The sequence below is a fragment of the Orcinus orca genome, chromosome 3 (genome assembly GCF_937001465.1).
Source record: "Orcinus orca chromosome 3, mOrcOrc1.1, whole genome shotgun sequence".
Lineage (NCBI taxonomy): Eukaryota > Metazoa > Chordata > Mammalia > Artiodactyla > Delphinidae > Orcinus > Orcinus orca.
Genome location: NC_064561.1, coordinates 25,945,463 through 26,233,820, shown reverse-complemented (window position 1 = coordinate 26,233,820; position 288,358 = coordinate 25,945,463). Strand labels below are relative to the sequence as shown.

The 288,358-nt window shown below is 45.9% G+C and overlaps 2 protein-coding genes, 1 long non-coding RNA gene and 1 pseudogene across 3 annotated transcripts; 2 read left to right on the top strand and 2 right to left on the bottom strand.

Moving 5' to 3' along the window:
* Positions 1-8,235: 8,235 nt before the first annotated feature.
* NKX2-5 (NK2 homeobox 5) lies at positions 8,236-11,546 on the bottom strand. The gene is made up of 2 exons (XM_004272011.4): positions 10,926-11,546; positions 8,236-9,346 (listed from the first exon to the last, which is right to left on the bottom strand). The coding sequence occupies exons 1-2, from the start codon at positions 11,254-11,256 to the stop codon at positions 8,706-8,708; spliced, it is 972 nt and encodes a 323-aa protein (XP_004272059.1). The 5' UTR covers positions 11,257-11,546; the 3' UTR covers positions 8,236-8,705.
* Positions 11,547-30,952: 19,406 nt separating this feature from the next.
* On the top strand, positions 30,953-33,333 carry LOC101285443 (CDK-activating kinase assembly factor MAT1-like; annotated as a pseudogene).
* Positions 33,334-96,932: 63,599 nt separating this feature from the next.
* STC2 (stanniocalcin 2) lies at positions 96,933-109,757 on the bottom strand. The gene is made up of 4 exons (XM_004272012.3): positions 108,344-109,757; positions 106,138-106,280; positions 103,149-103,360; positions 96,933-98,066 (listed from the first exon to the last, which is right to left on the bottom strand). The coding sequence occupies exons 1-4, from the start codon at positions 108,492-108,494 to the stop codon at positions 97,664-97,666; spliced, it is 909 nt and encodes a 302-aa protein (XP_004272060.1). The 5' UTR covers positions 108,495-109,757; the 3' UTR covers positions 96,933-97,663.
* Positions 109,758-109,880: 123 nt separating this feature from the next.
* LOC117202222 (uncharacterized) lies at positions 109,881-245,380 on the top strand. Its single transcript, XR_004484433.2, has 5 exons — positions 109,881-110,036; positions 113,373-113,478; positions 164,183-164,379; positions 243,345-243,425; positions 243,536-245,380. It is a non-coding gene; the product is annotated as an uncharacterized LOC117202222 (long non-coding RNA).
* The last annotated feature ends 42,978 nt before the right edge of the window (positions 245,381-288,358 follow it).

The following is a 288,358-nucleotide window of genomic DNA, read 5'->3' as shown; positions in this document are numbered from 1 at the left end:
ACTCTCTTCACCAGATCTTCCCATGGCGGCTGCATCTAAACATTCAAAACTTAAATATTGCCTTCAGTGTGTGGCTTTGCCAGACCACAAAGTCTAAAATACCTCTTCCCCCTCCCCCTCAGCTACCCCCCCAGCCCCCTCTGTCATATCACCCAGCTGAATTTTCTTCTCAGTACTGATAAAAATCTCAAATGGTCTTATATATGTATTTATCTGTTTATTGTCTGTCCCCCACCAGAACTGAAACTCGTGATGGCAGGGATCTTACTCTCCGGTGGGTTCACCAGTGCCTTGCACATTATTTAATAAGTATGCATTGAATGAATTTCACGGCTGCCAGGGAGGAGCGGGGTTTGAGAAGGTGGTGAGTAATTGCAAACAGGCACATTTTAAGATTCTGTTTCCAGAAGTGCATTTCTTTATCTTGAAAATCAAAATAAATAAATCTGTTCATTCAGGCAGTGCACATTGATTACATGCCTGCTATGATTAGCCTCTGTGCAGGGTGAGCACACAAACGCTGTCTTTCCCACATGGAGCCCACAGTTTACCAGCGGAGAGAGAATTACAACAGGACTTACAAATGCCATGACTGTTACAGAAAAGAAGTACAGGAGATGATGCATCTGTGGGGTGTACTGCTTCCCAACGGCAGGCTTTATTCATTCATTTATTCAATCATTCATTTGTCAGATGAGAGCACCTACTACGTAGCATGTTCTTTGGTAAGCACTGTGGGCATAGAGATGAACCAGATACAACAGTGATTACCAAGTTATAAAGTTAATTCTCTAACAGTGGGGGATGCTCTCAGAAAGGGAGGGGGGCCATATGACATGGACCTTGATGGATGAGTAGGAGTTCACCAGATAGAAAGGAGGAACTTCAAATACAAGACTATAAGAGAAAGTTCTGTCCTAAGACAAAACAGGGGATGATCATTTTCTAAAGAAAACTCATGCCAGAAAAAAAGGCTATTTAAAATAGAGTACAAAATGTGAAAACAAAATATAGAAAAAAAAAAAAGGAAAAATTAGTTTGGGACTTTGTCTTGAAGAAAATGAAATGAAAAATTAGGAAAATAAATTCATCTTATAGTCAATAAATATAGTTGTATCTACAGTTGTTTTAATTCTTTTTTTTAATTGAAATATATTTGATTTACAATGTTGTGTTAGTTTCAGGCGTACAGCAAAGCGATTGTTATACATATACATATATCCATTCTTTTTCAGATTCATTTCCACTATAGTTTATTACAAGGTCTTGAATATAGTTCCCTGTGCTATACAGTAGGTCCTTGTTGTTTATCTATTTTATATATAGTAGTGTGTATATGTTAATCCCAAATGCCTAATTTATTTCTCCCTTCCTGCCCCCCAGCTATCCCTTTTGGTGACCATAAGTTTGTTTTCTGTGTCTGTGAGTCTATTTCTGTTTTGTAAATAAGTTTATTTGTATCATTCTTTTAGATTCCACATATAAGTGATATCATATGGTATTTGTCTTTCTCTGTCTGACTTACCTCATTTCGTATGATAATCTCTAGACCCATCCATGTTGCTGCAGATGGCATTATTTCATTCTTTTTTATGGCTGAATAATATTCCATTTTATATATATATATATATATATATATATATATATATATATATATATATTTATGTTGCTTCCAAGTCCTGGCTATTGTAAATAGTGCTGCTACAAACATTGGGGTGCATGTATCTTTTCGACTTAGAGTTTTTGTCTTTTCTGGATATATGCCCAGGAGTGGGATTGTAGGATCACATGGCAACTTTATTTTTAGTTTTCTGAGGAACCTGTATACTGTTCTCCATAGTGGCTGCACCAATTTCCATTCCCACCAACGGTGTAGGAGGGTTCCCTTTTCTCCACAGGGGGTGCAATTTTAAATAGGAGCCTCATGATAAGGTGACATTTGAGTAAAGACTTGAAACAGATGAAGCATCAGCCAGGCAGCTATCTGGGGGAGGTCATTGCAAGAAAAGGGAACAGCCAGTGCAAAGGCCCTGAGGCAGGAATGTGCCAGGATTGTGTGACAAACCTCCCCTAAGAAGCTGAGGACAAAGGAAACTTCTTTGGGGTGAGTGGCAGAGTTAATGTGAGACAGAGCAGCAAGTGAGGTTTCTGTAGGCTGGAGTTTGGGTGGGGTAGGGTTAGTTGGGGTGTGCTGGAAAGATGAGGGTTTGGTTTTAGAATTCAGCTTGGCTGCTTCTTAAGTGTGGAACAGGGTAAATAACAAAAACCTTTTAAGCCTCCTGTGGACAGAGGGCCAGATGGAAAGCTTGGCACCCTGTAAACCCCTGTGGAGGTTGGTTCGCCCCTACTCACCTTCCTGTGGGGCTCCACGGGGGAGCTTAGGATCTGGGAAGAACAGATAGACTGTCTCTGAAGAGTCCCCCCAAATTCATCTTCTCTCCTATGCAGTGCTGGCAGGTACTGGGCTGCATAAGCCACAGGGGTGGTTTTGTGGTCTGGGCCAAGACAAGTGTGTCCCAGAGTACCTCTCCTAACCTCCCCCGCCTCCTCTTTCCCTCCCTCTGCCCCCCTCTGCCCTCCCAGGGTCCCCAGGCTGCTGGGTTTGTGCTGTAGCCACTGGATCCCAGCAAACACACAGAGACGCTGAGATGGACAAGCAGGGCCTGGAGAGGGGAAATCTGACTCCAGTTTCTCCCAGGCCATCAGGAGAGGAGCCTGAAGGAACTGGGGCCTCTGGGAAAGATGCAGTTCTCCAACTTGCCACATGATGAAGATCACCTGTTTGCAAATGCGGTTTTTTAGGTGATGTCCCCAGGGAGGCCAATTCAAGGGAGCTGGGGCAGCCAGGGGGTTGGGTTTGTCCCAGCCTCCAGCAGTTTATGTCTTCAGGCAAGTCTGGGAACTGCTGAGAGTGGTTCAAAGAGCCAGGGCTCGGGCTTCCCTGGTGGCGCAGTGGTTAAGAACCCACCTGCCAATGCAGGGAACACAGGTTCGAGCCCTGGTCTGGGAAGATCCCACATGCCGCGGAGCAACTAAGTCCGCGTGCCACAACTTCTGAGCCTGCGCTCTAGAGCCCGCGAGCCACAACTACTGAGTCCATGTGCCACAACAACTGAAACCCATGCTCCTAGAGCCCGTGCTCCACAGCAAGAGAAGCCACCGCAATGAGAAGCCTACGCACCGCAACGAAGAGTAGCCCCCGCTCGCCACAACTAGAGAAAGCCCGCGCTCAGCACAAGACCCAATGCAACCAAAAATAAATAATAAATAAATAAATATTTTTTTTAAAAAAGGAGCCAGGGCTTCTAGCGGAGCCATTTAGATTCCCATCTAGGATTCCCCGGGCCACACTACCAGAGTGACCTTTGGTAGTCAATGTCCTTAACTCCTTTGGGTTTCAGTTTCCTCCTTGGGAAGTGACAGAATGAGCTTTGCAGGTTCAGCACTTAGCCTTGTGCCTGGCACAGAGGAAGCAAGGACAGATATTAGGCAATCGTCCCCACTGTTATCTTCGGCAGCTGTGGGTTGGGGCAGGGTGGGTGGTGGCTCTGGGTGACCGGCCTACCAGGCCTGCTCACTTCCTACCTGCCTCTGCAGTAAGCTCTCCTGAGAAGCAGCAGAGTGGTGCAAGGGGGACAGATGGGCCCCCTGGAATCCCAGCTGCCCTGATCTGGGGTGGGCCCCTTCTACGTGCCTCAGTCTCCTCTTCTGCCCTCAGTGAGAAATAGTCGTGCTTACCTCATATGCTTGATATGCCTAGCGCCTAGAAATCTTTGAAGAATTGTTAGCTAATATTATTACTGTACCCTTTAATCAATTGACAGACATTTTTTAACATCTTTATTGGAGTATAATTGCTTTACAGTGGTGTGTTAGTTTCTGCTTTATAACAAAGTGAATCAGCTATACGTATACATACATCCCCATATCTCCTCCCTCCTGCGTCTCCCTCCCTCCCGCCCTCCCTATCCCACCCCTCTAGGTGGTCACAAAGCACAGAGCTGACCTCCCTGTGCTATGCGGCTGCTTCCCACTAGCTATCTATTTTACGTTTGGTAGTGTATATATGTGCCTCTCTCTCACTTCGTCCCAGCTTACCATTCCTCCTCCCCGTGTCCTCAAGTCCATTTTCTACTTCTGCATCTTTGTTGCTGTCCTGCCTCTAAGTTCATCAAAACCATTTTCTATTTATTTATTTATAGATTCCATATATATGTGTTAACATACAGTATTTGTTTTTCTCTTTCTGACTTACTTCACTCTGTATGACAGACTCTAGGTCCATCCACCTCACTACAAATAACTCAATTTCATTTCCTTTTATGGCTGAGTAATATTCCGTTGTATATATGTGCCACATCTTCTTTATCCATTCATCTGTTGATGGACATCTGTAGCTTCCCTGTCTTGGCTACTGTAAATAGAGCTGCAATGAACATTTTGGTACATGACTCTTTTTGAATTACGGTTTTCTCAGGGTATATGCCCAGTAGTGGGATTGCTGACAGACATTTCTGTGCCTCCTCTTTGAACTGGGCATGAGATGTTACCTTGCTCTTGGGCTCCGGAATCAGACTGCCTGGGTTTGAAACCAAGCTCTGGCATTAATGAGCTGTGTGACCTTGGGCAAGCTACTCCTCCTCTTTGGGCCTAAGATTCATTCTTCATCTATTTCCTCAGCAGAACTCAGAGGTGTAAAATAGGATTAGACGGGTTTATTGTATTTTGGGGGTCTTCGTTGCTGCCCGTGGGCTTGCTCTAGTTGCGACGAGCGGGGGCTACTCTTTGTTGCAGTGCGCTCTCATTACGGTGGCTTTTCTTGTTGCAGGGCAGGGGCTGTAGGCGCGTGGACTTCCGTAGTTGTGGCCCAGAGGCTTACTTGCTCTGCGGCATGTGGGATCTTCCTGGACCAGGGATCCAACCCGTGTCCCCTGCATTGACAGGCAGATTCTTAACCACTGGGCCACCAGGGAAGTCCCGGGTTTATTGTAAAGAGCTAGGACAGTGCTCGTACCGCAGGAAGCTCCATGAGTTATAAATGAAATCTAAGCCACTGGCCCCTTTTTCCAGGAGCCCAGTCTAGCAGGGAGGTCAGCAAGACCCGGAGCTGCCGGGCTGTTGGCTCCCGCAGTGGAGCGCCCGCGGCCTGAGCCGGGAATACCTCCCAGAGGAAGCGAGGGGCAGGCCCACGTAGGGCGTGCCTGCCAAGGAGCGGCCAGGGTTCCCGGCCGCTGTCAAGTCGTAAAGTTCCAGGGAACCCTGCGTGCTCTGAGCGTTCGTTTAAATACAGGTATTGAAATACGCCACATGACATCGATTTAATGGGGAATCCATACAAAATAAAACGGGAGCTATTCTGATTTGGCCAAACCTGTGTCTGTTCGCTGGGAATAACGCTAGGAAGCGAGAGGACTTCTGGGCAAGAGCTCGGCAGAAAGGGGAGAGGCGTGGTGGCCCAGCCTCTGTGCTGGGGACCCTCAGCCTGGGCTCTCGCCCGCCGGCTGGTGCAGGGCGGCGCTGGGCTTGAGGGAACCACTCCGCCTCAGCCTGCGGAGCCAGCTTCTTTCTTTTTAATGTCACGGTTTATCATCTCATTAATTTTTAACCGCGGCGTGTGGCTGATTTTTTTAAAAAAATTATTAAGTATAACTATTTCCCTAGGTGCGCCCCTGGCACTCCGGGCATGCAGAGTCCGCCTGCACCGCACTAATCTCCGCGGGCTTTGCGACCTCGGAGGTCCCCAGCATTTCTCACTTCTCTGTCCTGGTTGAATATTCTCACTCTGCACGCTTCGTTTATAGAATACTTGGAAAACAAAACAAATACTGCCGATTTGATTTGCGAAGGGGTCGCTATGGGAAGGCGGGCGTCATTAGTTTAAGATAGTAATGACCCTTAGACCCTCATGCCCCTGGCTCCCAGACCCAACACCCTCGGCTGGCGAGAGCCGTGTGCCGCTTCCCAGGGCTCTGCGCACTACAGTTTACTCCATAATGAGCCTGGATACCGAGCCTGAGATCCTCACCCCACTGGTGAGAACGTAGGCTCGCTCGGGGCAGGGAGCAGCGTCCCGCTGCATCTTGAAGAGCGACGTGAACGGGCTCTCGGTTCTTAAACACGCCCATGCCCACCCCCGCCCTTCAGTATCTGCCCGGTGGGTTTCCCAGTTCCGCGCTTAGGGAATGTATGACCTTGACCATTACCTTAACCTTTGGTCCTCAGCTTCCTGGCTTGCAAATTAAGATGGATTAGATTAGAGAACCCCGGTAAGCATTTAGCCCGGAGTCCTGGCTTTCAGTGAGCCCAAAGCCAGCCAGCCATTGTTATCCGTTTGTGAGAGACCTTGGGGTCACTCAGCTGGTCCCTGAAGGATGATAAAGAGGGAGACAGAGGCATCATAGAAAAACCGTAGCAGTATAACGTTGTGAAAAAAAAATTTTTTCTCTCTAATGTTACCGTAGACGAGTGTAAGATGAGAAAGGCCCACGGACATGCAGGACCCCGGGGTGGGGGGGGCGGCTGGACACTAATTAAGGGTGAGAATGTGGACGAGCTCCAGGTCGAAGGATTCCCTGGTTGTGTGAGTTAGGCCGCCTGCTGGGACTGCCTGGTAGGAAAGGGCTGTCTGAATTAAGAGCTGGTCTGGTGGTCTGGTACAGCCTCCGGGTGCCCTTCCATGAGATGGGACCGCGGTGTGCATCTCGGAGTAGGGTCGTGGGCTCTGGAGGCGGTGTGCAAGTGCTGAGCTGAACACTTCCCCGCCCCGCAGTCCTCGGCTTGGACTTTACAGCAGAGACATTCAAGTCCGAGGGCCCCGAGCCAAGCTCTGAGGCAGCCTTTCCCACTTCCCTACAGAGTACAGCCCATAACCCTGCAATGGTCGATTGCATACACCCCGGCATCCCTGAATCGCAAGCTGCGTCCAGCTCAGCTCTTAGCGCTTAGAATCTCCTGGCATCTTCCCCTATCCCCAAAGGCAGTGGGGTGAGCCTGAGGAATAGAGGACGGTACAGGCACTGGCAGAGCTGCCTGGTCCCTGGCTCAGTCCCTCCCTTCGACAGAAGGATGGCCCCAGGCCCGGCTTGAGGACTCTTCCCCAGCCTAAGAGGCGCACTGAATTAGGATATGCCGGGAGCAATGTTTTGTCTTCCACCAAGAGCTCTGGGACCAGGCAGCCAGGCCTGTACTTTCCAGGCAAAATTCAGAAAAACCCACATTCCACAGGAACACAAAGTCCCTGACTCCCTCCCTTTTTCCTCCCTTTTAAAGAATTGAATTAGCTCCTCTTGACTTTGGAGGCTGGCGGTAGATGAGCCGGAGGTAGAGGAGCTTGGAAGTCAGGTCCGAGCCCCTGAGGACTGGCGGGACCTGAGTATTTTTGTTATTTTTATTTTACTGATGAAAAAACAGGGGAAGGCAGCAAGAAACTCCCACAGTGAGCAGGTTTTTAGCTGGATTTCCCTGAGCCTCAGTTTCCTCATCTGTAAAATCTATACAACAGCCTTCGTTGGTGAGGACTAGTGCAAAATTCGTTAAATGCTGAGAGGCGGCCAAATGGGGGAGAAGGGTTCCCTGACTACGTGAATTCATGGGGGCCTAGCCACAGAAGGAGGTGAGCACGGTCCGCCAGACGCCTCTGTGTGGTCCAGGCTCTGCCCTCTGCCCAGCCAAGAAACCGGTGAGGCCGGGCCACGGCGTTGGGCTGGGGAGTTCTGAGGAGCTGGACAAAGGTTTTGGTTCTGGGCTTTTCCATCTGTAAAATGGGCTGCAGCATTCTTCTAAGCAGGATGAGTTCTGGTGCCTTCCGATCGCATAGGGCCTAGGTGCCTTTGCCCTCCATTTAATGCCCAGTACCTGGAACAGTGCCTGGTACATAGTAGGGTTAAGGAGGTGAGGTTGAGACCTCTGGGCCAGTGTCCTCAGTCTCTGAAGTGAGACCCAGAAGCAAACCTCATTTCTACCAGTACTGGCTGTTTGCTCACAGGCAAGTCATTAAACCTCTCCAGGCCTCAGTCTGCTAAACCTTAAAATAGGACCTCCCTTTGTCAGATTATTGAAGGTTACATGAGCAATCCCAGAAAGCACCTAACATGGGACCCAGCACAGTGAGTCTTTATTTATCATTGTTATCAATTTGCTCAGTGAATACCCATCCCTACAACTCAAGGCCGGCTGCCTCTGCCTTCCCAAATTCAGTTTCTGAAGCGCCGAAGCTGAATGAAACACACGGGAGGATCAGCGCACTCTCTTTAATGGGAAGGAGATTCTCATTTCTTACAGAAACAGGTAAAAACATAAATACCGGGGGTGGGGGCAGCGGCAAGGCAGCAAGGGCCCGGGCGCCCGGCCCAGGTTCGAGGAAAGGCGGCCGGATGCTAGGCCTGCCGCGCCTGGGCTCCCAGTCCCAACTGGCTGGTGTTCGGCAGACTGGGGATGCCCGTGGGCTCTCGGAGGGCACTCCCGGGGCGACGGCTAAGGCACCAGGCTGCGGGATCACTCACCGCAAGCTCCGTAAACCCGACCACAAACTCTCCCTCGCGTGGGGACAAAGGCGCACGGGACAGGTAAAGCTCCGAGGCCTCCGTGGGAGTGAATGTGACATCCGAGGGACGCAGGATCGTGTCGGGAGCCCTCCCTCTCCTCGAGAGTCAGTGCCCTTCTTTAGAGGTGGGATCGGTCGGGGGCGTCCCACACCGGTCCCTTTCCTACCAGGCTCGGATACCGTGCAGCGTGGACACTCCTGAGTTGCCCTGCGGAATCCCGGGGCTCTGCACGGCGTTCAAGTCCCCGACGCCGAAGTTCACGAAGTTGTTGTTGGCGGCCGCCGTAGCCGACTGCGCCGGTGGCGGCCCGGCGGGGTAAGCAGCGGTGCAGCTGTAGCCAGGGCTGCAGGCCGCGCCGCCGTAACCCGGGTAGGCGGGGTAGGCGTTATAGCCGTAGGCGTTGAGGCCCACGCCATAGGCTGGCGCGTAGGGCGCCGAGTCCCCGAGGCAAGGCTTGCCATCGCGCACCAACACTGGCACCGCGATCCTGCGCGCTGGCGGCGGCGGTGGCGGGGGCAGCCCCACCAGCTCCAGAGTCTGGTCCTGCCGTTGCCGCTTGCACTTGTAGCGCCGGTTCTGGAACCAGATCTTGACCTGCGTAGACGTCAGCTTCAGCACGCTGGCCAGCTGGTCGCGCTCCGGAGCCGACAGGTACCTCTGCTGCTTGAAGCGCCGCTCCAGCTCGTAGACCTGCGCCTGCGAGAAGAGCACGCGCGGCTTCCTCCGCCGTCGCGCCCGGGGTCGCTCGGCGCTGTCCGCCTCAGGCTTCTCCAGCTCCACCGCCTTCTGCAGCGCGCACAGCTCTGAGGGGGAACAGAGTGGCAGAGAGACGCTGGGTCACAGCGACCCGACCCCCCGAGCTCCCGCCGGGTGATGAGCCCCAGTGGGTGCCACCCCGTCCTGCCTGGAGCCCCCAGCTTGACTACGGGTCACTCTGCCGGCTGCACTGGGCGCTGCGAGTGCTCGGTTTCCGCTTGACAGCCAACATTTGTTGACTGCCTACTATGTTCCGGGCACGGCTCTAGGCACAGGAGGACAAAACAAGACAGGTCCCTGCCCTCGGGTTGGTTCACATTCTGGTGAAAGAGATGGACAGTGACTTAACGACTTCAGGTTGCAAAGAAAATAAAGCCAAGTGATGCGCTGGGGTGAATTAGATTAGGACTACTTTGGTTTGAGAGGTTAAATGAAGGAGACCTAGGCCTCACACCAGGGTCGGTCGCACTATCTCAAAATTACGGGAACCGAAGAAACAGAAGGCCAAGAGGTGTTGGTTTGATGATCTATCAAAGGCTCCCGTGCAACTGCTGCGGAGATTTTGCAGCGCCCAAAAAGCAGCGGGTGGGCAGGCGGCCCTGGATTCCAATTGAATTTGAATCGGTAGTGACCAATTCAAGCTGCCGTGCCCTCCGGCAGCTGTTCCTGAGGCCTCCCCTCTGCAACTAGACAAACTTTTGTAGGATCACAGAAAGCCCCTCTGGGCTCTCGGCAGCCCTTCAGCCAGTGCCCCCGGCCTCCCCAGGTTCTTGCGGACCCCGCGTTGGGCCACCGTCTCCCCGACGCGCCCTTTCCACCGGCTGGCAAGCCTCCCCCTGGACCTCGGGATGCGCGCGGCGATCCGGCCGACTTCCCCAGTCATCTCCTCCATTGCCCCACGCCTATCGTCGCGCGGCATTTTCTAACTTTTTCCAGGAGAGAACCTCTCGGCCCTGGCCGCGTGGGAAAATTGTTATGGAAAAATAAAGCTGCTAAGTCAGATTCTTGAGAGTCCGGAGTATCCCATTTTAAATTCAAGATCCTTGTTCTCAAACATTCCACTCTCAGGGCACAAAGGAGGAAAGGCCCCAGCCACCCCGGGTAACGGGTGGGCTATAGAAGGTCCTGGACCTGCTCCAATTGTGCGCAAAAGTATGTCTGGCGTGCAGCATTTTGATTTCTGTTTAGCGGTTTTCGTCAGATCCTCAAAAAGACCCTCAAGAGATTAAAAAAAAAAAAAACCGATATACAGACTCTCTCTCTCTCCCTCTGTTCTGTCTACCACAAACGGATCGCTCAACTTCAACTTCATAACAAATCCAGGAGCAGGGCTGCCGCCGCCTGGGGCTTTGTTAGGCCGCAAGAAAGTATATATATATTTCTCTCCGGTCTCTTGTTTCTGATCGTCACGATCCAGCATTTCCTCTAAACCTCCGACTGGAAGCGTGGGGCGGGGGTGGGGGGAGACCCTGGCGACAACCTCGCTTCTCACATTCGGAGCCCCCTTTGCTCGACCATCCGCCCAGGCACTCGCCTCTCCTCTACCCAAGCCAGAGTTTCTTGGCCGCGAGGTTTGGGGACGAAAGCAACCCCAGAGGGGAGAAGGAGCCTGTGTTTCTTCCTCACCTTTCTTATCGGCTCGAGGGTCCTTGGCAGGGTCGGGGTCGCCATAGGCACGCGGATAGAAGGCGGGGGCGGCTGAGAAGGCAGGCAAGCACTTGGCGGGCGAGGGCGCGGGGCCCAGTTCGGCGCGCAGCTCGGGGAGGCCGGGCGCTGCGGCCTCCGGCCCCGCGTAGGCCTCGGGCTTGAAGGCGGCCAGCATGCAGGAGGCGGGCGCCAGGGTGGCCTCCAGGCGCGCGGAGAGCTCCCCGGCGGCCAGGCTGCGCTGCTGCTGCTCCAGATTCAGGATGTCTTTGACCGAGAACGGCGTGGGCGTGAGCGCGGGGCTGGGGAACATGGTGGCAGCGCGGGTCTCACAGCGCCAGGTGGGCGGCAGAGAGCAGCGCTGCCCACGGCCCCCGGCAGCCTCCCTGCATGGTGCCCGCCGCGCGCCCGCGCACCCGCCTTCCAGCTCGGGATGTGGCCGGGCGGCAGGTAGTGCGGGGCGCAAGGGGCAGGAGAGGCGGGACCAGGCCGGAGGAGGGGGGCTCAGCCTGCCATTGGGCCGGGGGCCTCGTTGACAGGAGCGATGAGCACTTTCGGGTCACCTAATATAGTCATACGGCTCAAAAAAAAAAAAAAAAAAAAATCCCGCTCTGCTTTTTAAAGGGCCCGCAACGCGTTCGGAAGACTCCTTTCGCTCCTGCAGCCTGAGATTTGTCCAAAACATTAGCCTGAAAATCCTACCAGGATGGATGCACAGGAAAGGATCCGATTATTCTCCGAATCCGCCCTTTAGGCCGGGTTGGGTGGATCTGGGATTTGAAGAAATGTTCCTCAGCACCTGAAACAGAATAGGGAAGTGAAGGATTGGGTGAGGGCTGGGGGGACTGAGTTATTTCCAGGAGTTGGAAAGACTTTATTTATTACTAACGGTACGGTGTGTCCGACTTGGAAGAATCTGAATAAGAAGAGAAGCATTGGGGAAAGGGTATGCTCTGGGGCGATGGCAGGAGGGGGCCATTCTGGACAATTTTGGGATTCTGTGTAGTACTCCCTTTGCCAGGAGGCCAGGCTCTGGGGGCTCCTGTGTGAGTCAAGCTGAAAAGCAAGGTGGGTGGTTGTAGGACGGAGGGGCACCGCCTACAGTAGTGTAAGTGTACAAACACAACTCCAGGGGGCACCAGTCACTGCCCGTCTCTTCCCTGAGAGATGACCCTCCCCTTAATAATGAAACAAATCCAGAATCCCGGCAGAGAAACTCAGCTTCCCAGAAGAGAGCTGTCTTCTAGGGCATCCTAGCTCCCAGTGGCCTTTTCTCCTATTCTTGAGGGCCCGTCATTCCGACCTCCCTCTTTCCCCTGCCCTCCCTGCCTAGCAGCGAGTCCCCTAGGCCTTTGTCAGCACAAGGGACTCAGGTCCCAGCTCAGGTTTAGGTCTCAGGCAGGTGGGGCTCCTCTGAACTCAACGTGGCCAAGATTTCTCTGGGCCGGCTCCGAGTGGGGCGCCGCGGCGGCGGCCGGGCCAGGCGCATGGGGGGTGGGGGCCGGGGTGTTAATTTTTAGCCCAGGGTCAGTAAAGTAGGGATCTTCTGTCAGAGAAACAAGTAAGTGTTTCCCGGGAGCAAGCTACCCGGTCAGATCCTGCGCTAGCCCACCTCATCCTTCTGGGTCCCTTGGGAGATCTGATGAAAGCGTGGGGGGCCTTCCCCTCACCCCCAGAAAACTGCAGAGAGGCGCTCTATTTTGTGTACAATTTCAGAGAGGATTTGGGCAGACAGAATGGCCCCAGGTTATGGTCTCCGCCTTATCCTATCTCTAGCGATGGCGAGGCTTGTCAGGGGAAAAACGTCGACTTCCCACCACCCTAGCTTCTGCGGGGAAGTCCGGGTGGAGCGCGCCGACTTTCTGAGAATGGAGACTTGTAGGGTTCGGCTCCTTGCGGAGGGCGAGTTGGGGACCAGGGAAGAAGCGTTTGAACCAGAAGAAAGGCACACAGGGCCAAAGGCAACCTAAGGACAGGGCTCAGGGCCTTAGATTCCAGAATGCGCCCTCAAGGCGCCCAGGAAATGCATGAAGCAGGTCCAGAACGTGAATCTTAGGGTGCTCAAGCCTGACGGTGAACCGTCGGTTAGGGCCACCGGGAAGGGCGCCAGTGAAGTCAAGCGTAGGCCTAATGTTGGAACTTTGCCAACGCCTCATCAAATCCACACTCCCGGGACCTGTGGCCTCCGGGCTAGGGCGAAGGAGAGCGGAGCCCCGCGCGGCGGTCGCGGAGGCTCGGAGCACTCCGACCCGGCTTCCAGGCGCCAGCCGTCGCTACCAGGCCCCCACCACCGCGGCGGAATCTCGCTTTAAGCCTTCGAGCCGGAGATCACGGCCGGTTCTGGGACTGTTAGCTTGGTCTGCGTAGAGATTCCTTTTTTCAAATGTGGGGAGTTCGCAAGCCCCAGGAACCCTCCGCACCCGCCCACTTCCCAACCTCCCAACCCGAGTTCTCCCTCGACGCATCTGCAGATCAGTGGCCTCTCTTCGGCTCTACCTCGCCACGGCTTTTGGCCAATGTTACAGTAATTGCCTTCAACTAACCTAGCTTGGGGGCCCGCCTCGCCTTTCAAGAATGTTTTTGGGGAATGGGAGAGGATGCCTATCGCCGAGGCGGTGACGTCTGGCAAACGAGCCACATCCGATTCAATTAAACGTCTCGCTGAAAAGAGCTCGGAGCGAGGGTCCTGGGAGCGCTGTTAAGTGAATGGGCTGGCCGGGCGGCTCGCGATGACAGTTTGAAAGATTAGTGTGAGCCGACGCCTGAAATATTACCGTTTAATGGGGGACATTGAGGCTGCATCCGGGATCTCTGTTGTGTGTGTGTGTGTGTGTGTGTGTGTGTGTGTGTGTGTGTGTTGTAAGAGAGTTCTGGAGGAAGAGAAAAATTCAGCATTTCCTCTGCAAATCAAGGCGGTGAAGATTTATCACTTATTTTTGGGTATGGGGGTTCCTAGGGCTGACAGATTTGTGGGTCAGGTGTCATGAAAAGGGGAGGAAAGAAAACCCTCCATATTTGGACAAAATCAATAAGTTTTCAACCGCCCACACCCTCTGTGAATCCGGTAATAATTTCTCTTGGATCTAAAACAGGCCTTAGCGTTGCCAAAAGGAGGAAAACGGGGCAAAACCGGACAAATACGAGTAAAATCAAAATTGGGGTGACCCATGCTGGTCTCTGCAGAGAAATGTCCAAGAGCAATTTCTAATTTTCTTTGAAGTCCTCACAATTTCTGAGTCAGTAAAAACATTTTTGTTTTCTTTAAGTGAAGTTGCAATGGTTGGGGGTAGGGAGGGAGGAAACTTGATTCTCCAGCCCCACCAGGGATGCATCTTCCTTCCCAAGGGCGACTGACCTAACCTGGCCGCCTCTCTAAGCCGCACTTTGGCCAAACTAGCAGGACAAACAAACAACCTTCAGTCCAGAGAAAGGCGGAGAGAGGGAGAAAGACAAAAGGAGCAGAGAGGAGAGATCGAAAATCTATTTCCTTGCCTTTTAAAGAGTCGGTGCTTTAAGATGAGCCAGATTCCAGGATGACTTGAGAGCATTCTACGCACATAAAATATTATTAATTGAAAGCGATCAGAGCGGCCCGAGCCGGCCCCCACTTTCCTGCAATCAGCAGGGTCGGCCGCAAAAGGTATATATGATTAATTGAAAGATAAGCTGGAACTATCACTGGGAATGTCATTAATGCGCCGGGGAGACGTCCATTGGAGACAGGCGGCGTTATCCTCGGCTTTATCTTCAACAACGCCTCGCTCTCGGCCCGCGCCGGGGAAACAGATGGGGGTTTCTGTCTGGGACGCTCGCCCCGTGTTTATATTTTGGGAAGAATCGCAACTCGTGGGAGTCCCCGGCAGGCCCCCTGATAAATGAACATTAGCACTTTTTCGGACTACTGTATCAACAAAGGGGCTACGGCGCGGCAATAATTGGCGAGAAAGCAAACAGAGGGCCGAGAGCGCGCCTCTGCTCTTCGTCCGGCTGATGGATGAGCAGCGGCGGCTGCGGCCCGGCTCCCGGCCCTCGCTCCGGCTCCCCGGCCCGGCCGCGGGGCCCCTCAGGCGTCCTGCCTTCCTTCAGGGCCGGGGCTTAGAGAGTGGGGGGCGACTCTGGGGGCTGCCGCCCTCGCCCTGGGCTCCGGAAGAGCCCGGGCGGCCTCCGGGGCACCGGATTTTTCCTGCCCGGGACTCGCCTTATTCGGGTTGGCTCAGCAGGTACCAATTTCTTGCTCTCCCACGGCATGAGTCACACGCCCTCGAACGTCTTCGCGCACCCGCTTATCTCGATGGCTCCACAGAAGAGAAAGAGGCTCAGGAAGGTGAAGTGACTTGCTCAAGGTCACACAGACGGAAAGTGACAGTTTCAGGATTCGAACACAGGACTGACTGCAGAGCTGTGAATGTTTTCTTTTCTTGCATGTTGCTGACTCCTAGAGTCATACCAGCTGGTGAGGAAACAAGACGCTACCCCTTCCCCCAACACACACTCCACGCAGCTAGAGAAGAGGACCAGGTTGTTGGACTGGGGATGCTGGGTTCACCAAAACCTTCATCGACACGGGGGCTTCTGGCATATAGTTCGTCTGAGTGAGAGAGAGAAAGAGAGGGAGAAATGTAAGATTCCACCTCCCCCTCTTCCTCCACCTCCTCCAGAATCTCTTCCATTCTGTCCTCTTCCTCCTCCGCCCCCTCCTTCATCTCCTCCTACCGGCCCCCCCCCTTCTTCTTTGGTAACAACTTTATTATTCATCCATTTAAAGTATACAATTCCATGACTTTTAGTATATTCACAGAGTCGCAATCATGACAAGATTAATTCTAGGACATTTTCATCAGCTCCAAAGGAAACCTGTAGGCTTCAGCCATCAACCCCACACCCTCCCCCATCTCCCACCTCCACAGCTCGAGGTAACCACTAATTAATCTACTTTCTGTCTCTAGATTTACCTATTTTGGACATTTCATACAAATGGAATCATATAATATGTGGCCTTTTGTAACTGGCTTTTTTTCACGTAGCATAATATTTTCAAGGTTCATCCATGTTGTAGCAAGTATCAGTACTTTGTTCCTTTTTATGGCAGAATGATACCCTATTGTATGGGTATACCATATTTTGTTTCTACATTCAACAGTCGATGGACATTTGGGTTGTTTCCACCTTTTGGCTGTTATGAATAACCCCCCAGTCCACTTCTACCCTAAAAGCTGAGCCTTTAGAGGTCTGGGGAGGATGCTCCTCCCGCCTCCCGCTATAATTAACCCTATCCTTCCCTGAAGGCTGGCTTCATGGGTATGCCAACTGCGTAGCTTCACGGGGCCTGAGCTTAGAAGGGCCCTGTGTTCTGTTGTTGCTGTCTGGAAATTCTTAATAAGTTTTGAACAAGAAGCTCCACATTTCATTCATTTTGCACTGGGCTCCACAAATTATAAAGCTGGTCCTGCTTTCTGGGCACTTTGAGCAGAGCCCTGGAAATACTATCTTCATGTCCCCAAGGCTCCTGTAATTTGTCAGGCTTGTGGCTTCCTTTGCCCCAGGGTCTAGCCTCCTCTAGCCAGCTGGGACAGGCAGGAAGTCCCCTGAGCTGCTTTAAAGGCTGTCTGTCCAAAGTTGCTCAGCCATAAGAAGGGCCTGGAGCCCACATAAGTGGAAAACAGCGGGCAGATCCACCTGGCTGGTGGATTTGTGTGTATATGTGTATGAGTGTGCATGTGGGTGAGGGGGTAGGGAGTGAGGGGAAAGGCTTAGAAGAGTGGGCCAGAACTTGCCCCCAGCCTCCAGGTGACTCATAGCCTAGTCACTACTGGATACTTGGGCTGATTTCTGCATCTGTTTACCCACAGTGACTGGGTGCCCACCTTGCATCAGGTGCTGGTGTTTCACAGCCCAAGACACACAGACCCTGAAGGAGGCAGAGCTGTACCAGAATGAGTACTAGACTGTGAGCCAGTACCAGTACCAGTACTACCAGTACTAGTACTGGGTTCTTGTCTTGCTTCCCACTGATTGGCTGATCTCCAGCACATCCTTTTTCCTTTCTGGTCGCTGGTTTCACGTTTGTCTCCCGGGTGGTTTTTAGGTGTACCTAAGGTCCCTTCCCAGCTGTGCCATTCTGGGAAATGTCCCATGTTGTTACCTGGACTCACCTGGGCAGTGGGGAGGGGTGGAGAGTCATGTTGGTGGTTGTCTAACCTACAAAATGAAACTGGATAAGATGGGAAATAAGGTCCCTACCAATTGTGATATTATGTTCTTTTGGGGAATGCGGTCCGTACAACAACACATATTCCAAATAAAGTGAATATGTGTTACACCACATACATTTAATTCCAGATAGCTTAAAAAGTTAAACTTAAGAAATGAAACAGAACAGTACTATAGATGACTAAAACAATAATTTTAGAGTGTTAATATATTTGGAAGGGTGGATAAGGAGAACTACAGACCTAGAAACCATAAAAGATGAATTGTATTACCTGATGGCATAAAAGTAATTTGTGTACAGCAAAACAAAACCAGAATAGAGTCAAAGAGAAAATGGCACACAGTTTAAGTGCTAGAAATAATGACCAAAAAACCGTCTAATTTCCACAATATGGAAAGAGCTTCCATGAATCAATAAGAAAATGACTCAACAAAGCAATCGACAAATTGACCAAGACTCGCAGAACTTTGCTGGTAGGAAGGAAGGAAGGAAGGAAGGAAGGAAAGAAGGAAGGGAGGAAGGAAAAACAGAAGAAAGAAAGAGAAGGAAGAAAGAAAGGAAGAAAAAAAAATTAAAAACCACGAGGCAAAGGTTTTCACTCATCAGATTGACAAAGATCACAAAATTTGATAATTACTCTGCCTAGTCACTCTTTCACGCTGTTGATTGGAAGTGTAAACTGGGAAACCTCTTCAACAATTTAGTACTGTCGCAATTAAAAATGCATAAGCCCTTTGTACAAGTATTTCCACTTCTAGGATGGTTCTACACACACATGTATGTTTAGTAAAGTATTTTCATTGCAGTTTTAAATATTTTTAAAGAATCAAAACAAACCCAATATATCTATCTTGGAGGACTGGTTAAAAAAATTATATAGCCCATGGAACAGAATACTAGCAGACTTGAGAAAGAATTAGTTAACATTTGTATGTATTCTTAGGGATACTTTTTGAGACACATTAAATATCAAATCAAGATGCAGTGTTTGTGTTTTAAATATGGGCATATGTACATATATGTGGGTTTACGAAAATTTTTTGAAGGGTAAACAAAAGGTAACGAAAACTTCGGGGGAAGAGTACTGGGGGAGGGGGGGATCAGGACGAAAACATGACATTTTAGTACATTTTTTAGGACAATTTCCTCCTTTTTGTGGTTGTTCTTACCATATGCATGTATATTGCCTTAAAGAGATTTTTTAAAAAGCACAATCAAGATAAACTCCAAATAGAGTGAATCAAGTTATGCCTTTAAAGAAGGGGAAGAGGATCCTGGGCTGTGGAAGCATCTAGGCCAGAATTCCCTGGAGTACCTGTTAAAAATGCACATTTATGGGCCTTACCCCTCATCTTGGAATTTACAAATCAATGGTGTGTACTGCTTGAAACTTCAATGAAATCTCCAGTCTCCGAGAGGGAACTGGAGCTAAGCCATCAGTGGTAGGAAGACTGAGGAGGGTGGTCAGTGGAGCTTCAGAGAGAGGGGAGCGGGGTGGCCAGCACTCGTCCAGCACTATCCAGGGACAGGACCTCGACGGTCCCGATTACCACTCAGCAAATTCACCCTCATGATTTCCCCCTGACCTGTGCTTTGGTCCAGGGCTAGAGCCGTTTTGGGGTCACTGGGAATGCAGCTCCCTCCATTAATCAATGCCTTGGCTTGCTGCTTGAAGGTGCTGTGGGTCTGGTGGCTGTGAGTGGGGCAGTAGATGAGACTGGTGGGAAGGCCTGGTAACCCCACCCAGGTCCTGTCCTCAGGCCAGCAGAGAAGTCTGGCAGATCCTAGGTTTCCTGGCCTCTGGCCTTGGACCCACTGTCCCTCTGTCTCTTGAGGGTCAGCCTCCAAAACTCTCTCTGAAATAGCGCTGAGTCGGAACTAGATCTGGAATCTGTCTTAACAAGGCCAAAGTGACTCTTCCCTGTATTGCAGCGTGATACATGGAGGTATGTCACATCTGGTTCCCCCAAACAGAGGTGGGACCCTTGTAGTCACTGGTCTCCATAGGGAGGTGGGCCAGGCTCTGGGGCCTCTCTGGGCTCCAGGGACACTGTTGGCTTGCTTAGCTTCTGGGAGGCCCTGCTTCCACCTCTGGGAGGGATCTCGGGGTGTCGTGCACTCCAAGTTCTGGCCTTCTCCAGGAGGCCCAAGGAGCCACCGCATCTTTGCTCCAAGCGGGATAGCTCTCATGGGAGCTGGGACATGACGGCCAGGAAAGGCTCCCGTGGCCTTGCATGGAATTCTCCGGTGGCTGGCCTGCCCTGGGAGTCCTTCAGTCCTCAAGGAGATGACAGCCACCCACACCCACGTAAACACCAGAAAGGTTTTAGGTCCTCATTTTTCGTTGGTGTCTGAAACATAGGAGCAAAAGAACAAATGAAACAAATCTGAACATTAAAGGTATTTCCCCTTCCCAAATATTTTCTGTGCTTGGACAGTGCACAATTTTTCTTGTCCCTACAGGGGGGTGTATGAGCATCTTCTTTTCTTGTTTTTGTTGGTTTCCTTAACGATTGTTTTATATTCACAGCACTGAATATCCTAATTATACATTTTGAATAAGTAATACACCGTAAAAACAAAACAACAATGAAAACCCAAAATAAACACGTAAAGAGGGAAATACAATGTAAAGTATTCCAGGCCTCTCCCCAGCCACCCAGTTCCCTTCCCTAAAGACAAAGTTGTTTCCAGGTTTATTTTTAAAATCAACTTTATTGAGGCATAATGTACCTAGAACAAAATGAACACAGTTTAAGTGTACAGTTCGATGAATCTTGACACATGAATAAACCCGTGCAAGGACCACCACAATCAAGCTACAAAAACATTTAAAAAAATACAAAAATATTTGCATAACCTTAAAAGGTTTCCTTCTGCCCCTTCTCAGTTAATTCCCACCACCATCCAACTTTAAAAAAATATATATCCTTCTGGGGACATTTCCTACAAATTTAAGTCTTATTTATTATACATTTGTTTTTGTTTTTGTTTTTCTGAGAGGAACTACCTTCGGCTGACTCCTTTGCATTTTTTCCCGTCCCCTCCTTTGCACTTTTGACTTGACAGTTTTTGTTAATAGTATCTTTGTGTAAGCCACTTTCTCATGCTTTGTGGGGTATGTTTCTGTAACCGAATTTATCCTGGGTGCCTAGATGTCACACGCTTTAAAACACGTGTTAAGGTTTGCCAGATCGCTTTTAAACTTCCGTTGTCGTTTGGTGTTAATTTCGTGCTTTCTCCTCTGGACCGCAGTCCGCCCCCGGCTGCAAACTGCTCCAGCGAAAACAGCGAGGAGAGGCGGAGAGAACCAAGACGCTGCCACTTGTCCCTCAGGATCCCGTCGCTGAAGGTCACAGCTGGAAAAGTCAGGTGACATTCGAGTCGGATAGACAACGATTCGGAAAACAGTGAAGAGGAAAATGGATTTTCTAGGGCCGGTGGACACCTGCCCGGTGGGTGTACAGCTCGGGAGCCACGGCTTTGGCAGAGCCCTTGGCGTGAACGCGAAGCTTTGGGAAAAGCCGAGCTGGGCAAACGGACGCCTGTTTTCGCGGGGTCTGCAGTGCTGCAGCTTGGGCTGGGGTCGTCGGCCGTGGCTTTCCGGAGAGAGCTTCAAGAGTCGCGCCCAGATCTGTGCGGCCTCCCTGGCTCGGGCCGACACCGTGGCCCCCGGAGCTTCTACCCTGGATCGCTGCGGCCTGGTCAGTGTCGAATTGAAGCTGGCAGTGGGCGATCGAACCTTCCTAGGCCCGCCACCTTTCCTTCTTCCGCAACTTCCTTCCTTGTCTCATCTTCCAGCCTGCTCTGCGAAATGCAGCGACGTTTCCACAGCCCGGCGGAACGCACTGAGAATGCCTAGGGTGCAAATTGTTGCATAGAAAAAAAAAAAATTCGATTCCGTGCAATTCGGTTCAGTCGATATTTCTTAGGAGCCTCCCCGGGGCATGGCGCAGGGGACCCGGAGGCTAACAAGCTTCGGGATTCCGGAGCAAATTCGGTGTCAGTAGCAGGATGTCGCTGACGGCATTCAGCGCTCCCAACAGATTGGCGAAATGCGGGAACGCAGGCACAAAATGAGCGCACTGTAGAGGGCCGTGTTGACGCCTCCCCATACTTTAAGCGTACACATGACAGTTGCAGACATTCAAGCACTTAAAAGGAGCACGATGGAGCGTTCACTTTTGGGACGTGTGTCTGTGGAATACGTTCACAGAGACCAGTAACCCGCCTTGAATGTGCTTACTGGTGCGCTTTAAGTTTGCCGAAACGACACGGCTACACATACACGTACTTTAAGTGCATAGTCACTTTCTTGGTGTGTGCTTTAAGTGCACACGGTCAAAAAAAAATTCAAAGAGTACAGCAAATCATCCTGTGAAATTCCCCTTGCCCTCCTCTCCGCTCTTGCCCTCCAGAGCCGTTCTTGGCACACACGCGGGTGTGCCCTCTGCGGTGTACATGTGTCCCTGCGCCCTAATTGGGCGTCGCCTGTGCAGACCCTCCGTTGTGTGTGGAGAGCTGTGGCCTTGTATCTCTAGGTAGGGAACATCTTTTGTCTCTCTGCAAGAAGCTTTCCTCCGGGAAAGATAAGGTAATCGATAGGGTCTTTTAAATAGCTCCGCGTTTCCTGTCGGGAGAGGAGTATCAGCGCGCGCACCAAATCTGCTCTGGTATGTCACCTTATCTCCCGTCCCCGCTGTTGTCCCCAAACGCCGCCTGTCAAGGGAGACGCCACCCGCATTAGGACCCAGACTGGGGCCCTTCCGCTCGGGGTCACGCGCAGCGCCCTCGGCTAGGCCCCGCCGCCCCTTCGGGGGTCCCGGAGGGTGGGGCGAAGAGGCGGGGGCCAGGATGAAGGTCCGGGGGCCTAGAACTCCCACTCGGGCCCAGGAGGAAATTAACAGGCTGAAATCGACCCGTCTGGGGGAAGACTTGGGGTGCAGATCACTCGCGGGGGAGGGGACGGTTTCTTTTTTCTTTTCTTTTCTTCCAAGGAAATAGTTGTTGAGAGCAGTGCTTTGGCGACTCTGTGGGCAACCTTGCTTGCCGGCGTCCGGAGGAAAATCGGCTTTGTCATTTGGAGAGGGCCGCCAGGGCTTCAGGAAGCGCCTGCCCGGCGCCAGGTTACCTTTCGCACTGCAGTAGAGTGAGGTTTCGCCAGCCTCCGGGTGACCTGTGCGGGGAGAGGAGAGAACTCCCAAGCCCTGAGGGTCGGTGGGACCTCCAAATCTGGCCACCGGTCTAGCCTCTGGCGGCGTCACCTGTCCAGCTTACTGCAAGTTGGAGTCAGAGCTGCCTGCAGCCGGGCCTGAGGACAGGGCGCAGAGGAAAGATGCAACCCAGGCTGGTCTTCCAGCCTTCGCAAAGGCCCTGTGGCCGGCCTCGGCTTCCCCTTCCCGTGGTGAACACTCAGCAGAGATCTGCAGGCCAGGCTCCGCGCCGAAATGTTTTTAGATGTAGTGATCTGCCGGTAGGCCCTGGGCCTTCTTGGATGTCTAAGCACTGCTACCCTAGTCTCCTCATTTTTCTTTATGTATCAAAGTAGGTTTTATCCAGGTTTTTTTTTAAGAAATATAATCCGATAACAATAACAAATACATTTCAATCCCCTTAAGGATGCACGCAGCCACCAACCATCTAGGAAGGTGGGATTCAGACTCCCTTTATTTCCAGCCCCATAATTCCTTACAGGGTTCCTTTTTTTCTGGGAAGCTGGAGGGGGTGGGGGCGGGGGGGATTTCTTCTTGGCTTCAGTACAGACTTGCTCCCTTCCAACTTGCCCAGCATCCTCAGGATTACTCCACCTGCTGAGAGAGGACCACCCACCAAACCCATACAGAGGAAAATGCAGGCATTGGGAAAATTTGGGTTCTCATTTATTATGGAGAGGAGCAGGCATTTCTGAATCTTCCCATTCTTTAAGAGCTCGGTCTAGGTCTTCCTACTCCCTGCGGGCCTTTCCATTTTATTTTATGTGTAATTAAAAAATACTGAATTTGATTATTATAAAATTGGTTGTGGCAGTGGAGGGGAGACTCTAGCTGTGTGTCTTGCAGGGTGGGTCATAGGTGCCATGTGCTATGTTGAAACTAGCAGAATGTGAACTGGACACTGCCATGCCATCTGTTTGAGTTACACTGGTGACCTAGTTATTCAGTCCTGGGTAGATCTGGAGATGGCCCACCTGGATGGGGAGAGCTGCTTCCCCCACTCTTCCAGGGCAGTGACCTTCACAAAAAGCTACTCTGAATGAACACTTCTGTAGAAGTAATCCAGGGTGCTTTGTTTCTTTTCTTCTAACAGAATGTGTGGGGTGAGAGTTGGGGAGTTGGGACATTTAGAGCTAGGGGTGATGAGAACAGCCAAGGGTAGATCAGGTGTGAACCCTCAGTACCCTGCTGTCTCCCTAGATGTGGCTGTCATCTTCTAGAAGCTCTAGGTACTTTTCTTTAGGGGAAGCTGTACTGCTTGTCCATGAGAAGTGGTGAGAGGGGACGTGGGACCAGGCGGCCCTGGGAACAGTTCTCGGCCAGTTCCTGGGTCCTGAGCAGTGATCCTGGGCAGTGACTTTGGGAGATGCTCCTTGGGTTAAGGGAGTGAGCTTTGTTTGTTCCTGTGACAAACCCTGGGGTGTCCCACGCCCTGACCCAGTCCAGGAGTGCTCCCCCTTGCTGAGCACGTATGTGGCTCTGAAGCCTTCCCAGTTTTCGGAAACTTTTTATTCCAGCATCACATGGGAGTGAACAAAGTAAAAGTGAACAGCCCTGTCAATTTTCACAAACTGAACACGGTTGTGTAATTAGTACCCAATTCAAGAAATGGGACATTACCAGTACCTAGAAGCCCCTTCCCCTTTCCTCCAGGATAATTACTATTCTGACTTCTAACAACATAGATTAGGTTTGCCTATTTTTGAACTTCACATATATCTAATCATATAATATAGACTCTGTGTCTGGCAATTTTTACTCAGTATATGTTTGTGAGATTCATCTGCACTGTTTGTAGTTGTAGTTAGCTCCATTTAGTTTGTAACACTTCATTGTATGAAAATACTACTACTGACCCATTCTCTCTCTCTCTTTTATAGTTGGTTTACAATATTGTGTTAGTTTCAGGTGTACAGCAAAGTGATTCAGATTATGTATATATATATGTTTGTGTGTGTGTGTGTGTATTCTTTTTTTTGGATTATTTTCCATTATAGGTTATGACAAGGTATTGAATATAGTTCCCTGTGCTATACAGTAAATCTTGTGGTTGTTTTTTATTTTTACTTATTTATTTTTATTAATTTTTATTGGAGGATAGTTGCTTTACAATGTTGTGTTAGCTCCTAAGGTACAGCAAAATGAATCAACCATACATATACATATATCCCCTCCCTTTTGGATTTCCTTCCCGTTTAGGTCACCACAGAGCATTGAGTAGAGTTCCCTGTGCTATGCAGTAGGTTCTCGTTAGTTATCTATTTTATATATAGTAGTGTATATATGGCAATGCCAATCTGCCAGTTCATCCCACCCCCCCCACCTTTTCCCCAAACAAACCATAAGTTTTTTTTTCTACATCTGGGACCCTATTTCTGCAAATAAGTTCATCTGTACCATTTTTCTAGATTCCACATATAAGCAATATTATAAGATATTTGTCTTTCTCTTTTTGACCTACTTCACTCTGTATGACAATCTCTAGGTCCACCCATGTTGTTGCAAATGGCATTATTTCGTTCCTTTTTATGGCTGAGTAATATTCCACTGTGTATATGTACCACATCTTTATCCATTCCTCTGTTGATAGACATTTAGGTTGCTTCCATGTCTTGGCTATTGTAAATAGTGCTTCAGTGAACATTGGGGTGCATAGATCCTTTCAGATTATGGTTTTCCCAGATATATGCCCAGGGGTGGGATTGTTGCATCGTATAGTCATTCTACTTTTAGTTTTTTAAGGAACCTCCATACTGTTCTCCATAGTGGCTGTACCAATTTACATTCCCACCAACAGTGTAGGAGGGTTCCCTTTGCTCCACACCCTCTCCAGCACTTACTGTTTGTAGATATTTTGATGATGACCATTGACTGGTGTGAGGTGATACCTCATTGTAGTTTTGATTTGCATTTTTCTAATAATTAGTGATGTTGAGAATATTTTCATGCATTTCTTGGCCATCTGTATGTCTTCTTTGGAGAAATGTCTATTTAGGTCTTCCGCCCAGTTTTTGATTGGGTTGTTTGTTCTTTTGATATTGAGCTGCATGAGCTGTTTGTATATTTTGGAGATTAATCCTTTGTCAGTTGCTTCATTTGCAAAAGTTTTCTCCCATTCCGGCGAGAGGGTTGTCTTTTCCTTTTGTTTATGGTTTGTTTTTATTTCCATTACTCTAGGTGGTGGATTGAAAAGATCTTGCTATGATTTATGTCAAAGAGTGTTCTGCCTATGTTTTCCTCTAAGAGTTTGTTTATCTATTTTATATATGGTAGTGTGTATCTGTTAATCCCATATTCCTAATTTATCCGTACCCCCCTTTTACCTTTGGTAACCATAAGTTTGTTTTCTATGTCTGTGAGTCTGTTTCTGTTTAATAAATAAGTTCATTTGTATTATTTTTTAGATTCCACACATAAGTGATGTCATATAATACTTGTCTTTCTCTATCTGACTTCACTTAGTATGATAATCTTCAGGTTCATCCATGTTGCTGCAAATGGCAATATTTCATTCTTTTTTAGACCCTTTCTCTCTTGATGTGCTTTTGGGTGGGTTCCAGTTTCTGACTGTTATGACTAGTGAGTGCTGCTATGGACACCCTAGCACATGTCTTTTGTTGAACATATGTTGTTGAACAACGTATGTGAACAACAAATGTGTTGAACAACACATTTCTATTGGGTATATATCTAGGAGTGGAATTGCTGGGCCAGAGGATATTCATAAATTCAATTTTAGTAGATTCTACTCAACAGTTTTCCAATTTACAGTTGTACCAGTTTATACTCATGCTGGCAGTGTTGGAGAATTGCAGTCACTCCACATCCTTGCCAACACTTGGTGTAATCAGTTTTTAATTTTAAGCCAGTCTGATGAGAGTGTAGGGCTATCTCAGTGTGGTTTTATTTTGCCTTTCCCTACTGACTAATGAAATTGAGCAACTTTTCAAACGTTCATTGGCTTTTTGAATGTCCTGTTTTGCGAAGGGCCTGTTTAAATCTTTTGTCTTTTTCTTATTGGGTTGTGGGAATTCTTTATATATTTGGATACCAGTGTCTTGTTGGATATTCACTTATTGTGAATATCATCTCCCAGTTTGTGATTTGCATTTTTACTCTCTGAATGCCATTGCATCCATTTTTGGCTCTGGCCTTGTGACATGGTTCTGACCTTGAGGCAGTAGCACTGCTGGTTCACATGTCTGGGGTGTCTGCGGCTGAGTAGCTTCTTGGGTTCTGGGCAACCAGCCCTGCCATCCATGGTAAACTCCTTGAAGACATAACACATGTTTGATTCTGCTTGTTTTCCTCATAGTTGCCAGAGCATTGTTTCTGCTAAGAATATTTTAGTCACTCATTAAATAGGGGAAACTCCAATAAAACCCTTTGGATTTGAAGGAGAGGGCAGAAATCACGATTATGTATCCTTTTTTATGCATTGTGGTAGATCAAATATTTACATAGCAATCTAAGTGGGATAATTTAAACTCCATGGGTTTTTAAAACATAGACAATGTAAATGTAGAGATGTAGATGAGATATCCTACACCCTCTTAAGGTCACAATCCTAGTCCTGCCTCCTGATTGCTGCAGCCCAGGAAGAGCCCCTCTCTTAGAACATGAGCGAAACATGAGAATAACTGTGTACAATCCTTCTGGAAAGCAATTTGGGAATTCTCATTTTATGAATCTTTGCAAATATATGAGGTGAAAACATCAGACTATAATTATTTTAAATTATTTTGATTAGTTTCAAATGTTTGTAATCCATTTGTATTTTTCTTTTTAAAAATGTATCACCTATTTGCATTATCTATTTATCTATTGAGATCTTCATTTTTTTCTTATTGATTTTTATGAGCTCTTTATATTAGCTAGTATCCTTTTGTCATTTTAGTGTATGCTACCAGTATTTTTACCATTTGTCTTCCTAAAGCCTTCTTTTTTATTTTAAGGCACTGATGATAATATATAAAGGAGATACTCAAACAATGGTGGGGTTTTGTTTCCCAGTTAGGACTGGCCATGGGCCAATGGCAGAATGAAGGCTGGGTGCATCAGGGCCCCAGGCCACTGAACCAGCTGCCCTGAGTCAGTGGGGATTCCATAGGACAAAGGCCGTTTCTACTCTGGCCTAAAAGACCATGAAGAGCCCACAAGTGGCTGACATTAGAGATTGGTCAAACCTGGAGGGCTGCCTTCCTTGAAATTTCCATCCTGGGCCCCAAAGCTGGTGAAGATGGGATGTGGGATGGAGGTGGAAGTATCATTGGCTACTTCTAGGACAGAAGGGAATTCAGAGCAGGTAAACCAACAGAAAGAGGTGAGGAAAGAAGGGTCCTGGAGTTTGGGCTGGGGGTGGTTTGGGGGAGCATCCAGAATAAAGGAAGGCATCAGAAATGCCAGGCAGTGAGTCTTGTGGGCAGTGATTTGGAGCTCACGCTTTGGAGTAGGGCTGTTTGCATTGTTTAACCTCCCTGAACCTCGATGTTCCCATCTGTAAAATGGGAATAATACTCATACTTCTTCAAAAGATGACTGTTTGGGAATTAAAGAAGACAGTGTAGTAAAGCAAAGATTCTTTGGCCCTTCTCCCATGGGGGGTGGGGTAGGTGGGTATGTCCTTTCCCTTTGAATGTGGGGCAGGTTTGACACTGCTTCAATCAATGTAACTGGTAAAATACTATAGAAGTGACACCATATGACTTCTGTGGCTAGATCAGAAAAAGCCATGTAACTTCTGTTTTTCTGTTTGCTGGAACATTTGCTCTTGGAGCCATGAGGTACCACATAAGAAGTCTGAGTACCCTGAGGCCACCATGCTGTGAGGAAGCTCAAGCCATAGGAAGAGACCACGTATAAATCCACTGACTGACAGTTCTGGATGAACCAGCTTTCTAGTCATTCCAGCTCAGGAGCTAGACCTGTGAGTGATGCAGCTTCCAGATGATTCCAGCACCCAGCTGTTCCAGTTTTCACAGCTGAGGCCCCAGACTTCATAGAGCAGAGACAAGCCATCCCTGTTATGTTCTGTCCAAATTCCTGACCCACGGGATCATTGAATATAATAAAATGGTTGTTTTCATATCACTAAGTTTTGGGATGGTTTGTTAGGCAGCTGTAGATAACCAGAACATCGTTCAAGCAAAAAGATTTAGCATACTGTTTGCTTGGTAGTAGGTGCTTCCTAAACAGGGGCCCTTAATAGTAGTGTTGGTGACGGAGTTAACCTGGAATGGAGAACACAAGGCTGTTAAGGGAAAAAAAGCAGACAGGCCTGCTGTGGGAAAGTTGATCCAAGATGATTTCAGGCCTTCCACCTGTACTGTGTCTTCATTTTGGCTCCAGTGTTAGATCCCCTTCCCTCCATAGTTCTAAACTGCAAATAACCACAAAAGAAGGTGGTTGGAGGGCCTTAGCATTTTCTCTTTTTGCACCCCCGTCGTCTTTTTTTTTTTTTTTTTTTTTGCGGTACACGAGCCTCTCACTGCTGTGGCCTCTCCCGTTGCGGAGCACAGGCTCCGGACGCGCAGGCTCAGCGGCCATGGCTCACGGGCTCAGCCGCTCCGCGGCACGTGGGATCCTCCCAGACCGGAACATGAACCCGGCAGGCGGACTCTCAACCACTGCGCCACCAGGGAAGGGCTCCCACCTCGTCTTTGAAAAACATTCTAGAGTGGCTTTGGCAAAGGTTGTAAGCTGGAGTGGAGCTTGGGGAATGTAGGGGTGAGGAGCAGAGGAGGTGTGAGAAACCATTTTGTTGCTCCAACTATAAAGCCATAGTACTACAGTAAGCATAAAAATAATTGTGCAGAGTAAGAGTAACCCCTTGCCTCTGGGCGCTGCTTTTCCGTTTAGGAAGTGCCCGTCTTCCCGTGCGTTACCTTGTCTTCAGGTATTTGAGGGCAGAGAATACATTCTAACACACTTCCAGGCAGGTTGTGGGTGTACAGCAAATGCTTTCGGATTGATCATTTGAAACCCACCCAGCAGTGACTTTGGACGAAGTCTCTGCGCGCGCAGTTTCTCCTGCACAGGAAGGGGATCTTTCCGTGGTTGTGATTCAGCCTTCCAGTGCACCCTGATCAGGTTCACCCGCTTATGTCTTCCTCCTCGGGGGGCTCAGGGGAGACAACTAAGGGGTGTTACATCTGGGGGCTCAGACCTGCAGAAGGGAAAGCCTTGGATGAAACACACATGGTCAGATTTAGAGCTGCAGCAGAAGTGTCGGAGATGGTGTCCAGGCCCCGGCAACATCCTGGGGCAACATCCTGGGCGGGGTGGGGGTGAGGGGGGGGGTTCCAGGAGAACTGGGCCTGGGCCTGGGTGCCGAACCTTCTCGGGTTTCCGTGGTGAGCGCCACCCAGCACTCTTTAGATCTAAGAGGCGTCTCCTTCCTCTGAAGAGAGATAAGGCAGAGCAGCACCAAGAGAACATCCGGATAGACTGTCACCGCGGCGCAGGCCACGCCCCGCTCCCGGGCTTCCTCCTCGCTCTCGCTTCTCTTGCACCTCACCTTGACCTTCTCACTTGCCGAGGCTGCCCCACACACGGGTCCGCCTGCCCGCTCTTCATTCTGCTGGGCTGCCTTAGCTGCTGGTTGCTTTTCCTAGAGGACCGGAAGAGAGGAAGGGAGGTTGAAAGAGAAAAGAGAGATTGAGAGCGGAGAGAGATGGTGATGGAGGTGTCGATGGGGGGGGGGGGGGGTCGGGAGGCGGGAAGCGCGGGGAGAAACTTCCAGGGAAAGGAGTTCCCAGGTGTGACGGAATGCCCCCAGCCTGGCCTCGGAGGGCTGCTGCGGGTGAGGCGAAGGAAAAGTCTCCTCTCCCTCCTCTCTCTCCTCTGCTAGGAGACTGACAGCGGCCAGGTGTCAGGGAAGGAGACTGGGCATCAGATGATTTTTATTTTTTATATTAGCACTTTAATATCCATGCTTTTCAAGGTGGAAGTGAAAGGTATTACATACTTGACATTGTGATTACTTCTCTTTTTTCTAATTTTTGAATTTTATTTTGTTTATTTTTTTATACAGCAGGTTCTTATTCGTCATCAGTTTTATACACATCAGTGTATACATGTCAATCCCAATCGGAGAGTGGGCATCAGGTGATTAAAGGACATTTAGCTTTGATGAAAACGTTCATCTACTTGTTTAACTATGGTGAGAGGGCCTTTCCTTTAATCGGCTAAATGTGGCTGAGTGGGGGTGAAGTAGGCAGTAAATCATTTTGTGTCAGAGGGAACTCTTCTGTGTGAAGCAGGGGCTCGAGCTCCAGCGGAGGAGTCCAGTGGATAATCTGCCTCTCACTAGCTTTGCGAGCCAGCCAGCTCCTTCCCTTAGTTGTGAAGATGGGAAGAGTAACTATACCAGCTTCTCGTTGTTGTTGTGAAAATGAACCGTGACCCTCCGTATTCACTGCCTAGCTCAAGACCAAACAGGGAGGGTAAAGGTTAATTTCTCCCTCCCCACACGTCCCCAACTCGCTTAACCTCCTGTCTTTTTTTTTTTTTTTTAATGAGGATAATCACATCTGTCAATTTCAGGTTATTGACCAGAATAACCAGAAACCAGGGGAAAGATATTATACACAGGTAAGCAATAACTTTTCACTATTGGGAATATGCCTTTGAAGAAATTGCCTCCCCAGGGGGGCGGGGAGAGGTTTGTGAGAGGAGCTGGAAACTGCCCTGAGTGTGGCACTCCACTTAGAAGGAGCAACTTCAGGGTACAACTCTTTGAAGATCCTACTGTTGACAGGAAATTGAGATTCAGAAAAACGTGCTAAAGATATACAATAAAAGGGAAGAAGACTTTCCTAGTCTAAGAGAATATAATGATTTCCTGGAAGAAGTGGAGGAAATTGTTTTCAACCTGACCAACAACGTGGATTTGGACAACACCAAAAAGAAAATGGAGATAGACCAAAAGGAAAACAAAGATGTCATTCAGAAAAATAAGTTACAGCCGACTCGGGAACAGGAGGAATTGGAAGAAGCTTTAGAGGTAGAACGACAGGAAAATGAACAAAGAAGACTATATATACAAAAAGAAGAACAACTGCAGCAGATTCTAAAAAGGAAGAATAGGCAGGCTTTTTTAGATGAACAGGAGAGTTCTGATCTCCCCGTTGCTCTGCTTTTGGCTCAGCATAAACATAGATCTACCCAGTTGGAAATGCAACTTGAAAAACCTAAACCTATAAAACCAGTGACATTTTCCACAGACATCAAAATGGGTCAACATATTTCATTAGCACCCATTCAAAAGCTTGAGGAAGCTCTATATGAATACCAACCACTGCAAATAGAGACTTGTGGACCACAAGTTCCTGAGCTTGAGATGCTAGGAAGACTTGGGGCTTCCCTGGTGGCGCAGTGGTTGAAAATACGCCTGCCAATGCAAGGGACGTGGGTTCGAGCCCTGGTCCGGGAAGATCCCACATGCCACAGAGCAACTAAGCCACCGTGCCTGTGCTCTAGAGCCCACGAGCCACAACTACTGAAGCCCACGTGCCACAACTACTGAAGCCCGCGTGTCTAGAGCCCGTACTCCGCAGCAAGAGAAACCACCGCAGTGAGAAGCCCACGCACCGCAATGAAGAATAGCCCCCACTCGCCACAACTAGAGAAAGCCCACGCGCAGCAACGAAGACCCAACACAGCCAAAAATAAAGAAATAAAATAAATTTATTAAAAAAAAATTTGAAAGATTATGGAAATGGCCATGAATAATTACACAAAAATAAAATGTGCAACAGTTAGTACAAAGGATAGGAAGAGGGAAAAAACTTTGCTGTTGTAATGTTCCTACACTATACATGAAGAGGTATAATAGTATTTGGAGATATTTAGTATAAACCCTAGAGCAACAGCTACAAATGTAAAGCAAAGAGGGATAGTCAGTAAGCCAGTAGCAGAGTAAATAATGAGATCATTAAAAATACTCCATTAATGAAAAGGAGGGCAGGAAAAGAGAGGCAAAAAATAAAGAAATGGTATAATTAGGAAACAAATAGCATGGTGGTAGATTTAATCTTAACTGTATCCGTAATTACATTAAATGTAAATGTTCTAAACAAGCACTATCCAATAAAGCTTTTTAAAATGGGAAAAAAAAAAAAAAAAGAAATTGCTTCCACGCGCCCTCCACCCCTTTTAAACAGTGAATTGCATGTTTGGTTTGTTTTAAGAGAAGGAAAGAAAAGGATGTAAAAAACAACAACAAAAACCAAATAGACACAAGGTCTCACCTTAAGGGAAAACCTTCCACCCGGATGTCCCAGTCTCCTGGATGGTGGAAGTAGAAAGAAACACCTTTTGCATTCCCACAATAGGAACAGGGGCTGAGGGCAGGCCTTGGTCCACCAGCCTGAGTCTTTGATTTGGAGCGTTAGAAGCAGGGCTAATTCTGGACAAGGCAGTCTTCACCAAGAGATGGCCTGTTTCTAAGTTGCGGGGTCTTTAAGCATCATTCAGTACGTACAGTGAAAGAAGATCATCTTCCTGTAGGGTGGGGCAGGGGAGTTCTGAGTGGACTTCCTATCTTCCACCAGTTTTTGGCAGCACGATTCTAGATGGAATCAGATTCTAGCCAGGAATCTGGCAGTGCAAAGTTAGCTAGAAGAGAAGGATGTTCCCTTGTATCCTAGTTGGGCTTAGGAATCCCCTGGAGTTCTTGTATATTACAGATTCTTGGGCCCCACCTCAGAAACACCTATTTTGCGGGGCTCGAGAGTCTGCTTTTTAAACAGGCTCCCCAGGCTATTTTGATCGCACAGGTTTTCCTGTGTGCACATTGACAGAGCTTCAGTCTAAGTATTTGAGAGCAGTGTCCTGTCTCTCTGATGTGACAGACTCCTCAGGGATGCACCGTGGTTCCCGTTTCTAGGTAGAGAACAAGCAAGGCGGCCCTCAGGAAGCTGGCTTTCAGTGGCTGGGCAGGCTGGTGCAGCCCCATGGCTCTTGAGGCTGGCTGTGGCCAAACTTAACAAAAATGCAGACACTCTTTGGCTGATTAATTGATTTTATTCTTACTTATTTATTTTTGATGCATTGATTTTAATACTGTGTTTCCACAAAGCTCATTCATAGATTTTGTTAGTTTCACATCTCATGTTCTGGCTCCTTATTTTTAAAAATTTCCAGTTCTTGTTGTTTTATAAAATTATGTAAGTAGTGACTATATCCTCATTGTAAAAATTTCAAAATCCTAGACAAATCACTCCATTTTCCTAATCCCACTTCCTTCTCCAGAGATAACTTGTTACCTGGTATGCGTCCTTCTAGCCCTGAGCTGTTGAATAATACCGTAACCATAAGCCACATGTGGCTTCTGAGCCCTTGAAATGTGGGTCCTAAGAATTGAGATTGCTGTAAGTGCAATTTTCAGGATTTAGCACAAAATAAGTGAAATAAGATTAATACTTTTTTATATTGATTTACATCATATTTTGGATACATTGGGTTCCATAAGATAAATTTCACTTTGTAAAAACATGGATCTTGAAAATTTTAAATTACATAGTGGCTCACATTATATTCCTATTAGACGGTGTTGTTCTAGACCTTTCATACATCTATACTCACAAGGACAAAGAAAAGACAACTGGGATCATTCCTGTGGCATTGATCAACCATTTGCTATTTTTCTCTTACCAAACTGCCTTGGAGATCGTTCCATGTTAGTATATATCGATCCACCTTTTTCTTTTAAATTGATGAAGGGTATTCCATATTACAAGCCTTGATTGATTAAACCATTTCCTATTGGTAGACATTTGGACTGTTTCCATGTTTCCCTGTTACAAACTAACGAACATCGCCGCTCTTTGGCTTTGGCTTTTTAAAATTTATTTTTGAAATATATGTTATCTCTGGCTTTTTTTTTTTTTTTTTTAATCCCCACATCTCTTGGCTTGCCGGGCTACCTGTGGCTTTCCAGATTCTTACTGAAAAGCATAGGTGGTGACCGGGCCAAAGGTAGAGGGACTGCCTAGTTTATTGTCCAAACAGGGACTTCTGAGAGTGAAAGGCAGTGATATCAGTGACAATTCTGGGACAACAAGAGGAACAAACTGGGACTGTCCTATGCGGAGTAGGGCATATGGTCACCAAAGCCACAGGAGTCCCTGCGTGTATCTTTACAAGATAAGGATGGGAAGCTCATCTAAACCCTTGTTTCAAACAACTGCTGGACTCTAGTCTCCAATTCCTTCGCCTCTTTCTGATAATGGGTGGGCACTGGGACCATCTTCTGAGGCTGGCAGTGGGGAAAGGATCAAAATTTCCAAAGAGAAAGGCTCAGTGAATGGGGAGGCCCATCTGCTGGAGGCCCCGCCTTAAGGAAGCTCTTTGTACAAAGTAGATGGTGGACAAGTCAGCGGAGGGTTTGCAGAGGTTGATTTCATTCTTGACCACTCAGTGCTAACTCAGGGACAGTCTGAGCTGTTGTGGCCTCGAGGTGAAATAGCCCAGATCTTGTTACTGGTTCCTTCAGGAAACCCCCACTGTCTTCCCTCCCTCCTTTCTGTGACTAATTTCTGAAATCTCTGTAACGGAGAAGGCATTGGATGAAGTTTCCCACTCTGGGAGGGCTGTGGGTGCCAGACTGGGGCGGGGGTGGTGTGGTGTGATGATGGGTGAGGGGTAAGTCCTGTGCACTCACATGTCATCCCTCAAGAGCAGGAACGGAGGCCCCCGGATTGGGTGGCGGCAGCTGGTGGGGTGTTGGGATAATCTTGCTGATGACTGGGTAGATATGAACCTCTTGTGTTAGTGGATTCCAGAAAGCAACGTGCTCCTTGATGAAAAGGCCATGGTCATTGTCTTGTGGGATCGGCCTGGCCTGGCTTTGACAGTTCTCAGCTGCTCCATAAATCTCCCATCAGTTCCATCTGGCCAAAAAGATGTCATCACCGTTTTCTCATAGCGACAAAGAGTAAAAGGTAAATAATGAAGCAGCTCTGCCACCCCTGTTCAAGCCAAGGAGGTTGAACTTAACTTTTTCAGTGGAAGGTGAAATCAGTGTCATGTTGGGTTGTTTATGCTGTAGGATAGTTTATATTCATATATTAGAGATTATTATAAGGAGGTTGATTATGGTTCAGGTATGATCGACTATTCTGGGCACCCAGATACTTAATACCCAGAACAGGGAGTCTGAAAGTTGGAAGGAACCTTAGCAGTCATCCAGTTCAGTTGTTTTCAAAGTTTTGTTTTAAAGCAATGGAACCTTTATTGAAAATGATCATTTTATGAAGAATCGCAATTCATAAAATAGAAGGACTGAGTGCAGGGGAGTCCTCCTGTCTTCATGGTGGCTTCTGTTTGGAAACCACTGTGTTGAAATTCTCTGTCTAGTTCCTAAATGCCCCAGCAATTGGTTGTTAGTGTCTTGCCTCTTGCCGGCATAACTCCAGTGAGAGGGCCTCCCTACCTTGGCAAGCTGCCTCTACAGTGCAAAGATCGGGCCAATGATCAGAAAGATTACTTTAATGCCAGTAAAGTCCTCCGACCTCCTCCTCTCCCAAATCTGTGCCCCCGCCCTCCGGTGGCCCATTTAGTCCCTGCCTTGGAGATGGTGAATATCTCAGGCTGCTGAGCCATTTTTGTGCTGAACAAAGATGGGTCCTTTTGTTGGATCATGTGGTTTATCTAAGAATCAGGAAAAGTTCATGTTGTCTGGGATTGAGTGGCCACTGTCGGGGATCACACATCTCCCTCGTCCATCAAGAGCTTGAGGACCCATCTGGCCCTGGGCGGGAGGGTTCCTGGAGCGGGAGGTGGCAGAGACCCTGTTCTCGCAGTTTCCCCTCCAGCCAGAGGCTCCTTGGTACACAGGGACAGCGCAGCCTTCAGTGTTCCCCTGTGTAGCACTCCTGAGGTATTCAGCTCACAAGCTATCTCAGTAATTTCCAGAATACACAAAAGCAAAAAACCAGAGGCATTGTTATCAGATGGGACACAAGGGGAGCTTGGGAACTTGACTGTGTGCTGCCTCTGGTTTTGCCTGAAGGCTGCAGAGCACAGTGTGTGTGTGTGTGTGTGTGTGTGTGTGTGTGTGTGTGTGTGTGTGTGTGTGTGTGTGGAGGTGGAGGTGGTTTGAAAGACAGGGGTTCTTATTGCACTCTGCGTGCTTTCTGCTGGCAGTCACCGGTAGCAGTGTTGTCCCATTTTGCTTCTTTTAAAAATTTTATTTATTCTTTTATTTTATTTATTCTTTTATTTTATTTTTATTGAAGTAGAGTTGATTTACAGTGTTGTTTCAGGTGTATGGCAAAACTCCTAATTTATCCCTCTCTCCTCCCCCTTCCCCTTTGGTAACCATAAGTTTGTTTTCTATGTCTGTGGGTCTATTTCTGTTTTGTAAATAAGTTCATTTGTATCACTTTTTAAAAAAGATTCCAGGGCTTCCCTGGTGGCGCAGTGGTTGAGAGTCCCCCTGCTGATGCAGGGGACACGGGTTCGTGCCCCGGTCCGGGAAGATCCCACATGCCGCGGAACGGCTGGGCCCGTGAGCCATGGCCACTGAGCCTGTGCGTCCGGAGCCTGTGCTCCGCAATGGGAGAGGCCACAACAGTGAGAGGCCTGCGTACCACACACAAAAAACTCTAAATGGGCTCTGCTAGTAATTTTTTTAGCCTTAAAAAACCATTTTATTTAATATGAACTTCCCTCCCATTTCTTTCTTTTTTTAAAAAAATAAACTTATTTATTTATTTGTTTTTATTTTTGGCTATGTTGGGTCTTCGTTGCTGCGTGCGGGCTTTCTCTAGTTGTGGTGCGCGGGCTCCTCATTGCAGTGGCTTCTCTTGTTGCGGAGCCCAGGCTCCAGGCCTGCGGGCTTCAGTAGTTGTGGCACCTGGGCTCAGTAGCTGTGGCTCACAGGCTCTAGAGTGCAGGCTCAGTAGTTGTGGCACACGAGCTTAGTTGCTCTGCAGCATGTGGGGTCTTCCCGGGCAAGGGCTCGACCCTGTGTCCCCTTCACTGGAAGGCGGATTCTTAACCACTGCGCCACCAGGGAAGCCCCCCCCACCTCATTTATTTCAGCTAGTATCTTTTAAATAATATTTATTTATTTATTTATGGCTGCATAGAGTGTTAGTTGCGGCATGTGGGATCTCTCGTTGTGGTGCACAGGCTTCTCTCTAGTTGTGTTGCGTGGGCTCAGTAGTTGTGGCACGCAGGTTTAGTTGCCCCGTGGCATGTGGGATCTTAGTTCCCCAACCAGGGATCGAACCCATGTCCCCTGCATTGAAAGGCAGATTCTTAATCACTGGACCACCAGGGAAGTCCCTCTGCTAGTATCTTTAGTAGCAAAAACAAAAATAAAAGAGCCCTCTGGTTCTTCCGGTCCAGCTCCCAAGGAGGGCTGGCTGCCTTCCCAGCTTCCTCTCTGCCCGGCCTGTAGGCTCTGTTGTGCAATAATAGCCGCTCATGTTCCTGCCCCCTTGACAGATGGCACGATTCTCTTGGGAGCAAAAGGATTATTTCTACTAAACTCCATTATGAAGGAGAGAGTTCTGCGTTCAGGTGAATGACCAGAGACCAGGGAGAGGCGAGGTGGAGTGGGGGAGGGATACTTTGGCCTCTACCATCTTTCGAGCCAGTGTCCTGGCCATGTACATTTGTCTCATCTGGTTGCTCCCTTTAACCAGGGATTCTTTTTTTTTTTTTTTTTGCGGTACGCGGGCCTCTCACTGTTGTGGCCTCCCCCGTTGCGGAGCACAGGCTCCGGACGCGCAGGCTCAGCGGCCATGGCTCACGGGCCCAGCCGCTCCGCGGCATGTGGGATCTTCCCGGACCGGGGCACGAACCCGCGTCCCCTGCATCGGCAGGCGGACTCTCAACCACTGCGCCACCAGGGAAGCCCCACCCTGGCCTTTTTGGCACTCTGCCCTGAGACCATGATGGAAGGAGGTTGGGCTGGCCTCCTGGAGGATGACAGGCCATGTGAGGGAGAGCTGAAGCCCCTAGCCAGCTGCCAGAACCAATGCCAGACATGTGAGTGAGGGCATCTTGAATTTCCTGGCTCAGGTGACTCTCTAGTTTGGGTTTCTCAACCTCAGCACTATTGATATTTGGTTCCTGCGTACCATAGGATGTTTTGCATTATCTCTGGCCTCTACCTGCTAGATGAAAGTAGCACCCACCAACAATGTCTCCAGACATTCCTAAGTGTCCCCTGGGTGGAAAGATCACCCCTAGTTGAGAACTGCTGCTCTAGCTGAATGCAGCTGCATAAGTGAGTTCAGGGGGAACGAGCAAAGGAACCACCCAGCCAACCTACAAAGTCATGAAAAGTAATAAATTGTTGTTGCTTTAAGCCATTATGTTTTGGGTGGTCTGTGTTGCAGGGATAACTGAGCTACTTCTCCTCTAGGAGTTTCTCCCAGAGCTCTTTCTCTTTGTAAGCCTTAGCATCACATGCTAAGGATACTAATTCTTTTTGCTGAAGTGTTTGCTCTTTTTTCATTCCACTTTTATATTTATCATTTGACCTTCCCGTAAAGTGGTTGGACAGACATTTTATTTATTTATTTATTTTTAACATCTTTATTGGAGTATAATTGCTTTACAATGTTGTGCTAGTTTCTGCTTTATAACAAAGTGAATCAGCTATACATATACATATATCCCTATATCTCTTCCCTCTTGCGTCTCCCTCCCTCCCACCCTCCCTATCCCACCCCTCTAGGTGGTCACAAAGCCCTGAGCTGATCTCCCTGTGCTATGCGGCTGCTTCCCACTAGCTATCTATTTTACATTTGGTAGTGTATATATGTCCATGCCACTCTCTCACTTCGTCCCAGCTTACCCTTCCCACTCCCCATGGACAGAGATTTTAAAATCTATCCCTAGCAGAGAAAAATGAGGAGCAAGACATTAAGTAATTGCTCAAGGTCACATGGCTCCTTAGAAAAGCCAGCATCTCCGAGAGTCCTAGCCCAGTGTAACCCAGACCGTGAGATCGGGCTCCGTGATAGGAACCTTGCAATAAATACCATCTTGGGCAAGTCACTTAACATCTGATGCTCTGTTTCTTCATCTATAAAATGGGGAAAGTAATATCACTTACTTCATGGGTTTTTAAATTTTTTAAACAATTGTTTTTTACCTCATGGGGTTTTTATGAGGTTTTAATGAGATAGAGCCCAGGTTGGTAAACTTTTTCTCTAAAGGGCCAGATAGTAAATATTCTTGGTTTTCTAGACCATAATGTTTCTGTTACAACTGCTCAGCTGCTGTTGTAGGTGAAAGCAGCCATAGACAGTACATATTCGAATGGGTGTGGCTGAGTTCCATTAAGACTTTCTTCCCAAAACCTGTTTGTGGGCCAGATTTGAGCCACAGACCACAGTTTGTCAACTGCTGTGATGGAGCGTGGAAAGGTCTTGGTCTTTGTTCAATATAAGGGGAGCACTCAGTAAACAGTAGCTATTATTGTTATTCTTATACTATTATTATTACTTTATTCCTTCAGCAGTCCTGTTCTGCTTTTTATTTTTGTACTTTTTCTTCCGGCATTGTTATTTGGTTCCATCTATTGGGAAGTAAGGAAAAATTCAGTTCCGTTCTAGCCAGCTGTGGTAACCAGTTCCCAAGATGGCCCTCAATGATCCTTGCTTCCTGGTATTCTGGAAGGATAAGAGGCCAAGTGGGGAAGAACTGAGGCCCCCAGTCCCTCTCACAATGAGTAGGGCTGAGCTGGTAACCCATAAGGTATTTAGAAATGACTATATGACCCCTGGTGCTAGGTCATGAAAGACATTGTGACTTTCTCCTTGCTCTCTTTCAGACCACTTGCTCTGAGGGAAACTAGTTGCCATATTGTAAGGACACTCAAGCAGCCCTGTGGTCTATGTGGCAAGTAACTAAGGCCTCCTGCCAACAGCCATGAACTTGCCAACCAGGTGAAAAGTCTTGAAAGTGAACCTTCCAGCCCCAGTTAAGCCTTCAGATGACTGTAACTGACTTCAACCTCACGAGAGACCCCCAAGCCAGAACGACCCTGCTAAGTTGTTCCTGTATTCCTGACCCACAGAAACTGTATGACATAATAAATGTTCATTGTTTTCTAAGCTGCCAAGATTCGGGATAATTTGTTACGCAGCCATAGACAACTAATACGCCACTGTCATCACTGAGAATTGCCTATGTTAGCTGACTGCTGTTTAGCTTGCGTCAGAGCAGAAGGATGCTTTCAGGTGAGAGTTTGCTGATCCCCTAATGCTTTGAGTGACAGAACAATTTGCAGAGCTGTGGTCACTTGGCCACTGCTGCTACCTGATTTTGAGGGTCCCCTGACCTCAAGTGTTCTGACTCCAACCTGACCATCTAGTCACATCTCCCAGAAACTTCTCATGCACCCCACATTGTAGCCACATCAAATGATTAAAACTGTGACTCATTATACATGTGTAATTATTATTAATTCGTACTAATAACATTACCACTCATGGCATACTCACAGTGTGCTTTGCCCATTCTCACTTAATTCCCAGCACAGTCCTACGAAGCATGTACTAGAATTAATTCCCTTTTTCTCAGATCGGGAAACCACTTTTCAAAAGGTTACAGAGCTAGGGGCCGAGCTAGAATTTGAACACAGCGTGACTGACTTCTGGGTCTGGGCCTCTCAGATACTTTGCCCTTTTTATTGCTTCTCTGTCTTTGCTCACACTATTTCCTCTTCCAGGCGTTCCCTTCCTCCTTCTCCAGTACGTGACACTTATATTTCATGACCCAGCTCAAATATCACCTCCCCGCTGACACCCTCCCTGACATTCTTAGCTGGTAACACACATTTATTGAAGACCCGTTCAGCGATAGTCACTGTTCCACCGTTGAGATGCAGTAGTAAAAATAAACCACACAAAAACCAAAAGAACAACAAAGTTCCTGCATTTAGGAAGATGACATTCTGGTGGAAGAAAATGAACTCAAGGACTCAAACTCATAAATAAGATCATTTTAGAAGTAGAGCCCAATCCTGTGTTGATGGGATTTGGGGGGAATGAAGGAAAGGGAGAATTGAGAATAACACCTCAGTACTTAAGTGCCTGATTTAGGTAACTAGCATCATCTCTGGGGGTGGGGAAGACTTGAAGAAAATCAGGCTTGTGTGTGTGTGTGTGTGTGTGTGTGTGTGTGTGTGTGTGTGTGTGAGTGGGGTGAGGGATATGAAGCAGGAGCTCAATAGCTCTCTTATAAATGTGTTAAGTCTTAGATTCTTATAGACATCCACGTTTCTAATGGGCAGTTGTCTTCTGGGTCTGGAGTTGTACAGATGTGGAGTCCATCAGTGTACAGATGGTAATTAAAACCATGGCAGTGGATGAGATTAAGCAGAGAAAAAGACAAGAGGTCTCAGGACTAGTCTTTTCTTTGCTCAAGTTAGTTTCCCCCTCCTTCTAACTCCATCACGCCTTATTTTGGTACTTGTTGAAATGGTTTGTTCCTCAGTGGACTGGGAGTGTCTTGGGGGTGGGCACCATGTCTTACCTCTGCATCGGCCGTGCTCAGTGCAGCGCCTGATCTGTGGTAGGTTCTCACTAAGTGTTAACTGGTGTCTTACTGTCATGTGATTGAGTAAGGAACTACTGTCTTCCTGGAGCTCTAGGTTTGCCATGGTCAAGTTCATGCTTTTGGTCTTCCAGAATATAGCTACACTCCAACCTTAAGGCAGTCAGGTATCTGATGCATCACTGCAGAAAAGACAGGTGGTCATCAGCCTTACATGTGTGGCAGTCAGGAGGTGGGGTGGCCAGAGCGATGAGCTCTGCCTTAGAGGGGCTGTAATCGAGTGATCCAGACAGGACAGATAGGGAGAGCTCAAGAAGAAATACCACTCAGGATGGTGAGAGAAAGCTGACCATTCTCTAAGAAAATTTAAATATGTGTAAATCACAAGGACTTGAACTGTACAAGAATAAATGAGAGAAGGGGAACAAAATGTATCAATGATGCTTATTTGAGGGGATATCAGAGTCTCAGGGAGAAACAAAAAAAAATGAGGGAGCAGGGTTTCAATTGTATTGAGCTGTTAAGTACCAGATGCTTATACATCTTCTATTAAATTTTTCTCTTCCGTGTTGTACGGAAAGATAGCAGAGGCTTGGCATCAAATGGCTAGCACTTGAACTCAGGTTTGTCTAGCTCTAGAAGCTACTAAGAAATGAAAGCTTGGGTGGCAGCATAGTATAGCAGAAAGAGAACTAGATTTGTAGATGGGGACTTGAGTTCTTTTGACCGATTGAAGATGCAGTCTTATTGCCTTCTGGTTTCCATTGTTGCTGATGGAAGGTCAGCTGAATGCCTGATTCCAGCTCCTTTCTTTTAGGTAATCCATCTTTTTTGCCCCTCTAGCTGCTTTTAAGATTTTCTCTTCATTTTTGGTTTTCAGCAGTCTTTTAAAAGAAATGTGCCTAAGTGTGGACCTCTTTTTATTTATCCTGCTTGGGATTTGTATAAGGCTTCTTGAATTTGTGGTATGATGATGTCTTTGATCACTTTGGGAAAATTCTCAGCTGTTATCTCTTCAAATATTGCTCCTGACGTTTTCCCTCTCTCTTCTCCCTGGGCTCTTAATAACACACATGTGAGATCTCACTGGCTTTTACGTCTCTTGCCCTACCTTCCGTATTGCTATCCTTTTGTCTTTCCTACTGTTTTCTGGTAATTTCTTCTGACCTAACATAGTTCACCAATTTTTTTTTTTAAACTAAAACCATCCTTTGAGTTGTTAATTTTAGTTATCATGTTTTTCATTTCTAACATATCTGTTTGGTTCTGTTTATAGAGTTCAGTTCTCTGCCAAAATTCTCAGTTTTATGTTTTACATCTTTTATTTCTTAGAATGGGGTAAGCATAGTTACTTTAATGGGAATATCTAGAGCTTATGTGGGTCTGTTTCTATTGTTTGTTGATTTTCCTATGTTTTTCTTTTTTTTAAAATACTGCTTTGTGTCCTTTATGCCTTAGTATTTTTTATTGTGTGTTGGGTATTGTTTTTGCAAAATTGCTTGCAGAATCGGTTTGAGACCTATTATTTTCCTTCTGAGAAGGTTTGTGTTTGCTTCTGCCAGGTTCCTGGGCCACCAACAATCAAGGATTACTTAAATCTAACTTCAGGGCTTTGGAATACCTAAAGCTGGGCTGTAGTCTCTGCAAGGGCCTGTCTACTTCTGGTTCACACTACTTGTAGAGAGCATCCCTTTGGAGTTCCAATCCAAGGCAAGTCCCAATCCTACTCTTGGTGGGCCTCAGATTCCCTCTCTGCCCCCTTTTCCCTTTGAGGCTGTCAGAAGTACCACTCAGCCTCTCAGCCACCACTTGCAGAATTAGCAATTGCCCCCAGGCCTTAAAGCAGCTCAAAGAATGGTAAGCGAGTTTTTTGTTTGTTTTGCTTTTTACTTTGAATAATCTTCAGTTTTATTAAAAACATAAACAAGTGTTTATAAACAACAACAACAACTTAAGCTGACAATATATTTCACTGGATTTACCCCTTTTCTGTCTCAAAAGATACTCTGGCAGACAAAATTCTTACAGTGAAACCACTTCTAAAAAAAAGCACATATAGATTTTTCTTTCAGTTTATTCTACCTTTGCATGCTTTAGTGATAAATCCTCCCACCTGAGGCAAAGCAGTCACTATATAGGACTAATAGTAATAATAAAAAATAATACTTTGTTTTTACATTTACCAAGAAGAGGGGCAGGGTAATCTTGTTACTGCCTTTGAGTCTATTAATAATCTTCCAATTTTAAATGTGCCAGGGAAAGTGACAGATGGAGATTAGCCATATTTCTCTTCTTTATATATTACAAGAAAATTCATAAATTTCTTCCACTTGTTCATTTAGAATTTGCTGGTTCTGCAGCATTGCTAATTAGCCTCAGTAGAATGGCAGGTGGTCTCAATGACCTAGTTTCCTATAACTGGTAATGCGAGTTCACTCTTCCAGATTTTAGTTCCGGTCTCAGTTCTGTCACAAAGTACTTGTAGGACTGTGGGGCCGCTGGGCTTTCCTTTCCTCATTAGTTAAAAGAAGACAATAAGGGAATTCCCTGGTGGTCCATTGGTTAGGACTCTGAGCTTTCACTGCCGGGGGCCCAAGTTCAGTCCCTGGTCAGGGAACTAAGATCCTGCAAGCCGTGTGGTGTAGCCAAAAAAAAAAAAAGAAAAGAAAAGACAATAACAGTGGGCTTACTTGCCTCACAGATTACCATGGAAGCAAAGGAGATAAGCTACGTGGAAACATGGGACCCAATATAAATGAAAAGTGCTGAAGTCCATTTCTCCTTGATCCTCATCCTGAAATTTCCAGAGGCATCTGAAATCGTTGGGAAGATGAGCCCGTGCTGACTCCAAGACCGGGGTGATGGTGTCAAAGCAGTTTGCATCAGGCAGTCCCTTCTGTGACTTTGCAAGCGTCAGGCCAGTTAATGGTACACAGTTCATTACAGCAGTCAAATCTTAAATCTGGATCATCAGATGAGTTTTTATTATACTTTTTCTCACTCCTTTAAAAAAAAGAATTGCATTTCAGGAATCATGCCTGGATCCTTTCTTTTCTTTCATTTTTATCCCTAATAACTTTCCATGAGCAGATCCACAGTGGGCAGTAGCAAGGAACTTAGTTAAGAGCAAGCCTCCAAGCCTTGGCCTCCCTTGGCCAGCCAGGCCTGCCACCCGCAGGGGCCCCTCTGTGTCTCACTCTTATTTTGGCCTTGGTGCACTGTGCAGAACCAGGGCTGACCCTGCCGATCTGTGGATGTGTGGCCAAGACAGGTCCCAGTGTCCTGCCGGGGCTGTGCGTGTGAGGGGAATCAGTGATGCAACGTGATGGCATGTGTGACAGGGTGAGGGAAAGAGATTGCTGGCTGGGGCTCTAAGGGGTGTGATTAGATTACAGCTGGAGTTGCCTGTCTGGCAGAGATGGAAGACCTGGGTCTGTTGATTTCATATGCGGTGAAACCCACATTTACATACTGGCCAGTAGGCAGTGGCCCAACAAGTGCAGAGCCAGGAAGCTAATTCCACAGTGCTTCCCCATGCCTTTGGTTTTGAGCCTTTGTTCCTTTTCCTTCTCTGACTTTCTTTTTCTGGGCTCATGGGTCTCCCCAATGTTGAAACATCTGGGGAGAAATATTGTCAGCTACTGGGAAACTTGTCAACCTCAGCTTATGTTCCCCCTCCTCCTCTTACCTCCTCGTTGCCTTCTGTACGTAGGTAAGTCCTTTCAGAGGCAGGGTGCAATGCAGTTTGGTGCAAAGACCTTGGTGTCAGATTCAGTAGGTCTGAATCTTTGCTTGGCCACTTCTAGCTGGCTAACCTTGGATGAATTATTTAAACTCTCTGAGGCTCAGTTTTCTCATCTGTCAAATGTCTGCTGTGAGATCCATCTCTTAGTTGTTGTGAGGGCTGCAGTAAATAAAATGTATCCTGTTTCTAATATAGTGTTTGGCACACTGTATGCATTTAACAAATAGCATTTCCTTTTATTCTCTTGTTAGTTTGGGGTTCATTTCTGTTAAATATCTAAGGAAAACCTTTTATTATGAGGAGGAAGAGATTCAGATGTAGTTAGGATGCACTGTAGTTACGATCTCAAATGTCATCTTTGATGTCAGTCTTCTGGGGTCTGTTACCAAGGGTCTGTGGCAGATGAGCAGTATCTGGACCAAGGTTGAAGCCAACTGGACCAGGAAGGAACTCCATCAGGAGCCTCATGGATTCACCCAGGGTTGAAGAGGGAGCTGAGTGTTGACCTCTGTTTAGGGGCCTCCAGGCCTTCCACATGCTCATTGTGGAGCTCTGTCCCTCTCTCTGATTCTTTCTGTGGGTACCCTTTATGGGCCAGGAATCTCAAGAGTGGAAATGAATTATCCCTCACCAAGTCAGATACTGGTACATTTGTTTAAAGTTAATCCCCTAATGTAGAGTTTCCTAAGCATCAGTTGTTTGCCACAACTAGGCCAATATTATTTTTATTTAAAATTTTAATTTACTTTTAATCGAATATTTTAATTTGACTCTTTTATATTTTTTAACTTGAAAACTTTTCTCAGCCTTAACCAAAACAATCATATCCAAGAAATCATGGGTTTCTTTAATGCACAGGTGATTTTCAGGCCCAATGCTACTTCTTTAGAAAAGAAACTGGGGAGAAACCCATGGCATGATGAGTTCATGCAATAGAAGAAAAAAGTTATAGTCTTACTAAGCAACAAAAAGCCAGGAAAGGCAGTCCAGTGGTTAAGACTGCGTGCTTCCAAGGTGGGGGGCGCGGGTTCGATCCCTGGTTGGGGAACAAAGACCCTATATGCTGCGTGGCGTGGCCAAAAAATTAAAAAAAATTTAAAAAGCCAGGAAAATATTTAGGTGTGTGGCTTTGTTATCTTTTTACATGTATATTTTACATAACTGAGACCACATAATACGCAATTTTTCCACTTAGTATAAAATTATAAGCATTTCCCCATGTCATCAAATACTCTTTTCGAATTAGATCTTGGTGTCTGAGCTTCCTGTGGTGGCCCTGGTGGCCTTTCAGACTCACAGCCCCCTCTTTCGACAGGGTCTCCATCTCCCATGGGCCTGGGGGCTCTGAGGTGGGCAAACCTTCCGTCTATTCCATTTGCCACCTTGAGTCGGGGGATCAGACACTCGTACAGCTCAGGGTTTGCTCTTCACTGAGACATTTGTGGCTGGTCTTCATGATTATATTACGGGGAGAGAACACAGTGACTTTCTTCTGCAGTGACTATATGAAAGTCTGTGTGATAAAGCGACATGAAACTCCAAACAGAAATAACATTATTCATAATGAGTTGGATTCTCCAATCGAGAGAATCAGAGAACAGCCTCTCAGAATCCAATCAGGAGGAGTCTTGTTCGCTGCCACCCCTGGTTTGTGCAGAGATGACAAATGATTCCATTTCCTATTCTTTCTGGTTTACTCTGGACTATTCCCGCCCCCCCCCCCCCCCGCTTTTCCTGGATAGACAGAGGATGGTCATGATGCTTCCATAAGGAATCAAATGTACCCAAACTCACGAAGGACATATCTCTGAGGCCCAGCTGCCACCCTTGTTTCTGAGCCCCTCTGTGGCCTCCCCCATCAGCCTCCATCCACTGCGGCCCAGCCTGAGCCGACTCCAGGGTCGCCGGGCTCTGTTTGCAGCCGAGTCTGAGCAGGAGAGCGCCTCACGACCATCAGAAGGGATGAGTGTGCAGGGCCCTTCAGAAACACAACTGGGAAGTCAGGACGAACCACAGAGAATGTGGGGGTAGACATGACTGGAGGCTGGGGATTGCTTGTCCATCAAGCAGAGAATCAAGGAGCACAGTGAACCGGGCAGGGGAGGCCCGAGCTGTTTACACCATCTCCACCAGCCCTAATTAAATGTGCTGCTTGAACAGAATGGCTGAGAACAGCAAGCCCAGCAGCTTCTCCCAGACGGACGGTGGTCTCCGCAGGAGCAGAGGTGGCATCATTTGGAACCTCAGTGGCAACCACTCAGGGCAGCCAGCGTGTCAGATCTGAGCTCAAGAGCCTGTGGTTGGCGGCCACAGACCGACCACCCTGGCACTCAGGACCAGAATGTGGGAGGGACGTGGGAGAGGCTCCGACCTCCCAGATTGGAGGACCATAATGACACCAGTGATGGTAATAATACCCAGAAGTTTAAAAAAAAAAAACAACTACAAATCTAGATGATTCCTTGTATATCATCACATGTCTCAACTAAGACTGGGAGACCAGGTTCTCATTGCTGCAAGCTCAGAATTTTCATGCTGCTTCTAGAAAAATCATCTCTTCCCAGACAGAGTGGCGATTAGAGGTGTTTTTCATCAGGTCTCTGTCTTCCAGTTGCTCCCCGCCCCCCCACCCCAACCCCCAGCTTTACGCTGGCTTACACTCTCAGCCCGGGCCACCCAGGGGCAGTGGGCTGCTGAAGGGGGCAGACCCCACAGCTGCTCCCTCCAAATTCTCCGGGATTCCAGGCCGGGCGCTGGGTGATTACACTGCTGTTATCTGGGATTAGCTATTTTCACTCCCTGTATTTATATCGTGGAAGCTGCAGCGTGATGCCGCCAGATGCCAACATAGGCAAACTGCGCCTTCCTCGTGGACCCACCTGCTGTTCTGCTCACAGCCGGCAAGGTGGCAGTTGGTGGGGACCAGACCTGCCAAGCCCTCCGCCCCCTTCCCCAAATGTTTAGAGATGTGAACTGAGACACACAGAGAGGCTGGGCTCTGGGGTAGTGGCAAAGGCTGGACCCAGGCTCCGGGAGGCGTGGGTGGGGACGCTGGCAGTGTTCCCTGCAGAAGACGCCTGTCACTGTCCTAATCCCCTGAAGTCTTCGAGTCTAGGAGGCCGCTTGCCTACCCCCCACCCCTGTTCCACTCCCACCCATGTGTACTCCCCTGCTCGCACGTGAGGAGTGCTGAAGGGCCCTCGTTTTAGGCGGCCCGGAAAAGCGCCAAGTGCCCGAGAGTCCCAAACTTAAGTGCAGGGGGATTAAAAGGCCCTGCTCTATTTAGCTTGGTCCGTCTTTGTTTCCACCCCTCTTTCCGCCCCCTCTGCCTTGGAGGAGCTGGGGAGATCCTGGCTTGCCAGCTCTTCTTTCAGGAAATGGAGAGATTTTTCAAAAGTATGTTATATCTCACGAGGATTGGGCTGGATGACCTCATTAGGTGACTTAAAAATGCAGTCTATCATTTAGCAAGTGGGATTTGCTCCCGGCCCCACGGCATGGGGAAGGGGCTTCTTCCACCACCCAGGGAATGTTGCTTGCAGACTCATGCCTTCTCCTGGGTGAAAGGGGACAATGCCACGCCTTGGCTGCCCACTTTGGGTGCTTTCAGACCGGGTCAGAAAGATGCTCCGGATAGAGCCTGGAGGAATTCTGCCCCCCTGCGGTTTACCTGGGGTGGGTGAGGGAAAACATATTCACCGTGGCCTCCCATATACTCCTAGTGGGGCTCCCCTTCTGTCTGTGCTTCTTTGCCCAGGCCTGCTTCTTGGGGTGGGGAATCTCCAGGATGATAATGAATTATCCCTTCCAGGTATGCATTAAAACATTAAAAAATATTAATACCCTAATGTAGAGTTTCCTAAACCCCACTGTTTGCCATAACCTGGTAAGATAAATCATGTATAAATAAAGGTATATAAATAAAGATAAACATAGTGAGTAAATAATATATTTATTGAAATACTATTGTTATTGAAATGGACCTACATGTTTTTTTACTTGAAAACTTATTTTAGCCTTGCCCTAAGTAATAATGTCCCAAAAATCATGGGTTTGAGACCCTAGTTGTATTTTGTCATAATATACTTTAAAGTCAATACTTATTAAGTTTTAAAAAAATCCAGGTAATAATCAATCATGCATTGGAAAAATTCTGGCCTAACTCAAAGAAAGATGGGAAAATGTGGGAAATTCATGGAACCATGCTGCGCTGGCATACGGGGTGGACATACCTGGATGGGGGCTTATTGGTGGGTGTGGGCTGATGGGGAAGCCGAGGTGGGTGGTGGCAAAGGAGAAATTTCTTTTTTTTTTTTAAATTATCAAACTTTAATTGATAGATTTATCTTACAGGATAAACAATAAGACAGCTGTCAAGGTTACACTTATAAAAAGAAAACCCAGCAGTGCAAATCTAATAGACTAAATACTTTCATCTCTTCCCAAACAGGCATTTGATCAAAAACAAAAATCAGAACAGCGTGTACCCCACAAGGAAATCATGATACTTACATATAAAGGAGAAACTTCTTGATTGACAGGAGAAGATAGTGCAGCATTTTATCTGGGGAATATTCATTCCTTGGGATGAAAGGAGAGATACAATGAAAGCTCCAACCCACTCGTACAAAGACTCTGTCTCTGATGCACGTACCTTAACCTGGAACGGTGATTTCCCAGCTCAGCTTTATGGGACCAGAGATCATCTGGGGAGCAAGCTGAACAGAAGCAAAGGAGAAGGTAGTATCAAGGCCTGGGGCTGAGGAGTTCCAAGCAGAGTAAAGAAAAATGCAATCCAGCCATTACTCTAACCCTCCCAGTTCAGGGTCGCTTTGACATGGGAAGGCGCCCAGACACCTTGGAGGTACCTCTGGAAGGAGGTGGGTGGGTATATGTCTCCCTCCCCTGTCTTATGCCCTCCCCTATATGTAGAAGAACTATAAGCTCATTGCTGTCATTTTGGGAAACAGAGAAGCAGAAGAAGAAATAATTGCGCCAATTGAAAAAAAGCACTGCTGATATTGAGGTGTGGTGTTTTCCTTTCATTTTCTATATGTATTTTTTACATAGCTGAAGACACATTGTATTTCTGATCTGATTATTCCACTTAGTATAAAATCATAAGCATTTTCCCATGCCATGGAATACTTTTTACAAATTTAATCTTGGTAGCTAAGTTTCTTGTTTGTGTGCATTAAGGGTTTCTCCCTTCCTTCCTTCCTTCTTTCCTCCCTCCCTCCCTCCCTCCCTCCCTTTCTCTCTCTTTCTTTCTTTTCCTTTCTTTCTTTCTTTCTTTCTTTCTTTCTTTCTTTCTTTCTTTCTTTCTTTCTTTCTTTCTTTCTTTTCCTTTCTCTCTAGAACTATTATAAATAACGCTACAATTAACATCTTTGGTCATACAGCAACATTTCTAGTTATTTTCTAAGAATAGATTCCCAGAAGTGGTACCACTGTAGAGAGGTGGGTGTAGAATGTAGAAAACTATTTTGTGTAAATAAGAAGCAAATATAAGCATCTATATTTATACGTGCATAAAGAAATTATTGAAGAATCCACAAGAAACCAATAATAGTAGTTACCTGGGGGCTGAGGGTGGGATGGGATCTGGCCATGTGAACTTAGAATCAAGGGAGACTTGGGAATTCCCTGACTGTCCAGTGGTTAGGACTCTGCGGTTTCACAGCTGAGGGCCCAGGTTAATCTCTGGTTGGAGGAACTAAGATCCCACAAGCTATGAGGCACGGCAAACAAACAAACAAACAACTCCCCCCCAAAAAAACAACAAAAACCAAAAACCAAACCAAAACAAGAAACACAACAGAATCAAGGGAGACTTCTCGTAATACACATTTTTGCATATTTTGAGTTTTGAAGCATGTGTGTGTGTATTACCTATACAAATTAATTAAGGACAAACTTTCCTTGGTGCTTGATTGTAGAACTGAATGAAGCAAGGAGTCCCTCTGTAACTGACTTTTGTGTTTTCCTGTCACATCCAGTGCCAGGAGTTCACAGTCAACACTTGAGTAAGACAGGCTGGGGATTCTCAGTAGCTGGGCTGTGGGTCAGGAAGGCAGCTCTGCTCCCCTACATCATCTGGGGCCTCAGACTCCTTCTGTATTGTTGGTCATCATGTCCATGAACCAACCTGTGTGATGGGGGAAAGAGAAAGGATGTGGAGGGCAGGCAGTTTTCTTTTGAGGAAGTGATGTGGAAGTCACACACATCCCATCTTCTCAAGTCATTGTAAGCACTGGGTCAGGGGCCACCCCTGGCTGCAAAGGAGGCTGGGAAATGTAGTCTTTACCTGGGCAGCCAGGGTTGGGTGGGTGTTCTATGATTAAAAGGAAAATGGGAGAAAATGAGACTGGTGGATAATTAGTAGCTTTGGCCACAGGGGCTTTTATTAAAAAAGGATGGCTAGAAATTATTGGCCATACAGGATTATTTTGCAGTCTTTTATTTTATCCAAACCCATAAAACTCTGTTTCTGTGGGAGCAATGAAAAGGACTGGATAGTAATGGTTTATTATAATGATATATCTCTGTTTTCTTATAATTAACCCTCAATGAAATACTTTCTCTCAGATGACCGATAAGTCATAATAGCCAATTATTCAATTTGGCAGTTTTGTCAGATGATATACTTTTCACATACTTTGCTGGGTGCTGGGTGGGTGGGTTATGAAAGAAGCAGAGTCCCTGCCCCCTAGAAGAAACAAGATGCCATTCATGTGAAACAGGAGTGAGAAGAGATCTCCCATTTATTTACCATCTGTGAATACATTGTGTCCTTGTTGTGGACTAGGTAGGGATTATTAACACAGAAGAAACTGAGGCCAGAGAAAGGAAACAACTCACTCAAGGTCATCCAGCTTGGAAATGGCAGAACAAGGTCAAATCATGTCTAGACTTCAAAGTCAGTGCACTTAAGATAATTTTTAAAATTTTGTCAAAATTATCTTGCCCTCCCCCCTCCGCCCAGGCCACTCAACTAATGCTGACCCCCTTCTCCCAGAAAGAATATCTTTCAACCCAGTTAACTATTTATTCTGGCATTGCTTCCATGTTTCTAAATAGTATGTCTATTAAGCTATCTCTTGATTCATTAATTTGATGCATGGCAGATGAAGATTTTAGCTCACTTATACCTTCTCTTTCCCTTTCCCTACAATATAATTATCTAAATATTTTATAAAATCCATATTCAGTATTTACATTTTATGACTTTGTAAGCATTGTTCGCTATTGTATCTGATAGTCTACTGTGATTAAATTTCCTTTCTTGTACAATATTTTTGTTTGCTAACTTTTCTTTGAATATTTGACCAATCATGTCCTGCCCTTCAACAGACCTGTAAACCTCCCCATATAATTTTTTATATGGTCAAACCTATTAGGGAATTCATCAGCTCAGTATTTTTCTCAAAGCCTTCCCTCCTCCTGCTTCTTAAACTTTCTGCACAGCTGTTGGTTGTCTTGGTATTTCCCTTCCTTCCTTCCTGGGATATCTGTTTGCCTTTCTTCCTGCATGTCTGTTTGCCTTTTTTTTGTGTTGGTTCCTTTCCCCCTTGATCCCTTGTTTTCTTGGAGAATATCCTTCAGTAGTTTTCTCAGAAAGGGTTTACAGAGGTGAATTCTTCAGATCTCTTCAGATCTTCAGATCTCTCATACTTAAAATGTCTTAATTTTAATCTTTTCACTTATAGTCTGGCAGGATACAGAGGTTGAAATTCATTCAAATCTTCCTAAGATTTTGAAGTCATTCTCCATTTTTCTCTAGCTGTTGAGAAGTTGGTTACCATTTCATTTCTTGATCTTTTTGTATGTGACTTAGTTTTTTTCTCTGTAGGTGCTGTCAGCATCTTTTATTTATCCTTGCTGTTCTGCAGTTTCAGAATGATATTCCTTCATAAGATTATTTTCTCATTTATTGTGCTGGGAACTTTGAGGGCTTTTAAAATCTGGAGACTTATATCCTACAATTTTTGTGAAGTTTTCTTTATTCTTTTATGATAATTTTCCTTTTACCATTTTATCTGCCCTCATTTTCTGGAATGCCTATAACTTGGATTTCATGTTAGGTTTCCTGAATTGATTCTATAATTTAAAAAAAAAGTTAAAAAAAATTTTTTTGGAAGCAAGCCACCTAAACATTCATCAACAGAGAAATGGATAAAGAAGATGTGGTACATATATACAATGGAATATTACTCAGCCATGGAAAGGAATGAAATAGTGCCATTTTCAGAGACGTGGATAGACCTAGAGACTGTCATACAAAGTGAAGTAAGTCAGAAAGAGAAAAACAAATATCATATAATACCACTTATATGTGGAATCTAGAAAAATGGTACAGATGAACCTATCTGCAAAGCAGAAATAGAGTCACAGATGTAGAGAACAAACTTATGGTTACCAAGGAGAGATGGAGGGTGGGACGAATTGGGAGATTGGGACTGACATATATACACTGCTATGTATAAAACATAACTAATGAGAACCTACTGTATAGCATAGGGAAGTCTACTCAGGGATCTGTGGTAAAAGGGAAGGAAATCTAAAAATGAGTGGATATATGTATACATATAACTGATTCACTTTGCTGTACAGCAGAAACTAACACAACATTGTAAAGCAACTATACGCCAATAAAATATATATATATAATTTCTTCTTAATCTTTTCTCACCTTTTGCCCTCTCTTTGACTTTTTATTGGGGGAGGGTATTTCAGGAGGACACACAATTTAATCTTCTAATCCTTTTATTGAAAGGTTTATTTCAGCTATAATTAAACAAAAAATTTTATTCTAAGAAATTCTTGTTCTTTAGCTTCTCTACTCGTGCTCTTGCTTCATGGGAGCAATTTCTTTCTTCTCTTATCATGCAGGGCATATTAATTATAAATATTTGAAGTTTTCTTCTGAGCCCTGCATTATCTCTGCTCTGAGTTTCTTTATGGTCTTTGTATGTTTTTGTCTCTGTCTTTCATGGTCAAGATGTTCTTCAAGATTCTGGTGATCCTTGTCTCCCAGTTCAAATTTAAATCAGAAAAAGCTGATCAGAAGTTCAGTGTACTCTTTTTTAAAAAATTGAGATATAATTCACATATTACAAAATTTATCCCTTTAAAGTACGCAGTTCAGTTGCTTGTAGTATATTTACAAGGTTGTACAACTAACACCTCTCTCTAATTCCAGAATATTTTCATCACCCCAAAGAGAAGCCCTGTACCCATTAGCAGTCACTTTCCACTCCACCCTCCTCAGCCTCTGGCAACCACTAATATACTCTCTGTCTCTCTAGATTTGCCTAGTCTGGGCATTTTATATAAATAGACTCATACAATATGTAACCTTTTGTGTCTGGCTTCTTTCACTTAGTACAATGTTTTCAAGTTTCATCTCTGTTGCAGCATGAATCAGTACTTCATTTTTTGATAAGCTGAATAATATTCCATTGTATGGATATATGACATCTTGTTTATCTATTCATCAGTTAATGGACTCTGTGTACTCTTTAAAGAGATTAAAAAATTTTTTTTTCTATTTTCATTCCCTGTTCAGCCTCTATCTGATGTGAGAGCTTGAGACTTCCTGTTCCTGAACCTTTGTGGGGTTCTGTAGAGCAAATTGTAGGTCCCTCCAGCCAATCATGCAGATCCTTGAGTTTGCCTTGCTTCCCCTCTGCTGGGTCATTTACATTTCTCTATGTACTTGAGCTTTTCTACATTGGGGTTAGTCTTACAGTTGTCTCCTGTTTCATTGAAAATGAAGTCTGTTCATGTTTCTTCTTTTTTGTCCTTGTGTGATTCCTAAGAAGAAAATCTTATCCCACCATCTTGAAACTGGGAGTCCATCCATGGCTGTACAGCTTCACTGAAAGTACACAATGTGGGGACTTCCTTGGTGGTCCAGTGGTTAGGTATCCAAGCTTCCAATGCAGGGGGTGTGAGTTTAATCCCTGGTCGGGGAACTAAAATCTCACATGCCACCTTATACAGCCAAAAAAAAAAAAAAAATGTGGATCAGGTGGTAAGTGCTGGTCATTCATGTAATCAATTCATTCAACAAATACCCACAATCACCTGCTATCTCTGGGCACTGTGCTAGCTCCTGGGGGATCGAAATAATAAGAGAGATGCATCCCTACCCGCAAGGAACTCACGCATTAGGGAAAGATCTAGATCAGTAACCAGACAATTGCAATGCAGTGGTAAGTCTAAATTGGTAAGGGCAGAGAATGAGTGCACAGAGGGAGACGCAATTAGCCCAGACTTGGAATAAAGCTTTAACTTTCCAGGACACTTTCACGCATTCAAAAGAATCTGATGAGACAACAACCCTGCACTGTGTCCTTCCTGCTGCCCAGTAACATCTTCCTTTGGCGTGGAGACGGTTCCCTGAGTGGTCCCAGCTCCCTGCAGCCTCTGGGAGATAAAGATGCTTAACACACCGACTCTGCTTCTGTGGGAAGTTGGCCCAGAGCCTGATTCTCTCCTGGATGTAGTGTGGACACGATGCAGAGATCAACACTGATGGAGGAGGGCTCCAGGCAGGTCTGGCCCACGTGCTACGTGGTCCTCTGGACAGAAATGTGTTCTGACCCCAGTCCTGTTTGCCCTGGTTACTCTCAGTGCCTGAGTGTGCTAGAAAAGGAGGGTTACTGCACAGAAGCCCCTAGAACAGAAACCAGGACAAAGACCTCACTCCGGGGAAGCTGTGGCTGTCAGGGAGAATGAGTTGGGGGTTGAAGCTGAGAAATCGCCAAGTGTCACGAACTGAGATTCATCACATCACAAAGTGCTCCAAACACAACTGTCCTTTTTATTTTCAATATTATGCTTCCCATGTCTTTTCTCCTTCCATTCTGTCAATGTAAGACAAAAGGGGATCACCTTTGCATTAATATTAGCCGAGGTCAGGGAAGTGGCAGGGTCCAGCTGGACGCCTGCATCCTGTTCTGGGCTTCTAGGGACGGGGATGCTGAGTAGTGAGGGGGCCCTGGAAGGGGCACAAAGGTCAGGGCTCCTCCTCGGCTTGGAAGCATTGCTGGGAGCGAGAGACTGGCTTTATTCAGTCTCTCTTCCAGGGCAGAAATAGACCTGGGGGAGGATGTATGTCGTGGGAGCCAGATTTAGCCAAATATATTAGGAAGACATTTCTAATCATGAATGTCTTCATGAAAGAACAAGCCCCTCATGGAGCAAGGATGATTCCTTTGCAGTTTAAGCAACTGGAAGTTGTTGTAGGGATGTCAGACCAGGTCACTTTGGTCCTTCCAAGTCTTGACTCTATAATCTCAATAATAGTTAAACAACAACTACTATCTGTTGAGTGAGACCATGTACTGCTTTACATGAAGGAACTTATTTAATTCTCACAACAACCCTCTGAAGTAGGTGGTGTTATTATTATTTTTATAAATTTATTTAATTTATTTATTTTGGCTGTGTTGGGTCTTTGTTGCTGCACACAGGCTTTCTCTAGTTGTGGAGAGTGGGGGCCACTCTTTTTTCTATACATCTTTATTGGAGGGGCTTCCCTGGTGGCACACTGGAGTATAATTTCTTTATAATGTGTTAGTTTCTGCTGTATAAAAAAGTGAATCTGCTATACGTATCCATATATCCCCATATTCCCTCCCTCTTGCATCTCCCTCCCACCCTCCCTATCCCACCCCTCTAGGTGGTCACAAAGCACCGAGCTGATCTCCCTGTGCTATGCGGCTGCTTCCCACTAGCTATCTATTTTACATTTGGTAGTGTATATATGTCCATGCCAGTCTCTCACTTCGTCCCAGCTTACCCTTCCCCATCCCCGTGTCCTCAAGTCCATTCTCTACGTCCTGTGTCTTTATTCCTGTCCTGCCCCTAGGTTCATCAGAACCATTTTTTTTCTTTTTTTAGATTCCATATATATGTGTTAGCATAAGGTATTTGTTTTTCTTTTTCTGACTTACTTCACTCCGTATGACAGACTCTAGGTCTATCCACCTCACTACAAATAACTCAATTTCATTTCTTTTCATGGCTGAGTAATATTCCATTGTATATATGTGCCACATCTTCTTTATCCATTCATCTGTTGATGGACATCTGTTGCTTCCATGTCCTGGCTACTGTAAATAGTGCTGCAATGAACGTTGTGGTACATGACTCTTTTTGAATTATGGTTTTCTCAGGGTATATGCCCAGTAGTAGGATTGCTGGGTCTTATGGTAGTTCTATTTTTAGTTTTTTAAGGAACCTCCATACTGTTCTGGGGCTACTCTTCATTGAGGTGTGCGGGCTTCTCATTGCGGTGGCTTCTCTTGTTGTGGAGCACGGGCTCTAGGCGCGCAGGTGTGCTTCAGTAGTTGCAGCATGCGGGCTCAGTAGTTGTGGCTCATGGGCTCTAGAGCTCAGGTTCAGTAGTTGTGGCACACGGGCTTAGTTGTTCCACAGCATGTGGGATCTTCCCGGACCAGGGGTTGAACCTGTGCCCCCTGCATTGGCAGGCAGATTCTCAACCACTGTGCCACCAGGGAAGTCCCAGGTGTTATTATTATTATTGGCCCATTTTACAGATAAAGAGCCTGAGGTGCAGAGACGTTGCTGTGAAGTTTTTGTTCTCTTTTCCATCTAAGCAGTCTGGCACAGTGGAAGGCATTATATTGTAGCGGCTGAGAGCTTGGGCTCCAGTGAGCTTGGACTCTGGAGTCTGTCAAGCTTTCCCAGCTAAGGGGCTTTGGGAAGTTCCTTCCAGTCCTGGATTTCTCATCTGTGAAACAGACACAATAACAGTGCCTCCTTTGTGATTACCCGGACATACAAATATTAGCTAAAAACCAACCCAGCCCAAATTACGTCTCATGAAAAGTTCTCTCTTTTAGCCCATTTGCAGATTGGCCAACACTGATTTCACAGGCTCTGCTCACCTGAGTTCCGGGGGTATATGGTTTGAACGCAACTCTTTGACCTTGGCGCTTTCCCACACAGGCAGGCGCTCAGGTTTTGTACTCTCACCCACTGATGCTGAGAGGCAGGAAAACCAGAGCAAGGGAACGCGAGACAAGCAAACGTGGAGACTAGGACCCACGAGCATCTTCTGAAGATGTTCCTGCCCCCTCCTGCCAGCCAAATGCTTTGCTTTGATCCCACCCAGCAGCAAGAGTGTCCAGAACCTTCTGGCACACAGATGTCATTTGTGTCGTCATTAGGATGAAGACAAGGGTCTCTCGTGAAGCTTTTTGCCACCCCCCCTTTTTTTATTGGAATAAAAATTTTTATTAGTATAGTTGCTGTGCAATATTATATAAGTTACAGGTATACAGTATAGTGATTCACAATGTTTAAAGGTTATACTCCATTTAGCTTTTTGTCCCTTGCTTGGTGCTTAAGGCCAAGCTCAGGTCCTGCCCATCGTGGGACCCTTCCGGTCTCCTCTGTCTGCCTCTCGGAGCAGTTTTGTGTGTGTGTGTGTGTGTGTGTGTGTGAAGCGCAAGCTTCAGGAAGGGAGACCAACCCAGGTTCAAATCCTGACTTGGCCACTAACAAATCATGCAACTTCAGCCTCCAGTTTTCATCTATAAAAAGTGGAAAGTAAATTCTACTGTCTCACGAAGTTGTCGAGTGTGGGTAATATACATGATGTGCCCAGTGTAATGCTAGGTACCTAACACATGGGGACGCTTTATAAATGGCAAATCATTATTGAGACAAACCTGGTCTGCCCAAATTAGGGATTATTATTATGGACTAGTATCTCCTTCCACTTTCTTCCATTCTCTTCCCCTCACGTTGAAATCCTGCTTTTCTATAGTAAAGAGAGATAACCTAATAAACGTACATGTTCTTATTTTCTACTGTGTTTTAATGAATCCTGGACCAGTGCTTGCCCCGTCCCTCCAGTGGAACAGTTTCTCAGTCACTCTCTGGAGAATATGTGTATCTTAACCCACAGGTGTGTCTGTACTGTGGACGACCCATGACTTCAGTGGGCACAAGCGTCAGGGCTGTGTTATTACAGAATCTGTGTGTTTTCTACCACATTATGCTCCACCAACGGCTGTCAACAGTCCTGAATATTAAAAAAGTGAATAAACAACACAAATACAAAACAGACTCTATGAAACCTCTAGTCCTCTCACCTCTGCAATTTAATTTTTAATTTATTCTTGTTTCCTTTTTTGCCCCTACAAGCATATATAATTTTTAGATGGCTGGAATAAAAATATAGAGAAAAATTGCATTCTTCTTTCCGCTTAGGGAATTGTCTCACATTGCTGTGTTATCTTCATCATTAGAATTTTAAAAGCTCATTCGAGTAGACATATTATAATTTACCTAGCTATTGCAGTCATTTACGTCGCTTGTAATTTTTTATTGCTCATAGATAAGTCTGCAAAGGTGCACACAGGTCCCCTCTCCCCATCTTATGTTTGCTCCTTATCTGCCGAAACCCCTTTATATTTTCAGCTGGTGCCGTGTTTAGGTGGTGGAAAGCAGCACGCCTTTTCTTTGTCTCTAGAATTGCTCTCTCTGTGTTATGAGCAGCCTGATTCTGTTAGTCTGTGATTTGGTGATGGAGGCTGGAGAATTGAGGAGGGTGAACACTCCTGGGCAGGTTGAAATCTGAAGCTCAAGGTTGCCTTCAAGTGAGAACAATAGGAACTGCAGGGTTGGGAGCTGAGCCTGCGCCTTGGATGGAGTGGTGGTGAGTGTAGGGGTGGGGGGATGGGCAGAGTCCCGGGTGGGGACTTTGGTTTCACAGGTAGGGTTGAGAGAGGAGCAACATCCTCTGCACTTTTTTTTTTTTTTTTTTTGCGGTACGCGGGCCTCTCACTGTTGTGGCCTCTCCTGTCGCCGAGCACAGGCTCCGGACGCGCAGGCTCAGTGGCCACGGCTCACGGGCCCGGCCGCTCCGCGGCATGTGGGATCTTCCCGGACTGGGGCACGAACCCGCGTCCCCTGCATCGGCAGGCGGACTCTCAACCACTGCGCCACCAGGGAAGCCCTATCCTCTGCACTCTTGAGGAGACACTGATCTGGTTCAGAGATGGACCAGATGACAGTCACCAAGCTGGAGACTTTCTGGATTCAGTTTTCATTCCATTCAGCTTTATGGTTGATTTTCCTTCTAGGCGAAGGAGAAGGAGATAATAATGATGGTAATGAGTGTGGTCACCATGCATTAAATGTCTTCTATATGCCAACCTCTTTCTTAGGTGGTTTACGTACATCAATGCTCCCTTTTTGTTTCTTTTAAATTTTATTGAAGTATAGTTGATTTATAATATTGTATTAATTTCTGCTGTACAGCAAAATAATTCAGTTATACGTGTATACACTCTTTTGCATGTTTGTTTCCATTATGGTTTATCACAGGATATTGGATATAGTTCCCTGTGCTATACAGTAGGACCTTGTTGTTTATCCATTCTATATAAAATAGTTTGCATCTGCTAACCCCAAACTCCCAATCCTTCCCTTCCCCACACCCCCCTCCCCCTTGGCAACCACAAGTCTGTTCTCTATGTCTGTGAGTCTGATCAACACTCACTTTTATAACAGTGTTCTTATAACTGCTATTTGACAAATGAGATAATTGAGGCCCAGAGAGGTCAGGTCAGTTGCCCAAAGTCACTCAGCTGTCAGATGCAGGAGCCAGGTTCAAAGTCAAGTCTGTTGGGTTCTGAAGCCTCAACCATTTTACTACACAAGGTCCATCTGCCGCTGAAACTGTTAGGACAGTGTTGACTCGAGCCCAGTTTGGATTGGCAAATCCCCAGGTCATACATACCTGCTGCTTTCATAACTCCATGGGCCCTGCTGTTCACCCAGAGCTCCGCTTCACAGGCCCTGCTGTGTTGGGGGCAGCGGGCCTTACTAGCAGGATCTGAGCACCAAGCCCTCAGTACCCCGTGGATCTGTCCTTGTTCCTCAAAATCAGCCTTGGAAAATCAGATGGTGCCGGCCTCCCTGTAGCCTGGGGTGCCTGGGCCCTGTGCGCTGGGGCTGAGTCTGCCACCCTGCCCTGGAGGGAGGGTACCATGCAGCCAGGTCCTGCCAGCAGGGCCTCCTGCCTGTAGGGTGTGGGGAGTTAAGGAGGCTGGGCTAGTAGCAAGCCCTAAACTACCCTCCTCCTCCTTATCGAAAAGGTTAAAAAAATCAAGAAAGTGTAAAAAATGAAAAGGAAACAAGCAAACAAAAGTCTCCACAAATCCCAATTTCCAGGTAAGCCCTGTTAATTAAAAAAAAATCAATACATTCCAATGGCAAAAAAATGCTTCAAAAGCACAGAAAGGCTGAAAAGCAAAAGTACAAGCCTCTCCTTCCAAACATAGCTTTCGTGAACTTTATTTTTTAGAATTAAGAAAACATCATTTTGGTAAATGTATGTTCTATTTTCTAGATGTCTCCCGAAGAAAGTCTGTAAGTACTGTGGAGTCAGCTGTCTAATTCTTCATGAGTTTAAGGCTATGGAAGAGAAATTTGTGAAAGCAAAGGAAGAAGAGAGAAAATTTTATCGAGGAAGGGTTGAATGTGAAAAGAGACTTCAAGAAAAGCTACAGTCTCTTAGCCAAGATTTTTTTTTTTTTTTTTTTTATTCGGTACGTGGGCCTCTCAGTGTTGTGGCCTCTCCCGTTGCGGAGCACAGGCTCCAGACGCGCAGGCTCAGCGGCCATGGCTCACGGGCCCAGCCGCTCCGCGGCATGTGGGATCTTCCCGGACTGGGGCACGAACCCGCGTCCCCTGCATCGGCAGGCGAACCCTCAACCACTGCGCCACCAGGGAAGCCCTTAGCCAAGATTTTGAACAGTACAAAATTGACAATGAATCCAAAACGGAAAGGTTAGAACATGTTATTCTTTTCTGTCATTTATTTAGTTTGGAAGAAAAGTACAGAAAATAGACTTGACTTTGTTTTTCTAGAATTTCTCTATACCAAGTATAATTTACACCTTAATACATTTGAGTTTGTTCATTAATTGTTACTGATGACTAAATATAATTCTTAAATGTAATTGAGCATTCCTTTGAGGCATATATTTCTATCTGAATAATTAGAAACCAATTCATCAGTAACTATAAGTTGAGATGCGTTTATTTTACTTTTCCACAGGTATATCTTAATTTTATCATTAGGAAGATTTGTCTATTAGAAATCAGGGGAATTTTGGTAATTTTGATATCTGATATTTGTTTTTAAATGACCTTGAATGTTTAGATTCATAGAATAAGTTTTTCATGTTATGGAAAGGATGCCAAAACATTAAAATTGGCACATGATTCTAAATCCCTGAAACTGGAATAAAATTAAAGATTGGGTTCTTAACGCCGTCAAGTCTAATCAGCAATTTACTCTGCCTAAAGACACCTCACTGAGCTTATACGAACACGTTTACAAAAGAGTTTTTGCTGTTGTTTCATGGCTTTTCCTTTGAATAAATATTTCTCCCTTTAAAATATCGACAGCTGATGTTAGTAGAACATGAACGAATGAATGTAGTGAGCATTGTGTTCTTGTAAAGTAGAAACTTTCTTAAGGATTCAGTACTTCTATTAAATTGTATTACAAATTTGAATAATTACATTAAATAGTGTAAATTCTCAGTTCTTTGCTAAGAAAGCTTGTTATATTTTCTTGAATTTCAAGTCTGAATAGTAAAGTATTTAATAATATTTGAGTGGAAAAATAAAAAGTTTAAAGTATTTAGTTTAAAATTTTAAATTTGGAGGGGTTTTGCCTGTCAGATTTTTTTGTTTGGTGTTTCCTTTACTTTCTTTAATGGTATGTTGTATTATATAAGTAATACATAAACATACGAAATAAAAGAAGTATATAGAAGAAAAGGCAAAACAAACAAACGAAAAACACGACCAAAACAAACAAAAAAAACGTAGCCTTCAAACGGCTGCTTGGGATTCCTTCAAGAATTTTCTTTTGCATAGACCAGCACACAAATAATACATATACTTATGTACACGTGTTTACAATTTACACAAATGAGGTTGCTCTACACCCATGTTCGGCACTTAGCTTTTTCTCATCTGACGTATGTTGGGGACTTTCCCGCATCAGCAGGGGCCACAGGCTTCATAAGGGCTGCTCAGGGCTGAGCCTTGTCTGCCGAGATCATTTTAGGTTGCCCCCTAATGGCAGGCACTGAAATTTTGGTTGTTCTAGTGTTTTCTTAAGCGCTCCCAGCCAGGGTTCCCCCGACCCTAACAGCGCACGCAGGCTTAAACTTACAGGGCGGGGCCAGAGGAGGGTCCTTGGTGGAACTTGCTCACCCAGCAGCAGCAGCCTCTTGACCCAGCCCTGCCCGCCTGGGGTAGGCGGATGCGGGGAGATGCTGCCCCCTTGTGGCCTGGTGAGGGGGACCCTCTTGCTAACCAGGTGGGTCCCAGTAAGCCAGAATCCCACCCAAATCCTCCACCCAGAACCTCAGCTCATCAGCCCATTCTTGCGGTGAGGGAGGGAGGAGAATCTTTGGTCCTCACCCTAATGGTTCACCCTTGCCTGTGGCTGAATCCAACACCCAGCCTTGTAGCTATGGAAACTGGTTGGAACAAGTGTGCTCGGCTGCTGCTGTGTGTTTGGGGTAATGTTTGACAGTGATTGGGCCCCGCCCTGTGCCTGCTCTGGGTGCTAAATGTAGGCGCTCGCTTGTGCTCACATGGAAAGACCTCACTGGAGTCAGGTGAACCTGGATCTACCACTGATTTGCTGTCTATTTATGCACCCACCCATCCACCCCATTCATCCACTCACCTACACACCCATCTAACCATCCATCCATTCTTTCAATCATTCAAAATTATTCGTTGAGTGCCGACTTGTACACCTTGAGTGCTAAGCTCTGTGATTTTGGGTGAGTTACTTTGCCTCTCTGAACTTTTATTTTCCACATCTGTAAATTGAACACAATGACATTTAAGTCACACGGAGTTGTTGAGAAGATTAAATGGAATAATGTAGGCGAAACACTTGGTACATGGTGTATACTCAGTAAATGATATTTAGTAGATCTGAGAATTAGAGAATGCCTCATCTGGAAGCTTACATTTTAGTGAGGGAGAACTGATGTAAGTACGTAGAGCAGTCAGGGAATTTTAGCAAGCACAGAATATTGTAAGACCATTGTGCATACTTGTGTGTGTGTGTGTGTGTGCGTGTGTGCACGCGCGCACATGCACATGGTGTGTCACAGACTGTAGGTCTGTGGGCTGAAGCAATGCAAAGTGAGGGGTGGGCTGGTTTGGGCTTCTTGGAGAGACAATTCTTTGATCAGGGTTTGAAAGATCGAGATTGCTAGAGAGAAGATGAGGATGTGTGTCAGGAAGAAGGGGCCGCACAAGCAAAAGTACTTTCTCCCATAAAAGTCCCATGCCATGGTTTTACTTGCGTCTCCAGCCAAGGCACCTGCCAAAAAAAAAAAAAAAAAAAGAAAAAGCAGTGGTGGGCCCTGTCAAGACAACGTGTTTTCTGGGGGCAGTGAAGCAGCCAGCCTATTCTGGGATCAAAATCAGTCACAGCCATTTTTACTGCCCTCATCAGTCAATTGATGGATAAATTCATGCAATGACATTGCTCCAGTAGTCCCCTGTGAACCCAGATGGAATTTGTTAGATTGATTGCAGAGGGAATTTGCAGGGTTCCGGTTTAACCAATGATTTTTGAACACTGGCTATGTGCCAGGCCTCAAACTGGATTCTTCACGTGCTATGAAGTCAGACTACTACATTCATTTTCAGAGGAAGAGACTGAGGGTCAGAGAGGATAAATGACTTGCGCAGGACCACACAAGTAGTAGATGTAGAGTCAAGATTCCAGCCCAGGCCTCCTGATTCATTGGTTTTCCCCTCTATCTCCTCTGTCCTTGACCATATTCTTTCTTGGAGTTTAGCTCCAGTTACAAATTACTTCCCCATAATTGAGTGTTCCATGTTGGCCTGAGTCTCCCTCCCATCAGGGAGGACACAGTGGCTCCTCCCCATCCAGAGTGATTGGAGGGGACTCAGGAAAACCCCCAGGAGGCTTCCTGCTCTTTAAAAGTTAACCCTGAGTGCAAGCTCTGAATTTTAGTCCCAGAGTCTATAAAGCAATTGCACATACATCGTGATAAGTCGTGATACCTGCGGGGGTCACAAGGATGTTTTTTATTGTTTGTGATGTCCACTTTCAATTTCTTCACTTTTCTTAGCAAATACATTTTTGTTTGTTTGTTTGTTTTGTTTTTTGCGGTACGCGGGCCTCTCCCTGTTGTGACCTCTCCCGTTGCGGAGCACAGGCTCTGGACGCACAGGCTCAGCGGCCATGGCTCACAGGCCTAGCCGTTCCACAGCATGTGGGATCTTCCCGGACCAGGGCACGAACCCGTGTCCCCTGCATCGGCAGGCGGACTCTCAACCACTGCGCCACCAGGGAGGCCAGCAAATACATTTTAAAACTAAGATAACTTGAATAAATCAAAGAAAATGAAAGGACTCCTAATTTCACCAGCCATTCTGACTCAGCATTTCCACATCTAAGAATTAGCCAGGTATGAACATCCCCAACCCCCTACGCCTTCCTGGGCCCGAGTGACTAAAGCTATAGGTATAGGGATGCTCTTGGTCACTCTGTTTGTGTCTGCAAAGAAACTGGAAACAATGTCCGCCTACAGGGGACTAGTTTCAAAAATAATGAAATTCTGTGGCACCATTCATAAGAATATGGTAGCAATATGCTAACATGGAAAGACGTCCAAGACGGAGTAAATCAAAAAGATAGCTGCCATGTGCATCTGGTTCCCATTTCATAAAAAAATACCCTACATAACTTCTGTTTTTATGTATAGAAATAATTATTTAGTTGAATACGCATCAAATTATTTATGGGGATGGGGGTGGTGGTGCATTTTCTGCATTTTTAACATTTCTCTAATTTTAAAATTCTGTGTAATGTGAGAGGCTGGCCTGCACTCTCTCCTGCCCCATGCAGGCGGGCAGTCTCCATCGTGGGAGGTATGGGGACGAGGTCAGCAGGGACTCGGGGTGTGTGGCCTCCACGGTGTTTGTTTGTCCTGACATCACAGGCTGTGTGAGTGGAAAAGCAGGACGTGGGGAGAGCAGCTGTGAGATGGGCAGTTGGCTCCACAGGATTGGGGGTCCTTCCCTTCTACCTGTCCTGGCAGACCACGGGCTAAGGCCACCTGTGTGAGGAGGCTCCCACATCTAGAAGGTATCTTACAGTGTATCAAGCTTGGTCCCTGCAACCTTTTCATACAGGGCCCAATAACCCTGCGACACAGGAACTATTATCTCTATTTAACAAATGAGACGATTAGGGCCCAGAGTGGGTAAGTAACTTGTCCAAAGCCACACAGCTATTGGTAGAGCCCAGCTTTTGACTGTGGGTTGTCACCTCTCTCTCTCTCTCTCTCTCTCTGTCTCCATTTCTTTCCTTGGAAATTGGAAGGAGGCCTGACAGACTGAAGAGGCTGTACTTGACTGAGACTGAATCCCAGTGAGGCCAGAGATGGGGCCAGAGAGTCAGGAGCATTGCTCTGCATCAGAATTGCAAAGTAGCGGCTCAAAGAGCTGCTTTGTTTGGTCTGCACAGTGTTTTTAAAAGCTTTGAGTTAGTTACCAACATTTGAAAATCAAATTTCATGTTAAATTTAGATTTCCAGCTTCTCTTGAAAAAAATCGACATCCTCATCCCTTTAAGGCAGCCCATCGGTGGGACGCTTCCTCCCTTAGTCTGAACGTGCTGTTTCCAGGGCACTGCAGTCCCCACCGCTCCTTCTTGTCTCCTACCCTTGGTCTGTTTCACTCACTGACTAAAGCATAAGCCATAGAAATAATAGGTAAGAGTATGAGCCAGAGTGGATTTGAATTTTACCTCCTGGCCGTGTGACTTGGACAAGTTAGCGAAACTGTTTGCTGCCTTAGTTTACAAACCTGTGAGATGAGAATGATAATAGTACCTATCTCATAGGGCTGTTTGGGGACGCTTAAGTGAGTTACTATATAAAAAGTGCCTGGTGCACTGAAAATTATATAAATAATTATATAATTAGTATATATAATTATATATATATAATTATTTATAGAACTATATGTAATTATATAAATAATTAACTACTATTATAATTGGTTTGGGCCGTAGGTATTTGCATTCTTAAACTGTTGCTCACAGTGACAAGTGCTTTTTTCTTGCACTACGAAGCTCTGTTTCGATCTGGTCTCTTGTAAGAGTTTGCAGAGAGGGTTCTGAACTTGCCTGAGATGCTGGAAGAAGCAGAGCAAGGATACCCGTGTGAACCTGGGCTGTCTCCGGCCCTGGCTTTGGGGGCCGTTGCTCCTGGCTGGGATCCCGAGCTGACCCGGGGAAGCACTGAACAGGCTGTCACTCAGCGTCCCCAACACCGTGGCCTGTCAGGCTGAGCCCAGTTCCTTCTGCCCAGCACCAGACGCCTCCAGACCCCGGAGTCAGGAGGCCACCGAAACAAAGGACTTTATCTCACTCCGGCTGTCCTGCGGCTCAGCAGGGCTGCTGGGCCCTGCTCTGGACAGCATAAAAAGTCAGGCTCAGATGACAGAGGCAGAATTTAGAGCCCTTTCGGATGGCAGCTGGGATTCAAGCTGTCAGCTGGAGGCAAGTGATCACAGTCGGGCCAGTGGGGACTCTGGTGCGTGCGAGAGGGCAGGGGTGATGCTGTGCAGAGCTTGAGCCACCCTGCGCCCCCTTCTATTTATAATTCCCCTTGATAATAGGGCCCATTCATCCCCTCTGCAGGCCACTAATTGCTCTGGAGCGGAGGGATGACAGCCTAATTATTAACTTCACAAAAATTAAAGTTGGGCCGTGTCAACAGGGTCCATTTGCTGTCACCCAGATGCAGTTCGTTGCCCTTCATTGTGGCAAAGGGCAGTTAGAAACAAACCGAAAACCCTGGCCTGGTTCCAGCTCCAGCAGACTTTTATTTTCTGGCCTCAAATTATCTTGGGGAGGTTCTTCTTCGAGGAGACAGAATGCCTCTTTCCTCTTGGCTGTAAGCTGCGGTCAGCCTGCCACTGCTTCTCTGACAGGAGCTGACATTTTTGTCCCTGGGAATATGGGATCTGAGGGTTAGAAGGGACCTTAGCGAGATTAAAAACTGGCAACCACTGGGCCCAGTTCAGCCCACGGATATGTTTTATTTGGCTAGCAGAATGTTTTAAAAACTTGAAAAAAATTGAGGTAAAATTCCTATTACATAGAATTAACCATTTTAAAGTGCACAATTCAGTGACATTTAGTACGTTCGCACTGTTGTACAGTCATCACCACTATCGAGTTCCAAAACATTCTGATCGCCCCAAAAGGAAACTCTGGTCACTGCCCCCCTCCTCCTCCCCCTGGCCATCACCACCAATGCTTTTTATTTTTTTTAATTGAAGTATAGTTGATTTACAATGTTGTGTTAATTTCTGCTGTATGGCAAAGTGACAGAGTTATACGTATCTATACATTCTCTTTCATATTCTTTTCCCTTATGGTTTATCACAGGATATTGAATATAGTTCCCTGTGCTATAGTAGGACCTTGTTGTTTGTCCCTTCTGTATATAATAGTTTGCAACCACCAGTGCTTTTTGCCTGTTCAGGATATTTCATATAAACAGAATCATATGATAGGTGCCCTTTAGTGACTGGCTGCGTTCACGTTGCATAATGTTTTCAATGTTCCTCCACGCAGCAGCATGTATCGGGACTTCATTCCTTTCTAAGGCTGAATAATTTTAGAAAGCTTCTGAATTCGCTTATAGCAGCTCTATTGAGATGTAATCCATATACCTTCCAATTCACCGCTTGGAGCGTACAGTTCCATGGCTCTCACAGTGGCGTGCGTGAATCTAGAAGAGTGCAACCATCACCGCAATTAAGTTAGTTTTCAACATCGCAAAGTCAGGAGGTTTCACAGAAAACCTTGAAAGACCAGAAGACCTGGTAACAACGGGGCCTCCCTCACAGTACGAGGAGGGAGCCTGGCCTTCTAAATGGACTTGTGCTCACGTGTGGCCCCATGACTGGCCCTTCACTCGTTTGCTAACTGCCTGGGTCTGGAGGCGTGTGAGTGTGGATCCTAGCCCAGAGCCCTGCCTGAACAGGTGAAGAACCCGAGACCCAGCCAGGCTTCGCTGCTTGCTCAAGGTCATGTGGGACAGGCTGCAGGGAGAAAGCCTGTCTTCCCTCTCCCAGCCCAGGCTCCTTACATTCCAAGGTGGGTCTTGGCACAAGTGTCAAAGCTAATTATCAGAATCTCTGTCGTAAGAGAGGTGTGACCCTATGTCCGTGGCAGCCTTTGTGCTATGTTATTGATGAATGTGTCTGTTGGCGATGTCTGCCGTTTATTCCTTTCTGTGGTAATTGTACCCCAAATTTCCTTTGGGTAAACACCCCCAATAATCACATTGTTTGAGTAGGGCAGCCTCTGACCACCTTTCCTGGGGGAGTGCTTGTGACTTCCCAGGCCTGACAGTCAGACTCTTGACCTCAGTGTTTGGATTAGGGTTGAGGAAATTTTGTTGGAGTTCCTGGGAAATAGAAGTGCTCTCCCTGTTAAGGGTCTGGAGACTTGAGAAGGTGAGATGTGGGCTGAGGCCTGCTGAGGGCATCTTGCCACTTCTAGGAAAACCCTGCCTGAGATTTGAGCCAGTACAAGGGAAAGAAGAACCAAGGAGATGGAGAAAAGAGATCTCTAAAGATAACATTCAAACAGCTTGATACAGCTGTGCCTGAAACCGTATTCTTTTCAGTTTTGTAACTTTGTAATTCTGTCCTCTTTCTTAAACTGGATTAAGTTGTGTTTCTGTCACTCGCATTGAACTTCTCAATACTAAATATATAAAATACTATTTACTCAAAAGACATTAAGACTCACTCTGTACCAGTATTTTCACATACATGATCTCATTCAGCCCTCAGACTAACACTGTGAGGTAGGTAGCTAAAATTATTTCTAGTTTATGGAGGACAGATGGGGGTTAGGGAGGTGGCTTGCCCAAGGATACCCAGCCTGTGAGTGGATGACCTGGGCTTTTGGCCTCAAGTTCAAGGCTAGTTCCTCCACCACAGCTCCACTGTGCATCTCAGGAAACATTTTCAATTTCCCAAAGAGCGTAAACATGTCTTCCATCTTGCCCTCTCCCCCTCCTCCCCATGATAAAGGTATTCCAGGATAACTGTGAAAAAGTTGGAATATATAGAAAAGTATATTAAAAATCCCACCACGCACAAGTAACCCTCATTAACATTGAACATACTTCCAGATTTTTAGTGCAATTTTGTAACATGTGAATGTTTATGTAAAAAGAAGAAAGATCACCCAGTACATACAATTTTATATCTGCATTTATCACTTAAAATGATGTCATAAGTATGTGGACTGTTCTCCGCGTGTTTTTCTCTGAGTTAGAGGAAAGAGTTCTCCAGGGCTCTGGGGTAGTTTTAGGGATGAGCTCTCCACTGGTCAGTTTAGAGCTGCGTGTGGCACCTCTGCTGGGGTGGCCTTTTCCCTGCCTGGGGCCTGGCAGACCACTGGGACTCCACCAAAGGGCTGGCGTCCCCTGGTTTGTACTGGACTGGGCCCAGCAGACACCAGAACCCACAGGAGACCACCTGGTGATGAGGGAAGGCTTCCGTGTCTATTTCCTACACGGGCAGGGCGGGCTGTAATGGAGTTAGTGCAAATGTGAGTCCCATGTGGAGGTGGAGCGGGCTGTGCCGGAAACACTGGTTTTGCTGTTGGTGTGACTGACAGATTATCTCCTGACCTAGAAGGCGGTGAGGCTTCTTCCCTTTGCCCACTTGATCAAAAAAGCTCTGTTTTCTCCATGGCCGCAAGGTGGCGCTATGGAATTGGAAACGAATTCGCCGCTCAGGCTGTGGGAGAAGAAATAAGGCAAAGACAGATCTTCAGAGAGAAGAAGGAAGTAAGCTGAAAATGTACAGCTACTAGGGGTTTGTGCACCATGCCGGGCGAGGAGGGTGAGCAGATCCCAGGAAAAAGTAGAAGAACACTGGGAAAGAAAGATACAGCATGGGACTTCCCTGGCGGTCCAGTGGTTAAGACTCCGTGCTTCCAATGCGGGGAGGGGGGGGGTGAGGTTTTGATCCCTGGTAGGGGTATTAAGATCCCACATAACAGGTGCGGCCAAAAAAAAAAAAAAAAAAAGATACAGCACGAATGGGATAATTAATGCTGTCATTGACACCTAACATGAGAGGTAGCGTGATGTAGAGGGAATTCCTGTGGGTTCTGGGGCCAGACAGACTGGCTGTGGATCCAGGGTCAGGCACTTCCTAGTGGCGTGATCAAGGCTAGCCGCTTTGTTTCTGAGCCTGAGTTTCCTCATCTGTAAAATGGGCGGCCCTCGGGGTGTCGTTGCGGTAGGTGGTCTGAGTTCTAAAAGGTTGGACTGCAGGGCAGATGAAGAAAGGAGGCAGGGACTCTTGTCTGGATGGCTCCCACAGCCTGCTGGGAAGGTGCAGTGAGCTCAAGTTCTACACAGTGTTCCATCCTCAGGATTCTCACTGGGGGTTAGGGTCCTGTCATCTTTCACAATGTCTGTCCTGCTGCCAGGTACAGAGAAAGTGCCCAATACATTCTGTTATATTGAATCAGTTGAGCAAAAGTATACTCTTGAACATGGTCACGGGTTTCAAGTTGTGAAAAGGACAGTCAATACTACAGGCCATCAGCTAAGGGGTCCAGGAATGCTTCTTGGAGCAGATGAGGTATGAGTCAGGCCTTGAAAACAGGTGGGGATTGAATAGGGAGATTGGAATCCCAGCCTGCTGGGCTCAGGGAACAGCACGGGCAAGGCCAGGAGGTGGGAAAGGGGGAATGGATGTGGTGTAGGGACCCGCTTTGCTGGTGTTGGGAGAAGAGGGGGAGGTTGGAGCAGTGAGGAGGGAGGGGGGCCACGTGGGAAGCCCGGGGGCCCCAGCTGAAGCACTTGGACTCGTGCAGGCCACTGGGCACTCCGGTCCAAGATGCCCGTCGTTGGGGCAGCCACCAAATCAAGCCCATCTTGGTTCTGGTCCCTCCCGCCTTGCCTAGCTGCAGAGGCTTGAGGTCTGGAGGAGCTGCTTCCTGTACGGCCACCTGCCAGGTCTGAAGGGTGCCAGTGCTGGAAGTGGGGTCTGGATGCCCAGGGTCTCTTGAGGTTCAAGGCCTACTGCTCTCTAAGGCCTCATCTGCGAGGAGAGGGGAGGGCCGGTCTGACAAGTTTGGAGGGACTGTTCTAGCCCAACACACTCTCTGTCCGCTCCTCTATCAGATGGCCTCATGGAATGGGAAAGATCACAACTGCCGCTCTCCTCTCGGGGTGTGTGGTGAGAAGCCAGGAAGCCTGGCCGGGCAGCTGGCACTAGGTCTGTGTAAAACACAGAGCTTGGGATCTACGGCTGAGCGGGGATAGGGTTGCGTTTGTTAACAGGCAGCTCCCCAGACCCTGCCTATGGAGATGCTAATTCAGGGGCTTGTTGGAAGGACCTCAGTGCTGTTAATGCAAGTGGTCACTAACTATACTTGGAACAAGAAGCAGGGACTTTGTGTGATTGTTGAAGGGAACCCACTCCACTGCCGGACAGTGTGGGTCTCCTGAGAAGAGGAACTGACATTTTTTGTGCTCCAATTCTTGTGCCAGGAACACACACATTATCTTGTTTAATCCTTTTCAAGCCCAGTGAGTCAGGTATTATTTTCCCCATTTTAAAGCTGAAATAGGGCTCAGAGAGGGTAAGTGACTTGCCTAAAGTCACACAGCTAGTAAGTGGCAGAGGCAGAATTCTAACCCAGGCCTGCCTGTTCCAAAGCCTTCTTTTATCATCACAATAATGATTTTGATAACAATGAATATATATATATATACATACATACATATGTATTAAATGATTTTTTACTCATTTCTTTTTGAGCTATAATTCACATACCACACAGTTCACCCATTTAAAGTATACAGTTCCATGACAATTTATATTTTTTTCCAAAGTGCTTCCCCATCCAGATATTATTTTAATAATAACGCTAATTGACATTTTTTTCAAGAGTTTATTTATTTTTAAAATTTTTCGCTAATTGACATTTACTGAGCACTTTAAAATACACAAAATGCCTTTGCTCATGTCCTCTCAACTAGTTTCAATCCTATGATTTCCTAGGAGCAAATAAAGCAGTTTAAAAAAAACATCACCCCTATCTTACAGATAAGGAAACGGAGGCACAGAGAGTTTGTGGCTTGTCTAGCAGACAGCTGACTGACGAACAGAGGAAATGGAATGAGTCTGAGTCTATGGACCCAGGTTGGTTAGTGGCCATCCCACCTCACACCGACAGAGGCAGGCTGGAGTTTCTGCTCCATGTGGAGGCCTGCAGGTGCCTGGGGTGGTCAAGAAGGGTATGTGTGTGATCAATGGCTGTTGGGTAAGAACACCCCAAGCCGGGGCCCTGGCAGGCAGCTGGGGTGGGATTGTGGCCTGGAGTGAAGGGGAAGGGACTTGCTGACTATTATATCATCTAGGCTGCTTTTGGCTGCAAGTACAGGAAACCCCACTAACAATGGCTTAAGCCATAGAAACATTTAATTATTTCACCGATAAAGAATCTGGAGAGGGCAGTTCCAGGTCTGGCTCAGCAACCTCACAATGGCTGCGTGAGACCGAGGCTTGTTCTTTCTTTCCACTCCACCAACTTTAGCATTGGCATTTTGGCCTTAGGTTTGTCCTCTAGGTCACAGTATGGCTGCCGATGCTCCAGGCCTCATGTCTTCACACAGAGCAGGAAGGATAGCAAAGAGGGTCTTTCTCCACAGTGTTCTTGTTTCAGTCAGCAACCTCAGAAAATCTTGGCAGACTTCTTACATCTCAATGACCGGAGCTTGGTCACATGCCCATTCCTGGACTCTCACTGGCAAGGAGGAACAGGATGGCCACGGTTGGCTTAGACGAAGCATAATTTATCCCCTAGGTCTGGGAGTTTTACCCAGCAAGATGTGTACACGATGTCCATTTTTATTAGCACTAACAAAAATGGGGCGGGCAAGTTGGGAGGTGATGTACGAGAATGCTTTTGGGGTGGGAAACTACCAGAGTCCCCCTAGATTGTGGTGGGGCTGAGTCTAGCATGGCCTGGCGGGGGTCCAAGTTTGGGCGAGTGGGGGCAGGCTGCCATGGCAGGTGTGTGCCGTTGATGTGGGCCCACCTGTGAGTGAGGGCCTGGGTAGTTCCTAACTCAGCTGCCAGCAGGATGACACAGGTGGGAGGGGCTGGGCGCAGGGAGCCTTGCCTTGCAGTGGATTCAACAAGGCTAGTTTCTGACGTGGGGCCACTTGGCCCCTTTAATGGGGGAGAGAGCTGGTTCTAGTGTTTCTGACTCTTTACCCTTCTTTGGGCTTTGCTACTTGCCTTTGTGATCACTCCACATCTTCACCACCTGTCTTTTTTTTTTTTGCGGTACGTGGACCTCTCACTGTTGTGGCCTCTCCCGTTGCAGAGCACAGGCTCCGGACACACAGGCTCAGCGGCCATGGCTCACGGGCCTACCCGCTCCGCGGCATGTGGGATCTTCCCGGACCAGGGCACGAACCCGTGTCCCCTGCATCGGCAGGCGGACTCTCAACCACGGCGCCACCAGGGAATCCCCTTCACCACCTGTCTTGATGTCGGGGCAGAGCTGGGGTGACGGCTGCCAAGGTAAGAGAGGTGGAGTTGGAGAAGAGCATGCAGCAGGGATGGCTGCATCCAGAGCTGTGGCTCAGGGCTGCCTTTTTTCATTGCACAACCCATGGGGCTGCCACTTGCACGACTCATGGCATTTAGGGGCCCCCTGGAGCTGTGTGGGCACATTCTGTAAGACCTGACAAAACCATACGTGTGATCTGCAGTGTGCGGACACAGGGCATGTAGGGGCTTGTCCTCGGCTTGGGTTTGGGACAGTTGGGGACACTTGGTGTAGCCCATAGGGCAGGGGGAGTCTCTGCATGGAACATGCCAACTACCCTCTCCTTCCCGCCATCCCGAGTCCCAAGGTGGATTGTATCCTCAGGCCCTCCTCTTTCCCCAGGTGCCTCTTGTCACCTTTTCCCTTGCTTCCATCTCCTTGCTTTTCTCTTCCACTCCCCGAGCCACCTTCACACCCAAGGAAAGACTCCGCTGCTGGAACCCCTGCCCACTAGGGTGAAAAGCTGGACAATTTTTGGTCCCTGCCTGGCTTTCCTCCATCTGTCTATGCCCCAGCATCCCTGAGCAACCTCCCTCCCACCTCCTGCTACCCTCGGCATCAGCCGCTGTGCTGGAGGGGTCCAGCTTCATCTTAACATCAGCCGAATCAAAGTCTCAGTGAAGGAGCGGGTGTCACCTAGGGTCAGGTGAGGCTCCTTCCCCCTTGAACCCTCTAGATTTCTCTCTCCATCTCAGGTGAGGAACTTTTCTCTCTGCTTCTCCATGACCCACAGATGGGCACCATGGTTCTTCGGCAAAGGCAGAGGGGGGCCGAGGAAACTTGGAAGAGGATCCGTGAAAATCCCTCTCCAGGTCTTGCTAAGGCTTTGGTGCTTGAGATTGCAAACCAGTAATGTCATCTTTCTATAGGAAGAATGACACATTGTTACCGCACGGCTCCTGGAAACCACCAGACTTTTTGTAGTCTGCAAGCCCCCATGGAAAATTGAGTGTGTGATCTGTGTCAGACAGCCACGGGGACACTACTGCTACCACCACCCGTGTCTGAGAGCTCCCTGGGCACCCACTCGTTTGATCAGATGCCAACATTGCAAGTCAGTCTGGTTTTCAAGCTGCTGTCTGTTATTAGCTTTTTTCGTTTCCTTGTCTGAACTTTTTACCATCTACTTCTGGACTGCTGAGGGACGGAGGGCAGATGTTTGGGCAATCTTGCAAACAAGGCGCCCAGGAGACAAGAAAGCGGAATAATAGGTAAAGGGGCAATAAAACTGAATTTTAGGTTCTAAGCCACCTCTCTCGAATCTGTGAATTTTGAAATGTTTTGCTGAAGACCTCTTTTTAAAAAATATTTATTTAGTTATTTTATTTATTTGGTTGCGCTGGGTCTTAGTTGCAGCAGGCGGGCTCCTTAGTTGTGGCATGCGAACTCTTAGTTGTGGCATGCATGTGGGATCTAGTTCCCTGACCAGGGATCGAACCCAGGCCCCCTGCATTGGGAGCGTGCGGTCTTAACCACTGCACCACCAGGGAAGTCCCTGAAGACCTCTTTTCATCCCCTAAGCCTAACAACAACAACATCAATAATAGCAGTTACCAGCACGGAGTGATTTTTATGTGTCAGTCACGAAGTTATTTAATTTAACATAGAAAGTATTATCTCCATTTTACAGATGGTAAAACTGAGGCCCAGGAAGGCAGCCAGGGTGGCTGTAAAATGCAGGTGCATTGTCGCTTCCCAGCAAGCTGTACTTCCGTTCTGATCAGGAATTCCGACTCAGAGAAGGCCGGTGATGTGCCGAGGTCAGCTGCCAGGGGTGGGCCTGAGGGGAAAGAGCTAGAGGTCTTTTAAGAGTTGCCCCTCAGCTCCCAGGCTGGGTGTTCTTGCCCCAGGGGTTCCCCTGGCTGGTGGTGGAGCAAGGAGGAGCCCCTGAAGCTTCCCCCAGGCTCACAGCCCTAACGGCTTTCCCTGCCTCATCCTGCCCCTGTCTGGGCTCAGCACTGGGCAGAGGTGACCGGTGGTTATTCCAACTTTCTAGGCTAGGAAATGAGACTTACCCAGGGTCTCTAAACCCAGGAATGACAGAAACCCAGAGTCATCTGCTCACACCTGCTCTCCTGCAAGTGCTCTGGTGCAGCCCACCTCCCCTGCTCAACTGCTCTGACTGCACTTGGGAAGGTCTGGAGGGGAGTTCTCAGTGAAAAGAATCTTTTTTTTTTTTTTTTTAAGAAATGTATATTTATTTAGGCTGTGCCACGTGGCATGTGGGATCTTAGTTCCCCCATCAGGGATCGAACCCGTGTCCCCTGCAGTAGAAGCGTGGAGTCTTAACCACTGGACCGCCAGGGAAGTCCCGAAAAGAATCTGTTGAAAAGGCAAAGGCAAAGGGAAGGAAGGATGGGTGAGGTTTGGGGATGGCCTCCCCAGATTGGTAGCCTGCTCTTTCTTCCTCGTGACGGCTCCTAACTGGATTCCCACCTGCATCTGGGCCATGATTGCTGGTGTCATCGTGTGGTTCCTTTCCAGGAACAGTGGGTGGAGTTATCCTGATGTTTTTCTGAATTCAAAGAATTTCTCTAATCCCTAGAACTCAGGGATGGCCTTGACTTGGCGCTGGAGCTGCCAGGTTGTGTTTTCCTGGCCTTTGGTGAGTGGTTGGATTCCTTGGGTCACTCCTCTGCCCCTCATCTTTGCTTCCCTTTCCTGTTTCCACCCTGTCACCCCAGTCGTCCTAACCCCATTCCTGCTTTGATGCGCCCGAGGTGCATTCTTGGAGGCTCTGCATTTGGCTTTCCCAGGGGCCCTGCAGTTTTGATAGCTCATGATGCTTCTGGTAGAACCTCCCTCTCCAGCCTTGGCATCCTGGCTGGCACCTGGCATGGCCAATCCCTGCCTCCCAGGCCACAGCTGCAAGGTGGAGCACGCCAAAGGGAATGGAGGGATGGGTATAATAAGGCCCGGCAGCCCAGGCCCCTCCTCTCTCTTTAGTCCAGTGCTTCCCAGGACTCTGAGTAGTGCCAAAGGGTGAGCCTCTGGCAGTCTTAAGGTAGAACCAGGAAAAGGGGAACTAAAGTGAGAAACAAATAGAAAAAAGGATAATAGCCACTATTTGCTGAGTGCTCTGTGCTAGGTACTTTACATAAGTTATCTTACTTGGTCTCCACAGCAGTCAGCTGCAGTAGGTGTTGTTACTCATTCACAGATGAGGAGACAGAGGTTCACTGTGGGCCACTGACTTCCCCGATGCGCCACAGCCTAGTAATGGCAAAACTGGTAACTTTGTCTCCATCTTTATCCCAATGAGTCCATTTTTTCCCAGTCTTTTCTCACAGCGTTCCAGACCCTCATGTGAGACTCAGTACATGATTCCAGTCTGACCAATCACTGTATTCCTCCCCCCCCCCGCCACAGTGATGATGACACAAATGGAGTCCATGAGGACCCTTGGGAAGGAGAAGCTCTTTTTCATCTGTGATTGGCAGCAGAAAGGAGATTTTAAGCCTGCAGCCTCCAGGGTATGCCACATGGCATCTTAGAATGAAGCTGGTGTGGAGGGAAGCAGGGCTGAGAGGAGGTGGCTGAGTCCTCATGGCACTGTCTGAGCCTGGATCCAACTATGCCTGAAGCTGGAACCCCTGACTTTTTTAGTCCAGTGAGGCAATAAATTCCCCTTGTTGGCTTAAGCCAGCTTAAGTTGGGCGGCTGCCCTGGCAACCAAGATCCTCTAATACAATTGCCAGGACTTGTCCTAATTCCCATTTAAGCAATTTTCTTAGATGTGTCGTTTGGAAGCACCTTCTGTACAAGGGCCTTATAGTCAGTCTTGCCCCCAGCTGGGATCTGCCCTTTATATTTAGCTGTATGCTCCCTAGCCTAGTACATAGAGATGTTTTATCCAGATTTTTTTCTTTTAATTTTCTACTGCCTTTTTAAAAAATATAAATAATTTTGAGTTCTAGACTAACAGCCAGGAGCCCCTTCTCTCTTGCCTGTTCTGACCAGTCATATATTTGGTTCTCCTCAACCCCCTCCCAGAATTTGCAGCCCCTCCATCTCTCTGGTTCCTGTTGCCTTTATAAATACATATAATGCCCTGAGCAGGTACATACTCAGGTATATACTCTGCTCCCAGGTATGATGTAGGAGGCCGGGCCCCAGATTTTGGGACACTTTGGTCTGTCCGGCTTCTAGCTCTCTGCCGGCCTCCTGTCCCCTCTGAGAGATGCCTGGGGAGCTATAAGCCTTCAGCTGGTGGCTCAGTTTTCCAGATTTCTGCTTCATCCAGTGCCCAGTTTAGACCAAGAATTAAAGATGCAAGCTCAGCTCGACTGCAGTTCTCCCTCCTAAGGTAGGTTTGGCAGTCTAGAAAGTTCTCTATAAAAAAGGGTTGGCTTGGTTTTGGATGGCTGTTGGACCCAGCAGAACCTGGGTGGAGAGGCTCCTGCTTTATCATACACTGGCTCACTTCCCTGAAATGATCCCCTCTTTCCCCATTTTGCCAACAGCAAAACTGAGGCAAAACCCCCTAAACTGACCTGCTTACAATCATAATTGAGCATCTGACCTTTGGACCTGGAATCCCACGCTGAGCATTTCTGCACCACGTAATTCCTCCTGCTGCTTTATTTGGTCTCTTCCCTTCCGAGCCAGGGGGAAACACAGCTGTTGGAGCTTTGGGGGAGGATGTCATGCTTATTAGGACCCCTGCTCCCCAGGCAAACAGTTCAGCGGGTGAACTCCTGACCCTTGGGCTGCTGCAGGAAGTGTGACGTAGTGACTCCGGCTGGATTCTCAAGTCTGTGGGGAGAGGAACACAAGCCCGACTGAATTCTTTAGTCCAGGAGGTTAAAAATATGTAAGGGAATGGCAGAGCTGAAAGTGCTGATGCACTGCGCTCAACTCCCTGAGGAGTGGGCCCTGCTGGAATGCTGTGTGAGCATCCGTGTGCCTGCTGCTGGGAGGATGCCGGCAGGATCTGGTGGCCCTCAGAGGCTGCAGGTGTGGGCGCTGGGCCTCCAGGCCGCCGTTGGACACCTGCAGTCTCCCTGCAGGGCCAGGAGGTTTCACAGCTGGGAGTCTTGGCCAGAGCAGGTGGTGAGCTGCAAAGATGGGGTGAGGGGGGCAGATCTATCCTTGCTCTGGGAGCCCCAAGCTCTCTTCAGAAACCCGGCTTTCACTTCGGGAATCTCCTGTGGGGAGGCAGGGAGTGCCTTGGAGGGAGGGGAGTCATCAGACAGAATGGTGGGCCCCAGACGTAGGAATGGTTGGTGTGAAGTATGCCCAGCCTCCCTTCACCCTTCTGTCAAGTGTGTGTTAAGCTCTGCTGACTTTTGCTGCCCAGGGAACATTCCCCTTTCTTTTTGGTAACAGGATCTTGATATTTCTTTGAGGAAATCTCAGACCACATGATTAGGGCGGGGCTGGCCTCAGTTCTCTGGTTCCTGGGTTGGGCCTGTAACTCAGTCTGGCCAATCAGAGCACCATACCCTGAGTCAGCCTAGCCAATCAGATCAGCATATCCTGCTGGCTATAGGGGTGAGCCTGTGTCCCAAGCTAGACCAAGGAGGCATGTATTAGTCAGGATAGGCCAGATTAAGCTGCAGTAACAAATAAACCCCTCAGGATCTCTTTACAACAGAAGTTTTTTGTTTTAAATACCCCTCAACTGCTGGAAAAGAGAAGCTTTCTCTTTCTCTTGGGGTTGCTAAACTATAGGATCTATATCTAGGGAGCCACCCTAGAGGGACTCTGCCTTGGGATGACACTATCACAGAGGAAACCAGAATAGAGAAAGGCGGGTTCCTGATAATCCGTCTTTGAGCCCCAGGATCCAGCCATGCCTTCATGCAGTATCCCCTATTTTTTTTCTCCTTTACCCCTTCCCTCCTCCTTCCTTCCTACTTGTTCTTTTCTTTTTTGGGTTAAGCTACTTTGAATTAGATGGTTATTGCTTGCAACCAAAATAATTCCAATATATAAGCCCAAACTCTATTTCTCCTAGTAGCTGGTTCAAAACTCACCTTCTCCAAGCACCTTCCCAGATTAATGCCCCTTCTTTCTGATTCACTTATTTTTCTGTGCTCCCTGGGGATTTATGACTTTTTGTTTGTTTGTTTGTTTGTTTGTTTGTTTTTTGCGGTACGCGGGCCTCTCACCGCTGTGGCCTCTCCCGCTGCGGAGCACAGCCTCCGGACGCGCAGGCCCAGTGGCCATGGCCCACGGGCCCAGCCGCTCCGCGGCACGTGGGATCCTCCCGGACCGGGGCACGAACCCGTGTCCCCTGCATCGGCAGGCGGACTCTCAACCACTACGCCACCAGGGAAGCCCCGATTTATGACTTTTATTTGCACGGCATCATTTTGTGCTTGTTTGTATATTGTCACTTTCTCATGCAGTTCTTTTAAAATCTTAACTAGATTGTTTTCAGGTCAAAGACAAAGATATTTACTGAGCTCCTTTGAGTGTACTGCATTGTGCTGGGTGCTGGGGTTGAGTGAGAGTAAGTCATTTTAAAATAACAATAGAAGATTTGAATTGGGTCACAGATAAAACTCATGCATTAGGAAGGTCCATTCCAGCTGGGGGTGTCCAGGAAGGGGTCACGGTGAGCAGAGCTTTGTTCTGAACATTGTCACAGAGTCCTGGGGCTGCTTTGAAGGTCACCTGCTTAGCTCTGATGATTTGGAGGAGAAGGGTCTCCTGAGCAGGGGGATGGGAGGGAGGTGGCCGGGTACATGCAGCTTCCTGAATTGCCTCTGAGGCCTCCCTGTCCTGTTGTCCCCAGACTTTCAAAGCTGCCTCAATTACAGAGTCAGGCATAAGTTCCATGACCGATCAGGGAGTATAAAAATTTCCTCTAAGCTCCCTCTGACTGAGAGCATTATGTCACCTCACTCTGACCTACAGCCCAGCAGGCCCATCTCCTGTCTTATTTCTCGACGACCAAACCTCAAGGCTCTACGTGGATCCTTCATTGGAGAGCAGATTTCTTCTGGGAACAGGGTCCTGCTGTGGCCCAAGTCTTTGCAGGGGCTGAGCCCTGTGCCTGAGCCTTGGGCTGGATCCCTCCTGCTGGCCTCCACACTCTCTGCCCATCCTTCCCTGTTGGCCTGCTGCTTTCCTGTTGGGCCATCTGGGCTCTGAGCTTTGGCTGGTCCCCATGAGCCTGTTGTATCCAGACAGACCTGATAGGATGGGTTCCGGAGGCAGTAAGTTCCCTCTGCCCTCTGCCAGATCACCTTTGTTTCCCTGAGAGCCATCTTCTTCTCCCCTGAGACCTGGGGTACAGGGAGAGGAAATGACTGCTCCAAGGTCACATGGAGGGTCTGCAGTTTTATCCAGAAATATAGGTTAAACATTTTGGGATTCTCAGATGGGATGCAGCAGAGAAATATTATTAGAGCAGTGCAGAAGGACCTTCCCTTCTGGTTTTGGAGGAATTGGAAGGGGAAGGTTTGGAATTCTATATCCTTAGGCTCATGGCCCAGGCTTGACAAAAGCCCCTTCAGGATGGAAATAACTCTGCGGCTCCCAGCTCTGCTGTCCGTCTCTAGGACCAGCAGCACTTTTTCTGTGCTGTGCTGCTGTGCTGGTGTTTGCAGAATGGGTTCCTGCTTGCTAACTGTGTACTCTTTCAGTCCTACAGAAGGTGACTTCCTAGGAAACAGGACCTCTCATCCCACCAGGCCTCCCTGCTGTTTATCTTGTCTTCAGATGAGTCATTACATCTTGTGACTTATTGACAGGCCTGATGTGGCTCTGCAGAGAATCCAAAAGCCACGGGTGGCCACCCAGACCCCTCGGAGGAGTGCCTGTGTCATGGAGGAGAGAAACCAGGACTCGGTCTTAGGGATTCCTGAGGTCAAGTCTTAGCTCCTCCAGATATGACTTGGAGGAAGTTACTTAACCTCTGGGAGTCTGTTTCATTTTCTGTAAAGGAGGAGTAGCAATTTCCACCTCTCTGGGGTGTTGTGTGATTTTATCTTTTTAAACACTGGTCTAAATGTGGAAGGCTGGGAAAGATTTCAGACCTTGGGGCTATCTGCAAGGTTGTTGTCGTGGAGTTATTTGGCCCTCTGGTGGGTTCTTGGCCCTGTGTGCACCACCCAATAATTTAATTCCATATATCACCTCCTTCATTTTCCTTCTGGCTCCCCTATTGTGGTGGGGGGCCTGTGGTAGTGGTTATGCACTCATTAGGTATTTGCTGTTGCCTGCCCAGGTGTGTGCTCAGGACCAGTGCAGCCCGCAATGCTGGTCCATCCAGCAGAACTACTCTTTACTTTGTCTGTTGACTGCTCATGCTACTTCTTTTTGTTTCAATTTTTATTTTTTAATCAAAGTAATAGCTATATATAGTGAAAAATTTTAAACACAAGTCCTAATGACAGATTCTCCCCTCTTCCATGGTTGGCACATGACTGTCCAGATTAGAGGTTTTTTTTTTTTTTTTCCAGCCTCTCTTGCAGCTAGGAATGACCATGGAACTCAGTTCTGACCAGTGAGATTTAAGCAGAAGTATTGTGGGGTTGCTTTGGGGAAATATCCTAAAAAGACAGCTGGTAGGCACCTTTTTTCCATCCTACTGGTTGAAACGTGGATTTGATGGCTGGAGCTGGAGCAACCATACTGAACCATAAGGTGGTCTTGGAACTGTTACTTGTATGTGGTTTAGCAGTGAGAAAAAGGAGCCTGAATCTTTGACACCTTTGTGGAGCAGCCCAGAGTTTTCTATCTGTAGACTTTTACATTTCTGTTTTAATTAAAGGATTTTGTTTTGGGTTCCTTTGCGTTTCTTTCTGCCAAATCTAATTCTAGCAGATCCAAATGACCTGCCCCACACCTCCCCACCATTGAATGCTACTCCCCAGAGACAACCACTTGCTGCCCTTTAGCTCATATTTACCTTCAGAAGTCTGAAGAACACAACTCACTGTTATTTCTTGTTTATTTGTGCACTTGATTTTAGACATTATCTATTGACTTCCTACTACAAACTATTAGGATTTAGCTCTCTTTGCTCACCCCCAACCCTCTGCTACACACAGACGCTGCCCTTCTGCTCATCTTGCCAATATAGATTTCTGGTTGAATCCATATATGGTATATTTATCCATTGTTACAACTGTGTAATTATTGTTCACAGCCAAGCTAGGTCCATACTACAGGGAGTGTCCTATGATTACATTTTCTTTTTTAATATAAGTTTTTACTTTTCATGGAATTAATCATGCATCTTTTTTGGTTTGTTTCATCTTCTTTTTCCAGTATGTTATTGGGGAATTAATTACATGTAGTAAAATATGTCATGAGTGCCCACCTTAATGACTTTTACATATGATATGTCTGTGACACCAGGACATATCTGTCACCCTAGAAGATTCCCTTGTGTCCTGTCAGTTAATACCTGTCTGTCTTGGCCCCCCAGAGAAAAACACTATTTTGAATTCTCACCCCATAGATGAGTTTTTCCTGGGTTTGAACCTTCTGTAAGTAGACTCATACCGCATATATTCTTTTCTGTCTGGCTTCTTCCCCTTGTCGTGCTTTGAAGATTCATCCACGTGGTTGTGTGTGTCACATTCCTTTCAACTGCCAACTCGAATTCCTTGGATGGAAGTATCACGCTTGGTTTATCCATCTCCTATTGGATGGACATTTGGGCTGGTTCCAGTTTTTGGCTATTATGTATAAAGTTACTCAATGTTCTTGTACTAATATATATATATATTTTTTAAAGGAAGGATTCTTTTTTTTTAAAAATTAATTAATTAATTAATTTATTTTTGGCTGTGTTGGGTCTTTATTTCTGTGCGAGGGCTTTCTCTAGTTGCGGCGAGCGGGGGCTACTCTTCATCGCGGTGCACAGGCCTCTCACTATCGCGGCCTCTCCCGTTGCGGAGCACAGGCTACAGACGCGCAGGCTCAGTAGTTGTGGCTCACGGGCCCAGTTGCTCCGCGGCATGTGGGATCTTCCCAGACCAGGGCTCGAACCCGTGTCCCCTGCATCAGCAGGCAGATTCTCAACCACTGCGCCACCAGGGAAGCCCCTATTTTTAAAATATTAGTACAATGTTCTTGTACTAATATTTTTGTGGCTCTATGTATTCATTTCTGTAGACATAGTCCTAGGAGTGGTGTTCCTGGGCCATAGGATGGGTATATGTTTAACTTTATAAGAAACTGCCACAGAGTTCCCCAAAGTGCTTGGACCATTGCTGCCCCACCAGCAACATGTGAGAGGGCCAGTTGCTTCATTCCCTTGCCAGCGCTTGGGACAGTCTGTCATTCATTTGATCTATTCTGCTGGGTGGATAGTGATGATCACGGGGGTCTTAAATTTGTATTCTTCATAGTGACTGATGATGTCGAGGCCTTTTTCATGTGCTGATTGGCTATTTGGAGATCTTCTTTTGTGAAATGCCCGTTCAAGTCTTTTGCTCATTTTTGGTTTACTTAGTTTCCTGTACCTAATTTAACCATCACTAACTTACCCCCAAGCTCTCTGGCAGAACGAGGAAGTGATCGTCCGCAGTCCCAGTTGGACTGGCTGCTCAGCTGCCACCCTGGACTCGTCTTACTGTCATCCTGGGAAGCCCCTTCCCTCTCCCCTGTGCTAGGTCTCTGCTTCCTGGATCTGATTATGTCTTTGTTCTAATTTTAATCCCTCATTCTGGTGGCACACAGCCTTCAGGAGCTTCCTGTGGAAGGATATTTCGGAAGGAAAATTTTTGAGACCTGGCGTGCTTGAAAAATATCTGGATTGTACTCCACTTAATTGATGACCTGAATGGGGGTAGAGTTACTTTCCCTCAGGCTGCTGAAGCATTGCTCCTTTGTCTTCTGGCTTTTCCAAAGTCGCTGGTGAGAAGTCTGAGGCCGTACTGATTTTTTTTTTTTTTTTTTTTTTTTGCGTTATGCGGGCCTCTCACTGTTGTGGCCTCTCCCGCTGCGGAGCACAGGCTCCGGACGCGCAGGCTCAGCAGTCATGGCTCACGGGCCCAGCCGCTCCGCGGCATGTGGGATCTTCCCAGACTGGGGCACGAACCCATGTCCCCTGCATCGGCAGGCAGACTCCCAGCCACTGCGCCGCCAGGGAAGCCCCGTACTGATTCTTGATTCTTTGTCATGTAATTCTTCTCTCCTCTTTGGAAGCATTTGGGCTCTTCCCCCTTTATCCTTAGGAGTTTTGAAATTTCACAAGGATGCATCTGATTGGGGAGTTTTTCATTCACTGTCTTGGGTCCTCTTTAGGCCTTTTCAGTCTGAAAACGCTCATCCTTCAGTTCTGTACTATTTCTCAGATAATTTTCTCCCTACCATTTTCTCCATCCCCTTATTCTGGAACTCTTTCTGATTGGATATTAAATCTCCTAGACTGAGTCTCCTTCTCTTTCATAATTCATCTCTTTCTGAGGGATTTTCTTAAATTGATCTCCCAATTGTTTTATTGATATCTTTCATCTTCCTCTCTTATATTTTAATTTCCCAGAGCTCTTTTTAGATTTTCTAAATGTTCCTCTTTGTATCCACCTAAGAAATGGAATGGCCATGAATGGCTGAGGTACATCCATGAGGATAGGCAGGAGGCCTGCTGAGGCGAGTCTGGTCAAGTATGTGAGTGAAGCAGGTAGGGTGCAAGACAATAGGGAGTGTTGGGACTGTGGTGGACTGGAATGTGGGCTCAGGACTGATGGATGTTTTGATCCTTTTTTTCTTTTTAATTAATTTATTTCTGGCTGCTTTGGGTCTTTGTTGCTGCACACGAGCTTTCTCCAGTTGCGGTGAGCAGCGGGCTACTCTTCACGGTGCGTGGGCTTCTGTAGTGGTGGCTTCTCTTATTGCGGAGCACGGGCTCCAGGCATGTGGGCTTCAGTAGTTGTGGCTCACAGGCTCTAGAGCGCAGGCTCAGTAGTTGTGGCGCACGGGCCCAGTTGCTCCGCGGCATGTGGGATCTTCCCGGACCAGGGCTCGAACCCGTGTCCCCTGCGTTGGCAGGTGAATTCTTAACCACTGTGCCACCAGGGAAGTCTGATGCTATTATTTTTGAAGAAAAGCTTGAAGTTTGGATTTTTGTGGCTTGTATGTGCCAGCAACTAATTTAACTTAAAAAAAAATCAATGTTTGAGTCAAACAAAACCCGCAGGTCATACGTGACCTGTGAGACACTATTTTGTGAACTTCTAGTGTAGGCCTTCTAGTTTGCCAATCACTGTTACCTTTGTTCTCTTAACTTGTTTTGCACACAACCGACAAAGCCTCTTGCCAAAGGGCTGGTCATGGGTAGAACCTGTCTCAAGAATTAAGTGCTCTGTTGAAGGTTTTTTTTTTTTTTTTTTGTGGTATGTGGGCCCCCCACTGCTGTGGCCTCTCCCGTTGTGGAGCACAGGCTCCGGACGTGCAGGCTCAGCGGCCATGGCTCATGGGCCCACCCGCTCCGCGGCATGTGGGATCTTCCCAGACCGGGGCATGAACCCGTGTCTCCTGCATCGGCAGGCAGACTCTCAACCACTGCGCCACCAGGGAAGCCCTGTTGAAGGTTTTTATTTTTTAGTTGTTGTCATTTTTAAAAATTAATTAACTAATTATTGAAGTATAGTTGATTGACAATGTTGTGTTAGTTTCAGGTGTAAAGTGATATATATATATATATATATATATAATATATATATATATATATATTCTTTTTTACATTCTTTTCCCTTATAGGTTATTACAAAATATTGAGTGCTATACCCTGTGCTATACAGTAGGTCCTTGTTGTTTATCTACTTTATATATAGTAGTGTGTATGTGTTACTCCCAAATTCCTAATTTATCCCTCCCCACCAGCTTTCCCCTTTGGTAACTGTAAGTTTGTTTCCTGTCTGTGAGTCTGTTTCTGTTTGTAATTAAGTTCATTTGTATCTTTCTTTTTTTTTAAGATTCCACATATAAGTGATATGCTTGCCTTTCTGTGTCTGACTAGCTTCACTTACTGTGAAGCGGGTTTTAAAAAGCATTGGCTATTAGGTAGCTGTGGGAGTGTGCTGCTCAGACCTCCTTGCTGTGAAGTGTGCAGCTAGTTCAGCCTCCACCTCCCACTCCTTCCAGGCCCATCGGCGTGTTGGGGCTGAGCCACCCTCTTCCCAGGCTGCTCCTGGAGATGACTGAGCCCACGAATAGGGGACCAGAGCCAGGCATGCCTGCCTGACACAGAGCAGCACGCTTTGCCCTGGGCTCCCCACTATCCTGGCTGAGACTTTCTCAGAGCTGCCCTGCGGTCCTACTCAGCCCTCCTTCCTTCCCTCTCTCCCTTCTCAGGTGTCAGCCCTGCACTGCGGTCTGAGGCTCTACCTGCCTGCTTCTTCTTTCCACTTGATCCTTCACAGTGTTTCTTCCAACAGATCTCTCGCACTTTTAATTCTGTCTCTGCCTTCCTTAACTGGCCCAGCTTCCGAGGCCCCAGGCCCTGGAAATACAGGTGTGTAGGTGCTTCCGGTGCTGCCTATGGAGGTCTGTGTTGAAAGTCCAAGGTTGAAGGAACCTCAGGGCAGCTACAGCTGGCGGAAGGGGCCTCAGAGGGCAGCTGGCCCCATTCTTTCTGTGTAGCTACAGTCACTAGGTGCCCGAAGATCCCCCTGCCAGGTGCTGGCAGCCATCTGAATGGCCCATAGGGACAGCATCTCTTCTCAGAGGTGCCGGCATAACCCAGGGTCTGAAGGGCCAGGAATTCTCTGCCGGTTTCCTGTTTTCTGTTAGAATGTAGGGTTATAGTCGGAGAGCTCTCTCACAAAGGGTCGGGGGAGGCTTCCCACCCCAGCCTTGCTTCTGGACAGTGGGGCAGTGGGGTTTGGTCAGCCAGCCCCCTCCTGGGTCCTCCTCTGCATCTGTCATTGTGCTCCCCAGCAGGCTGGCTTTCCTGCTGCACATCCTCCCAGGAGGATACACGATGATTTTCCCAATGACGGGAGCCTCTGGGTAAACGTTGAGTAACTCAGAAAGGCCGACGGCATTGACATGCTTGTGCGAGGGGTTCATAGTTCTTGGGCCATGCTGAGCTGAACTCTTCTTCCTAATCTCCCCTCTTCTAGAAATGTGAGTTCAGTGCTAAGGGAAAGGTGGACCTCAGCGTGACCCCAACGTTGGATAAGCTGGGGGGAAGGAGATGCAGAGCTGTCAGACAGCAGCTTCTCTTTATTCTCATATCTCTTCTCACTCTCCATTGACACTTTTGCAATCAGGGTCATCTGACCTTGGCTGTTGGGAGTGGGGGATTGGAGTTGTGTCAGCTTCTGGGGAGGGAGCCTGCTTCCACACCCCTCCCTTCCCCCCCAACCCCCAACCAGGGTTCAGTGGATAGAATGGAGCAAGGGAGGTGTGGCAGGGCATCATAGACCCTCCTAGGAAAGGATGGGGCAGCTTATCCCTTCTGTGCTCCTGACAGCTTATCCCTTCTGTGCTCAGGCTTGCCCTGCTGGGTGAGTGTGAGTCTGAATGTGAAATGAGTTTTTCCCTAACTCCTCTGTTCAAGAACTGCCCCCATCTTCAGCATCAAAAGTGTGGAGAAGTTTCTACCCTGCCGGGTCCTCCCCAGCATTTGTCCTGCAGAGGCGGGCGCCAGCCCGTGGGGACCACGGACCTGGAGGGCTTCAAGGGCAGTGGGCCTGGCAAGCCTGGAAGACACTCTTTATTTTAAAGGTGCTATTCTTGGTCTGCAAACCCTAGTGAGTCCACTAGCGTTTAGCAGATTGGCCCCACTTCCTCTGAGAAGGCATTTGGACCCTATCCTGGGGCTCCATCTCATTCCTTTGTGCCTTTCATCGTTTCCCTTTTTAAAAATACATTCCTCTTCATTTCAGCTGAGTCATTTTCCTCCCCCTCCTTCTCTTCTTGACAGTCCCGGGAGCCGGAAGGAGCCCGGTCCCAAATCCTTGGCTATTCCAGGCCAGATCTTTTCCAAATGTCCGACTCTCAGGAACCTTGGCATCCAGTGGAGTGGGCTCTGGCCCCAAATCTCTCTCCTCCCTCATCTCGGTCAGTCTCTGCTTTCTTTCTCATTAAGGAGTTTATGAACCGGCTTTTCTGTGGGTCCCTTGCCTTGAGGTTTGCAGAGAGAGATCCTGGCAGGAAGGCCCTCTGCTCCCAGCGTGTTGGTTGCTGCCTGGCCCAACCTACCGCTTGGAGTTGCTCAGGGGCTACTCTCCCACCCTAGAGAGGGTCCCCACCTAGTTAGGCTCTGCCCCCTTATGCCTGGTTCAAATTCCCACTATGTGGGGCTGACCCCTCTATCCTGGCCATAGAATACTTTGTACCTGCCTCAGACAACCGCCAGGACAGTGGAAAGGATGGGGCAGCTCATCCCTTCTGTGCTCTTGACTCTAGGCTCAAACCTTCCGAAATGGCCAGGAGGAATAATCCCCACTGTTGACATGGCATCCATGGTCTTCAGAGCATCTCCTGTGTATTGTCGCTTTCGTATAGCTTCAGTCATTTCTCCTCACTACCCAGTGTGAGGGAAGCTGTTAGTTTCCTTATTTTGTAGCTGAGGAAACAGGCTTACAGAGTTTAACTGATTTGCCAAGATCTCAGGGTCAGTCCTGATTTATTTTTTCAGTCATTATTTTTTTTTAAAAAAGAGATTTACCGGGTACAAGACAAGTAAGTGTCTGGATCAATATTATGTCTCCTGACTCTAAAATTATTAGACTTCCCAGTGACTTTTAATTCTGACACCCACTCACTGACTCTCTGACATGTCAGTGCCCCTTACAAGGACACAAGGTTATATTTCCTTTAGGAGTTAAAGTGAATTGAAACTTATCTGATTTGACAATTTGGGATCCTTTTAGGACAAGAGGTTTCATTCATTCATTCATTCCCACTGTGTGATGGCCGGGCCTCTGGAGAGACATGAAACTGTGTGCAGAGGTCAGTGTCTGCCCTTGTGACAGTCATTACCAAGGATGAACTTCAAACCCTAGTTTAGATCTGCAGAATGTGCTGTAAAATCCTCCAGTCTGTCTTGGGGAAGCCAGTTACCATGGAAGAAGGGAGACTAACCATCCTGAGACAGCCATGGTTTGGGAGGCCTCGGGGGATGAGGTGTCACATGGAGAGGGAGAGAGAGAGAAGGGGATGAGGTTGGGGGCCAGGAGTACTGAGATGCCATCTTAAAGGGCCCATCCATCCATCTGGGAAGGCAGCTGAGGCCATCTGCAGAAGAGACCAACCGCCCAGCAGAGCCCTTTCTAAGTTTCTGACCCACAAAATTGTGAGCAAAATAAAATCATCGTTTCAATCTACTAAGTTTTGGGGGTTGTTGTTAACATTGCAATAAACAACCGGGACAAAATTCCAGGGCCTGGTCATCCACCCTGCACGAAGCCCTCTTTGGTGCCCCCAGTCCTCTGCTGAGTATTCTGCATGACTCACCAGGGCAAGCAGGCGGGTGGTCTCCATTCTTATTAGGTTGTCACTTCTTTTTACCTGGCCACTCCCCCTTAGCTTCAAGAACTATAAACGATCCTGGAAACTCTCCAATGGAACATGGAGCTAGCCGATTCTCCTCGGCACCTTGTGAACAATTGCCCTGCCTCTGAGAATTCCTGGAGGGGCTTCTCTTGTCTTTCCCATGCTTTAGTTCACCCAGGCAGACCTGATGTTACATGGTGGTAGGTGGGAATACACCCTCGAGTGCCAGGAGGCTTGGGTTCTCTGGGACATCAGAGTTCATCCTGGAGGGGCTCGTTCCACGCATAAGCTTAGGTTGGCTTTGTGGCTTTTATTCCCCCCATTCTCTTCAGTGAGTGACTTTTGAGTGTGTGTTCTTTCTGGGGAGTGATAAAAATTGAACTGCTTATGCTAGCAGCCATGCATGACTCCCAGCTCAAAGTTAGTATTGCTCTTTCCTCCTTTTTCGCCCCCCCCCCCGCCCCCCTGCAAATACTTTTACATAAAACGTGTTGTCTGGACAAGGCTTGTCCCCTCCTCAGTAGGGTGCTTTCTTTTTTTTTGACTTTAGAATAAATTCAAATTTCCATCTCCAGATTGCGGGACCCACAATTGCTCCTTTTGGAAACTTTGCTTAAATACTAGCATGTTTGGAAGATCTTCTAACCCTCCCACAGCCTCGTCATTCCTGAACCGGTGGACTGGAGCAGTCCTGAAGGTTGCGGGGAGGCAGCTGCATTTCTGAACTCGGGGGAATTAAACCCACATTTTCACATCAGGGTTGATGGATGGTAAGGCAGCGCAGGGTGAGCCCTGCCACCCCCTGGAGCTAGCTAGCCTTGCGATGGGCTCTAGGCAAATTAAGATGCCTTTGAGACTCAGTTTCTTTCTATGTAAAATAAGGCTCAGAAATAATACCTGTAAAGCACCAGGCAGCGCCTGGGGCACATAACAGATCCACAAGAAACTGCAACGATCACGATGAGGGTGATGACAGTGGTGAAGATTTCAGGGAAGCCTGACGTCTCAGGCAGTGCCGGCGATCGGGTGGGTTTAGTGGAGACAACTCAATATACATGGTGACACAAGCCAGCCACTCCCCAAATGATTTCCTCAGGGACACTTGAGAAGCACCTTAAAAAAAAAATTACCCACATGCACAGAAAAGCGATGAGATGCCGTGATTTTCCTGTTCTTCCTTTAACCTGAACCAAAATCTGAGTCTTTGCAGAGAGGAAAGGTGAGAGCATCAATTTTCCTTTCCGTTCTAAAGCAGAACTCCTCAGAGGCCTGGTGCTATAAAGCTAAGAGTATAATTTATTCTTCCTCTAAGCCCTGTGTAAAATAGGAAGAATACTGACTTGTTTAAATTTAAAAAGAAATCAAATGTGGAGAATCTAGGCCTGAAGTGGGGGAAAGCATGTGGGCTTAGAGTCACACATCTGGGTTTGAGTTCAGACCCCGCCCCCCTCACTAGCCACATGGTTTGGGAGAAGTTGCTTTACTTTTCTATACCTTGGTTTCTTCACCTGTAGAATGGGGATAAGACCTGCTACTTGTGGGACATACTGGGGATGAGATTACGTATGCAACGTGCCTAGTGTGGTCCTGGGCACATAGTAGGTATGCCAATGGAGTAAATCAGGGACTCCAGCTCTATTGTGTTGAGGAAGAGCTGGGGAGCAGGCTTCCCTGCCTGTGCAGAGCCACTGAGCTTTTATTCCGGTGGCGTCCACTGCAGGCTCAGTCTGAAAGAAGGGGTGGCCAACTCCAAGGTCTGTGCACTCCAGAGGGAGATGTGAGGACCAACCTGATGGCCCTGGGCTGGTCACAGGAAGCTCATCCTCCTCTTTGTCTGGGTGATCCAGGCAGGGATTTTTTTTTTTTTTTTTTTTGCGGTACGCGGGCCTCTCACTGTTGTGGCCTCTTCCGTTGCGGAGCACAGGCTCCGGACGCGCAGGCTCAGCGGCCATGGCTCACGGGCCTAGCCGCTCCGCGGCATGTGGGATCTTCCCGGACTGGGGCACGAACCCGTGTCCCCTGCATCGGCGGGCGGACTCTCAACCACTGCGCCACCAGGGAAGCCCCAGGCAGGGTTTTGAACAGAGTCCCTGTGATGGAGGAGAAGCCCAGGGCGGTCTTCTTCCCTGGGTTCCCCTCCCTGTAAACTGAACATCCAGAATTTAAAAAAAATCTTTATTGAAGTATAGTTGATTTACAATGTGGTGTTAATCTCTGCTGTACAGCAAGGTGACTCAATTATACATATAATATATATTCTTTTTTCATCTTCTTTTCCATTATGGTTTATCACAGGATACTGCGTATAGATCCTTGTGCTACACAGTAGGACCTTGTTGTTGTCTTTTTTTTTTGTCTTTTTTTTTTTGGCAACACACAGCTTTCAGGATCTTGCCCTGAACCTGGGCCACCACAGTGAAAGCCCGGAATCCTAACCCCTAGGCCACCAGGGAAGTCCCAGGACTTTGTTTTTCATCCATCCTATATATAATAGTTTGCATCTGCTTATCTCAAACTCCCAATCCTTCCCTCCCCCAACCCCGTCCCCCTTGGCAACCACAAGTCTGTTCTCTATGTCTGTGAGTCTGTTTCTCTTTTGTAGATATCTGAACATCCAGCATTTAAAATGGACTCAAACCCCACTTGCTCACAGCCATCTCCCTTGGCCCATCCAAAGCCCTCTCAGACAATAACGCTACTCAAGGGGAAGTCAATTATTTAAAACCTTTATTAACGCTTGGAGAAAGATAATGCAATGTGACAATGTACAGGTCCTGCTGCCTAAATCCATAACAGAAACAGATATTATGACTTAGCAAGCTCACGTGGCACCAATGTTGAGATCGGATGAGGGTTGTTCTTCCTTAGGAAATGGGCCCTGGAAGCATTGTTTTCCCATGTTGTTCTAACGAAGACTTTTCCTTGGTTCGAGTTGAAATTTCTCTCCGTGTGTGTGTGTGTGTGTGTGTGTGTGTGTGTGTGTGTGTGTGTGTGTGTCAAAGTATGACTGTAGCTCTGGGCTGGCGTTTTCTATTTTAGTTTTGAGTGTTAGCATTTTACTCTACTCAGGCCTCTCACTTCAGAATAACAGGACTATTTATTGATACAAAGGAGAGGTGTTTGGATCATCTTGTTAAGATGCAAGGCTCAAAATAAACATCATATCTTTATTTGGAATCCACATCCTTCCTCAAAGGAAGGCTCAAGAGCAAATTTGTATGAAGTACGAAGCCCCAAGTTCAGGGCCTATTTTTAAGGACGACTTTGCTTACATTTTAGATTGTACAAATGCCTCTGTCCATGCTTACAGGAATTTGGATTTTCCTCAGTTTTGAGATAAAGAATCTCAGCAATAAATACGATTGTAGGCTTCAAAACATTAGGAACCAGAATGCAAGGATTTCTACCTGACTTTTGAGAAGAAACAAAACAGTGGCATGAAAAATATACAACAGAGATCAGGGAGGCGGTTCAAATCAACACAGTAAGCAATTTTATGCCTTGGGGGAAAACACTGAGATAATAAATACAAATGACAAATATTTACAATAGAAGCAACATGTGGGACGTCAGGAGCGAACACGTAAAACAGTTACACTGAGGAAAACATAAAAGTGATGCCTTTCCCCCATCCAGCCCAGGAGCCGGCGAACAGATGAACAGCTGACCCAGCGACGCGAGAGAATTTGTTATTGCTTCAGCTTTTGAGTGATGTAAGGAAAACAGGCCACGTGCTGCGTGGCTTGAGACACGTTCTCAAGGCATAAGCAGTGAGGGCATCCACCGCTTACGTTCGTGGCTTGAACGTAAACCGAACACGGTTTATGTTCGGTTGCCATGGCGGAGCCTGACACACTGGTCCTCCTCCCTCCGAGGGCAGAGCCGGATTAAGTGCACCGTCTCCTCCTCTTTCTGCAGCTCTAGCTCTCTCTAGGTGCTTCTCCCAGCCTTTTGTCCCCCTCCCCCGACACCCAAATGGTTTCTTTCCCACGTGGATCATGAAAGATTGGGGAAATGACGCTCCGGCACCGTGTCCTGGCAGCAATGAGATTGGATTTGGGTTATATAAACACTAGCTGTGCTTTGGGTGAGGGCATTCTGTGGAACAAATCATTTTCGAGTAGATAAATTTAGCTTCTTTATCTCTGGCCTCAGGTTGCTTTCAGGGAAAGCTATGAGCTGATGTAAATGGAGGATGCATACTTTTTTGCCCAGTCACTAGAACAGCAGTCAGCAAACTCAGGCCCAAGTGCCAAGTCCAGTTGGGTCCCTGTTAAATAAAATTTTAATGGCATGGAGACAAGCCTATTTGGTATGTGTTGTCTACGTATGTCTGCTTTCAGGCGACAAAGGCCTAGTTGAGTAGCTGCAACAGAAACCATGCAACCCGCCAAACCGAAAATAGTGTATTCCCTGTCTGGACCTTTATAGAGAAGGTCTGCCGACCCCTGCTCTAGAAGGACCTGGCCCAGCACATCCATCCACTCCTTGCAATACTGGGCTCCTGTCTGAGTACTGGCTGCAAGAAAGGATAAGCTTTAATTTGTGGCCTGTTGGGAAAGAGAAGTAAAGTCCTATCTCTGAAACCTCTTCAGTAACCACAAGACATCCACTGCTGACGATTTCTGTTCTAATCTTCTCCCTGTATCTTTCCTTCTGTCTCTCCTCTCTGCCTTTCTTTTGTTTACTCTGACTCCTTTTCTTATTGCTAAATTTTCAATCTGGATCTGGGAAATCTCGTCCCTCAGCGATTTTCAGCAGTCTCCTCCATTTGTGCAAAAGGTCGGCATTCCTTGGTGAAAATTACTGAGTAGTCCTTCTGTGTTCCCCTTTTCCATCCTCCAGCGCGGAGAGGCCAGCTTTCCAACTTGGCCTCATGGAATCCAGGGTGCGGTGCTTTATCTGTCTTGCTGAGGGTCAGAGATACCGAAATGCAAAAGGCAATCTGTCAAATGCACTCCTCCTGTGTGCATTTTCCTCCAGGTGTGGCTTTGCCCTAAGTGGCAATGAGCCCACGTCAGGCCGTCAGATGTACGGCTACACTGCTCTTTGATTCCTTTTAAAATAGCACTAAAAACAATTCAGCCCCCAAAGATGGGTTGTTTTTTGTTTTCCCTTGAGCTGGTTTTAATGACCCAGTTGCTTTGTTTGAAAGCTATTTATTTAGACGACAGATAGGGAGATGTAACTGGATAAATAAAAAAAAAAGTGAAATCGAGACTTGAAGCAGTGGTTAAAATACAAACACACAGGGGCCACTCCCTCGGACAGGGTGCCCCAGACAGAACAATGGCTCAGAAATTACACTTAGAACCCTCACCCGCCCCTTCCCAAGTTGCTCCAAACCTCAAGGTCCCATGCAAGAAACTGGATTCGGTTTGGCCAAGCACCCACACGGCCCCTGCTTCCTCTCCACCCTTCTCCCATTCCCAGGGAGATTTTCACACCCACTCCTAAACCGGAATCCAGCTGCCCTCCACCAAGACAGCACCAGAAGCTGCGGTCTGGGCCGCGATCCAGCCCCGGGGGTCACCCCCGCCCCTCCCCATCGCCTCCCACAGCAGAGGGAACCGCAGGCTGCCGCCCAGGGGCTCCGCGGATGGAAAGAAGGCAAAGTTGCAATGAGGACGCCGGGTGGCTCCCTCCCTTCGGGGTGTGCCGGTGCGGGACCCAGCGGGCACAACCGAGCCCTCGCTGCCGCCCAGGGAGTCTCCGCTTCACCTGTCCATGCCGCTTACATACACCTCCATCAAGTCCGCAATCCCCATCACATCCTGCGTGTGACATCCCCCCTCTTTAATGGCAAATGTTTTGGAATGTCCAGAGAGAAGAAAATGGACGGCGTGGAGGAAAGATTTCCCGGCCGGGCCTTTCGTTTCACCTCCGGATATCAGAATACTCAGACTGTTCATCCTCCCACTCGCTGCTTCCAGAAGTTCCCTGGGCCCCGTGGCCGGCCGCTCTGCCCCGGGTGTGGGCGTTTGCGTGGCTCTTGCTACCTCGCTCGCCCTTGGCACCTTGGCGGGTCTCCCGACTGCTGGGCTCCGAGAGGTGGTGACCTGCTTCGCCGTGGTGGCCCCTGGAGACCTTGGCCCTGTGGCCCTGGAGCTGGCGCTCGGGAGGCGCCGTGGGAGGCCTCTGGATGGCCGACGTGCAGAAACTCAAGATGGAGCACAGACTTCCCCAGTTCTGCTCACACTGAGCCTGGACGCTGTGCGTGATGGCCTCCTTCACCTCCTCCCCACAGGTCAGCAGCAGGTTCACCAGGTCCACGTAGGGTCTGGAGATTGAGAGAGAGACCCAGGATGCGGTACGCCTGCAGAGGGCAGGACCGATATACCAGGGGAGAGGGACGTGACCAACGCTCGGCTTGGGTTTGGTTTGGTGGACGATCTTTCTGGAACTACCTGAAGCCTATTCTTTGGAGAACTGGTCTCAACCAACATTGACTGGGTGGCCATTACGTACTGGGCTCCATGCCAGGCATTGGAGAGAACTGGAGGCTGGGGAGAGAGCCTACCACAAGATAAAGGGCCAGTGAGGGACTTCCCTGGTGGTCCTGTGGTTAGGAAGCCGCGCTTCCACTGCAGGGGACTGGGTTCGATCCCTGGCTGGGGAACTAAGATCCCGCATGCCATGCACAAATAAAAGGGCCAGGGACAATTCACAGGTGCACATGCTAGACGTCTAGGAAGAATCTCTGGGGAGGGGGGGCAAGAATGCCAGCTGTGTGAATAAGACGGCAGGGGAGCTCCGGGTCTGTTTAGGGTGTGCTAACTAGGAGGGTTTTAGCGGGAGTGGAGCTGGGTCTTGGAGCCAGTGGAATACTTAGGCAAATGGTGAAGGGCCTTAAATACCAAACTGAGGAGTGTTTATGGCAGGGAAGCGAGGTTGGCTGGCTTTGCACTGGGCGTCCTTCTCCTAGGTGAGCTTTGTACGTGAGGCTCCCAAAACACCATCTAACCCATGGTCCGTGTTTGCCCCTGGTTTGGGCTCATGGTGATAAAGGGTGTTTTGGGAAGTTTCTGGGTGCACTCTCCTCTGTATCTGGAGGAGTCCGGAACAGGCAGAGAAGGATGGGGGGATGTGAATTCCCACAGAGCTCTTCTGCTTCTTGGTAGCAGAGGCCGAGGTGGGGGAGTGGCTGTCTAAGCACCTCTATGCTTCCAATCTGGGCTTCCCCACAATGGGAGATGAGGGAGGGGAGAGCTGGCTGACAGGGGTCTACGTGCTTGGGACGAGAGCCAGCTGTCTGTGAAATAAGCACGCTGGGATCCCAAGGGGAGGGCCAGTTGCTCAGGCCATCCCAGCTGCCCCGGGGTGTTCTTTAGGAAAGTGCTGGATGACCACGTCATGCAAACCTTCCTCCTGCGGGTGGGAGGTGTGTGCAGACAACTGGAGCAGTGTGCCTGCTTCTTATATTTTGGGGCCCAGCTGGCAAAAGGTACCCCCCGGCAATGGGCTGTCCTGGCCCACTCACTGAGCCTTTCTTACATCTCACTGGCCTTTTTAAGATCCCCAAGGCGGGAGAGGGGTATGGAGTGTTCCATGTGGCTAACCAGCTTTCTTAAGCAGTCCTCACTGGCAGAATTTCTGGATATCTCTGATCAGGAACATGGAAGCTCTGGGCCATCCCTTGGGGCAAGAAATCACTCTGGAACATGAGATCATTTGTAAGAAGAAGAAGAAGAAGAATTTTTTTCCTCTGTGAGCCTGGACCACCTGGGGGGCTGCATTATAGCCCATTTAATCTTTTCTCTGCAAGTTGACAGTTGTCGCCAAGCAGGAAGAGCAGATTGTGTTTTGAGACTTGTGAAGTACTTTACTGCCATTTTTATGAATTAGTCCTCAAGTTGTAATTGAGTGAACTGTCCTCATTTCATCGATATAAAAAAGGAGACGAGGCGGGTGTGTGTGTGTGTGTGTGTGTGAAAGTGGCTTTGGAAGCTTCTGGGCTGGGAAGGCCTGGGGCTGGGCTGAGAGTGGAGAGGAGGACTGTTTTGGCTGATAGAGATCAAGCTGCCTTTTAAGGCCTCCTTGATGCCTTCAGAGTCAGAGAGTCTGGGCACGGCCGATGGGCAGGGTGCTGGAACTCTCTAAGGCAGGCCCCTAACCGTGACGAGGACAGCAATGACCCAAGTCTGCTTGAGTTAAGAGATGAGGGCAAGGGGCAACACAAGGGAAATGCTCCCTGCAGGTCTGTTTCCTTCCATCTTTTGAAAACTAGCAACTGACTGCCTCAGGGAGGTCAGGGTCACCGAGTATATCTGCTAGAGCAGCATCGGGATTTTAGCACCTGATCCTACCTGCCACCCCGTGGGGCTAGATGGGCAAATCGAGGAGGCTGAGCATCTGTCCTTTATGGGAAGCTCTCCTTCGCGTTTCTTTCCCCAGAGTAAGGGGAGGGCCCTCTTGGGAATGCACAGACTGCCTCTTGGCCTCCTTCGCCAGGGCGTCCTGCCCACCAGATGAGCTCTCCGAATCCCGAGGCGGTCCCGGAAGGCTAGCTCACGCTCTCTTCTGCCCTCAGCGCTGTCGGCTGGGGAGAAAGCTGTGAACTGTGGGGAGGGCTGTGTGTTCATCTATGCTTGTTTCGAGCTGGCATGGTGCCTTCTCCGGCTGCTAGCTCAGCCCGTGTCTAATGACAAAGCCCAGCTCTCTCCACTGGGAGTCAGCAAGGCTAAAAGATTTTTTAAAATACTTGGAGCGGGACGTGGCTGGAGGCTGCCAGCACTCAGTGACAGGGTGTGTGGTGGCCAAGCCGTTGATATGGAGGAAGTGGGATGGGAAGGGGTGAGGGGAGCGGAGGGTTTGAAGGAAGTCCTTTTAACTGAACGTGTTTTGGGGTGAATGAGGATCAGGTTGAGGGATGCGGGTGACGTGCATTCTGGAGTGACTATGATTTCCTCCTCTCTAGAGGGAAGAGCAAATTCAGTTTTCATTTTCTTATCTGTGGCCAGTGTCACACATTCTTAAATGGTCTTCTTGATATTTGGGGACTGATGGGATCTTTTGTGCCCAAATCAGTTCAGATAGTTAAAAAACAAAAACCTCAGTTCAGCTTGAAGTACGAGGGGACGCAGTGTGTAGTCGTGGCTTCAGAAGGGAAGGTAGTGGGGATTTGTGGGGAGCTAGGGGTGCCGGCTTAGCAGGAGGCAAGATGACTTGTAGGCAGCCACACTGAGAATTTGAGAAAATGGCCCAGGGTTGCTTTTGGGATGGACCACCAGCATTTCCAGAGCAGGCCTGGGTGGGGGCTATGTGTTGGCTCTAAATGATGTAAGGAGTCCTTTGAAAGTCAGGGTCCCATGGCCCCATGGACCGTGTTTCCGTAGAGGAGATGTCAGAAAGCCACAGTACTTTCCCTCTCCTTAAATTCAAGGTGGGGAGGGTGGCAAAAAACCTCAAAACCTTCAGTTTCCCCACAGAAGACGTTTCTCCAGAAAGATAAAGTCTTCTTGGCTCCAAGAAGGTACCATAGAATTAAAAACTAGTGCCCCGTCATCCATGCTTGAGGCCAACAAACTATCTCTAAAGGATGACAGTGGGCCGAGGACAAATGAACTTCATGAGTTTCTCAGCCATGGGGTGTCTGCCTCTTGCAGGGGCACCTTGAAGGAAGGAAATTTCACAGTGCTTTGCCAGTGTAATGGGGCTGTTTCTAAGAAAAGGGAAAAATCCCGCCATATTTGGGGACCGCTGAGCCTTTAGCTGGTCTAGGGGGGGAGAACGCAGCCTAGGTTACAAGGAGGTTTGAGGTCTATTCCCGACAACTGGCTTCAGAATCACCAATTCCCAAGTTGAAGAGTAGGAATTGAACCTCAGAGTAAGACCTTTAACCACTTAGCTTCACTTTCTTCCTCTGTTATATGGGGACGGTATTCTCTGGCTTGTGGCACTGTTGGGAAAGATAAATGAGATAATCCAGGCAAAGTCTCTGGCCAAAGGGCCTGGCCCACTGAGAAAATGATAGTTATTATTATTGCTATTGTTGTTGAAGTTATTATTGCTTTGTTTTTCTCTAGGGATTTGGAAGAATAGAAAATATTTTATCAGGCATTAGTGTAACTCAAGGAAAAGCCACATCGGTTTGCTCTTGGCAAGAGCTGCTGGCAGAGATTCACGGTGAATCTTATAATTCTAACACCGCACCAAGGGGTGCTGCAAGATACCTAGAGCCTCATAATCAAGTGGAAAGTGACAGGTGACGGTTGCTGTCCTCTGTGATCTAAGTGGTATATGTGGGGGTGGGGAGTGGCCTGTTTAGCGACATAGCTGGGGGAGGCCATGGCACAAACTAAGGAGCAAGAGTTCATAAAATTGTACTGATTTGGCTCAACGAGTCACTGTGTGAAGACTAACAGTGCTATGACATGTACTGGGCTGCTTACCTAGTAGCTTCCTTTCTAAGTCCCCAAGGAAGGCACCATTGTAACCTTCAGGGGCTACTGTGTTAGAAGCAACTATGTACCCACATGCTTGACTACTCTGCAAAATTTAGGATCCCATAGGGATGTTTTTTAAGGAAGGAGACGTCCTGGGTTTATGATCGAATTGCAAGTCTTCCGGTAAGTACGTTCCTATTTCCTCACTTTGGCATAAAGGCGTTTAGCTGATTAAAGTTTTTGTCATTTGTTTTGCATTTTCTCTGGGAGGGCGTTAATGTTAGAGAAGGTGAATCGGACCTTCTAAAGGAAAGGAGAGCTTATGGAGGCAGGAGAAAAAGCGATTGGTTTGTAAGGGTGTAAGTCCTGGAGCCCGACCGCCTGGCTCCTTATCCTGGCTTTGCCTTTCATCGTCTGTGCGACCTTTACCGCAGTGAACCTCGGTTTTCTCATCTGTAAAATGGAGATGAGAAGGGTACCCAGCTCACGGCGCTGTCATGTGGATCAAGTGAAAAATGCATATGAAGCCCTTAGCACAATACCTGGCACTTAGTACACGCTCAGTATATATTATCAGCTCTCGGCCGTCCGCCGGGGCACCTGCACGGCTACCTGGAACACTCAGCACCATTGGGATCTTGGCTGAGGGGAAGACGAAAGGTATTTCCGAATTCTACACATCTCACGCTCGGTGAAAAGATTTCCTGTGGCTACTGCTTAGGATTTGGAAACCGATGGTGGAAATTTCTTTTGCTTTTCCTGAAGGCCAGCTGGAAGGGGACTCCCAGGGAGTCAGTGCACAGCTTTCTGAGGTAAACCACAGCCTTCCCAGTTTGACAGGAGAGTTCAGCCTCTACAAGCCAGCCTCTCAAACCGAGGAAGACTCTCCTCCAGCCCCAGCAGGCCTCCCCTTCCTCTATCCTAGTTGCACCATTCCGTTCCCCCCTACCCCCCTGCCCCCAGAGGGCAGCACTCACTCGTGCAGCAGTAAGTCCTTGAAGTGGATCATCTCCGCCATCACCCGGGTGTTCTCCTGGGCGGCAGAGCACAGGTCGTGCTTGAGGTAGCATTCCCTCTGTAACTGGAACACCATCTCCTTGATGGCCGGGCACTTCCGGCTTATGCAGCCGAATCTGTGCCGCAGAGCGTGGGCCTTACACTTCAAGGCATCTTTGATGAAGGACTTGCCCTGAGAGCAGAGGGGACAGCGGAGGGAGAGGGGGGCGGAAGAGACCAGTCCTTGTTACACACTGCGACTTTTTTACCCTTTCTGGGCTTACAAGGGATTTTTCTGACAACTGAACTCCAAGGCCCTGCCGCACACAGACACCCTGGCAGGTGACAGGCTGAGGCTACATCAGGAGGTCCGTCCAGAGGGACGTGATACCCCCGCATTCGGGAGACAGATGCATCGGCCTCCTTCCTCCTGGCGCGCTCTGCTAGCCTTCCTGGTCCTGGGCCACCCATGACCCTCCATCCTCAAGGCGGCCCACTGTTGGCCGTTTGGTGGCAACGCTTCTGGAACACAGAGGGGAATTTGGCCAGGCATAAATCCAGAACTCCTTGGTGGCGCTCAGCAGGAGTTTTTCTCAAGTAGAAGGTGCCTGCTTGTCCAAATCTCACATTTCTCCCCTCGTTCCTTCTTGGGATGTCAAGATCCGGTGCTAGCTGGGCCTCCCTTCTCTGTCTCAGTGCCTCCTGCCACCCCCAGCCCATACTCTCTCTTGTCTCCTCCTAGCCTTTAAGGAGGAGCATTCTTTTTCCTTTTTGAAAGCAATTCGACTCCTTGAAACTGTTAGGGTTATTGCCTCTAAAAGGCCCGCCTGGCACACTGCCTGGCAGCATCTGGGGCCTGAACTGCCCGACTGACGGCCCCTCCCCCATGCTCCCAGCCTCCGAGTGGCGAAGGCAGCCAGGCATACATCTGGCCTACAGTCCTCTTTCTTGGCAACCCCATTAGATCGCTCTTATCCTAGAAAGGAGACAGCTGTTCGGGGTGTGGCGGCGAGCCCGGGCCGGCAGCTCCCTTATCAACCTCTCGGGGCAGAGAGGCACTGTGGGATACCTACCCAGGGATCCCCGCACCCCGCTTGCTATAGAAACAAGCTGTCGTTGGAGAGGTCACCCCCTGTCTTTTTAGACAGGCCCGGACGTACCGGAGTTGAGAAAGTAAATGGGTTTAGGTTGGAAGTGGGAAGCCAGCCAGCATGTTTATTTCAGTTCTCTCCTTTAGAAGCAGTTGAAATGTCTACAGATAGTGTCTGATCACTGAAAAACCACCTCCCCGTAGCCCCCTTTCCTCTGACTCTCCAGTGGGAGCCAAATAGGATGGAGGGTAGGGTGTGCCAGTTTATTAAGTAGTTATGGCCTGAGATCTGACTTGAAAGGGATGCTTCTAACTTGAGAACAGACTGCTGTTGGTTGAGAGAAAAAAGGAAGATTAATTTATGCGAGGGCTGCAGTAATACGTTCTTGGTATTCTTCCCTGACATCCTGTGGGATTGCCCTGAAACACACATCTTTCCTCCGGATTTCCTAGTACGTTTCCTAATTCCAGTTAATCCAGAAGGGATGCTTTATTCGGGAGTCTCAAGGAGTTCAAACGTTCTACTCCTCTTTCCTTCCCCAGTTTCTGTTTCCCCTGCTGCCACCCCACATCCTCTGTAGGGGAGGCTGCCAGCCCCGTCACATTGCTTTCTGGTTCCCAGGCGTTGCTTTGTCAGGCTCTCTACAGGATGTCAGTACACGGTGACTGGCGATGTCCATAAATCACACCTAAACTGTTGGCCTCATCCAAACACTGTCATGGCTCGCCAGTGAAACGGGAGAGGAAGTCTGTAACAACTACAGGGCACTTCACAGTGCACATGTGGGCTGGGGAGGACATGAAGGAGATGAGCCTAACGCTCCACTCCATCGGAAACGTGTTTGGATCGTGGGCACTGGAGCCATGAAGTTGCTTGTTGGGTTCATTTCCCGCCCACACAGCAACTGGGCTTTACCCTGGGATAACTGAAGTGGGTCAGGCCCTGACTATATTTATTATATAGAGCAGGACCCATTCAGGGTTCCGACTTTTTGGGTTGGGAAAGGAGGATCTGCTACTTAGGAGGGAGAAAAGTCTGCTCTTCTGAAGGCCCTGATTTATCCATGCTACCTGCCCACATGCCTTCTGAATTTATTTATTTATTTATTTTTGGCTGCGTTGGGTCTTTCTTGCTGCGCGTGGGCTTTCTCTAGTTGCGGTGAGCGGGGGCTTCTCTTGTTGCGGAGCACAGGCTCTAGGCGTGCGGGCTTCAGTAGTTGTGGCTCGTGGTCTTTAGAGCGCAGGCTCAGTAGTTGTGGCACACGGGCTTAGCTGCTCCGCGGCATGGGAGATCTTCCCTGACCAGGGATTGAACCCGTGTCCTCTGCATTGGCAGATGGATTCTTAACCACTGCGCCTCCAGGGAAGTCCCCCACATGCCCTCTAGGAGATGATGAATTTCTACAAATTTTGTGTCTCTTTTATTCTTGAAAATAGCTTTCGGCATGGTCAGTTGGAGTCCCTGCCCTTCCCCCCTCAACCTACGCTCCTAAATGTGATGGGCCTCGCAGACTGGGTTCTGGGTAGCCAGACATCCTTAGGTGTCCCTTAGAAGGTGTTTATTATTATTATGACTTCTGTCTTCTCTGCTAAGAATCCTCAGATAAGTGTTCAACTTGGTCTCCATTCCACTCTGTGTGTGGAGACACAGTTGAAGAGTGGAGAAGGATTTAGCCTACATGACAGGTCCAGAAAGCTGAACTCCAGGAGTGGAGTGGGGAGTCATTGGCAGTCTGCTGCTCACCTAGAAGGTCTCTGGCAAGTGCTAAAACCCACCATGACCATCAGCTAAGAAAATCTGTTAACAAGTCTTTCCAACGAACGTTTCGATCACGCTACGCTAACACAAAACATTCTTGGCGCTCAATGTGGTTTTTTACCTGGGCATCGAATTTTCCAGCGTTGTGCAGAAAAGTCATGCAAATTCCATGTAAGCCCCGTATCTCACAAGAGTTGTTCTCGAAACATTCAAACACACCACACCCCACATCGCCAGCGTTGACCAAGCAGTGCTGGATTTCCGCTAAAATGAGAATTACATACAATCATATTCAAAATTCTCAGCCACGCTGGGGAGTGCAGAGAGGCGGGTTGAAATAAAAGTAATGACTAAAAGAAGATTTAAGAGAAAAAGTTAGAAGTGACTATTTCAGGATCTAAAAAACCAGGGAAAGAAAATTTCATCACTTAATCTACTTATGAAAATGTATTTGTAAATATTTGTAAAAAAATCAGCCAAACCTACATTGCGAAAGTCACAATCAGAGGTTAGGTCTGAACACTCCATTTTTCATCCTTCTCATCTTATTAAAGTATTGGTGGGAATACTTAGTCTGAAAGCATAAGATATTTCAGCTTTCTAAACCCACAGGCAAAAATAAAATTTCAACCCATCCGCTTGCTCTTTCCTTTCTGTACTTCATCAATGAAATACCCTTCTCTACTTGGATGGAGCTGCTGCTATTAAATGAAGGCCATTTCCTTCCTGACCCCCAAATGAAAGCGTCCAAAAAGCAGTTTCAATTCAGCTTTATGATTCAACATCTAAAAATCAAAACAAAATTCCTATTAAGGCAGCGCCTCCAAACCGTCCGCATTAAAAATACCAGGCTGGGGAAGCTGCGGTTTGCAAGCAGGCTCGGGGATAGAGTCAGATGGGGGCTCGTCTGCAGAAACGCAACCTTCGCAGTTAGAGGCTCCTTTTAAACAGAGATCCGGGGTGAGGTGACGCTTCATCCCCTAGAATTCCCGCGACCGGGAGTTTGCTGCCCCCCTTCGCAGAATGTGGCTCTAATTCGTCTCTGTGAAAGGACAGGCTGAGAGGGAGTTAACTGTCAGGCTGCCGCGCGCAAAGCCTGTCTTCCTTCCCTCCCCCTACCCAATTCCTTGACTTAAACCAACCACAAAATTACATCAGAAAAGTATATTTTGGAAGAAGGGCGGGGTCGGAGGAGATAATCCACATTCAGATTAAATCTGCGGAGAGAATGAGGGGCGTGTATTTATTGAGGGTCACCAACTAGCGAAAATCACGTTCGATTCTCAGGGAAAGCTCTGGGACTTTCCCTGAGGAGAGGGTGGGCGAGGGTCCTAGGATGAGCGGGGCGCGGGCCGCGGGTGCTGGCACCCGCCTACGGAGGTGGGAGACTCCCGGATGACCCCACGCGCGGCCCCGGCGCGCCGGCCAGGAGCGCGCAGGGCCGCGATTCACGCGCTCCGGGCGTCGCTAATGGGCACTCGTGCATTCCTGCTCGTGCGGTGAGCGCACGCACGCCGCCCCCGGTTTCGCAGGCCCCCTAAATAAAGGGAGGGCCGTGAAGAGCGAAGGAGCTGTAGGCAGATTTTCTTCCTCTCCAGGAGGCTGGGAAAAGGGCCAGCCCCGAGCCCTGCACGCCTGGCTGTGCTCGGCAGCTTGTGGGTGAGCGGAGAGCCGGTCAAGCAGCTGCGGCGCACGGTTCGGGCCGTGTCACCATTTCTTCCCTTGCTGACCTGCCCTGGAGCGGGGGACGGCGGCAGCACCGCAGAGGTACGCTTTTGCGCCACCCGCCCCTACCCCTTCCGAAAGGAATGCCCCCTAAGGGGAAAGTTCAAAATGCAATTTGTCTCGCCTACAAAGTTCTCGGATGTCGGGCATCTTTTGAGGAAGGGGAGAAGCGGTCCTGCCGCGGCCCGCCGGCTGGGAAGAGAAGTTCTCCGGGTTCAGGGCGCAGCCCCGCTCCGGGGACCCTCCGTGCCTCCCGCAAGCCGGTCAGGATGGAGCAGGGAGCTTTGAACCTGACCGGGGACTCCGGAGCCGGCACTGGCCGCGTCAGACTCTGCTTCACTTACCCTCGACCCAGGGAGGACAGCAACAAGTCCTGCCCCAGCCATTTCATCACCCTGCCAGCACGTGCGGATTCCGGGCGCGCGGAGCCCGGCGCGGACCTCGCTTTGCCTCGCGCTTTCCTTTGCACGTCCTACGCCACCCCAAGAGTTTGCGCGGCCCAGGGTGGGCGCCCAGTTCCGGGCGAAGCGCCCGGGGCGCTCTGCGTGGGTGCCGGGTGTCTTCTCCCAGCAGCTCCCCGCCGCTGGGGCGCACGCACTTACCTGTGTTCTGCAAGGACAGGCGGCCTTTCTGCTGGGATCCCCTGTCTTGGGGGCCTTCGGGCGGATTGGTGGCGTCGGTCCCTCGCGCCGGGTCGAAGGTAGCCAACACCAAAGCCAGGGTCACGAACTGGCGCAGCCGCTCGGCACACATGGTTCTTGGTGTAAACCTCCCGCCCGGAGACCTGGATTCTTTGTGCTCCCCTCCTCCTCTTCCTCCTCCTTCGCCGCTTCCCCTCCTCCTCCCACTCTTCCTCCTCGCTCGCCTTTTCCCTCCTTGCGGCCGCGGCTCGGATAGAGGTTACCCAGCGCCCTCCCGTAGCTCTCTGGAGAGCATGTGACCAGGCCGTTAGCGGCGCCGCGAGTGCCCGGCAGTGGCAGGGATGGTGCCTCAAATATCCCTGGAAGCTCTGGTGTCACTTGAATGAAGGAGTCGAGCAGGTGTTGTCCCGGCGGCTGGACCAATCCGAGACCCCCGCCCGTTTGACAACACGGTCGGGAGGCGTGGCCTGTGCCCAACTACTACGGGAGGAAGCCGAGCGCCGCTGGGAGCGCCTGACAAAGTTGCAGACCTGGCGGCGGCCACGCGTTTGCGTGCGTGTGTGAGTGTGTGAGAGCGCGGCCGGAGATGCATGCGCGTGTGCGGGTGCTCGAGGGCAATGGCCGAACGGACTTAAAAAAATAAAAGCGAATTCCAGCTCCGGTTGCAGCTAAAGAAGGGCGAGAGGGGACAGTTTGCGCTGGGACAGCGTACGCCCGGTCTCCTGACTCGCATCACACCCGCATCGGGCTGGGAAAGTTTCCTCTTTCTGCCGGTTGGAATTCACTTGAGATTCCCAGCCCCGAGGATTGGAGAAGTTTCCTGGATACAGTGATGCTGGGGCCAAACTGGGCACATATGGGAATTCCTGGCGTTGTGACGCTTTGCATTAAAAAAAAAAATCCCTCAAACTATTTAAGATAGGATCAGAGCACTAGATATAGGACTTAGCCTGAGCGACTGCCCCATCTCCCTCTTTTCGCCCCTCTTTGGTGGGCCTTGGTGCCAGATTCTCGCCCCTCCCTCAGTCCAGACGGATTCCGGGCTGGGCTGCAGGGATCCAGGTGACTGACTGGACCTGCATCATTTCCAGGCGGGGGGCTGGGAGGCCCAGGCAGCCCTGAGTCAGCCCGCCGAGGAGCATCGCGTGCCCCAGAGGCTGGAGCTTGAAAGGCAACTTTACGCGTCTCCAAACATGCTCTTCCATTTTCTCAAAGCGCTACTCGCCACCCCATTCTGGTTCCCTTTACTCTTCATTCATCGGATGGAAAAGGTCAAAAAATTCTCCCCAAACCCTAAAAACAAAACCCGAGGAAATTCTCTCCGTCTCTTTTCCTTGTTCGAGCTCCCTCCCCAAGCACGGCCGGGGCTGGATTGCCCCCGACCGCTTTCTCCCCCGGCCTGCGGAAGCAGGGAGAAAGTTGGGCGCCGCTCGGAGCGCCTCTTCCCCCGCTGTGTGTGTACGTGTGCACGCTCACGTCTCCCCGGCGCCTGGGCTGGGGACAGGAACTGCTCCGGGCACCGTCAGTCCGACGGCGCTGCTCTGGGGGCTTGCAGGGCTGGGGGAGGGCGGGGACGCGAGCGCCGCGCCACTCACCCCGGGTTGACGCGCCCTCGCCCCTCCCCCGCCGTCTCCATCCTCCTCCTGGAGAACAGGTGAGCCCGGGTACCAGCTCCCACCCCCCGCGCCGGCCCCGGCCTCGGCCCCGCTCTGCTCCCTGCCCTCTGCGGTAATTCGCCGGGGAGGTTTCATCACCCACTGCCCGTGGCGACGCGGCCCTGGGTCTCCGCGGCGGGGCGCACTGCGAGCCTCGTTGGGGCAGCCATGTGACACGGTTGGGGGAGGGGGTGCGGAGACGCTGGGGCCGGGTCATCCTCCGGCCGCCGTTCGGCTTCCAAAGCTCCTTTCCCAGGGTTCCGGATGCACGAGGGCGTTAGGAAGGGGGGTGGGGGCAGGGTGGGCGCCTCTGGCCGCGGCTGTCCAGCGCATCCAGTGGCCTTGAGGTGGGAGGAATAAAAGGAGGGGGTGGGGAAAGCGCCTTCGGGTGGGCTCTCCCCGGGGTTGCAGCGCCTGGGACCTGCTGTCCACCATCCCCACCCGATTTCAGAGCCCAAGGAAATGGTCACTTTGAGGGTCCGAGTCTGCAGCAGTGGCAAGAAACTGGCCACTCATGCCCATGATTCCAATAACAATTACTTCTTGCAGCCTCAGAGCTTTGGGGGAAGGAGGTGGGGTACAAGTACATTCAAATAGGTGGTTAGCATTTCCCACCCTGCTTTTGTTTGCGTAGTTAACTTCCTTTATTAGTTTATGAAACACCGTCTCCTGTAGATCCTGAAAAGACAAAACGTAACAAAAAAACCCGGCAGCAGTCTGGCCTCCCACGAACTCCATAAGCCTCTGAATTACCTGGGTAGGTTTTCTTTCCTTGGAGAGCCTTTTCTGTAGGTGAGAACATGAGCTATATTGGCATTTGAAAGGGCATCTGGTCTCTTGGTTCTTTGAACCACAGAAATAGGAGAGGTCCACAGGGTGGGAGCAAGCCGACCTTTGTTGGATGAAGACTCTCGGAGTCTTCTCGGCCACCTGGATCAGGGGCCAGGCAGACGGAGGTCTCTGGGCTCCTGCCTCCCAGAGCTGGGGCATGGCCTTTTGCCACCATGAAGCCCTGGGGCTGCCCTCAGAGGACCTGCATAATGGAAACATTCATCTTGGGGCTTTTTGCTCCAGTCTCACAGGGGACATTCTGGTCTCCTACCTGAGCCACCTGTCCCTTTAGAACTAAAAGGAAAGTAGTGAACTGTATTTGAGGTGTTGCAAGTTACAGGTACCAGTTCTTAAAAGTTTTATCGTCAGGCCACTTGGCCAGGGCCAGACATCCAGAGAAGAATGCCCACCCCAGTCCGTCCCATCAGGGCTGAGAAAATTCTGCAGAATCGGGAGGCAGTTTCCTGGGATTACCAGTCTAGGCCACAGGCCTGGGGTGGAAGTGGGGAGGGGAGCTCAGGCTGGTGACTGTGTCGTGATCTCCCCTCGTTCCTTCTTCTAGCTCTGTAACTCAGGACTGGTTTGGCAGACTGCGGCTGGTGACAGTAGGGAGTGGGGAAGGGGCAGTAATAATGGTAGTAATTATTATTATTATTATAATAAAGGAAACATGAATTGAGAATAGATACTGGGCCACGCATTGTGCTTGCAGCTTTGGTGTCTCTCTAGGTGGGCATTGAGACTTGGGAGATGCAAGGACAGTCCAGCTGGTATTGCCCTGAGGCTCAGCAGGGAGTCTTGGCTGGCCGGACCCTCCTTCTCAGTTTAAGACCCAACTGGCAGTGGAAAGGATGAGGCAGGCTCACCTCGTGACATCCTGGGGCTTCTGTGGTTAATGCGTGGAACCCAAGTTTTCCTCTCTAACTCCACCAGTTCAATCCAAACAATAAGTAGGTTAATTCGAGTTAGACTTTGAAAGGGGAGAGGATACTGACAAGTAGAAAAGGAACAGAGGGTATCACAGGAGGGAGGACCAGCAGGGGTAAATGAACGGAGGAGATGTGGTGCGTTTTGTATCGGGAATGGGGGTTGCCCAGTTTGGTATTCAAGTGGAAGATAAAGCTGCCATCTGGGGCCTTGTTGTGGGGCCTTTGTGACAAATCTGTGCTCACCAGAGATCTTGTTTTCACATCCTGATGGCATTTAAGGATGAACCTCCAGGACCCTCTTAGACTAGATTCCCTTTTGGAGTTAGGAAAAGGTCAGGGGCCCAGTGCTGACACTGTGAAGGGGGATACGGATGAGAGGAGTGGGAAGTAATGAGTTGGAATCTTGATGTGGGTTGCTATGCCTAGAAAGGTATTCTTGGAGGATGGGAAGGTATGAGCAGGTGGGGCCTTGGAGGATGGGAAGTTGTTGGATGATGAGGCAATATCGCATAGGTTGATACTTGGTGTCTGGTCCAGGCTGTCTGAGTTCCAAAGCCAGAGTGGAAAACGTGGCTTCCTCGTGGAGAGCTCTTCCTCCTGCAAGCCACGCCCCCTTGGGGCCGACTGTCTGGGCTGACGGCGCCACCTTATGGTTAGAGAGGGAACTGTCTGACCAAATAGTGGACTCTCTCTCCCTGGCTCAAGGGCCTAGGGCACTAATACTGGGTCTTCCACCTGCTCCTCAATTTCCTTAGCAAATCAGTTAATACCGATTTAGGCAATCTCCCCCTTGCAACGACGTGCTTTAATCGCCCCATCAAGAAAATCTCTCTCAAACTTTTTGCTTTTCCTCCCCCATCCTTTGCTGTGAGCCCCAAATCTACCCTCATCATGGCTCCTTTGTGTCATGCCTCTATGAGGGAAAATGAAAAAAAGGTATCCAAGTGAAACTGGACAGACAAAATAACAATAGAATGCTTCTATAAGGCTCCGAAATTCTTATAAGTAGAGGTCCCTCCCTAAAATGTCTCTGTCTTTCCTTTTATCTCCTTTCGTTAAACCAGTGGTTTCATTAAATAGAATTCAGGAGAAAGGAGACTATATCTTCCATATTTGAGTTTGTTTATTGGTACTACAACAAAATTGCTCTCTACTAATTTTCACCGTAAAAGTCCAGGGCCCCAACAACATTATGAGTTAAGAGGGCTTTTGTGGGGCTGGTCTGGAAACCTCACCATCATTTATAATATTGTTTATTTAAGGAGAAAATATTCTGAGTTCCCGAAACAACCAACTTCCAAAGGTTTGGAATACACCACTTTTGTGAATTGGACATTTCCTCTATGTTGTAGATTAACTGTCAAACCATAGTCATGGACTGACTGGAAATACAAGAGATGAAAAAGAATTTAAAAAAACCCCAAGAGAATAGGACCACTGTCTCCTCACAATAAATCCATTTACTGGAAAGAATGTAAAGCAGTAAAGTTCGGTGTCTGATTGTGGTCTGAGTTTTGTTAATGCCTTGCTCTGAAGCCTGCGGAGTATTCCAGAAGTCGTCTCCGTTTTCCTCAGGTCATGATTTTTGCTTCCGCACTGTGTGTGGAGACAGACTCTAGGAGAAAACGTCCCAGGCCAGGAGCAGCCTGATCTCCGTGGGGAGTGCTGGTGGAGCCCAGAGGTGAGCATCTATGGTCTTGGAATACTACGGAGCTTTCTCTCTGACTGGGTTTGGTCCTAGAACTATGGGTAAGGGAAGGGTCTTTTTGTGGGGCAGTTTACCAGGGAGTCAGATTTTGAAAATTTTCATGAAATGACCAAATCTATTAATGTGATTTAACCATCAGTATACCATCCGGGTCCATGGGACTCAATTTTAGTGTTTGAGTTTTTTTTTTCTGAGCAGTTCTAACTATTTGTAAAGTTTTATGTATCATGACTTTGGCTCTTTTGAAAGGAAATTTTTCAAAGATCAAAGAGAACATTTACTTTTTAACAAGAACAGAATAAAACTCATTCTATCTTGAATGTACCATATGGGACCATTGGAGCCATTTATGAATCTAAGACTTCACGGGATCTTAGTGATCTGATTTTTCTTATATCTTGAAATGTTTTCCATTTTATCATCCTAGGAATTATTTCATCATTACCCATCAATTATTGCCAATTATGCTAAAAATACTAAAATAATAAGAAAATGGAAGAATGATGGAATCACCATCCAGAAGGTTGATGCAACAGTGAAATAAATCATCACGATTGCATCACCCTTCAGTTTTCTTATTACATTGCTTAGAGTATTACATCATCTTTCAAGAAGGTATAAAAGAGGATCTTCTTTTAAAAATAAATTTATTTATTTTATTTAATTTTATTTTTGGCTGTGTTGGGTCTTCGTTGCTGCGCACGGGCTTTCTCTAGTTGCGGCGAGCAGGGGCTACTCTTCGTTGTGGTGCACGGGCTTCTTATTGCGGTGGCTTCTCTTGTTGTGGAGCACAGGCTCTAGGCGCACGGGCTTCAGTAGTTGTGGCACGTGGGCTCAGTAGTTGTGGCACATGGGCTTAGTTGCTCCGCGGCATGTGGGATCTTCCCAGACCAGGGCTCGAACCCGTGTTCCCTGCATTAGCAGGCGGATTCTTAACCACTGCACCACCAGGGAAGCCCCGAGGACATCATCTTTGTAGTTTTATTATCACTTTCATTGCATGCCATGGAGAATACAGAATTTTTCATTGCCTGCACAAAATGGTGAAGAGAAGAAAATTGACAAAGGAAAATGTTTTACAGTAGTTAGACAAATCAGAAGGGACAGCAGTGACGTTGACTCTGATGTTAACAGTAAAATTCACTCTGTAAGCAAAGTCTCAGACTCCGAGTTTTACCATACAACAATCTGGATCAATTTTCTCACACTCCAGAATCGATCAATAAACAATATATTTTTGAGGACAAAAAATATGGTATTCTCATCCAGTTAGTCATTCAACAAGAATGATTTCATCACCCAATATTTTGCAACAAGAACCTGGACTGTCCTGTTTTGCTCAAAGAAGGGGAGGCCAATCTTCTCGTACCTCTTGTGGTGTTTGTTTAGCAAAATTTCCTTGATACAGTTTGAAAGGGACAAATGATGAAGTCGGGTGTGTTTACAAAGGTGATCCAAAGAATATTCTTACTAGTGTTTATAAATGTAAGAAAGAAAATGCTTTGCAATTATGGAGAAAAGAAGATGCCCGTCTTCTCTTTAGGAAAATTACAACCCATCAAAGGTTTCAAAAGTACTAGTTTTATGATGCAAGTGCAAGAAGAACCAGAAATAACAATAAATTAGAACGTATTAGAGATTTGCTTGAAATCTGAAATTAGTATTTGTGAGTTGGATCTGCCCCTGGTTCAGCTGATGAATAGTTAGTTGCATGTAGAGAATGTTGCTCATTTTGAGTTTATATACCTTCAAAGTCAGGAAAATAGGGAATGAAAATTTGCTATATTTATTTATTTATTTTTGAAATATTTATTTATTTTGGCTGCGCCTGGTCTTAGTTGTGGCATGCAGGATCATCTTTGCTGTGTGTGGGATCATCTACGTCCCCGACCAGGGATCGAACCTGGGCCCCGTGCATTGGGAGCGTGGAGTCTTAACCAGTAGACCACCACCAGGGAAGTCCCTGCTATGTTTAAATTATTCAATTTTGTAATAAAAATTTAAGAGCTGTCCCTTTATTATTATTTCTGTAAATTACTCAGAAAAAGAAAAAGGCTTCATTGGACCAAACGATGATGACAGTTTTTTCCTGCTGTACTGGGGGCTGAGGTTACAGACGAGAATATTAAAACAAAAATCAAGTAAACTCCTTCAGGCAAGCAGGAGCCAGTGTAGAAGGAGCCAGTGAAGAAGCCGTTCCCCCACACCATCTTCCTTAAAAGTCCCTGTTAAGGATTGATGCCTGTTTTACAGTGGGGGGCTTTGAATGACAGACATTGTCATCTAACCTCTCTGTTTATTCTCCCCTTTAGTGGAACTCAGTACTTCTCAAAATTCAGTGGGGATAAGAATTATGTATAATAAAAACATGGATACTGTGTTTTATGTGTGGTAGGCAGGATTTTTAAGATTAATTTTGACCATTCAAGATTTTTACTTTGTTTGAAGACTTTAGAACCTACTTGTCTTAGTCTTCTGGGGCTGCCATCACAGAGTAGCATCGACTGGGTGGCTTAAATGACAAACATTTCTTTCTTTCTGTTTCTCTTGGCTACACCGCGTGGCTTGCGAGGTCTTAGTTCCCTGACCAGGGATCGAACCCTTGTCCTCGGCAGTGAAAGTGCAGAGTCCTAACCATTGGACAACCGGGGAATTCCCACAAATATTTCTTTTTCATAGTTCTGGAGGCTGGAAGCCTGAGATCAGGGTGCCAACGTGATTGGGTTCTTAGTGGCAGCCTGCTTCCCTGAATTATGCATAAAGAGAGGGAGAGAGGGGGAGAGAGAGATATTGAGAGAGAGAAAGAGACAGAGAGAGAGAGAGATCCATCTCATATCTCCTCCTCTTTTTATAAAGACATTAATCCCATCATGAGGGTCTGACCCTCATAACCTATCTAACCCTACTTACTTCCCAAAGACCCCACCTCCAAATACCATCACACTGGGGGTTAGGCTTTCAACATATGAATTTGGGGAGGACACAAACGTTCAGTCTATAGCACTAACCCACTCTGACATTCAGTCATTCAGTCAACTCTTGTGTGTGTCTGTGTGTTAGACCCCGTGTTGCATACTGGACAGCAAGGAAGAGAGAAACCCAGGCACTGCCCTTACAGCAGTACAAATTTAGAGAGGAGGAAATAATTTTTACAGCACTGTGTGTTTGGCATTATGATGGAGATGAGGGCAGGGTACTATGGGAACTAAGAGAATGGTTGCCCTCAACCACTGACCCCTCAATGGTTGACACCTCATAAAAGGTGTCAAAGATGAAAAATGTTTAGTTTTTACGTTCACTTAAAAAACAGGAACTGAAGAATGGTTAAGAGAATGGTTAGGAGGCATTTAGAAGGTGGAAACAGGGAGAAAAAGCATCCCAGGCAGCTGGACCAACATGCACAGAGGCCCAGAGGAGTGAGTGAGAGCAGGCAGGATGGAGACCTGGGTGGCCTGGTGTGGCAGGGAAGGATGGTGTTTTGGAGGAGAGGACTCTTGGCCGAACGTTGGCTGGGATTTGATCCCGAGGGCCTGGTGTGTCTGTCTTCATCTGCAAGTAACAGAAAACCCAATGCAGAAGTCTTAAACAATAAAGATGAGTGCGTTACTCCCCATTCCAGAAAGTCCAGAGGTTGTGGGGCTAGTGAGGGTGCAGAGATGGTTTGGAGGAGGAGACCTCCAGGGGGGAAACACCTTGAGAAGTCACGTGGCAAATTGGAGATGCGAAGGTAGAGGCAATTTTTACAAGCTTGTGGGGGACAAACTGGCAAGACCACCAGCTTTTGCACTTGAGGGGTAGGTGGGGAAAATGATGGAAGTTTAAGCCTTTCTCTCTCTTTTTTTTTTTTTTTTGGCCGCACCGCGTGGCATATGAGATCTTACATGTTCTCCAACCAGGGATACCGAACCAGGGATCGAATCCATGCCCCCTGCATTGCAAGGACAGACTCTTAACCACTGGACCGCCAGGGAAGTCCCTAAGCCTCTCTTTTACCTCTCTTTTACCAGTTCCCCCTTCACCTGCCCCGTGCTCTTCCACTTCTCTTCCATCTCCCACCCCCATCTCAATCAGTGCTATCACTGCTTTTCTGGTTGCACTAGCAAAAAAAAAAAAAAAAATCCCAGGAGTCCTCTTTGTTATGAAAATGAGCCATTTTCTCCTTCCCTTCACACCTCTGTATGTAACTCATCACCAATTTGTGTTGTTTCTGACTCCAAAATACCTGTCGATTCTGTTCGCTTCTCTCCATTTCCACCATCCAAGCCTCAGTCATCTCTGTCTTGTCCTACCGTGGAGCTGACTATCTGCTCTCTTGCTTCCACTTTCGCTCACCAACACTCTCTCCAATCCTAATTCTCTGCACTGTGGCCAGACTGATTAAAAAAAAAAACAACCAAACCAAGCAACCAACAAAAATAAACCCTCAACCCAATCCTATCACTCCATCGCTTGACTCCAGAGGCCTCCTTAGAATCCAATCCACACTCCTGACCACGGACCGGAAGGCCCTGTAAGATCTGGCCCTGGTGATTTTGCAGACCTCAGGGGAACCACCCCCTCACTCATTCCCTTCCAGCATCTTTTTTCTATACTACAAATAAGCCAACCTCTTTCCTGCCTTAGGGCCTTCATGCAGGCTGTCCCTGCAAATCAGGGGCCTTGATCAGTTATTATCTTGTTTATTTATTTATTTTCATTGTTTGTTGTCTTACTGTTTTTCCCATCCAAAATGCATTATAAGGGCCCTGGTGGAGAGGACATTGTTCGGCAAGTTCAATGTCAAATCCCTAGCACACACTGCAGTCCCTGACTCACAGCAGATTAAGTGTGTGTGTGGTTATTGAATGATGAAATGCCTTCTGGTTCCATTAGCAGAACTGGGACTTCCAGAGAGGAAACCCCGTTTGGGGGAAAGGTCGTGGATGTAAAGAGTTAGTGGGCCACCCAGGTGCGATATCCAATGCACAATTCAACAGCAACCTCACCTTTCTTGTGGCATTTCATAGTTTGGCCAAGGCCCTGATTCCATACTGCTTTTTGCTGAAATTATTTCTAGGTTGAAAGTGCTTTCATATACACGGCTTTTTTAAACCTCTCTACAGCCTTGGGAGGGAGTAGAATTATTATTCCCATTTTACAGATGAAAACCTCAAGCTCAGAGATTCTTGTCCAAGGCACATACAGCTGGAAGGGTCAAGTCCAGATTTGAACTTGGGTATTCAGATTGCCAGATCTTTGTATTTTATTATTGTTCTGAAGTCAGAACCCACTTCGCCATCCCCACCAGTGAATGATAAGTATTATAGATCATGTTGCAAAACACTTTCATTTTGATGATGAACAAAGTGAACTTAGCCTGATGGCCAGGGGAATCCGGTGCCCATGTATGTGTGTGTGTGTGTGTGTGTGTGTATATATATATATATATATATACACACACACACAAATATATATATATGTATATATTTTTTTCTCCTTAAGACCTTAAAACCTTGAGAGGCAGAAGAAGTAGGAAGAAGTAAAAGAGAGAAAAGTAAAAGAAAGTCCTCAGAAGAAAGAAATGCACAGGAACTAAGGTACGATTACAATCTAAAAGGAAGCCAAAGAATGTTTTTTAGACTCTTCTTGTTTTTTTTTTTAAGTTTTTTATTTTTATTTTTAAAATTTATTTATTTATTTTTGGCTGTGTTGGGTCTTCGTTGCTGTGCGCGGGCTTTCTCTAGTTGCAGTGAATGGGGGCTACTCTTCGTTGCGGTGCGCGGGCTTCTCATTGTGGCGGCTTCTCTGGTTGTGGGATCTAGGTGCACAGGCTTCAGTAGTTGTGGCACATGGCTTAGTTGCTCCGTGGCATGTGGGATCTTCCCGGACCAGGGCTCGAACCCGTATCCCCTGCATTGGCAGGCGGATTCTTAACCACTGCGCCCCCAGGGAAGCCCACTCTTCTTGTTTTTTGGCTAGGTAACAAACAAAAAGAAGTGGGTAACAAGATAAATTAGGCATACAAAACTAAAGCAAGAGGGCTGATAATTGATGAGAAAAGAGCCCTCGGGGGATAAGGCAGAAGGAGAGAGAGGGAGAGGCGGACCAGAAGGGGATGCTCTGCAAGAAGCCTGGGTCCATCATCATCAACCTCGTGAAGGTCACTGCAGGCTGGCCGGTGCTGGGTGTTTAGGAGGGACAGAAAAGAGGAAGGTGTTGGGCCCTTGACGTCAGTTACTGATGGTGGAGATGAAGAAGGGTAAGGAGAGCTAATCTATGGAGTGTGGAGGGGAGGGACAGCTCTTGGGTAGGTAGGGATCTAGGCACTGTGGCCTTCAAATCTCAGCCTTGATGCCAGTTAGCTGTGTGATCTCAGCCGGGTTACTTAGCCTCTCTGTTGAGGCTTGAATTTGTGTCGAGCAGCCTCAGTCTTCTCAACATAAGTTCAAGGATAATAACGTGTGCTTCATAGGGTTGTTGTAGGATTACGTGAGATAGCGTGTCAAATGCCTTGCTTTTGGTGCCTGGCACTCACTGAATAGCCATTGTTTGCCCCAGTGATCAAAGCAGGCAGTGGTGGCTGTGGCCACTCTCTGACCCACATCCCAGTGTGAGTAAGAACCGTGCCCTTCTGTTGCTTTGGACACTATCAGGTCCTCAGAGGACAGGAAACAGAGTTGGCGAGCTGCCCCCTCCTTCTACCTTGGTTGATGGTGAGACTGGGGTGGGTTTCATCTGGGGTCAGCTGTGTGGGTAGCAACTGGGTCCATTTTTATTTGCAGGTTATCGTGTGCCGTTACTTAGCACATTTGCTTTTTCAAAATGCCTTAATGGAATGCTATAGTAAAAAGAGAAAAATCTTTCATTCGTATGTGTATGTCATCCAAATGATATTTTTACAGATTTATTTTTGTGTGTTCACGATGTTCTTGAATAATCTTTCCATAAGTACGGTCAAAGATAAAACACGTGGTCCACAAAATCTGGTCGTGCATAGTTTAGAGTATGACTGTCTTTTGACCAGCCCTGGGCTACATTTCCCGAGTTCTGCACTGTGTTTCCTTAGGAGGGCTTGCGTGAGCTGGTTTGCTGACTGGGAAACTTTTGAACGCAGACCAAGCTAATGGTGGTACCCTCTGCCAGTGTCACCCTTTCCCTTTTTCCACCCACGGTCTGGCTCTCTGTCTGGACTCGTGGAGGCCAGACTCTTTGTGTCTCAGTCATTTATTCAACAAATATCCGATGGACACCTTTGCTGTGCTGGGTGCTGGGCTGGGCTTTGTGGGATATAGTGGTGAATAAGATGGGCAAGGTAGCTGGTCTATGCTGCACATAAAGTAATGAGAAAATAGAGTGTCTAAGGGCCTGTGTCAATGAACGTGGTCTGAGAAGGCTTCTCTGAATAAGGATTATTTCTATAAAAATCTGAATGACATGAAAAAACCCACCATATGAAGACAGAGGGAGGCTACTCCCAGCCAGAAGCAGAGTAAGAACCAAGGCCCTGAGGTTGGAACTAAGGTTGACTTGTTCGAAGAACTGAAAGGTGGTTAGTGTGGCCGAGGTCTAGTGAGTGATGGGGAAAGTGGCAGTAGATGAGAAATTTAAGGCCAACGGCCAGGGCAAAGGCCTGCTGTAAACAAAATACCATAGACTGGGCGGCTTAAACAACAGATATTTATTCTCTTCCAGATCTGGAGGCTGGGAAGTCTGAGATCAGGGTGCCAGCCTGGCTGGGTTCTGCTGAGGGCTCTCTTCCTGGCTTGTAGATGGCCATCTTCTTGCTGTGTTTTCACATGGTGGGGAGAGAGAAAGAAAGAGGGTAAGCTCTGTGGTCTTTTCTTTTAAGGGCGTTAATCCCATCATGGGATGCTTCACCCTCATGACCTCATCTATCCTAATTATCTCCCAAAGGTCTCACCTCCAAATAACCTTTCCACCAGGGGTTAGGGTTTCCACATATGAATTTTGGGAGATACAAACATTCTGTCCATATCATGAATTTCACTGTTAAGCATTATGGAACCCTTGAATCCTGTGCAGTTATCTTAGAGAGGGAGGGAGAGGGGGGCATTGTGGCAGCAAAAACACTTGGCCAAAGGCTGGGGGAGAGCATGGCTTGTTAGGGCTTATCTCTTTTTGCCTTACATCTCTGCTTCTCTCTGCGGATCCACTTTCTCTGCATTTCTGGGCCACGTGGCCAAAGATGGCCTCACCCAACTGTAGAGTTTTGCATCTCTGCCATCCAGAGATCAGCCCAGAGTGAGCTGGAATCTCTCTGTTGTAATTCCAAATTCCCAAAAGTTCCTAATTCCAGGGGGAGAATCTGATTGGCTCAGATCTCTGCTCTGATGCTTCGTGGTCAAGGGGGTAGGGCCGTGGGATGTGATCTCATGGACGGGTACCCACCCTGGGACTCTGTGGATATGGCTGGGGGAGCAGTTCCCTAAGATGGAGCCTCACTGGAATCAGGGCACCAAGAGGTACCCAAAGGTGTCAACTCTCAAGAGTTGGAGGGAAACGCAGCAGTTGTGAGTCTGCCTCTGTCCCCACTCAGCTACAACCAGCTCTCTGGGTTCCTAGGTCAGCTTCAGACTGGGAAGGGAGATGGTCTTCCCCAGGCACCACAGAGAAGACAGCATCAGGAGTTTGAGAGCCCAGGGAACCACACAGGAAAGCAGAGAGTAGGCGGAGCCTGGCTAGAGGGTGCCGAGGTCCTCGGTGCCACCACAGAAGAGCCTTGCTGTGTGGACTCCGCAGGTGGCTGTCAGGATTATAGAGCCGCCCAGGACGTGACTTGCTGGTGTCCGCCCTTTCCTCACACCTTTAGAAGTGAGGTCCTCTGGGGAAGACTTTCACTGCCACAAGGTCACCAGGGTCTGGAGTGACTCTTGGGATCCAGGTGATGAGGTGGGAGCAGAGGGAACATTCCAGGCTCCTCAGAACTGATTGAGATCTCCATGACCCATCCTGAGCCTCACCTTGGAGTCACCCCAGTGAATCCTGGGCTCCCTTTTCTTGTTCCCCCCGCACTGCTCAAGTCTGCCTCCCTCTCTTACACACTTCTGTTCCGTTCTCTAGCAGTTTCCTCGAGTGTAGACCTGTTCTTCCCAACGAGTTAACTGAAAGCTACCCGAAGTCAGGGGTGGCCGTGGGAGGTTCCCTTTTCTGTGTGACTCGTACGGTCCTGGACACGGCAAAGGCTCTTGGAAAATATTTGTCCACTGAATTGAAAATGGTTTGTGAGGGGACTTCCCTGGTGGTTCAGTGGTTAAGAATCCGCCTTCCAATGCAGGGGATGCGGGTTCCATCCGTGGTCGGGGAACTAAGATCCCACATGCCGTGGGGCAACTAAGCCCACACACCACAACTACTGAGCCCGTGCACCACAACTACTGAGCCCACACGCCACAGCTACTGAGTCCACACGCCACAACTACTGAGTCCGTGCGCCACAACTACTGAGACTGTGCACCACAACTACTAAGCCCGCACGCCACAACTACTGAGTCCACACGCCACAACTACTGAGCCCGCGCACCACAACTACTGAGCCCACGTGCTGCAATGAAGACTCGACACAGCCAAAAATAAATAATGAATAAATAAATATTAAAAGAAAAAAAAAAGAAAGAAAATGGTTTGTGAGTCTGACCTATTCTCAATTAACCGAGGACCAAAGTGGGTCTATGGGATGGGTCCATATCTATGCAGTAAATGTCAGAATCACCAATCATCAGTCATTTACTTATCGCCTTTGCGGCTTTTGCCATATTTGCATTCTACCCATGCAATTACTACTTACTTTCTGCTTTTCTTTAAAGCGGCGCACATTTTTCACTTAGAAAATTTATTTTAGCAGGAAACGTTCTTCCATGACCGTGCATGAAAACGAGTATTTACCTTCCTGTAAACAGAAGGTGATTGTAAAAATAGATACACGTCTCTTAAATAGAAAGCACGTGTCCGTTGCCCTGTGAATCATCTTGAGAGGTCCAGTAACACACACATCACACTGGCCCCGGACACACTTCTGGATCTTGGGCAACCTGCCATTCTGTGATGTGTGGGCATGGCAGCCAGGGGCTGCCACTTGCTGTGGGCGTCACTGAAGAGGCAGCTTGGGTTACCAGCAAGAAGGCCCAAGGAAGGCTCTGATGCCTTTCTCTCATCTTTGGGGACTCCCTGCTGCTTCCCTCCTGCCCTCCTCCTGCCGGAATAGAGCTCACTCTTCTCCTTTCCCTGTCAGCTGCTAGTCCTGAGAAAAGCTATGGTGGAGGAGGTGAAGGAGGTGGATGAGGAGGAAGAGGGGGGAAGGGGGAGGAAGAGAGGGAGGGGGAGGAAGAGGGGGAGGAAGAGGAAGAGGGGGAGGAAGAGGAAGAGGGGGAGGAGGGAGAAGATGGGGAGGAAGGGGAAGAGGGGGAGGAGGGGGAAGAGGGGGAGGAGGGGAAGAGGGGGAGGAGGGGGAGGAGGGGGAAGATGGGGAGGAGGCAGAAGAGGGGGAAGAGGGAGAAGGGGGGAGGGGGAGGGGAGGGGAGGCCTAGTGGCATGGGAAGGGGAACTGGGCCTGTAGAACAAAGGCTGGACAGTTGGCTTGGAGGCAGAGAGAGCAGGATGAGGGCCTGGAAGATGGAGGGGAGGGGGCTGAGAGGTGCAGAGGGTTGACCATAATCTTTTGCCCCAGGAAGGCGGTTTTGGCTGAGAACAAGAAGACAGCACAGTGCATACTTGTCTCTTGAGCCTTGAGCTGCTGGCTGGGTAGACAAGCACAAAAGCAACACTTTGGTTCTTATCTTGCAATGGGTAACCCTTCTGCAGGATGAAGGGTTTTACAGTACAAGGCAAGGTACAAATGTACAAACAACAGGGTTGTTCTTAGGGTAAAGATTCTCTCCCTCGTTCTCTCTGTCTTGGATGTTTAGACTTGGCCTAATGACCAGTTTGGATTTCAGCAGGTTAAGAGGTCAGATGACGCAGCAGATCATCAATAAACCTCCAGATTCCAAGTCTGCCGTGTTCTGGCTCACTGTAGACACAGAGGCTCCTAGAGCTGGCAGGGACCTTGGTGTGAGGCGTCTCTTCAGGGCCCCTTGGCCGAGCTACTTCCAGCGCACCCGGCAACTCCAGAATCTGACCATGAGGCTGGTGAGGGACTCTCCCGGCAGGTGACCTCCTAGCTTTTCCAGGCTGCCGATGCCTGAAGCTGCAGCCCCTGCCTACGGGACCCCAGACCTCCGGCTCCTGTGCAAATATCATCGTAGTTTAGGACAAGTCTTTGCGAGGATGTTGGGAACCAGTGTGCCTGGCTGAGGACTGGAGGGGCTCTTGCAAGCTCCTGGCGAGTATTCTTCTTGTGCCTCTAGATCAGGTTACTCAGAGGGTGACCCAGGCTGGTGTGCTTCTGCGTGGGTAAACCAGCCACCATAGGTATATGCTTGTGTCTGAGTTCTGAATTTATCTTTTTGCTTTATTTCAGACAAGTCGTTTAACCTCTCACATCTAAGTTGACTGTCTAGTTTGAATGCCAGTTCTGCCACTTGCTAGCCGTGTGACCTTGGGCAAGTTCTTAACCTCTCTATTCCTCTATTTCTCTGTAAAATGGTGATAATTATTGTACCACATCTCTTAGGGTTGTGATGATTAAGAGGCTTGACGTACGTTAGTATATAGAGGTCCTAGAGTTGTGTCCGGTGGGCATTAAGCACCACGCGGAAGTGTGAGCTACTGACATCCTCTGGGGCTTCCGCCTCCACCACCCTCTTTTTTAAAGTAGTCTTTTATTTTTTCAAGGTACAGGTGTACCTCTTTTTCCACCACCCCTTCTGTGCTCGGCAGGTGTCTGAAGCAGTGTTGGTTGATGCCCACGTCCGGATACTTCCGCTACACTAACCTTTCATCCTTGAGCCTGGGTATCCTGTATCCCGCTGTGTGTGTATCATCCACTTTGCGTCTGTTCCCCCACCCTCCTTAATTCTGTCAAGTAACAAGGCTCTGTTCCCCCCAGTCTTCCTGCCCTGCCCCCCATGATCACCTGCCTCACCTTTCTCCCAGTTTACTGCTGTCTTCATCCCTCTTCCTGCTCCTCCGCTTTCAGTAGCCCCACCCCACCTCCATCCTACTAGGTGTCCAGGTGTTAAGTGGGCTTCCACTGAAGTCTAGTGCAGATCCACCCATCGTCTCCTGGGGGTCCTCTGCTTGCCCCCTCAGGGCTCCAGAAGGGCTGACTCCAGGCAAAAATTCTCCTCTCTGCCTCACACCCCTCCTCGACCACATGGCCCGTGCCCTTGGCCATAAACTCTTCTCTCAGGTTCCCTTGCACGTGGGAGAAGCCCTGAGGGCAGCCCGTGTTGCTTCCCGGGGTCCCTCCTAGCTGCTTGGTCACTGTGTTGCTTCTGCCATTTTGAAGGCCTTTCCTTTCACCCTGGTCCTCACTGAGGCTCTCCACTTCCTCTGTGGCCTGGCTGGCATCTGTTGACGGCCTGACGTTCTGGTTCCGTCCCCTTGGTTTCTGGGCTCTTTGGAGCCACCCTTCAAGGCTCAACTCTCCCACCTGTTCTCCTTTAGGTCTCTCCCTTGGAGACGTCATCAGTTACCATGCATCAGCACCGCTGGTTTCTCTCTATAGTGACCTTGACTCCTGCTCTGCGTGTGGCTGTGTGTCCCCACTGGTCTCAGTGCGCGTACCCTCGAGACATCAAGACCCAAGCTCCCCAGCCTGCCCTCCAAGCTGGCTGTTCCTCTTGATTCCCTCTGCTAACCACGGGGACAGGGAAGTCCTTTCCGGCTCAGTCTCCCAGCGTTGTGTCCGCCCCTCCCATCCCTCTGGGCAGCCTGCCTCTTGCGGCTGTTCTTCCGTCCCCTCAGCTCCTCTCCTCTCACCAGCCTGGGATCTGGTCCTTCCCTTGGGTGGACTCGTGCAGATTTCTCAGTGGTCTGTTCTTCCTGGTCTATCCTCAGGCTCCCTCCAGATTGCAGTGCTGCCCGTATCATGGGAAACCCTTAACGACTCCAGGGGCCGGGACACGGGCCCCAGACCTCTCAGCACAGATTTCAGAGTCCCCGAGCTGAATCCCGAGCAGCAGTTCCCTTTCTGCTCCCTCTCTGGAGGCGTCCTAGGAGGTTAGTTTTGTGGGTCAGCTTGTCTCGGTCATAGTCCCAGCTGGTTAATCAAACGCAAAGCTAAGTGTTGCCGCGAAGGTATTTTGTGAATGTGGTTAGCAACTACAGTCCTTTTACCTTAAGTAAAGAAGATTGCCCTAGATGATGTGGATGGGCCCCATCCAGTCAACTGAGGTGTCCCTGAGAAGGAATTCTGCCTGCGCACTGCGGTATCGGCTCCTCCTGCGTTTTCAGGCTACGGTCTGTCCTAACAATTCAGACTTGTCAGCCCCCATGATCATGTGAGCCGGTTCCTTACAAGAAATCATTCTGTGTGTGTGTGTGTGTGTGTGTGTGTGTGTGTGTATGTGTGTAAATATACATATACACATGTATATACATATACATGCCTATAGATATGTATGTATGTATTCCTGTAGGTTAGGGTTTGTTTCTCTGCAAACCCTAACTGGTATACCCGCTCTGGCTTGGCCCAGACCTCACTTTCTGGAACCCTTCTCTGAGTAGCCAGCCTCTAGAGGCTGTGCCTTTCAACCTCTTCCGAGTGCCTTGACTGTCTGGATCCCTCCTTGACTTTGCTCACATAGTGCCTGGTGGGGTTACATAGCTTTAAGTTTGTACACTCACTATTAGATTCTTTTTTTTTTCCTTTTTCTTTTTTTGGCCACATCGTGTGGCTTGTGGGATCTCAGTTCTCCGACCAGGGATTGAACCCAGGCCACGGCAATGAAAGCCCAGAATCCCAACCACTGGGCCACCAGGGAACACCCCACAATTCCATTCTTGAGGAGAGGTATTCCTTTTGTGCTTCTTGTTGTTTTTAATTGAAGTATAGTTGATTTACAATGTTGTGTTAGTTTTAGGTGTACAGCAAAGTTAATTAGTTTTACATACATATGTATCTATTTTTTTTCAGATTCCTTTCCTTTATAGGTTATTAAAAATATTGAGTATAGTTTCCTGTGCTATTACAGTAGGTCCTTGTTAGTTATCTATTTTATATATATAGTAGTGTGTATATGTTAATTCCAAGCCCCTAGTTTATCCCTCCCTGTTACCTTTCCCCTTTGGTAACCATGTTTGTTTTCTGTCTGTGGGTCTATTTCTGTTTTGTATATAAGTTCATTTGCATCTTTTTTTTTTTTTTTTTAGATTCCACATATAAGCGATATCATATGATATTTATCTTTCTCTGTCTGGCTTACTTCACTTAGTATGATCATCTCTAGGTCCATTTTGTGCTTCTTTGGTTCTTCCTCAGCTCCCAGAAGAACTGGACACATAGTAGGTGGTCACCAAGTATTTGCTGGATGAATGAATGTGGGGGGATTTGGTGGTAAGTTGGGGATGGTGGTGACTCTAAGCTGATTACACTTTCCTGGATTTTCGGTGGGGAGAATCAAGGGTATCTAACCCAAGGTCATTCTTCAAAGAGTTGGTTTATTCTTTATGTGTTTGAGGCCTGCGGCTCTAAAATATACCCAGACTGCATTTCTTTCCCTTGTTCATTCTCTCCCTGCCCAGCAATGGTTTCCAGATCATAAGATAGAAATTCAGACGTAGCAGAGGAGATTAAGACTTGAAACTCCTGTGCTTCCAGACAGTCATTTGGTTGGTGGATACACCTTGATTTTTGTAGTGCTTAGAACTGCATCTTGCTCATGCTTGAGTATCATTCTTGGATTTGCCTCCTAAGTGGCCATTCCTTGGGTATCTCCAGGGAGTTCCAAGTGGAAAACCACAGAAGTGCCCGTATACATTCGGGTAGCTGAGTAGACTGCAGGACCAGGGCATCCTCAGGACCTGGAGCCCAGTCTCTACCATGCAGGCTGACTCCTTCTGGGTCCCTGGTGATGTGTCATTCATTCAAGGAGTGCCTGCCTTGAGCTAGGGAGCTTTTCAGTTTTAACAAAAGCCAAGGCCTTCCTGGAATTTTCTTTTAAAGACCTAGTACATAACCCTGCTTTACCTCTGCTCGGACGTTTTGAAACCCTCATGCTTTCTCTTTTAACCAAAAACACCACTCCTGTTGGTAGGCGAGGCAGGGTTAATGAGCCCAAGGACAGCATGGCAAATGACTTTTGAAATGGCCCAAATTCCTTTAATTTTGTCGTTTTATGGAAAGGTCAAATAATTGGACAAAAAAGCCTTCGATGAGTTATATTTAGGGTTTACAAAAAAGCACACTTTGTTGATAAAATATGAACTGTTTGAAAGATTTATAAGAGTCTAAAATCCTGCATAGCCCTTGAGAATTTGAAGCAGCAGGAAACCACTGTGATATTTTTAAAACAAGTATTTATAAAAGTAATTGGGTACTCTTGATGTGGAATAAGGAGGAAAAAAAAAACTGGTAAGGAAGCTATATTGGACTTGACATAAAAGCGAGGTATGTAATTTGGGAGCAGAATGAAGGGCGAGGGACGCGCACACACAGTACCTGCGGGCCTCTCTCGCTCTGAAGAGCTGGTGGCAGGGACAGAGCGGTGCTGGGAGGGAGGAGGGCTCTTTGGGGCCTGCGGGCAGTGCCCAGGTATTGGAGCTAATTTCTGAAACCCCAGTTTAAAACTCCGAGGCCCTCTAAAACTGATTACATGCAAACGGGACAGAAAACACATGTTTCTGAAAACATTTTGGTTAAAATTAAAAATGTGGCAGAGACTGTGCCAATAATTTACTTGAGAATATCCCAACCAGATGCTGCTAGCCCGTAATTCTGAGTAATTTGCCAAAATTATGTATTTACTTTAATCCTAGAGATGAAGTTAAAATATGCATGGTTTTTGTTATTTGTGATGCAAAAAAAAAAAAAAAAAATCCCGTGTGATTTCTGCTAATACCGGATGGAGGACAAAGAAATGGGCAGGACGTCTATTAGCTATTACTCGAACCCGTAGTGGAGCAAAAACGCTGTCAGATCCTCAAAGAGTGCAAGACCCTAGGAAGTTAGGCAAACATTTTTGGGTAGGACGTTAATTCATGAAATGACAACCTTGCATTAAGAAAGTGTTTCTATTGGCAATCGAGTTCTAATTCCTGAGTGGCTCAGACTCGTGGACATATCATATTATGTGATGCCAAACATTTGGATGAAAGTGGAAAAAAAACTTCTGTCAGCTGTCTGGATTTCTGTTCTCTGTAAAGCCAAATAACCGGATAGTGGGGCTAGCTGGTCGGCAGACATTTTTTTTGGTTCTTATCTAGATATTTAGCATCTAACTGGACAGAGGCAATTTAGCGTAGTGGGTAAGCATGCAGGCTCTGAAGCCAGATTACCTAGGTTCAAATCCTGGCTTTGCCACGTATGAGCTGTGGGGTAGTTACTTAAGTTCTCTGTGTTTAGTGTTCTCATCTGTAAAATGGGTGTAATAACAGCATCTACCTTGTAGCGTTGTTCAGAAAGTTAAATGAGTTAATACTTGGTATAGTACTTAGTATAATACCTGAACACAGAAAAGCCCTCAATAAATATTATTCATCTTCATTCTTTATAGTATTTGAGACCTAGGGGAGGGAGTCCTTGCATTTATGCCTTTTGTGCCTTTGACAAACGAAAAGTGTTGCTTGGAGGGGGAGAGATTTTTTTTTAATTGTAAAATATACATTTACCATTTTCACCATTTTTTAAGTGTCCAGTTCAGTGACATTAGTATATTCATATTATTGTACAATCATCATCATTATCCATCTACAGAAGAGAATTTTTTATTATAAAAATACCATCTGGAATCCACGGCCACCTGTCCACACCTCAGCTTGGCCCTTGTCCTCTGTCTCCTGAACTATTACAGTGACCTGGTAGCAGGCTTCCTGCTCTCTCTAATTCATATGTAGCTCTAGACTAGTCCTTCTAAGATGCAAATCTGATCTATGTTAGTCCTTTAGGGTCTTTCCACAGCCTCCCACCCCCTATACCATTCCTACAGTATAAAGCCTGGCCTCGCTAGCATGGTATTTAATTAATTAATTAATTAATTTTGGCCATGCTGCCCGACATGCGGGATCTTAGCTGCCCCACCAGGGATCGAACCCGTGCCCCCTGCAGTGGAAGCGCGGAGTCTTAACCACTGGACCACAAGGGAAGTCCCGAGGCACTTAAAACTCCATGCCTGAGGGCCCGGTACTTGGTACACAGGCTCCAAGAAGTGTTTGGAGGTTTCTGAACACGTGCTCTCTCTTCAGATGGGGAGAGGGATAGAGGGATCCAGGAACCACGCCCATTTTATGGATGAAAGGTGGTGTGGGTTTCAGCCTGGGATGGAGCCCCACTTATGACTGGGTGCTGTTCGGCGTCTGTCTTATTGCCCACAATTTGAGGGGCACCAGGAACCAGGCGGCATTCTCTGCTCCAGTCTCCTGTTTGGGGTTGGTCCATGCATGTGATATGGTACCACCAATGAGCTGGGTCTAAGGATCCAGTTCTGCCTCTGCTCCTCATTTGTGGGGGGACCCGATCATTCTTCCTTCGTCTCTAAAGTGAATTTGGGCCTCGTTGGTCTCTGCGGGAGTGGATGAGGCCTGGGAGGGTGCCGGGTGCTGGCTTCTCTCCAAAGGGTGGGGAGGCATGGTCAGAGGGAGAAGGAGGGTCCTCCTTATTTTTCACTTTGCCTAGTGAGCTGCCTGGGTACCTGCTCGCATGCAGAAAATGTGCAGCCCAAGGTCTGGTCCAGAGCAGACCCCAGTTAGGTGTCTGTGGATTGAAGGAATGATTTCGGTTGTCAGTGACACTTTGGACGGTCCTTCATTTGTGAACCGTACTCTCTTCCCTTCGGGTCTAATAATTGGCACCCACCCCCCATCGTCTCCCCTCTGCGTTAGCTAGCATGCCTTACATTAGCTATCCACTGGCCTGTTCTTATTCCAAAGTTCACCTTGGGGAATTGACACGTCCTGGATGCTTCAAAAAATAACCTAAGTGCTCACTAGGCTCCATTCCTGCAATTTGCTGTTTCTTACCCTTGCCCCATTGCTTTGGAAATGATCCCGGAGCTCTTTTACAGATGGGACAAGGATCTCCCTGGAGGAGTGCAACTTCTATACAGCTCCCCCTACACCCCCCAAATCTGTGGAGAGGCTGCTCTTTAGGGCACCTCTCCTTTTGACCTGTTTTCTGAGTGATTCTCATTCTCACGTGAAGGTGGAGTCTCGTGCCAGCTGCCCCCAGGAAGGCTCTGCTTATCGTCTTGAGTCGAGGAAAGGTTGCAAAGCTGCTATTTTTTAGTATCTGCAGTGTGATCTGAGGGTACTGACGACGATAGGATTAGGCAAGGAAGATCCCTGCCTGCTAAGAAGTTTCCATCAAGTCTCCCTTTTCTGCTATTTTCCTAGTTTCAAGAAAGCCTCAAAAAGCACCCCCCCTCCACACTTTGGGGGCAAGAATGGTACCATCTGTAGGACACACTTGAGAGCTTGCGGTCATTGTCACAGCTAGCAGAGCCCAGCCCAAGAATGCGTGGGTTAAATTGTCCACCCCATCAGAAGGAGGGGTTGGGGAAGTGACCTCCCCCTTGGTGCTCAAGGGACGGGCCACGCGGGGCTGCCGGTACTGTGCCTGACGGTGCTGGTCATTGACAGCCGGTGCATTTGCAGGGAGTATATGGACTCAGCAAGCTTTTTTCTTCTTTCAAATCTGAGGAATGTGTGAAAGGTGAGAGCGTCAGGCCAGAAAGGAGTGGCCACTAACTGTGTCTCTGGCACTCCCACCCGGCCTGCCCAGGCCACTCCCCCGGCCACAGCCCCATTGGCTGTCAGTTTGTCAACAACTCGGACTGAGGTGCTCTGTCTGTGGGGCTCTGTTGGCGCAGGGGAGACTTAGGAGCAAGGGGTGGAGGGTCGGCTCCCAGGAGACTGTTTATTTCTGATGAGGAATTTTGCTGGCAGTTCCCAGGTTGCCGCTGGGAAAACAAAAATGCGTTAGTGGTGGTCTGGTGCTTGCACGTGCACCCATGCACACACCCTTGCCCGTGCGGACACACACGTGCACCCGCACCTCTGTGTGCACACACTCACGGGCCTTCGTGCCCCTACACACGCCATCCATGCACGAACACGAGCACACACTCACGCACACATGGACACACCCTCACCTCGCAGCTCCTTTATTAAGTAGAACGTAAGCGTCAAACAACACCCTATTTCTAGAAGCAATAAACCTAGCAGAAATTAATACGATCAATGCCAACCCCAAATCTCATACTTTTCTCTCTACTCTTGTAACTGAATACTTCATCATTTTCTTTCTCTCTTTCTCATTCCTCTTTAAGAAGAGCGGCCGCTGCTTCTCACTCTTCCTTTGGCTTTGAAAGCTGCCCTTGAGCCTTATTTTCGGCTCTGACCAGAATGAAAGCTCTCACTCTGCCTTTTCTGGGTGTGGTGGCATTTTGTGGCATCCGGAATCAGCCTGCCTGGGTTTGTAGGGCAACTCTGACACTTATTGGCTGTGTGAACTGGGGCAAGTCACCTAACTCTTTGTGCCTCAGTTTCCTTGTCTGTAAAATGGGGATAATAACGGCACCACCTTTTGGGGGTGTTTTGAGAATTAAATAAACACTGAGCCCAGTGACTGGCACAAAGATGTATCTGATAAATACTAATAATGGTTAGTTTCCTCCTGCCCGTGACTATTCTTTGGAGAGGCTCTTGGCTGTCTTGGGCTCTTGTAACTCCAACACTCAAGTATTTGTGCTTTGGGGAACAAACCATCTTTCTTTTCCACGTGAGCTGGAAAAGAGGGAGCCAGCATGATTAGACACATTCTTCATGATTCCTTTCTCCAATCTGTAGGCTTCTGTCTACCTGATTGTCTCTGTTTTTACCCTTTTGAGCTATAGTGGGGATTATTCCTAATTTGCATCACATGGTTCCTTAGCAACCCTCACTAATATAGGATTAGGTACAAAAATACTTTTGGTTAGAATTTCAGACATCTTAATTTATTGTAGACCATTGCTTTAAAAAAATATTTTCTTTGATTTTTTCCTACCTTATTTCAAAAGTAATGTAAATTCATTGTAAAACATTTAGAATACCCAGATAATCTGAACAAAAATCACCCTCCTGTCAGCATCTTGCTGTATATCCTTCCAGTTTTAAACATGTATATACATATATATTTCTACCAAATGGGAATTGTTGTGCCATTCTTTTTGTAAATAGCCCCTACCTCCATTTCATAATGTCCATCTATCCATAATGGTTTTTTTTTTCCCTAAATAAATTTGTTTATTTATTTATTTTTGGCTGTGTTGGGTCTTCATTGGGGCACGCGGGCTCTCTCTAGATGAGGTGAGCGGGAACTACTCTTCGTTGCGGCGCGCGGGCTTCTCACTCTGGTGGCTTCTTTTTGTTGCAGAGCACGGGCTCTAGAGCACAGGCTCAGTAGTTGTGGCTCACGGGCTTAGTTGCTCCGCAGCATGTGGGATCTTCCCGGACCAGGGCTCGAACCCATGTCCTCTGCATCGGCAGGCGATTCTTAACCACTGCGCCACCAGGGAAGTCCTATCCGTAATGTTTTTAAATGATTGTTTTAACTTTTTAAATTTATTTTTTATTGACATATAGTTGATTTACAATGTTGTGTTAATTTTTGCTCTACAGCAGTGATTCAGTTATACATATATAAACATTCTTTTTTTTTTAATATCCTTTTCCATCATGGTTTATCACAGGATATTGACTATAGTTCCCTGTGCTATACAGTAGGACCTTGTTATCCATTCTATATATGATAGTTTGCATCTGCTAACCCCACACTCCCACTCCATCCCTCCCCCACTTTAAAATTATTTTTAAAAGAAGATAATATTTTAAATCAGATGAGATGTGGCTTCTCCAGGAAAAATGCAGTATCTGTGTACACTCTAAGTGGAGAGGAGGGGGCTGTGTGGTGGCAGTGAGCTGGACTGACTGCACCTAGTGGTGGCCCAGCCACGGACTCCTGTGGGAAGGGCAGGGAGGATGCAGTTAGAATGTGGGTGGGAAGAGCATCTCCCCATCCTGACTTTTCTTTTGCAACCAGAGATGGCTTTCAGCCCAGGTGCGAGCGGATAGATCGACAGCCTGCTGCCATTGGCATTTACCGACACCAGGGTAGTTACGGGGAAATATGAACCCTTTGGGACCTGGCCGTGGGGCAGAGTGATGCAGGGCTCGCTTCCCAGGGAAGCAGGCAGTGGTTCACATAGACGCTGGAGCCAAACTGTCTGTGTTCAAGTCCCACTACTGCCGCATTTAGCTTTGTGATGTTGGGCAAATCTTTCTCTGTGCCTCAGTTTCCTTATCTATGAAATGAAGATTATGAGTGTATCTACCTCATAATGTAGTTGTATGGATTAAGTTAATATGCACAGACAAAACACTTAGAACAGTGTCTGGTCTATAATAAGTACAGCATGAACTTTGCTTGCAGATATTACAGTTTTAGGGCAGTGGCTCTAAAATAGCACTGGTGGCTCTGTCCCACCCAGATCAATGGAATCAGAACCTTTGTCATCGTCGTGGACCCCAGGCAGAAGGGCTTGTTGTTTTTTCTCCCCCGGATGATCCTAACGTGCAGCTGAGGCTGAGAACCATACAGTGGAGAGGGAGCCGGCTGCCCAGCCCAGTCTTCGATTGACAACAACACTTCAGTGTTGGGGGGGGGGCAGGTGGCAGTAGTTGGGAGCTGCCTATTGCTAAGGTAGTTTGATAAGGAGGCCACTAGACTGAGGTGGCCTTAGCGACCTTGGTAGCCTGCATAAGCAAACCCAAGCTTAAGCCAGAGTCAGTGCAACCGAATCTAAGAAAACAAAATCCAAGAACAACTAGTTATCAACAGCCAACTAGATTTACTTGAATCTGAGAAAATGAAACACAAGAACAACTATCCTATCAATCAAATAACTAGATTTTCCCAATTAAGGTAACTGTTTAAGCTACAGCCAATTAAATGACTGCTTTGCTTTGCTTCTGTCTCTCCACCCTAGCCCCTGCCTTCCTTGCTTATATAAAGTCTTCAAAGTTTCATGTGCCTCAGTTCACCTTTTTTCACTCTGCAGAAATGAGGATTTGCCCCGGCAGCTCAAGGCTACACGGTGCAGTAGTCCCCAAGCCTAGCCCCTGAAGAACTTGGAGAAGAGATTCTTGGGTTTGACTCTTGAACTTGGAGATTCCTGGAGATTCTTATTCAGAGGGTCTGCAGCAGGGCTGAGGGATCTAGATTTTGAAAAGCTCCCAGGATAATGGCTGGACTAGCCGTTGCCAGTTACAAATCCTCCACTTCTCTGAGCCTCAGTTTCCTCAGCTGTAAAATGGGGATCACAGTACACCTTGCAAGGTGCCTTTATTCAGACCTGCTGGGGCCCCACAGCTGACAGGGTTGATATGGGGACAGTAGTGAAAAGCAGCTGAGTAGGCCTCACACCTGTGTCCTCAGGCTGGCCGTGCCCCAGGCCAAGCTGGAAGGGACCGGGATTCACACTCAGGTGTGGTCAAGCCTCTTTCTGAGCCCCCAGGTCTCCTGTTCTCCTGTGTGGGGAACGGATCTCTATGGTATTAGATGTGTATGGCTGCTGTAACGAGCTCCCACAACCTTAGTGGGGTAAAACAACACCAGTTTATCATCTTACTCGTGTAGGTTCTACATCCAATATGGGTTTCACTGGGCTACAGTCAAGGTGTCAGCGTGGCTGTCTTCCCTATGGAGGCTCTAAAGGAGAATGAATTTCCTTGCCTTTTCCAGCTCAGAGAGGCTGCCTTTCTCCATCTTTAAAGCCAGAAAGGGCAGGTTGAGTCCTTCCTGAGACAGTGTTACTCTGATCTCGTCTTCTGCCTCCCTCTACCACTTCTAAGGATGCTGGGGATTCCATTGGGCCCTCCGGAATAATCCAGGGTAATCTCCTTATATTAAGGTCAGTTGATTAGCAACCTTCATTCCCCTTTGCCATGGAAAGTAACATATTCACAGGTTCTGGGGATTAGGATGTGGACATGATTGGGGGCTATTTTGCTGCCCACCATTTCTATTGTCTTGAACAATTTTTTATCTTTTTAATTAAAAAATTTGTTGTTGGAGTATAGTTGATTTACAATGTTGTGTTAGTTTCAGGTGTATGGCAAAGTGAGTCAATTATACGTATCCTATATCCACTCTATTTTAGATTCTTTTCTCAGATAGGTCATTACAGAGTATTGAGTAGAGTTCCCTGTGCCATACAGTAGGTTCCTAATAGTTATCTGTTTCATATATAATAGTGTGTATATGTCAATCCCAATCTCCCAATTTATCCCTCCCCTGCCCTTTTCCCCCTGGCAACCATATGTTTGTTTTCTACATCTGTGACTGTTTCTGTTTTGTAAATAGGTTCACTTGTACCATTTCTTTCGATTCCACATATAAGTGACGTCATGTATTATTTGTCTTTCTCTGACTTATTTCACTAAGCTTAATAGTCTCCAGGTCCATCTGTGTTGCTGCAAATGGCATTATTTCGTTCTTTTTTTATGGCTGAGCAATATTCCATTGTATATATGTACCACATCTTCTTTATCCATTCCTCTGTTGTTTTTGTTTTTGCGGTACGCGGGCCTCTCACCGTTGTGACCTCTCCCACTGCGGAGCACAGGCTCCAGACGCGCAGGCCCAGCGGCCATGGCTCACGGGCCCAGCCACTCTGCGGCAGGTAGGATCTTCCCGGACCGGGTCATGAACCCGTGTCCCCTGCATCGGCAGGCGGACTCTCAACCACTGTGCCACCAGGGAAGCCCTATCCATTCCTCTGTTGATGGACATTTAGGTTGTTTCCATGTCTTGGCTATTGTAAACAGCGCTGCAATGAACACTGGGGTGCATGTATCTTTCTGAATTATGTTGTTTTCCAGATATGTGCCCAGGAGTGGGATTGCTGAATCATATAGCAACTCTATTTTTAGTTTTTTAAGGAACCTCCATACCATTCTTCATAGTGGTTGCTACCAATTTACAATCCCACCAACAGTGTAGGAGGGTTCCCTTTTCTCCACACCCTCTCCAGCATTTATTATTTGTAGATTTTTTTGATGATGGCCATTCTGACCACTGTGACGTGATACCCCATTGTAGTTTTGATTTGCATTTTTCTAATAATTAGTGATGTGGAGCATCTTTTCATGTTTGAACAATTTTTTAGATCATTTTCTGTTATTGATTTCAGGTGGACTGCTTTCAGTTGTAAACTCTCTATCCAGATGTAAACTCCCCAAAGACTAAAATTGTAACTCGTTCTTACATGAATTGCCTACGACCTGATCGTCAAACCCGGACTCCTGGTATCCCTGGGGGTATGGGAGAACTTTCCAAGGGGATGTGAGCAAAGGTGGTTCCAAAGGAATCCACTTAAGTGTCCTTTGCTCAAGCACATCTTCCTGAGAACGTACCCACTGTGGAGGCCAGTTCTCCTTTCCTCCTACTCCTTCCAGATGCTTTTCTCTCACTTTCTCAAAGAAAGACTCAGCCCTCCCCCACCCTAAAGTGCCAAACAGTGACATTCAAAATACTGATGTCTGTGAAAACCTCATATTGATTAAGACTGTATACACCAACATTTGTAATATATCTACAATGCCTTGATCCTATGTGTAGAAATAATAATTGCAATGATAGCTCAATCCAAAGGAAAAATTGTTAACATTCAGAGCCTAATGGTTGCAGAAATAAAAAAGTAAATTAGAATTTCAATTTATATATTTTTCCCTGCATAAAATTATGATAGGATGATTAATAAAAGACTTTCTAGCATAAAAATTACAATACGATAAAATTCTGTGAGGAAAAGTAAATATGATTTCAAGGAGGAGAAAGGAAAAATGTAAGCTTTTCTGACTCGTAAAGAAGCGTTTGTTCATGTAGTTTTTCAAATAGCTGATGGTGCGTATCAAATTGCCACGGCATTTGGATTCCACTGGAGACATAAGAGTGATGTAACCGTTTTATATTTTATAAAATGTCAGTATTTACAATACAGTGGGAATCGCATGTTTTGCACTATTTAAGTTTATGATGAAAATGTGCAAGGGCCTACACAGGGTAGCGAAATTCTTTTAGGAGTAATATGAGCTTAAAAGTTTAAAGGCCATCGGCCCTATGACACATTATACATGGTGGGTGCTTAAAAATGTTTGTATTTGAAGAGGGATTTAAGTGAAGTTTGTAAAACATTAGAAAGAATACAGTTACAGTGGTCATACAAGCTTAAAATGAGAACGTTTTCACGAATAAGATTCTCTGGTGGATGGCTTGGATGTGCACCTTTTGACAGCTGGTGAGCATATTTGGGGTCTCTGTGTGTTTCATTTTTCCAATAACAACTACTTCTTCCGTTCTCTGCCATCGGTTGCGCTACCTTTCAGTTCAATTCTGACACTAACTACCCAGAGTTAGCACAGATCTCATGCTTAAGGGCTCGGTCCCACAAGACTGCCCCCACTTCAGGTGCCAGGTGTGAATGGGGGCCCCAGGCTACCTGCACTCTGTCTGGCCAACTACAGATCGGGGGTTCCCATGACCCCCATCCACACTCAGGTTCCATAATTTGCTAGAATGACCCCAAATTCAGGAAAGTGCTGTACTTACAATGATAGTTCTATCATGAAGGATAAAACTCAAGAACAGCAGAACAGCCAAATAGAAGAGATGCATAGGACGAAGTTGGAGGGAGACAGAGCTTCTGTGCTGTCTCTGGGGTGCCAACCTCCTGTCACATCCGTGTGTTCACCAACCTGAAAGCTCCCCCAGCCTCATGTTTCCAATTTTTATCCCAGTTTCATTACAGAGGCACGGTTGATTAAATCATTGGCCATTGTCGACTGGGCTCAATCTCTAGCCCCTCTCCTCTCTCTAGAGGTCAGGTCTGTGCAGGGTTGGGTGGGGTTGAAATTTCCAATCCTCTACTCCTGTGGTCGGTTTCTCTGGCATCCAGCTGCCATCCTGAAGCCATCTAGAGGGTCTGCCAAAGGTCACCTCATTAGCATAATTTCAGGTAAGGTCAAAGGAAGTCATGAGGAATAACAAAAGACATTCCCATCACTCAGAAAATTCCAAGGGTTTTAGGAGCTCTGTGCCAGCCAGGACAGAGACCAAATACTGTATATATAATTCTATTATACCACACTGGTATCCTAAGAAATCAGGAATCTTCTTTCTCAGTCTGGGAAGTTGGGGGATGGCTTAAGGGAGTAGGGGCATATGTGACCTTATGGCCTTTGTCAAGTCTCAGCACTTGGGAAGGCTCTTGTTAGAGATTTTAGTTGCTCATTTAACCAACCATGCAACCAACCACACCACCAGCTTCACAGTGTGCTGGGTCCAAGGCTCTGGGGGCCTAGGAGCCAGGAGATGGAGTTTGGAGAGGGGGCAGGAAGTACAGAGTTGAATTAAGCACAGTTCCTGCCCTGAAGGAGCCTGCAGTCCATGGAGAAGTACACAGCCTCTTGTACTTTTCCTGGAGATCATCTCTCTCTGCTATCCTCTGCTATCCTGTTAGGATTGTGTCTCACCGATAGAACATGCTTCTGGTGGAAGGGGATTTTGCTGTCCACACTGCCTGCCATTGGGAGCAGGATGCCCAGTGTGGCAGCTGCCTCTCTCTCTCCCCCTGCACATATCCCCCCTGGATGACCCCTGTACCCTCCCTCACCTATGCTCTAGGCCGCCTTGGTCTGTTGATTCCTCCTTAGCAGGGACAAGTCCATTTTTAGGAGTGATGAGTGGATGGAAAAATGTCACCAGTCACTCATGACAGATGCCGCCAAAGCTTAATTAAGACCAGACAGTTTCAGCTCAGGAACTTTATAGATGATGTGGGAAGAATGCTTGATCACAGAGCAAGGATTCAGGGTCTCAGGCAAGCTCCTGTTATGCATCTGTGTGTCCTTTGTGCAAAGAGGTCAGCTCTACAGTGTAGGGGCTGCAAAATGTGTAACCTGTCGTTTCTGCCCTCGTGGAGGTTACAGTTAAAATTTTTAAAATTGGTATGTGAAGAGAAAAAAGACATTAAATTATATTTATATTCCTACTGCCAATACCTCCTCAGAGAGAGAGGGAGAGAGAGAGAGAGAGAGAGAGATTGGATTTTGGAGTCTGTCCCTGGTGTTCGGATTCTGCCTCTCTCTGCTGAGGGAGGCTGTGGGTCTATCTGCTGGGTTTAGGAGGTGAATAAGCCTAGAGCCTGAGGTTGGGATTTTGGGAGAGATTTTGATGGGGAATTAGTCAAGACTGGGCATGAGGAGGGAGGTTGCTGAGGAAGCTGTGAGTTAGAAGAGATCAGAGATGTGAAGGAGAGAAATGGGGAAAGAGGGTTGGATTAAGTGTTGGTATGGATTATGAATTAGATCCCCTTTGATGTTCTAGAAGAGATGCCAGCAAAGATTAGAATTCTGATTATTTCTGATCTCTAAACTGCGCTTCCTGAAATGGGATATCAGACACTGGACCACATGACGCCCTGGTTTGTATTTGGGTTATATGCATTTTAAAATTAAATGAGTTAATGCATCTAGTGGCGTAAATGATAAAATACTATGCATTTGTTATTGCCAAGACGCCAGTAAAAATAATAGCTCCCAATTTAAACTGAGGCCAGCTATGCTGTTTGAAAATATCTTCAAGATGAATTTAATCATGCTATTCTTATGCTTAAAGATCTTCAATGGCTCTCCCTTGCACTTGAAGTAAAATCCCATCTCCTTACTGTGGCTTCAGGCTAGGCCTCTGCCCACCCCTCCCAGGACATCTCAGGCCATTTTACTTACTCTGCTCTCTGCTCTGGCCCTACTGGTCTTTCAGTTTCTGGAGGGCTGTAAACTCAGCAGCTTTGGGGGCCTTTGCATAGATTGTGCCTTCAGTCAGCAATGCCTTTCTTCTTATGCCCATGCACGGTATGGGAATATCATACCATATCATACTCTCCTCCACTTTGCATGATTTGTTTCTCCTCATCCTTCGAGTCTTCTCTTAAATCTCACCTCCTTAGAGGTTACCCCCCCCACCCTCTGATCTAAAATAAGTTACCCCATTATTATTTCTTATAGTGTAGTAGATTGAAAGGTGACTCCCAAGTTCCAGGTTCCACAGGCCCCCTGGAACTTGTGAATGTGACCTTATTTTGAGAAAGGGTCTTTGCAGATGTAATTAAGGATCTCAAAATGAGATCATCCTGGACTACCTGCGTGGGACCTGAATCCAGCAACAAGTGTTCTTTAAGAGACACACAGAGGAGAAACTCATGGGGAGAAGAGGAGACAGCCACATGAAGAGGGAGGCAGAGATTGGAGTGATGCAGCCACAAGCCCAGGAGCATGTGGGACCACCACGAGATGAAGGAAGCAAGGATGATCCTCCCCTAGAGCCTTTGGAGGGAGTGTGGCCCTGCCCACTCCTTGATTTTGGACTTCCGGCCTCTAGAACCGTGGGAGAATACATTTCTGTTGTTTTCAGCCACCCAGTGTGTGGTGCTTTGTTACAGCAGCCACAGGGAGTTCACACACACAGCATCCTGTTCTTTTCCGTCATATTGCTTACGACGAGTTCCTTTCACGTTGTGAACTTGGTGATCTAGTTATTATCTCCTTCCAACTCCTCAACATCACTTGTCACTGTCACATTCGGATCTTTTCCCTTTCCTGCTCCATCTTCAGTGCCTGGCACAGTATCTGACACACAGCAGATGCCCAATAGATATTTCTTGAATGAATGAAAATAAATAGCACGTCTCCTTTTTTAGAATCGCTAAAGAAAGGACTACCTTCTGGAGAGCCTTGGACTCCTTGCGGTTGGAAAGCATGCTTCTCAAGGGCTTGACATCACCTGAAGATGTCAGGTGACAAAGAGCTGCTCCTCCTTGTAAGGGTTATAACCATTCCCTCTGAAGTTGAGCCCATGCTTTTAAATCTCCTTGCTAATCCTTTCTTTATGGAAAGGGGAGACACTTAGCTTTCCAATGACTTTGTCCGAATGACTCCAGACAACGATGGGGTTGGGGGCAGCTTCACGTGGAGCCTGGAGGTAGATGCAGAAGGCCCAGGCACATCAGGTTTCAGTAGGGTTCAGTGCCAAAGAAAACACATTCTTTAAAGAGAAGGGTTATTGCTAAAGGCTTTGTCTAATGTTAAGGCGGAGGGGATGGACCATTTGAACTGGTTTAGTATTCATGATAATATATGGTTCAGGACTCAATAAAAGGGTATAATTCTATTCAGGGATTCCACTGAGCTCATAAACCACGGGAGTGTGGCGTGTCAGCAGAATGTAGAGATTGGGTTACCACGGAACTTGTCAACAGGGACCACTCAGGGCTGGTGATCACTCCCGAGAAAAGATTATCATGGGGCTTCTCTGGACTGCGTGCCTAGAAAAATCGGTGCCCAGATAATTCCGTTAAATTGTGTATGTGTCTGTGGTCCCAAAGTATACCAAGGATCACAGTGGTACAAACGGTTTCACTGCATGGTATTTGTTAATGAAATTTATGTACAAAACAATTTGTCCCCAAAGATGCCATAAACAAACGAGTGAGTGTTTCCTGGAACTCTGGGTGAAACAACCTTTACCTTTAATCAAGAGTCATGACAGTAAATGTGAGAGTGCCATGGTGTGGGGCAATGGGGAATAGTGGGGACTATGGTCAATTAGAAAGTGAATATCTTGCTTACACCCAGGGTTTGGCAAACAAAACATGTCTGCAGGCCACTGTGAGATTTTGGTTTACGTACTTATCTTTCCACTAGACCAGGGGTTCACAAACTATAGGACCTTGGGTCAAATCTGGCCCACCATTTTTATAAATAAAGTTTTATTGGAGCACAGTCCATTTGTTTACAGACTATCTATGGTTGCTTTTGAGCTACAGTGGAAAAGCTGAGTAGTTGTGCAAGAGAACAAATGACCTTCAGAGACTAAAATAGTTATCATCTGGCCTTTTACAGAAAAAGTTTGCCAACTCTTGCACTAGACTGTGAGCTTCTAGAGGGCAACTTGGCACATATTCTTAACTCAGTAAACTTGTTTACTTTGAGGAGGAGATTTTATATTAGCCACGGCAGGTGCTGTGGGTTGTTTCCCCAACAACAATTTTCCTCTTCTTTCTTGCTAATGGGGTAGCGATGGGCTTTAGGAGTAGGGTATGGGCTTCTCCCCAGTCCCAGAGGGCGAATTTTGGTTAGTTCAAGCCAACTATGGTAACCCTACTCCTCCTACTAGTTCTGTGCTTTAGGCATAGGTTTGGGATGGGATTATGGCCACCGAGAGGCAGGAAGTGTAGACTTCCCCAATGATGGAAGTCTACTGGTGGTTTCTGAGAAGGGAAATCTAAGGGATGTTTGCACATCCTTCAAAAGGGACCCAAGGAGTGCTGGGTACTTCTGCCGTCTGGACATTGTTGAGGGAGGATTTAGCACTTGCAGCAACTGTAGCATCTTGGGACAAGCCCAAGGGCAAAAGCCAAAGTTGAGGATTGCAGAGTGAAAAAACATAGAGCCTGGGTTCTCAATGACATAATGAAAACCAATTTAATCAATCCAGGATCTATCTTATTTTTTTCGGTGGTTAAATGTCCTTATTGCTTATTCACTTTTAATTGGGTTAAGAAGCTTATACCTTAAAAAATTAAAAATATTATGTGGGTGGATCTGGTTATTCTTTCTTCTGGAGTTTCTAATTTTTATGCCTGCTTACTAGGAAGGTCTCCTACAGATTTTATAAAAATGTTCCTCTGATATTATTTTATTTTTAATTTAGAACTTTATAAAGAATTAATTTTTTTATATGGTATAAGGTAAGGGTCTAACTTCATTTTTCTTCCAGATGGAGAAATAAAAATTCTTTGAGTGCGTGAAGGTGAATGAAATCCAATGTACTCATAGAGTTTTCATAAAGATAATATGCTGTTTTCTACACTGGAAACTAATATGACAAGATTGGTTTCTTAAAAATATCTTAGAAAATGGCTAACTTAGTTGATGATTTTTAAGTGTGATATTGATGTAACTAGAGTGTTCTCTAATTTCCAAGAAGGAACCTAAAGTAACATGCAGATCCTTGCCAGAAGTTATCAATTTTAAGACAGACCATATCATGTCAGGGAAACACACATCCTGTTAAGTTTATCCAATCTGGCCCATCCCAAGGAAAAATATTGGTTTGTTTCCTAGTGCTGATTTAGAATGTTGAAGAAAAAAGTCAGAGTAAAAATGTATCAGTATCTTGCATTGACATGAGGGAAAGAGTGATTTTGAACTGCAGAAGGTCCTCGAATCTGAAGGTTATTGGTACTGGGAAACAACCTTTCAGGTAAATCTGCTTAAAATAGGGGCTAATATTCCTTATTGAGTCTAAACCAAACACATAAACAAGCAAACAAAAACCCTTTGACATGTGCTTTGTTAATTAAAAGAGACCTTCAATAAATTGAACTGATAACTTAGTAGAAGATGTTTGCAATACACACACCAAAGATTAGTATCAAGAGTATAGAAGCAACACCTACAAATCAATAAGAAAAGAAAGTAGAAACATGGGCAAAGACAGATGTTTCTCAGAAGAGGGAGCACAAGAAGCCAATAAGTTTATTAATTCTTATTCATATTATTAGGGTCAAGGTTGAGACCTCAATGAAATTCCTATTCACACCCATTTAATTTGGAAAAACCTACCATACACTTAACCAAATTTAGTTTATAATTGCAACTGTGCAGTAACTCTTAGAATGTATAAAGTATGAGTCAGATGTTTATTTTTTTGGTGTAATTAAAAAAAATCACATCATCAGATGCATTACTTGATATCCAGAATCTTACTGTAAAAAGGATCAATGTTGACAAAAGTATTTGAGGAAGTCAAATTTTGATGTTTATGTCATTCCTTTTGAAACTCTTATTTTCGCATCATCCCTGCAGACTTTTCAATTATAAGCTGTTTGACTTTGACCATATCCTCCTTTGCCAATAATCTTGCATTTGATTTGAGCAGTTCTCCACCATCACTCTCCTGCAGTTCATGACTTCTTGCATCTTTGGGATATTGTCAGTGTCACTTTGCAGTCTATTTGCACTGAAACAACATTGCATTGTAGGGCCTTTGCAGCTTCCTTGGAGATTGACAAAGAATTTGCCTTAGAATTGAGATTGGGGGGTTGGGAGGATGTTTGCAGCTAGAGTGGCTCCTAGTTGCTTTTGTCTATCTAGCAATCATTTCCCCCTTTTGGACATAGGACTCTAATTTTCTTGGGGAGACTTACCCTTCCCAACTCTCAGTCCGTGTGATTTGACTGAGGCTGCTCCAACCTCCACCACCAGAGGTGGGCATGTGTCCCAGGCCTGGCCACTCAGAACACTTGCATTTCCATGACCACAGTGATTGGTTCAGAGGTGAGCATGTGACCGAAACCAGGCCAATGAAATTTCATTCTATGACTTTTGATGGAGCCCTTCAAAAAGGGCATGTCCCTTTCTCCTGGGATTGCTGAGCTGCTGAAATGTAAGCCTGGACATGCTGTGGTCCTCTTTGCTGCCACTTGGGGAAGGCAGATCTGAGAACAGAGCCAGCAAAAAGACAGCCGTGTGCTGTCACGGAGGAAGATAGTTTCTTCTTCACATTTTTTGAGAACCTGGAGAGGTTTTTGTTTTCTAGTTTTCTTATAAATTGTGTGAGTTGGGCTTCTTCAACTTGCCCTCAAAAGAGACTGGTGGACAAATATGATATCAGAATTGGGATTAGAACCTACATTTCTTAGTCTTAGTTCACTGTATTCTCCACTTGGGTGCTTCTCCCATAATCACTTATTCAGTTTACCTTGATTCTGGATTTGTGATCTAGTGAGAAGTAATGTTATCACATGTGGAAGAAATTGCCTTCTATGCTGAGTGAACGTTGTTCACATGAGCCAAGCTGGTTATCTGGAAAAACACTCACCCTCAGCAGGCTTGTGTAATACCTCCAAAAAGAAACTTCACAGGGGAAGGTGATTGGGAGTTAGAGCTGGTATGGAAAAGTGTAGGCCTTTGGGAGGTAGAGGAACTGCTATGCGGATCCCACTTCAGCTCATATGTGGCTCAGTAAGAAGCAAGGAAATACAATTGGGCTTTCTTTCTCTTCTTCCTGTTTTACCAAATTTTGTGCCACTGAACATGGCTAGAAATGGCATAAGAATGCTAGTACATTAGTTTTAGGTTTTGGGGGGAAAATAAGCAATTTGACAAAACTCTTACAAAATGCTTCCGTTCTTGCAAAATGCTGAGGGGTACAGTGGGTTAAACTAGGGTATATGTATCAGACAGGTTAGGCTAGGTTTTGCTGTAGTAACAAACAATTCTTAAATACCAGTGGCTTTTCTTTTTTTTTTTTTTTTTTGCGGTACGCGGGCCTCTCACCGTTTTGGCCTCTCCCGTTGCGGAGCACAGGCTACGGACGCGCAGGCTCAGCGGCCATGGCTCACGGTACCAGCCGCTCTGCGGCATGTGGGATCCTCCCAGACCGGGGCACGAACCCCTGTCCCCTGCATCGGCAGGCAGACTCTCAACCACTGCACCACCAGGGAAGCCCCCCAGTGGTTTTTAACAACGAAAGTTTATTTCTTGTTCATGGTACATGTTCATTGTTGGGTTGGCAAGGGCTCCTAGGCAGATAGAACAGCCACCATCTTCATTATGGTCAGTCACCATCCCAGATGGGAAATAGAAATTAAATGACACATGTCACTCTCACTCACAACTCATGGGCTGGAACTAGGCCCCACCTAACCATTAGAGGACCAGAAAGTACAATCCTACCATGTATTGGGGGGATAGAACTGGAAATATCTGGGGAAACAGCACTCCTGATGTCCATGGTGGCTAAGTTCCACCCTTGTCTTTGATGGAGGTAGGGGAATAAAATGTAGAAGGGTATAGAAACGACACTGATCGCATGGAGGTGGGAAGAAAGGTAGAGGTGAGAGGATGCTGGGATGGAATGAACAGGCTTCAGGGTCCCATGAGTGTGTGATTCAGTCTTCTGAAACTTGAGTTACCGTTTGTTGCTTAAAAATACAGAATTTTAGATCTCACCCCAGACTGGATAGAATTAGGGTCTGCCTTTTAACAAGATCCCCGGGCAATTTTTATGCATGTTAAAGTTTGAAAAGTTCTAATATGTATGACAAATAAGAATATTTTAGGTAGCCTATGGACATATTTTTATCTTAATAATGATTAAACAATTAATTGTTTTAATAATATTTGATAATTTTTTGTTTTATTACATTCTTTCTGTTTTTCCTTTTATGGAATTAATATCAGATAAAACAACTTATTTCACCAAAAGTTAGTCAATTTGAGAAAAATATTAACTTAAGAGTAGCACAGGTAGGACACCAATATGGGACAAAGTGTTAAAAATGGTACCTGGGGGCTTCCCTGGTGGCGCAGTGGTTGAGAGTCTGCCTGCCGATCAGGGGACATGGGTTCGTGCCCCGGTCCGGGAAGATCCCACATGCCGCGGAGCGGCTGGGCCGCGTCCGGAGCCTGTGCTCCACAACGGGAGAGGCCACAACGGTGAGAGGCCCGCGTACCGCAAAAAAAAAAAAAAAAAAATGGTACCTGGATGCCTGAAGTCTGGGAAATCCTACCCCACAGGAGATGCTCCTCCCAACTTCCCATTTCCCCACCCTGGCATCCCTCCTCCCAGATTTCCTGACCTCACCCATCTCCCTGTTTGCTTGCAGAGTCCCCTGGGACCAGTCTCTTAGTAGCCACGGGTAGAAGGAGACATGACAAAGACACAGATGGAGTTTGGGCATGGAAGGGGAAATAGTCATTCAAATTCACAATATCTGAGTGGGAGAGGGATTTATCTGGAAATATCAGGCCTGATAAATATTAGGACTCTGAATCATCCAGCTGATCTCTTCATTTTCCCAGTCTCTGTATATGCATATGTGTGTACAGTCTCAAAATTCTCTCTGTTAAAAGTTATCAAACTAAAATTGAAAATCCCGAATGAGAGCAATGATGTCCAGAATATTCTTTTGCTAGTTTCCATTTTAAGCTGATCCATTAGAAACAGTGTCTTTCTCAGTCCTTACTGGTGGGGGATGATGGCTTCATAAGGTGATGCCTTTTTTTGTCCCTCATGTGGTAATGCCCCCCCACGCCCCCCAAAAAAGATGTCCATGTCCCGATTCCCCAAACCTGTGAATATGTTGCATTATGTGGCAAGAGGGACTTTGCAGGTATGATTAAGGATCTTGAGATGGGAAGATTATCCTGGACTATACAGATGGGTCCAATATAAACACAAGAGTCCTCTTAAGAGGGAGGCAAGAGGGTCAAAGGCAGAGAGGAGATGTGACAGTGGAAACAGATGTTGAGGTAATGTGCTTTGAAGATGGAGGAAGGGGCCACTAGTCAAGGAATGCAGGCAGCCTCTAGAAGCTGGAAAAGACAAGGAAACCTATTTTCTCCTAGTGCCTCGAGAAGAAATAGGCTCGATGACACCTGGATTTTAGCCCCATCAGACTCATTTTGGACCTCTGACTTCCAGAGCTGCTAGATGATAAGTGTGCGTTGTTTTAAGCCACTAAGTTTGTGGTGCTTTGTTACAGCAGCAAGAGGAGGCCAATCCACCTCAACTCCCATTGCAGGGGCAGTGAAGTAGATATGGACCCCAACAGCCCGTGGGGACAGCCACAGGGACACCTTCTCAATTAACACCCCCCAGATGGCTATGATCCCAGGAGTCTCATTGACCCCAAAGTCACCTGTGCAGTCAAGTGCCCCTTACAAGCAAAACTCACTTAAGTATGTATGTGTGTCCATCTGAAAGACAGACAAGCTGGGCCAAAAAGATACTCCTTTTCAAAGACCCTGTTAGCATAAAACAACCTCTTCAAGTCACTCTCATAGTGATGTCCAAACATGACAAGCTAGCCCTGGGTGGGGGGAGTGGGGGGGTCCCACTTTCCTTCCCCAAATCTAAGTAGAATTTTGTATATTTAGGGAGAAGAATGCGTGGCTTCTTCTAATTCCCCCAATTCTTCTGGTCCCACTTTGCACTTTATTTTTAAATTTTAACAGTGTTTTTTCCCATGGTCCCAGAGGCTGAAGGTCTCAGAGGCTGAAGGTCATTTATTTCCTCCTTTTTGACAATGGTATGAGAGCTACATGAAATGAACTCACACATCCTACTTTTGTTTTTCGAAGTATAACAAACAAGATGTTGTGCTGGAGCTTTTCGCACACAGAAATCTGAGTTCGTTGTTCTAGTTGTGTGATGACTTTAAGTCAGAGTACTGCACAGAGCCTTGTTTCCTCAGCTATAAAATAGGAGTGATAATTCCAAATTCTAAGGGTTGTTGTGAGGATTAAATTATTAAATGACATGATGTAGGGAAGGTACCTACCTCCATGTTCAACTGACGCTGCTCAATAAATAGCAACTGTTATGATACTTTTTTTCTTAAATTAAATGTGGTGATCTCATATTAGAGTTTTGACTTGAGATATGGCATTTTATGAGATTTTCCCCCTGGCATCCTAGGCACAGTAGTTTCTTACTGTGCATCCCCTGCCCTCCACTGTCTTTGTGGGATGGGCATTGTTGGCTGAGTACTTAGCATCTACTTTTCTTTCTCCATCCCAACAGAACCTGGTTTTCTGGTTTCCACTTCTCCCCTGAGGCCTCTGGGTCCCACAGGATCTGAGTCCATCCCCGCCCCAAGGCCCTGATTGGCCTAAGGGTGATTGTCAATAATTGGTTCAGGAATTTGGATACAGTCCAATGATCACATGGCATTGTCCCAGCAACAGTTATTGGATCAGGGTGGGCATGTGGCCTAAGCTGGAATGAGGTACAAAGTCTTCTTTCTCTTCCTAGATAGAAAAAGTAAGCAAGTGCATTTACCACAGGCTGCAGTATGCCACAATGACTGAAGCCAGCTTGAAGTGCAGGGTCAGTGTGTGGAGGAAGGCTGAACCCAGAGAGCCAGAGGAGTTCAGATAGAGCCCTGATCATATCATACCTGAAGCCCACACCATCTCTTGACTCCCTGTTGCAGGAGATAGTGTGTCTTCTGAGTGTTCAAATAAGTTTGTGCCAGGGTCAAGCTAGAGGTTCTTTGTGGTAGAATTCTCTCCTCTATGTAAGTGGGCAGGTGCTGTATAAAAACACTATTCCCTATGTTATTCCCAAGCCTACAGAGCACCCTTTAAGGGATCAGGGCAGATCTGACCACGGCAAGGCTAGGTGAGTTTAAGGAAAAGAATTTAGACTAAGCATCATGCTTGCACCTCATGGAGGTAAAAAGTCCATTGAAGATAGGGTGACGAGTCCTGGGAGTGCTTCAGTGGGAAGTGAAATAAGACATGAATTTACCCCTTTCTACCAGGAACTCCAATTCCCTGTGAGAAGTAGCGTGGCTCTGAGAGGCAGCATGGCATGGTGGGAAGAAGCATTCAGAATTGAGACTCTGATCTGGGTCTGGATCCTGACTCCCCCACTCCCTAGCCGGTTTACCTTTGGGCAAGTCACTCAGCCTCTCTGATTTATTATTTATGTGCATGCTTCCGAAAGTCTTGTATGTGCTGAGCACCATGCTAGGTACTTTTTGTGGATTAGCTCACTTTATCTTTATGCCCACAAATTGGGTATGTTTTACTAATGGGGAAATGGGCTCAGAGAAATGAATAACTTACCAAAATCACAGAACAGAAAATGATGAGACTGGGATTTGAAGCCAGATAATGGGACACTGGAGACATCTGGTCAACCCAAACCACCACATCGTACTGCCTGTAAGCTTCAAAGGAGCAGGAGTGGCTGGTTGCATGAGGCAGGAAGCTGAGGATGGTGACGGGGAAGCTTTAATACCCATAGCTCCTCCATTCTTTTATTTTTAACTCACTTCTACAGCCATCCCCAACACTATGATTAGCTTAACATTTTACAACAGGGAACATTTGCTAGGGGCCTCCTAAGTCAGGTATTAGGGATGCAGGAAGGGTTGGGAGCCAAGCTTCTTTACAGTTACACTTCCCCAATTCCACTAACACCACTAAGTAAGACCTACACACACTTGATAATGGAGAACTATCCCGAGAGCCCCCTGCTGAGGCTGAGAGACCAAGCTCTTCCTTTAGAGGCTCTGAGTTCCCATGCATCTCATGTGCCTGGTCAGTTCCAACCACAATCCTGCCCTCTGGCTCCAAGTGGACCACAACTTGCCAGCCCCACACTGCAGACCAGCAAACTGAGTCCCACACCTGCTAGGAAAGCCCCAGATCATCACCTCCAACTGAAAATGAGACCTGGAAATGCTGGGCCCACCCTCACCAGCTCCCAGCCAATCATTTGATCTGAGTCCCATATCTTCATCCAATAAATGGGATGGATGACAGAGGGTCTGCCCACCTCACACTGTTTAAGACCAAGAAGGTCATATATGTGAAAGCACTTTGTAGACGGTAAAGTGTTCTACAGATGTGACGGTGGCATGATTAGTAGTAATGTGATCATTTTATATTCCTTCTCCTCATTTTAACGCCTCATGAAAAATGCCAACAAAAAGGCCGCCAAATCTGTGTGAGATAGTAGATAACAATGGTAAAGGTACAGGCTCTGGGGCCCCCAAAGAGTTGGGCCTATGCACTTACCAGCTGTGTGATGTTGGGACATTCCTTACACTCTAAGGCTCAGCTTCTTTGTGTGTAAACAGCAGGAGGGTGATACCCATGTTATGGTTGCGAGAATCCATTTGGATTTAAAGTGCTTTTAGGAACATCTGTTTTGCCTGAGCCATCATCAATCACTCCCCCTTGTTCTAGAAGCAGCACCTGGATTTCTCTCTGGGGGATGTCCCTATTGCATGCAGCCTTAGTGGGGTTGCCAGTCAAAGAGCCCTGGCCTTCCCTCTCTGATGTGCATCAGAACCTTAGCCATGCCGTACATAGCCTCTCTGCAGGGAATCTGACACCTGCACAACGTGAAGACAGGACACAGCTGGAGCTGATGAGGATATGGTTTGGTCTTGCCGTCGAGAGCCCTGGAGCTGATCTGGTTTCCACTGGGAGACCTAGTTCATCTGTTTTTCCTTCAGTTCTGTGAGAGCCCTTGGAGCCTTCTGTTATCACCCATCTTTGGCCAGAGTGGATTTCCTTGCTAACCTTCTGAGCACCCTAACTGATCCAAAAGCTTAGAGCAAGAGCTTACCAGGTACATATTACACACGTAACAAACAATAGGTCTAGACTCAGCGACTTAATCATGCACTCATGGGATCCTGAGTCCTGTTCAATCTACCTCAGCATTCCCCCTGACCCCACCTTTCTTTCCTCTTTTGTACGATTGATGCCCTTTTTATTCCTCCTTCACATGTTATTCCTCCTCCAACAAAGACAAAGCTCGAGGCCCAGAACTGACCTATTATGGTCCTCATGAATGCTGCTCACTAAATATTTTTATGCCTTCTTGGGTGTTGACTAACCTTATTTGAGGTGGTTGGTTGCTCTATCGGCCTGGATACTCTTGCCAACCCACAGTGAATGTGTACCATGAGCAAGAAACAAACCTTTGTTGTTAAAAGTTACTGGGATTTAGGGATTGTTTGTTACTGCAGAAAAACCTAGCCTAACCTGACTGATACATATACTCACTTTTCCTTTCAGCTCTTTGCACGTTGGAAGCACTTAGGAAGTGATTTCTCAAACTACTTATTTTCTTCTTCAGACCTACAACCACCATAAGGGCACTCTGATACCATTCTGAGCCATGTTCAGTGGCACAGAATTTGGTAAAACAAGAAGAGTAGGAAAACCCAATCCTGTTTCCCTGCTTCTTACTATGAGTCATGAGGACGTACAGCGCACTTCAGTGGGCTCATGAGGATGATGAGGTTCTCAGGTATAGACGTATATCCCATCATTTAAGTGGGGACTCACTCAGCCAACATGTGCCGAGCTGGAACTCTGTGCTGGATGCTGTGCTAGCTGTAGGCAGGTGGGGGAAAATGTGTGTGAGAAGGCCAACAATCTGAGCCCAGCACTCTTCTGGATGTGAGCCAAATGGCCCGGGAGTAGAGAGGCAAGAATGACTAACCCCAGCTTTGGAGATTCAGGTGACACTTGAGTCAAGTCCTTAAAGAGAGCAGGACTTACCTGGGCCAAAAATAGCATGGGAGCAAAGCCAAGGGCATGAAGCGTGTTGGTGGGGAGAATTTTTGGCCCCCAGCTTCCCGGGGATGTTAGACAGTGAACCCCCTGGAACTGTGGTGTTCAGAAAATTTGTGCAGGAAAGTTAGTAGGTTAGCTCTTCCAGCACTTTTCTTGTTGAGAGACAGGGATCTGGGCAGCCAAGGAAGCAAGTTTTCAAGTGTTTCGAAAAGAGCAGGCACTTGATCTCAGATGATGGGAACCACTAAAGCCAGACATTCTCCATGGTGCTTGGAGGAAATTAGCAGCCCCAGGAGCCAAGAGGGTGTCAGGCGGGGACTTGGGGGTGAAGAGTATGTGAGATGAAGGGGCTTGGGCATTGCTGTGGTTTCAGTTTTTCAGATGGAGTTGAGCATGGGTACAGCCACCACGAAGTTACTATTTTTAGCAGAATGCTTCAGGAGACCGACAGATCATCAGAGAGAAGGTCTTGTGCCCAAAGGGGAGGAGCCTCTAATTTTGGCAGATCCGGGACACCCCCTAAAGTAAATATATATGCTCTTCTCATATCGTGCATGATGAACATGAAGGTTTTCAGTAAAATGATGATCTTAATACCCTTTAATGATATAAATACCATGAAAATGAAATGTGCTCAACCTTGTCAGTAATCAGGGAAATGATGAGCAATGATTTGTACTGGCGTTGTTAGATTGAATTCCCAAGTTTGTGCAGGATCTACCGAGATACAAGCTACATTCTTTCCTGCTGGACTTAAACCTGGAGGGATACAGGCTGATGCTGTTGCAGCCATCTTGCCACCATGAGGGGTGAGCTTGTCTGAGAGTGGAGCTACACTGGAGGAAGGAGAGATGAGATGGAGAGAGAGAGAGAGAGAGAGAGAGAGAGATCAGGGCCTGATAGTACCATTGGAGTCCCAGGATCAAGCTGTACTCGAGGCTGGTACTTCCCTGGACTTTTCAGTTAAGTAAGCTAAGTTTGAGACCGATTTTCTATCTCTGGCAAGAGTTCTAGCCGACACAAGCATAGTAATGGGGGAGAAAAGGCTCATGATATTTGTCAATTATTGAGTGTTTACTACATACTGTTATAAGCACTTTATGTGTATTGCTTCATTTAATCCTCCCAACAAGTCCATGAGTTAGGGCACTCTTATCCTCATTTTACGGACAAGAAAACTGAGGCTTATACAGCCCAAGGTCACAGAGCCAAGTTTGGACCTAGGTAGTCTGGCCCCAGAGCTCATACTCTTAACTACTGTCTTATGAGAACTCTTGGTGCTTTCTCTGCGGTTGACCAAGGCTGGCTTGGCCTGAAGGTCTGTGTATGTGAGTACGGCCAGTGGGATCCTGGACATTCAGTCTGTAAGGAAAACCCACATGATGTTTTCAAATTCATTGTCTTTCTACGTTTAGAAGATGATGCTGATTTTCCATACTGCAGTACAATGCTATGGGCTTAATTTGGTAATTAAATGTTTGTTGCTGGGAGTGAATAAATTGTTCTCCATCACCAGGAGATTTTGTTATGTCACTTTGAAGTTGGAGAAGCAAGGCGCCTGCTTGTTCACGGCGGCATTCGCTTCCACATTGTAGCCTCATGTAATATATGCTGACGATCTTTCCCCATTTGTAGTCTCTGGGAAGATGTTATTTACTATCCCTGATGCTAGAGGAAAAAAAATTAGGTCACTGCCTCACACATCTTCCTTAAACCATCCAAACACGTTCTTCTTTAGGCAGAGATACATTTTCTGAAGAAGAGAAAACCGGCGCTTTTTTTCTCTTCTAGTCCAACTTTTCTAAAACCAAGACTGCTGTGTTCTCAAATGTTTGAAGCTAGCGTTCTGAAATGACGTCAAATGTATTTCTTTTTCTTTTATGAAGTGCGTGAGCTGCAGCCTCTGTTCAGCAGTAACATCATTATATTTTTATAAAGTCCCGAAATCCTTTAACCCCTGAAGCACAGACTCTCTGCACCTCCTCTCCCTCTTGCCATTGGAGGACATCCAAGATGCCCAACTGGCCTGCCCCGCCCACTGCGGGCCATCTCCAAGACGCTCAGGGTTTGCACTGCATGGTGCACACAGCCGGGGCACACAGACCTGTGCAAATGAGCTCTTTTGAAAGCTGCCATCTCCAATGTCGGTGTTTCGTGGACGAAACCTTATAAAGAGAGTCACTGGTCCACCTCGTTTCTGCCAAATTATGTCAATGTGGAATTAAGCTTTTTTTTTGCTTTGGGGGAAGTCATAATCTTTTTGAAATAATTTACTTTGTTGTTTTCAAAAAATATGCAAAACATTTGGAACGGGTTTCTTTGATTCTGATTGTACCCTAAAAGAATGTAGAATTTTCACCCCTTCTGAAATAAAAAAAAAAAAATCCTGTTACATGAAGATCAATCGTTAAAGTCCTTTTAGAGTCCCATGAAACACTTATTCTCAAAATATTTTATGTGAGGGGATACTGAGAGAGCATGTATACAGAGGTTTTGAGTCAGATTAGGGTCAAATCCAAGGACTTTACTTAGTAGTTGTGGGACTGGGTAAAGTACTCCACACTTCTGAGCCTCAGTTTCCCTCCTCCATAAAATGAGGAAAATAACATCTCTATGCAAGGGATGAAGAATACGATAAGCATCTGAGACATAGGAGGTACTCATCAAGTGATAACTGCTTTTTCAGTTATTATTATTTTTAATGCCGTATAGTTGATTTACCATGTTGTGTTAGTTTCTGCTGTGCAGCAAAGGGATTCAGTTACACATATGTATACATTCTTTTTTTATATTCTTTTCCACTATGGTTTATCACAGGATGTTGAATAGTTTCCTGCACTATACAGTAGGATAAACCTTGTTGTTTATCCATCTTATATATAATAGTTTGCATCTGCTAATCCCAAACTCCCAATCCTTCCCTTTCCCACCCCCCAGATGACTGCTTTTATTATTGCCCTTCGTTGTGGTTTTTTCCTCTACATGAGATTCCCATAAGAACTTAAGTACCAACCATAAGCTTAAGGTGTGGAAGCAGGGGTAAAGGTAATGTGATGCCCAGGTATACATTGTGTCAAGCAAAATTTTACGAGAGTTAGGACTCAAATCCAAACCCAAACAAACAGATATTGGAAGCATTCATTTGCTTTCAGAAAGTTTCATCTTTAAGCTGTAAACTTCCTGGATTCATTCATGACTTCCTGTTCAGGCTACTTTGTGGAGTGTATTCCAGACACAGTCTGGGGTCTGTTCTCTAGGATCTTGTCCTGGACCCAGAGGAGACTGCACTTTTTTTTTTTTTTTTTTTTTTTGCGGTACGTGGGCCTCTCACTGCTGTGGCCTCTCCCGTCGCGGAGCACAGGCTCCGGACGCGCAGGCTCAGTGGCCATGGCTCACGGGCCCAGCCGCTCTGCGGCATGTGGGATCTTCCCGGACCGGGGCACGAACCTGTGTCCCCTGCATGGGCAGGCGGACTCTCAACCACTGCGCCACCAGGGAAGCCCGACTGCACTTCTTTTGAAAAGCAGATTTAAGGTAGAAGTCAGGGTGCCATAAGAGGAGACAGAAAAGCAGAAGAGATGTGGAGGAAAGAGGGGAGGGGAGTGGGCCTGGAGGAGGGGCAGCCTTGAAAAGCAGGGGACGTCCCTTTAGGAAAACCCTTAGGAGAAAGGCACACAGCGGAGTGGGAGAGGAGAAGGAGACAGGAGAAGGGAGAGGAGTCTCAACTGCTGGATGAGAAAGGCCACGTGCAAATGGTTAAAATATCGCTCACTTCTATTATATCATGAAAAAAAATGGCAGTGACCAGAGCTGCCTGGATTAGGAAAAAAGGGTGTAATTCCATCTTGGGGCTTCTGGTGAATTGAGCTTGTGGTTCTGTGGTTTATGATGTCACCAGAACCCCTGGCTGGAATTACAGCCTTTTAATTTACAACTTGGTAAGTGGGGAGGCCGAGGGTCCATCATCCCTGCTTGAAATGTGGTGAGGACCCCAGGGTCGAGGTTGGCCTGGGAGTGAAGGTCTGGAGGCTGGCCCCTTGTACCCTTAGTGGATAGATAGTCTTGGTCAAGCCACTTTTCCTGTTCTGTCCTCTGTCTTCTCCCCCCGTCTCCCCATCCCTCCCTCCTCATTTCCCCGAGTTGCACGGCTTGATTTTCCTATGATTTATTTTATAAAAAAACCCATGTTAGCTAGATTCCTTTGGCCTTCACTCTCATTAAGCTCACAGTTCAAACCTTTCTGTCTCAAAACCCACGCAAGAAAGGCTCAAATGTGACATCTCTGACTCCTAAAGGAAGAGCCCCACAGTGAACTGGGGAGCTCATCTCTGTCTTTTGTTCTACCCCCCAACCTCCCGCTTCATCATGCATGCCAAGGTCAGGAAGTGATGGAGCTGGTGGTACCACTGGTCCGGGGGTGAAGCCTCAAGAGTGACTGTTCACAGCCTCCTCCAGCATGGCAGCATTTGGTGCCCCAGTGCCTTTGGTTATCCTAGCTCCTCAGCCTCCATTTCTTCTTCAACCTTTAACATGGGTTTTCTGAATATTTATTATGTACCAGGAGGCCCTGGACTCAGATCTTGGGATAAAATGGAAAGCAAGATAAATATGACTGCTGTCTTCATGAAGGCTCCTGCAGCCTGCTTGACATTACCATTTTGGGATGGCATAGATCTCAAAGTTAGAATGTCCCAGCCCTTATTTCCAAATTCACCCATCCTTAAGGGTTCCCCGTTTCAATTTCTGCCACTATCATTGCCAAGTTGCTCAAGCAGAGATCCAGAGATCCAGGAGTTTCGTGTCCGATTTCTCCTTTTCCCTCATCCCCAACAGCCACTCTATTGGCTAGTCTTGTCCATGGTACCTCCAGGATAAAACTCTTCTGGACCACTTTTCTCCATCTCACTGACTTCATTTTACTCCACCAGCTCTTCATGATTGCAACAGCATCCCAATGGCACCTCCCACTTCTTTATTGTTCTTTCTAATCCAAGAGTTCTCAAAGTGGGGTCCTCAGACTAGCAGCAGTAGCAACACCTGGGAACTTGTTAGCAATTCATATTCTTGGGCCTCCCCCAGACCTATTGCATCAGAGTCTCTGGGAGTGGGTCCCGGAAGTCTTGAGTTTTACAAGCACCCCAGGTGATTTTTTTTTTTTTTTTTTTTTTTTTTTGGCGTTATGTGGGCCTCTCACTGTCGTGGCCTCTCTCGTTGCGGAGCACAGGCTCCGGACATGCTGGCTCAGCGGCCATGGCTTATGGGCCTAGCCGCTCTGCGGCATGTGGGATCTTCCTGGACCAGGGCACGAACCCGTGTCCCCTGCATCGGCAGGTGGACTCTCAACCACTGTGCCACCAGGGAAGCCCACCCCAGGTGATTTTGATGCAAGGTCACATTTCAGAACATCTTCAATCCATCCTCTGACCAAGCAGGGTACTTTTAAAAAATGCATTCTCTTATTTTTTTTAAATTTTGTTTTATTCAAGTATAGTTGCATCACAATGTTGTATTAATTTCTGCTATATAGCAAAGTGATTCAGTTATACATATGCATACATTCTTTTTCATATTCTTTTCTATTATGGTTTATCACAGGATATTGTATATAGTTCCCTGTGCTATGCAGTAGGATTCTGTATATGATAGCTTATCCATTCTGTATATAATAGCTTGCATCTGCTAACCCCAAACTCCCAGTCCATCTCTCCGCCACCCCCTTCCCCCTTGGCAACCACAAGTCTATGTCTGTGAGTCTGTTCCACAGATATGTTCATTTGTGCCATAGTTTAGATTCCACCTGTAAGTGATGTCATATGGTATTTGTCTTTCTCTTTCTGACTTATTTCATTTAGCATGATAATCTCCAGGTCCATCCATGTTGCTGCAAATGGCATTATTTCATTCTTTTTCATGGCTGAGTAATATTCCGCTGTATATGTATATAGTACATCTTCTTTATCCATTCATCTGTCTGTGGACATTGAGGTTGTTTCCATGTCACTATTCATTCAGGTGAATAGTGCTTCTATGAACACAAGGATGCATGTATCTTTTTGACTACAGTTTTCTCCAGATATATGCCCAGGAGTGGGATTGCTGGGTCATAGTCTTTTGAGGAACCTCCATACTGTTCTCCATAGTGGCTGCACCAATTTACATTCCCACCAACAGTGTAGGAGGGTTCCCTTTTCTCCACACTGTCTCCAGCATTTGTTATTGGTAGAGTTTTCATTTTTTATAAATTTATTTATTTATTTTTGGCTGCGTTGGGTCTTCGTTGCTGCACGCGGGCTTCTCCCTAGTTGTGGCGAGCGGGGGCTTCTCTTGTTGCAGAGCACGGGCTCTAGGCATGTGGGCTTCAGTAGTTGTGGCACGTGGGCTCAGTAGTTGTGGCACGTGGGCTCAGTAGTTGTGGCTCGCGGGCTCTGGAGCACAGGCTTAGTAGTTGTGGTGCACGGGTTTGGCTGCTCCGTGGCATGTGGGATCTTCCCAGACCAGGGCTCGAACCTGTGTCCCCTGCATTGGCAGGCGTATTCTTAACCACTGCGCCACCAGGGAGGCCCTGTAGAGTTTTTAATAATGGCCATTCTGACCAGTGTGAGGTGGTACCTCATTGTAGTTTTGATTTGCATTTATCTGTGCATTCTCTTATTTACTCCCATTTTACCGATGAGGGAACTGAGTCCTGATCTTAGAGGGTAAATTGGATTATATAACTTCCAAGCCAAAAATCCATCAGGAACCTCCCACTGCACTTAGAATAGAACCTACACCATCTGGCTCTGGCCTCTCTCCCCAGCTTCCTTTTGAGCAATGCTTTTCCTTGTACTCACTTGTTTCCAAACATTCTTATCTTTCAGTTCCATGAACATACAATTCCCTTTCTAGCCTCAGGGCCTTTGCACATACCATTCTTTCTGCCTGGAACACTCACTCTCACTTTATATGAAGAGCACCATCACCTCATCATTCTTGCTCAGCAAAAATTTCACCTCCTCAGAAAGACATCCCCTGACTGTCTTAAAATAGATTTCCCCTGTATTCGCCATTTCAGTTCCTTATTCATCTCTTCACAGCACAATTAGAGGTAACTTTATTCATTCTTTTTTTTTTTGTCTCCTCCGCTAGGAAAATAGGAGCTCTGTCTTTTCACCACCAAATTCCTAGTACCTTGTACCTACCATGGAAATACAGCATGGAATGAATGAATCTATGAATGAACATAGTCTAGATTATTTTGCTTTGCCAACCAAGTCCTTAAGATCTCAGCTCAAATATCACCTTCTCTGGGGGCTTCTCTCGTTGCCCTAAGCAGAATCAAATCCGTGATCTCCCAACACTCTGGATGGTACCATCACGACACCCATTTCCTTGTGAGGCTGGGGAGGGGGGCAGTGGGATGGCAAGACTGTGGCCTTTGAGGCACAGAGACCTGGGTCCACAAAACAGCCTGTGTCACACCCTGGCTGCTCACCACTTCCCCTCTCTGAGTTCCCTCATGTGCGCGATGGGGAGTTTCTCGTGAGGATTCAATAATGTGCCTGGCACAGGGCAGGTCCCTCAGAAGTGGTAGCTGTTAGGTTTTAGAGTGAGTTATTCATATAACTCTCTTGCCCAAGAGCCTGGGAGCTCCTGGAGAGCTGGCCTGTGTCTTGTCATTTGTGCTGGTTGAGGGAGGAGGCACAGGGAGTCCCCTGCATGCCCTCCCCATGCATGTCCAGGGCATGGTTTTGGTGGCCAGCTGGCCAGAAGACAGTGAGTAGGCAGTCTCTGTCTGTGGGCGAGCCTGGCCTACGAGTCACAGGGAGAAGGAACACAAGTGGTTTGAAAAGCAAGCTAGACCTCTTCACCTATGTCCCCCTCCAATGAACAACACAAATGGATGAGGCAAAAACGCATAGAAAATCATGGGATCATAGATGGAGTTGAATATCCCATTTGCCCAGAGATGCCATCGAGTTGTTCTGCAACGCCGCTTGGAAAGGCCCAGTGGGTGTCTTTACCACCTGAAACTGCTTCCTTCCAGCTATTGCCCTCAGTTGCATGGTTGGCGGGGAATGCAGGAGACACCAGATTCCAAGGAAGTGCATCAGGCATTTGCCTGACCCTCACTTGGTCCTAAGTGAAGTCTGCTTTTCTCTTGTGAGACTCCTGGTGTACGTAGATGCCGACGCTGCCTGTCCAGTCCACCCTCTTTCCCAGAGCCTCTTGAACTGTTCCACCCACTGCTGACTCTGCCCAGGCCCATGAGCAGGAGACTCACCTCTAAGTTCAGCCGTGTCTGCCATCTTGTACTGTGCCCTGTCTCAGGGGCACTGTGAGGTCCTGGCTTCCTCTGGAGGCAGGGCTTCGCCATTGGTCAGCTTCCTGAGTGTTCTCTGGGCACAGCACACACTAGGGGGACCTCTACTTCCAGGCATCCCTTAGTGTATATCTGTATTTGCCACACCTGAGGCATTTGGATGTCACTTTCATGATTTTTGCCGTAGTATGTTTGCAACTGCAGTTGCCCCTCATATCTGTGGGGGATTGGTTCCAGGACCCCCATGGATACCAAAATCCAAGGACGCTCAAGTCCCTTTATAAAATGGTGTTGTACAGTCAGCCCTCTGTATCCGTGGGTTCTGCATCTGTGTATTCGCACAGTCCATCCCCGGCTGGTTAATCTGCAGACGCGGAACCTGTGGACGCTGAGGGTCGACTGTACTCACATTGTTCCTTCATATTTTCCTTTGAACCTACTCACTATTTTTTTTCTACTCACTATTTAATATCAATAGATTTATTTAAATGGAAAATTTATACCACTATCTGCTTCATTCGCACTGCCAGTGTCAACTGCCATGAAACCATAAAAATAATACAAAAAAAGCAAAATCACTTTATGCATTTCCGTTAGATCTGCCAGAGACTTGAGCTTGAGGGCTTCTTTCTCTTTGTTGAAAGTGAGAACAGCAAGTTTTAGAGATGTGTTAAACTGCTACTTTTTCCTTGAAATAATCAGAAAGTTTGAAAGAGAATTGAGAACAAATGAATCCCTTGATTGAATGTTTTTTAAGGCTATGTCTGGTACCGCCTAAACCATTTTAGGTTTAGTGACTATAGTTAGCAATACTGTTTTATATACAGTACTTCAAAATTGCTAACAGACTGGATTTTAAATGTTCTCACCACAAAAGAGGAACGTTAATTATGTCATGTGATAGAGGTGTTAGCTAAAGCTATGGTGATAATCATACTGCAATATATAAATGTACGAAATCAACACATCGTATACCTTAAACTTATACAATCATATGTAAATTATACCCTAATAAAAATAACTAATACGGGCTTCCCTGGTGGCGCAGTGGTTGAGAGTCCGCCTGCCGATTCAGGGGACGCGGGTTCGTGCCCCAGTCCGGGAAGATCCCACATGCCGCGGAGCGGCTGGGCCCGTGAGCCATGGCCGCTGAGCCTGCGCGACTGGAGGCTGTGCTCCGCAACGGGAGAGGCCACAGCAGTGAGAGGCCTGCGTGCCGCAAAAAACAAAAAACAAAAAAACAAAAAACCTAATACATAGTTAAGGCACAAAGGGTTTTAGCGAGATTAACTCACCTATCTTTGGAATAATCCTGTGATGGTGTATTATAATTATCCCGCTTTTCAGACAAGGAAATCAAGGCATCTAGTGGCTAACTTGCCCGTGTTCATACAGCTATTGGGTAGTGGAGGCAGAATTTGAACCCAGCTAGCTGCCTAGTTCTGGATGCCTTCATCTCAGATGCTACTCTCGCAGCCTCTTGGAGGTCCCACTCATCCTAATACTTTGGGGATGCTGGCCGCGTGGAGAGCTATGGATGGCGAGGCCAGGTCATCTCTTCCCTGGGCATGGTGGGTCTGGCTCAGGCAGAGCTGCGTGACCCATCAACAGAGCTGCTTCCTCCTGGGGCCAGGAGCTGTGATCATCATTGAGTCTGTGGTGCTTCTGTGTCTTTAGCTCTGTTCTGTTCATTGAGCACCTGCTGGGGACTGGGGACGTGGACACAGATACGTCCCTTGCTCTCGAGGAACTCACAGTCATCCAGTGGGGGAGCAGGACCATGAATGGACACTGAAAGAGCCGTGTGATGGAGTTCTATTACAGAGGGGAGCACAGCGGGGTGGGCTGGGCTGCAGGCACCCCACTCAGGTTGGGAGGTGGAGAGGTAGGTGGGGTTTGGAGAATGCTTCCTGAAATGAGGAAGGAAACAAAGAATGTGCAGAGCAGAGGGAAAGTGAGAGAGAAGGCACAGGGCTGACCAGCTGGGTATGGGCAGGGCAGCATGCTTCTCGACTCCCTTGGAGAACGTAGGCAAGTCTGGGTTCCCTTCCTGCCCTTGCTGGGAAAGTCCTGAGCAGCACTGCAGGGAAGAACTTGGGCCAACTCTCCTCTGTCATTGCTTTTTCAAAGGGCGCAGATTTGAAATGTATGCCCAGCGACCAGTGAAGACCTCCGGCTCAACAGAGAAAAATGGAAGCTTTGGTCCCCAGTCGCTCCGGCGAAGAAGCAAAGATCACCGCAGTCTGATATTTACAGACTCCGTACCACTGTTGCAGCCTGTGATTCTGAGGTGCAAAATTGGCCAGCCCAGAGAGGTAATTTTCGGGGTGAGTTTGTTTATTTTAAACCCCACACTGGCAGTTGGGTCAGATTTTTATGTGATGATTTTGTGTTCTGCATATAAGGAAGTACTGCTCGTTGGCTACTATGAATGTGTCCAAAACATCTCTCTCCAGAATAAACTCGTGCTTTGCTGATGAAATGAAACATACCGGGGCCACACTCAGAATAGAACGTGCTTGGTGTGGCGATCCCTGGTGAGCCGCTAACCAGAACCCAAGAACTTGGAGCTCCTTCCCGAATGCAGGAGCCTTCAGAACATGGAGCCGAAAGGCTGTGCTGAGTGGCAGGCTGTGAACATTTGGGGGGTATGCAAAGGCTCCCTGGAGTATTTAAAGGATGCCCGCACTCTCGTGCAGCATTTGATAAGTGGTGGTGGAGGACCAGTTTTGGCACAGGAGGGGAGGAAAAACAGTCATAATTCAGACCGTTTACCCAGGGCAGTTTAGGTTGTATCTAAGTGGAAAATGGAAGTTGTTTGGAAATCTGCTCAGGACACACAGGCAGGTGGGAAACCTGACCATCACTAGTGAACTGAAGGACACTGTCTGTGTGGCCTCAGTAACCTTTTTTGTGCAAAACTCGGACGTTTAGGCTGTCAGGGAAGCTTTCAGATCACTTTCAGATTTGAAGTCCAGCTAAAGGAAAGGTAAGTAGGAATTTGCTGAGGTTGTTTTGCTCAGTGTATTGGGCCAGGTTCTTCAGCTGCAAGAAACGGAAACTCTCTGGGAATTTATTGGCAGGACATCGGGTGCACTGAGGATCGAAAGAAAAGCTGAGTGCCTGAGTCCTGCAAAGCAGGGGACCCAGGACAATGCTGGGGACCTGGGTAGCAGGACTTAAATGCTGTCTCTGGGGCTTTACCAACCATCAGAGTCTAACCTTTTTTGGCCTTGTATTGCTCTATTCTAGCTTCGAAATTTCTGGGTAAACTGGGTCTAATCGACCCTGTCATGGGTCCAGTACCCACTCCTTGGGCAGGGGAGCACAGGGAGCCTGAATTAACTGGCCCCCCAAGACTATGCAATGGGGAGTGGGTAGGGAGAAAAGAAGAACAACTCCCCCCCAAAAAGTGTGTTGTTACCCAAAAAGGGGGGCATAGATGCTGGATGGGCTAGCATAACAGATTTCTGTTACTCAGAGATAACGAATAAAAAGGTGACAATTTGGACTGTCACACGGCCTATTTTTTGAGGTCATAGTGAGCATGAGTATGACATTTGGTCTTCTTAGCCTGATCCTATGGAACATTTGCTTAAATATTCCAGTCGGCTGGTGTAGGGACAAGCATTTCTACCTGTGGTCCACGACTTGGCCGTAGTGCAAGGTCCTTGCTATTTCAGCCATTTGTCTTATCCACTCTTGGTTAGGCTGGAATGAACAGGATTAAGTGAAGCTGAAAGGACTGGAATAATGATATTGTGGTCTATCTTTTCAGTTTGGGAGTCATAACCATGATTTTTTTTTTTTTTTCTTGGTCAGGGTTCTTTGCACATGTTCCCTGGACCAGCAGGGCAAAGGAACAGGAGGAATATGAGGGGAATTGACAGTGACTTTTAAAAATGGCTTGGTTAACTCATGGCTTAGTTAATTCCCTCACCCTCTTGGGTTAGGTAGGCAAGTTACATTGTTAAATTTCCACTAAGTACTGTTCTTACCAGGCACTGACAGTGGAGAAACAGCTCTAAGCAGCATTTTCCAAAGCATATTTTATGGGATATAGACCTTGAGATCCTTAAAAAAAAAAAAAAAAAGGGAGTCTCAAATAAGCCTGGAATATGATGCAAATTACACGGTTGGATATTCATGATGCACATTAGCATATTAAAGGAGCCGATAAGTCCTGCAGTGAATAAGCCTGTTTAGTTTTGTCTAATTTGGCATTTCTAAACATTTTTGACCACAGAACATTTAAAAATAATACCTGTTACTAAATAACACCTCTGGCTTTGAGGAATGCTGACACTGCTCTTTCACCTCTGTTGCTCTGGAACACGTGGGTGGGGTCATTGGTCACGTCTTCATCTTCTTGGCACTTATAGATTTCTACATGGTGACTTCAGAGGTCGTGTTTCCTTATATTTGATCATTGTAAAGTAAACCTGAGGCCTCACAGCATACTTCCATGTTGCTCCAGATTTGCTGTGCCAAGGTTCTTTTCCCCTGCCACCAGTGTTTGTCAGGTGCCAATTCCAGAGTGTTCTGTGAGGGCACATTTGGGAGCAGAGAACGAATAAGGGATGGACCCTTCCTTAAAGAGCCACTGGGCTCACAGAGGAAGAGTGAAGAGCAAACAAATCACTAAAAACGGTAGAATGAATAACAATAAACAGATGCTCTGTGCCAGCCCCAGGACGGGCTTGGCATTCTGTGTGCATCTGCTAAGGACACGTAAATTATGTCCATCATACCTAAAGCTCAGCCACTCTGCCCTAGAAGCATTCTTTTCCCTTTGTACAGGTAAGGGAACTGAGGTTCCTGGAGGTCTGTCTCTTGCCTAAGATTTCACTGTCGGTGAAAGGTGGGAAAGATGGAGGCAGGTTTGAGTCTGAAGCCCAGGGTCTTTCCAAACACTCCATGCCGCTACCATTTCCTGACCAGATTTCCTAAACCCCAAAGCTGGAAAGTTTCTGAGACTGTCATATGTGAGAGTGGGCTCAAATATTTAAATGAGTACTGTCTCAGAACACCTGAGCTGTGATCCTTGTCAGCAGTGAGAACTGACAGCAAGGCAACTTTAGTCTTTAAAAAAAAAAGTTATTTCTAATTGCATGAGCAATTCATAAATAAACTCTTCTAAAAAATAAAAATATCGCAGGTGAGCTATTCTATAACAGCTACCCTGGTCTCCTAGTCTCTTCCCCAAAGGTAAGCCACATGATCAGTTTGGTAGGTATTCCTCCAGACCTTATGTACAAATGGATATAATATGGGAACTATCACACTAAGTGAATTAGCTTGCAGATTTTCTGTTTTCATTCAACAGTATATTTGAAGCTCTTTCTATGTTAGTATGTATACCTACATCATTCTTTTCTTCAACTTTTTATTCTGAAGCAACAACTTCTTTTGAAACACAAAAGTTGCAAGAATAAGAATAGTTCAAAGAATCTTCAAATATCCTTTCTCCAGATTTCACGTTTGTTATATATGTGTGTATATATATCTATGTATATAGTTATACATATGTATAGAGTATGTATGTATATAGTGTATATGTACGTATATGACTATATGTATGTATATAGTTATGTAAGTATAACTATATAGACACACATTATATATATAATTTAATGTTATTATATAGATAAAGTATAATTTTCTTCTCTGAATCATTTGAAAGTAAGTAGTGTACTTCATGTCCCTGCTCCCCTAAATACTTCACTGCATAAAAGTAAAGATATTCTTTTAAATAGGCATAGCAATTATCAACTCCTCTAAATATAATATTGACGTGCTACTTTGACCTAGTCTACCATCTTTATGCCATTTTTGTCAATTAATTGAATAATGTCCTTTGTAGGATTTTCCCCTCCAATCTAGGATCCAGTCTAGGATCAGATATTGCCTTTAGTTGTCATGTCTTTCTTGTTCTTCTATTAATATGGAACAATTTTTACAGTCTTTCTTTGTACTTTATGATATTGACACTTTTGAAGAATACGGTCGCTTTTTATAAAATGGGCTGTTTCTTATTTGGGGTTTTCTGATGTTCTCTCATGATTAGATTGATGATTAGATTCAAGTTAGGCATTTTCAGCCAGAATATTATATAGATGATGGGTCCTTCTCAGGGGACCACATCTGCACACTCACAATGTTCATCTGCCCCTCGTTGGTGATGCTAATTTTGATCACCTGGGCAAGGTGTGGTCTGAGTTGTCCACTGTAAAGCTACTATTTTTTTCCCCCTTTTTTCCCCTGATAGTTCCCTGCAACTGTCATGCGGTCTATTGGAAGGCACTTAAGACCGTGCAAATAGCCTTCTCCTTGTCAATATTCCCCCCCAGATTTAGCATCACTTGATGATTTTTTTTTAAACTTTTTAAAATTAATTAATTATTTATTGATTTAGTTGCGCTGGGTCTTGGTTGTGGCAGGCAGGCTGCTCAGCTATGGCTCACCGGCTCCTTAGTTGCAGCACATGGGCTCCTTAGTTGTGACATTCGACCTCTTAGCTGTGGCACGCATGTGGGATCTAGTTCCCCGACCAGGGATCGAACCCGGGCCCCCTGTATTGGGAGCGCGGAGTCCAGTGCACTGTGCCACCAGGGAAGTCCCACACTTCATGATTCTTGCCTGAACCAATCTCTGTTGAGATGGCTGCAAAATGATGATTTGCTAGCTGTAACAATCCCTCCATGTATACCCGTGGGCTTGGCCTTCTCTTGTAAGCTAGGGCCTTCCCTTCTCCCTATGTATTTGTTTATCTATCTATTTATTATTGACTCAAAGATTTGGCCAGATTTGGCCAGTAGAAGCCCCTTCCTGGTTCTTTGTGACATGTACCCATCTTTTTTTTGGTATTTCATTACTTTCTGGCATTACAAAAATGTTCCAGGCTCATCTTGTACCTACCCTGCCTCAGTCCTGGAACCATCCATTTCTCCAAGGACCTCTGGTTTCTTTTAGTAGGGGATGGTATCATAGACCGAGATCTGTATGCTGGCATGTTCCTCTCTACTGGATCTCCTTGCTTCTCTCTACTACGTTCTTTTTGACGGCTGCCCGCTATTTCTTAGAATGGCCACACCATAGTTTATTTCTTGCTTTGTTGATGGACGTTTAGATTGCTTCCAGTTTGTTCCTATATCTCTCAGTTAACATTCTTGTGCACACTCTTTGTGCATTTGTGCAAGGAATCTCTCTCCAAGGGTGGGTGATGAGAAGCAGAATTGCTTGTTCTAAGGTGTGCATGTTTAAAATGTTACTAGATATTTCCAATTTCTTCTCTCCAGAGGCTCCACCAATTTAGAGCCCAACAAAGAGGATATGAGAATCTTTCTTTTTCCACACCCTTTCTGATGCTTGGTATTATCAAACATTTTGTTTCGATATAATCTGAGGGGTGAAAAGTGTTGTCTTACTGTCTTCATGTTCGTGAGGACGAACAGCTTTTCATGTGTTTATTCACCGATTGGCTACCTGTCATTTCACTGGAGGAAGCAGAGAAAGCTTTGAGGGCTATAACAGTTGAGCCAGACCTCACTGGATGAGAAGGCTTTCAGGAGGTAGGCAAGACAGGGAGGCTGTTTCAGACATAGGAAACAACAGCGCCAACCACAGGGCAGTTAGGGCCAAGTGGTCGTAGACTTTGGATACCCCACTTTCCTGGGGTGGGGCTCGCTATTTCATCTTGGCACTGCCTCTTTCGTGGTCATCTCCACGACAAGCTTTGCAAAGAGCCTCCAGAGATGGGCGGTTGACTCCCTGGCCTTCTATTTTAAGATCATATTAGAATTCACACACACCTTCCTTGTCTGGGTGAAATTTAATGGGGCTGAGGTAGCCAAATGTTTTCCTTAAGGCAGTAAAACCAGCTGTGTTTACCAAAATTGAATCAGTAGAGGGTGGAGCCAACAAAGGGAAGGGTATTGGTGAAATGACCTGCAGTGGGATATACACTGATTGACCAAAGGTATTAAGCAAATGAACCTCTATCCGGAAACAACAGATGGAAGCCCAGCACAATGTGGGGTATAGTGATTAGGACCAAAAGAGAGGCCAGCTTTTCATTGTGGCTCAGTGGTCAGAGGCTTGGAGGAAAAGCAAGATAGTGTTTAAGAAATAATGATGTCTTATTATGAGAATCATTTTGCAATATATACATATATCAGATCATTATGTTGTACACCTTAAACTACTATATGAGACTGGACCCAAAACAAGTGAAAAGAAAGGGAAAGAACAATGAAGCTGGTTACAGGGTTGTGATGGCATTCTGCTAAGACATGGGTGCAGGGTCACTTCATAAGGTATAGGAGAGGCCTTCTTTCATAGAAAAAGGGGCTTCTGTGGGAAGAAAGAGCAAAAAGAAGGGGCTTCGTCTGGAGCATGAGGGGTTTAGGTCAGAGGTTTGGAACTGATGGGGACGATCATAATGGTTGAAGTGATTTCTCAGGGAAGTTTCTGAAAGGTCCTCTTTGTCTCCAATAAAGGCACAGATTCTTTTCTGCTGGAATGATTTGGCCCGTGTGAAAGACCCCCCGCCTGCCCCGGATTCTGTCAAGTCAGGGCCTCTGTGGGTGACGGCAGGTGCAGATGCTCTTGGCAGGTACTGGGTTACGGCTCGCACATCCACGTGCTTTCTCCGTCCAGGAAAGGAGCCAGACCAGCAAGACCCGAACTTTTCATGGGGTAAATGGCCTTTGGGGCTGCAGATGTACTTGGGCAAATGGCAAAGTATTTTTTTTTTCCTAATGGGTATCTCAACTTACTTCTTATAGCTATAACATGAGTTAGGTATTATTTTCCTTATTTTCTTCTTTTATTTAAACTTCTAATGTGACAGATTTTACACTCACAGAAAAGTGAAGGTCTAATATGATGAGCACCCATGTACTCACCACCTAGATGCAACACTTCCGTCTCTCTTTCCTTTGTCTCAGTATATGTTCGTGTATGTGCGCATTATATCTATACTTATATACACTATCTCTGTATCGATAGTTTTTCCTTTTGGCCGAATCTTTTTAAAGCATGTTGCGAACGTCACGACACTTCACCTATTCAGGAAACAGAAACTGCACCTGCTGTTTGAGGGGAGAGAATTTACTCTAATGACTTAACTAGATACAAAGTCATTGGCTAGGTGACCAGAAGAATAAAATGAGAACTCCAAGGAATCGCGGTGGAGGTAGTTTCAGGAAGCATCCTTTGGGTTGGTGGCATAAAGGACAAATTGGGGTTATTAAGCCAGACACCTACAGGAAGGCTCCCTGTCGCTGAGACTCTCCTGTTGGAAGCCGAGGGGCTGCTCAGCTAGCGCTGGTCTCCGGGTTGTGGCGCTGGGACCAAAACCTCTGAGGAGGGGGCTGGTTGGAGGCTGCTGGTGTCTCTATGGGGCTGGATTTCGTGGCTGCTGTGGGAAAGAAGTCCTGCTACTGGGGTGAAGAAGCAGTGCTGGGGGGCAAAAGAGGAACAGGAAGCAGATGGAAAGGAGCGAGTCTCTTCTTCCTCCTCCAGCCTTGCATACTCTCTCTCTCTAGCACCCACTTTTGGCAGATCCTTTCATGTGGGTTACAGAGTCCCAGACCCAGCGTCACAAGGCCAAGTATAGCACGGTGAGTTTGGAGTCAAGACACAGCATTTTCATAACTGGCACAAACCTTAAATACCCTAGCACGCGTCTCCTATATTAAGAAGGTTCTTTTACATATACACAATAGCATTATCACGCCAAAGAAACATTATCATTATCATTCATATGCAATCATTTAATAGTAATCATAATATCAATTAATATGCAATCCATGTTATTCTTCCAAATGTGTTTTATGGCTGGGATTTGAGTTTTTTAGGGATTAGAATCCAGTCAGCATTCCCGCATTGCATTTGCTTGACGTACCTCTTTAGTCTCATTGTAGAACAGTCTACTGCTTCCCTCCTTCTTTTTAAATAACCATGACAAGATAGGCCAATTGAGTTGTAAAAAGTCCCACATTTTGAACATCTGAGTGTTTCTTCATGCTGTTGCTTTACTTGTTTGTCTGTCCCCTGTATTTCCTGGGTCCTAGAATTGAAGTGTAAAGACTTGATTAGATTCATTCATTTTTGTCAAGAATATGGCGTAAGGGGTGATGTGCCCTTCAGTGCGATGTGTATTATAGCACGTCAATTCTAGTGTCATCTTTTAAGACATTTATTAACTTCAGACATACTTTTGTATTCCTGGGAACAAAGGCCGAACGATTCTCATGAAAAGAGGGGATTTGCACTGTAACAGGTTCTGCCCGTTAGTTCTGGTAGAACTTGCCCTTGTCCCCCTCATGCACTGAGCCCTCCCCGGCCATCCTCATGCGTCATCTGGAAATGTTCTGTACTATGTACTGGAATGTCTACTCGTTGAGACTATGCTTTATCCCCCAAGAATCCTGTTTTGTAATCTTCTGGGTTCCCTACGAACCCTGCAGGGTAGAGTGTAGGGTATCACCACCTCCCTGGCCATGCCGCGCTTGGCTCTGTGCCACCTCTGAGTGCTCTGCTGTAGAGCCAGCTGGGTGAGAACTGACTCCAGAAAAGGAGTTTTCTCCTCTTTTCTCGTCTGCGGTTTTCCTCTTCGTGAGTTCTTCCAGGGGCTGCCTTGTAAACCTTGCACTCTGTCATGTCCTCACCCCTCTACAATCATGCCTTTCTTGCCAGACACTGTGGTCTGTCTCAGCGTTCCTGATGCTCTCCCTGCTTTGCCTTTCACCACCTGGGGTCTTGGCCATCCTGACCTTCCTTTGGCATCACTGAGCAGAGCCACCTACTTTGGATCCTCTTTCTGGGTTTTATTTTCCTCCAATCCATTTCACTTTCCCATGTGCATGCGTGGAGGGGTCAGGCATGCTTGTTCTGAGCCAAGTCAAAAGATTGGAGTTCTAAGTTTAGTTCCTTAACTTGGATACCTGCAGGGCTCCAGGTAGAGTGAGGTTTTGAGGAAGATCAGGTGTAAGAAAACCAGCAGCTCAAGTTCAAGGAGAAATGGCAACAGACCCACAGTTTCTGCAAGGTTGGGGTTCTGATGAACTGGAGAGCTCATGAAAAAAATAACGGTACATTCTTTGTAGCTCCTCCTATCAAGAGGTGAACTCTATTTCCCTAACCCTTGAAGCTCGTTGATCTTGTGGCTTGCTTTAACCAACTGGACATTAGTAAAAGGCATGTAGTCAGAGGCTTGCAAAATGCTTGCCTATTGAGGCTTGCCCTCTCTTGCCGATGGAGGAGCACCGAACTAGCCTGCTGGACGGGCCGTGTGGAGGACAATTGAGGTATCCCATCCAACACCTGTCAGCCTCTGATTGTAGCCATATACATGAGCCTAGATGAGACCAACTAAAGAAATTCTAGCTGAGCCTAGGCCAAACTGCTGACATCCAGAATGGTAGCTAATAAATGATTGTTTTAAGCCACTAAGCTTTGGGGTGGTTTCTTACGCAGCAAAGGCTGACTGGTACATGTGCCCTCTGACGGGGGCAGCTCCTACTCAGCCTCGAGCTGCCCTGCCAGGATATGCACCCAGTATCACCATGTCTTCCAATTTTTTTCAGAGAAAAGTTCAAGATCATTTTTACATGAAGTAGTCCAACTATTAAATGCTGGCACTAATTAAAAAAATATTCTAGAGACACCCCCAAAACACCTGGGAGCTGGACCACAGTGTCTGGCAAGAAAGGCATGACTGTAGAGGGGTGAGGACATGACAGAGTGCAATCTCCCTGCAGCCCTCTTCCTTCTCCCTACTGGCTCCATTGTTCACCTCATAATTCTCCCCGATCCAGGGGAAGTGGACTTTGGAAGGGGGCACACGAGTCAGCGGCAGCCTCTAGGGACCCCTGGGATCAAAAGCTTCATCTTGGCCTGCCTTCTAGCACTGAGTCAGTTAGGGCTATTTATGGAAGGATGAGGATGCCTCTAGAAAATCCCCCAAGGAGGGCATTTCTTTGGCTCGTCCCTCAACACTCGAAGAAAATGCCACCTCCTCTGAGCTGCTTCACCACGTAGTTCATTCCTCCACCAGGGCAAGTGATAAATTTGGTACTTTTTTTCCCCTCTCTTCTATCTCCCTCACTCGACTTGGGGGAACTTCTGGAGGGCCAAGTCTGGGGGAATTACTTACCTTTGCGCCTCGCTGCTCAGACTGATGCTGTGTGTGGAAGGGACAGGCGACCTGTCGAATACCTGGAACGTTCTCTTGTGCCCCTCCTCTCTGTGGGACAGGCTGCGTCTTGCCCTACTCCCAGTCACCTTTCCTTGAAACTCTCTATAAGAGTGAGTCCTGGAGCACAAATGTTCATCTAGCTAAGGAATTCTAAATGGAATTTTCTTACACTTTGGTCAATGTATGGAAAAGCAACAAACAAACTAAAAACAACCCCCTAAAGCAAACACAGAAGTCCTCCCCATGTCAAATGTGTCAGAGGCAAGCTCCCGAGATGGGGTGTCGAACTGGCTCTCGGCCTGGGAGAGTGATTTTCCTCCTTGAGGCCTCGGAACTGTTGGGGCCACAGGGCAGCCTGACGTGGGCCTCTGAGCGAGGTGATTTAACGTGAGCGGGGCCAGCAGCGTTTTATTGGGTCTGTGCACTCCAGGCCAGGCCAAACATCTGGCTGATTAGGGAAGAATAAAGCCGCCCAGTGTCTGGTCCCATAACTCCTTGTATTCCCATTGAGAGTGTGAGTGCGCGGACACATTTTTCCATTTTTTTTCACATATTTCACCTCTCACAGTCTAAGACTTGGCGTGGACTGGGTAGGCCAGAAAAACTTTGAGTGTGGGCCATCAGAGACCCTCAGGGGAGTCCCGGGGAAGAACAGATGTGCCCGTTCTGCACTGGCTGGCTGAACCCAGCTGGTGGAGGCTGCCTGGTCTTGGCAGGAGCCGGGCGGGAGGTGCACGGCTCGCCTCTCTCCACTAGGGGGTGGGGCAGTTTGGAGTCCAGCGCTGAGGCTGCTTGCACGAAACTCACCGGCAAGGAAACCAGGAGGCTCAGAGGACTCTTTGAGCCCCAGGGATCCGATGGGGGAGGGGGGCAGGCCTTTTGATGAGTTGCCTCCTCGCAGTAGGTCTGGTTCTCGGTGAAGGATGAATAATTGGGTCTGGCCCAGTGTGGCTCAGGTGGGCCAGTGAGGGCAGCTCCTCTGGGCTGTGACCCCTGCAGTCCTGAGCTTCTGCCCCATCCCCGGGCCCTTCCCCATCTGTGATGTCTCTGTCCTTTGTCACAGGCTAACCATAAAAGGTAACTGGGAGCCGGGTGGAGGACATGGGGATGGGCTTCGTCTTTCACCACACTGCCATATGGGGCCTTGGGCTTTCCCATGGCAAGGGGAGTCAGGGTGACTGGAAGCCTGCTGTAACTTGGAATATTTCCCCAATTTCCTGCTTACTGCCTGAATTTCTGGCGTGAGAAATTTTCCTCCTTTGCGTCAAGGTGTGGGTGCTGTGGTCTCTTTTACAAATGCAGCTCTTGGGGCTTCCCTGGTGGCGCAGTGGTTGGGAATCCGCCTGCCAATGCAGGGGACACGGGTTCGAGCCCTGGTCCGGGAAGATCCCACATGCCACGGAGCAACTAAGCCCGTGCACCAAAACTATTGAGCCTGCGCTCTAGAACCCGCGAGCCACAACTACTGAGCCCACATGCCACAACTGCTGAAGCCCGCGCGCCTGGAGCCCGTGCTCTGCAACAAGAGAAGCCACCCAATGAGAAGCCAGCGAACCACAACGAAGAGTAGCCCCCACTCACCGCAACTAGAGAAAGCCTGCATGCAGCAATGAAGACCCAACGCAGCCAAAAAATAAATAAAACAAATCTATTAAAAAAAATTGTAACTCTTTCAGAGAGAAGGAATACATTAAGAAAAGGACATTGTACGTCTTCTTTGGAGAAATGTCTATGTAGATCTTCTACCCATTTTTTGATTGGGTTGTTTTTTCTGTAATCTATATGGATAAATAATCTGAAAAAGAATGAATTTATATATATATATATGTATAACTGAATCACTTTGCTGTACACTTGAAACTAACCTAACACTGTAAATCAACTATACTCCGATAAAATTTAAAGTAAAATAAAATAATATTAGGAAAAAAAGAGAAAGGACCATTGTAGTAGACTTAAAGTGAATTAATCTATCACATTCCTCTCCCCCCCACTCCCCCAGGGCCCTTGACCTTGAAGCAGAGGATGGAAAGGAAGGACAGGGACTGGGGCTGGGAGAGAAAGAAGTATTAGGAGGTCTGGAGCAAGTGGAGAGGAGTAACAGTAGAGGCCTCTTGGCAGATTTCTGGGGAAGGAAAATGGAGTAGAAAGAGGGTTTTTAGAACGGAAGAGGGGAGCTAAAGAATGAGGGGGCAGGACATTGAAGAAATATTCCATGATTTAATTTCAGGCTGCCTTTCTGCCCGAGCTCCTTGAATTCTGAGCTAAATTTTTAGTTTCTCACTCTTCCCCATCACTTCCTGAGGGATTGACAGAAGGATGAAATGCAAACTCAAGTTCCTGAACTCTCCGAGTCTGGATTTACTAGCTGGTACATGGAGAGAACTATACTCACCATTATTCATGCAAGGAACCAAGCACTGTATCTGTAAGGAAATACTAGTCTATTGATGCCATAAAAGATTAGAGTGTCTTCCTTCATATGTATATGCAATAGTACATAAATAGTAAAAATGCTACTGTTGCTGGGAGATTGCACTAAGGGTTCTGGTGAGAATGGAAGGCCAGGAAGATGCTGGCCTCAGCCTGTGAACCACCATCCAGTTGTGTCAGATGTTGCCATCAGCTGAGAGGAGGGAAGAGGGGCCAGATTGCCTTCTGAGATTTTCAGAGAAGTAGCCAGACTTTTTTTATTTGGAGGACAGGTGGGCTACATATAGACCCAGGCTTTAAGTACTCAAGCATTTTTTTTTAAAGCTAAAATAGACAAGCAGTGTACAAACACCACTTTCAGTGATTTACACCCAAACAAATAATTTCAGAAAACCACAATCTACCAAAAGTATAAAAAGCAAACCCCGTAAAAATGCAAAATGGAACAAACAGGATGTTTGTTTTCCTATATGCAGACAGGCCTTTCCCATCCTGTGGCCCAGATGCTCTTCCCTGCTCTGTCTTCATGGAGTGAAAGGAGGGCCAAAACATCTATGAATCCACCCCTCCTCCATCTAGGGCACCTTGTAGCAAACACATAGAAAACAGCAGGACAACCTATGTAGATAAGGATGCCAGAGTGAAGAGAAGCGAGGGTAAGGCAATAAGAACGTATCTGAGGTAGACTTGTGCAAAGACATTTGAGCTTTAAAGTCCTGCGCAGTTTCTGAAGGTGGACTACAGGTTTGGCTGGGAGCTTAGTGGCGGCCAAAGCAAAGAGGGAAATAAGAGCCACAAGGGGACTCACACTGTCCATCAGCTGAACCTATGTCAGCTTGCTTAGCAGAAGCACGGTACTTACTGGAACTGAGGCTGGGCTGCTTTCTTCCCTACGTTTTCATGGAGGGAACACTGTGTGATGAAGTTGAGGACTTCCTGACCCCAGTGCCGCCATACACGGAAGGGTGAGTTGTATATGCCGCACCAGAAAAATCCCTCCGTGGAGGCAGATACCATGTAAGCAAGGCCCATCCAATAAAAATGATGGTACAAGAACCCCAGACCCTCTGGCCCAAACATTCAGCTTTTTCATGGTCAGATTTGACCCAAAAGTAAAATTTAGAGAATGTGGAGCAGTTACCTGCAAGGTGTGTCCTGTGGGATAATAATACGCAAGATGCGAACAAAGGTGAAACCAAGGTAAAAGGGCTATTTTTGTAAACTGCAAACACTCTTGGAACCTTTCATGGGCTGCGGCACTTATACCTCTATGGTTTGCAGTGTTTCCAGAACCTATGGAACGGCTTAACTCTGTGCTGTCTGTAGGATCTTGGGAGTCCCGTGGAGAGGGAGGGCTGAAAACAAAAAAGACCTCAAAGCCCCAAAGCTAGAGCTGCACAGTTTTGTTCCCCGGCTGCACCTGGGCCTCTAACTCATTTTTGAAAGGAATGCTTGTGGGGTGTCACCTTGGATGGCACTCTTCTGAAGCAGCGTTTCCTGGATTGGCTATAATTTTCCTAGAGAATGTAAATTAATAATATAAAGCAATTTATAATTGCTTTAACAGTAATATGCAACTAGGTAATATGCTTTAACAGTAAATATGCAACTAAGCCCCACCTAAAATGATCTTGCATCTGTCCAGTGATGAGCCTGCCTATCACCATGGCAAATCCAGCTCTCCAGTCTCCATGGACTGCCACACATCCTTACACTAATCTTCCGTGGATCTGGGATGTCATCCCTGAGATGTGATGAGAATTGGGCAGAGAAGAGTCAGTGGTTATTCTATGGCCCGGCCCTGGATCACCACAGTCCTGGGCTTGATGTGTCAGTGAAGGGCTGACTCATTCACTCGGGCCGCCCACGAAGCACAGGGTGGGGTGGGGGAGAGCTTCGGGGAAACTTCTAGATATGAGCTGGAAGAAATTGAACGTTATTCCCAATTTCTGAAACTCCTCAGTGGGTCCACTTCTTTTTCTGCTTTGTTTATGTCTTTTTTTGGTCTTTTTGAAGGGATGTTTCCAGATGGGATCCTTCAGGTTGTATGAGAGTGGATCAGGTTCATAGCCTATCAGATCATCAGCATTTCCCCCAGTTTTGTGGCCAACTGTTTGGAAATGTTTGCTTTCCAAAGGCAGCCATTCATTTATCTCTTTCTGCAGCAAACATATATTCAGTGCTGGCCATATGCAAAACAAGAGGGAGCAGACACACACAAATATATACAAAAGTCATCTGGAAGTTACATAAATCTCTGTATGAATAGCATAAACCAGATTTCCAGCCCAAAATGGCAAGCATCATGGGTTTGACAAAGAACATGTATACAGCAAACCCTATTCTTTCAGTAAAATGATTTTTAAACAGTTTACAATCAATGATTGTTTACTTACCAAACCAGTCTGATCACTAAATATGGGCATGCCGATTTGGGACAGTGATGTGGATGAATTTTGACTTTCTGATGTCAGTCTGATTTTGAGTGTCCTCCCTCTGCTCTGGACATAAGGCCTTTCTCTGTCCTTTTCCTTTATACCATTGCTCAAGACTAAGACCTTTAATATACTAGCATAATCCCATTCAGCAAACATTTACTGGCTATAGTGTCTTAACATCTTTACATTGGAGAAACTTTCATCTGATCCCCTCCAAAGACCTTCTGAAACCCACCTTGTGTACAAAAACTTCCCCTTGGGAAATGTTCTCTTTAGCTTTCTGCCAAGCAGGGCTCGAAATGAAAAGAGAACACCCCCTTCTACGAGTATTATGGTTAAGAGAGGTTTTGCCGTAGATCATTTCCAAGCTAGGTGATGTACCGTGCTCAGCAGTGGTCTGAACAATCTGTGATTTGGTTGGTAGGAAATGCACAAACAGTGGAAAAACATTCCCAGGGTGGTTAAAAGCCAGTGAAGATAAATTTCTTTTACAGTCCCATTCATAAAAAAATGATATGTTAGAAATGAAATTCTTTCTACACGTTGGGTCAAAGATCAAAAGGAGCTGTTGTCTGGATTCGGGGAAAGATCAATAATACAATAATAGGGGATGTTGTGAGTCTGGAGTGTGGACAGTCGTTCATTCACTGCCATGCGTAAAATAGATAGTTAGGGGGAACATGCTATAAAGCATGGGAAGCTCAGCTTGGTGCTCTGTGACGACCTAGATGGGGGGCATGGGGCGGGGGGTGGGAGGGAGGTCCAAGAGGGAGGGGCTGATTCACTTCATTGTACAGCAGAAACTAACACCACATTGTAAAGCAGTTACACTCCAATAATAATAATAATAAAGATTACAATAGAAATTCACATATGAATGAAAACAATGTCTTCCTGACTTGCCCCAAAGCCTTGCATGAACTAAGGAGACCTTCTTTCCAGCACATGGATGTGTCTGACAAGGAGTATGAATGGATTTGCCAATTGCAATTTCTGGAAGTTAGCACCTGCGTAGGAGGAGCTCCTTAGAGACAGTGGAGAAGGGATGTTAGTGGATTAATCCATTAGCATCCTGTTTACACTTTCTCTTATGTCTAACTTTCCCCTTAATTGCAATGTTGTATTGTCCTGAAAGTCTTAGTTCTGTAGCCTAAATGTTTTGTGCTGGCTTGCACTGAGAGGGAAGATATTTCTGGCTAAGGATGTGTGGTCAAATAGGAGTTGTAATACTAGTGAAATTCACCTCCAACATTAGCCAGTCCGTATTTACTGAGCAACTTCTATGTGCCAGGCATATGTGTGCGTGTGTGTGTGTGTGTGTGTGTGTGTGTGTGTGTGTTCTAGCATCAGAAGAGTTAGGCAGGGCACTGAGGATCTCTAATTCTCCCTTGTTGTTATTTTATCTCTTTTCTTAGCGTTGCACATCAGCATTTTGCAGCTTGCAAACAGCATTTTCTCTTTAAGTATACTTCTTTCTTTCTCTGAAAATCTGAATTTCACACTGGCATGAAGCAATGTTATTGGAGAACAAAACCATCCTGGCCCTAGAACCCATGAAGTCTGGCTTCAGCCTTTCCACCTTGAGTTTTCAAGATGCAGTCGTTTTCTTCTAAGAAAATAAGGGAGCAAGCTTCTTGTCTTCTTTCCTGTGGGTAAGCGTAGGTTATGACTTTAGAATGTTGTCTTCGTCCAACAAGTTTTGCAACGCAATGACCTCATCTGTATGAACTCAGATTCCGTGGTCTTATAAAAAAAGACATAGAAGATTAATTGGAGGGGTTATTTGGAACAATTGATACTACTTTATCTTATTTGATATGTCTTTGGTTCTTAACTTGTTGAGTTAAAGATGTTTGCTTCCTAATTGATTACTTGAAAATGATTCTTGGATGCGTTTTGGCACTGGGTTTTTTTTATTTAAAAAATACAGATTTTTAATTCCAAAAAATGCAGAAAGGAGAAAATTTAAATAGCCTATGATCAGATATTTTAAAATCCAATGTGGCTATATAGCTATATTTATTTATAAAAGTGGGTTCATATTGTACAAACCATTTGTAAACAGTGTTTTTCACTTCATATATCATGAACGTTTCCATGTTGTTTTGTATTTTTCTCTATCATCATTTTAATATCTGCATAGTTATTCCCTGTGTATAATGCCATAATACATTAAACCAGTCGTTCATTGTTGGGACAGTGAGGCTATTTCCAACTTTTTGCTTTTATAAACAATGCTTCACTGGACATCCAAATGCATGTATCTTTGGCCATGATGATTTTCCTTAGTGATAAATGCTTAAAAGTGGATTAGCTATGTCAAAGTTTATGCATATTTAAAAAATTATTAATAGACTTTGCAATATTGCCTTCCAAAAAGGTTTTACTAGTTTACCCTCCTATGAGGGTAAACAGTGTATGAGGTTCTTTACCTGTCTGTCCTCTTATCAATAAGTATTATAAATTTTTTTGGATACATATTTGCTAGTTTGATAGGCAAAAACGTTATCTGACTTTTCATTGTGTGTCCTCAATTATTAGTGGGGATGCAAATTTTATATTTATTAGCCGCTTGTATTTCTTCTTTCATGAATTGCTTATTTATGTCTTTTGCTCATTTTTATTACAGTGTGGTTTTTCCCCAAGTGCTTTTTATATGTTAAGATAGTAAATATTTACTATCATTAATATGGTAAATATTTTCCTCTCCTAATATAATTTAAGGTAATTTCTCTTTTTTTACACATAAGTTTTTCAATTTTGTGCAGTGGAGTCCATCAGTCTTTCCCTCTGTGGTTTCTGCCTCTATCATATGCTTAGCCTCTATTTTAAATGCTATAAATGCAGTGCATACATGCTCCTTATGAAGGGTCCAAATGATGGATACGAGTGTAAAATGGAAAGCAGGGTTCCGTCTCCTGCTCTCCATTCCTATACCCCAGAGTAACTACTCTTAGCCATTTGGATGCCCTTGGTCTTTATAAAACAGGAGTAATTGATCTTTGGTCAATGGAACGACCATTTTCACTTGTTTATGCTGTGGTGGTGCATCGAGCTGTTGGTAGTGGCGTCAGCTCCCCATCCTCTGCACAGCATTCTCTTTCTCCAGGCCCTAGGACTGGTGTGGTCTGCGTGTGTTTATGGCTGGGGGGCTCTCAGCCTCTTGGTGGTGGGACCCGGTAAGCAGCTTGTCCAGAGACTGGATTGGAATAAGAACGGGACAGTCCAGCCGGCCCAGTGTGCTCCCCTCTGGTGCATGAGATCTGGAATCAGATGCTTTCGTGTGGGTCAGGCCTTCCAAAAGGCAACACGCCCAAGGGGCCCCTCCATGCCCAGCATCAGGTGAGCTGAGTCAGGCTGTTGAAGAGCCTGCCCTTGGCCTCTGGTGACCACAGCTTCAGAGTAACGTGCCTGAGGTCACCTGGGCAATAGGACTCGAGGCTCTGTCCTCTTCCCTGAGGCTTTCACGCGATGCTATTACAATGGATCCATCTTGAAATGCTTTTGTCGATACAAGGGGAACTGAACGCTCTGAAAATTTCTGATTCATCCTTATGGAAGGTTAAAATAAAATAACATTTTTAAAAACCACATTTAAAAGAAGCCAGCCTCTATTCTTCACACAAAGCTCCCGAGAACACTATTACACACCCCATGGAGCCACACGGGGAGGTAAAATGCTCCTTCCTTCTTGATTTGAATCAAGAACTTGGATTGGATGAGTATTGGTTTCATTCACACAACATTTTGATGTCTGATTTTTGTACCTGTTCAGTAGTCTTTGAAAATATACAGGTTAAGCTCAGGTTCAAACTGGTCTGCTATTTTTTTTTTTCTGGGAATAAAACACTTTTGTTTGTTTCATTGCTTGGTAACAAAATTAACGCTTGGGTCCAGCTCAGGGTTTGGCTAATGGGGGATGGGTTGTTTGGGTCCCGGATTGACAACGTGAGCTCTTGATGGGACTGAATTTCTTCTGTCCCAGGGGGAAACTTCTCCTCTGTTAGCCGGCTGTGACGCTGTCACGGCGCCTGAGACGTGTGTCAGGATTCCCTGGGAAGGATGCCTCACCTCCTGGCCAGGTAGTGAATGGGGCTCTATGCAGGGAATGGAGCTGGGCAGAGCAGATAGGTGGGAGTGGGGAACAAGGGGGAGCCTCAGCAGGGAGTTACTCCTCCACTCGCAGACCTGGGCTGCCCAGAGAGGCAGCCCCAAATGCCACTGGTCTTTGTCCTTTTGCCTGACCTGCGCCTTCCTGAAATCCTCTCACAACAGATGAATCCATCAGCAGATGCTTGTGAGGAATCGATGTGCGATAAACGCACCATTGGGCTGAGGGTGTGTGTCTGCAGAGCAGCGTGGTATGACCTAGAAGTTTATCATCTTAAAGAATCCCTGTCTTGGCACATCTGGCTGGGTGAGCTCTGGCAGGTGACTTCTTTTTTTTGAGCTGCCCTTCCTCATCTTTCGAACGGGGATAATGAGATACCAACTTGCAGGATGGCTGTGAGCATCTATAGCAATTTGCATATAATGGGTTTCTTAGCACAGTGCCTGGGATTCAGTAACATGCTTAGCTACTCTTAGGAGTTTTGGGTAGCGAGACACAGCACATATGCATGGACTGTGACCCCAAAATATCAAGCTGGTATAAGAACAGTGAGTGGCGCAGACAGGTAAATGTTGCAGGAATTCAAAGCAGGATGTGTCCCCAAGGGCTGGGGACAGAATGGCAGGCTTCCTGGAGGTTTGAACTGGGCTTTGAAGGAGAATTCCGTGGAAAGGAAGGTGAAGGCAAAGCAAAGTTGGTGTGCTCTGCGCAGAGCCCAGATGTGTGCATCACCTCTCCACTGCCTTTGTTTTAGATGTTAAGAGCCCTGACCAAAGCCATATGGGGCTAGAGGCAGTTTCCTCTCTTGTACTTCATCCATCGGTGTTGCTATTGGTTATTATGCTTTCGGTTGCAAGTGACAGAAAACTCGAATCAAACTGGCTTAAGCAGAAAACCAGAAGAATCACCACCACAAAACCCCAGCAACAACAGAGAAGAGCATGCGTTGACTTCCCTCTTGAGCAAACCCTCCCCGTGGTGACTCCTGGCCTTTCCAGGCTTAACCCAGCTTCACACCCAACAGAGAGAAAACATCTCTCTTCTCCCAAGTCCATCGTCAGGTCTCCTTGGCCTGGCTATGGTCATGGGTCTGCCTGCAACCAATCACTGTGGCCCAGGTGTGTATTTATTTTGTCATGCCACCTGCTCATCATCGAAGCCTTCAAAGTGACATGATCTTGGGGGTTCTTACTGGTGGGAGGGGGAGTGGCTCCTGAGAAAACAAAAGCTGCAATGCCACTTGATGCTGGGACAAGGTCTACACACTCCTCGTGGTCATTTTATCCACAAAGTCAGGAGAGTCACCACCGCCAAGAATAAAAGCTTATCTAGTGGCAGCAAAAGAACTAGAAAGTCAGCTCTGGCTGCCCGTGTCCCCAGGAGCGGAAGAAACTGGAGGGCCTAAGGTGTGGTCCTGGCACAGGGCATGGTGTGGCCCATCCAAGACGGGTCTGGAGAGCTGCTTATTAGAGTCCCAGGGCACTGGACCGCTGCAGCTTCCGGAGGTAGTGTGGTCAGACAAAGGAGAGGGTGCAGAGTGGAGGGATCTGAGTGCATCATGCAGGCTGACTTTGAGTCCAGGGCTCGGAGTGGGGAGGAAAGACCTCGTGCCTGAGAGTCCCTTATCACCCCTGCCTTCCTTCTTCTCCAGCAGGGAGCCAGGCTGTTTTCCCTTCCCATATCACAACCCGGGTGCTGGGTATTCCAGAGCCAGCTTACTCTCTGGTCTGTGGCTGCCAGGATGGAGGGGAGAAGTAACAGCCTGTGTGCTGCGTGGAGTCTTCTGGGGGTTGGTGGAGATGACCTCCAGGCTCCCCTGCCCCTTGCTCTCTGGGGGTGCTCAGAGCCCACCTGGCCTGGCCGGTTTGCGCCTGGTGTCTTCAGTTACATCCCTCAGAGGATTTGTGTGCAGTGATGTATGAAGTGGGTGCTCCAAGGGAAGGTGGTCAGGGATGGGAAGAAGACATGAAACCCAGCAAGAGGGTGGCTTTAGATAGAGCCCATGAGGGTGGCTTAAGCCTGATCCTGCTAGGGTGTAACTCACCTCTCAGAGTTGGTGCTGAGCAAGAGAGCTGGGCTTTCATACTCCCACGACTTTCAGTTGTCGGCCAAGGGGACATGAACTCCAAGCACTTCTCGAAGGTTCAGGCTTTTGGAAACAAAAACACGTGGAAAGTGGGGGAATAGGCACCAGAAACAGCAAAAGGCATGGGGGTGGGAGTGTGGTCTGGATGGAGCAGGGACACTGTCTATTCCAGTAGTGTCTTCTGTTCACAAAACTCCACTGCATGTGTTCTTGCTGAGACACGAGCAGAATTTTTCCCTGTGGGGAACAGTCCAGGAAACACTCAAGCCTCTGTATTAACTGGATCTGAGAAGACTGAACTAAACACAATCAGCTCATCATACTGACTAGGACAGGGGTGGCTTCAGGCATGGCTGCACCCAGGTGTCTAAATGACACATCAGGAGCTCTCACTGTCTCTTAGCTCTGCCTTTCTCTGTGCTGGCTCCATCTTCAGGCTACTGCTCTCCTCATGGTGGCAGGATGACCTCCAGCAGCACTGGGCAGACTTAAGCCCAATGGAAAACTTTCAGTAAGGAAGTAGGCTTCCAGTAAGGGCCCTGGGATGAATTCTGACTGGGTCATGCCCTCCCCTGAAAACTCTCTGATGCTGTGAGTGACCAGGCCTGGGTCACCTCACCCCCGGAGTAGTGTATGCGTGTGTGTGTAAAACTTTCCCAAGGAACACTGGAGCTCTGTTACTAGGAGAGGAGACTAGGTTAAGGCTGGGGCTCGGGCCCCAAAGTCAGGCATTCTGGGCCATGTGGCAGAACCACAAAGATGTCTCGTCCTCCCCTGATGCTCATGTGACCTGTCCCTGACTTGGGAGGCTGGAACCAGGGGTTCAGATCTCAGGGGCTAGAGTCTCCTTTCTGGCTTGGACTGTGTTGCTGTGTGCATTTATTCACTGTACTTTTTCAACTTAATATTACAGAAGTTATATGGAGGCGTATTATAAACATTCAAACAATATATAATGTATATAAATATACTTTTAAAATATATAATATATAAAAATATTTATATTATCTATTACTATATATATTTATATTTATACTTACATATATAATAGAAAACATATAAAATGCAAATCACTCATAATCCTAGCCCCAAAGAAACTTACCGTTAGTTGGTTTTGGGAGTATCACTCTCTAGATACCCCTTTCTCCATCTCAGTGACCCAAATTTCCACCTCTTTTTTTTTTTTTTTAATAATTTATTTATTTATGGTAGAGTTGGGTCTTCATTTCTGTGCGAGGGCTTTCTATAGTTGTGGCAAGCGGGGGCCACTCTTCATCGTGGTGTGCGGGCCTCTCACTATCGCGGCCTCTCTTGTTGTGGAGCACGGGCTCCAGACGCGCGGGCTCAGTAATTGTGGCTCATGGGCCCAGTTGCTCCGCGGCATCTGGGATCTTCCCAGACCAGGGCACGAACCCATGTCCGCTGCATCAACAGGCGGACTCTCAACCACTGTGCTCTCAACCAGGGAAGCCCCTCCACCTCTTTCTTTAATAACCAGATGAAATCACTCCAGCCCCTCTCTCTTGTGACTTCCGAAATCTCTCTTATTTTTTTGGCCGTACCACTCAGCTTGCAGGATCTCAGTTCCCTGACCAGGGATTGAACCCGGTCCGGCCATGATAGCACCGAGTCCTAACCACTAGACCACCAGGGAATTCCCAAATCTCATCTTCCTTACATTGTACCTTGTCACTTCTTGCCTTGAGCCCATCCATCTGTGTGTCCATTAACATGATTTTTACTGAGTGCCTGTTAGATCAGGAGTGTGTTGTAGGCACTTGAGATGCATTGGTGATCAAAAGCTAAGATGCCTGCCCTGGTGGAGCTTACATTTTCGTGGGGTCCAGGCAATAAACAATCAACTAACAAATAAACCATTCTTGTAAACTGTGGAAAGCCTTCCAATAACAAACAGGGTTATTGCCTTCTTCTTCCTCCCCTTCCCCTCCCTCTTTCTTCTTCTCCACCCCTCCTCTTCCTCCCCTCCTTCATCATCACCGTCATCATCATATCATCATCCTCATCACCACTAACACTTATTCTAACTGTTCTAAGCATTCCACATGCATTAACTTATTTAATCCTCACAACCACTCCAGGAAGCAGATGCTATTCTTACCCCCATTCTACTGATGAGAAAATTAAAGCACAAAGAGACTTAGTAACATGCCCAAGGTCACATCACTAAAAACTGCTAGAGCAAGGATTTGAATGCTGGTGATTTGATTCCAGAGCCGGAGAGGTAGCTGTGGCCTTCAGTACATTACAGCATCATCCAGTATTCTGATGAACATTGGTTTCATGAGACAGTAATAGACATTCCAGAAGGAAAAGGGGGTAGTTAAACGGTTTAGGAAAGGCTGGGCTAAATAGGGAAATAAACAGCTTTCTTTACTGCAGACCTTCTCAGAGCCTTTAATTTGCTAAAGTATGAATCTCTAGTGGCAGCAATTTCCAAACTTAGCTGACTGTGCTTTTGGGGGTGGAAACACCTTTCAACATTGCATGGCACTGGTATGTCACTGAATGCAGTTTAAGCAAGGCTGCTTTGTGGCTTGTTTTTTCCTTGCCATGCCTACTTGTAGTTTTCAGACCTCATCTTTCTCCGACAACTGCTGAGTATCCTTTTAGTACTCACTCTACTCAGGTGATCCATGCAGGGTGGGTGGGTGAATTTCACGTGGAGCATGTTGTTCTGACACTTGATGCTCAACAGCATTTGTCTCTGGCAGTAATGAAATTGGTGTGAAGCAGAGCAGGCACTGAGCTGGACTGGTGGCGTGATCCAGAAGGGCAGGAGGGCAGCAGGAGGGCAACGAATACACGCCATGTATGGTCTGCTGAAATCCCACGTGACAAGGCGGGGACAGCGTCTGGGTCTCAGACAAGGTGTGGGGTCCTCACTGTGGTTGGTCTTTAGAATCCAGGGTGGACCCAAGGAGTAGGAGACTGTCCACGACGTGAGCAGGTCTGTCCAGGCAGTGGCTTCATCCATCAATGGGGCTCACTGTTGCTCCCAGCCGGAGGAGCTGTGCCCTCCCCGTGGCTTTTGGCACCTTCCCTAGTGTGGACCATAAAGGCTGGAAGATTTGTGTTCCCTGAGTGAAGCAAGACTCAAGTTTTGCTCTCAAGTTGAACTTGCAGGGATCCTCCTGGGGTGATTTCCATGCCTGGGTTCTTAAGACTTTCAGAGCATAGGAGAAGGCCCACAGGGCAGCAGTTTAAGACAACATGTGGTCCTGACCTGGTCAGAACTAAGCTTGAATTCAGTCTGGCGGTGCAACTTCTCAGAATCCCAACTCTGAGAAAGAAAGTGTGAAGGATAGAAGGTGAGTTTTGAGGAGAAGAGATGCAAAAACTGAAAATCTTTAAAAAAAAAAAAAAAAAGAGGAACAGTGGCAGGACCCTGTGGGGCTTTGGAACTGTAGGCCCTGGAAGACTCTATGGGAAGTGATCAAGTGCAGTCATCGTGTGGATGAGATGACTAGTGACCTCCCAATGTCCATTCTTCCTTTTCAAGTAGCGCTGCTGCCTGGCTAGTCCCAGCCTCCCTTGCAGCTAGGTGAGGTCATCTGACTAAATTCTGTCCAAGGAAGTAGAAGAAGGAGTAGTATGTGGTACTTCAGGAACTGACCTTAAATGGGAGGGAATAACCTTCATCTCCTCTTTCTTCTTCTGGCTCTTTGGAATGCAGACGTGATGCCCGGACTTGAGCAACCATCCTGGACCATGAGATGACCTGCCAAGGATGGTGAAGTACAAAGACAGAAGGTGACACTGTGGAGCCACCACAGCAACCCTAAGTTGTCTATCTCTAGACCACTTTTATGTAAAAGAGAAATAAATGTCTGTCTTCTCTTAAGTCACTGTTATTTCCAGGGGGCTGTTGGGGAGTTCTGTTATAGCAATGGAACCGACACAGCCATAACTCTACCTTTCTAGCCTAGATGGGTGGTAGCCTGAAAAGTAAAATTCTGGAGATCTGAGGTCAGAGTAGAAACGTGGAGGCCTCGGGGTGGTGACACGTTCTCCTGACTGGCTCGGACTGCTGCTGTCCACGGCCCCGCTTTACTCCTCCTTTTTTTGGCCAAAGCAGTGAAAGAGATGGACATAGGATGGTGGGGAGGGGAAGCTATGACTGGGCCTAGTGAGGATGGGTTGCCAAATGTCTTATTCTGAAAAGGGAATAGGTTTCACATGGACAAGATGGAAGGACTGCTTGTTCCCTCTGGAAAGTTCTATTAAAATGACCAACCCAGACACACTTTAATATTAATGGGAAATTCCTCCCGTTGTTTATGAAATCATTTTTGAGTTGATTTTAAAAAGAGAGGAGGGAGAGAGAGAGAGAGAGAGGAGAGAGAGAGAGAGAGAGAGAGAGAGGAAAAAAAGCCGTTTGCTAGCTAAACGAAGCCCAGACAATTATTTATAGATGCATCTGAGTGGCTTGTTTTAACACAGAGTGGCTGTCTGAAAAGACTCCACTTTGACACTGGTAAGCACCCCTGGCACTAAGAATAAATTTATGAATGTCTTTTATGAGAGTCAACAAACTAGACAAATAACCCCACAGACCATCCTTCACGTCGAGAACCAGAACAAAGACAGTCGTATTTGTCACTCCCTCGGGACAGGAACGGTGCCAAGCTGTGCAGCCCTCCCTGGGGCCAGATGTTCCCCTCCAGCTAATGTGATTTCTTTGGGCACTGCCACCGTGGCAGGCAGATGCCTGGTTTATTTCCATTCCTCCACTTCTCTGATTTGCTTGGGTAGCTAAATATCTCTTTCCCAGGAGAACATCTGCTCTTTTAAAAATGGAAAAAAGCAGGAAGACCTCCAAGCCGTCAGACTGGAACTCACCCTCTGGAGAGACACACCAGAACCTCATACAATATGGCTCCTGGGGTCTGTGCCACATCTCAAGAGAGGGCTCGTGCTACCCAAGCCCCATCAAGACTCCTGGAATTCTACCCTGTTCAACAGAATTCAAGACAGTTCAAATTCCATGCTGGGACGCCTTACGCTTCTTCAGGGCTTTGACCAAGTTGAGGTCATTTTTCTTGCTGTCTCATTTATAGATGACTTCTTACTATCAGTCACACCAGGATTTGGTTGGAAATGAATCCACCACAGTTCAGAGGTGCAAAAAAATATGGTGGAAAACCTCACAACTAGTCAGTCAGAGGTGCTTAAAAACTGACACGCTTCTGAATGAAAACAGTCTCTTTGGGGAAAATAGTCTTTCAGAGCTCCCTCCCTTTCCCCGGGGGCCTCTGGGTGCCAGGGGATGCTCCCCTAGCATTGTGGCACTGGGGGTACTTCTCGCTGCAGCCATGCCGTGGGCTGTGCTGTGGCTGGTCTGGCCTGGTCCCTGGCATCCCATAGTGTGTGTAAGGGGGGTTTTGCTCACCCGTCTGTCTGTGTGTGGGTCACAGCAGCACCCACTACTGAAGTCTCTGATCTCTCCACTTCCTTTGGTGGTGAGGGTCCTGTGTTTGAATGCAGGCTGGTTCCACGCCACGTGTCTCTGTGGGTCCACGGACGCTCACCCTCCTAGGAGCACCTGACCACACCAGGTGGCATTTCCCACTTGCTTGGCCACTCACTGTTGCTCTGGGGACATTCTCTGAGATGGTTTCTGTATGAGTTTACTCAGGCCACCATAACAAAATACCACAGATGGGGCGGCTTAAACAACAGACATTTATTCTCTCACAGTTCTGGAGGCTGGAAGTCCAAGACCACGGTGTTGGTTGGCAGGGTTGGTTTCTCGAGGCCTCCATCCTTGAGCTGCAGATGGAGGCCTTCTTGTTCATGGTTGTCCCTCTGTTAACTCGAACCCTGGTGACTCTTCCTCTTCTTATAAGGACACCAGTCAGATTAGATTAGAGTCTCACTCTAATGGCCTCTCTTTAAACTCAATCACCTCTTTAAATATCTTATCTCCAGATATGGTTATATTTTGAGGTACTAGGGGCTGGGACTTGAACATATGAATTTGGTGGAACACATTACATACAGTCTGTAACAGTTCCCTTCCCCTTGATGTACCCTGATGGATGTACCTTTCTCTTTGTTTTTTGCTGGATGGCCAAGGTGGGATTGCTGGGTCCTTCAGAGATCAGGCCAGGCCAAGGGTGTCACCATCCCACCTGGTCTGTATCTCCCTGTAACCTCAGTACCATCCTTGAGACCTGAGGAGAGGAAGCCCCGAGAACTCCCCTCCTGTTAAATCCTGTCTTTTCTCTTGATGTAGCTAATATGTCCAGACCACCACGTGGTGTTCTTTGCAAGGGAAGCAGTTTGGAATTTAGAAATAACCTTTTCTCAACAAAGCCTGACTTTCAAAACTACTTTCTTGTGCTTACAGATCTTGTTTGAAACTCCCCACTTTAGCACAACGATTGCCTGGCCCTCTGAAGCAATGCTTCAGAGCGTTGGGGGTGGGGGTGGGGGGGGGTATGGGGGCTGCAGGGCCACTTGATTTACAGGGAATGAAAAATAAATTTAGATGATATTGTCAGAATTATGATTTCTGCTTCATACGTCATGGGACTTTCAGTTCAGGTCTTTTTAAAGTTCATTTTCTTTTCATTGTGAAAAACAGTACATGTTCATTTGAGGAAATTTGGTAAATAAGTTCAAAGGGAAAAACACATGCTTAGGCTTAACATCCAAAGACAGCCACTGTTATCATTTCAGCCTATTTCCTTTCATCTCTTTTCCTATGGGTAAGTTTTAAGCTTTATTTTAAATTAAATTAAATTTAATTTGTATTTTAGAAAACTGGTGGGGCTTCCCTGGTGGTCCAGTGGTTAAGACTCCGTGCTCCCAGTACAGGAGGCCCGGTTTCGATCCCTGGTCAGAGAACTAGATCCCGCATGCCACAACTAAAAGATCCCACGTGCTGCAACTAAGACCCAGTGTAGCCCAATAAATAAATATTAAAAAAAAAACTGGTAATATTTTCAAATGGTTAAAAAATAAAAACAACATCCTATGGTGTACAGTGAGAAGTCTCACATCCACTCTGGTTTCTGTTCACCCCACGCCCTGTAAGTCATCAAAACCCCCTAGTTTTTTGGTGCTTCCAGAGTTTCTTTATTCAAATACAAATCGAATATACACTCTTCTCTCTCTCCTTTCTTACACAGAAGGTATTAGCGTTCTGTAGTCTTCTGAACCGGGACAACTCCCCGTATTAGTATTTCTTTAATAGCTTCCTGCAGTCCGGATGCCCAGCTCTTCCCATCCCTAGCTGTGACACTTCGGGCGAACCCCTTCACCTGCCTGGGTCACGCTTCACTGGTGACTCAGGTCTTTGAATTTATGGGAGCTAATTCTACTTGTCCCCTTTCCCTCTTCCTGGTAACAAACCCTGCCACCTGCTCTGCCACTGCAGCCCTGGCCACAGGTGTGGACGTATGACCCAGGCCTGGACAATCAAACGACAGTCATTGGTTCTGGGATGGTCATGTGACTCCAGCTGGCCAGGCGTCTCCTCCCGGCGCTGATGGGAATGCCGGCCTCCTGCCCCTATCTGGGCTTGCCGTGCTGGTGTGATGTGAACTCGGTCATTTCATGGTCATCTTACCCATCACATGGAGGGGACCCATCACTGGTAGGACAGATGTGGCAACATTCAGAGGGAAGCAGAGAAGAGAGATGAAGCGCCCCGATGATTCACTAGAGTCTTGGATTTAATGCTGCCTCGACATCCACCACACTTTTCAAGTTATGAGAGGTTCAGCTGCACTCCTGTCATAGCCGGGAGAGTCCTAACTTGTCCTGCATTCAATGAAGCCCCTTGGGGAAGGAGGGGAGCTCACTGAGAGGCGGGGGTTAAGGGCATAGGCTTTGGAATCACACCTTGCCTCTCCCACAACTTCGTATGTGGCCTTGGGCAAACCATGACACCTTGCCATGTCCATTTTTGAACCTGAAGCATGACATGATTGAATGAGTTGATATATGTCAGGTGCATAGCCCAGCACATGGGCCATCACACTCTCACCAGTTCCCTCTTCACGCCACCCCATCCCATCTTCCCTCTCACCAGCCCAGTTTCTGTGGAACATGCATTTGAGTTGCAATAGTCAGCATCAAGGTGGTGGGAAATGACCAGTGACTTTCAATCAGCAGACATCTAAGCCTGCGCAAACAGACAAAACCAGTTTCAAATGAAAGGCACTAAAATAGAGCAAAACTTTAAGGTTGGATTGAAAATGAACAGCCCCCACGTGCAGGAGGCCATCTTTCTCCTTCAAGAGTTCTCTTAAGGGTCAATATGGGTCTCTCATCAAATTGTTTCCCCAATACCAAGTTTTCTTTTTTTTTTTTTTTGTCTTTTTAAAATCTCCCTGTAATAGTCTGCTAGAGCTGCCGTAATAAAGTACCCCAGACTTTGGAAGACTTAAACAAAGAACTTTATTTCCTCCTAATTCTGGAGCCTAGAATTCCAAGACCAAGGTGTTGGCAGGGTTGGTTTCTTCTGAGGCCTCTTTCCTTGGCTTGTAGAAGGCTGCCTTCTCCCTGTGTCTTCACGTGGTCTTCACTCTGTGTGTGTCTGTGTCCTTATTTCCTCTTCTTACAAGGATACCAGTCATATTGAATTAGGGCCCACCGGAATGACTTCATTTTACCTTAATTATGTCTTTAAAGGTTTTAGCTCTAAATACCTTACATCCTGAGGTACTGGGGGTTTGGACTTCAATATATGAATTTTGGTCTCCGCAGTTCAGCCCATAATACTCCCTGAAAGGGGCTTTTCGCCACTGCCCCAGACTTCCTAGACTTCTCTCCTTCTTGGAACTCCCTTTCCCTATACCTGAACTCCAGGCAGATGCCACAGAACACGCGCTTTGGTAGAAGTGGCAAAGCGGCTTTCATCAGAGTCCTAGGACCCTGGAAAAGGTGAACAGCACAAAAAGCCTTCTGAAATTGGTGGGCGTGGCAACGAAGGGGCGTGGGTGGGAGTATTCTGGGACCGTTTGTCCTTTGCACGTATTAAAGGCTGGCCTAGTTTAAAATGGAGTCTTTCCTATTTTTCTTTTTAATTGTAGTTTTGCAAGAGGGTAGATGATTAGTGTCTGTGTGCAAGAGCCTGTCTTGGGGTAAAAAATAAGTCAGTGGACAGTTCTATAACTGGGTATAGACAATCTCAAAATGCTGGATAAAGGAACATAGCAAGATTCTTGGCCTTTTATTTTCTAATATCTTCAATATAGTTTTAGTTGATCTGTCATCTTTAGCTTGGAGTCATAGGAGAGACGTTATTTTGTTTAGTTTTGTCACCAGGAGAGCAAAGACAGTTGATTGTAATCATGACACATTCGGAATAAGTGATGAAGAGCGTCACTTTTGTTTTGACTGCTGGGAGCTGAGCTTGCAGCCTGTAGTCAATGATTGTGTAGGGCTGGCGCCTTGAGTCTCTGTGTGTGAACTTTCCCTGACACTATCCTACTGCCCAGCCTTTCTTTTCCGTATCTATGATTTCACTCTCTTTTTTATTACATTAAATATGTTTTTATAAGCTTTCTTCAAATCCATTAATCATTCAATCTGTCCATCCATCCATATATAATTATTTGGGAGTATGTTCCTGTATCTCAGTATGATGTTGGAAGTAATCAAGCTTTAACCTTAATTAGAGGCTGAACCTCATTAATATTCTATCCAACCATATTTAGCTCATATCTTTCAAATTGAGATTAAAAATAAAAAGCAGAGATTCTTTTCAAAGGACAAATATGCTTTCTATGGCTTTGAAACATACTCTTTTGTAGATATTTTGACCATACATATCTGCAAATATATGTACACACACAGATACACATATATATATAAAGGTTAATATAAGACACATGTATTTAGAATTCTGTCGTTTGGCATGATTAGGATTTGTGGGCTATTTAGTTTTGTCAAATGTTCTAGTTAATCACAAGTTACTTTTTATGTCATATAAAAGCTATCAATTAAAACAAGAATGTGGGACTTCCCTGGTGGTGCAGTGGTTAAGAATCAGCCTGCCAATGCAGGGAACACGGGTTTGAGCCCTGGTCCGGGAAGATCCCACATGCCGTGGAGCAACTCAGCCCGTGTGCCACAACTACTGAGCCTGTGCACCTAGAGCCTGTGAGCCACAACTACTGAGCCCATGAGCCACAACTACTGCGCCTGCATGCCACAGCTACTGAAGCCCGTGCGCCTAGAGCCCATGCTCCGCAACAAGAGGAGCCACCGCAATGAGAAGCCCGTGCACCGCAACGAAGAGTAGCCCCCGCTCGCCGCAACTAGAGAAAGCCCGCACGCAGGAATGAAGACCCAACACAGCCACAAATAAATAAATAAATAACCCAAAAAACAAGAATGTGTACACCTAAAACTAACACAACATTATAAATCAACTGTACTTCAAAAAAAAAAAAAAAGAGCGGAATAAGGAAACAAACAAATAAACAAGAATGCAATCAAACATTTTACTCTAAAGTTAGACCAGGCATAACTGAATCTTTCTTTTTAACTCAAGAGGTACTTTAGTCTTGGACTGATGAATGTAGCTGTATCACTGGACTAGAGATAAACTAGTCAATTCTGGACCTTCTATTAAGTTAGGGGAATATCTACCAGAAATTGCAAGCATGTGATTTGGGGGCTATGTTTATACTGATGGCACGATGTTTGACATTTTTTAAATGAGACGCCAACATTTAAAAAATTGAGAGAGTTCACATAATAATCTAGATTTTAGGCTTCTCTTAAGTGATCACTGGTCCTGGACTCTAGAGGCCCTGCTCGTCTCTGTCCTGCCTGGTTCCTGGTGGTGTTTGAGATTGCAACTCCTGAATATGCCTTCATAGTTTATTGCAAATTCTTAATAAGCAATGATCAAGTTATTAGGATGATCTGTGTTTTGCATCTGTTTGGTACTTTTTATTTTTCAAAAGACTTTCAAACACAGTAGCTCCTTCCCACAGCCCTGTGGGATAGGAAGGGCATGGCTTGCACCCATTTCCCAGTTGGAGAAGCTAGAATTCCTGTACAGAAGACACTACCCTCCATATTTAAGAAGCCTTGTTACCCATAAATTTATAAAACCTCTTTTGAGATTACGTACATTTTTTCCTTTCAAATGAAAATGTATTTATGTTTTTTCCTGATTATATAAACAATACATTCTCAAAGGCAAAAAGCTTAATGAATACAGAAATATAAAAAAAGAAAGTAAAAATTACCTGAAATATTTTCACACAGAGATAATCCTGTTAATTTTGGTGAACTCACTTCAAAACCTCCCTAAGCATATGCACAGCTGTTTGTAGTTACATAAGTTTACCCTAAATGAGATAATATTAATGATGTGGCTATGTAACCTACTTTTAATTTTAATCAGAAATACATCCCAGATAGCTTTCCATATCTGTACACTGAGATGTACATAATCGTTTTTAAAGTAACATAGCATTTCATTTTGGGTGAAAATGAGATACACACTGAGATATCTTTATGGAGATATCTTTAACCATTTCTCCCTGGTTAGCCATTTAAGTTGCTTCCATCTTTTCCATTATAAACAAGGCTGTAATGAACATCCTTGTGTATGTATCTTTGTCCACTTGTTCAGTGAACCCATAAGGGCAAGTTACTAGTTTGAAGCTGTGTATTTGTGCCTACTTTAATCATCAGCTTTGGAGAGAATGTCCTTCAAATCCACATGAGCTCTTGGAGTTGAGGGCCAAGTCTATATTGAAGGTGTTCTAGATTCTCCAAGGACAAGCTGTGTGACCAAGGGGATTGAGAATTCCACATACCTTTACTGACCATCTTTTATGTATATTAAGAAATATATAAAGGCAAATGAAACACGATTTTACATCTTGACACCTCCTTGATCTTGACACCTAATGTAGAAGTGCACACACACACACACAAACTATAATACAATATGGTAAGTGATGAACTTGTAGGCAAATGAGTCAGAAGGCAAAATAGATGATTATGCATGGGAACGTTTGAGGTGATAACATTCCTGCTAAATCTTGAAGGATGAATAGGATTGCAGCAAACAGAGATGAGGAAAGGCGTTGGAGATGGAAAGATAGTATGAGACAGCCTGAGCTCAGAGGTTTGGGGAGTGGGTATCCTGGTATGGCTAGTAATTAGTAATGGGACCTGGAAAGCCTTCCTTGGGGAATGAGTTTGTAAAGCTCCCTTGGCCTCATCTTCCTCATTCATGAGGGAAATAATTTTGTCTGTTTCACAGGGTTAGAGGATTGAAAAAGGTAATGGATGTAGGTGCTTGAGCGCCCAGTCGGTGCTGTCATCGTGATCATTATTATCTGTTCCCTTCACAATTCTGCTGAACTCTCTGTTCAGCCTTTAGCTTTCTGAACAGAAGTCTGGTCATCTTCCTGGGCAACTGTCCTGTGCCCATCCTCTAGGTGAGCTCCCTGGACCATCTCCAGCTCCTTTGCCATCCTCGTTGAGAATTCCAGCTTCAGATGTGGAGGCAGAGAGCAAGGAGGCTCACATTATTTGTTTCAATATCTTTACTCTGAAAAGTTTGTTTCTGTGCTGAAGACTGTTGGACATCAAGCTGGACTTCTAATTTGGAGATGTGGAAAAGCCATATAATTTCAAATATTTTCTATGAAGTGCTGTAAATTTTTAGGGCCAGGAAATTGTGCTGTCTCAGGATGATGAAATGGAAAAACCCACAGGTGTGGAAGACTTTGTTTTGCCACAAGTCACAGTTGTACGACTTTGGAGAAATCCTTCATCTCCCTGGGTCTTAGTTTCATGATGATACTGACGATGGTGATGATGATGAGGGTGATGGTGGTGGAGGAGAATACTAACCACAGTGAGAGAGGCATGTGCCAGGCTCTTGACATATATTATTTAATACTCACAACAACCCTATAATGTTGGTATTATTATCCCCATTTTACAGATGAGCAAACTAAAGTCCAAAGATGATAACTCAGAAGACTATGTAAATGTCAAAGTAAGTGTCAAAGTCAAGTTCAAATCCAGGGCTCTTTAGCTCAAAAAATCAGTGATCCTCACCCCTCCCTCCCTATGTTTTTTCTTCTGGGAAAATGAAGAGATTTGGTGATATGACCTCAAAGGATGCTTTAAACTCTAAAATCCACAGTCTATGGAGACGTGCCCACCCCCATCCAAAGGTTGTTGATGTTATTGAATATAACGTGGTATCTTTATTCCAAACAGGTTGTTCTAGCCCACCTGGCAGAGCAGGACAGGGCAGCATACATGAAGGATGGAAAGTTGGTGTCATGGGCATCTATATTTATTCTGCCTCAGAGTAAGAAGGGTAGAAGGGACGGTTCATGTCCACGCTTTCTGATGCCAGGTGGGATTACATTCATCATTTGATTTGGGAGGTTTTGTTGTTGGCTGGTTTCAGCCACACCTTCTGAGCTAGTCACCTTTTATAGACAAGGGAGCTGGGGTGTTTTTTTGCAGGGAAAGCTACTCCACAGACAACCAGGGGGCCCTGCACAAGCTCAGGAAGGATGCTGGCCCGAAGTTACCCAGATTGTTATTCAATTCATTGACCCACACTCGAGAGGGTCAGCAGCCTGAGCCCTCCCCGCGGGAGGGAGGCTGTCCTCAGCCCAAGCAGAACTGGATTGACCAGTTTATTAGAGAGGGGTTGCTTTATGGGTGCGGGAATCTTTATTCCTGGCCTCTGGATTCACAGACCTGAGATTGAATCCAGCAACTGCCACACTGGCTGGCAAAGTACCTGGGATGCGGACAAGCCTCCTAAATGAAAAAGGTATTTAACACTCTTAGTGTCAATGGGGCTAATTATGCTTCCTCCATCTCTTAATTAGATTTATTAATTGAATAAAGTGTAACAAATATTTTGTGTGGTAGAATAGACATACATGATATTTTTCATTTAACCATTTGTAAGTATGCTATTCAGTGGCATTAAATACATTCACGGGGCTTCCCTGGTGGCGCAGTGGTTGTGAGTCCGCCTGCCGATGCAGGGGACACGGGTTCGTGCCCCGGTCCGGGAAGGTCCCACATGCCGCGGAGCGGCTGGGCCCGTGAGCCATGGCCGCTGAGCCTGCGCGTCCGGAGCCTGTGCTCCGCAACGGGAGAGGCCACGACAGTGAGAGGCCCGCGTACCACAAAAAAAAAAAACAAAAAACATTCACGATGCGGCGTAGCCATCACAACTGTCTGTGCCCAAACCTTTTTCATCATCCCCAACAACAACTCTGTGCCCATTGAACAATACTCCCCCTTCCTCCTTCCCCTGAAGCCCCTGGTAATCTCTGTTCTACACTCTGTCTCTGAATTTGCCTATTCTGGGGACTGCAAGAAAGTGGAATCATGCAGTATTTGTCTTTTGGTGTTTGGCTTATTTCATTTAACATAACATTTTCAAAGTCCATCCGTGTTGTAGCATTGCAATATTGTGATTTATAAGAAATATTTGGTTGTATATATGGGGTCTTCAGCCACAGTTCTTGGCTCACAGCTCCCCAAACACTTGGAATTTCCTAAGTGTTGAGAGTGATCAAGGGGTCTTTTGTTATGTTAATGAAGTGACTTTTGGAAGGTACTGAAGAACCAGGGGCTGGTTGTCATTGAGCCAACCTTGTGTTTAGAAGGTAGAAACTTTCAGTCCCACCCCCTGACCTCCGGGGAGGGGAGAGGGGCTGGAGGTTGAATCAGTCACCTATGGCCAATGATTTAATCCATCGTGCCTATATAATGAAGGCTCCATAAAAATCCAAAAGAATGGGGTTCAGAGAGCTTCTGGGTTGATGAACATGTGATTTGAGGATCTTGGTGCATTCCTGGAGGGTGGAGAAGCTCCGATCTTTCCCCCATACCTTGCCCTCTGCATCTCTCCCATCAGGTTGTTCCTGAGTTAAATCCTTTTATAATAAACTGGTGATCTAGTACGTAAAATGTTTCTCTGAGTTATGTGAGCCCCTCTAACAAATTAATTGAATCCAAGTAGGAAGTCGTGGGAACCTCTAATTTATAGCCAGTTTACCAGAAGCACGGGTAACAACCTGGACTTGCAACTGGCATCTGAAGTTTGAGGTGGGGAGATGGTCCTCTGGGATTGAGCCCTTAACCTGTGGAATCTGATGCTCTCTCCAGGTAGACAAGTTATAACTGAGTTGAATTGTAGGACAGCCAGCTGGTGTCTCGAGAATTGCTTGTTGGTGTAGGGAGCTCTCCACCCCACCATGTTGGAAATTAAGTGTCAGAACTAAAAGAAGCATAGATCAAAATGTCACTCCTTTTCATGGCTGAATAATATTCCACTGTATGTATATGCCACATTTTTTCCTCAATTTTTTTGTTTTTACTGTGGTAAAATTTCTCATCTTAACCATTTTTAAGTGTACAGTTCGGTGGTATTAAGTATGTTTACATTGTTGCACAGCCATCACCACCATCCATCTTCTTAACTCTTTTCACCTTATAAAACTAAAACTACCTCTTAAACAATAATTCCTCATTTCCCCCTCCCTGCAGCCCCTGGCAACCTCCATTCTACTTTCTGCCTCCATAAGTTTAACTGCTCAAGGTAACTCCTATAAGTGGAATCATATAGTATTTATCTTTTAGCGATTGACTTATTTCACTAGCCTAATGTCTTCAAGCTTCATCCATGTAGTAGTAAGCGTCAGAATTTCCTTCCTTTATAAGGCTGCGTACTATTCCATTGTAGGTATGTACTACATTTTGCTTATCTGTTAATCTGTTGATGGCCACTTGGATTGTTTCTAAACTGTTGTGACTAATGCTGCTATGAACATTGGTGTGCAAATATCTGTTGGCCCCTGCTTTCAATTCTTTTGGATATATGCCTAGGTGTGGAATTGCCAGGTAGAGTGTACCAATCTTTTTTTAAAATTATTATTCTTTTTAAATTTTATTTATTTATTTATTTTTGTAGTACTCCATGTGTTTCTTTTCTTTTCTTTTTCTTAATTTTAATTTTTTTTATACAGCAGGTTCTTATTAGTTACCTATTTTATACATATTAGTGTATATATATCAATCCCAGTCTTCCAATTCATCCCACCACCACCACCACCCCAGCCACTTTCCCCTCTTTGTATCCATACGTTAGTTCTCAGCATCTGTGTCTCTTATTTCTGCTGGCAAACCGGTTCATCTGTACCATTTTTCTAGATTCCACATATATGCATTAATATATGATATTTGTTTTACTCCTTCTGACTTACTTCACTCTGTATGACAGTCTCTAGGTCCATCCACATCTCTACAAATGACCCAATTTCATTCCTTTTTATGGCTGAGTAATATTCCATTGTGTATATGTACTACATCTTTATCCATTTGTCTGTCGATTGGCATTTAGGTTGTTTCCATGACCTGGCTATTGTAAATAGTGCTGCAGTGAACATTGGGGTGCATGTGGCTTTTTGAATTATGGTTTTCTCTGGGTATATGCCCAGTAGTGGAGTTACTGGGTCATATGGTAATTGTATTGTTAGTTTTTTAAGGAGCCTACATACTGTTCTCCATACTGGCTGTATCAATTTACATTCCCACCAACAGTACAAGAGGGTTCCCTTTTCTCCACACCCTCTCCAGCATTTGTTGTTTGTAGATTTTCTGATGATGCCCATTCTGACCAGTGTGAGGTGACACCTCATTGCAGTTTTGATTTGCATTTCTCTAATGATTAGTGATGTTGAGTATCCTTACATGTGTTTGTTGGCAATCTGTATATCTTCCTTGGAGAAATGTCTATTTAGGTCTTCTGCCCATTTTTGGATTGGGTTGTTTGTTTTTTCATATTGAACTGCATGAGTTGCTTGTATGTTTTGGAGATTAATCCTTTGTCAGTTGCTTCATTTGCAAATATTTTCTCCCATTCTGAGGGTTGTCTTTTGTCTTGTTTATGGTTTTCTTTGCTGTGCAAAAGCTTTTAAGTTTCATTAGGTCCCACTTGTTTATTTTTGTTTTTATTTCCATTACTCTAGGAGGTGGGTCAGAAAAGATCTTGCTGTGATTTATGTCAAAGAGTGTTCTTCCTATGTTTTCCTCTAAGAGTTTTATAGTGTCTGGTCTTACATTTAGGTTTTTAATCCATTTTGAGTTTATTTTTGTGTATGGTGTTAAGGAGTGTTCTGATTTCATTCTTTTACATGTAGCTGTCCAGTTTTCCCAGCACCACTTACTGAAGAGTCTTATTGTCTTTTTTCCACTGTTTATCCTTGCCTCATTTGTCATAGATCAGTTGACCACAAGTGCGTGGGTCTATCTCTGGGCTTTCTAATCCTGTTCCATTGATCTATATTTCTGTTTTTGTGCCAGTACCATATTGTCTTGATTACTGTAGCTTTGTAGTATAGTCTGAAGTCAGGGAGCCTGATTCCTCCAGCTCCATTTTTTTCCCTCAAGATTGCTTTGGCTATTCGGGGTCTTTTGTGTCTCCATACAAATTTTAAGATTTTTTGTTTTAGTTCTGTAAAAAATGCCATTGGTAGTTTGATAGGGATTGCATTGAATCTGTAGATTGCTTTGGGTAGTATAGTCATTTTCACAATATTGATTCTTCCAGTCCAAGAACATGGTAGATCTCTCCATCTGTTTGTGTCATCTTTGATTTCTTTCATCAGTGTCTTATAGTCTTCTGAGTGCAGGTTTTTTACCTCCTTAGGTAGGTTTATTCCTAGGTATTTTATTCTTTTTGTTGCAATGGTGAATGGGATTGTTTCCTTAATTTCTCTTTCTGGTCTTTTGTTGTTCGTGTATAGGAATGCAAGAGATTTCTGTGCATTAGTTTTATATCCTGCAGCTTTACCAAATTCATTGATTAGCTCTAGTAGTTTTCTGGTGGCATCTTCAGGATTCTCTGTGTATAGTATCGTGTCATCTGCAAACAGTGACAGTTTTACTTCTTCTTTTCCAATTTGTATTCTTTTATTTCTTTTTTTTCTCTGATTGCTGTGGCTAGGACTTCCAAAACTATGTTGAATATTAGTGGTGAGAGTGGACATCCTTGTCTTGTTCCTGATCTTAGAGGAAATGCTTTCAGTTTTTCACCATTGAGAATGATGTTTGCTGTGGGTTTGTCATATATGGCCTTTATTACGTTGAAGTAGGTTCCCTCTATGCCCACTTTCTGGAGAGTTTTTATCATAAATGGTGTTGAATTTTGTCAGAGGCTTTTTCTGCATCTATTGAGATGATCATATGGTTTTTATTCTTCAGTTTGTTAATATGGTGTATCACATTGATTGATTTGTGTATATTGAAGAATCCCTGCATTCCTGGGATAAATCCCACTTGATCATAGTGTATGATCCTTTTAATGTGTTGTTGGATTCTGTTTGCTAGTATTTTGCTGAGGATTTCTTTTTCTAATAAATTTATTTATTTATTTATGGCTGTGTTGGGTCTTTGTTGCTGCTCACCAGCTTTCTCTAGTTGCAGCGAATGGGGGCTACTCCTTGTTTCGGTGCACGGGATTCTCACTGTGGTGGCTTCCCTTGTTGAGGAGCACGGGCTTTAGGTGTGTGGGCTTCCGTAGTTGCAGCACGCAGGCTCAGTAATTGCGGCACCCAGGCTCTAGAGCACAGGCTCAGTAGTTGTGGCAATGGGCTTAGTTGCTCCATGGCATGTGGGATCTTCCCGGACCAGGGATCGAACCCTTGTCCCCTGCATTAGCAAGAGGATTCTTAACCACTGTGCCACAGGGAAGTCCCTTATTGAGGATTTTTGCGTCTATGTTTATCAGTGATATTGGTCTGTAATTATATTTTTTTGTAGTATCTTTGCCTGGTTTTGGTATCAGGGTCATGGTGGCCTCATAGAATGAGTTTGGAAGTGTTCCTTGCTCTGCAATTTTTGGGAAGAGTTTGAGAAGGATGGGTGTTAGCCCTTCTCTAAATGTTTGATAGAATTCACCTGTGAAGCCATCTGGTCCTGGACTTTTGTTTGTTGGAAGATTTTTAATCACAATTTCAATTTCGTTACTTGTGATTGGTCTGTTTATATTTTCTATTTCTTCCTTGTTCAGTCTTGGAAGGTAATACCTTTCTAAGAATTTGTCCATTTCTTCCAGGTTGTCCGTTTTATGGCATAGAGTTGCTTGTAGTAGTCTCTTGTGATGCTTTGTATTTCTGCAGTGTCAGTTGTAACTTCTCCTTTTTCATTTCTAATTTTATTGATTTGAGTCCTCTCCCTCTTTTTCTTGATGAGTCTGGCAAAAGGTTTTTCAATTTTGTTTATCTTCTCAAAAAACCAGCTTTTAGTTTTATTGAAATTTGCTATTGTTTTCTTTGTTTTTATTTCATTTATTTCTGCTCTGATCTTTATGAGTTCTTTCCTTCTACTAACTTTGGGTTTTGTTTGTTCTTCTTTCTCTAGTTCCTTTAGCTGTGAGTTTAGATTGTTTATTTGATATATTTTTTGTTTGTTTCTTGAGGTAAGATTGTATTGCTGTAAACATCCCTCTTAGAACTGCTTTTGCTGCATCCCATAGGTTTTAGATCATCATGTTTTTGTTGTCTCTAGGTATTTTTTAATTTCCTCTTTGATTTCTTCAGTGATCCCTTGGTTATTTAGTAATGTTGTTTAGCCTCCATGTGTTTGTGTTTTTTTCCCTGTAATTTATTTCTAATAGTGTTGTGGTCGGAAAAGATGCTTGGTATGATTTCAATCTTCATAGATTTACTGAGGCTTGATTTGTGACCCAAAGTGTGATGCATCCTGGAGAATGTTCCTTGTGCACCTGAGAAGAAAGTGTATTCTTTTGTTTTTGGATGGAATGTCCTATAAATATCAACTAAATCTATCTGGTCTATTGTGTCATTTAAAGCTTGTGTTTCCTTATTAATTTTCTGTCTGGATGATCTGTCCATTGGTCTAAGTGAGGTGCTAAAGTCCCCCACGGTTATTGTATTACTGTTGATTTCCTCTTTTATAGCTGTTAACATTTGCCTTATGTATTGAGGTGCTCCTATGTTTGGTGAATATTCCTAGTGTCAAGATTTAATCTTTCTAGTGTGGGCAGTGGGCCAGAGAGTGTCTTCCCTATAATGCACCTGCATGCTCATTGAGGAAATAGCTATCGATTTATATTTACTCTGTGCAAGCCACACAGGGTTGAGAGCAAAACCAAGATTTGGGTCAATGATTTCTTCTCTGGAGACACCTCTAGTCTAGAGTACATCAGTGGCGATTCTGCAGGAAAGGATATGATCTTTATCCTAAGAGAAATAATAATGATAGTGGTATCATCAGACTCTAGCAGTGTCCTTCAAGTCTGGCTCTGTCCTTAGCATTTTGCATGTATTAACTCATTGCTACAGTGCCCCCCAGCAGGTGGGTTTTGTTACCATCTGTGCTTTATAGGTGAGGAAGCTGAATCAAGAGAGGTAGTGGCTCTCTCCTGGGCACACAGATAATAAGTTGGAAGTAGGGATTTGAACCCTGACAGGATGGCTCCAAAGCACAGCTGCACTCTGTCTCCTCCAGTGCCCCAAGCACTCAGAAAACCCACTCCACTCCCATCTGGGGGTTCTGAGGAGGATTTTTGCAGGAGAGACATTTGAGCTGGCCTTGCAGGGGAGGAAGGGGGCTGTCCCCCTGTGGACATGTGGGGGGCAGTCCCTTGGGCTGCAGGGCTGAAGCAACAGCAGGCCCTCCACCCCCAGGGGCGGGATCCAAAGCCTGACATTTTGCTTCTCCAAATAACTGCATCACCTCGCGTGACTGCACTGGCGTTAACCGTCATACATCGCCCGTGTCTTGAAAATGTCAGCGATAGTGCATGTACATGGAATCCCAGGAGTGGATTCTGTGATGCACCTGAAGGCTTTTCCTTCAGTGCTTCTCCATCTCCTGCTCTTCAACTACTCAGAGTGCCCTTGTGTTCTAGTGGGGCAGGACTGGATCACATGTGGAATGGATGGGTTTTTATTCTGTCCTTTGATGTGGTGGCCTCTTGGGTACTTAGGTTTATCTTCTGCAGGCTAACATGTCTCAGATCACTCTGCTCACTTCTTGAGACCATGGAGATCTCCCTCCTTTCCTCCCTCCCTTCTGCGTGCCTGTCTGGAGGCGGCATCTCCTCTGGGCTCAGCCCTTTGTGGGCTGCTGCCCTGTGGGTGGGTAACAAGGAGGGTAGAGTCTGGTGGGGAGAGGATTGTGCAGTTGGATGATCTCAAACTCATGTCATGCCCTCTGGAGGTGTGTAGAAAGTGCAAAGCGACAGGGGGCCAGTACGGACTTCTGTTTGAGGGGTTACAGGAGGTTTCCAGGGGGGGAGGTGAGGTGTGGCTGACTCCGAAAGGACAGACAGGCAGATAAGGTGGAGGGGATCATCCCAGGAGTTACGGAATGGGCACAGCTGACAGCAGGCTTTGAGGGGTGACACTAAATGGAGGGGAGGATTGGACTCATCTCTGGATCCTCAGTGAGGGTCACACCTCAGTCCGCTCGGTTTCCAGGTGAGAAAGGGCAATGCAGGTTCTGACAATCACTTGGGATTCTTGGGCCCTGGCTTCCCTTTCTGCTCTCTCCTCGCTGGCCTGCAATGGTTGCAGAGCCCATAGCAGAAGCCTAGCCACGGAGGCAATAAGTGGAATTTCTTCATGTGATGGAGACACTTTGGAAGAAGGCGCCAAAGGGAACACATGCATATTTTCTCTTATTTTTGGTCAGATGGATAACAGAGGAACACTTCCCTGCTGCACCACTTGTGGACACATCCTGTTCCCCATATCCGCTGGGCAGAGCCAGTTCCCCTGAGACAGTCTCTTGATGAACGTCATGAGCAAAGCGTTCTGAATTCTTATTGTTTCCCATCAAGATTGCACTCAGCCCTGATACGAGCCAGGTTCTCTCCCCATCTTCAGCTGCATAGTTCAGCGCTGTCTGGGGTGACAAGACACCCCGGGTTGCCCAGGATGGAGGGGTTTCTTGGGAAACAGGACTTCCAGTTTCAAAATGGGGAAAGTTCCAGCCAGACTGGGACAAGTTGGTTACCCTAATTCCACAAATTCTGGCCCCATAAAACCCCTTGTTCTTGTACGGCTGGGTTGATGGAGGAGTCCACTGAATAGTTCTGGGGGTCACTTGGCACCTCACCTCCACGGGGGCTGCAGGAGCCATTATGGAGTCACTGCAGATTTTTCAAAGCCGGCCAGAAGCTAGGTCCTTCCTGCGCTCGGCTCTGATTGGTCCTGACGGTATCATCCATAACCCTGTGGCCTAAGCACTGTTGCCAGGGAGATGGGGTATTGTCATCAGCCGGGCTGGCGGACCCTTCCGAGTGGCACCAGGGGAGAGAGAGGAGGGGCAGGCTGCTGTGATGGGCCACCCCACCAGAACAGGCCAGGGAGGTTCCCCAAAGGAACTAGGGTGCTGGGAAGACAAAGGCGATAATGGCCCTACAGCAGTCGCAGCGGAAAAGAGCACGGGCTTTGGAGCTTCCACGCCTTTGTTTGAATCTCAGGAGCGTGCGACTCAGAAAGTTGCTTCTTTGTGCTCCAGAATCCTCGTTTATAAATGGGAATAGTATTTCTCACCTTGCAAGTCTTGCTGGCATATTACGGGCATATAATAAATGGTGTCTGTAGTTATTATTGGTATTATGAAATCTGACCTCCGGCCCCCTGCCCTAGCTCCCTCCCTCCGCCACACCAATGCCGTGGGCATTTTGCCACCCAGTGGGGCTCACTCTGGGCTTCTTCTGATATATAGTTCCACTCTGTGCTCTGAGGACTCCGGGGCTCCTCACGGGCACCTCAGGGGCTTCTGGGGAGGATGCAGGGTGCATGGGAGGGCTTTGGAGGGCTTGGCTGTGCAGTAGGACATCCCAGGCCCAGCATCTGTACTTCACTTAGAGCAGTTCAGCTCTGGGGAACCACTTCATGTTTGGTTTTTCAGAAGGGCTTCGTTTCGAGAAAGGACTTAAAAATACGTCGTCATACTGGACCTTACAGGGATACTATACACATTAGGGAAGCAAAAGTCGCAGATTGTGGCAGCCTTGGCTGGCTTTCAGGGTTTTGCTGACCCCACTCTCTCCTGGCCTTGGTCACAGAATCCCCAATGACCCACGATGGGGTTCTGCTGGGGAGATGACATTCTCCTCTCCCTGCCCTGGGGACTCTATGTTTTAAGTCAGTTCTACAGTTTCTGCAGAACTGAAAGCCATCACTCGAAGTCACACCTGGCCTCTTATTATTTGGTTGGTCTAAGCAGGTTGTTCTGTTCATCCTCCCATTACTTTCAAACAAAGAGGGGATGATGAAGTGACCGCTTGAGTTCCACAGGCAGGAGAGCCCAGGAGTAGGCGTTGCCGGGGCAACAGTGATTGGCACAGGAGACAGGGGGATGAAATCATCACTATCCTTCACACCTGACAAGGGTCCCTGCTCTTTTAAAGAGGTGTTGCTCTAACATTCCTGTGGACAGAGAGGAAGCATCAGTTTCCTGGTTACAAATGTAACGCACATAGTAAGGTCCTCCTTCCTGTTCTGTGTGGATATCCCATACGCCCTATGGGGCAACAGAAAGATGAGGGCAACAGGCCTGAGGGCCTCTCAGCCTTGGGGACCCCTCTGCTTTGGGCAATCTTCTCTGCCTTGCCATCCATGTGGGAGGCCAGTGTCTTACCAGCAGTCAGGTACAGGAGGTACCCACTTTCCAGGTGTGGTACCTCCCCCAGACTAAGACGTCATGACAGTTTCCTCCTTTCTTAAGTATTTCTGTGCACTTTCTCAGAATCACAGGCCAAGGCCTGGGTTCTGTAAGGAGGACTTTAGCTGATTTATTCCCTGTATGCACGGGTTGTGGGGCAGATTTTTGGAGAAGTCCTACAGATATGTCTCTCATTCTTCCGACACCCTTCTCTTCCATCCTCCCCTACGTACCCTTCTTGCTCTGCCTTTGTGTCTCTGCTGTCTGTCACCCCCGCCTCCTTGGGACCCTCCACATAGAGAAAGGCCGACTCTTTCATGAGTCTGCAGACACTATAGACTCCAGTTAGATGGGAAGGGGGTTTTCCTCTGCTCAAGCTTTAGAGAAGGGATGTAGGGGTGTGTGGTAGTCAGGATCTACCAGAGAAACAGAATGTCTGCGATACAGAATGAAGGATTGATTTTAGGGATCTGACCTTATGCACTCGTGGAAGCTCGTACAACCCTCCGTAAGGCCGTTGCCTCTGCATCTGGCAGTGGGCTTGAAGTCAGAAGGGCTGGCTGTTGGTGAGAAGGTGGCTGTGAAGTGGGGGAAGCCAGGGTAAGCTGGGACCCAACAAGGAGGTGCTGGGACCCGCATCAGTTTCATCCACCTGCAAACACTCCACCTACGGGACGTGAATGCCCTGCAGGAGAAGCTGGTGCGCTTTGTCGCAGAGCAGCGCTCCTGGCCCAGGACCCAGAGAAGCTGAAAGAGGAGATCCAGTGGGGGCCGAGGAAGCTGAAGCCTGGCTGCTGCCTGACACTCACAAGGTGAGTGACGATGCGCTCAAGCTGTACCTTGACCTTGAACGTGGATTCTGAGCCTGAACGTGGCTGCAGCTTCATGTCCATCTTCCAAATCCTGCACAACTTTCTCCTGTGGCCCAGAATTCTACGTGCATGGAAGAGAATTCTGGGAAAGATCGTTTCAGCTTGGCTAAATCGACGGGGTGCAAAGTAGTCACCACACGGGGAGACAGCGGGTGATTTCAACCATAAACCACTTTCTCCTTATGACCTGTGGTTGGTTTCTTTTTAATTTTCTAAGGGCAAACACCCCTTAGCATCATGCAGGCCAGAGAAAATAACACCATGACCACTATCTTTTCCACAGAGACTACACAGTTTCATTTCCCAAGAGGAAAATGTATTCCTTCTAACGGCAGTTAACCCTATTCCATGTGAAGTGATCACCCTGGCGGAAGACGGTGCCTCTTTCTTGGGCTAGTTTTCATTATGAAGGGTCCTCCACCTTAGCTCTGAATGCTTCCAGTAGTTTCTTCAAGATGCCCATATTTTTGCCTGCAAGGCTCCCTAGAGGCTAATATCCTGACTGTCTGTGATGGTTAATTTTATGTGTCAACTCGACTGGCCTGATAATCCTTACCCCATTCAACTCGCCTGTTTGGCCTGTGCAGAAGACAGATGGATTTTGGAGAATGACAGTGGATTATCTTAAGCTTAACCAGGTGGTGAGTCCAGTGGCAGCTGAAATACCAGATGTGGTTTTATTGCTTGAGCAAATGAACACTCCCCCTGGTACCTGGTATGTGGCTATTGATCTGGTAAATGCTTTTTTCTCCATTCCTGTCCATAAGGCCAAACAGAAGCAATTTGCTACCCGTTCACTCTGCTACCTCAGGGGCGTATCGACCCTCCAGACCTATGTCATCATTTAGTTTGCAGGATCTGGATGGCCTTTCCCTTCCACAAGATATCACACTGGTCCATTACATTGATGACCCTATGGGGACTGGACCTAGTGAGCGAGGGGTAGCCACTTCTCCAGACTTACTAAGAAGAAATTTGTGTGTCAGAGGGTGGGAAATAAATCCAACTAAAATTCAGGGGCTTTCTACCTCAGTGAAATTTCTAGAGGTCAGTGGAGTGGAGCATGTCGGGATATCCATTCTAAGGTGAAGGGCAAGTTGTTGCATCTGACTCCTCCTACAACCAAGAAAGGGGCACAAGATCTCGGGTATCTCTTTGGATTTTGGAGGCAACGTTTTCCTCATTTGGGTGTTGCTCTGAATCATTTACTGAGTGACCCCAAAAGCTGCTTATTTTGAGTGGAATCCAGAAGAAGAAAGGCTCAACAATAGGTCCAGGCTGCTGTGCAAGACGGTCTCCCACTTGGGCCACAGGATCCAGGAGCTCCAATGCTGCTTGAAGTGCTCGTGGCGCTAAGGATGCTGTTGTGAGCCTTTGGCAGGCCCCTCTCGGGGAATCCCAGCACAGGCCTTTAGGATTTTAGAGCAAGACCCTCCCATCCTCCACAGATAACTACTCTGCTTTTGAGAAACAGCTCTTGGCCTACCCCTGGGCCTTAGTAGAGACTGAACATTTAACTTTGGGCCACCAGGTTACCATAAGACCTGAGCTATCTGTCATGAGCTGGGTGTTATCTGATTCACCAAGTCATAAAATTCGGTGTGCATAGCAATATTTCATACTCAAAATGGGAGTGACATGTACGTGGTTGGGCCCTGAAGACACAAGTAAATTACATGAGGAAGTGGCCCAAGTGCGATGGTCCCCACTCCTACTACACTGCTTTCTGTCTCCCAGCCTGCGCCATGGTCTCATGGGGAGTTCCCTATGATCAGCTGACAGAAGGAAAGAAGATTGGGGCCTGGTTTACAGGTGGTTTTGCACAATAGGCAGGCACGGCCTGAAAGTGGATGGCTGCAGCACTACAGCCCGTGTCTGGGACATCCCTGGAGGACGTGGTGAAGGGAAATCCTCCCAGTGGGCAGAACTCTGAGCAGTGTACCTGGTTGTTCACTTTGCTTGGAAGGAGAAGTGGCCAGTGAACTATTGATTCATGGGCTGTGGCCAATGGTTTGGCTGGATGGTCAGGGACTTGGAAGGAACATGATTGGAAAATTGGTGACAAAGAAATTTGGGAAAGAGGAACGTGGATGGACTCTCTCTCCCTCTCGCCTCTACTCCACTCCTCTCAAGCCACGTGGCTCCTTTCGGTTCCCCAGACACTTTGCAGTTTGTACTTGCCCTTCACCCCTTCTTGACCACTAGGTAAGTGGCCTTCCCAGTTACTCTCTGGCTCCTTACCCATTCATTGCCCTTCCAGCTCTCATCAGTCTGTACTTGTTTCTTTCTTCATGTGTGTCTGTTACCTGTCTCCCCTACTAGAATGCGGCTTCTTGCAGGCTTAGCCTTGTCTGCCCTGTTCATTGTGGTCTGTGCTCTTGCCTAGCAAATGTGGAAAGCACTTGATAAACATTGCTCAAATGGGTGAGTGGAGAATGCGGTGATGCTGTAGAGAACGGGGGAAAAACACTGGTGCAGATCAGAGGGGAAGTGTGTTAATGGTTCCGTTGGTCAACCACACCATTGGGATGCCTACTGGCTCAGACCCCAAATGGGCCCTTGAGAGCTTGCAGTGAAACTTTTAGTATGAGAGCAAATATCACAAACCTGACATTCCAAATGAATACCCTGGTTGTATGAGCCATATGCAATTTTTCATGCCAACAATCATAATATGAATTGAGTGTTTACTATACACTCAGCTTTGACTGTGTAATAAACAAACACACAATCTCAGGGGTGTTCAGCTCACCTGTCCACGGGTCAGCCGGGGTTTTCCTGATCTACGTGGAACTTGGCTGGGTTGGGCTCCTGCTGCAGGCTGGATCCAGGTCTTTTCCACATGCTCCTCCTTATACTAGCTGGTTCCTTAAGCCAAGGCAAGATCAAGAGAGGGCAATGCCAGGCACACAGGCATGTTGCAAGCCATTCTTAACATTTCATTGGCCAAAGCACATAACATAGTCAAGTCCAAAGTCAGGGGCAGGGAAGGTTCCTCCCCACCCCCTGAAGCAATGGCAAGGGTTTGGATGTCTAACACTATAGTATACCATACTCCTATATATAGTATATATACAGTATATATAGTATAGTATATGATATACTATATATATAGTATATACTAGTATATACTATACTATATATAGTATAGTATATACTAGTATATACTATACTATATATAGTATAGTATATACTAGTATATACTATAGTATATATAGTATAGTATACTATATATAGTATATATAGTGTAGTATATACTGTAGTATATACAGTATAGTACATACTATAGTATATATAGTATATAGTATATACTATAGTATATATAGTATATAGTATATACTATATATAGTATACAGTGTAATATTCTCTATATTACATATAGTATAATATATAAAACATATATAGTATAATATATAAGTAATATATAAGTATAGTATAACTATATATTGTATAATAGATACATACATTATATATAGTATACTATATGTATATATTATATATAATATATAGTAAATATATATTATAATATATAGTATATATAATATACTATATTATTGAGAGTAAAGAGATCAAGAACCCTCAAGATTGATGCTGTGGGTCATCATACGTAGATATGCACTTACATAAAGGCATTCCGTGCTGTGCAGAGGGCAAAGCTGCTGCTGAGAATCTGCTTCAGTTATGATGGAACATTTCAATTCCATCATCTGCCACATTCTCTAACCAGAGGTCTTTTAGCACAAGATAGGCTGGTGGGACAGGGATCTGTGTGGAGGGCTTGATGCCATGTCCTGTTCTGTGTGTATCTGTGTTTGTGTGTTTATAGAAAAATTCAATACTTAATTGTATGGTTGGCCTGCTCACCACTAATTTCTAAAAGAGACGTTCCAAAGCCATGGTTAGGTTCGCTCATATCTCATAAAAGCCATAACTTGGCTGCGGGCACCCAGAAACTAATCCTGTGTGGAGACAGGGGCAGCAGCCACCTGGGAGGGCTTGATGTTCTGGAAGACTCACACTGTGCTGAGAATTATTGGTCACCTCTCCAGCATCCATTTCCCTTCCTGCTTCCTAAATGGATCCCAAATTTCCCAGCATGTGGTTTGCAGATCCAGAAGTGGACTTTTATTGGTTGAAGACAGTTAACCTAATTCTTGCTACAGTGAATTGGTTCAGGAGTGGGAATGTGGTGTGGAGTTCTTTTAAGGTTGTGGAGAAGAGAAACTCTCTTCCCCTTGAGATACAAATGAGGAAGATGAACCCTGTTAACTCTCTTGTGACCATGAGAGGAGTCAGCCTTAGGATGAAGACATGCTGAGGAAGGTCCACAGAAAGGTGGAAGGAAACGGATGCTGAGCAACATTTTTCAGCCACTTGATCAGCCCATACCTGAAGCCTATACTACCTCCAAAAATCTTTAGTTCCCTTTAAAGCTTGAGCCTGAGTAGGGTTTTCTGTTACTTGAAATGAAAATAATGTGCACTATTACACCCACCCAGCCAAAGTGTTCTTTCCTGGTCTGCTCTGTTACTGGAAACACCCACTAATAAAATCGCTGCTCTGGGATAAATCATGCTACCCAAAATACTTCAGGAAACATTACTCTGGAATTCCCACTCATCTCAGGAAAAGTTCCTAGTCTTGTGGAACAGACAGATGTATCATGTCACGACAGGCTGGCACAATCTGTGCTGGGATGGAGCATGGACATGTGTACATAGAGTGACAAGGACTCCAGAGCTTGACTGCAGCCTCATGTTGCCTCCCATTATTTCAGTAAAAGAAGCAAAGTGCCTCCTCATTGGGATATAGGCTCTTCCCAGAGGACTGTGGGAAGGTTTTAACTAACAATATTTATGGGGCATCATCACCCACCAAGCACTGTTCTAGATAGTGGAGATAGCACAGTCAGTCTTAGTCAGCTTGGGCTGCTATAACAAAATACCATCTACTGGGTAGCTTATACAACAAACACTGTTTCTCATGGGCTCCCTTGCAGATGGCTTCCTTCTTGCTGTGTCTTCACATTGTGGAGAGAGAGGAAGAGCAAGCTCTCTGGTCTCTTCTTATAAGGACACTAATCCTGTTATGAGGACCCCACCCTCAGAACTCATCTAAACCAATTACCGAAGGCCCCATCTTAAAATACCATCACATTGAGGGTTAGGGCTTCAACATATGAATTTGAGGGCAGGGGTGGTGGGGGAACACAAACACTCAGTTCATAACATGCCTTGAGCAAAACAGAGCCCCTGCTCTCATGGATCTTGCATTCCATAAAGGAGGCAGACAATGAGCAAACCAGCAATATACAATGGATGATGGAAGAGAAGAAAAATAAAGTGAAGAAAAATAGAGCATGGCAGATAGAGAGTTGTAGGAGCAGAGGGAAGACCTGTGTTAGGAGGTGATGGTGGAGAAAAGACCTAGGAGGAAGTGAGAGGGTGAAGCATGGAGCCAGGAGTGGGTAGAGTGCTCCAGGCGGACAGAATAGCAAGGACAAAGACCCAGAGCTGGGACGAGGCCGGAAGGCTAGAGCAGAGGGTCTAGGGACCAAGGGGCTGGAGGTGAGGTCAGAGAGTTAGTGGGAACCATATCCTAGGTCTTCTAGGCAATAAGATGAGGGCCTATGGAGGGTTTCAAGCCCAACATGATTTGATGTATGGTTTTAAAGGCTCCCACTGGCTGCTGTATGGAAAAAAAGACTCTAGAAAAGTTTAGGGGGTTGGATGGTGGTCGCCCAAAAGATATGTCTACATCCTCACCCCTAGAACGTGTGAATGTGACCTTACTTAGAAAAAGGGTCTTTGCAGATGTAATTAAGTTAAGCATCTTGAGATGAGATCACTCTAGATTATATGGGTGGGACCTATTCCAACCCAAAGTCAAATGTCCTGTAAGAGAAAGAAGAGAAAACACAGACACAGAGGGAAAGGCCACGTGCAAACAAAAGCAGAGCTTAGAGTGCTGCAGGCACAAGCCAAGGGATGCTTACAGCCATCGGAAGCCAGACAAGGGAAGGAAGGATTCTCTCCTAGAGCCCCTGGAGGAAGCATGGCCCAGCTGACACCTTGACTTGGCACTTCTGGCTTCCAGAGCTGTGAGATAATAAATGTCTGTTGTTTAAGGCACCAAGTTTGAGGAAATGTGTTAAGCAGCCACAGGAAACCAGTGCGAGAGGAAAGAGTAGTGCAGGGCATCTGGAAGAAGGCCATTGCAATAATTCAGGTGAAACACGAAGCTACCTTGGCTGAGGGGGGGAGCAGTGAAGGGCCAGAGGGTGTCCTATTGTGAAGGTAAGCTAGTTGTGGCCTGAGTAACTGTAGAATGAAAGGGACGTCTTCAGAAGAAGTGACTGGGAGCATCAGGTTAATGTGTGTGGGAAGGTCAGGAGTTGAAGATGTGTATTCGATGCCACCCAGGTGGCAATGTCAAGTAGGCAGTTGGATATATGATCTTGTTACCTGCACTGGAAATAGAAATCTGAGAGTCATGGACATATGGATGGTACTTAAAGCCAAGAGCCTGGATGCTTGCTCCAAGGAGTGAGAGTAAACATAGAGGAGGAGCTTTTGGACACACTGTATTACCAAGGAGGCCAGGGAGGCGAGAAGGATGGTGTCCTGGAAGCCAAATGAAGGAAGTACAGGTCTATTCAAGACAAACTGGACATAATTTCATCCTTCGGTAATCAAAATAAAAATTGTATTACTCAAGAATTGTGGCTTATACCACCTCTTTCTCCCATCCTTGAGGACATGAAGAAATGTATCATGACTGCCATGTCAATCATCTATCTGGGATATGCTACACAGGTCTGGGCTACAGACCCAGGATCAACATGGGCCATGGGAGACAAGGGGCACATGTGGAAGGTTTATAAGACGATGGAAATAAAAATGATAGCTCCTTGAAGAATGGGTTTTGACTACTTGTTTGTATAATCCAGTTACTGAGCAATACATTTTTGAAAGTGTTTGATACTTTTTGGATCACGCTGTCATTTAAGAGGAGGGTGTGGCATCTTTGTCAATGCTGCTGGAGATCAAGGCAGTGAGGGCTGGGTATTGACCACTGGATTGAGCACCGTGGGGATCTTTGGTGGGATTGGAAGGAGCCATTTCCAGGGGGTGGTGAGGCTGAGAGCTTGACTGGAGTGGATTTAAGAGAGAATGAGAGGAGAGAAACTAGACAGCTCGAGTTTAGTTAATGTTTTAGAAAATCTACTCTGTGAAGGAAAACAAAGAAATATGGAGGTAGCTGGAGGGGGAGGTGGAGGTCAAAGTAGTTAAAAGTATTTTTTAGAGAGAAGAAAGAGCAGCATGTTTGTAAGACGATGGGGAAGATTCAGCAGAGAGGGGAACACCAAATATGCAGGAGCCAGGGGAGTTCATTGCTGTTATAATGCCCTAGAGGAAGTGAGAGGTGATGGCGTCTAGGCATCCAGGGCTTGGGGAGGGGCTGGCCTTTGCAAAGAGCCCACTCAGTGACAGGAGGAAAGCAGGGAGAAGGGACAGGTGCAGGTAGGTGAGTAGATCCAATGGGTTTGCGTGTGGAATTTCTCTCCTGACTGCTACTGTTTTCTCACAGAGGAATGAAAGCAAGGTTATCAGTTGAGAGTGAGCAATGGGGAGGAGGTTTGGAAGCTTGAGGAGAAGGCACAGAGAATGTTCCCCAGGTGAGCGGGGGAGAACCTGAATAGGGAAATATGGGATTACTGGGCAGGGCCAAGGGATATTTGTGATTGTGATTGTTGAGGTGAGTCCATCAGCACAGCTGGGTGTGTCTCTCCAGCCACGTTCAGTTGCTAGGAGTGGGCACAGAGTAGGCGGGAGGTTGGGTTTCATTAGGCTTTTCCTGGGCAAGAAGAAGGAACTATGGGTACTGGGACTGACCATGTCTGAAAGGGAGTAATGACCCTGGAATCTAACCAGGCAAGGGGGACAGGTTCTCTTGGTGGTTGGGTCATTGATGGAAGTGCTGATGAGTTTTTAAGATGGTTAGGGTTGGGTTCATAAGAGGTGTAAAGTGGAAAGACAAGAGATAGTGGTCTGTGGGTGGGGTGTTTGAAATTGGGATTCTAGACAGAGTGGAGTGAATTAGCGTGTTAAGCCTGTCATAACAAAATGCCTTGACTGGGTGGCTTCACAGCAGAAATTTATTTCTTCACAGTTCTGGAGGCTGGGAAGTCTAAGATCAAAGTGCTGGCGAGGTAGGTTTCATTCTGAGGCCTCTTGTCTTGGCTTGTAGGAGACCTTCATCTTGCTATGTGCTCACATGACTTCTGTCACGCTGAGGGACAGAGAGAGATGGCAAGTTCTCTAGTGTCAATTCTTATAAGGGCACTAATCCCATCATGAGGACCTAACCCTCATGACCTCATTTAACCCTAATTACCTCCCTGAGATCCCCGTCTCCAAATACCATCCCATCAGGGGTTAGGGCTTCAACACATGACTTTTGAACATTCAGTCCATAACATGCAATTATTGACAATGACACAGCCTAAGCATTGAAGATTATAGGATGAAGAACAGTATAATTGGAGGCAAGGAGGCCGAGGAACTAAATGGGAAGGGTATTGGGAGAATTGTCTTCATGGAACTGAAATTGCTAAGTGTTATGACAGGAGTGGTTTTTGGAAAAAGAGGCAGTGAGACTGGTGCTAAAATCTTTAAGGAATAGGGTTGGGTGGAGAACGCTGCTGTCTCTGGGGGTGAGTGGGTGGAGTGCTTAAGAAGCTGGACTTTAGTGCGAGCTCCTGAGTTTGAATCTTTTCTGTGTGATCTTTGGCAAACTACTCAGCCTGGGCCTTAGTTTCCTCATCTGGAAAATGAGGCTGATCATCATACCTACCTCATGGGGTTTTGAGAGGTTTAATGAATTAAAAAATGTAAAGCATCACAGGGTTGGGGCAGGGCGGGGCTGGGGGTCTAGTCTAGTGGCGTGAGCTTCTAAAGGTTGATGAGCTTTTTTTAGGGAAGTGGGAGAGATAAAGGCCTGAACATGGCAAGTAGGATGTCTCCTCCATCTCTGGGCCAGGGACACATGGATTTTGGGAAAGAGAAGAGCCACCTTTGAGCAGACAGCAGAGGTAGCAGAGTTTTCAAGAGAGAACTGGGTTTTGGTGAAGGGAAGATCCAGGGAAGAAGATGAAAATTGAGAATTTTGCTGAGAATGGACAGTGAGAACCACAGGACCCAAGGCTGGGAGATTGGGAGGGGTCATAGCTGGGTCACAGCAGAGTGTACAAAGCTCTTTGGGGAGGAGAGACCAGGTGATGGGGGATGGATGGGAGTCATGGGCTCCGGGTAGTGACTAAGGCACGGTGGAATTGGTCTTGAAGATTTCTTAGCCTGTGGTGTTGAGATGAAGAGTACTGGTACGTGTGTGTGGTGATGGCAGAGGGGCTGCCTTCCCAAGAGCATGTGGGTCCCTGCTGTGGAGCTGAGCCAAGGGTGAGCATGTCCCTGGCACTGGAGTCAAAGTCCCTGAGGATGGGTGGGGGATGGGAGGAACTACAGCGGGGACTGGTGCACTGGTGGGTACCCAGGAAGTAAAGGGACCCATGTGCATTTTTTACAATGCAGACCTTTAGCCTGAGAGTCAGATCTTTGCTTTCTAAAGATCACCCAGGATGTGGGTGGATGATGGATGATGGATGATGGAACAGGAAGAAATCCATCCTCATCAATGGATGAGGCACAGATAACGAAGACCAGAAATCAGTAGGTGGAGGTGACAGGAGGATGGAGGGTAGGAGAGCAGATCTGAAAGAACTTTAAGGATCTACTTCCTGAGCAGATCTCTGAACAAACAAGGCCCAGTATGGTCACTGGAACCCAAAGTTGCTGATAAGAGGCTGAAAAGTAGGCAAGGAGTGGGGGCCCGTTGCCAAGGCAATAAATTGGCATTTTTAATGATTCTTTTGAGTTTTCCAGAGCCTCAGTTTCCCTCACTACTCCACTGACACAAGAAGAATATATCCAGTTTCCCTTGGCATGTCAGCAGTGGGGAGTGAGTGCACGGGCTATTGATATGCATTTGAGCACTCCGTGAAGAATGCCTCCAATTTGCCTAGTGCAGTCCTATCAAAGCACTTTCATGTCCGTATCTCATTTAATGTTCATGACTCTGTCCGTCAATAGAAGCAGATGACGATGGTGAAAACAGAGATCATGAAAAGGCGGCTAACGTTTATAGTGCGCTTCTTCAGTATCAGTCTCTGTACTAAGCGTTCGCCAGCATGGTCTTATTTGATTCTCACAGCAATCCCTCGAGCTACACAGAATTACTGTTTCCATTTAAACATGAGAAAACTGAGGCATGGAGAGGTTAAACAAATTTCCTGAAGTTGTGCATTTAGTAAGGGCCTGGAACTGGGTTTTGGACTCAGGCAATAAATGGACACCATGATCCATTAACCATTTCTGTCGTATATGAAGAATGGAGGTTTCCTCATTCTTGCGTTAGATGAAAGGTTGTCAGGCCAGATCCAGCCCACTGGTGGTTTTGTAGATAAAGTTTTATTGGAATCCAGCCAGGCCCTTTCACTTATGTATTGTTTGTGGCTGGCTTTCTTGCTACAGATGGCAGAGTTGAGTAGTGATGACAGAGATTGCCTGACCCACACAGCCTAAAAGATCTACCGTCTGGCCCTTTACTCCAAGTTCGCTGAGCCCTACACTAGACTATTTTTTTATTTGTCTATTTCTTCTTACCTGTTTATTTCTCTTTCTACCAGCCATAAGATAATATATAAAATATAAAAGTAAAGGAAGATTATTCCTAATGTAGCATCCTGTTTTCCTGGGCATTTTACCAATGCCAAGTTGCAAAAGAAAGAACAGTTAAGGTATCATCAGGTGAGTTTTTTGATGAGGTCTACTCTTAAAGTAATAACACCAAGTTCTCATAAAATATTTATGATATATACGATATACCTACTGTGTTCCAGGCACTATTCTAAATGTTGGATTTTTCCCATCTATAAAGTGAAGGGATTGAAATGAGAGGACTTAATTTAAGGTCTATTCCATCTCTAACACATTCTAAGCCATCCTTTTTAGAGCCCCCTGCTTCTAAGCAGATGTAATGTGTACACAAGTGGCACACGCCGTCAAATGTGCCCAGGGAGGGGACCTCCTTTTTAGAGATCAACTGCATAAAGTGGGTTTATACCACAAACATACAGGTACTCTATCTTAAGAAATGTGTTTTGGCTCTTCCAGCCACTGCAAGGGGAGAGAAGGAGGCTTGCATTCTCTCTTTGGTACGTGGGCCTCTCACTGTTGTGGCCTCTCCCATTGTGGAGCACAGGCTCCGGACACGCAGGCTCAGCGGCCATGGCTTATGGTACCCCCCGCTCCGCGGCATGTGGGATCTTTCCAGACTGGGGCACGAACCCGTGTCCCCTGCATTGGCAGGCGGACTCTCAGCCACTGCGCCACCAGGGAAGCCCCATTCTCTCTTGATATGCCTGGTAAAGCCAAACCCAGCTAAAGGTCGCCAGCAACCATTGGGCATCCTATGTTGGGACTCAGATAAGGAGTTGTAATGTCACCTCCTGGCCACTAGAGGACTTCATCCTATTTAAGCAAAGGAAGACTTGTTCAGGGCCTTTCTGCACTGGGGGAGATTTGCTCATCTTCCCAGCACTTAATTCTCTGGTGGCCTTATGTATGGATACTTCTTGAGCCACAAAGCATCAGAGCGTATTCAGTGCTGAGCTGCTAAGGAGTTCACCTCCAGCCTGCTTGTTATGAGATAGCTCTTTATTATTTTGAGCACAAATCCATCTCTCTGAAACTTCTACCAGTTGGGTCCCTCTGAACAACACGAGGTTTGTCCTGCTTCTACATCACAGTCCCTTCCAAGATGCTCCCCGGTGGAGAAGGCACGACGAAATGACTTGTAGTCAACACACATTTACATAGCACTTACAGTCTATACTAGGTACTCTTCTAAGGACTTTACAAATGTTACCTTACTTAATCCTCAAAACCACCCTATGAGACAAGTGCTCTTATTAGCCCCATTTTACAGATGAGGAAACTGAGACACAGAATAGTTAAGGAACTCTCTGAGAGTCATGCAGCTATTAAAGGGTGGGGCTGAGATTTGAACTCAGGCAGTGAAGCTCCAGAGCTCATATTTTTAACTAGCGTTCTCTGCTCTGCTGCCTCGAAGGAGAGGGGCCAGATAAACAATGACATATTTTAAAAAACCATTTTAACCTACTTTTTCATTGTGAGTGCATAACATAAAATTTGGAAAATCAAAAAAGAAGAAACAAATCACCCACAATCATACCACACCACCACAATCACAGCAATCAGTCCTGTGTTTTTGCTTTCATTTTCTATGTCCTTGTGTATTTTTTTCATAGCTCTGTGCATGCAATTTGTATTCTGCTTTTCCACTTAACATATAATGTTTTAATGTCATTCCATAATTTTCATGACCAGTATTTTAAATATTGCAAGAATGTGTGTATGTGCTGACATAATGGAGTTCTAGGGGAGTTGGCAGAAAAGAATGTCCCAAGAAGGGAGTGAACAGTACAAACTGTCAAGGCAAGGATGCAAAATGCCCATGGGACCTCTGATCACGCACAACAGCAAAGGCCACTGTGCTGACACGTCATGTCAATGGCACTGAGTGAGGAGGCAGCTGCTGGTGATGCAGTGCCTCATGGCATTTGGAGGCTAAAAACAGCTCTGTAAGGTGACAGCATGTGGTAGAGGCTCCATGGGGGAGAAACAGGGCTTATATTCACTGTAGCATCTTGTACTAGCATGGATTCAGAGAAGCTCTGAGTTCTAATTCCACCTCTGTTAGTTGTGTGACCTTAGACACATCAGTTCACTTCTCTGGGTATCAGTTTCCTTAACTATTTCATGGGAAGAAGAACAGTTCTCATGAAGGGTATTGAGAAAAATGGTATGTTATGTCAGTGAGGGATGCTTTTGGCTTCAAGTGATAGCAGAACTGATTTACAGTGGATCAAGCAGTAAAGACTTTTAATTAGCTCACATAACAAGAAGTTTGGAGGTGAGTTTCCAAAGCTAGCACAAGAGCTCAACAATGTCATCAAGGAGCCCAGACTTTTCTCTCTTGGTAATCCACCATCCTTAGAGTGTTGGTTGTATTTCTTGCTTTCTGGAACAGTCATTTCAATGACTGGATCTCTGGTGGAACCATATTGACCCTTCCTTATAGAAGCCCAGTATTAGGGAGATACTCTTGTTCCGCCTGACTAGTAGGAAGGCCGCCCCTATATCCTTTTGTACCACTCTTTGCATGGATGAGGGAGCTTCTCTGTGAAGGAGTACCCTGGTCATGCTCAGAACCACTTCTAACACCATTGCCTTAGTCTGTTCGGGCTGCACAGACTGAGTGGCTTAAACAACAGACATTTATTTCTTGCAGTTCTAGAGGCTGGGAAGTCCAAGATCAAGGTGTTGGCAGTTTCAATTCTTGGTGAGGGCTCTCTTCCTGGCTTGCAGATGGCTACCTTCTTGCTGTGCCCTCACATGGCAGAGAAAGAGCTCTGGTGTCTCTCTTCTTATAAGGGCACTAATCCCATCACAGGGGTTCCACTCCCATGGCCTCATTTAAACCTAATTGCTTCACAAAGGCTTCACCTCTGAATGCCATCTCATTAGAGACTCAACATACAGATTTTGGGGGGACACACACATTCAGTCCATGAGACTAATCTACTCTGTCTTCATTATATCCTGGGACCATGCACGGTGACTTTTGCAGCTTTGTCAAAAGCTATAGATTCCTGGACTTTCTTAGATGATCTTTCTCTGCAGAAAATGCATTCCTCCCTATCGAATCTGCAGGCAGAAGATTTGCACTTTTAAACCAGTTGTCCCAAGTGTTAACTTATTTCGTTGTGTGCTTGTTGAATGCTGGTCTCATCTGCTAACCTGTAAGCCCAAAGCAGAGACCATGTCTGCTTTGTCCACTGTTCTATTCCAGAGCCTAGCACAGTGCCTGGCATATAGTTGGTGTTTGGTAGATATCTGCTGAGTGAGTGAATCAGAGTCTGCCACAGCCTGAGCTCTTGGTAGTATTTCTGCATGTATTTGTGGCTGTCACAGAATCTATGTTTCCTGAGTCCCAGTGACTTGTTTGCACAAGTCCTCCCCCTGACCAATAAGGACACTTATTTTAGAAGCCACTCCATAATCTCATGGTGGGTGGTGACAGATTCTATAGCAGATGCTGTTGACACTTGTTTTACAGCCACCTGGCTATCTGAGTTCACCTGCAGCTGAGGTCGACAGTATCCAGCACACTGACAGATTTCCACCTCCAGCTACCTGGGGGCTCTCTCTGGGGGGTGTTGATGCCTCTAGGGGAAAACCTCAACCATTTGGGGATGAGAGCAGATGGGTAAATGCTCCAGCCTCCCCGTCCTCCAATGGACCTCGTCTGAGGATGTTGCACATGGATTCTGAAGAGTACCCAGCAGGACTTAGTTCCATTTGTCTGAAGGCATAACTCACCCATCACTGCCTCTCCTCCCTTTCTTGTCCATCGCTCTGTGCAATTTTCTGAATATCTGTCTCGCTCCCCAGACCCTCTGACGTTGCTCTTCAGTGTGTCCTAGCACCTTACACATCATCTTTCATGATCAGAGTAGGTTCTCAAGAACTATTTATTGAATGAGGAAATCTTTGTAAAGTGTGAAGTATCAGACACAAGCATGATGGAATCGAGCCAAAGATAAAGCAGCTCCCCAATGACTTAGGAATAGCGTCAGATCAGTTCATGTGAACTTCTTTGAGGTCAAATGTCTTGAAGACGCCATCCCTTGAGTACTTCCTGTGCCCCCTCTCTGTCATTTGGCCCTTGGCTTCTGCTACCTTGGACTGTTCAGAATTTGCAGTGACAACCAGCAGGGGCTTCCCACAGCTGTCCCCTGTCCTCCTGCATGGCATTGATGGGGTGTACCATTGAGGAATTGGGTTCAGTGTACATTTTAGAATCATGGCAATCATTTACAGTCACGTAACGGACACAGGGCTGTTTAAGTGAACATGTCCACTGAGGAAGGTGGGGTCATGAGTCATCACAGCAGGAACATCAACTGGGAATCAGAAAACCTGATTCACTGGTCCTAGGACCTGGGCAAGTTATTTAATAAGAATAATACAGCAATATCCACAACAGCCACTAGCATCTATTGAGCACTGACTGTGTGCCAGGCACTGCGTTTGGCACTGGCACGTGTTATCTAGCTGAACTCTCACAGCAACCCTGTGAAACAGATACTGTTCATATTCTCATTTTGCAGAAAAGAACCCCAACAAGGTTCAGAGAAACGAAGAGGCATCCTGCAGTCCTGCAGCTCGTGAGTGGCAGCGCCAGCTTTTCCCTCCGGATTTGCCCATCTTGGATTTCTTAATCACGGCCGTATCCCTCTGGGGGCCTCTGTTTCCTCTTCCGTAAAGGGGAGGATGGCGCTAGTCACTTAGGAGTTCCAGGCCCCTGTGATTTTGCAGCAGAATCTCTATCTTAGAAGACAGTAGCAAGTTGGTTAGGCACTGAACTTTAAAGTGAAATCAACCCACTTCTGAAACATTAAAAAGAAAGAAAGAAAGAAAAGAAAACAGACAGGAGAATGTTGCAGCATTGGCCACTACAACAAGAATAACAGTTAAAATGAAAACTGCAGTGAGATATCATCTCACATCCATCAGGATGGAGACTATAAAAAACAAACAGATAAATAAACAAACAAAACCTGGAAAACAATTGTTAATGAGGATGTGGAGAAATTGGGACACTGGAGCATTGCTGGGGAATTAAAATGATATAACTGCTGTGGAAAATAGTATGGCAATTCCTCAAAAATTTAAAAACAGAATTACCATAGGATCCAGCAATCACACTTCTCAGTATGCATCCAAAAAAACTAACAAAGAGATATTAGCACCCTCATGTTCACTGAAGCGCTATTCACAAAAGCCGTGATATGGAAGTAACCTCAATGTCCATCAATAGATGAATATATAAAGAAAATGTAGTATAGGGACTTCCCTGGCGGTCCAGTGGTTCAGACTCTGCTTCCACTGCAGGGGCACGGGTTCAATCCCTGGTCAGGCAACTAAGATCCTGCATGCCGTGTGGCCAAAAAAGAAAAAAGAATGTAGTATATACATAAAACGGAATATTATTTTGCATTTAAAAAGATGGAAATTCTGACACATGCTACAACATGGTTGAACCTTGAGGACATGATGCTAAGCGAAATAGACCAGTCACAAACAGACAAATACTGTATGATTCCACTTATATGAAGTACCTAAAGTAGTCAAATTCATAGAAACAGAAAGTAGACTGGTGGTTGCCAGCGGCTGGGCGTGGGAGAGGAATGATTGCTTAATGGGTACAGAATTTCAGTTTTGCAAGATAAAAACATGAGACTGATTACACAACAATGTGAATACACTTCGAACTACTGAGCTGTATGTACACTTAAAAATGGTTAAGATGGTAAATTTTATGTTACGGGTATTTTATCACAATTTAAAAAAAGAATTAAAAAGAAAAAAAGAAATGACAGTAAGGGCTATGACTTCAGAGAGGGTACTACTGCCTGTCCAGAGAGCCACGAACCCGGCACATCAGGAGCTTGACTGCAGGGGAAAGTGGGTCTTGTCTTGGAAGCTCTCCGTGGGAGCCCTTGGTTGGGTCAGTGGCCCAATCAGCTGTGACAGCTGAGCAGGGGAGCATTCAAGGGCCAAGGCCACGCTCATGCCTTACATGAGCCCTGTGACATCTGCACTGCCCGTATCATTTCAGGAACTCGAAGACTCCAAGTGGGGAGCCCTGACAGCTGGGTTGGGGGGTGGCCGGAAGGGGAAGACGTTCTTCACATGGCCCTCAATCAGCAGCCGATGGCATTTGGCCTGACGCATGCCTTTGTGGCATTGCTCTGGAATGCATTTAAGGGGAAAGGACCCTCTGTGACAAAATAGTTCTTTGTTGTTTTGGAAGGGGGGGTGGTTTGATTTGTTTTTAACTCTAAAGTTCAGACATATCCAATTCAACTCTGTCATATCCCTGAATCCTGGGGGAGGTGGGGAAATGAGGTGGTGACATGCTCAATTTTTTTTTTCTGCAAGAAAAAAATGAAGGTTTAACCACTTGCTGAGAAAATGATAAATACATGCATAAATAAATACATGCTATGCAGTATTCCTGACCAACAGTGATGGACTTTGCCACGCTCAAATGTTTGGTGTCACCAGCTCAACAATGATGGAGGCCAGCAACAGAAATTCCAGTGGAGGAGCATGAAAATTCTATGCCTTTTCTTCACATTAAATTTAGACCTTGAAGATAAAAGGATGGAGAGAAGCAACTGCACAGGGCAGCTAACAAAGGGAGTGTCTCAATTAAGATCCTGTCTGGGGGGGAGGGAAAGAACCCAACTCCACTGGCTGAAGAAACAAAAACAAATTTATGGGCTCATATATCTGAGATGCTCAGGATAGTTTGACTTCAGGCACAGCTGGATCCAGGTGTTCACACAAAGTATTTCTACATCTGTCTCTTTCCATCTTTTAGCCCTGGTTTTCCTTTGTGTCTGCTTCATTCTTGGGCAATCTGTCTGTGTGTGGTGCTCCAGCAGATCCAGGCTCAAATCTTACCAGAAAGAGAGCTTCTCCTCCCTAATACTTCCTGCAAAAGCCCCCTGGTTGCCTGTTTTGGGTCTGGCCTGGGTTATGTGCCCATCCTTGACCCACTCACTGTGGCCAGGATAACGGAATATGCTGAATGGCTATACTAGGACCATGAACCCACACTTAGAGTCAGAGAGCAGGGGAGCCTTCCTACACCACAGGGCTGATAGTAAAGGTACAGCAGCTCCCCACAGGGCGTCTGGGCCTGGTGCCAGAGGAAGGAGAAGGGGATGTGGGGCAGGCAAACACAATCGTTCACCACATGGGGCACGTGAAGAAAAGCAGAAGCCAGGTCCCATCCAGGATTCTTTTGATTTCCTTGGTCCATCGTCATTGCACACTGCTGGGGGCTATTGATGGAATGGCCGCTCTTCTCTCTTCTCTTCTGCAAGGCTTGTAGTTGCATCTTTTTAAAAAATATTTACCATCCTTTAATCTTTTCCTGGCTTTGCTGAGATATAACTGACATATAACATTGTGTAAGTTTGAGGTATACAACGTAATGATAGGGTATGTGTATATATGGTGAAGTGATGATCACAATAAGGTTAGTTAACACATCCATCACTGCATATAGGCACAATTTGTGTGTGTGGGTGTGTGTGTGGTGAGAACTTTTAAAATCTAGTCTCTTAGCAACTTTCAAATATACAATATAATAGTATTTTAACTATAGTCACCATGCTGTATGTAAGATCCCTAGAACTTATTCATCTTATAACCGGAAATCTGTACCCTTTAACCACCTTCACCCATTCCACGTCCTTGAACCCCATCGCTTTGACCCTGTTCTCTGTTTCTATGAGTTTGGTTTTCTTAGATTGCATAATAAGTGATATCATACAGTATTTGTCTTTCTCTGGCTTCTTACTTATTTCTCTTAGCATAATGCCCTCAAGGTTCATCCATGTTGTTTCAAAAGGCAGGATTGCCTTCTATTTTTAAAGCTGAATAATATTAATATTATTATAATGTTAATAATAATACAATACATATACACACACATATGTGTGTGTGTGTGTGTGTGTATATATATATATATATAACATTTTATTTATCTATTCATCTGTTGATGGACACATAGGTTGTTTCCAGTTCTTGGCTATTATAAATAATGCTGCTCTGAATATGGGCGTACAGATATTTCTTTGAGATAGTGTTTCATTTCTTTTGGATATATACCCAGAAGTGGGATTGCTGGATCACATGGTAGCTCTATTTTTAATATTTTTGAGGAACCTCCATGCTGTTCTCCATAGTGGCTGCACCAATTTACATTCCCATCAACAGTGTAGGAGGGTCCCCATTTCTCCACACCCTCTCCAGCATTTGTCATCTCTTGTCTTTTTGATGATAGCCATTCTAACAGGTGTGAGGTGATATCTCATTGTGGTTTTGATTTGCATTTCTCTGGTGACCAGTGTTGAGCATCTTTTCATGTGCCTGTTGGCCATTTGAATGTCTTCTTTGGGAAAATATCTGTTCAGGTCCTTGGTCCATTTTTAAATTGGGTTATTTGTTTTTATTTTTGGTATCGAATTGCATGATTTCCTTGCATAGTTTGGCTATTAACCCCTTATCAGATATGTGGTTTGCAAATATTTCCTCCAATTCTATTGGCTGCCTTTTCATTTTGTTGGTTGCAGCCACGTCTTGATTTGGGGCAATCAGGAGCCTTGTGGTCAGGATGCCAGTAATGGTGTTTTGGGGCAAAGGCAGTTCTGCTTTGCGTTTTGCTGTGTACAAACAACTACAAACATTTATTTTCTTGCTCACGGACCTGGGGTTGACTGTGTCCTGGTTGGGACTGGTCGGGCTTGTCTCTGAGCCACAGGTTAGGTCCAAGTCTCTTTGGACTGGTGGCTACTTGGGTCCTACCTTTCTCATGGAGGATCATGAAAGCGTCAAGGACATACAAAACTGTGTGAACCTGGAAGAGTTCGCATCACGTCTGCTAACATTCCTTTGGCCAAAGCAAAGCAAACCAAGCCCAGTGTCGGTGCAGTGGGAGTGCATCCTCTGCATTCCCTGCTCTGCAAGGCCATGTGGCAGAGGGAAGAGAGAAGAAATGGGAACAGCCGTCCAATCCACCATGTGTTTTCTTTGTGAGACCTCATCCGTATCAGGTTTCTCATACAGAAACAGCTTCATGATTCATCCAGTCTTTCAGATAAGGGAGATGCTTTTTGCAAGAACTTGAGTTTCTTCCTTGAGATCAAAATCAAGGTTCAGGTATGTACCCTGAACCCACTCAAGTATTGTTCCACAGAGTGTGTAAGAGGATGGTCTCCATATTACCTGTCTGGACTCCCCTGCTGAACAAGGGAGTCATCAGGTCATCAGGACAAGGGTCCAGCTGAGCGCAGGGCCAGGAGAGACCCGACCAGATGGCTGCAGGGCCTGGGGCCGAAAGTGAACTGGAAGACCCACCCTGACAACCAGGCAGCCAGTCTGGCTAAGGTGCCTATCTAGAGCGCTAAGCAGAATGAAATCAAATCAAGGCAAATGGACGGAGCTCAGGGGACCAAGCCAAAGCAACAGGGTGCTGGACAGATTGCAGGGTGAGAGCTCAAGAAAGTTCTCGAACAATAGGAATTCTCAGCCTGGGAGGGAAGGAAGTATTAAGATCTGGAACATGAGTTACTCCTTCACTGCTTTTCACTCCAAGGAGGAAACAGTAGCTGGACAGTCAATTTTCCTTCTCATTCCTGCTTTGGTAGATTCTTAAAACTGCTTAAGGATATCAATATGGGTAATTATTTGCATGTCTTCCCAGTGCTGGTGTGAAGAGCTCATAATAGAAACACTTGCAAAGAAACATAGTGTGAGAGTTACTTTTCCTTTTAGCTCCTGGAGTAAGCTGAGTATTTTACAAGATGAATGGCTGCTACTGAAATCATCTTCCCAGCTGCTCTGATACTTTTTCTTATAATTAACTTTCCTAGTGCAGAAGTTGGTTAGTTACATTTGAGTAACTGGAGGCCCAGCGTATCAACTGAAACTGCAGAAAAAAGACACGCAGTTACTGTAAACGGGTATTTCTCTTGTGACAGAGCTGTTCTGCTTAGTTCTCTTACATAGCAAGGGTCTGGGGGGCAGGGAGCAGGGGGCAGCAGCAGAGCAGCTGGAGGGAGGACGCGGGGTAGGGGGGCGGGCTCTGGGAGGGCAGAGAGCGAGTTTCTCCTATAGCGAATGCAGGGCTTTCTGCACAACCAAGCGTCCACAGAGGGAAAGGATCACATTTCTGGATCCGGTGTGAGTGAAGAAGCAGAAAGCCTTTACTTTCCTGTACAATTGGAGGTTGATATTGGTACCAGATGGGAGATAACCAATTTATTATTATCATTTAATAATAATAATACCAAGATCTATGAGGAACTCACTGTGCCCGACGCAGTGAATGCTTTAATTTATTCAAAGTAACCCAGTATAATAGGTATTATTATTCTTCCCATTTTACAGATGAGAAAACCATGGATGAGGCAGTGAAATAAGCTGCTCAGGGTTACTCATCCGGTAAGTGGTAGAGCAGGAACCCAAATCCAGCTTGCACTGAAGCCCATGGTGATTTGTCCAGTATAAGCTCCTAGCATGACATGGTTGTAAAAGCCACAGGTTGGGCTTAGCCAGAGATCCTAGACACCCAGTATAACAACACAGGGCTCCCCTACACAGATTAGCTCCCCAGAGTGCTGAGTGCTGGGGAGGGCAGGCTGTCCAGAAAAGGCCCAGGGATCCGGCCTTTGAAGGATCAGGGGAAGGGGCTGGGCTTTCTAAGCAGGAAAGGAGAAGGACCATGAAATACACATGGTGGTTGCCCTTCCAACATCCATGTACCCTTCTCCCACTATGTAACAGCAGCGAGGGGGTTGGCAGATTGACCCACAGCTTGGATGGGCCCTGGTTGATCCATAGCGAAGCCAATCAGGAAAGTCCCATCCCTTTGCCTCTGTGACTGCTTCAGAGATGGGCCGATCGAAGACATTTCAGGCCAATGAGATGGAAGGTGGAAGGATTTAGTAGGGGTGTCTAGGAAACTTTAGTGGGGTGTCTAGGAAACTTCTGAACTTTAATGAGGGGGTTCAGGAAGGGTCCTTCTCTCTGTCCACCCCCCCCCCGACAGTAGGCAGAAAGCAGGTAGTCTTGCTGGTTATTGGCAGCCGTCCTGTGACCACAAGGGCAGCCAGCCTTGGGAGATGGCTGGGCCGCTAGATCAATTGCCCTTCCATGCAGCAAGCCCACCTTAATTTGCGACTGTCTTTCAGATAAGTCTATAAATCTCCTTATTGTTTCATCCCTTTTGAGCTGGGTTTTCTTTTTCTTGAAGCTAACAACCTTCTAACTGGCAGAACCTGGTCTATAAAAGGAAGATTAACTTTATTTCCTTATCTCCAGGAAAGCAGAATTAGAACTTGGGGGAACTAGATATCTTCCTTGAGGTAAGGAGCTGCCTTGTCATGAGTGCTCCAACATTTGAAACATCCAAGCTATAGCTGGGGAATAGCAAGGAGATTTCTAAGGGGGAAGAGAGACACTGCTGCTGGCATGCCCCCCACCACCAGGGTCGGGACTCTCAGACCACTTAAAAGTGGGAGCAGGATTCTGAGGCAGGGGATTGATGCTAAATGTCCCTTCCTGCTGCTGGATAGCTTCTCAAAAGAAAACCAGGGCATCTATTTAGTTTTTCTTGTACTGTCATGGCCTCAAAAGAGGCCAAGATTGTTGAAATCATTCTTCCCATAACTCTCACATTTTAAGAAGGCAGGTCAAATTGGTGCTAATTTAATGTATATTATAGCTGACACATCGGCTTTAAGTCAAGTTGGTGGTGCAGTTGCATTGTACTTTATAGCAAGACGGGACCTTTCATATAATTAATGTGACTGATGAAGCAATGCCCATTTACCAGGCAGGCCACGTAAATTCTTAACACAGTAAAATATTATCAAGTTTTATGGTTGTGATATCTTTGCTCTCCTGACGTACTCAGAGTCATATTTATGATTTAATTATTGTGAAGTTCAGGGTTAGGAATGCTTCCTAACCTTGCCATGGCAATATTGTCCTTGCAGGGGAGAGAGAAGCCCAACTGCGTTAGTTGTTCTTCTGATTCATAAACATGTCGCCTGTTCTAGGTTCCTTTCACAATCCCTTCTGGATCTGTCCTTTATGAATTTATTTCAACATTTAGAAAGCATTGACTGTCTCCCGTGTATACTGCCTGCTCGCTATGACAAGCTGTGCTGTCTACTACTTATCCTAAACTTGAATTTCCTGAGCTGCTAGCATCTTCAGCACCCTCCCCTTGGACTAGTCTCATAGGTTATGGCAAGCACAGCGCTTGGTCACTGTCAGCAGTGGCCTTCTTCCCTTCCCACCTCATGTCATCTTAACTTAGTTTCGTGTAAATGGCTCATTTACTCTGCCCCGCTGAGTCTCAAGGCGGATGGACGGTGCCAGTGGATTTTGCTAAATGAAGATGGAATTGAGCCGAGACCATGGAATATATTTGTGCTACTTTGGCAGCATTTTACATGGTGAAATGAAGGGAGAACTTGACTCCTGGCTGCCTTGCCCAGTATGTGACTCTAGGCAGGAAGATGAGTGAAAGAAAGGCCATATTGCAGGAAATATTTTCCTTGTTGTTACTGAGTCAAGAAGGACGCAGCGTAGGCAGTGGGGCTGCTTATTTGAGTCAGTAGAAGCAGATTTTTAGCTCCTAAATCAAATGACTAGTCCTCAAATGTCAGGCTCTTATGCTTATTTTGTGACCTGGAAGATGAGGACGGGCCAGGGAGAACCAGGGCATGTTCTCAAGAGTCTGGGATAAGAAGCACCATTTTCTTGAATGATCTCTGCTTCATGTAGAATTAGTCCATTGAATTAGAAGCCTCCTGAATCTGCTGTTAGCTACCCTGAAGCAGGCATGTTTTTGGTTTTTTTTTGCGGTACGCGGGCCTCTCACTGTTGCAGCCTCTCCTGTTGCGGAGCACAGGCTCCGGACGCGCAGGCTCAGCGGCCATGGCTCACGGGCCCAGCTGCTCCGCGGCATGTGGGATCTTTCCGGACCGGGGCACGAACCCACGTCCCCTGCATCGGCAGGTGGACTCTCAACCACTGCGCCACCAGGGAAGCCCGAAGCGGGCGTGTTTGCCCCTATCTTAGTTCAAAGCTGCAGATGGATTTGCCCAGTACCAACAGGTGACCATAAAAACTGCTTAAGGTTTGCTTGTGGGCCACCAGCTCCATAACTCTGCATGCTCAGCTCTGCACTGAACCACCCATTCCTATTATGCATCTTAGGAAAAGGAGACTTTTAACCACTTGAATGCTTGTTCCTGGCCAGGGCACTTGGTAGCAGAGAATCAGAGGAATTAAGGACTTGAGCAGCAGGCCTCAGTTCCAGCTTTTGCTCTCCAGCCGAGAGGAGCCACTGCGCGTTTTTGTACATACTCCTCTTTCTCTCTGACTGTTTGAAAAGGTGGTCCTCGTTAAGGCCAGAGTCTGGCCATGCGTTCCTCTCTCTCGTGCTCCTAGCCACCTTGCAGGGTCTGTGTCATCCCTTTTACTGAATGGATGAGGGAACTCATGCCCCAAGGAGGAAGGTCCCTTACCTGGAGTTGTTTTGAGATGACAGAAGTGGGATTCCTACCCAACGCTGAAGTGCTACAGAACTGTCTATTGATTGGCTTACGTCTAATCAGAGGAGCTCTTAAAAAAAGATTGGAAGAAGTTTGCTCTAAAGTTCCTTGCCCATGCCAGCTGGCTTGGCTTTTCATTTCATTTTCTGATGCTTCTATAAAGACCGGACACACACCCTCATCCTCTACCCATATAAGGCTCCCTCAACAGAGCAGAGAGCAGTGGGCTGCCAGGGCCCAGGGAGGTGAATGGGGGGGGGTCACTGAACCTCATTTAGTGAAGGGCCTTGGAGGTGAGACTGAAGAGAATGTGGTGGTCTATATTGTCTCAGGAAGCATTGAATTTAATTCTATGACTTCTGCAGGTGTGAAAATAATCTTCATGTCCTTCCTTTTTCTGCCTCTCTTTCTTCCTCTAAACTTTCTTGTGTATATTGGCCTATTTTATTGATACTTTATCACAATTTCCCCATGGTTTTAATGATCATTTTTTTATTTCTTCTCTTGTAAATGATCAGTTTGTGTTTTCCAGCAACAATTCTAAGCCTGGATCAGTAACAAAGAAAGGTGTCTCTGTTTTAAAGACTGCCCTCACTTTATGTCTCTGGCCTCCTGATTGCCCAGAAACTAGGCATTCTGGGAAATATTCTCCTCACAGGATCTTCTTCCCATCTCATCTACTGGCATTGCTGGGTTTTCTCTCCTCATACCTGTTTCATTAGCACCAAATTTCCCTGTTCCTTGGCTCATAATGGTGCACCAGGGAGCCCCCTCACCACTAAATGAGATTCTACCCATGCTTGAAAGCCCATCTCTAATGCTGCTGCCTCTGTGAGGCCCACCCAGAGTTACCCCCAACTAGACATAGCCTCTCCCTTCCTCACAGCCATCAGCACTGCTATTCTATCTATAATCATTGCTTTTTTTTTCTTTAAAACAGATCCTTTCCCTATTTCCATATTTTCCTAGTTGTAAAAGTAATTCATACCCATCATAGGAAAAAGGGACATGAAGAAAGCCACAAGGAAGAAAATAAGAATTAAGTGAGGTAACAATAAGCTCTAACATTTGGGAAAGTTGATACGTAGGCTCCCTTCTAAGCTCTTTATGTGTATTAATCCAGCTCATTCTCACAACCTCTCCTCAAGGGTGACATTATTACCATCCTGATTTTACATGTGAGGAATGACATTTGAGGTGGTCATAGAGTGTCTCAGATGTCAGCTGGGACCTGTATGACAAGCTCGTGTTGAACTTGCTGACCCAGTTCTGTGGCCATGTGAGCTGGGGAGTTCTGGGCTGAGTCACTGGGCTTCTCCTGCCCTGGGACTCTTGCGTCCCTGAGTCCTGAATGGGCATCTGCTCCTCCCTATTGGATGCTGGCTGTCAGGAGAGTCTGACTTTCACGTGCCACCTCTGTGCTTCTCTTTCCTTCCAGTTCCTCATATGTGACCTCTCCTTGGGTCAGACAGAGGCTGCCACACTTCAGGAGAAGCTGGGTTTTAATTGTGAGAATAAAAAGTGGAAGAAATAATACCCCAAAGCTTTTAAGTTTAATTCAGTCCCATTTGTTTATTTTTTTCTTTTATTTCCTTTACTTTAAGAGATGGATCCAAAAAAATATTGCTGCTATTTATGTCAAAGAGTGTTCCGCCTGTGTTTTCCTGTAGGCGTTTCATAGTTATCTGTTCTTACATTTAGGTCTTTAATCCATTTTGAGTTTATTTTTGTGTATGCTGTTAGAGAATGTTCTACTTTCACTCTTTTACATGTAGCTGTCCAATTTTCCCAGCACCACTTATTGAAGAGACTGTCTTTTCTCCATTGTATATTCTTGACTCTTTTGTCATAGATTAATTGACCGTAAGTATGTGGGTTTATTTCTGGGCTTTTTGTTTCACTGATCTGTTTTTTTGTGCCATTACCATACTGTTTTTTTATTTTTATTTTTTTATTTTTTTGTGGTACGCGGGCCTCTCACTGTTGCGGCCCCTCCCGTTGCGGAGCACAGGCTCTGGACGCTCAGGCTCAGCGGCCATGGCTCATGGCCCCAGCTGCTCCACACCATGTGGGATCCTCCCGGACCGGGACACGAACCTGTGTCTCCTGCATGGGCAGGCGGACTCTCAACCACAGCGCCACCAGGGAGGCATACTGTTTTGATGACTGTAGCTTTGTAGTATAGTCCGAAGTCAGGGAGCATGATTCTTCCACCTCTGTTCTTCTTTCTCAAGATTGTTTTGACTACTCAGGACCTTTTATGTTTCCAAACAAATTTTAAAATTATTTGCTTTCCACATGCCAAACCCTGTTCTGGGAGCCACATGTCTATGAATCCATTGACACCTCACACGATAACTGCCACTAGGACCTCCAGGTTACAGAGGAAGGGATTCAGCACAGACACGTTAAGAAACCAGACTGAGTTACATAGCTAGAATGTGGTGAGATTCAAGCTCGGGTGGCCTGCTTCCTGAACCCAATTTTAACTACTTGCTCTCCAGCCTGAATCCATGTCCAGTGGTGAGACAACCAAAATGGGCCTTTGTGAATCAAGAGTGGGGGCCTGAGGGGAACAGGCACAATTTCTCTGTAACATAGGATTAGAATGAAGATCAAGGAAAAGCCTCAGGGCCTCTCTCCACCCTAGACCATAGGAGGGTCCTTGGGCTGGAGGGCAGGCGTGGGAAAGAGTGATGTGGGGTGAGCATGACACAGAGAGACCTGGATGGGGTCCAAGATTGAATAGACTCTTAAGATGAACTACTTTTTTTGTTTTTTACTTAGTCTTATTTTAAAAGAAAACTTCAGAGGCTTGAAGAACTAGTTATATTTTTCTATGGAGAAAATAAATATCAATTTAAATAAAATAATAAAAACAAAGAACTTTCATTTTTGCATTCCACCTGTGGGATCTGTCTCTCATTTTGTAGATACAGTTGTAATTGAACCTCTCAATGGCACAGATGAGAAAACTGAGGCCTGGTGACATGCTCGAGGCCACCCAGCCAGCCAGTGACTGAGCTTGGAATCCAGCCCAGTTTGTCTGAATTATTCATGCATGTGGGTGACTCTCTATCCATCCATTCATGTGGACCCACAAAAATGTTTGGAGTGTGAGCCCAGCTCCAGGTGTTGTGGCAGATGCAGAGAATACAATGGAGTGCCTGTTCTGGGGGACTTGGATCTAGTGGGGAGACAGTGTTCTAACAAGCCATCTTGGTGTTGAGCTGTGTGACAGGGCTGTGATAGAAGCAGGTGCAAAGGATCATGGGAGACAGGAGCTCAGGGTCTGGGACTGTGCAACTGGATCCCGGTGCCACCCCTTATCCAGGGCTAAGGATAATTAAATGACAGCAATTAAATGACACTCAGACACCAAATTTCCTCCCCCTAAACTTCATCACGTGGCATAGTATAGTGGTTAAGAAAGGACACCACCTCTAGTATCCCTCATTCTTGAGTTCAAATCCCAGGTGTGCGAAGCACTGGCTCTGTGACATAGGCGTGTTCTGTCACCTCTCAGTTCCTTCTGTAAACGAGTTTGGCAGGACCCACTTGGATCTTAGGGATGTGGGAAGAAATGAAGTCATACACCTACAGCACTGAACAGTGCCTGGCCCATAATATACTCAAGAAATGAGAGCTATGATATATTATTCTAGATGGGTTGTTGCCTGCATGTCTGCCGTATCCCTTCCCCACACCAAATCATAGGCAAGTGTTTCCTCTTCCCACCAATCTATCTGATAGGACAGAACCCTGGTGTGTGTGTGTGTCTTTAAAATAGCCTTCCCCCTGGCCTAGGACCCTCTGGCCAGAGTTTCGTGCATGTCCTTTGTCAAAGCACTCACTTCTCTTGTGTATGCAGATGAGAAGTTGATCCTTAAACACAACCTGGGGTGACTCCTATGAACACAAGTCAGCCTAAAAACATGGTGGCCCGATGGTTTGGGCCTGGCAACTGGGAGTTGGGCTGAGTCTCTCTGACTTCGTTTCTGGAGGCAAATGTAACTCCAACATTACCTAAGCTGGGCAGTGAGGAAATTCTCATGTTTCCAACACTTTCAACAATGCCCCATTATGCCTGGTGACTCACGAATAGGCCTGTGTCCACGGAACAGCATGTGTCTCTCTGCGGTAAGTACAGTGCCTCGCTGTATGTTTGAACTAATTTCATAGGCTTGTCTCCTCCACGGATGTTACTTGCCCTCTTTTCTGACGATTGCTGGAGGCTTGTTGCGTCAGAGAAAGCCAGAAAAGGAAAGGGCTATGATTCTTTTCACTGGGCAACCCAGCACATTGGAGATAGTGCCTGGGAGGGAAACTTGGGTTCAAGCTGAACTAAAAGCAAAGTCTTGGGATCTTTGCAAAAAGCCACTTACCTTAGGTGGCAGGTCAAAGAAAACTGCCAGGTCACCCATCATTGTCACGGTTAATGCTGAAGCCTTTCTTTCCCTTGACAGGCAGGGGAAAGGGCAGCTGAATATTGAGACAGCTCCTTGGATGTGCCAGGGTCAGGGAGACACGGCAGATTGTGTGCAGAGACGACCGATTTGCCTCCTGTGTTGTCACGATCATCAACTTGGGCAATTTCACGGGGAACCGAGAACCCCAGGAACACAGACTCTATTTCTAACATTCCAGAGGGAGGGACATACTGCTGCCATCTACTCAGTCCCAAGGACACCCTGGCCTGTTGCTTTTACCTACTGCTTGGCACAAATGCCTTGGCTGTGGTGACCTTCAGCCCCTTTTAAGGGTCTCATGAAATGAGTGGGCCCAGGGCCGGCCTTGCTTGTGCCGTTTCAGACTCTGCACAATTGCAGGTACCAGAGTGCTTGCATGTGCCCTCTGCTGCCTGGTGAGCTCCCAGTTCCCCGCCCGTGGCCAGCAGAGACTGCAGTTTCCCCAGCAGGCCTTCCTGACTGCCTTGATCCCTGCATGAGTTTCCACCCTTTATTATAATCCTCAGAACGAGAATGAAAACTCCTTGGCAAGGTCTTTGCTTACAGCTCCATTTCCTCAGCTACACAGTGGATTTTCTGAGACCAGGGACCTCGACTGTCTCGCTCACTGTTGTGTTCTCAGCACACGTGACATTTTCTGGCAGGTACAAGGCACTCAGTAAATGTGGGCTGGGATACGAAATGAAGAAATGAATGAATGAATGTCATCCTCAGGTACTATTCTGTATATGATGAGGCATATTACGTTTCCAGGATACTGGAAACTCCTATAATGATCCATTCCAGTGTGTTACTATACTATCCAAATAGAAGGCCCCCTTTAAAAATCACACCTGTTATCATTCATCAGTACCTTCACATGAATGAGTTTACAGTATTTCAAGATACTTGACAAAATGCACTGAGCCTGCTACTGATTTGGTTTGGAAATAGGGGAGTATGCCTATGTGTGAGGCAATGGGTGAGCAAGAAAGACCTGGAGTGAGGCTGTGGGGTGTCATCTAAAAGGGCCCCTTATGGGCATGACACCTAGGAGAGTGGCGCCTTGGGGAGGGGACAGCAGGGCAGAGAATAAAGGAAGGGACCCCCTGACATCTGGCTGGTTATTGGTGGGAGGCAAAGAAACTGAATGCAGGTCCAACTCCTTTGCTTCTGGCAAGCATGTAGAATTGGGCCAAAGATGTTCTTTTTGGAAGTAATTCTTTCATCTGAGCTGAACAAGGGCCTTCGACAGGTGTGCTGGGTGTCCCCCGCTTGGGGACACTGAGCCTCAGGTTGCTCCTTTGTGAAGTGGGGACAGCAATTAGATCTCCTTCACAGGGCTCTCTGGAAGGTTAAATGAGCCGATGTGTGTGAGAATAGCGCTCAGTGACTCGTGAGGGATGGAGTGTAATTTACATGTTCACCACTCATCAACCTTCAGGGCGTTCAAGCACCACAAGCACTTGGCTGCCCGCTGATTCCGGGGAGCTGTTGGACACCCTCCTTCACACCCCCCAGTCCGATCCCGTGACCTCTGCCCAAGACTCCATTAGTGTTAGGGTCCTACAGTCTACAGGTCAAAAGCGGTTCAAGGAGAGCTGGCTTGGCTTTGACTGGCATTTGAGAGCATCGCAAAATCGCTGACATTTGTCCTGATGTGTGGGTGTCTGTACCAGTCCTGATGTTAAAGTTTTTTGACTCTCAGTCTAGTTGGAAGCATGGACTCTGCAGCCAGAGGGCTCAAGTTCAAATTCCAGCTCCGCTACTTACCAGCTTTATTAAAAATCATAGGCCTGTTGGGAGAATTAAATGTATTATGCAAAGGCACTTGAAGCCGCGCCTAGCATGTAGCCCTAAGTAAGTGTTTGCTGTTCTTGTCGTTACTTTTTTTTCCTCCCCCACTTCCACTGTGATTTCCTGTAGAGAAGAGGCCTGTTCTATTCATCTTTTGATTCCCAATGGCTATGTCAGGCTTGGCATAGGGCAGGCACTCAATAAATGTTGGACGAGTACATGGATGAATGGGTGGGTGGATGGATGGATGGGTGGGTGGATGGATGGATGGGTGGGTGGGTGGATGGATGGAAGGACGGGTAGATGAGATACTGTTTACGTCTCGTAAACTTTATGATCCAGGCCTTAAGGGTGATGAAAGAAAATGTGGAGGGTGCTGAGGGTACAGTTTGGAGAAGGGGCAGAGCACAGTGCACACTTCCCATTAAACCCCCTCTCCTGCAGAAATGCCTGAGGAGTGAGGGGAGAGGGGACCTGGCTCATCTCATCTGGGTTCCACGGCTGCCCAGCGTGGGCTCTGTGCCATGCACGTTACAACACTACCCACCTCTTACTCCTCACAGCCACCCTAGGAGGCATACTATTATTGGCTTCATTTTACAGATGAGGAAGCTGAGGTTTGGAGAAATGAAGTGACTTTCTTAAGGTCACACCCAGGACTGCTAATTCCAGGCCCTTCATCCTCAACCCTTTGGCTCCACTGTTGGGTCTGTTCCTCAGCCACGTGACTCACAGTTTTGCTACATAGCACTGGCCGAGGACTTACTCTTTGGAAACCCTTCTTTCATCTGAGGTGAACAGAGACCTTTGACAGGTGAACGTGCCAGCCCTGAGTGCTGGGTATTCTCACCTTGGGGTCTTTTACACCAGCTTCTTCTTGGGAAAATTCTATGATTTCTCCAGAGCAGTTTGGCTGAGTTCACTCCATTCACAGGCAATGATAAAGCTGGTATCTGGTAAAGCACACCCTGAATTCGGAAATGTAACTGTAGAACGTGACATTGAAAAACAGGGGAGGTACCGCAGAGTGGAGGAAACACAGTGTTTATTGAGTGCTTACAACACACCAGCACTGTGTATACTTTCTCACTAGTCTTCACGTCAACCATGTGAAGAGCGTTTTATCACCTTCCTGTTTTGGGTATTGGGTCTCTGGCCTGCTCGAGCCATATAGCTAATAAGGGCTCCTCCTGAGATTTGAACCCAGGTCTCTCAGGCTTCCAAACTCTCCCCTTTGCACTGATCTTCCCTGGGAATGTGCAGCTGGCTGTGATGACGAGTGGGGTTTCCACAGATTCATAATTGTCTGTACTCATGGTAGAGTTAGAAGTCTAATCTAAGTACGAGTAAGTTCACAATTGCTATGTTCTCCACCATCTGACAGCTAGATCATTTACCCAGTCTCAGCGAATGCTGGGTTCTCCCCGCTCCACCCTCCAGCTTTCAGAGGAAATTTCATCACTAAAAAGAAATCCCAGTGGTATATACCCCAAAGAATCAAAAGCTGGGACTCCAAAAGATACTTGCACAGCCATGTTCATAGCAGCGTTATTCTCATTAGCCAAGAGGTGGAAGTAGCCCAAGTGTCTATGAATGGACGAACGGATAAGCGACATGTGGTATAAACATACAGTGGAATATTATTCAGCCTTAAAAGGGAAGGACATTCTGATACGTGCCACAATATGGATGGACCTTGAGGACATTATGCTACGTGAAATAAGCCAGACACCAAAGGGCAAATACTGTATGATTCCACTTACATGAGGCACTTAGAGTAATCAGATTCTTAGACACAGAAAGGAGACTGGTGGCTGCCCCAGGCTGGAGGAAGAAATAGGGAGGGTTTTGTTTGGTTCTGTTTTTAATGATAAACATGGCTTGTATACACTTTATTTTTTTAATTTTTATTTTATATTGGAGTATAGTTGATTAACAATGTTATGTTAGTTTCAGGTGTACAGCAAAGTGATTTAGTTATACATACACATATATTATTTTAACAAATAATACCATCCTCATGGGTGTGAGGTGATATCTTATGATTTTGATTTGCATTTCTTTGATAATTAGTGGTGTTAATATCTTCTCATGTGCTTGTTTTCCATTTGCATATTATTGCAGAATATCTATTCAAGTTCTTTGCCCATTTTTTAATCGACTTATTTGATTTTTTTGTTGAGTTGTCAGAGTTCTTTATATATTCTGGGTATTAACTCTCATTAGATATATGATTTGCAAATATATTCTTCCATCCCTAGGTTGCCTTTTGACTCTGTTGATTATATCCTTTGATGTATAAATGTTTTTAAGTTTGATGTAGTCCTATTTATCTATTTTTGCTTTTGTTGCCTGTATTACTAAGAACTATAAGTTGTATTATCATGTTATGTATGGTACATATACATTATATATGTGAATTATGAAGTGTAATAATTAAACAATGCTGAATCTGTTACACTTTTAAACTGTAGTATTACCTCTTTAATTATCTTTGCACGTGGGCTTCCTTCTTTCCCTCCCTCCCTCCCTCCCTTCCTTCCTTCCTTCCCTCCTTCCCTCCCTCCCTCCCTTCCTTCCTTCCCTCCTTCCCTCCCTCCCTCCCTCCCCCTTCCTTCCTTCCCTCCCTCCCTCCCTCCCCCCTTCCTTCCTTCCCTCCTTCTCTCTTTCCTGACATGTTTATCAAACACCTACCATGTGCCACTCACTCTGCCAGACAACAGACATGATAACATGTGGTCTGTGCCCCAATGTACTTCTATTTTCTTTCGTTTTTACTATGTTTTATCGGTGTATACACACTCTCAGTTTTGCCTGATACTGATTTACTCTCCATTTATTTTCTATGCTGATTTTTTTTTTCAGAGCAGAATGGACCGATGGCTTCGGCTTTAATTTCCGGTGCTTTACAAAGCCTGAGCTGAAGGCTGCACCACCAGAAGCTTGGTAAGCTTGGGTGACTGGCCTTGGCTGGTGGGACGCTGGGAATTTCAAGTGGGCAGGGCCCCAGGGAGTCAAGTGAGTGTTTTCACAGTTTTCTGTGTTTTGCATTGTAGGAATTTGCCTGGCCTGCTGGATGGAGAGAGTCTGACTCGGATTCTGGGGGCTTGGAAAGACAGTCAAAAAACTCTTCCCTTCCCTGAAATAGCCACGCATTTGTTTAAAGACTTGAAACCATTCTGATGCTGGAATTTCCCTCTGTGTTTATTTTCACATCTGGGTGATGGTCTTCTGCCACTGGAGGACTTTTAGTGAATCACTTCAGAGTTTGCTTTTAATGTTTCCCAGATGAGAGGGGCTGGCACTCGTCTGTTTTCTGAGGCCTGACAGGGCAGGACTGACCGGGCTTCCCGGCTGGCTGCCTGGAGCTGTTCCTTGGGGGAAGTGGACAGGCATTTCTTGTCTTTCTGGGAAACCTGCTCCTCTGAGCTCCTGATCCCCGGGCTCTCTTTCCACATGAGGAGGGGGAAAAGGTGGAATGGAATATAAATAAAAGAGATAGACTAGTTTTAACTGGTCCAAGATGTTATGGGCTGCGCTCTCAGTAGCCACTGGCAGCCGGCACCCCTCTGTGTTCCCAGGCTCTGGTTTGCGGTGTCACGGGCTCCAAGAGACAAGGCTGGTTGGGGTCGCTTCCAGAGGGCAGCCTGGGAAGCTCAGGAAGCTGTTGGCTCAGCTCAGGAGTCATTGGCTGCCAGGTGCCTTCTGATGGACGCCTGTTCCCAGGGCCCAGCGGTGGCCAGGGTCTCTATGACCATGTGAGGTCCGTGGTTCCCGCTTACTCTTAGCCTGACAGACAGGCTCCATTGCAGTTGCATTTCTGCTCTGTGTCCCTCTATCACGCCCCCCTCCACCCCCCATACTCCATGTTCCAGCCACATCTCATACATTCTTTTGGGTGCTTTCTAGTTGTCCATACCCCAGAGCCCCCTGCACCCTGCTCTGCCCAGCTCTGAGCCCCAGGAGTCAGCCCACTAGGGGTGCATCACCCAGGCTCCCCTGCCTCGCCCTCTGGCTTCCTGCTGGTGTGGGCCTATAGGGAGCACCACAGGAGCTCTGGGGGTAGGGGCGGGGGAGACAGAGGTGGAGGGATTTATTCCCCTGGCTCCCTCCCTGTGAGGTCATCTCAGGCTGGCTGCGTGACTTGGAAGTCTCGCATCCTCTTAAGGTGGCCTTCTCTACATAGTTTTCTCTTTCTGCATCTGGGTAACTGTTGCCTTCTTTCATCCTTTTGGGTCCAGGGGTGGTACAGCACCTAGAATCCCACACTAACTTTTGTGGTTTTCCTGTATCTTGTCCACACTTTTGTCAATAGTCTGTTTGCTAAATCCTTCTTGATTTAGCTGGAACTCAGACAGAGATAGATAGATAGATGGATAGATAGATAGATAGATAGATAGACAATGTTATTTTACATATCTGTACCGCTTTTCCCATGTTTATTCCCTCTACAAGAATTCCCTTCTTCACCTTGGCTACCTGATGAACTGCTTCTTATCCTTCAAAATCCCAGTGAAACACCACCTCTGTGAAGCCTATCTTGAGTTCTCCATTAAAGTTCATGACCTCCCCCTTGGCCTTCTATCTCTCTATGTGGTATCAATCATGTCCATATACTTAACATCTCCATCCTAACCACTTGCTAATCAGACATGTCCAGACTTTCCCTCACCAAAATTTTGCAAAGTTTAATTCCTTCCAAATGTGATAAAGTGACTGTCTAAAGGGCCTGCTTCAGTGCCTGGCCCAGATTAGATGCTCAATAAATAATAGCTATTATCAGAAAACGTCATACTAAAGTGTGAATGGCTATGTGTGTTAATGCATTATCTCTTCCAGGAGCAGCTTACATTTATAAGGGACTTTTTGGCGTTAATAGAGCCTCCAATGAATCTCTAAATTAGCAGAGCGGGGTGGGGGAGTGTCAAGGGGTCTTCCTTTGGGGTTTCTCAAATTATGTTAAGTCTAAGGTCTCTCTGTCTGTAGGTTTGAGAAAACAGAGAATCACTTCAGGTCAGTCTCCAGCACGTAGAGGCTGCTTGGAAAGGGGACAAGTTGCTCAATAGTGGCCTGGGGGAAGCAGCGTCTATGGAAAAAGACAGATGTGACTGGACACATCTCTGCTCGGCTATTATGCCCTTCCAGTGCTAATGGAATGTGATTTTCTAAATTGTGGCTGGATGACTTTCTTCTCTTGTGGTTGAGTTTGTAATAACATAGACTATGACTCTAGTTTTGCCAAAGTGGAAAACAAAATGGCATCCAATGGATTTTTATGGCGGTTCTGAAACATTAAAAAAAATATTATTAAAGATGCAGCTCAATAAGCCTTTAATGTCCTGCTTTGGGGCTGAGGAGCCAAGGCACAGGCTTACAAGCTGGGTGTGGGCAGCGGAGGGATACTACACCTGGGAGTAGTTGGCACCTGGGAGGTGCCAACGCTGGTTAAGGCCCTCTGTGCAATATTGCCTAAAAATGGAGCTGCCTACGTAAATACAGATCCAGTGTATTTTGATCTTCTATGGCTTGGGGCAGAGATCAAAGCAAAGCGTCTCACTCCTCATGAAGTTTAAGAAGCCAGGGAGCCTGCTGTGTTCCAAGAAGTCCAAATACATCCTTCCCAGACTCCAGAGAGTCACAGCTCACATCTTAGGTGGTAGAGAGGCCAGGCTAAGCGAAACCACCTGTTGCAAGCTGGCCTCTTCCCTGCTCTGTGGAGAAGAGTGGGCCAATTGGACATAGTGTCATGATCAAGAGATTTGGGGACATCTTTTCTAAAAGGGTCCCACAGATGTCCATGCAGCTGGCAAACTGGCAGAATTCTTGGGAAGAACCCAAAGTGGTGTTTGCTGAGTTAGGGGTGTGGATGCTGAATGTCTTGGAGCGGTCAGGACAGAAGGTTTCTCACGGAGGTGATAACCTCAGGTGAGCAAAATGGATTGTGGGAAGCTGTCATATAGCCACTGTGAGGAGCCCGGAAGGGAGGCTTGTGAACTGGGCTGCAAAGTGGGTTTGTCCTGGTTATAATTTGCAGCCCAAACTGACCTCCTTTCTGCTTTGCACCTGGGCTCTCCAGTCCCCATATAGTCATATGGTCTTCTCTACCACCCAGCATGGCTCTAGTTATGCACACCTTCTCTAGCTCTCTGGTTGAATCTCCAACATAGTAGATGCTCAATAAATGCTTGTCAATGGGATGATGCTGAACTTTCATTGGATAGATTCTTAGTTGTCCCCCAATGCAGCTCCTTTCACCTCTTCTGCCTCAGTGGTTATTTTCTTAGATTGAACCCAGTCTCCGGAGGCCCCTGCCATTGGTCAGAGGTGAGTGACATGCTTGCTTTGCGTCTCTGGCCTCCGGATGGCGTTACTGTAGTTCGAGCTTTATGACTTGTGAGGCTCTGACTCCAGGCCTTCGCTCCACACTGCAGTGCAGAGTAGGGCAAGCTCTCTGAGCAAAGCAGTGGTTGAAATCACCCTTGTTTCAAAGAACTGCATATAAATATATTCAAGGCATTTCAAAAATTTCCAGTCAAAACATTTTGGGAAGAGCAGCCAGATTTTGTAAAGAAAAAAAAAATGGGGGCAGTTTAATGGGCGAAGATGTTCTGAGTAATTCTATGCTTGAGTGACTAGCCAAGTTAAGAGGCGGTTCGACGAGCATTTTCAGGAACTGAGGTCTCCAAGCTGACTTCTCATCGGAGTGTCTTCAGCGGGTCATGTGGAGAGGCTCTGGTCATCTCACTCAGGGGTCAGACCTGCTCAGAAAACAGTTGTCCCTCCCCTGCCCTCCCACGATGCCACCACGCCTGCAGGTTTCTTCCTCAGGAAGGTGACAGGTGAATATGGTGGCAGAAAGATTTGCCTTAGGATTGGTGTGGACGAAAATGATGGAGTATGCCTAGCTTTGTTCTTTCTTCCCCCGACACCTGGAGAGCAATGGCAGAGAATCAGAGTGGTGCTTGCCCATCTGGAAGTAGTGGGATGAAATGGGTGCCCCTGAGGAGGCCCACGCATGCAGTTCTGGTGACGGTTTCTCCACCTCACCTGAGCACATCAGCTCCTGGCTTCCGACTTCCTGTTCTCTAGGGTAGGTGCACTGCGTAAAGCAGACCCCGTGGCTGAGATGGTGAAGATGCTGCTGTCAGCTTTCATATTTATGAAGTGTTCTGTGACCCGAGGTAGGTCTCCTTTCATCTTTGTGCCTCAGTTTCTCTATTTGTAAGACATAATATGGCAAATGTTCTGATGCAGCCAGGAGAAGACCATGTTCCACAGAGTGGTTTGTCCTCACCGGACCCCTTTTTTTCCCATCTCTGTAGGGGTCGCCTCTTACCTGGCTACTCCCCAAATTGATTTCACTCTCAGCTGGTTGTCAATTTCTCTCCGTCTTAGATGTAGGTCGATAACTTAAGGAATATTTTCTTTAAGGACTCCCTAAACATAAAAAGAGGATTCTGGAAGGTCAGAAGCCTTTGAGCTGCAGATGAATCTCCAATGATAATACTTCAGCCGAGATGTTTTTCTCCTTTTTTTCAAAAGGGAGTCTTTTCTAAAATGCCTGAAGTCCCATCATGGTGGTAGAGGAGCTGTTATATAATTGAAGTCACGTAGTTTGATTTCCTGCTTAACATTATTGTGTAACTATTTCTTCTTGTCATCTATACTATTTTTCGAAAATCTTTTTATAAAAGATTTTCAAACAATGCAGAGTTGAAGGAATTTTAGAGGCAGCACTTGTATACCTACTACTTAGATTCTATATGCATTAATATTTTACTCTACTTGTTTTGATCATGTATTCTCCATCTAGCCCTTCCTCCTACATCCATCAATAATTTTGGGGTGCATTTCAGAGTAAGCTTCAGAAATCAGTACACAAACCTAGTATACTTCAGCATGTGTGTTGTTAACCAGCGCTCACTCTTTGCTTACAGTTTTTTTGAACATACAGTAAATGCACACATCTTAAGCACACTATTTTTAGATATTGATTTTTTCAGTGGCATATCTATTTCAATCTTTTATTTCCACACTTTCTTCCTTAGCAGTTAATTAATTTATTAAATAACAATGGCTAGGTGACTACTCTGTATTCCCCATTTGGAAGTCAGAGGCCTAAGCTCCTCTATTCTTTACTGAGGAGAAGTAATTTTTCCCCACCCTGATTCCCATCCAATTTGATTTCTCAACCTCCTGGCAATGGACGTAGACGTCTCCTGAGTTTCCCTCCAACCCTTGGTCCAAGAGTGCCCAGAGCCACTTCTTGGGCTCTTCTGCTGAAGCCTGGCCTTGTCCAGCCAAACCCAGAAATGCTTACTCTGTTACCATGCGATAGTTAAATAATTATAGACAACAGCTACCATGCTAGCGGTTGTGAGGTATTTCTCAGTTTCTGAAGTTTGCCTTCATGTTATTTGAGACCTCCCTGCAGCTCAGTGGGGTAGCTAGTATAACCATTACACCCATTTCTCAGAGGGGGATACTGAGGCTTAGAGAGGGGAGGTCCTGTGGCCTGGGTCTGGATCCAGGCCTGTGTGGCTTCATGCTCTGAGCTCTTCCCGTGGCTCCACAGAGCTTTCACCTGAGCTGAATTCCCAGGCTGTGTGTCACTAAATGTGTCAGAGTAACTTGCTAGGGAGTTTTATTTGGGCATAATGTTAAACTAGCCAGGGGTTTGCACATGATATAATTTGCTGTTCATGTGACAGGGAGACGTGTGGTCTGGTAGAAAGAGCATGTTTTGGAGTCAGCCAACCTGGGCTTTTCGTATAAGAGCCGTGTGACCTCAGGCAAGTCACTTATCAAGGACCAATGTTTTTTTAATGTTGACTATTATATGTGCCTGGTGGGGGACACATATAATCTCATTTAACTTCCCCTCCCAACACTCTACCATTATCTTTGAACTGCTTTATATAGATGAAGAAACTGGGGCACAGAGAGATGAAGTAACTTGCCCAAGGTCACACAGCTGAGGAACCCAGGCACTGGGGCCTGTTGTCCTAATTGCAGTGCCATATCACTGCCTCTGCACCCTGGGGATTACCAGCCCCCCCCTCCCCCCACAGGTGCTATTGGGCCTATGAGGACAGATGTGTAAAGTTTTCTCTCCAGAGGGAAGTAAGCTGTGGTCCTTGCATTCACAGTCCAAACACAGAGGCTAAAACTGGATGCCGCTGGACCACATTTGATCCACATAGTGTTTGCTAGAGAGTTTTGTTCTTTTGATTCGGATTGTCAACACTTAAAAATTAAGAGCATGGGGCTGGCAGTCCAGTGGTTAAGACACTGCGCTTCCACTGCAGGGGGCACGGGTTCGATCCCTAGTCAGGGAACTAAGATCCTGTGTGCCGCGCAGCATGGCCAAAAAATAGAAAAAAAATTAACAGCATGCACATAACAATATCTTTTTCTAGCTTACCTTAAAAAATCTGAACATCTGGCCAAAGTGAGTCCCTATCTGGGCATGAAGCAATTGTCTGGCACTGAAGCAAAGCTGATGCCTGCTCTCCAGTTCTCCACAGTCCCCACTATTCCCTCTTGCCTGCCCCTTTCTGAGGTCAAGCATTAGTGGCCATTTCTCATCCTGCTTGCAACGTGGCTTTTTTGATACCAGGCCCATTTCCCTCATGGTCTCCCTGGCCCCTGTTGGCATGTGGGTTTGTAGACAGAGCAAAACCAAATCACTCAGTTGGGGGCACATTTTTATTATTTTCCAGAAGGGAGCCACAACTCAGGTCATTTGCTATCTATGAGATTCAAAGGTCAGGGTGTGCTCGTGACAGTAAACTCAGGTACATACCCAAGGAATATTTGGAAGGTGTTTATTTCCCAGAATGTCACAAACCAGTGGTCTTACCGAGCATGGTGCTTTGGTGAGTGCTGTGGCTGTCTCTAGGGCTGTCAGCTTTTTCTTCCTTCCCTCTCCCTTGTCAACTTTTGTCTTACCATTTTCAGTACCTACCCTACCCTGGCCCAGATTTTCCTCATGGTTGCCCAGGGCAACCCTCATCATATGCCCAGTTCCCCAGGACTCAGATCTGAAAGTGAAACGATGTTCCCTGGGAGAGGTAACATTAACACAGCATTTCCCCAAGTGGAGCTAGCATTTAGGTGATGCACAAACATTTTTTAAAATGTTAATTATTATGTATTTATTATCACGAGTACTAGAAAAATACAATTAGCACATCAAATCTCTGATTTTTAAGACTACTATTGCCCAGGAGGAAGCTAAGTTTTAAAAAAGAGTTATTTTAAAGTTGATTTAAAGAGAAATAGTAGGTAAATGCTGCCACAGGTGAAAAGTCACAGCAAAAATACACAGCGTCGACACATAAATGACTGAAGTTTGGGACCTCTGTCTTCCTCTCCATCCTCTCTGGGCCAAGTCCAGGGGTAGGAGACAGGGTCCCCCTCTCTCATCTCTTAAGTCACCTCCATCTCTCTTCCCTCCCCTGAGTCTGGGGAACCTTGACCTGGATTTGGCAGGAAATTTGCCCTTCCTAATCACAGCTTCACCTAAGTCTTTTGTGCTGTCTCTGCAAATAGGCCCTTTGTGGTCTTGAAGGGACTAGACTTTTGAAAGTCAAAACAGGAAAAGATTCTTTGTGCAGTGTCATCTTGGGGTAGAGAATGTAGAACACCCTGGTTGCTACATGAATGGGGGAATCATCATGGGGTGATAGGAAACAGCAGAACAAAACCAAACCAACCACACAAAACCCTCATTCGTGAGTATTTTTGATGAAACATCCCACTCTACGTGGATGTGGCAACTTGTACGGACGGCAGTTGTTGGAAAGAACATAAGGACTGAATTAAATGAACTTGGCCAAATTACTCCATCTCTCTCATCCTCAGTTTCCTCATCTGTATAATGGGAATACAAATAATACTTAACTTAAAAGGATTACATGAGATAGTATATGCAGAGTGGTATGTATAAGTACTCAATAAATGATAGCCCACGTGGTGATGATGGTGATGATGATGATGATGGAAGGACTCTAAGGTAGGCTCTTTGTTCAGGTGTTGATGTTAATTTAGGGAGAAAGATGAGTTGTATCTTGAGGTTTTGTATTGGATTTTTCGCCCATGGGAACATCTTGCCTGAGGGCACGATCTGTTGGCATATTAACGGCCATGCCCTCAGGCCACCATTTTCCTATGTCTTTGTTTGATCTGTGGGGACAGGGAACATTCTGTTCTGTTGGTCATAAGATAAGATTGTACGAGTGGAGGGCAGCTCTGGGCACTTGGCTGCTTTCTAGATTGGGTAAAAGCCAGTACGGACCGGCTCTAACCCATTGGGTTACATCCAGTAGAAGCCGCTCTCCGTCCTGGCACCCATGCATGGATACACAGTTAAGTCTAAGTCTCAGCAGGTCCAGTGGAGGGAAGGGGACACATGAGCACACGACCTTGAGTGCAGATTGCTAGAATTCTCGCCAATAAAGCATTAGTATAAAGGACAGAAATGGTCAGAAGAAACTAGCTTGGCTTCGCCCAGAGAGAACTCCGCATTGAAAATAGATTACTCTGTTTGGTAGGTTTGATTTAGCTTGCAGTTATTTCTATTGACTTTTGTAATAACCACAAAATAACCACTGGTTTCTATAGTTGATGCTCCCCTCAGTGGTTCCCAAAGGATCCACTATGCTGACATCCTGACTTTAGCCAGTGAGACTGATTTCAGACTCCTGGCCTCCAGAACTATAAAGGAATGAATTTCTGGTTGTTTTTTTTTTAAGCCACTAAGTTTGCAGTAATTTGTTACAGTGGCCCCACAGGAAACTAAGATGCATGATTTTCCTGCATTCAGTCAGCACATCTTTGATGCACATCTTTTCTGAGATGTCAGCCATCCTTTGTTCATACAGTGCTTCTGGCAGGGAAGCATCAGTGGGAGATGCCGCATCCCATGCAGCTATAGCTAAGTCACTGACTGGTCGAGGCACGTGGCTCCCTGCTCCTCAGAGGCTCCAGCCGGTTTTGTCTGATAGCAGGGTTCTACATCTGAGCTCAGGGGTCTCCTCCACGGGAGGAGAAGGACCAGGGTGTCCTGGGAACTATGGGATGGGGAGGCTATCATGCACCTGTAGCTTCTTCCCCACCACAAGAACCAGAGCCAGGGAGCTGTTGCGGGCATCTTGACCCATGTGACCTGAATTCGTTTCCTAGTACCATAAAGACAGTGGCTTAAAACAGCACAGATTTATTCTCTTACAGTTCTGGAGTTCAGAAGTCAAGGTTTTACAGTTCAAGGAGTCCAGTGTTGGAGGCCTTAGAGGAGAATTCCTTTCCTTACGTTTTTTACCTTCCAGAGGCCACCTGCATCCCTTGGCTGGTGGCCCCTTGCTCCAAGTGCATCACTCCAACATCTGCCTCTGTCATCACATGGCCTTCTCCTCCGACTCTCACTGCCACCCGCATCGCTCTTATAAGGGTCTTTGTGATTCTATTGAGCCCACCTGGATAATGCAGAATAATCTCCCCATCTCGAGATCCTTAACTTTATGACAGCTGCAGAACCGCTTTGGCCGTGTAAGGTCACACTCACAAGTTCTAGGCATTAGGACGGGGACATCTTTGGGAGGCATTATTCACCTACCACGTGCCCCCTCAGGGCAGGGGGTTGCCGTTGCCCTTTGGGTTGCCCTTTCGTAGAACACTGGCCCACAGCTCTCTCTCTCTGGAAGGCGGTAGATTGTAATCAGGGCTGGTGGCCAGCCTTTCTCTGTGTCCACGTGAATACCACTCAGTTTGAGAGCCACATGTACCTGGGTAATGAGGTCTTTAAAGGCCTTTTGTGAAAAGAACACAGAAGTGTAATCATGAGATTTTGTAGCAAGCACTCAGTAATTATGGTGGGACTCAGGACTCAGGGAGCCGGGTTGCAGCAAGCCCTCTGGGAAGAATTCAGAGACACCCGTGACGGAAGCCCTCTTGATTTTGTTTCCATGGTGCTATAGCTGCTTTTTCCCCTGAGCGCATCCTTACTTCTCTGAAGCCAAGTCGAACTTTAGTCCAAAGGCCGAGATAAGTTCATACTGACCAGGACGCCAGTTTGTACTCTCCTGTCTGCCACCACAAGAACATTATATGCAGCAACCGGAGTTGGGGTTCCTCTCAAAAAAGATCTTGGGCTGCAGCAACTGCATCACATTTAAAGGTCCATGGGGTCAGTCGAGGTAGGCGGGGTCTGCAAACACAGCTTTGAGAACAAGTGGAGTTTGCGGTGAGTGAGAATGAACGGAGGGGCAGCATGGTGAACACTTCATCTTTTGAAAGGGAAGCTGCGTTTGGAAGACGCCCGCGGGGTAGATGGTGGGGACCAAGCTACTCGAAACTTCCGTGATAGCATGTGTCTTGTGCAGGATAAGCTTGGTAGGGAATACCCAGGCAGCCTTTACTTATGAAGTAGCTAGAAGTTTGGTTTAAATGACAGAAATATAACTTAAACTGTTTTAAGCAAAATTTTGGCTCAGATATCTTAAAGAGTTCATAGATAGAGCCTGTCATCAGGTATAGCTCGATCTGGAGGTCCAGATGTGCCATCTCTCCCTATCTCTCAGTCCTGCTGTGTTCCCATTAGCACCACGGTGACTCTGGACTTGCAGCCTATCAGCTAAGCAGCCTCAGTGGAAAGGGACAGTGTCTTTCCCAATAATTTCAACTGGAGTTGTTGGACTGATTCCCATTGGCTTGGTTTGGGCCATGTGACCATCCTGAACCCAATTATCATGTGGCCAGGAGGGTGTGGTGCTCTGATTGGTTGGCTCTGGGTCTCCTGTCCTCCCCTAAAGCAGGGGGTCAGACTTAACTGAACCACAAGGCCTGAAAGTAGAGGAACGTTGGCTTCCCAAGGAAAATTGGGTGTTGTTAACAAAAGATGGATGAGTAGATGCAGATGAGGCAGAAATAGCAGAATGTCCATGGCAATTTACAACATCGAAAGGGTTTATTAAAAGGCAACAATTAGCTGTTAGATTACTTCCTAGTAGAAGGGGAGGAGGATGCGTATCGCTTTTTTTTTTTTTTTTTTTTTTTTTTGCCGTACGCGGGCCTCTCACTGTTCTGGCCTCTCCCGTTGCGGAGCACAGGCTCCGGACGCGCAGGCTCAGCGGCCATGGCTCACGGGCCCAGCCGCTCCGCGGCATGTGGGATCCTCCCGGACCAGGGCACGAACCCGTGTCCCCTGCATCGGCAGGCGGACTCTCAACCACTGCGCCACCAGGGAAGTCCGCCTATCGCTTTTACAAATCTTTCTGACAACATTTGTATCATAATCCTTAGCCCTGCTCCTCAGTTAGGGTGACATATCCCATTAGACTTCAAGACAACTGGGATTTATTTCACGAACCCTACAAAAGTGGAGAACAAAACACTACTTTTGTTTCAAAGAAAAAAGCATTTATTTGGAGATTCTTGAAATTCAGAGCATTATCTTTCCCAAGTGGACGTGAGTTTTAGGGGGCAAAATGAACAAAGGATGCTTATACACATGTATAAATTGTACCCTGAAATACCATTCATTAAACATCTCTCCAGTGAGAGACTCTGGGATGGTCCTACTGCTCTTGGACACTCAGGCTCTCCTGGTGCTTCTCATAAGGGGAGGCTTGTTCTGGCCATGGTCCAATGACGCTTGCTGCATTCTATCTCCCAAATTCCCCGTCAATTTCCTGTGGAATTCTTCCCCTTTTTTCTTTCCCTTTTATCTTTTTTTTTTTTGAAATTGTTAAAATTCCTTTCCAGCCTGAATCTGCTTCCTAGCTATTTATAAGAGCTGTATGCCACCCAGAGGTGGCGAGTTTCTCAAACAGAGACGTGTACATTTTATCTTTTTGCGTCCCCCCCTTAATTTGAATGTGGAGTGAAACGTGACCAGGGTTTGGTCAGGTACCACCACGTCTAGAGGATGGTGGTAGTAGTTAGGATACTTTGCTTTGCAAGTAACAAAAAAGCCAAAAACTGGCTTAAAAGCTTTGGGAATTCATTGGCTCAGATAAGTGTCTAGGGATAGCAAGGCTTCAGGCACAGTTTGATCAGGCTTCAGCACTACTTCTGCCCATGAGGGCAGGCATTTTCACCTGCTTTATTCGCTGATGTAACCAAGGCACTTAGAACAGTATCTAGAATAATAAATAGTTTTTGAATGAACAAAATTATCTCAGCTCTGCATTTCTCTGTGGGTTGGTTTGGCCTCGGTCAGTATATAGACCAGTGGGTGAAGAGTCAAGGTCTTCTCTATCTCTGCGTCTTTCTTTCTCTCTCTCTCTCCTTTTTTCTTTCTCTTTCCTTCTTTCTCTCTCCTCCCCTCTTTCCCAATACTGTTCCCACCTGCATTATTATGTTACTAAATCCTCACAATTGCCCAAGAGCTCTAGCATTTTAAAGAGAAGGAAACTGAGGCCAGAGCTCTGAAAGAATATACCTTTGGACAGTCCTTTCCCCCTCCTCTGAAAGGCTGATGGCAGATATCTCTCCTCTAATTTCTCAGCCCAGACCTTCCCTTTACATTCCAAATGCGCAGCTGCCTCTCGGCCAGCTGAAGAAGGAGCTGAAATTTATTCTCTCGTCCTGCTGGTTTATATATGCTCAAATTGGCAGCAAAACCTTTTCTAATCATAACTGCTGTCAGTGTGTAAAATGGGAACACGTGGCAGTTCCACCAGTCTACGGGGAGAGCAGAAAGCCCTGCACCATCGTGGGGAGAAGCGCATTGCCATCGTCCCCCGGCTCCGCCTCAGGCCAGGTCTCTGGAACGCTGATGGGACTCTGCTGATTCCAGCTGTTCTGAATTTAAATGCTTTTATGCCTATGGAGCCTCCCATAGCTCACATTGTCTTTTCTCAAGTGACTAAATGCACTTTGATTATGAGTTAGCTGGATTTCCAATCATCTATCTCAAACATTTAGTTTTCTTCATCCTCTTAATTAAAAATATCTCATGTCCTTGGGCTGAACCTCCAGAAGGAGGGACAAGGGTGTCTCTGCTTCTCCTGACATTTCTTATGGAGTGTATATCAAGGAAACACCCCTGGGGACTGTTGGGCCCTCATACCCTTCTGGAAGAGTGACTTTGATGAACCAAATTTGAGGTGAGAAGGAGGCATGAACAGTAACCCAATGAAAATTACGTGGTTTGAGCTTAAACCAAGACCTCCAAATCAAAGGCAGCGTGTGACAGACCCCACGTCGTTGCCAGAATTTTAGAAACCGGCCTCTCTTGCCAGGCTGAGAATCCACAGAGGTTGGCCAGAGATAACAGGGAGGAGAAGCCAGAAGTCTCTGCAGTTGTGGTGTGGAATTTGCAGGAGCAGCCTGGGCCAGCATCCACAGAATTGCGTGCGTGCTCCACAGGGTCATGTTAGCACACCGTGTTTGCTAACTCTCTGTGAACCCAAACAAAGAGGAGACACCCTTGGCAACCTGAGTTGTGCCTTCCTCTCGACTCCCCAGGTCGGGCATTATCCTGACAGGTAAGCTGGGGAGCTGTGTGAGGGAGGGCAGAGGAGATGGGCGAGCATGCACCAGGTTGAACCTTGATAAGCGGGAGGGGGCCCATCTGCGTGGAGGAGGTCCCTGGGTGGTTGAGGACTTTCCTTATCTAGCATTTTAATCTTTTTAAAATCAGTTTATCGTGACTTGAGCCGTTGATTACCTTTTTTTTTTTTTTTTTTTGGCCATGCCACGCAGCTTGTGGGATCTAGGGATTGAACCCACAGCCTTGGCAGTGAAAGTGCAGAGTCCTAACCACTGGACCGCCAGGGAATTCCCTCTAGCATTTTTATTAATGATATGTAACATAGGCTTATTACATTTACAGATGAAACAAAGCCAGGATAGAAAGGCAATTCTGTAGGTGGCAGAAAGAAAGCTCCAAAAGATCTTAGGTTCCAACCAAGCATGAAATGTAACAGAGATCAATGTTAACTCTCACTTTACACCCATGAAGTCAATTCCATCATCTTCACATCACTGAGGAAGGCTTGCCTTTAACTCCCTTCCTGAGTTTCCAACTCTGAGGGGCTTTCTGTTTGCCCATATAGGTTCTTCAGGTCCACAGACCTCCCCACTGGATACCTTTCCTTGCTGAAGTGGTTTTTGAAGCCATATGGGAATGTTGCAGCTGACCCCATGCTGTGTCCTTTTATGCCAATACCTTCCAGCTCTAAGGAACCCACTTGGGGGACAGAGTGGGAACTGGGTTCCCAGAGCCACAAATAAGATATGAAACCCCATGGACTGGGAGTCAGGCAAAGGCTTCACCAGGGCTGTGGAGTAGGCTCTGCCACTGAACAAGAGGTGGCCACCACGTGCTGAAAGCTGCCACCTGTGGAATGGGCCTTCCAGGCCACCGTAGACTCTGCTCTTCATGACTTCCAGTGCCCAGGCTATCCACTGCCCGGTCTTGGAATTCTGGGGTCTGGTCTCTGCCAGTTCTGCTTCGTTTGTTTCTTTAAAGATCTGTATCCCACACAGCTAAAGATGTTTTTAAGGGTATATATATATATATATATATATATATATATATATATATATGTAGTTTAAATGCTCTCTGTTATATTTTTTTTCATTTTTTTCTCTCCCAATTCAAATCCATATATATACAACCTTCTGCGAATATTGGATAGGGAACCAATTACTCTAGGTTGCAGTAATTACTTTTATATAACTAGAGTTGGGAACTTGTGAATCAATTCCATGCCCGTTAGCAATATAGACTTCAGCCAAGCTATTTTTTTTCCTTTCTTTTTTAAATAGGACTAGACAGTGTTGAATCCGTGAAAAAAAACATAACACTTTTTTTTTTTTTAAAGCTGACAGCACATTCCATCTACTCGGCAATGTAGAACTAATGAAGATGGAAGTATATGGAAACCTATAATTGAGTCCAGCACGTAGCAAGCGTCGTTGAACAGAACGCACAACCAGCTGAGAGCACGTGTGCGAGGGGTCTGATCCTGTCCGGGTGGCCAGCACTCGGAAATGTTTCTGGATGATGTCTCAGGCCACGATCACCATTCACGTAACCAAGGCAGAATAAAAATGGCTTCGAGCGAAGTCAGGGAACACCCGACTTGCCTTTGATAAGGGTGCCCTTTGGTTGAAGGGTAAGGATCTAGGAAAGATGATTCTGAGAAATAGACGTGTTTGGACTGGACCCCTTCTCGGAGCTTTCATTCCGTTTCCCTTGACAGTGTTTGTCAGCTTCCTGCGTGGTGGCCTGAGGTGTGTCTCTCCCTACATCACAGAGTTGGGGCAGCCCCTCAGGGATCTGCCTACTGGTCCCTCGGGTTTCCAGCGCTCAGGGCAAACCCGCTCAGCCCTGCTGACTAGTTCCTGTATCTCAGGACCCCTTTGATGTGTGGATCCGCGTGAGAGGGAGACGAGAGTGGAAATATGTGTTTTCCTTTCAAAAGTCCTCCTTGATGACTCACTGCTGGGTGTCCCCGGTGCCCCCAGCTGCTCCGTGCCCTGCAGTGGCTCCCTTCGGATGAGTATCCTGATGGTCTGTCCTCGGCTCTGCATCACTTCCTGGCTGGGGAGGGAGAAAGCTGCGCAGGCCCTAGAAACTGTGCTCTGAATCCACACCTGCCGAAGAGGAAGGTACGGAGCGTTCCGCTGCAGGCTTCTCAGACCAGCCAGCCGCACAGAAGGAGCACCAGCCTCAAAATGGGTTGAATCTGAATGCCTCCGCCCGCTTCCCCCGGGACCCGACGCTCCCCCTTGTCCCCTGATCAGCCACACATTTACTTAGTCCTTTGGGTCCTCTTCTGGGCCCCTGCCTGATGGGAGATCCCTGGGGCTGTGCTTGTGTGGAGATGGCGGTGGTTCTGCACAGCGATCCCCACCACCCAGCTGCCCCCACTCTTCTTCTGGGTCCCTTGGGCTGAGGGTGGGCTCGGTTGCACTGTGGCCTGGCATTCTCTTCTAGTCCATGGAAGGTGGCGTGGCCTTCCCTGGAGAACCCGGCCAGATGTGCTGCCAGGCCCTGTCCCCGAGGCCTGGGAGACCAGCGATGAGAGCCACAGGGAAGCCCCTCGGCGCCTGCCGAGCAGGCGGCCTCCGTCTGGACGTCCAGCCCTTTCAGCTGTTGAGCTCTTGTTGGAAGACGCATTCCAGGGACATTCTTTCTGTCTGGAGCAGGGACTTGGCCTGAACGACGAACCAGAAACTGGAACACACTGCACCAGTTTGCTCAACCTCGAACCAAATCCAAATATTTTTTATATCGCTGAGAACCAAACGAGTTCTGGGGTTTGGTTTGGTTTGTTTTCCCACCAGAGAACATTTAGTGAACAAGGCTGAACCGGAACAGGACTCGTTTGTTTTCTCCAGTGACTGAGAGGCAATGGGAAGGAAACCTCGTGTGAATTTTGGACCCAGTCAGCTCATGGGCAGGAAAACACTAGAAGGCATGGTTCGGTCTGCAGAGATGGCACTAGAGCGACTCCAGGATGGAGAAGCGACAGGGGCAGTTCTCTGTCCAGCAGACAGCGCAGAGTTGCAAATCCACGTCTCTGGGGAGGGTGCTGTGTGGTATGGTGGCCCAGAAAATGCTTACCAGCCAGCCGTGATGAATACAGGATGCCAAAGCTGGGTACAGCCGCCTATAGAAGGTAGGGGCTTTGATAGAATGATGCAGCAATTGATTTTTCCAAATTTTTTTCCCGATCTATTCTGGTCCAGTCAGTAGGCATTTAATTACTACCTGGCGCCATGCTGGGGCAGGTCCAAAAGAAGTAACAAAGGCATGACCCCTGCTCTCTCGGAGCCCCTGGTGTGCTTTGGGTGTGTGTGTGTAACACTACACTGTACCATGTAGAAGATGCAGTGGTTTAAATAATGTAACCCCAAATTCATGTCCACCTGGAAATCCAGGCTGTGACTTTATCTGGAAATAGGGTCTTTGCAGATGTACCTAGTTAAGGATCTCGAAATGGAATCATCCTGGATTTAGGATGGGTCCTAAATCCAATGGCTGGTGTCCTTATAATAAGAGGGGAGGACACAGAGACACACAGGGAGAAGGGGGCCACATGAAGACAGGCAGAGATGGGAGTGAAGTAGCCACAAGCCAAGGAATGCCTGGGCCACCAGAAGCTAGAAGAGGCAAGCAAGGAATCTCCCATAGTGCCTTTGGAGGGAGCACAGCCTTGCTGATGCCTTAATTTCAGACTCCAGCCTCCTGAACCATGTGGGAGAATAAATACCAACTTGTGATGATTTGTGATGACAGCCACAGAAAACGAATACAGAAGTCCCTGGGACCCCAAGGGCCCGGCACACCCATGCCTCCTTTCTGAAGAACAGTGGTATCTTCTGTATGATTAACCACATTTGTGTCACGTGACCTTGCTACCCTGAGCACACGTGATGGGGCCAAGGATTAGCTGGTCATGTGAGGATGTCCATCCATGAGGTGCCTGGCCTCTTACCACCCTGTCCTTTGAAAAAGGGAGACACACACACTGAGTTGGGTGTTGCTGGGAACTGAGATATGGAGCCATGTGGCAGAAATCATGAGAGAAGCAGAGCAGGAGAGACAGGGGGAGAGAGAGAGAGAGAGAGAGAGAGAGAGAGAAAGAAAATATGTTGAGCAGGGCAGCGTCACTAGAATCAGAACCACATTGCTCCCGCTGAGAGGATGGGTCTCTGTTTCATTCTCCAAGAAGGCTGAGTCTGGCTACTACTATGATTGCGTTTGTTTCCTGGGCTCCTTCACTTCCTCTGGAGTCTTATAATTCATCTCCCAAGTCCCAAGAGAACGAGAACCCAGACACCTTTCTGATCCCTGCAATCTGAAAACAGCCCAACCAACATACAGCACAAGTGAGACCACTGTAGAAAAACAGGAGCTTACATATGGTTGTGTTTAATCTAAGGGCCACCCAGATAAACTACTTCCTGGCTGTGTTACCCTATGCAGGTTGCTTAACCTCTCTGAATCCCGATGTCCTCATCTATCAAATGGGGTTAATGCCGTCCTTCAGAGGATTTTGTGAGGGCTAAACAAGCTATAGAGAGTGAAACATCCACTACCATGCCTGGCACAAAACAGACCCTTGACCATTTCCTTCCCTTCAAGTGACAGCAATTCAGAGGCTGGACTGGGGTCTGGGTCTACAGTGCTGGAAACTTCTAGTGTGAACCAGTCTGGCAAATGGGGTTTTGAAAACACTTTGGTTGGATTCAGTTCAGGGTTCACTAACAAAATTTAAATTTAGTTTGGTTGGAAATTTAGCAAGTTAGGTGTGGTTTGGGGTCTCCCTGCCTTTGTTTGTTTTTATCTTGATTCAGTTGATGTGCCTGAAAGAACCCATCCATAGAGCTTTAAGTCAGTCAGCAGAGATCTTGCAGAAATAGATTTTTGGAACCCACTAGCCTGCCCAAACATTCCCTAGCCTATCAAACATATTTTAGAAGTCCAATAACACTTACTACGTCTTTGGACCTTAACAGTGTTATGTAGCCAGATCAATGCTGACCTCACCCACGTTTCCCAATGCCCTGCCCTGCCCTGCCCCTCCAGCTCTGAGCCTCCCCCTCCCTCAGTTCTTAAGAGAATGAAGAACTAAGACTTTTTTTTTTTTTTTTGGCGGTACGCGGGCCTCTCACTGCTGTGGCCTCTCCCGTTGCAGAGCACAGGCTCCGGATGTGCAGGCTCAACGGCCATGGCTCATGGGCCCAGCCGCTCCGCGGCACGTGGGGTCTTCCCGGACCGGGGCACGAACCCATGTACCCGGCATCGGCAGGCGGACTCTCAACCACTGCGCCACCAGGGAAGCCCCATAAGACATTTTTTAATGTTGGCATGTGAAATCATTTTCATCATGGGCACAGTGACTTAAGAGAAACAAAGGAGAGTTTAGGCAAAACAGATCATATTATCTGACGCAGCCTGTTTTGCCTTCAGGAGGTTGAAATGTGTTTCAAGTTCTACACCATATTTTTCATCCATTCTCTCCTCAAGGCCCCATCTCCTCTTCCTGACGGTTGCGCTCAGCAGTCTCGTTCTTTAGCTGAGCAGTTCTGATAGGTGAGTCCCTCCAGTGCACGCTTCCTGATGCATTTACCTAGTGCTGTGCTCCTGACGAAGTGGACAGGTTGTGAGTGGCAGGAGAGAAGAGTCTGGTGTGAATGGCCGAGAGTACCAGCTTTAGCTAGGGGCAGGTGAGGGGCAGTGGGACAAGAAATGGGGATGTACACAGAGACTGCAAGTGCTTCTACAATGTTTTCTTTCTTTAAAAAAAATAAAGATCTGTGCAAATATAGCACACTGTTAAGACGATAAACTTGGTTAAAAGTTAAAAGCTATGGGGCTTCCCTGGTGGCGCAGTGGTTGAGAGTCCGCCTGCCGATGCAGGGGACACGGGTTCGTGCCCCGGTCCGGGAGGATCCCACATGCCGCGGAGTGGCTGGGCCTGTGAGCCATGGCCGCTGGGCCTGCGCGTCCGGAGCCTGTGCTCCGCAGCGGGAGAGGCCACAGCAGTGAGAGGCCCGCGTACCTCAAAAAAAAAAAAAAAAAAAAAGTTAAAAGCTATGTGTAGTCTCAAGACATGCTTATATGTTTGGAATACCTTATAATACAGCTTTTTTTCTTTTCCAATATAGTTTAAGACATAATATTGAATATTGAATATAGTTCCCTGTGCTATACAGTAGGTCCTTGTTGATGATCTGTTTTATATATAGTAGTGTATATATGTTAATCCCAAACTCCTAATTTTTCCCTCCCCTGCCTTTCCCCTTTGGTAACCATAAATTTGTTTCTATGTCTGTGAGTCTATTTCTGTTTTGCAAATAAGTTCACTTGTGTCATCTTTTAAGATTCCACATATAAGTGATATCATGTGATATTTGTCTTTCTCTGTCTGACTTACTTCACTTAATATGGTAATCTCTAGGTCCATCCATTTTGCTGCAAATGGCATTATTTCATTTTTTATGGCCAAGTAATATTCCATTATATATATATGTATATATATATATATATATACACACACACACACACACACACACACACACACATATATATATATATATATATATATATATATATATATACCACATCTTTATCCATACATCTGTCAATGGACATTTAGTTTGCTTCCATGTCTTGGCTGTTGTAAACAGTGCTGCTATGAACATTGGGGTGCAAGTATCTTTTCAAATTAGAGTATTCTACAGATATATGCTCAGGAGTGAGATTGCTGGATCCTATGGTAACTCTATATTTAGTTTTTGAAGGAACCCCCATATTGTTCTTTATAGCGGCTGCACCAATTTACATTCCCAACAGTGTAAGAGGGTTCCTTTTTCTCTACACCCTCTCCAGCATTTATTATTTGTAAACTTTTTGATGATGGCCATTCTGAGTGGTGAGAGGTGGTACCTCACTGTAGTTTTGATTTGCATTTCCCTAGTAACTAGTGATGATGAGCATCTTTTCATGTGCCTGTTGGCCGTGACAGCTTTGTTTTAAAAAATACTGGCAAAGAGAGGTGTTGGATTTAAAAGCATTTTCAGTGTTAGGAAAGTTTTTAATAGCAGTCTATACAGGATTTGCTCTATGTGGATGGGAACTTGGGTATTGAAATACGCCTCGCCTTTGAATGACTTCCTGAACACATCATTGAGATCAAGGTTGAAATAGCCTTTTCCTCCAAACACAGCCACATGTCTGAGCCGCAGACACAATGTAGACCCTTGAAGGGTATGAACGTTTCTTCAAATGAGACCTTCTTTATGGTGGTATTTTTATACTTTCCAGCCAGAGCCAGTTTATTTCTCAAGATTGTTCCCTGCTGGATACAAAGAGAAGTATTTGTGCAGTCATTACCCATGGCCAGGGCACTCGTGCCTGGGGGTGAGTAACCCATGTGGAGACAGTTTGTGGGGTCCCAGATCAACTATATGTCGAGAGGGGACCACTGCACTCAACCCCTGTGCGTCGGGCTTGTGTACGTGTTCTCAGATCTCGGTCCATTGCTCATGGATGGTGCTCCTGGTGAAGACCCGTGTAGCCCCGGGGGTGGGGCAGGGCAACAAGTTCATGCCAAGCACCAAGGCAAGCTTTAATTTGCTTCAGAGATGGTTGAGGACTATAGGGCAGCACTATTTATGGAGCCTTGAACCGCTTCATTATGACCCATTGCTGTTCAGACGTTTTTTTTGTTTCTCTGTTGAGGTGTATAATTACCCTTTCCTTGGCTATGAACTTCCAGACTGTGGAGAGGCCACACACACAAGGACCTCCTACAACTAGCGGTAACCTGCTTGACTTTCTAGGAGGAGCCTCCTGGTGATCTCAGCCAGTCCTCTGGGCAACAGCAAAGGGCCCTGGTGGGCTGAGTAGGTGCAACGGAGATTTGGAAGTCAGAGGTGGGCTGCCATGTCTTGGGCTTGTGTCATCACTTGGATGAACTGCCTTTTTCTCATCTTCCTCCTGGCCATGGTAATATCCAAAACCAAATGTTGCTGAGTAAATGAAAGAGCCACTGGCAGCTAATTTGAGCAACAAAATAAAGTAAGTATTGCATTATAATCCAAAGTATAAAATAAGTGTCCATGATTTAGTACTGATATAAACAAATGATTGATAAATGAATAAGTGAGGGAGAAGAGACAAATCTCCCTTGCAGATGAGTTCCAGATAATTTATGCAGATACTTCATCCTAAAGGAGGGGAGCGTATGGGCTGCACACAACAACTTCCTTCCAAGTAAGAGGGACTTTACAATGGAGAGACCTGACCAACAAAACTCTGCTAGGCGATCAAGGTCAACATCAGCAATCACAAATCATGTTGATAGCATGTACCCTTGATATGCTGTGATGAAAATAGCACTTTACCTCTGTGATCTTCCTTCCCCCAAACCATAACCTCAGTCTAACCATGAGAAAACCACTGGTGTTTTTCCCATGGTTAGATTTCCCACAAATCCCAATAATAGGGCATCTTACACTGTACCTTAGCAGTGCTCCTCCAAACTGTCAAGGTCATCAAAGACAAGGAAAGTCTGAGAAACTGTCACAGCCCAGAGGAACGTAAAGCGCTGTGAACAGCTAAATGTCATGTGGCATCCTAGATGGGATCCTGGAACAGAAAAAAAAAACAAAAACGTAAAACCACGGAAATCTGAATAAATGATGAAATTCAAAAATGAGATATGAATATTAGTTCATTAATGGCGACAAATGTACCATACTAATATAAGATGCCAATAACGGGAACTGTGAGTATGGGGTGGAGAATTAAATGAGAACTGTGTAGAATCTTTGCAATTTTTCCTGTAAATCTAAAACTGCTCTAAAAAATAAAGCCTACTGATTTAAAATTTTAAAGAAAACAGAAAAAGTATGCAGAGATGATTATAGCAAACATTTGTGTTCCACGCATGCACATACAGTTAAGATTTTGTCATATTTACTTCAAGCTTATTAAGTAAATAAATTATTCAAGATGAAAAAATGTTGCTGGGAGGATCAACTAAAACTATGGATGTGTATATAAAATAGACAATAAGGATTTACTGAATGGCACAGGGAACTATATTCAATATATTATAGTAACCTATAAAGGAAAAGAATCTGAAAAAAATGTATACTTGAATCACTTTGCTGTATACTTGAAAGTGACACAATATTGTAAATCAGCCACACTTCAATAAAAAAAAAAGCTTTAAAAAATTCTCTTAAACCACCTCCCACCTCCTCCCAAAAAATATGGATGTGAAAGGACTACAGCATCTATCTTGGATCGAAGATAGTCACAAGTTCTTTGTCTACACTGAGAAGTGGGCTGTATTTCTCCACCCTCAGAAGTGATGCTGTGCCAGTGCAAGGTCTAGCTTTGACAAGACTGGCTGCTTCTGCTCTCTCCCTCCTGGAACCCAGCTGCCATGCTGTGGGGCAGCCCAAGCAGCCACGTGGAGAAGCCCACGATTCTTCACTTGTAGATAGCTCAGGTGAACTCCCAGCCACGTGAGTGAATCATCGGAAAATGCATCTTTCAGCTCCTGCCAAACTGACCCTGCTGATGCCACTTGGAGTAGTTATGAATTGTCCCCACCAGGCTCCACCCAACTGCAAAATCATGAGCAAATAAATAAATGATCGTTGTTGTTTTAAACCACTAAGTTTGGGGATGATTTATTAACATAGCAAAAGATAACCAAAACGGCATTGTACAAAAAGAAAGATTTGACTCCATGTCCTATCATTATTTGCTTTTTATTCTTCCACAGGTTGAGATGTTTCCCAAAATGCTTCACACATTTTCTGGGATGACCCCTTTTAAACTATTCTGTAGATGCTTATTGAGGCAGGAGATAGATGGGCTCCAGGATAAGCATTTACAACTGGCCTCCTATTTACATTTATTGGGGCGAGAAAAAGATGGGCTTCAGGCTGGACACTTGCAACTAGCCTCCTGTTTGCATTTCCTGAGACAGGAGCTAGGTGGGCTCCAGTTTAGGCATTTACAATCAGCCCCCTCTTTGGTCTCCGAAATGGAAGTAACAACAGAAACAGGGTAAATAGCCAGGCTTTGTCTCCTGTGGACACCTTAAGATAATAGTCATGGCAGGAACAGAGAGGGGCTAGACGCTGTTTAAGGAAAGGTCACATATTTCCCATCCTTGGGGCAAGGGAGACACTGCACATGCGCAGAAAGGCTCCTTGGGGGTCAAAAAGGAGGGGGCACCACCCTCACATAATATGTGATGCTAAGGCTGCCCCATAGGCCTCTGGGCTGGAATCCATCTTGGAAAAAAGTTGCGCACCCATGTTGGGGAGGGCCCTAGGGTAGGTCAGGCGTGGAGAAAGAACCAGATAATTGGCCAAAGGTAAACAAAGACCCGGAAGAACTGACTTATATAAATGATTTAACTTCCTCTTTACTGCGCTCCTCCTCATTAGGGAGGATGCCCACACCCTTTCTCTCCAGGTGTGCATCTCTGCCTTGCTTCTTTCCTCACTAAACAAGCTGTTTCTCTCTGTGCTCTCCCACTTGTTCTTGTGCTATGTCGCTAATAATAAACTTTGTATCTATCTGTTTTTACAGTTTTTCCCTCCATGAGAAATGCATTTTTCAGTGGGGGCGAGAGCCAGGGAAAAATAGCTTCTAGCCTCTAGCCCTTGCTGGTCTGGTGGCTAAGATTCCTGGTTTTCATCCAGGCTACCCAGGTTCAATTCCTGGACAGGGAATTAAGATCTAGCTTCACACCACCGCTCACCGCTGCCTCTCCAAGATCGTTATGTCCTAGCTCTTTGCCGTGGGGATAGGTTCTAGCCACGGGTTCCTTTTCAGGGAAGGGTTTCCTGAAGAGTGCCCTGCAAAACAGAAGACCCACACAATTCTCTAGAGCTGCGCTGTCCAATAGGGTAGCTATATATGGCTACCAAGCACTTGAAATGTGGCTAGATTCGAATTGAGATGTGCTGGAAGCATACAAAACTCACCAGATTTTAAAGCCTTAGTATTAGTCTTCACAAAAGAATGGAAAATATCTCATTAATAATTTTATATTATGTGTTGAATTGATAATATTTGGTTATATCGTATTAAATAAGCTATATTATCAAAATTATTTTCACCACTTTCTTTTAATTTATTTTAATGTGGCTACTAAAAGTTTTAAAATTACACTGGTGGCTCACATTAGATTTCTATTGGACAGTGCTGCTTTAGAGAAAAAGGATCTGGGTCAAAGGTGTGGTTTGGGAAATGCTACTTAGTTACACCTTCCTGGAGAATTATAGGGCATGCACATTCAAGGCTTTAAGTCCTGCAGTGAAGTGTTTAACCCTGGGGTATGATCAGGATATCAAAAGAAATAGACCTATTTAATTGGCTCTTCTCATGACTAGCTTCTCTTTGTCGTTCAGCTCCCAATCCAAATGTCTCCATTCCAGGCGAGGCCTTCGCTGACCACTCTGAGTCACCCCCTCCTACCTGCTGCTTTTCATCACCTCATTTTGCTTTATTTTCCTTCATCTTCTTTCTCCTTGGCTGAAATTTATCTTCTGCATCCATCAGGGTCCTGATAGGAAACAGGGAGCAGTCAAAGCGGGTCATTTGAGGAGTTTAATAAGGGGCTATTTATAAAGGTGGGGGCAGAATTTTGAGAAACACGGGATGCTGTAGGGTCCTGATGCTGGTCTCAGCTGGGAACTGATGCCAAGTGTATGAGGCAGTCATCAGTACCCAGGGAGGGAGACTGGATGAGAGGGCTGCCTGCAGGTGGGGTCCTTCAGTCGGGGGACACACTTTATTTAATCCTCCATTGATTGACTCGTTTCCATGCCTTGGCTGTTGTAAACAATGCTGCAATGAACGTAGGGGATGCAGATATCTTTTTGAGTTAGTGTTTTCATTTCCTTTGGATAAATACCCAGAAGTGGAATTGCTGGATCAGATGGTAGTTCCATTTTTAATTTTTTGAGGAACCTCATACCGTTTTCTATAGTGGCTGCACCAATTAACATTCCCACAAACAGTGCACAAGGGTTCCCTTTTCTTTACATCCTTGCCAACACTTGTTATCTCTTGTCTTTTTGATAGTAGCCAACATACTGTCTTGTTATTTGATAGTTGAAGACCCCCAGCTTTGTTCTCTCTCCTCAAGATTGTCTTGGCATTTTGCCCTGTGCATTTCCACATAGATTTAACTCATCAAGTTCCACAAAAAAACTTCTAGGAATTTGATTTTAATTGCATTGGATGTGTAGTTAAATTTGAGCTTAAATTGAAGTCTTTATAATATCGAGTCTTCTGATCCATGAATATGGTATGTCCCTGCATTTATTTAGTCTTCCTTAATTTCTATCATTAATGTTGATATTTTTATGCTGATACAAATAGTATTCTTTTGAAGTTTTATTTGCCACATGCTTTTGGCTGTTACATAGAAATAAAATTGATTTTTACATACAATTGTCTTTATACCCAGGGACTTTGTTAAATTCACTTATTAATGATGACCTTTCTAAATAGTTTGTCTGTAGATCCTTTTGTATTTACCAGGTACAAAGTCATATTTTTTGCAAATAATGATGGTTTTACTTTTTTCTTCTGAATTGTATACTTTTTCTTTTTCTTGCCCTTTTGTACTGACTAGAACCTCTGGTTCAATATTTAATAAAAATGGAAAAACAGGCATCCTTGCTCATTTTCATTCTCAGGCATAAAGCTTTCAATAGTATCATTAAGAATGATACTTGCGGGGCTTCCCTGGTGGCGCAGTGGTTGAGAGTCCGCCTGCCGACGCAGGGGACGCGGGTTCGTGCCCCGGTCCGGGAGGGTCCCACGTGCCGCGGAGCGGCTGGGCTCGTGAGCCGTGGCCGCTGAGCCTGCGCGTCCGTGAGCCTGTGCTCCGTAACGGGAGAGGCCACAGCAGTGAGAGGCCCGCGTACCGCAAAAAAAAAAAAAAAAAAAAAAGAATGATACTTGCTGTAGGTTTTTCAGTAAACACATTTTATTGGATTAAAGATCCTTAATTTCTATTCCTTCTATTCCTGTGCAAGGAGGATTTTTCAGTTAGTCGTGAATGGGTGTTGAAATTCATCAAAAGCTATTTATACATCTACTGAGATGATCATATTTTTTTCCTTTATTCAGTCAATATGGTAAATTATAGTAATTTATTTTGGTATGAAATTGTCCTTTCATTCCTGAAACAAATCCAACATGATCATGATTTATTATCATTTTTATCTTTCAATCTAATTTGCTAGTTTGGTATTTCTGTATCTCTGTTCATAAGACTCACTGACCTGTAAATTTTTTTCCATTTCAGGTCAGTTTTTGGTGTCAAGGTTACAATGACCTCATTAGACAAGTTAGGAAATATTTTCTCTTTTTTTTTAGCCCCTTCAACTCTTTATGTAAGATTGGTGCCATTTCCTCCATAAATATTTAGAAGAATTTACTTAGAGGAAAACCATTTGTGCCTGGAGGTTTTGTTGTATAGATGTTGTTGATTACAGCTTCAATATCTTTAATATGTATAGGACTCTTCCAGGTTTTTTATTTCTTCTTGTGTCAGTTTTTTGTTACTTTTGTTTTCTGAGGATTTTTCTTTTTATCTAAAATTTTAAATTTATTAATAAAAATTGTTCATAATATATTGTCATTATCTTTTAAATATCTGTAGGCTTTGGACTGATGTCCTCTTTTTCATTCAAGTTGGTAATTTGTGCTTTCTCTATTTCTCTCTTACCAGAAACCTAATATTATAATCATTCTTTTCTAAGTACCAGCTTTGGGCCATGTTGATTTTCTCTTCTGAATGTTTGTTTTATATTTCATCAATTTCTTCTCTTAGTTTTTATTATTTCCTTCTTTCTCATTTCTTTAGATATAATTTGCAGTTCTTTTTTTTGAGATAGGTAACTAGATTTTTTATTTTTGTCCTTTCTTCTTTTTAAATATATGCATTTAAGACTATAATTTGTCTCATAGCAGGGCTTTAGTCATATTCCCCATGTTTTGATATATTTTCATTATTATTTAGTTAAAGATATTTTCCAATTGCCATTGAAAAGTTTTTCTGTGACCTATTTAAAAGTATATTGCTAAATTTCCAAGCATTTGAGGAATTTCTACTTTTTTTTTTTTTTATTGATTTCCAGCTTAATTTTCTGTGGTCAGAGAACATATTCTGAGTGATTTCAATCTTTTGAAACTTCTTTTATGGCCAGCATAAATGTTCCATGTACATTTGAAAATAATGGACATTATTTTGGGCACAATATTCTGCACATGCCAATATATCAAGTTTGTTAATTGTGTTATTTAGATTTTATATATCCTTACTGATTTTTTCTGCCTATTATATCTTTTATGGAGAGAAGTATTTCTCATTGTTAAAGTTTTTAAATTCCCAGTGTTACAGAGAGATCAGCTCAGTGCTTTGTGACTGCCGAGGGGTGGGATAGGGAGGGTGGGAGGGAGACTCAAGAGGGAGGCGATATGGGGATGTAAGTATATGTATAGCTGATTCACTTTGTTATACAGCAGAAACTAACACAACAATGTAAAGCAATTATACTCCAATAAAGATGTTAAAAAAAAAATTCCCAGTGTTAGTTTCCCACTATGAGTGTGGATTTGCCTATATTTCCTTACAATTCTGTCAATTTTTGTTCTGTGCATTTTGAAGCTATGTTTTTAGTGTACATACAAATTGAGAAATTTAATGTTTTCTTGGAGAGTCAATCCTTTTAATCATTATGAAACTTTAATTTTTATCCTAGTTATGCTTCTTGCCTTGAGTCTACTTTGCTGTTGCTACAGTATACCAGCTTTCTTTTGGAAAATTCTTGCAGAGTATATCCTTTATGATCTTAATTTTTAATTATGTCCTATATTTAAGGTGTATCTCTAGTAAGCAGCACAAAATTAAATTGTTTTTTAATTTTTTTATAATTATAGACTTTTAATTAAACTACTTAATCCACTTACACTTAATGTAATTAGTGATATATTCGGCTTTATATCTACCATCATGATACTCATCCAAGCTACTGGATAATAAATGGAAATGATAGGCCCTCCTTCCTTACCCATTTTCTTCACTTCTCTCTCTCTCATTCCTCTTTCTACCTCATTGTCTGTTTCTTATTTTTGTTTTTCTTTGCCATGTCTCTCTCTCTTCCAGACTTCTAAATATTCGAGTTTCCTCTTCACAGACCTCAGAATTTTTCCTCTCTACATATTCCTTAGGTTATCTTATCCATTCTTAAGGCTTTGTATAGGCTTCCAACTCCCAAATTTATAGTTCCACCCTACACCTCTTCCCTGAACTCCAAATACCTATGTCCAATGTCATACATCATCATCTGGATGTCTAATAGGCATCTCAATACTAATGTTTCCAAAACTGAGGTCCTAGTACACTGAGACCTTCCATGTTATTCTGTCTGCAGTCTTCCTCATCTCAATAAATAACAACTCCATTTTCTCACTTCTTAGGCTCAAACTGGGGATCATTCTTGACTCCTCTCTTTTCTCTTACAGTTGATATCCAATCCATCAGGAAGGCTTGTTGATGATACCTTCAAAATATACCCACAATCTGACCACTTTTCCCCACCTCCTCTGCTATCAGCTTGATCCAAGCCTCTGTCAGTTCTCACTTGCTTTATTGCAATAGCCTCCTACCTGGTCTCCTTGCTTCCAATCTAGCTCCCATGAAGCATGTTCTCATAGCTGCTGGAATGATCTTTACATAGCACACATCACCTCACACCATTCTATGCCTTCTATCTTAATCAGAGTAAAAGCCAAAATCTTTACTATGGCCTACAGCCCTGAATTGATTTAGCTCCATGTTACCTGTCTGACCTCACCATCTACCACCCTTCCCTCATTCACTCCGCTTTAGCCAAACTGACCTCCCTGCTATTCCTCATAAATACCAATCATCCCATCACCTCAGGGCCTTTGCATGTGCTGTACCTTCTCTTCCCTAATATCTTTGCATGGCTCACTCATTCATTTCCTTCATACCTCTGTTCCAATAGTCACTCATGTACCATCTTATATAAAATATCAGAGAAGCCCTCATTTCCTTTACCCTGTGTCATTTTTCTCCATAGCCCTCATTACCACCTGATATATTATATATTCATTTTTTGATTAATTTACAGTCTGTTTTCCTCTACCATATGCTTTGAGACAGAGGAACTTTGTTTTATTCACTGATGTATCTTTAGAATCTAGCGCAATATCTGGCATAGAGTGGGCTACCAGTAAATAGTTATTGAATGAATGGATGAATGAAATGCATTTTTACAGCAATCTTGTGAAGTTGACAAGGGTAGATATTGTTATCTGCTTACCAAGGGTAGATATTGATATTCAGAGGAAGCTGAAGCTCAGAGCCGTGAGGTGATTTATAGAAACCACAGAGCTGTGAAGTGGCTTAGCTGGAACTCAAACAAGTCTCTTTCTGCTCAGTTCCATGCTGATTCCATAGCCACACATATCTCAGCCATGGCAGATTCCATACTGACAGCCAATGATGACAAAAAATGGAAAGCAAGGGTCAGCCAGACTCTGAAGTCTCCTTTGCTTCAGTTTCCACACAGATCAGCAATACCAAAAAGTGGGGGTGGGAGGGGAAGGTCTTTTGATGTATGTGGTTTCTTCAAAGTTTGCCATGGGTGGAAAAGAAGTGGGTGCTGAGTGAGTTCTAAGTGTCCTCACTACCAATAAGGATGCTTCTCTCAATTTAGACATATTAAGAAAGCATGTAGGTCCCAGAAATCATCTTGCAACCAAGAGGAGAGATAGTTTTAGTTACAAGAGAAAGACTGCTGGATGAATAGAGTTAAGAAAGAAAGAAAGAAAGAAAGAAAGAAAGAAAGAAAGAAAGAAAGAAAGAAAGAAAGAAAGAAAGAAGGAAGAAAGGAAGGAAGGAAGGAAGGAAGGAAGGAAGGACGGAAAGAAGGAAGGAAGGAAGGAAGAAAGAAAGAAAAAGAAAGAAAGAAAGAAAGAAAGAAAGAAAGAAAGAAAGAAAGAAAGAAAGAAATTGGCTTCTTGGTTTGAGATGCTGGATCAAGCCATACCTGAAGTAAGACCTACCTCTGGACTTAATAGTAAGATGAACCGAAAATTCCTTTTATTGTTTAAGCTAGTTTGAGTTAAGGTCTCTATCGATTGTCACAACACACACATGAGAAAAGGAATATGGACCATTTTATTCAACACTCTGTTCCCAATGCCTAGCATGTTACCTGGCATGTAGTAGGTGCTCAAAATATATGTTGAAACGATAATGAATGACCAAATGTCCATTTTTCACTGCTTTTGACATAGTCTGACTAAAACCCCAAATCTATTTCTAGGTTTCACAATATTCATAAGAATAATTAAATTGTTTATAGTGTGTGATTTTTTTTTTCTTTTTGCAGTACGTGGGCCTCTCACTGTTGTGGCCTCTCCCATTGCGGAGCACAGGCTCCGGGCGCGCAAGCTCAGGGGCCATGGCTCACGGGCCCAGCCGCTCTGCGACATGTGGGATCTTCCCGGACCGGGGCACGAACCCGTATCCCCTGCATCAGCAGGCGGACTCTCAACCACTGAGCCACCAGGGAAGCCCTATAGTGTGTGATTTTTAAAGAAATATGTAAAAAACTTTGGAGCCAGACAATTCTCAATCTGTGATCTTGTAAGCATGTAATCTCTCTGGAACTCAGTTCTCCGATTCACCAAACAGTGGTGATAGTCCCCAACGCACAGGTGTATGGTGGGACTGAATGAGTAACCTCTGTAAAGAATATAGCTCTGTCTGCCACCAAGTAGGACTCTGGTAGATCTTGGCTTATGCATGGTGCCAACAACATGTGTCATGGGATGCTTAGGGCAAATCCAGCATGTAAGAGGATTCCTCACTATCATCCAAGGAGATATAGGAGAAAATTTGGAGCAGTGAAAAAAGTTGGCTTTGGAGCCAGATCTGAGTTTGAATCTTGTCCATTTAATACTCAACCAATCTCTGTGTACTTTGTGCCAGCAACTGTTCTAGACACCTGGGGTCCAGCAGTGAAAAAGACAAAAATCTAACTTTGTGGTGCTTTCATTTCAGTGTGGGAAGCCTACAGTAAACAGTGGAATAAGTAAGATCACATCTGTGCTATAAAGAAGAATAACAGTTTATTAACTCTGTGATCTGGGAAAGGTTATTTTTAACTTTGGCTTCTTTCACTCAGCACAATGCATTTGAGATTCATCCACGTTGTTGAGTTTAACTGTAGTCTACCATTTTTATTAGGAGGAGAATTCCATTATTGGATGCATCGCAGTTTATCCATTCTCCAGCTGAAATACTTTTGGGTTGTGTGTTAGAATTCTCCAGAGAAACAGAACCAATGGGATGCGAATATGTAGAGAGAAAGATATATTTTAAGGAACTGGTTCCTGCAATTGTGGAGGCTGACAAGTCCAAAATCTGCAGGATGGGTCGGCAGGTTGGAGACCCAGGAAAGAGCTCAGGTTACAGTTCAAGTCTGAAGGCCATCTGCTGGCAGAATTTCCTCTTGCTTTCTGAGATTTTGTCAGGAATAGATATTGGTTGGATTTTTTTCAATTGCTGTTTCTACATTTATTGAGATGATCATATTGATTTTCTTTTGATATTATGGTGAATTACATTGATTCTATTTATATATAATGCTAGGTTCAATTTCCTAATATTTTATTGAGTATTATTTTATCTATACTCATGAGAGATATTGGTCTCTAGTTTTCTTTTCTTGTGATGTCTCTGGTTTTGGTGTCAGGGCAATGCCAGCTTCGTATAATGAGTTGGGAAGTGTTCCCTCATCTTTAATTTTTGGAAGATGTTGTGTAGAACTGGTGTAAATTCTTTCTTAAATGTTGGTAGAACTCACCAATGAAGCCACTTGGGCCTGGGGCTTGCTTGTGTGAAGGTTTTAAACTAAAAATTTAATTTCTTTTTTAGGTATAGGGCTATCAGGGTATCTATTTATTCTTAAACAAGTTTTAGTAGTTTGTATCTTTCAATGAATTTGTTCATTTCCTCTTAATTGTAGAAAGTATTGGCATAATGTTAAAAATTCTCTTGTTATCTTTTTAATATCTGTAGAATCTGTACTGAGGCTACCCCTCTCATTCCTAATATTGGTAATTTGTGTCTTTTCTCTTTTCCTGATGAGTCTGGATAGACGTTTATTATTATTTTCATTTTCTCAAGGATCAAAGAAACCTGTTGGTTTCATTGATTTTATATTTTCTGTTTCATTTGTTTAGGTAATGATCTTCATTATTTTTTTCTTCCACTTACTTTAGGTTTCATTTACTCCTTTTTATTTTCTAGTTTCTTAAGATCAAAACTGGTGTCACTGATTTGAGACATTTCTTCTTGGGCATTTGGTGCTATAAATTTCCCTCTAAGTCCTGCTTTACCTGCATCCTACAAATTGTGGTTTTTTGTATTTTTGCTTTTCAATTAGTTCAAATGCTTTATAATTTCTCAGTTGATTTATTCTTTAACTCATGAGTTATTTAGGAGTGTATTACTCTGTTTCCAAGTATTTGGATATATTTCTGTTATTCATTTCTAATTTAATCCCACTGCTGTCAGAGAACATACATTATATGACTTGAATTCTTTTAAATTCATTAAGGTTTGGTTCATGGCCAAGAATACAGTCTATCTTGGTAAATGTTTTACGTGCACTTGAAAAGAATGTGTATGCCACTGCTGTCAGATGAGCTTTATTGTTTCTGGTATTATCCTTTGCTCTGACATGTACTTTGTCTGATATTAATATAGCCACTCCAGCTTTTTTTAAGAATTAATTTTAACATGGTATAACTTTTTCCATCCATTTACTTTTAACCTCTTTGTGTCTTTATATTTAAAGTGGGTTTCTGGTGGACAGCATATAATTGTCTTGCTTTAAAAAATATCCTATCTGGGGCTTCCCTGGTGGCACAGTGGTTGAGAGTCCACCTGCAGGGGACACAGGTTCGTGCCCTAGTCTGGGAAGATCCCACATGCCGCGAAGCGGCTGGGACCATGGACCATGGCCGCTGAGCCTGCGCGTCAGGAGCCTGTGCTCCGCAACGGGAGAGGCCACGACATTGAGATGCCCACGTACCGCAAAAAACTAAAAATATCCTATCTGATAATTCCTACCTTTTAAAGGGTGATATTTTTATCATTTCCACTTAATGTGATTATTGATATGGTTAGGTTTAAATCTGCAAGTTTGCCATTTATTTTCTTGTCTCCTGTATTCTCTTTGTTCCTTTTCTTCTCCTTTTCTGATTTCTTTCTTTTTTTCTTTTTTTTTTTTTTTTTGGTACGTGGGCCTCTCACTGCTGTGGCCTCTCCCGTTGCAGAGCACAGGCTCCAGATGCACAGGCTCAGCGGCCATGGCTCACGGGCTCAGCTGCTCCGTGGCATGTGGGATCCTCCCGGACCAGGGCACGAACCTGTGTCCCCTGCATTGGCAGGCAGACTCTCAACCACTGCACCACCAGGGAAGCCCCTGATTTCTTTTTGATTGAGTACTTTTTATTATCTATTTTATGTTTTTTGTTTGCTATTAGCTATTATTTTTGTTGTTATTTTAGTGGTTGCTTTAGGCTTTATAGTATTCATCTGTGTCTTATCATAGTCTATCTTCAAGTGATATTACATTGCTCCATTCTTATAAGAATCACACAACAGTATATTTTTGTGTCTCCTCTCCAGCCTTTACATTATTGTTTTCATACATTTTACTTGTACATTTTATAAACCCATCAATACAATGTTATTATTTCTGCTTAACTAATCGATTAAAAGACTTTAAGTATTAAGAAAAAATCTCATATTTATCAACAGAGTTATCAGTGGTTTCTTTTTTTTATTTCTTTGTATAGATCCATATTCCCATCTGTTATTGTTTTCCTTCTGTCTGAAAGTATTCCTTTAACTTTTCTCATAGCATGGAACTTCTGGTGATAAATCCTTTCAGTTTTTGAATGAAGTTTTCATTTCTCCTTGAATTTTGAAAGATATTTTCACTAGGTATAGAATTTTAGGTTGACAGGTTTGTTTTATTTATTCTCTCAGTATTTTAACAATGTTCCTCCCCTATCTTCTAGCTTGCATAATTTCTAATGAGAAATGTACTGTCCTGCTTATCTTTGTTCCTCTGTATATAATGTATCTTATTTCCTCTGGCTGCTTTAAGATTTTATCCTTATCATTAGTTTTGAGCAGTTGAATTATGATATATTTTGAAGCAGTTTTCTTCATATTTCTTGTTCTTGGAGTTTGTTGAGCTTTTCAGATATGTGGGTTTTTATTTTTCACCAAATTTGGAAAATGTTTTACCATTGTTTACTCAAGTACTTTTTTTCTGTTATCATTCTCGTCCTTTGGAATTCTATTTACACATTTACAACTCCAAGGTTGCTTGGGGTTGTCACACAATTCAAAAATGCTTCATTGACTTTTTAAAGTATTTTTTCTGTCCATGTTTTACTTTGCATGGTTTCTATTGCTATGTCTTAAGTTCGCTGATCTTCTCTGCAATGTCTAATTTGTTATTAATCCCATTCAGTGTAGTTTTCATCTCAAGATTTTTTTTATTTGTGTCTCTTTTTCTGTGTTTTCCATGTTTCTCCTTAACACATTCAATGTTAAACTTTTGAATGTATGGAATACAGTTATAATAACTGTTGTCATGTTCTTATCTGCTAATTCTAACACCTGTGACGTTTCTGGTTCAGTTTCAATTGATTTCTCAACTCCCTATGGGCCATATTTTCCTGCCTCTTTGAATGCCTGGTAATTTTTGTTTGGATGCTAGACATTATGAACTTTAATTTCTTGGTTGCTGGATATTTTTGTATTTCTATAAATATTTTTCAACTTTATTTTGAGATGAGGTTAAGTCACTTGGACACAGTTTGATCCTTTCAGGTCTTGCTTTTAAACTTCTTTTAGGCTGACCAGAGCAGCATTGTGTCTAGGGCTCATTATTCTCCACTATTTAGTCAGGACTCTTCTTACTGCTTGACCCAGTGCCCCTTGAACTAGGAGGTTTTCCAGTCTGTCTGATTGTAGCAGGTACTGTTCCCTCCAATCCTTTTGGTGTTCTTTCCCCAGCTTTGTGTAGCTTCTTCACTTTCATACACTGATCAGTACTCTGCTGAATACTCATGGACACCCTTTGCAGATTTCTGGGGTTTTCTCTATGCAGCTCTCTCCTCTCCAAATTCTAGCTTCCTATACTCTTAGCTTTATCTCCTAAACTCAGGGTCCTCTGGGCTCTGCTTGGTTCTCCCTCCCTATGCCATATCTTGTAATACCCTCAAGGTAGTAAGCTGGGACAATCATAAGGCTCATCTCATTGGTTTCCAGTCTTGCTGGGGGTCACTATCTTTTTTGCATGATGTCTAATGTCTTGAAAATCATTGTTTCATATATTTTGTCCAATTTCATAGCTGTTTCAGGCAGGAAGGTAGATCTGGTCCCCTTTACTCCATCATGGCCAGAAGTGAAGTCTCCACTTGTATAGTTTTAATTTTTTTGGACTATCTGGATTACTCTTCAACTCTGGGGTCATGTTGATTTACAAAGGCTACAGTGTTCAAAATTAAGGTTTACAATGTTCACAAATACTTCCAAAGTGAGCAAAGAGAACACACCAGGCCACCTCTTTTTGCCTTAGCTACTTGTTATAATCTTTTTGCCTTAGCTACTTGTTATAATCATTTTGCCATTTTAGAAAACATTTACAAAGTATAATTATTGTATGGGGCCCTGAGAGAGATGCAGTTCCAGGCCAGTGACTCTTCTAATGAAGTTTTATCATGAGAAAGAGACATATCTGATCATACCACTTGCTTTAATAATAAAAGCTAAACTAGCTTATAAATTTTTAAGATAACCAAAGGAATACAGAATCATTGTAAAAAACACTTAAACAAGTAAACGTATATAAAATGAAAAGTAAAAGCTCTTTCTCTCTCTAATCCCCCAAATCTTACTCTCCAAAAGTCATTATGGTGACATCCTTGAAATTTTTTCTATCACTGAATTGTATATGTGAGAATTTAAAGGTTCATTCTGTTTCTTAAGGCAATTGGCTATTTAGTCAACTTGGTGTGTAAGAGAGAAATTGTCGTCTCTTCCCTTCACTGCCTTGCTGTCTATCGCTTGCATGGAACTTCTGTTTTCCTAAACAGTGAGTACTCAGACACTAGTTCCTTCATCCTGGGAAGAAAGGATCTCTTGAATGTCAGTTTCTCAGGTCAGGTACTACATCACAAAGGGTGCCAGGGATCTTGTAGATGGAATACTAGATTGATTCAGTGTCATTCCATGCCTCAGTTTATCTCATATTCCCTGCAGATAGGCTGAGAACTAACTAGAAAAAGCTTGAAAAGTTCTTCGGAAGTGAAAAATGTACCAGAAGCCTTGAAGTCTTTCTCACCATGGTAATCTGAAGATCCAGTCATTCTATCAGAATTCCAGCAGTTCTACCTCGCTGCTTCATGCTGATTCCATTACTAAGGCCTCCTGGGTGTTCCTGATTCATCAAGACCTCATTGCTCTCACTGAGTGTGTATCTTTACCCAGGATGTGATCACAGCAACCAGAACTAAATTAAACCTGTCAAAGTAATAAAGAAGAGTCTTTTAGAAGGATGGATTATCCTGACCTTTTCTTTCAAATTGAGACATCTTCCTGTTTCATGAGAATGTTAAAAGGGAGAGAAGTTCCCTTGACCTTTATTTTTTACCCATGGCAAAAAAAAAAAAAAAAAGATTCAAAAAGATGAGATCTTATTAGCATTACTATTTAAATATTTATCCATCAAATTCAGTGAATGGCAACTAAATTTCTTTTTTTTCTTAATATCTTTATTGGAGTATAATTGCTTTACAATGTTGTGTTATTTTCTGTTTTATATCAAAGTGAATCAGCTATACATATACATATATCCCCATATCTCCTCCCTCTTGCGTCTCCCTCCCACCCTCCCTATCCCACCCCTCTAGGTGGTCACAAAACATGAGCTGATCTCCCTGTGCTATGCGGCTTCTTCCCACTAGCTATTTATTTTACATTTGGTGGTGTATATATGTCCATGCCACTCTCTCACTTCGTCCCAGCTTACCCTTCCCCATCCCTGTGTCCTCAAGTCCATTCTCTAGTAGGTCTGCATCTTTATTCCTGTCCTGCCCCTAGGTTCTTCAGAAGCTTTTTTTTTTTTAAGATTCCATATATGTGTGTTAGCATACAGTATTTGTTTTTCTCCTCTTTCTGACTTACTTCACTCTGTATGACAGACTCTAGGTCCATCCACCTCACTACAAATAACTCAATTTCGTTTCTTTTTATGGCTGAGTAATATTCCATTGTATATATGTGCGACATCTTCTTTATCCATTCATCTGTCAATGGACACTTAGGTTGCTTCCATGTCCTGGCTATTGTGAATAGAGCTGCAATGAACATTGTGGTACTTGAGTTTTTTTGAACTATGGTTTTCTCAGGATATATGCCCAGTAGTGGGATTGCTGTGTCATATGGTAGTTCTATTTTTAGTTTTTTAAGGAACCTCCATACTGTTCTCCATAGTGGCTGTATTAATTTACACTCCAACCAACCATGCAGGAGGGTTCTCTTTCCTCCACACCCTTTCCAGCATTTAATGTTTGTAGATTTTTTTGATGATGACCATTCTGACCGGTGTAAGGTGATACCTCACTGTAGTTTTGATTTGCATTTCTCTAATGATAAATGATGTTGAGCGTCCTTTCATGTATTTGTTGGCAATTTGTATATCTTCTTTGGAGAAATGTCTATTTAGGTCTTCTGCCCATTTTTGGATTGGGTTGTTTGCTTTTTTGATATTGAGCTGCATGAGCTGCTTGTAAATTATGGAGATTAATCCTTTGTCAGCTGTTTCATTTGCAAATATTTTCTCCCATTCTGAGGGTTGTCTTTTGGTCTTGTTTATGGTTTCCTTTGCTGTGCAAAAGCTTTTAACTTTCATTAGGTCCCATTTGTTTATTTTTGTTTTTATTTCCATTTCTCTAGGAGGTAGGTCAAAAAGGATCTTGCTGTGATTTATGTCATAGAGTGTTCTGCCTATGTTTTTCTCTAAGAGTTTTATAGTGTCTGGCCTTATATTTAGGTCTTTAATCCATTTTGAATTTATTTTTGTGTATGGTGTTAGGGACTGTTCTAATTTCATTCTTTTACCTGTAGCTACCCAGTTTTTCCAGCACCACTTATTGAAGAAGCTGTCTTTTCTCTGTTGTATATTCTTGCCTCCATTATCAAAAATAAGGTGACCACATGTGTGTGGGTTTATCTCTGGGCTTTCTATCCTGTTCATTGATCTATATTTCTGTTTTTGTGCCAGTACCTTACTGTCTTGATTACTGTAGCTCTGTAATATAGTCTGAAGTCAGGGAGCCTGATTTTTTCAGCTCTGTTTTTTTTTTTTTTTTTTTTTCTCAAGATTGCTTTCGCTATTCAGGGTCTTTTGTGTTTCCATACAAATTGTGAAATTTTTTGTTCTAGTTCTGTGAAAAATGCCATTGGTAGTTTGATAGGGATTGCACTGAATCTGTAGATTGCTTTGGGTAGTACAATCATTTTCACAATGTTGATTCTTCCAATCCAAGAACATGGTATATCTCTCCATCTGTTTGTATCCTCTTTAATTTCTGTCATCAGTGTCTTATAGTTTTCTGCATACAGGTCTTTTGTCTCTTTAGGTAGGTTTACTCCTAGGTATTTTATTCTTTCTGTTGCTGTGGTAAATGGGAGTCTTTCCTTAATTTCTCTTCCAGATCTTTAATCATTAGTGTATAGGAATGCAAGAGATTTCTGTGCATTAATTTTGTATCCTGCTACTTTACCAAATTCATTGATTAGCTCTAGTATTTTTCTGGTAGCATCTTTAGGATTCTCTATGTATAGTATCATGTCATCTGCAAACAGTGACAGTTTTACTTCTTATCCAATTTGGATTCCTTTTATTTCTTTTTCTTCTCTGATTGCAGTGGCTAAAAGTTCCAAAACTATGTTGAATAATAACGGTGAGAGTGGACAACCTTGTTTTTTTCCCGATCATAGAGGAAATGGTTTCAGTTTTTTACCATTGAGAATGATGTTGGCTGTGGGTTAGTCACATATGGCCTTTATTATGTTGAGGTAAGTTCCCTCTATGCCTACTTTCTGGAGGGTTTTTCTCATAAATTGGTGTTGAACTTTGTCAAAAGCTTTTTCTGCATCTATTGATATGATCATATGGTTTTTGTGCTTCAGTTTGTTAATATGGTTTATAACATTGATTCATTTGCATATATTGAAAAATCCTTGTATTCCTGGGATAAACCCCACTTGATCACGGTGTATGATCCTTTTAATGTGCTGTTAGATTCTGCTAGCTAGTATTTTGTTGAGGATTTGTGCATCTATATTCATCAGTGATATTGGCCTGTAGTTTTCTTTCTTTGTGACATCTTTGTCTGGTTTTGGTATCAGGGTGATGGTGGCCTTGTAGAATCAGTTTGGGAGTGTTCCTCCCTCTGCTATATTTTGGAAGAGTTTGAGAAGGATAGGTGTTAGCTCTTCCCGAAATGCTTCATAGAATTCACCTGTGAAGCCATCTGGTCCTGGGCTTTTGTCTGCTGGTAGATTTTTAATCACAGTCTCAATTTCAGTGTTTGTGATTGGTCTGTTTATATTTTCTATTTCTTCCTGGTTCAGTCTCGGAAGGTTGTGCTTTTCTAAGAATTTGTCCATTTGTTCCAGATTGTCCATTTTATTGGCATAGAGTTGCTTGTAGTAATCTCTCATGATCCTTTGGATTTCTGCAGTGTCAGTTGTTACTTCTCCTTTTTCATTTCTAATTCTATTGATTTGAGCCTTTTTTTCTTGATGAGTCTGGCTAATGGTTTATCAATTTTGTTTATCCTCTCAAAGAACCAGCTTTTAGTTTTATTGATCTTTGTTATTGTTTCCTTCATTTCTTTTTCATTTATTTCTGATCTGATCCTTATGATTTCTTTCCTTCTGCTAACTTTGGGGTTTTTTTTGTTCTTCTTTCTCTAATTGCTTTAAGTGTAAGTTTACTTTGTTTATTTGAGATGTTTCTTGTTTCTTGAGTAGGATTTTATTGCTGTAAACTTCCTCTTAGAACTGCTTTTGCTGCATCCTATAGGTTTTGGGTCATCATGTTTTCATTGTCTTTTTTTTTTTTTTTTTTGCAGTATGTGGGCCTCTCACTGTTGTGGCCTCTCCCATTGCGGAGCACAGGCTCCGGACATGCAGGCTCAGTGGCCATGGCTCACGGGCCCAGCTGCTCCGCAGCATGTGGGATATTCCCGGACCGGAGCATGAACCCGTGTCCCCTGCATTGGCAGGTGGATTCTCAACCACTGCACCACCAGGGAAGCCCTTCCATTGTCAATTTTTTCTAGGTATTTTTTAATTTCCCCTTTGATTTCTTCAGTGATCTCTTGGTTATTTAGTAATGTATTGTTTAACCCCCATGCGTTTATATTTTTTAAAGATCCTTTCCTGTAATTGATATCTAGTCTCATAGTGTTGTGGTCGGGAAAGATATTTGATATGATTTCAATTTTCTTAAATTTACCGAGGCTTGATTTGTGACCCAGGACATGATCTACACTGGAGAATGTTCCATGAGCTCTTGAGAAGAAAGTGTATTCTGTTGTTTTTGGATGGAATGTCCTATAAATATCAACTGAGTCCACTTTGTTTAATGTATCACTTAAAGCTGTGTTTCCTTATTTATTTTCATTTTGGATGATCTGTCCATTGGTGAAAGTGGGGTGTTAAAGTCCCCTACTATGATTGTGTTACTGTCGATTTCCCCTTCTATGGCTGTTAGCATTTGCCTTATGTATTGAGGTACTCCTATGTTAGGTGCATAAATATTGACAATTGTTATATCTTCTTCTTGGATTGATACCTTGATCATTATGTAGTGTCCGTCTTTGTGTCTTGTAATAGTCTTTATTTTAAAGTCTATTTTATCTGATATGAGAATTGCTACTCCAGCTTCCTCTTGATTTCCATTTGCATGGAATATCATTTTCCATCCCCTCACTTTCAGTCTGTGTGTGTCCCTAGGTCTGAAGTGGGTCTCTTGTAGGTAGCATATATATGGGTCTTGTTTTTGTATCCATTCAGCCAGTCTATGTCTTTTAGTTGGAGCATTTAATCCATTTACATTTAAGGTAGTTATTGATATGTGTGTTCCTGTTACCATTTTCTTAATTGTTTTGGGTTTGTTATTGTAAATCTTTTCCTTCTCTTGTGTTTCCTGCCTAGAGAAGTTCCTTTAGCATTTGTTGTAAAGCTGGTTTGGTGGTGCTGAATTATTTTAGCTTTTGCTTGTCTGTAAAGGTTTTAATATCTCTGTCGAATCTGAACGAGATCCTTGCCAGGTAGAGTAATCTTGGTTGTAGGTTTTTCCCTTCAACACATTAAATATGTCTCTTCTGGCTTGCAGAGTTTCTGGTGAAAGATCAGCTGTGAACCTTATGGAAATTCCCTTGTATGTTATTTGTTGTTTTTCCCTTGTTGATTTTAATATTTTTTCTTTCTATTTAGTTTTTGATAGTTTGGTTAATATCTGTCTTGGCATGTTTCTCCTTGGATTTATCCTGTATGGGACTATCTGCACTTCCTGGACTTGATCGACTATTTCCTTTCCCATATTAGGGAAGTTTTCAACTATAATGTCTTCAAATATTTTCTCAGTCCCTTTCTTTTTCTCTTCTTCTTCTGGGAGCCCTATAGTTCGAATGTTGGTGCATTTAATGTTGTCCCAGAGGTCTCTGAGACTGTCCTCAGTTCTTTTCATTCTTTTTTCTTTATTCTCCTCTGCAGTAGTTATTTCCACTATTTTATCTTCCAGGTCTCTTATCCATTCTTCTGCCTCAGTTATTCTGCTATTGATTCCTTCTAGAGAATTTTTAATTTCATTTATTGTGTCTTCATCACTGCTTGTTTGCTCTTTAGTTCTTCTAGGTCCTTGTTAAACATTTCTTGTATTTTCTCCATTCTATTTCCAAGATTTTGGATCATGTTTACTATCATTACTCTGAATTCTTTTTCAGGTAGACTGCCTATTTCCTCTTCATTTGTTTGGTCTGGTGGGTTTTTACTTTGCTCCTTCATCTGCTGTGTGTTTCTCTGTCTTCTCATTTTGCTTAACTTATTGTGTTTGGGGTCTCCTTTTTGAAGCCTGCTGGTTCATAGTTCCCATTGTTTTTGGTGTCTGCCCCCAGTGGCTAACATTGGTTCAGTGGGTTGTGTAGGCTTCCTGGTGGAGGGCACTGGTACCCATGTTCCGGTGGATGAGGCTGGATCTTGTCGTTCTGGTTGGCAGGACCACGTCCGGTGGTGTGTTTTGGGGTGTCTGTGACCTTATTTTGATTTTAGGCATCCTCTCTGCTAATGGGCGGGGTTGTGTTACTGTCCTGCTAGTTGTTTGACATAGGGTTCCAGCACTGTAGCTTGCTGGTCGTTGAGTGGAGCTGAGTCTTAGCATTGAGATGGAGATCTCTGGGAAAGCTTTCACAGTTTGATATTCCATGGGGCCGGGAAGTCTCTGGTGGACCAATGTCCTTGGCTCTCTCACCTCAGAGGCACAGGCCTGACACCCGGCCAGAGCACCAAGACCCTGTCAGCCACATGGCTCAGAAGAAAAGGGAGAAAAAAAGAAAGAAAGAAAGAACAAAATAAAATAAAAGTTATTAAAATTAAAAAAAACTTAAAAATAGAAAAAAATTAAAAAGTAAGAAAAAGAAAGAAAGAAGAGAGCAACCGAACCAAAAATCGAATCCACCAGTGATAACAAGCACTAAAAACTGTACTAAAAAACCAAACAAACAAAAAAAAAATGGACAGAACAAATGGTAAAAGCAAAGCTATACAGACAAAATCACACAAAGAAGCATACACACACACACTCACAAAGAGAGAAAAAGGAAAAAAAAATCTATATATAAAAAAAGGAAGAGAGCAACCAAATCAATAAACAAATCTACCAGTGATAATAAACTCGAAATACTAAACTAAGATAAACATGAAACCAGAAACAAATTAGATGCAGAAAGCAAACCCCAAGTCTACAGTTGCTCCCAAAGTCCACTGCCTCAATTTGGGATGACTCATTTTCTATTCAGGTATTCCACAGATGGAGGGTACATCAAGTTGATTGTGGAGATTTAATCCACTGCTCCTGAGGCTGCTGGTAGAAATTTCCCTTTGTCGTTGTTTGCACAGCTCCTGTGGTTCAGCTTTGGATTTGGCCCTGCCTCTGCGTGTAGGTCGCCTGAGGGCGTCTGTTCTTCACTCAGATAGGATGGGGTTAAAGTAGCAGCTGATTAGGGGGCTCTGTCTCACTCAGGCCGGAGGGAGGGAGGGGTATGGAATGTGGGGCGAGCCTGCAGCTTCAGAGGCTGGCATGACGTTGCAACAGCCTGAGGTGTGCCCTGTGTTCTCCCGGGGAAGTTGTCCCTCGATCACGGGACCTTGGCAGTGGCGGACTGCACAGCATCCTGGGAGGGGAGGTGTGGATAGTGACCTGTGCTTGCACACAGGCTTCTTGGTGGCTGCAGCAGCAGCCTTAGCATCTCATGCCAGTCTCTGGTGTCCATGCTGATAGCCGCGGCTCATGACCATCTCTGGAGCTTGTTTAGGTAGTGCTCTGAATCCCCTCTCCTCATGCACCCTGAAACAAAGAGGGAAGAAAAAGTCTCTTGCCTCTTAGGCAGTTCCAGACATTTCCCCAGACTGCCTCCCGGCTAGCTGTGGTGCACTAGCCCCCTTCAGCTGTGTTCATGCAGCCAACCCCAGCCCTCTCCCTTGGGGTCTGACTTCCGAAGCTGAAGCCTCAGCTCCCAGCCCCCATCCACACTGGCGGGTGAGCAGACAAGCCTCTCGGGCTGATGAGTGCTGGTCGGCACCAATCCTCTATGCGGGAATCTCTCTGCTTTGCCCTCTGCACCCCTGTTGCTGCGCTCTCCTCCATGGCTCCAAAGCTTCCCCCCTGCCATCCCCGTCTCCACCAGTGAAGGGGCTTCCGAGTGTGTGGAAACTTTTCCTCCTTCACAGCTCCCTCCCAGAGATGCAGCTCCTGTCCCTATTCTTTTGTCTCTGTTTTTTCTTTTGCCCTACCCAGGTATGTGAGGAGTTTCTTGCCTTTTGGGAGGTCTGAAGTCTTCTGCCAGCATTTAGTAGGTGTTCTGTAGGAGTTTTTCCTATTTGTGGGGAGGAAGGTGACCTCCATGTCTTACTCCTCTGCCATCTTGAAGCTCTCCCTCTAAACTTCTT

Excerpts from the sequence above, each read along its gene's own strand:
- NKX2-5 (XM_004272011.4), bottom strand. The coding sequence starts at position 11,256 with ATGTTCCCCAGCCCCGCGCTCACGCCCACGCCGTTCTCGGTCAAAGAC. Across the intron at positions 9,347-10,925 it reads CCCTCGAGCCGATAAGAAAG|AGCTGTGCGCGCTGCAGAAG; the intron begins GTGAGGAAGAAA and ends GTTCCCCCTCAG.
- STC2 (XM_004272012.3), bottom strand. The coding sequence starts at position 108,494 with ATGTGTGCCGAGCGGCTGCGCCAGTTCGTGACCCTGGCTTTGGTGTTG. Across the intron at positions 106,281-108,343 it reads CCTGTCCTTGCAGAACACAG|CGGAAATCCAGCACTGCTTG; the intron begins GTAAGTGCGTGC and ends TTCTCATTTTAG. Across the intron at positions 103,361-106,137 it reads CTGGAAAATTCGATGCCCAG|GGCAAGTCCTTCATCAAAGA; the intron begins GTAAAAAACCAC and ends CTCTGCTCTCAG.